At 38.5% G+C, this 203,039-nt stretch overlaps 8 protein-coding genes and 4 long non-coding RNA genes across 17 annotated transcripts; 6 read left to right on the forward strand and 6 right to left on the reverse strand.

The window, feature by feature from the left end:
- The first annotated feature begins 9,186 nt into the window (after window positions 1-9,186).
- On the forward strand, window positions 9,187-23,820 carry csnk2a4 (casein kinase 2, alpha 4 polypeptide). Of its 3 annotated transcripts, XM_082156517.1 has the most exons (14): window positions 9,187-10,327; window positions 11,536-11,714; window positions 14,449-14,656; window positions 15,843-15,954; window positions 16,256-16,357; window positions 16,467-16,544; window positions 16,631-16,690; window positions 16,823-16,906; window positions 17,542-17,652; window positions 18,009-18,110; window positions 18,716-18,816; window positions 18,914-19,062; window positions 19,179-19,268; window positions 20,619-23,820. In XM_082156517.1, the coding sequence occupies exons 3-14, from the start codon at window positions 14,556-14,558 to the stop codon at window positions 20,732-20,734; spliced, it is 1,206 nt and encodes a 401-aa protein (XP_082012643.1). In that variant the 5' UTR covers window positions 9,187-10,327; window positions 11,536-11,714; window positions 14,449-14,555; the 3' UTR covers window positions 20,735-23,820. The 3 variants fall into 3 exon arrangements, with proteins under 3 accessions (XP_082012643.1, XP_082012642.1, XP_082012644.1); XM_082156516.1 differs by lacking the exon at window positions 9,187-10,327 and having other exon boundaries at window positions 11,171-11,714; XM_082156518.1 differs by lacking the exon at window positions 9,187-10,327 and having other exon boundaries at window positions 11,172-11,714; window positions 16,494-16,544.
- A 256-nt stretch (window positions 23,821-24,076) lies between these two features.
- slc2a10 (solute carrier family 2 member 10) lies at window positions 24,077-29,537 on the reverse strand. The gene is made up of 6 exons (XM_082155646.1): window positions 29,348-29,537; window positions 28,876-28,948; window positions 26,161-27,345; window positions 25,503-25,625; window positions 25,274-25,409; window positions 24,077-24,876 (listed from the first exon to the last, which is right to left on the reverse strand). The coding sequence occupies exons 2-6, from the start codon at window positions 28,907-28,909 to the stop codon at window positions 24,783-24,785; spliced, it is 1,572 nt and encodes a 523-aa protein (XP_082011772.1). The 5' UTR covers window positions 28,910-28,948; window positions 29,348-29,537; the 3' UTR covers window positions 24,077-24,782.
- A 968-nt stretch (window positions 29,538-30,505) lies between these two features.
- Window positions 30,506-33,552, forward strand: tp53rk (TP53 regulating kinase). The gene is made up of 2 exons (XM_082156555.1): window positions 30,506-30,793; window positions 32,683-33,552. Exons 1-2 carry the CDS (start codon window positions 30,565-30,567, stop codon window positions 33,153-33,155), a joined length of 702 nt encoding a protein of 233 aa, XP_082012681.1. The 5' UTR covers window positions 30,506-30,564; the 3' UTR covers window positions 33,156-33,552.
- On the forward strand, window positions 31,354-31,977 carry LOC309488374. The gene is made up of 3 exons (XR_014202096.1): window positions 31,354-31,465; window positions 31,575-31,796; window positions 31,867-31,977. It is a non-coding gene; the product is annotated as an uncharacterized lncRNA (long non-coding RNA).
- Window positions 33,553-35,321: 1,769 nt separating the features above from the next.
- serinc3 (serine incorporator 3) lies at window positions 35,322-45,115 on the reverse strand. Its single transcript, XM_082156604.1, has 10 exons — window positions 44,958-45,115; window positions 42,548-42,709; window positions 40,490-40,683; window positions 40,251-40,330; window positions 39,466-39,603; window positions 39,196-39,365; window positions 38,931-39,021; window positions 38,401-38,602; window positions 36,282-36,509; window positions 35,322-36,148 (listed from the first exon to the last, which is right to left on the reverse strand). Exons 1-10 carry the CDS (start codon window positions 44,985-44,987, stop codon window positions 36,010-36,012), a joined length of 1,434 nt encoding a protein of 477 aa, XP_082012730.1. The 5' UTR covers window positions 44,988-45,115; the 3' UTR covers window positions 35,322-36,009.
- Window positions 45,116-45,847: 732 nt separating this feature from the next.
- Window positions 45,848-79,333, reverse strand: dgkab (diacylglycerol kinase, alpha b). 2 transcript variants are annotated; one of them, XM_082156434.1, is made up of 24 exons: window positions 79,186-79,333; window positions 78,536-78,626; window positions 77,232-77,308; window positions 75,548-75,692; window positions 72,523-72,597; window positions 72,270-72,319; window positions 72,004-72,078; window positions 70,866-70,982; window positions 70,657-70,774; window positions 69,134-69,222; window positions 68,877-68,987; window positions 64,800-64,889; window positions 64,586-64,669; window positions 64,385-64,458; window positions 63,117-63,191; window positions 62,948-63,033; window positions 60,845-60,934; window positions 59,210-59,370; window positions 56,367-56,431; window positions 56,165-56,255; window positions 48,544-48,718; window positions 47,343-47,463; window positions 47,166-47,226; window positions 45,848-46,928 (listed from the first exon to the last, which is right to left on the reverse strand). In XM_082156434.1, exons 2-24 carry the CDS (start codon window positions 78,606-78,608, stop codon window positions 46,851-46,853), a joined length of 2,181 nt encoding a protein of 726 aa, XP_082012560.1. In that variant the 5' UTR covers window positions 78,609-78,626; window positions 79,186-79,333; the 3' UTR covers window positions 45,848-46,850. The 2 variants fall into 2 exon arrangements, with proteins under 2 accessions (XP_082012560.1, XP_082012559.1); XM_082156433.1 differs by having other exon boundaries at window positions 78,536-78,634.
- Window positions 79,334-79,511: 178 nt separating this feature from the next.
- nabp2 (nucleic acid binding protein 2) lies at window positions 79,512-84,033 on the forward strand. Its single transcript, XM_082156570.1, has 7 exons — window positions 79,512-79,706; window positions 79,905-80,016; window positions 80,817-80,955; window positions 81,163-81,234; window positions 81,468-81,543; window positions 82,873-82,921; window positions 83,317-84,033. The coding sequence occupies exons 2-7, from the start codon at window positions 79,938-79,940 to the stop codon at window positions 83,490-83,492; spliced, it is 591 nt and encodes a 196-aa protein (XP_082012696.1). The 5' UTR covers window positions 79,512-79,706; window positions 79,905-79,937; the 3' UTR covers window positions 83,493-84,033.
- A 7,129-nt stretch (window positions 84,034-91,162) lies between these two features.
- ankrd52b (ankyrin repeat domain 52b) lies at window positions 91,163-123,220 on the reverse strand. 3 transcript variants are annotated; one of them, XM_082156392.1, is made up of 28 exons: window positions 123,066-123,220; window positions 122,454-122,537; window positions 122,184-122,262; window positions 121,367-121,437; window positions 121,091-121,291; window positions 116,807-116,894; window positions 116,575-116,717; window positions 114,146-114,358; window positions 113,985-114,063; window positions 112,958-113,072; window positions 110,510-110,592; window positions 110,266-110,329; window positions 110,093-110,161; window positions 109,700-109,840; window positions 107,200-107,259; window positions 106,997-107,108; window positions 105,266-105,337; window positions 104,850-105,051; window positions 103,734-103,821; window positions 100,460-100,577; window positions 97,834-98,053; window positions 97,247-97,334; window positions 97,065-97,148; window positions 94,819-94,964; window positions 94,609-94,691; window positions 94,105-94,187; window positions 93,926-94,017; window positions 91,163-91,989 (listed from the first exon to the last, which is right to left on the reverse strand). In XM_082156392.1, exons 1-28 carry the CDS (start codon window positions 123,090-123,092, stop codon window positions 91,805-91,807), a joined length of 3,090 nt encoding a protein of 1,029 aa, XP_082012518.1. In that variant the 5' UTR covers window positions 123,093-123,220; the 3' UTR covers window positions 91,163-91,804. The 3 variants fall into 3 exon arrangements, with proteins under 3 accessions (XP_082012518.1, XP_082012517.1, XP_082012519.1); XM_082156391.1 differs by having other exon boundaries at window positions 107,200-107,262; XM_082156393.1 differs by having other exon boundaries at window positions 91,852-91,989; window positions 94,604-94,691; window positions 107,200-107,262.
- Window positions 123,221-124,016: 796 nt separating this feature from the next.
- cnpy2 (canopy FGF signaling regulator 2) lies at window positions 124,017-128,435 on the reverse strand. Its single transcript, XM_082156176.1, has 6 exons — window positions 128,336-128,435; window positions 128,014-128,113; window positions 127,481-127,596; window positions 127,182-127,379; window positions 126,221-126,317; window positions 124,017-124,996 (listed from the first exon to the last, which is right to left on the reverse strand). The coding sequence occupies exons 2-6, from the start codon at window positions 128,105-128,107 to the stop codon at window positions 124,953-124,955; spliced, it is 549 nt and encodes a 182-aa protein (XP_082012302.1). The 5' UTR covers window positions 128,108-128,113; window positions 128,336-128,435; the 3' UTR covers window positions 124,017-124,952.
- A 19,186-nt stretch (window positions 128,436-147,621) lies between these two features.
- LOC309488399 lies at window positions 147,622-150,717 on the reverse strand. The gene is made up of 3 exons (XR_014202119.1): window positions 150,556-150,717; window positions 147,869-147,902; window positions 147,622-147,796 (listed from the first exon to the last, which is right to left on the reverse strand). It is a non-coding gene; the product is annotated as an uncharacterized lncRNA (long non-coding RNA).
- A 2,252-nt stretch (window positions 150,718-152,969) lies between these two features.
- On the forward strand, window positions 152,970-153,293 carry LOC309488460. The gene is made up of 2 exons (XR_014202131.1): window positions 152,970-153,101; window positions 153,245-153,293. It is a non-coding gene; the product is annotated as an uncharacterized lncRNA (long non-coding RNA).
- Window positions 153,294-176,705: 23,412 nt separating this feature from the next.
- LOC309488136 lies at window positions 176,706-185,741 on the forward strand. The gene is made up of 5 exons (XR_014202033.1): window positions 176,706-176,950; window positions 177,054-177,223; window positions 179,113-179,507; window positions 184,407-184,537; window positions 184,749-185,741. It is a non-coding gene; the product is annotated as an uncharacterized lncRNA (long non-coding RNA).
- The last annotated feature ends 17,298 nt before the right edge of the window (window positions 185,742-203,039 follow it).

Here is a 203,039-nt window from a genome sequence, read left to right on the forward strand (position 1 = left end):
TTGTGTCAGGACCGCTTCCCACGTACCGACTAGGGCATGAAAAGTTCAGCAGATTATTTGCGCTAAATGAATGGTTAATGTCATGGTGCAATGAGCAGAAACTGCTCTTTGTAAATAATTGGAATCTGTTTTGGGAGCGTCCTAGGCTTTTCCGTGCTGATGGCTTACACCCAAGCAGATTCGGAGCAGATCTTCTGTCGGATAACATCTCCAAAATGTTAAATACCCTTTGACTAGTAACCAAAAGTCCAAATCATAGTCTCTGCTGCACCAACTTAACTGATATAAATACTAGTGTAGAACATTGCATAGAAACCGTGTCTATTCCTCGTTTAGTGAGATCAAATAATAAATCTACTGCAGGATCTAGGAAAAATCTAATTGTTATTAAAACAGAAAATGTTGCTATTAGTAAACAAAAACAATTTCTAAAGCTAGGTCTTCTAAACATTAGATCACTCACACCTAAGACAGTTATTGTAAATGAAATAGTCACAGATAATAGCTTCGATGTACTTTGCCTTACTGAAACCTGGCTTAAACCAAATGATTATTTCGGTCTAAATGAGTCTACTCCATCTGGATACTGTTATAAGCATGAGCCCCATCTGATTGGCCGTGGCGGCGGTGTTGCAACAATCTATAGAGATATTCTAAATGTTACTCAGAAAACGGGTTAGACGTTTATTTCATTTGAAGTACTTGTACTAAATGTTACGCTCTTAGATGTTTGAAAAACATCCCTATTATCTCTAGCCTTGGCTACCGTATATAGACCGCCAGGGCCTTACGCTGATTTCCTAAAAGAGTTTGCAGATTTTCTCTCAGACCTATAAGTCAATGTCAATAAAGCATTAATTGTTGGAGATTTTAACATACACGTAGATAATCCAAATGATGCGTTAGGGGCTGCGTTTACAGATTTATTAAATTCATTTGGGGTCAAGCAAAACGTCACCGGACCAACTCATCGTCTTAATCATACACTCGATTTAATTATATCACATGGAACCGATCCAACCGATATAGATATCATTCCACAAAGTGATGATGTCACTGATCACTACATGGTAACTTGCATATTACGTACTGCTGTAATATGTCATGCGGCGCCGCGTTATCAACCAGGCAGAACAATCCTGCCATCCACCATAGATAATTTCTCAAATTGCTTATCTAATCTGTCTCAGCTGCTGCCTGAACCCAAACAAACAGATGAACTAGAAGAACTAACTAGCACTATGAGCACCAGTGTTGCCAGATGTACGATAATTATCGTATTTGTACGATAAATTTGACCTCTGTACGATGTACGATCAATAATGAAAAAAATCCCATAATGTACGATAATTTCAGAGTTTTCAGTCGTTCGTCCAAACACACATCCTACCGCTTCTCTCTCTGACCCCGAATCATTTCGCAGGCTCGCCTGCCTGCACGCAAGCACACACACACACACACACACACACACACACACACACACACACACACACACACCACACGGTGTCGACCGCACGTCAACACTACACTACAGTTTTGCCGAAGAAGACAGTTCAGTTTAGATCAGTTCCATGACGGCATCCAGTTCAGTTTAGATCAGTTCCATGACGGCATCCAATCTGTACCGTAAAAGGATTCCCCAACCAACAACATCTGCCAACACAGCACAAGTGGATGTGGCATCCGATGATGACAGCGACTTAGAGACGGAATTTGAATCTTTCTAGTGTTAATTGTGCACTTTTTTCTCTCTGTCTCATAGTTTAATTATGGTCTAGTTCAAAATGTGGACTGTCGGCATATCTTTTGCACTTTGGCAAAAAAAAAAGTTAAGTAGCCAGACTTCCTCCAGTTAGTGTGAGCGTATTACACAGCTTGTTTAAATTGGCTGTAAAATTATTTGGAAAATAAAATTGTTGGAAAATAGCTATATTTTATGTGTTTGGTTCGTGTACGATAATTTTTCTCAAAAAACGATAATTTTGAGGTTTTGGTACGATACTTCGACATTTCTAATCTGGCAACACTGATGAGCACCATTCTCTCTAGAACATTGGATGTGGTTGCACCTATTAAATTAAAAAAGGTCAGAGAGAAAATTAAAGCACCATGGTACAACAATACTACGCATGTTTTAAAGAGAGAAACCCGTATTTTAGAGCGTAAATGGAAACAAACTAATTTAGAGGTCTTTAGAATCACGTGGAAAGACAGTATGTCACGTTATAAAAAGGCCCTAAAAGCGGCCAGGGCTGAGCACCTCCGCAAACTAATAGAAAACAACCAAAACAATCCAAGGTTTTTATTTAACACCGTGGCTAGACTAACAAATAAACAGACGTCACCCGAACAAAATATCCCGTTACAGTTCAGTAGTAATGATTTCATGAACTTCTTCACTGAGAAAATAGAAAGCATCAGAACCACAATTGTAAACGTTCAATCTTCAATTGCGCCTTATAATTCAGCTTCAATTATCACCCCGCAAGAACAATTACAGTGCTTTACAACAATAGAACAAAAAGAGTTAAATAAACGTATCACTTCATCTAAAACAACAACATGTTTATTAGATCCTATACCAACTAAACTATTGAAAGAAGTGTTACCTGTAGTGGAAGAGCCTCTCCTCAATATTATTAACTCGTCTTTATCTTTAGGTCATGTTCCAAGAACATTTAAACTGGCAGTTATAAAACCTCTAATTAAGAAACCACAATTAGATCATAATAACCTAGCAAATTATAGACCCATTTCAAATCTTCCATTTATGTCTAAAATATTAGAAAAAGTGGTGTCCGCTCAACTGGGCTCTTTCTTGCAACAAAATGATATCTATGAAAAGTTTCAGTCTGGATTCAGACCGCATCATAGCACTGAAACTGCGCTCGTTAAAATCACAAATGATTTACTTTTAGCTTCTGACCAAGGCTGTATCTCAATACTAGTTTTACTTGATCTTAGTGCTGCGTTCGATACTATAGATCACACAATACTCTTAGATCGACTACAAAATTATACTGGTGTTCAAGGACAAGCATTAAGCTGGTTCAAATCATACCTATCTGACCGCTACCATTTTGTCTATTTAAATGGAGAAAAATCGATCATAACTCCAGTAAACTATGGAGTGCCGCAGGGATCTGTGTTAGGCCCTCTGTTATTCTCAATATATATGATGCCACTTGGAAATATTATAAGGAAACATGGAATTAGTTTCCATTGTTATGCTGATGACACTTATATATATATATATATATATTTCATCACGGCCGGATGAAAACGCTAAATTTTCCAAATTGACAGAGTGTGTTAAAGATATAAAAGATTGGATGACGCGTAATTTTCTTTTATAAAATCCAGACAAGACAGAGGTAATACTTATCGGTTCAAAAAACCGCCCACAAAACCTTGCACAATACAACTTTAACATCATAGGATGTCCTGTTACTTTATCCTCTACAGTAAAAGACCTGGGTGTTATACTTGATTGCAACCTGTCTTTTGAAAATCATATTTCATATGTTACAAAAACTGCCTTTTTCCACCTTAGAAACATTACTAGGTAGGTAGGTAGGTAGGTTCTTTATTGATCCTTTAACAGGAAATTACAGTGTCACAGCAGCTTCATGACAGACATAACACCACATATTAGTTCAGTTTTATCCTGACCTATTAAGTTAAAAATATATATATATAACAGACTACTATAGCAAACTATGCATAAAAGAGACAAAGGTTATTTTTGTGCGTTGTAGAGTCTTATAGCAGCTGGTATAAAGGATTTCCTGTACCGCTCCGTCTTGCATACTGGTGCAATCAGTCTTTGACTGAAGGTGCTTCTGTTTATCACCTTCAGGGAGTGGAGAGGGTGTGCGGGGTTGTCCAGTATTGAGCCTAGTTTGTTTACTGCTCTAGTCCCTGCCACCTGCTGGACCGTCTCAAGTTCAGCCCCAACCACTGAGCTGGCCTTCCTGATGAGCTTGTCAACTCTGTTTCTGTCTGCTGTGTAAACTCCCTCTCCCCAGCATGCCACAGCGAAAAACACAGCACTAGCCACCACTGTGTGATAGACCCTGCAGAGCAAGGGTTGGCAGATGTTAAATGTCCTCAGCCTCCTTAAAAAATAAAGTCGGCTTTGCCCCTTACGGTACACCACCTCCATATGACTCTTCCAGTCCAGCTTACTATCCAGCTGCACACCCAGGTACCTGTGATTGGCAACCTGCTCCACCTCGTTGCCCCTGATGGTGACTGGTGTTGGCTGGATTCTTCTCCTCCTCCCCCTCCTAAAATCCACCACTATCTCCTTGGTTTTTGTGGTGTTGAGATGTAGGTTATTGTCCGCACTCCATTTCACAAAGTTGCTGATTGTTCTTCTGTACTCCTCCTCATCGTCTCCGTTGATGAGGCCGACCACTGAGGTATCATCTGAGAATTTCTGCAGGAAGCAACCATCGGTGTTGTATTGGAAGTCCGCCGTATAGATGGCAAACAGAAACGGAGCTAGCACAGTTCCTTGTGGTGCTCCTGTGCTGCTTAGAATGGTACTTGAGACACTGTTCTGTAGGCGCACATACTGTGGTCTGAGGGATAGATAATCCAAAATCCACAAGACCAATGATGGATCCACCTTCATCTTTCCCATCTTCTCCCCTAACAGACGAGGCTGGATGGTATTAAAGGCACTTGAGAAATCAAAAAAAGTGATCCGCACAGATGCATCAGAGGTGTCCAGATGTGTATAAACCCTCTGCAGCATATAGATGAGGGCATCATCTACACTGATGTTAGACTGATATGCAAACTGTAAGGGGTCCATTTTATTTGACACACTAGTCCTAATGTAAGAGAGGACAAGTCTCTCAAATGTCTTCATGACATGTGAGGTGAGTGCTACCGGTCTGTAGTCATTATGGTCGGTGGAATGTTTTTTCTTCTTTGGGACAGGGACCTGGCAAGATGTTTTCCACAACCTTGGAACCATCTGTAAACACAGGCTCAGGTTAAACAGGTGTGTTAGAATACCACATAGCTCTGCAGAGCAGGTCTTCAATAATCTGGGGCTGATGTTATCAGGCCCCACTGCTTTCCTTGGCTTCAGACCACCCAGCATCGCCCTGACCTGAGCTGGATGAAGAACTATAGGGGCTGTTGGTGGGCTGCTATGGGATGTGGAGAGGGGGCTATGAGCAGATAATATCCCAGGAGTGTTGGGAAAAGGAGGGGGAGATGGAGAAGAGGCAGCTGTGGCCAATAGACCAGATGGAGGAGGCTGAGATGGTGTGGGACAGTCAAATCTGTTGAAGAATCTGTTTAGATCATCAGCCAGACTCTGATCACCATCAGGCAACGAACCACCCTTCTGCTTCATGCCTGTGATCTTCCTCATCTTACTAAGCTACGTAATATGCTATCAGTTTCTGATGCAGAAAAGTTAGTTCATGCATTCATGACCTCGAGACTAGATTACTGTAATGCTTTATTAGCTGGTTGTCCTGCATCCTCAATAAACAAGCTACAGTTAGTTCCAAAATGCCGCCGCTAGAGTTCTTACGAGATCAAGAAAATATGATCATATAACACCGATTTTATCATCATTGCATTGGTTACCTATAAAGTTCCGTATTAATTACAAGGTATTGCTACTGACTTATAAAGCCCTAAACGGCTTAGCTCCAGTCTATTTAAAGGGACATTGTGTAGGAATTTCTCCCATCTAGTGGTGAAATTGTATTTTGCATTCAAACGAATAATGCTCTCCAGCGCCTCACTTTTTCAAATGCGCGTTGCATCTACGGTAGCCGTTATGTACCTAAAAGCTATGACAGGATGTCTTATAATAGCACTTCGAGTTTTTCTTCGGGTGAACATGTTTGTTATTTAAAACAAACTGAAACTTGAAACAACGAAAAAAAGAATGTTACAGTATGAACTACTGACTGTCAAAAACATTAACTATGGTAATTAGTAGTAATGCCTTCTTTACTCGTTATATTTTTTGAAGTATGTGCATTGTTAGATATCATCATCATCAGAGCCTTCTCTAACGTTACTTTACTCAATAGCTGCTATTCATCAAAGAGCCTGTTTAACTTTTAACTATAAATGTTCGACTGTCTATATAATAAAGTACACAACCAAGCAATGAAAAAAAAGCTTGTAATTAAGACTGTAACATTGACTTACCTGTCGAGAAGAAAGCAGGCAACTTCAGGGTCTCTTTTGAAAGCTTTCTCCTGCATTAGCTATCCTGACAGTAACCCTTGTTTTTGTAATCTCCGGTCACGTTTCCTTTTACGATCTATTTTGGACTTTTTCGACGACGAGGACTCCTTATCCTGTGACTCATATGTATGTATGAATGAACGGTGTATAAATAACCGTGCAGTGCAGCCTTTTAAACTTGCCGCGGCAGTGACAAGCGCCTCTCACTGCTCTGCGCCTCCGCTTCTGCTGACTTCAGTCACGTGACGCTGGCTCTAAACGAAACGCGTTGTGGAAACGCGTTGGCCTAGTACTTTTTGTCCCTCTCTGCTATTATAGTTTTTCAAGATGGCGGAACTACATGGAAGCCTCCGTGGACTTACCCGTCCCATGTATATAAAGATAATAAATTCTTCGTTTACGAGGATTAGTCTGAACATTGGCATAGGTATTTGTACACCATTGAGGGCATATTTATGAATAAAAATATAGATTTTAGATAATAAAATACCTAAAAAGCTACACATTGTCCCTTTAACGGATCTTCTATCACCCTATAATCCATCGTGCTCTTTAAGATCACTAAATTCAAGGCTTTTGGTCATACCTAGGATATCCAGAACCACTAAAGGAGGGAGAGCATTTTCACATTTGGCTCCAAAACTCTGGAGTAGTCTTCCTGATGCTGTTCGTTGCTCAGACTCGCTCTCCCAGTTTAAAACTAGATTAAGGTCGCATCTCTTCAGCCAGGCATTCATATAATATTTTTAATCTTACAGTTCAAAATACAATCCGGTCTTTAGCTCATAAATGCCAGAGGAGAACTGGCCCCCGACTGAGCCTGGGTTCTCCCAAGGTTTTTTTTTCTCCATTAGAACACCTGATGGAGTTTTAGGACACCATTAGGTCACTTGATGGAGTTTTTCGGTTCCTTGCCACTGTTGCCTTTGGCTTGCTCAGTTGGGGATATTTAATTTAATTTTATCAATCAATAAATTCCACTTGAAACAAACCTTGTTGTATTATTTAAATTTAATACTGTGAAGCTGCTTTGATACAATCTGTATTGTGAAAAGCGCTATACAAATATACTTGAATTGACCTTGAGATATGTTTGGTAATCCTTAAAATTAAAATTTTCCTTAAAATTTTAATTACCACTAACTTTATTCTCATCTGATTAAAAATAATTTATTTCTGCATAAAATAATACTACCATTAAAAAACACATTTGATTTTCTTTTTTAATCATTGTAGAATGTGTAACTTAAAAATAAACAGATTAGTGCTCTGTTTGAGGACAAGAAATGAAAACCAATACAATATGATAAATGTCCAAAAGATGGCACCCACAGACTGTTTTTAAATGTGGTTGGATAAATAGATAACAGCTATCATGACATGAATGTTTTCAAAAGTCTGACGGAAAAGATATATAGTTCTGAATTTTTTCCCCCGTTTGTCTACAGCTCAGATCTAGAATTCTGAAGTGAAATAAAGTAGCGCTGTAATATTTTTCTTATGAATTAACCAGAGCAAGAGAAAGAGAGAGAGAGAGCGAGAGAGAGAGAGAGAGAGAGAGAGAGAGAGAGAGAGAGAGAGAGAGAGAGAGAGAGAGAGAGAGAGAGAGAGAGAGAGAGAGAGAGAGAGAGAGAGAGAGAGAGAGAGAGAGAGGGAGAGAGAGAGCGCGCAAGTGAGTAACCTAATATTGAACCCTTGTGTGGTAATTGCAGAAATTTGCAAGAGACAACTTCTCACATTGAGCACACAAATGCATGTGTCATTTATTTTTTAGTAGGTAAACACAGAGACGAAATGGCGCTGACAAGCGTCCCACGTCATCACGCATTCAGAACATTTAAAGGGACCGCAATCCCTGAACAGTCATGAAGAAACACGCTAAGAACAAAGTGCTGCGATTATAATCAACAGTGTATAGAACTATGCTTAACAACAAAGGTGAAATATTTATGTCACATTCACTACACACGTCCCCCCAGAATTCACCATATCAGAAGAAGAACCAAACAGTCAACGGGGAGGTGGGCGAATCAACTGGCCACAACGGCTGCGCTGTTGACCCACTGCAGCCTGTGTCCCGTCATGACACGGGTGTGGGAGAGAGGAGCAAGGGGTGGGGGCAGAGCAGGCGGCCGTCCGCGCCATGGGGGCTGGGCCAGGTCAGTGGGCCTGGCCACGTCCAAGTGAGCCGGTTTGAGGCGGTCAATGGAGAGTAGTTCCGGTTTGCTACCCCTGTCTACCACAAAATGTTTGTCCCCTGTCTCCAGTATCCGGAATGGGCCCTCGTAGGGCGGGTGTAGTGGTCCCCTGTGGGCATCGTGGCGAATGAAAACATAGTCAGCCGCCTGAAGTCCAGCGGGGATGTGTGACTGAGCGAGGCCGTGACGGGAAGTAGGGACAGGATTTGGCACACTTTTTTATGATCTACAAAACAGACAGTCACCAAAACAATAACATGCCATTTTTAGCCGAATGTAACTGAAATAGACCAAATTCTATATTAAAACAACATCAAAACCCAAAATATTACGTTTCTGATCATAGGCGGAGGGTGAATCAACACCATGAGGATATGCGCTTCCCCTTTAAAAACATTTACTAGACTATATGCAGGATTTGTCATGGCAGAAAGCTTGTAAAGAGTGCTCATTTTATTATCATTAAAAAGCGGTTATACAACTTCATCGCAATCTCACAAAGTTCCATTAGAAACAAAGTCACGTGGCGTGACGTATGCTGAGCTCTGGAGGGTTATAAGCTACAGTAGCTTAGCACTCTGCCTCGGTACGCCTTTCTCGTGCATTCCGAGTGACTGAGAACTCTGGCAGTCATCCAGAATTCACAGAACCACAGTTACATGCGTAACTAACACTCTGTTTCATTCCTACTGACCACCAGAGGCAGTGTAAACACTATGGATGACACATACCAACATGTGTCAGTTGCCACCGACCTGATGAACCAAAGAACTAACGGCATGATGAGCAGCAACGTTTACCTTATAAAACTGGGCAAACGTGCATGGAGAAGCCCAGGTAGCAGTAGTGCAGATATCCACCAAGGAAACTCCTCTAATAACAGCCCATGAAGATGAGATGGCCCTAGTGGAATGGCAAGTTAGTCCCCAGGGCAGTGGTCTCCCTGCTGCCTTGTAAGCCAGCGTAATGGTCTCTACTATCCAGTTTGACAACCCCTGCTTCGACACTGGAGCACCTTTCTTCACACCACCATAACAGACAAATAACTGGTCTGACTGTCTAAATTGAACAGTAGAGTTCAAATAATAATTCAAGGCACGAACAGGACACAAAAGTTGGGCACTTGAATCAGGCCCTGAAGAAGTCTGAAAAGAGGCCAGTTCAACATGCTGGTTTATGAACTGAGGAAGAAGGACCTTCGAAAGAAAAGAAGGATTGGGTGGTAGGACCACCCCGGAGTCATCCAGTAACCAACGCAAGCACAATTCGCTAACAGACAGCCCATGCAACTCACTGACTCGTTTCGCAGTAGCAAGAGCTAACAAAAAAGAAGTCTTCAAGGACAACCATTCACTGTCAATGCTTTGCAAGGGCTAAAACTGGGGTGAGCACAGGAATGCAAACACGAATGGCAAATCCCACACAGGAAAGTGAGGATTCCGAGCAGGGTTCAGACGGTGCGCGCCCTTCAGAAAACTGCAGATAAGACTGTGAGATCCAAGAGAAGAGCCACCAACTGGAACATGATATGCAGAAATTGCAGCAATGTACACGTTCAACGTGGAAGCTGCTTTTCCCTCCAGTAAACGTTGAAGAAAGCTTAAGATACTCGGAATGTCACATGTTGCAGGATCAAGGGGGGTTGCTCACACCATGCAGAAATGTTGTCTCCTGCCACACGAAGGGAAAACCTTCTAGTCTGACACATCCAGCCTTGACAACACTGTCCTCACCTTGCTCTTTTTCGTCCTCATCCTCTTTCTCCTCTCCCTCTCAGATTGTTTCCATATATTGTTCATATCATCAGTGCACCTGTGTCTCTCACCCATACACCTGTTTGGTTCAGAGAATGGAGTTTAGTGTTAGCAATTCAGAAAAACTATAAAAGTTCAAGTATTCAGGTAGGCTACACTACAGCAGGATGCAGTAAATATTTTAGTGTTGTTTTAGGTGTACAATATATGTCTTGCCTTTAATGTCCATTTTAGTCTTTACACATCAGCTTGGATACTTGCATGGTTACTTGCAATGGATACTGGCAAAAAACTGCTAATTTTAAGACGCTGACGTCACGTGGCGGGTCACCCTTCAGTAAGACGCTCAAGTACAAGACGTTCGGATAGACGTTCGGTTTGACGTTCGATCGGTCGTCGTTTGTTCGGATGCTTGATTTTGGCACAGAGTATACGCCTTATAATTTTGGCACGGGGCGTGCACCATAAAGAATGGACACAAAACGAGCCCCATAGTATGTACTGGTGATTGAGTACCGCTGTACCTGACGGGATCAGGAAAGGTCCACGAGCCGGGACTCGAACTCGGGTCTCCCGAAGCTAAAAAAAAGAACTTAAAAAAACTTTTAAAAAAACTTAAACTAAAACTTAGCTCTACTTTGTACAAAATACTATTGTATACTAGCCTATAATGTATTTTGAAAGTATACTTTCAATGAATTGTTACAATGAGCATTTCCAGCACACAGTTAAAATATACCTCAAATATATTTTAATAAAGTGCAAATAAATACGCTTTTAAAAAATAATTGAATTTTCACTTCAAGAATATTTTTCTGAAATATACTAAAGTGCAATTATTTTAAAGTGTGTTAAAAGTTGTATTGTGAAAATAGGTAAAAGCATGATGCTTATATAATTTTAATATATTTAAAGATAGTAAAAAAAAACTATTGAAAAAGGGAATATATTTCAAATACAATTTTTTTTTTCTAGGGTAACATTAAAAATAAGAAGAAATGTTTATTTTCCAGAATATTAAAATGATTTCTGAAAAAATCATGACTGCTGAAAATTCAGCTAACCTTATAATGTTTCCAGACTTTGATTATAAAACCTTGGGTGCAATATGGCTGTGAGACATATAAATGCAATGGCGATTTTTCAGTATGCACGTGCACGTAAGAGATTAAAGATTTACATGTATTAATGTGTCATATGCTTTTATCCAAAGAGGTTTAAATTTTATTCAAGGTATCTAGACTACTTTTTTTATTTATTTTTTTAGTTTGTATTCCCTGGAATCGAACCATTGGTGCTGCTAGCGCCATGTTTACTTGTTATTTGAGAAAATAATATGTGTATGTTCTGTCGAGGTCAGTCAGCATTGCATTTGTCTGTTGTGTTTGGCGCGTGCGCTCTCAAAGCCCAGCAGCTCTCAAACAGCCATGTTGAGTCTCTGAGACAGAAATTACTCAATATCCCAATGAAATAAGGATATTTATCCTCACGACGGGCTGGACATAAGCGCATCAGCACTGCGATCATCGAACAGGTAAATGCGTTTGTGTAATGCTATAGTGAAGAAGACTAGTAGTGCTGGGATGAGGGAGCCGGCAGTTACTCAGGGATTGTACAGGGAAAACTCATCACACATTTATTACACTGTGTTTCAGATATGTGTTTGTTTCACTGCTATAACACGTGATATGATCATTGAGTTTTTGATGCGTATTAATATCTCTTAACCACTGAATCCTATGCCATTTCTCTTATTTAGAAATAGCTTAATAATATTATGGCAAGCCAGTTTAACATCTAATCATTTGCAGAATGTGAATTCAAGTAAATATATTTAAATAAATAAATAAATAAAAATAAAATTTTCTCTAGTTAAAATGCTACGTAATGTTTGCTCTAGTTAAAACTTAAATTGTAAGGCAATAAGCGCTAAACATAATTTTTAGCAGAACATACTATTCGTATTGAACAAAGTAGATCAAAACACAATTGTTCCTATTCAAACTTTGAAACACCACCACTCTTCAGCACCATGGTTCACCATAAAATTCAAAAACTTTACAGAAACTCTTCTAAATCTACAACATAACTGAGCATTAATCACTAACGTGTCTTTCCCTTTACTGAAAAACACATAAAATAATAATTAATTCCCTTGTAAAGCATGAGGGGAACTACAGATCCACTGCCCCCTTAGTTATTTTATGTCAACAACAAAAAAACTCATGTAGTTCCAACACAAATGGATTAAGTAAACTTCAGTTTTAAAGGTACAATATGTAAGAATTTTGCATTAAAATATCCCAAAATCTCAAGGCCAGTGTTATATATTTTGTTAAGTTGATTACTTACAATATCCCAAATGTTTCCAACTATTTTTAAATAATGAGAAAATTGCGATTTTAACCAAGGAAACGGGGCGTTAGAGCAGGGGGGAGCTGGGAGTCGCCAGTCAATTGCGTCATATCCGCGTCACCCTCGGTTTCCGCTCGTACTGCGTGGAGTCCTGGACAAATGCGGAAGTTGTAGTTGTAGCGTCTATCAAGCAACAAACTTTAGCTTGTTTCGTGCAGTCGTTATGGAACACAATTATTATTTACTGATTGCAGCTGGTTCTGTCGACAAAGCATGCTTAATTTTATATTTTCCAAATGTAGCATTCGGTAATAGTAATGTTTATGCAAGGAAAGTATTATTGCTTTAGGTTTGTGTTTAGTTTATTGAAATTGTTTATCACGTCTGGTGTTTATGGCCATGTAAATAAATATATCATGTGTTATACATAAAGATTAATCAGTATTTTGGCAAATGATGTGGGCATGTTCGAATGTACTTTTACAACAATTGTTTAGAACACGTAAAACTGCGCAGCGTTATCACAACAATGAATTCGACAAATACAGTAACATCTATGATAACCAATTTAGTATTAAACCTTACTTTTCTTGCTGTTAATTCATTTAAATGAAATAAAAGTGTGATGAGGTTCAAGAGTCAGGAAGAAGACGGGTCGGCGTGACTTGGACTTGTACTTTATTAAAATAAAACAAAACAAACAAAATTCGCGCACAACGCGCATTCACCGTGGCGACGGCACAAAACAGTTAAAAAATGAGAGCTCGAATCCACCGGTTTTCTTTCTCTGCGTCCAATTTTCTCTCCAGTCTCTGATTCCAGCACGGTCTCTCCACGCCAATAATACTGCAAAAATACAGGTGTTCGTCATTTGCACTTGACCTACTTACGTCCCGCTTGTCTTGTTTCTATCTCTCCCGTTACAGACTGCGCTGAACCACGCCCCCCCTCGCCACAAAAAGCATGTCATTAAACGCAACATTTATAAAAATAGAACATCCATGAACATGATTTTTCGATTCCCGTCTGACTGATTTACATCCACGGTGGAGTTGAAAACAACAGTTCCCATCATTCTATGCTCCTTTACATCGTCATCAAGCTACGCTGTTGTTGTTGTTTGGAATGTAGCGCCCTCTAGCGGCAGAAAATGTTGCATATTGTACCTTTAAATAAATTGGGTGGATTGAACTCGAAAAAATTAAGTTGTAACAAGATGTTCCAAAATCATGTTACTTCAGCTCATTTTAATGTATTAAACTGAACAAGTCTGTTGTAGCTGATGAGGTCAGCTGGGTCTCCTTTTCTTTATTAAAAAAAAACCTTTTTCTTTGGCTTCCTTGCAAGTGCTGGTATTTCCTTCAGGAAATGCAAATCTAATTGCAAACTGATTGATTATGAAAAGGGGGATTTACATAGTTTTCTGACAAAGGATTTTTGATGATGCAAACCACATGTATAGTTCTTTTAGATCCTTTAGACTCTTCCATGAAAACAAGATGTTCAGCACTAAAGCAAATAGTAGTTAAAGGAATAGTTCACCCAGAAATTAACATTTTGACCTTATTTAATCACCCTCATGTCATTCAAACCTGTTTGACTTTCTTTCTTCTGCAGAACACACACAAAAAACACAAAAGAATGTTGGCAACTAAACACTTTTAATGATTTTAATTTATGTTCAACAAAAAGAAAGTCATACAAGAGAACTGTTGCTTTGAGGGTTTTTTTAATTATTTTTTTAGACTAAGTTCTCAAACTAGTTCCAAAGTTCCATAAGTTCCAAATATCTCAAACTCTTCATGGTGATCATGATTTGCTATTATTTATGCTGTATATTTAGTGAATTAGCTTAAATACTATCATCCTAACAAAGTCACAGATTTCCCACTTTATTTATCTTTCTCCCACAGCCATCCAGAGGTGCTTCCATCTTCTGTGGCCTTCAGCAAGACTGCTTGTGTTTTCCCATCTGATTTTTAATTTGCAGCATAGTAAACGCAGTGTCAAACTGTGTGTCATGTCAGTACCTGTGCCGAGTCGCGCCAGAGTCTACACTGAGGTGAACACACACCGGCCCAGAGAATACTGGGACTATGAATCTCATCTTATTGAGTGGGGGTATGTATTACTTAAATAATATAATTACTTATTATTAAATAATGGCCGTGACTTAAGAAAATTTACCGGCCATGAATATTTTAAACTGTTTTTGCAAAAACAGGCAGTTATGACACCAACATTTTAGATACCAGTAAAAATTCACATTTTTTAGGTACAGAAATGTAATAAAGCAATCAAATATAAAATAACACGGCATAGTCTTCACTGTATAAATTAAACATGGATTAATCCTTATTAAAGTTGTAAAAGTTATTCAGTCAAGAGCGGTGAGTGATTTTTCTTTGTCTTTTGTTGTATGATTAACGTAAATCACAGACAGCAACAGGTTTATTAGGTTGCTGTCACTTTAAGACCCAATGCATTAGGTCAATTAATGCAATTTTCTTTCTCAATTGTTTATGTTCACTTAAGACATTACTGACTATGTTTGAAAGGATACTCGCCAATACGGGCATTTTCAAGCGCAAGAAGACGTGAAAGAGTTCAATTCAGTCTTCGCGTGCTGTCTGAGACGCGGATTTCTGGTGGTGTGCTTCGGATGTTTGCGCACAGAAAACTTCCCACACAGTGAGGAACAAACAAATTCCCTTTCGCGTCTTCCTGTGCTTGAATTTTTAAATTGCCAAAAAATATTATAGGCCAAATGGCTATTGACACCATCTCATATACTCAACAATGCAGATTTTTACTCTCATTTGGTGCACACACTTGTATATATTTCATTTTTATATAATTCCCTTTTTTACCTTAATTCCATTTAGACACACGCACAATATAATGTTCCTCCCTGTCCATATTGCATATAAACGTATACCTTTTTTAAATCGTATTTTATTATTTGTTTGAGGTACAGTACATAAATGCAAGATTGCAGTGATATCTTTAAAGTGGCAAACACAATCAGTTTGCAAGGCTTCTTAAGTTCCTGTTGTGTTTGAGTTGTTAAATTGTCCCCTAGATTCACCAGATTCTACCGGAAACAGGGCCGTTATCAGGGGCTCTGCACACGTTTTGTTTTTCCTCTTCAGTTCATTGATGAAATGCTTCTGCCTCAGACCTGCTCTGCTGTAACCATTTCGCTGTAGCTCTTTTGGCTTTAGTTTTGATCTCAGAAACTCTTTATTTTCATATATTAGTTTGTTGACCTTGAAAAAAATAGGATTTGAATATATTTCCCATGCAGCAATCAAGATGATTTTCAACTGGTCCGCAAGTTAGGCAGAGGAAAGTACAGTGAAGTGTTTGAAGCGATCAACATCACCAACAATGAGAAAGTAGTGGTGAAGATACTAAAGGTAAGATCAATTCCTCCTGATTCTGTGGTTAACGAAAATGGATGATGCAAGTATAAACATGAAGGCTTTTGAAGCCACGCTTTTCTCAGATATTAATGTGGCATATTGGTGTATGCACCTGTCCAGTTATTAGAGCATATATTGTTAATATAACATATTGTTGCTCCTCAATATAAACAGCACACAGACTAAGGTGTCAAAACATATAAACCGACTTTTCTCTCTTTTTTAATGCTTTGATGTGTGATGACGACACATACTTGATGTCAATTTTTATTTCTTATTTTATCACTTTTTTTAGCCTGTGAAGAAGAAGAAGATAAAGCGTGAAATAACGATTCTTGAGAACCTTCGAGGAGGTCCAAATATCATCTCTCTCCTCGACATCGTCAAAGACCCTGTGGTCAGTGTTCAGAACGCTTGCTTGTGTGTGATATTCGTAATACAAAACCAACAATCAAATTATACTATATCGACTTTTGAGTATTTATTTTGTTGTGATGTTACTTAAGCAAATAATACCCGTTTACACACTGCAGTCCAGAACACCTGCCTTAGTTTTTGAACACGTGAACAACACAGACTTTAAGGTAAATCTCAATCTCAATATTTTATTACTAATCTACAACAGCACAACCCATATGTAATTAGTTCCTTTTTTGCTTGTTTTTATCAGCAACTGTATCAGACACTGACAGACTATGACATTCGCTTCTACATGTTTGAGATTCTAAAGGTGAGAGACACCACCACAAGTATTTACAACAACTACTATATTGTTTTTGTATGGTCCTTCCTGTGTATAATTTTGATTCCTTAAATAGCTTTGGGGTTTTTTATATGATGTCATGTTTTTATGTGTCTCTAGGCATTGGATTTCTGTCACAGTATGGGTATTATGCACAGAGATGTCAAACCACACAACATCATGATTGATCATGAGCACAGAAAGGTAACCGATGTTGACTAAAATAAACCATGTCAGCATTGGTTTATAATATGCATATTCAGATAAGATACGACAACACCATTGATTTTTGGAGTTACATTAGAAACAATTAAAGTACAAGATAACGCAATATAATACTAGAAAAGAAAAGTTGAATATACAGTGCTGGTCAGAATTATTTGCCCCCTTGGTCAATATGATCAAAGATGGCTGTAAAAAATAAATCTGCATTGTTAATCCTTTTGATATTTTATTAAAAAAATTAGCAAAAATCAAACCTTTCATTGAAATAAAAGAATTGAAATTGGGGGAAAATCACATTATGAAATAAATGTTTTTCTCCAAAACACGTTGGGAACAATTATTTGCCCCCTTCTATTAAATACTTTTTGCAACCTCCTTTTTCCAAGATTACAGTTCATTCTGACATTTCTCGCAATTGCAAGATATTCTGTCTTTTTTCTTTGAATTGTGAGAAATAAAATGTTTTATTTATTTTTTATTCCATCGCGGAAACAAGCTTCCCTAGAAATCCATCTTTAGTCATATATACATCATCAGTAGATAGATAGATAGATAGATAGATAGATAGATAGAAGATAGATTTCAAATGACCATTGAATGCTGTGGTGTTTCAGTTGCGTCTTATTGACTGGGGACTGGCTGAATTCTATCACCCAGGACAGGAGTACAACATCAGAGTCGCCTCTCGCTACTTCAAAGGCCCAGAACTACTGATAGATTACCAGGTCAGACTTATTACCATATGTGCGGATAACATTGTCCAACTGAGGAAAACGTGTTGTATTTTGTTGTTAGTTTCACCATTCTGTAATAATATTCGACACAATACTACCTGGTACAGTTTGGAATTGTTTTTACTAAGGGCATCTATTGATTAGAAATGTCTAGTGTTAATTAGTCACCGCCCTGCTAAGACTTTCAACCCTTTAAAACAGTTTATCTTCTGAGGATGGTTACCCAACCACTCTCCTTAGACTTTGATTGCTGAGCTTGGCCAAAAAAAGTGAAATAAAGCTAAAAAAAAATTGCTGTCAAAGGCAGCTTTTAGAAACCTAAAAACACTTCTCTTCTGTCATTCCAGATGTATGACTACAGTCTTGATATGTGGAGTCTTGGCTGTATGCTGGCCAGTATGATCTTTAGAAAGGAGCCATTTTTCCATGGACATGATAACTACGACCAGGTGAATATCATCAGGGACTTGATAGATGGGTACAGCTGTGACAGCTGAATTAAGCTCAATCACATATGTTGACCCACAAAATTTGTTGACCCAGGAATGCGTCTATCTCGCCAAAATCGGGACAGGCTATTAACCCCGGTTAAATTATGAGCATTGTGAACCATGAAGCAAGATAACCCAGGATTACTTGTTTACCTGGGGTTTAGAATGATCCATGGGTTAGCATGTTCAAGTGTGAAAAGCCCTTTAGCGTATGATGCCCAGTTTTTCTCTGTAACCATTTGCAAAGTCGGCAAGTGTATGATCCCTAGTGTTTGAAAATCTGTTCCGATTTCCACAAGTTTTGTTGTGAATTCTAGTTTTGAGTAATATCATACTCATAAGAATAATCTCATACTGATACAGTGTCTTTGTTGTTATGCACATATTGTAACTGTTAATATAATCAGAGCAATAACAATATGTAAGTGCAAGAACCTCTAAATACTCTGTAACATGAGCACTGTAACATAGACGAATACAGTGGTTGGTCGTTACTTTTGGAATTCTTTTTGGAATTGACTGAATTAATTACAGTGTTCCTATACGTTCCCATTTCTTCAAAGCTGGTGAGAATTGCCAAAGTTCTTGGAACAGAAGATCTTTATGATTGCATTGATAAATACAACATTGAGCTGGATCCTCGATTTAATGACATTCTGGGAAGGTGAGCCGTAGTTACGCCTCTTTCATTCATAACCTGCCATTGTTAGCATGGCCTTCTTTAAATAAACTGAATCTGATTTACATCTGCTTCACGTTAGACATTCCCGTAAGCGATGGGAGCGGTTCGTTCACAGTGAAAACCAACACTTGATCAGTCCGGAAGCTCTTGACTTTCTGGACAAGTTGTTGCGTTACGACCATCAGACCAGACTGACTGCGAGAGAGGCCATGGATCACGCTTACTTCTGTGAGAGCGTCTGAATTATTACAGTAGTGCAAAAATTTAGCTATTGAATTACTGTCAAGAGAACATTTAAATAGATTTTTTATTTATTAATTCTTACATCTTGCCCCTTGCCTTAGTCCCTGTTGTGAAAGACCAGTGTCGCATGGCAGGATCCACGAATGTGCCGATGGCGAACACCGCAGTGAGCACTGCCACGATGATAACAGGTGAATTAACTCTACACATGATTTAAAATCATATTCCCTTCACATTTCGGAAGTCGTCACAGTTAGGTAAATTTCGGTGAAGTCGTCACAGTTAGGTAAATTTCTATAGCGGTGAATGAGAGGATACATGAAATATATTTTTTGTGTTCCCATTTGCTCAAATAGCAGTCAGAGGAGAGAAAGATGTTAATTTTACTGTCACTCCCACTGACGCTATTAGAAACAAAGGTAATATAAACGATAGTGTTATTAATGAACACAGTTTTTTATTTAATGAATTTTTTTTTTAAAAGCAGGATTTATGATGCTGATGACTGTTAAAATGCGTTTTCACTGTCTGTGAAAAGGGTCCATGCTAATACGTTTAATATGAATAATAATATTAAATGATAATTATTTAAATCACAATTCATTTAAGCTTAATTAGAGGAATCAAAGTAACAACAGAATAATGATTTTGTACCGATAAAAATTAAGCAGATTTAATCGTATTTTAAGGGTAAGTTTACACCACAACAATGAACTAAAAATTCCTTTGCATTTTCCGTGGTTGACATTGCCAAGACGATCCCGTTCACACGGATCCGCAAAAACGATTAAAAACGCTGTATTCTGCTGTTCGGCCAGTAGTTGGCGATGTCACTTTGTAAAGAAACACTACGCATCTATAGACTGAACACGTAATACGCATGTGCATTACTTCACCGTTTTCACAAATTCACGTTTTTGTAGTTTACATGAAGACCATAACGCTATTGTTTTCAAAAACTTGCACTGTGAACGTTGAGTTTTCAGGCCCACATATATATATATATAATATTAAATTTATATATTTCATTATTAAACATTTAAAATAATATAAATTTAAAATAAAAAAATACTTTTACTCAGCGAGGATGCATCAAAATTGGTAAAAGTTGCAGTAAGGACTCATATCACTATTAGTAAGGATAGTATGATCTTTGATTATCATGATTATCAGTCTTTAAATGTAAGATATTTAAAGTGTACCTAAAGTTTACTTGCAATAGTTCCACTTTAGCACAATCAAATATACTTCAGTATATCTTTAGTTGGACCTCAGCACTATTTCTTGATAACTAGTGCATTAAGTACAAAATTAGTTGTTCCAATTTAGCAGACTTTAAGTATATGAATTTAGCATACTAAAAGTACAATTGATGGATATTTATTTATATTAAATACATAACTATAAATGTATATTTTAGTATATTTAGCATAAAATAAATGTATTTCAAATATATATATTTTTCACTATGTCTAAAATGTGAAGAAAGCTCACAAAAAAAAGAGAGTTTGAGATTCCTCTTTTCTTCTCTGTTTGATCAGGAATCGCTGCTCTTCCAGCCTCCACAGCTCTCGGGCCCCTGACCGGCTCTCCCATCCTCATGGCCCCCAGCAGCCTCAACACTTCAGTGCCTGCAGCCACAGGAGCCGCTCAGTGACACACACACATACACACACACACACACCCTGACTGATCCTGGGACTGTTAGATAGAGCTCTTCATCACCCCCCACTCACAGCAGCATGAGTTCACCTGAAACTGAATGCACTTCATCATGAGACGTTCACCTTAAAGGGTTAGTTCACCCAAAAATGAAAATTACCCCATGATTTCAGTAGCACCTCACTGCAGTACATGAGATACAGGGGGCGGAGTTGGATCCAGATGTAAGGGGTGGAGATTGGTAGGTTTAGGGGTGGGTTTAGGGATCAGGGGGTGGAGATGGGTAGGTTTAGGTATATGTAAGGTGGGAGGAGTTGGATCTGGATCCAACTCCTCCCACTGGATTTCGTGTTCTGCAGTGAGGACCATCTCCATGATTTACTCACCCTCAAATCATCCTAGGTGTAAATGACTTTCTTCTTTCAGACGAATACAATCAGAGTTCTATAAAAAAAATGTCCTGGCTCTTCCAAGCTTTATAATGGCAGTGAATGGCCGTTTCTGTTTTGAAGTCCATAAAAGTGCATCTATCCATCATAAAAGTGCATCCATCCATCATAAAAGTGCATCCATCCATCCATCATAAAAGTGCATCTATCCATCATAAAAGTGCATCCATCCATCATAAAAGTGCATCTATCCATCATAAAAGTGCATCTATCCATCATAAAAGTGCATCCATCCATCATAAAAGTGCATCCATCCATCATAAAAGTGCATCTATCCATCATAAAAGTGCATCCATCCATCATAAAAGTGCATCTATCCATCATAAAAGTGCATCTATCCATCATAAAAGTGCTCCACAGGCTCTGCGGGGGTTAATAAAGGCCTTCTAAAGCGAAGCGTCTGTGTAAGAAAAATATTCATATTTAAAACTTTATAAAGTAAAATATTAATATTTTTCTTACACAAACGTATCACTTGCTTCAAAAGGCCTTTATTAACCCCCGCAGAGCCGTGCGGAGCACTTTTCTGATGGATAGATGTCCTTTACAGAATTGCACTTACACCTAGGATGACTTGAGGGTGAGTAAATCATGGGCTAATTTTCATTTTTGGGTGAACTATCCCTTTAATGCATTTAGCTCAGGCAGAGGTGCGCAGGCTGTTTGAGAGCTTATCCTCAAAAAGAAAAACATCCCATGTGATATTACATACACTGAACAAAATTATAAACACAACACTTTTGTTTTTGCCCCCATTTTTCATGAGCTGAAGTCAAAGATCTGAGACGACTTCTATGTTCACAAAAGGCCTATTTCTCTCAAATATTGTTCACAAATCTGTCTAAATCTGTGTTAGTGAATACTTCTCCTTTGCCGAGATAATCCATCCACTTCACAGGTATGGCATATTAAGATGCTGATTAGACAGCATGATTTTTGCAGAGGTGTGCCTTAGGCTGGCCACAGGTGTGCCTTAGGTCTGGGGGGGTCCGAAAACCAGTCAGTATCTGGTGTGACCACCATTTGCCTCACGCAGTGCAACACACCTCCTTCACATAGAGTTGATCAGGTTGTTGATTGTGGCCTGTGGAATGTTGGTCCACTCCTCTTCAATGGCTGTGCGAAGTTGCTGGATATTGACAGGACCTGGAAGACGCTGTCGTATACGCCGATCCAGAGCATCCCAAACATGCTCAATGGGTGACATGTCCGGTGAGTATGCTGACCATGCAAGAACTGGGATGTTTATAGCTTCCAGGAATTTTTAGCTTACAGATCCCTGCAACAAGGGGCTGTCCATTATCATGCTTCTACATGAGGTGATGGTCGTGGATGAATGGCACAACAATGGGCCTCAGGATCTCATCACGGTATCTCTGTGCATTCAAAATGCCATCAATAAAATGCACCTTTGTTCGTTGTCCATAACATATGCCTGGCCATACCATAACTCCACCGCCACCATGAGCCACTCGAACCACAACATTGACATCAGCAAACCGCTCACCCACACGATGCCATACTCACTGTCTGCCATCTGCCCTGTGCAGTGAAAACCGGGATTCATCCGTGAAGAAAACACCTCTCCAAAGTGCCAGACACCATCAAATGTGAGCATTTGCCCATTTGGTCTCAGGTCGAGACCCCGATGAGGACGACGAGCATGCAGATGAGCTTCCCTGAGACGGTTTCTGACAATTTGTGCAGAAATTCTTTTTGCAAACCGATTGTTGCTGCAGCTGTCCGGGTGGCTGGTCTCAGACGATCTTGGAGGTGAAAATGCTGGATGTGGAGGTCCTGGGCTGGTGTGGTTACACATGGTCTGCGGTTGTGAGGCCGGTTGGATGTACTGGCAAATTCTCTGAAACGCCTTTGGAGACGGATTATGGTAGAGAAATGAACATTCAATTCACGGGCAACAGCTCTGGTGGACATTCCTGCAGTCGGCATGCCAATTGCATGCTGCCTCAGAACTTGTGACATCTGTGGCATTGTGCTGTGTGATAAAACTGCACATTTTAGAATGGCCTTTTATTGTGGCCAGCCTAAGGCACACCTGTGCAATAATCATGCTGTCTAATCAGCATCTTGATATGCCACACCTGTGAGGTGGATGGATTACTTCGGCAAAGGAGAAGTGCTCACTAACACAGATTTAGACAGATTTGTGAACAATATTTGAGAGAAATAGGCCTTTTGTGTACATAGAAAAGTCTTAGATCTTTGAGTTCAGCTCATGAAAAATGGGGCAAAAGAAAAGTGTTGCGTTTATAATTTTGTTCAGTGTACATTGTCGTGACTCGTGCCATTAAAAAGCTTAGCTTTTACTTTAAAAAATGGAGCATCCAGTGAAGTGCGCTGTAGCGCAGTATTTCTCTCAGCATTCATGAGCAGATCCTCAGATCCTCTCGAGTGTGAAATGATACTGGCGTTATACAGCTGTGGTCGTAGTTTGGTGCTGTTTACTGTAGCTCACATCAGGTCACATCAGTCGCGTTTACTCAACACAACGTAGTGTCTTCAGCTCCTCTCACTGTGGAAAATGGCAATGCCATGGCATATTTTATTTTTGTATAAATACAGCAATGCATAACTTCCCTATGCCACAATCCAGTAATAAAGAATCACTGCTCATCCAGTCTTTGTACTCACTTCATTTGATTAAGCCAGAATTAACAGTGTGGCAAGGAAATACCAAATTCTGATGGATTTTTTCCCCTCCATACTATGGAAGTCAATGGTGCCCCACAACATTCTTCAAAATATCTTCTTTTGTGTTCAGCAGAACAAGAATCTTATAAGTGTTTGGAACAACTTTAGTGTGAGTAAATGACAAACGAATTTTCATTTTTGGGTTAACTAACCCTTTAAGTGGTTTCATACTACTAAAATGTTGTGTTGACATAAAGATGTTATATTTAATTAGAGAGGAAAGATTTATTTTTTGATAACTTTTTACACAAAAAAATTCTGCTAGGACATTATCTGTTAAGGACATTTCCTTTAATCCTAAAAAAATGCAATGCCTAATTCAAAATACAGGTAAAACATTTAAAATCAATATTTAAAATGTAAAAATTGGGGAAATTCCATCATATTAATCAGTACATTGGGCCCTATTTTACTTTTCTAAGCGTGTATCACATTTTATTTTTATTTGAACTGCATATATAAAGTGAGTATCAATTTCAAAAAGTAGATTTATTGGCAAAACAAAAATACATAAAATATTAAAGTAGATGTCCCTCTGTAAATGTTTTCTTTATCCTATGTGCAGTTCCTCATATCATTACACATAATCAGTGTTTAAATCTTAAATATTTCATTTTAATGTGTTCTTTAAACTTTCAGCCCTATCCTCTAGTCTACAACATAAATATTGTCACAAACTATGAATGCATTAAAATAAGAGTCATGTAGGGGTAATCTATCTTTATTTCATAAAGATTTAACGCTATTTGCTAACATATAAACCAGAGTACAATAGTTACTACAAATGTTACAAATGATATTACAATACATGTAATATCATGCAGTGAACAAAATTATCCATACTGACGTAATCAAAGGAATTTTATAACTTTCCATCCCAAGTCACGTTGATGTACTCGTCAAGTGAACTCTCTGATAACCTGGAGAGAAATGCCTTCTTTGGAAAATATTGCAGACTTCTTCTCTGTGAAAAAATCTAAAAGAAATAACATATTTTGAGTATTGCATTGATTGGATTTTATGAGATAATGCTGAATCGCATCACACACAAGTCCAGAGTCCATCACTATTCCAGTTTTTCAAGACTATAATACTTTTTCGTATACCATTTACTTTCTTTGATGCAGTTCTATCTAATAACATATATAAGACAGAACTATTAAACAGAGAGCATAAGCACTGTGTGCCCAGGCACTGGCGCTCTTAGCGCCGCCAAAATAAAAGTCCGGCGAGCCGTCAAAATAAAAGTCTCACTTCCGACACCCTTGGCCAAACAGAAAAAAACGTATTTAATATACATTTAAAAAATGCCAAATATTCGATCACTCATTTATAGACACACAACAAGCACATATTGCAAAAACAATTCTTACGGTGTCTGAGAGAGCTCTCTGTCAATTTTATGAAGCGATTTTCCTTTGGTCTCTGGTAGTACAAGGTAGATGAATCCAACTGCTGCCACTCCAATCACTCCATACACAAAGAATATTCCAGACAGACCTATCACATCTGAGGAAAACATGAAAATCATGGGAAAATTATGAAAATAATTTACATATGCATATCATATTTCATATGTTTGGTCTTTGTTGTTTTGCATACCTATTATACTCAAGAAAGAAAAGGTAACTATGAGGTTGGCCCCCACATTGAAGCAGTTGATGAATGAATAGGCTCTTCCTCTGACTTCCTTTGGAAATATTTCACTGAGCACAAGCCATGTCACTGTGAACCACATATGAAGTTTCATGCAATTAAAGCATTATTGAAAATGAAAATTCCGCTTTGCATCACAGAAATAAATTGCATTTGAAAGTATATAAAAATAGAAAACCATTATTTTAAATTGTAATAATATTTCACAATATTTTTTCTGTATTTTTGATCAAATAAATGCAGGCTTGATGAGCACATTAAACACATTAAAAATAATAATAATTTCCAAACTTTTGACCAGTAATGTACATTTCTAGTTTAAAAATTATTTGTTGTTCAGATATTCCTCTTTAAAAGAAAAAAGTATCAGCTGTATGCAAAGTGACCCAGATTTGGTATACCTCTACAAAATAGTGAATTGCTCAGTAAATTTACATCTATGACTTTTAATATTTTGGCTTTCATCAATATTTATGTTTGTCTTTCTTCAGAAAAAAATATGAACAAAATCAAAATCAATTTGAGCCGGGGAAGTTTCCAAAATTTGGTTGATTTGACATGGAATGACCCAACTACAGTAAACGTAAACTCAAAGGCAACTTACTTGGTCCAAAGCTCACTGAGAAAGCGCTCACAACTGCCATCATGCAGATGAAAATGATCCACTTATACATATCCTCTGAGTGCGATAAAATATTTGAATGTCCATAAGCATCGTGCGTTTCATTTCCAGTAGATGGAGTGATTTGATCCACAGAGTTTTTGCCCACGTTTTCATGATTTTCCGCTAGTGAGGTCAGATTTTCATGTGGCTCCAATGAAGTGCATTGTTTTGTTGTGTCAATCACTGACTGTCCACACAAGAAACCAGTGAGTATCAATCCTACAGCCAGCACTGTGCATCCACCAATCAGAAGTGGTCTTCGGCCAACCTTGTCTGAACAAACCATTGCCAGTAGAGTAGCAATGACTTTAACCAAACCCAGACCCACCGACGCAAGAACTGCAGATGCATTGCTCTGAAACCCCACTGAGAAGAGGATGGTGGAAGCGTAGAAGAGGACGTTTGGCTGGCCTGTGAATTGTTGACCGAGCACCAGCCCGAGGCCGATGGCAGTCCTTCTGCGCATGTTGTCTTTGGTTTTGAAAAGGTCAAAGACACTATAGTTCACATGTTCTGCTTGGTGGCGATTTGGTGCTTCCCAATCATCTTCTGCTATGAGGCCTACAGTGGTTTGCTGAGGTAGAAACCTAATGGACACCAACTGCATAAGAGATGGTGCAATAGCAAATCCAAACATGTACCTCCATCCTGCATGGACACCAGATAAGATGTAGTTGATTGCATAAGCCAACAAGATCCCAACAGTAATTCCAACTTCATACAGGCTCACCATCAACCCTCTACGATTGGGAGCGACCATCTCAGAGACAAAGATGCAGCAGCTCATGGAAGAAATGCTCATTGCAAACCCAATGACGGCCCTTCCAACCACCAATGCTGAAAACGACATGCTTGCAGTTAGGATAATGGTGCCTCCCAGAATGAGGAGATTACTGAGTAAAATGGACGTTCTCCTGCCATGACGGTCAATCAGCCATCCACCAATCACAGACGCTAACAGTGATCCGATCAGAAGAGCGCTAACTACAGCTTCCAGCTGGACACATCCCAGAGAGAAGTGAGATTGGAGCTGCGGAAGAGCGCCGGATATTATTCCCAGCTCATAGCCGAACACTAGGCCGCCAAGAGTGGATGCAATGATAGTGAGCGCCAGGACAGAACAACCTAGAGAAGAAAAAAATGCTACATAAATGAGACAGAAATTATGAACTTTGCAGCTGGGATGAACCGGTCATAGAGGGAAATCCAGGACTTTTCTTGGTGTTCTGAGAATCTGACCTACCTGCTCAAAATTAGTTGTGTTTAAAATAAAGAATTATCATAATTTAAATGGTAAAAGACTGTAAGAATACTACAGTAAAAACTGGTTAGTGCAAGTTCTTTCATATACACGGTGAAACACGTCATAGATCATCTAATGCAAGATTTCATGTCATTTTACAGTAAAATACTGTTACATTTACAGTTTTTGGAAGTGAAAAAGAACAAGTCATCTTTTAATTTACAATGAAACCCGTAAATTGACATTCCCAGAATTCCCCACATGACACTTCACATTTGATGTTTTTTTCCCATTAAAATATTTTCTTTTTAGTTTTTTTTTCATATCAGTTATGTACATTAGTATGGAAGCTCGTTTCCACCACAGAATAAAAAATTAAAAAGGTAACTGCAACTTTTTATCTCACAATTCTGACTTTTCCCCAGGATTTCATGTAATTTTACAGTAAAATACTGTTACATTTACAGGTTTTGGAAGTGAAAAAGAACAAGTCATTAAACTCGCAATTGCGAGATAAAAAGTCACAATTACCTTTTAAATTGTTTTATTCCACGGCGGAAACAAGCTTTCATGGTACATCTTGTGCTGTTACTTTAGAGTTGTGTGTTATGATGATGGTGTTTTGTATTTGTGTGCATGACTATACATTACTTCAGCATATGGAAAAGCTACTCGCGATGAGCTTTGATTCTACATGTGGTTTTCTTATTACTGAGTTTTTATGGTGGCTATCATTGTATTAAAAGTACAAAACAGATTTTAGTACTTCAGTACTAAGTTGGTATATTAACATTTATATCAGTTAATAAAATGTTTTTTCACTGTAAATTGAAGTCCAAGGTGTAAAACTTAAAATGTTGCTACTGTATTTTTTGCAGTAAAATTCTGACAACCACAGCTGCCATTTTTTACTGTAAATTCACAAAAACCCACAATAAATGTGTTAAATGTACAGTAGGTAACAATACCAGTCCAGATGCAGTCTAACTCCAAATATAGATCATCCTGAATGATCATCCCGTCAACTTAAAACCACATCTATTTACAAATGGTTTAAAAGGAAAAAAAGTCAGAAAGTCTCCTTTCATCTTAAATTAAAAGAAATAGACAACATAAGGTCTTAAACGATGATTTGTCATATATATATATATATATATATATATATATATATATATATATATATATAGATATTATAATAATTATACAAGAATATGTTTTGTTAATGCATGTCACTCTTCATAACTGTTTCCAGCAGGCTTCAAACACTTCAAAAGCACATCATTTATAATAGAAATCTGTCATATTTGTTTGCTATAGAGATACCCATAATCAATTATATGCTACATTTTTATTTTACTTTTAAAATTACGTACTAAAACTAAGAACAAACATTGAACAGGTCTGACACTTACCCATTTCTATCCGAATTGAAAGATGCTGGTTCATCAAAAACGCAACGAGTCTGTCTCGTTTGGGGAACAGAACCTATTCCCAAAACAAAAACACAGACATGTTAAATGAGAACTGTGAGTTTGGAAGGAGAATCTCGGATCTGTTCTAATCAGGCTTTATTCAGAACGCTGTCACCATGACAACTCTCATGATGGCGCTATTGATTTAATTAGATGAGAGATCTCTTAATGAGCTATAAATAACCCAGCTGATGTTTCTAACAGGAATCCTGTTCTCAAAGAACTTCGAGACTCATAGCCTGTAGAGTCCACGTAAGGCTGTAAAGTTTTATGAAGCAAGCCGCTGTTAAATGGAGTTAGAAATTACATCTGCAAGACCTTTTTTTCATAACACAAGCATAAAAATAAAGCTTCGACGCTTTCAACAGTTCTTAGACAAAACAAAAGCAGCTCCCGCTATTCCTCCTCTCACCTCTTCCCGGTAACATCCCTCAGGCGAGATGTTTTTCCTGTGATTTTACGCGGTTCACATTGTCATTGTTGAACATGGAAACGCTACTGTTGCTTTCTGCTCTTGGAAAGTTCCTTGAAAGCGTCTTTCTTTCCCTGAAGTCTGTGCATCCAAGGAAGTCGAGGCTACGTGGCAGGAGGAACTCTTCCTCAAACACTCAACGAGCCTCGCGACAGAAACACGCTCTCATACCAATACACTTATCAACTTATCACAACCTCATTATATATAATATAATATAATATAATATAATATAATATAATATAATATAATATAATGTAATGTAATATAATATAATATAATAATGTATATAATATACTGTAATATAATATAATATACTAAATAATATAGCCTATAATGTCAAATGTAATGTAATGTAATATAATATTATATAATATAGTATAATATATAATATAATATAATATAGCCTATAATGTAATGTAATATAATATAGTATATAATATAATATAATATAATATATAATGTAACATAATATAATACTTTTTATAATATACTGTAATATAGTATAGTATAATATAATAAATAATATAGCCTATAATGTCAAATGTAATGTAATATAATATAATATAGTATAATATATAATATAATATAGCCTATAATTTCAAATGTAATGTAATATAATATAGTATAATGTATAATATAATATAATATATAATGTAATATAATATAATAATTTATATAATATACTGTAATATAATATAGTATGATATAATTAATAATATAATATACTGTAATATAATATAGTATAATATAATAAATAATATAGCCTATAATGTAAAATGTAATGTAATATAATATAATAATTTATACAATATACTGTAATATATAATATATAATTTAATAATATATAATGTAATATATAATATAATAAATAATATAGCCTATAATGTAAAATGTAATATAATATAGTATAATATATACTGTATAATATAATATAGGCCTATCATATAATGCAACATAATATAATAAAATATATTTGTATATTTATATCCAAAGTGACGTTCCCATAATGTTTGCAACATATTGTGAAGTCATAACGGTAGGTGGCGGTGTGCGCTTGTGTGCCCTGTAAAACAAGAAGAAGAAGAAGAAGAAGAAGAAGTGTATTTCCGGAAGCAGAGAGAGAGAGAGAGAGAGCGTATGGGTTATTTTTGAACATGGCTCAGTCAAACTCACTAAAAGCGAGTGTTCCGGCGTATTTAAAAGAGGCACAGCTGATTAAACAAGGCGCAGAAGCCCGTGTCTATCGAGCTACGTTTTTGGGGCGGCCCGTGGTCATTAAAGAGAGATTCACAAAATTATATCGCCATCCTGAAGTCGATGAGAAACTGACGCGCCGCAGAACCACGCAGGAGGTGCGATCCATACTGCGCTGCAGGAGAGCAGGTCAGTGCACTAGATAGGGCACCAGATCCTCGCAGGAGAGCAGGTCAGTGCACTAGACAGGGCACCAGATTCAGGAGAGCAGGTCAGTGCACTAGACAGGGCACCAGATGCAGGAGAGCAGGTCAGTGCACTAGACAGGGCACCAGATCCTCACAGGAGAGCAGGTCAGTGCACTAGATAGGGCACCAGATGCAGGAGAGCTGGTCAGTGCACTAGATAGGGCACCAGATCCTCGCAGGAGAGCAGGTCAGTGCACTAGATAGGGCACCAGATGCAGGAGAGCAGGTCAGTGCACTAGACAGGGCACCAGATCCTCACAGGAGAGCAGGTCAGTGCACTAGATAGGGCACCAGATCCTCGCAGGAGAGCAGGTCAGTGCACTAGATAGGGCACCAGATCCTCACAGGAGAGCAGGTCAGTGCACTAGATAGGGCACCAGATCCTCACAGGAGAGCAGGTCAGTGCACTAGATAGGGCACCAGATCCTCACAGGAGAGCAGGTCAGTGCACTAGATAGGGCACCAGATCCTCGCAGGAGAGCAGGTCAGTGCACTAGATAGGGCACCAGATCCTCGCAGGAGAGCAGGTCAGTGCACTAGATAGGGCACCAGATCCTCACAGGAGAGCAGGTCAGTGCACTAGATAGGGCACCAGATCCTCGCAGGAGAGCAGGTCAGTGCACCAGATTCAGGAGAGCAGGTCAGTGCACTAGATAGGGCACCAGATCCTCGCAGAAGAGCAGGTCAGTGCACTAGATAGGGCACCAGATTCTGGAGAGCAGGTCAGTGCACTAGATAGGGCACCAGATCCTCGCAGGAGAGCAGGTCAGTGCACTAGATAGGGCACCAGATTCAGGAGAGCAGGTCAGGGCACCAGATTCAGGAGAGCAGGTCAGTGCACTAGATAGGGCACCAGATCCTCACAGGAGAGCAGGTCAGGGCACCAGATTCAGGAGAGCAGGTCAGTGCACTAGATAGGGCACCAGATCCTCACAGGAGAGCAGGTCAGTGCACTAGATAGGGCACCAGATCCTCACAGGAGAGCAGGTCAGTGCACCAGATTCAGGAGAGCAGGTCAGTGCACTAGATAGGGCACCAGATTCTGGAGAGCAGGTCAGTGCACTAGATAGGGCACCAGATCCTCAAGCGGTTAGAACGTTCCTTCCCATTTCAATCAACAGCCGTCAAGGCTGCAGGAACCAAGCGTGCGCGTATTTACACTAATTAGTATTGTTAACTCTTATAGTGTGCTTACAATGATGTACACTAAGTGTACTTGTGCAACGTATGCAAACGCAGTGAAGAAATTCTGTATTTGACAGGCCTCCATCTATTTTATATAGGGTTTACAAATTAATTTTTTTACAGCAACTATATAACTTGGAAAGCAGAATATTTGTGGAATAAATGTGAATTTTGCATTTTTATATTATATCTTTTTATGTATGTTATTTTCGAACATTCGAAGTATTTTTGCTTTTTTTTATTTTTTTTTATCGATGTATAAAATAAAATAAAGTCTTCTTGGCTAAAGCATTATAAGCCATGAACCAAACCAACCAGCTTCAAGGTGAAGGCATTTAAAAATACTAACTGTTACGAATATTACTTGATGTTATTAATAATGTGATTTAATTTTATTTTGAAAACACTCCAAAATAAAGTCATATACAAATGTCTTTTCATTAAAGGTGCAGTAAGTGATATCTGAGAAACGGCAGCAATGTTGTTGTTTTTTCGTATAAAAAACGCTGGAATAAAGTGCCAAAATGCAAATAAATTCAAAAAATTTGCATAAAAAATATGCATATTTGACCGGTTATACACAATTAGATGCGATAGACTAATTAAATCTACTCTGATCAACTTGTTGGTTTTGCTCTGTCCCAGGTATCAACGCGCCTGTCGTGTATTTTGTTGACTACACCACTCACTGCATCTTCCTGGAGGATATTGTCCACTCCGTGTCAGTAAGAGACCACATTGCATCAGGACAAACCCCACAGCACCTTCAGGCTCTAGTGGACAAGATCGGTGAAGTCCTGGCTCAGATGCATGATGAAGACGTCATCCACGGCGATCTCACGACCTCCAACATGCTTCTGATCCCCGGAGCTGAACACCAACATATTCACCTGGTCATGATTGACTTCGGCTTGAGTTACATTTCTGCTCTTCCGGAAGATAAAGGAGTCGACCTGTATGTGTTGGAGAAAGCTTTTCTCAGCACTCACCCCAAAACAGAGACTTTGTTTGAGAGACTTCTGAAAAGTTACTCGGCTTCATCCAAAAAGTCCCCTGCGGTCATCAAGAAGCTGGACGAGGTTCGCTTGAGAGGACGGAAGAGGTCAATGGTCGGATAAAATATATTTTGGTGCCACACAAGTTTTTTTTTTTTACAAGCTTAAGTAGTTTGCTGTAGGAAATGTAAAGTTCATATAAATATAAAGATGAATGTTCTTGATTCATAATAGACTGATTCATAAATAGACCCTTAAATGAAGAGACCTATATTTACACATGGAAAGCCTTTGATTATTTTTGGAAAATGTGTTTATAAGGAATGTCAGTCAAAGATTGGTCATGTTTTTCTTACAGTAGTGTTAAATATAATGCAATAATTGCCAAAAAATGATAGCTGAATATTTTTAACCCTATTAAAAATACATGTGATGCTAAACATGTAAATCAGCTTCTCAACAGGTTCAGCTTTCCTCAAAACGTGTGTAAATGTAACCAATAAAGAATTACATTTTTGTACTGTGTTGAAATCAATAATATGCATTTTCTGGTATAAAAACGTGACAAAAATGTTCATAATCTCCAAATATTTGTTGATAATGAGAAGCACACACTGTACATGATCACTAATTTTTAATTGAATTAATCTCTAAATCTAAAAATATACATTTAAAATAGATCATTGGAAATCCACTGTTAAATATACTAATGTTAGTACACTAATACATTGTACTAATAATACAAGAATTCTCCTGGTTGTACAAAAAAGCTTATTCATATACAAAACATATTTGCATCCTCAAAGAAAAATTTTGCAGTTTCTGTACAAAACATGCAGTAAAAGATACAAAAATAAAAAGAGCTGTCCATTTAGCCTGACCAATAGAAATAAAAGATACTTAAGGGTAAATAAAAAAATACAAATTCGCCATAATAAAAAAAATTTAAGCGGAGATTAAAAATAAATAGGTAATTGCAACTTTTTATCTCACAATTCTGAATTTTTTTCGCGTTTGCAAATTTACATCGCAAACAAATATTTTATATCTCACAAATTCAGATTTTTTTTCTCAGAATTGTAAGATTTAAACTTGCAATTGCGAATTATAAAGTCAGAACTGCAAGATATAAAAAACACAATTCTGGCTTTTTTCCCTCGCAATTGCAATTTGAAATATTAACAAGTTATGAAGTCTGTATTGCGAGGTATAAACTCACAGTTCTGTGAAAAAAAAGTAAAGTTTACATCTCACAATTCTGACTTTATAAATTGCAATTGTGAGAGAAAAGATGTCATCGCAATTACCTATTTTATTTTTTATTGCGTACAGAAACAACCTTCCATAGCACAGAGAACATCCTCACCACATGCTAAGGTTAATAGGCAAAATGGTCCAAAAACAAAATCCTTCAAAACATTAAAACTCTAATAAATTAAAACGTCCATAAATTAAACATATAAAAACAAATAGAAAAGTTCTGTCATGAAACTCTAGATGGCGCAGGCTGATGGGTCTTTAAAGGGTTAGTTCACCCAAAAATGAAAATTCTGTCAGTAATTACTCACCCTCATGTTGTTCCAACCCCGTAAGACCTTCGTTCATCTTCCGAACACAAATTAAGATATTTTTTATTAAATCTGAGAGCTGGATCACTCCTCCATAGGTTTCTAAGGGACTGAAACTTGCTGGCCCAGAAAAGTTATTAAAGACATCGTTAATATAGTCCAAGTGACTCCAGTGGCTCAATCTTAAGTTTATCAAGCGACGAGAATACTTTTTGTGCGCAAAAAACCCCCAAAATGACGACTTTATTCCACTATTAATTTCCTTCTCTCTGGGCCTCGAGTTATTTCACGTAGTGTTTAAGCGTAGCGCGTCTGTGTTATACGTCACACACATCTCACACATGACCAGCGTCGGCCAATAGTGAGCCTACGTGGTGACATGCAACACAGACGCGCTGCGTTAAAACACTACGTGAATTAACTCGAGGCCCAGAGAGAAGGAAATTAATAGTGGAATAAAGTCGTTATTTTGGGGGGTTTTTGCGCACAAAAAGTATTCTCGTCGCTTGATAAACTTAAGATTGAGCCACTGGAGTCACTTGGACTATATTAACGATCTCTTTAATAACTTTTCTGGGCCAGCAAGTTTCAGTCCCTTAGAAACCTATGGAGGAGTGAGACAGCTCTCAGATTTAATAAAAAAGATCTTAATTTGTGTTCCGAAGATGAACGAAGGTCTTACGCGGTTGGAACAACATGAGGGTGAGTAATTACTGACATCATTTTCATTTTTGGGTGAACTAACCCTTTAACCCAATCTTCTTGCAATCACATCATTCTCTATAGACCTTATGTAGCCCCGCCCCTTTTCAGCGCTACGCTCGTTTGTCTTTTGACTTCCGGTTTTATTTACACGGCGATCTTGCGTATTTATGAATGAACGGCTCGTTTTAAAATCTTCCCGGTCGACTGACATTTGTTAAGACATCTGGTTTAAACATCACAGTCCTCATGATAACTTTTTTTAAACTTTTGTTAACTTTATATTAAGTAAATGCACTTCAAAAGCTAATTACTCCTGGACAGCAATGCCATAGGAATATGCAGAGCGACCGCAAAAACGGAAGTTCAAAGACAATATTCTAAAGATGGCGGCGCCCTCGTTTCTCTGGCGCATAACGTCTATAGGGCACAGCTGATTGGTTCTTGCTGTATCAGCAGCCAATGAGATCGCCTCTCAACATTCAAATACTTCGTCAACATTTGCTGTATAAGTTGCAGTGCGCTTTCAGAAACCGAACAAGTCCCGAACTTTCTCTACAACAACAACAGCAGCAGATCTACTCCGCCAAGACCAAACATGTTAACACTGTCAGATCCATTACCATGCTAAACACTCAGAGAGTTGCCATGACAGAAATATTTTCATAATAGCATTAAGGTTGCAGGACATTGCTGCAGAAATGCCTCTATGTGAAGTCTCTGTTGGTGAGAATCATAGGAGCAACCAGAGTCCAGGTGTATAATGTGAGACAGACCCAACTGGAGGAGATCTTCACCCACACTGCTGGCCACTTGCTCGTCATGGCACTGTATTCTGCATCAGGACTGGGGTGACAATAAAATCAATAATCACTCGGTTAACAATGGTTTTACAAAATAGAACTATATGAAACGCCTACTATTGTGTGTGTGTTTAAGTAATGACTGGGAAATCTTGTTGCACTGCCGTCACACACACCTGTACCAGTTGGTGAGGGTCATCATGATGTAAAGAGACGCCAGGAACAGCATGAAGTGAAAGAAAGCGTAGCTGTACTGAACAGTGTCTCTTTCATTGTCCTCCACATGTAATGGTGTTGAAGCCTTTTCTATCTCAGGACTTCTTGAGCCGCTGTCATCCACGACGCTGGTGTCTTTAGCTGCTAACGTCAGTTTATTAACTTGACTGGTATTGGAAGAGCGTATACTGCCAAGACAAAAACAAAACAATTTAGGCTCTTTATGACATAAGCATTACAACTCTAATATGGCCCATCTGGATGCTTATGTTGTGATATTAGAGAGTATTAAAGGATTAGTTCACTTCAGAATAGAAATTTCCTGATCATTTACTCACCCCCACGTCATCCAATATGTGTGGGTCTTTCTTTCTTCAGTCGAAAAGAAATTAAGAAAATTATGGAGAAAAATCCTGGAATGTCTTCCTCAAAAACCTTAATTTCTTTTCGACTGAAGAAAGAAAGACCCGCACATATTGGATGACGTGGGGGTGGGTAAATTATCAGGAAATAGTTATTCTGAAGTGAACTAATCCTTTAAGGTATTCAAGCATGTTTATTAATCTGTTTATATAAACTACCAGTCAAAAGCTTGGACAAACGACTTCTGGAACAAGAACAAATGTAGGGCGGGGCTAGGGCTGTAGTCAAGACCACCTTTGTCGAGTCCAAGACCAGGACTAGTCGAGTCCAAGTCAAGACCAAGTCCAAAGAGGTTCGAGTCCAAGACAAGACCGAGTCCAGGACAGGAAAAAAAAGTCTGCTAAAAAATATAGCCTATAGAAATTAAATCATTATGTAATAATTAAATTATGAATGATTTTAATTGTATTTAAAATAATTGACTAATTCAAAAAAAAAAAAAAAAAAATTATAATGGCCTAAAGGAGCACACACATTCGTTTCGACTGTTTTATCAGCCTCACATTCTGTTCCTGTCAATCATACAGGGAAGGCCGAGCCAACTCACACACCCACACACACACTAGAGATGCGGATAAACCGTGGATCGGGCGGATGACGTGACGAAAAATTATAATTTTATATAATAACATCCACACACACACAAAAAAAAAAGGTCGGAAAACTTTGCCCATTAATTAGAAGTGCAAGGCAAGCAGGCACGTTTTCGGGTTGTTATGGACAATTAAAAATGTGAATATTCACGTTGCACTAGCGGTGGACTTTCAGCGAGTTTATTTAAACATTTATTTTTGAAAGAGCCGTTTGTGAGTCAAAAGAGCCGGCTCACGAAAAAGAGCCGAAATGCCCATCGCTAGTTATTAGGTGGCCAGTGTTTCATTTTCCCTCAAATAATATTTTGTTTTAATATCGCGGCAACGTATGTGTGCTTACTGGGAACATAATAAAGACACCTGGACTCGGTCGAGACCAAAAGCCACATTTGGCAAGACCAGTGGCCGAGACCGAGACAAGTCTGAGTCCGAATACCAGCGACTCCGAGACCATAGAAAAACGGTCTCGAGACCGGACTCGAGTACTACAGCTCTAGGCGGGGCTTGATTTTGCCCGTGGGGAATTGATTGGATGGTTGTGGTTTGCTATTGGTGGATCTCATGTGAGTGACAGGTTGCTCTGCCCTCGTCATCAGAGAAGAGAAGAGATGCTGCAAAAGGGAGGGGAAGTTATTCTGATTCCAAATAAAGTAAAAAAAATTAATAATGATGTGCACAGATGAATCTGCTATAGTCCATAAAAAATAAGAATTGTGATTTCATGGTGACTTCTCTGCTGATGTGTTTAGTGGCGTGAGGGCAATTGCAAACCACAACCATCCAATCAATTCCTCACAGACAAAATCAAGCCCCGCCCTACATTTGATCTTGTTCCAGAAGCCATTTCACTTGGATATATGACACAACAGAGAAAAAAAGACTATCGCAATTTGTTTCAAGTTGCCTTTAACAGTGAAATAAATAAAAGGGGAGACCAAATACTTAATTTTTTTTCACTTCATTTTTTAGGGAAAATAGCTAATTATTAGGGAAAAAGTCCAAGGTTGCCAATATTTTTATCAATGACTGTATAAATCCAAAAAAAACAAAAAAAACAATGTACCTTGAATACAAAATGCAGAGGATAAAAATGGCCAGTCCGACGATGCTTTGAGCGTCCCACCAGCGCAGGTATGGGGCCGTCGGCACAGTTTCCTCTGTGTCGATGATGATGACGGCAGTCTGGTTCTCAATCTCCAGCGGGGCGACGGTGGACGACGTGATCTGCTGGAAGATGCTGAACAGATTCGGGTTGCATGTGCGGTCTGGAGGTGAGGGATGGACACAAATCAAAACTGTCAAGACCTTGACAATACCTAGCATTGAAAATCACCTGAAATACGTTTTTTCAAGCTTATCCGCTTGTTGGTCGTGACATCATGAATACTGTTTCCTGGTCCAATCCTCTACAAACGTAACAGTCTTTTATGGGCACTATTTATACTGTATATATATATATAAATATCACACACATTTAAGATGCAAAACTCACGGTGTGCACAATGGTCTCTAGGCTCACGGCGTCCTGGACACCAAATATTTTAACGATTCCTAAAAAATTATATGTAAAAAAACTCTTGTGAAGCTGCTAACCTGGTTCATTGGTCATGGCTGACCAGGTAAGGTACATGGTGTACAAAGTCATAATGGATGACTGGAGAAGACCAGATCTGGGCTGGTAATCCTAGAATCACACACACACACACACACACACACACACACACACACACAATTAAAATACATAAATCAGGAAAAAAACATGAACTTGAAATATAGATGTAATTACAAGGGAAAACTGTATGGCATGAATACATTTATATGGCTGGTACTGACTAGTACAAATTTTAACAGCAACTACCTGAATTCTGGGCAGTACAGACAGGGCTGAAGCTGTGACACATATTGACATGTTGAAGGTGATGAAGAACTTGTTAAGCACGCATCCCTCGGGCCGAGTGTAGATGTTATAGCAGAGAACGGCAGCCGTGAAGGACAGAATATAGTTCAGTCCTGTTACCGACAGCAAGGCTAGAAGCAAGGGTCATAAAAGTACTCAGACTTACATTATATGACAAAATATTCCGCCATGTAGAATAAAAATCTTTACATGTGTAACAAATTTACCCACCTATATACCACCTCTTTGTGTTTTCTTTTTCCATTTTATCAACCCAGGACTCATTCCACGAGTGGGCAAAGTCAATAAGCAAAACCAGTTGAATCAGAATAAAGCAAAACGCTCCACAGGTTCCCACAATAAACCACACTAATAAAAGAGACACAACCAAAATGAGATGGGCATAAATATGAGTTATGAAGGCCTTCAGGAAAAAAGCATGTTCAGCATTTGGCCATTCAACTGAACTAAACAATAAAAAAAATCAATACGTAAAAAGATAAGATGCATTACATTGTTTTTACCACAGGAATGCTGTTAGGAATGACATTAAAATGTAAGCAACAGCAATGTTAGGAAATATGCCAATACTCAATAATTAGTTAAATTTATTAATAATAATAAACAGAAAAAAAATCATCCACCAAATAATATAATTCATATAGTTTTGTTTGTCTTTTGACATAAGGGTGAGTAAATGATGACAGCATGTTCATTTTTGGCTGAATAGCAAAAGGTCAACATCAAAATTATTATATCCTTATTATTAACATGTAATCTCATCACTGGCAAAGATTCAACTGAAATTATTATTATTATTAAGTCTAGGACTCACAGAAACAAGGGTGACTTCTATTGCAGTGATATCTGATATTATTTAATGTCAGATATAAACACAGATATTGCATTCAAGATATTCATTATATTTAATATAGCTGTGTATAAATTAGCCATTTCACAAATGGACAATTTTACAAGCAATTCGATCCGATTTATAAAATGAGTTGCATTCTTACTTCGGGTAAAAGGCTCGTCTGGAATATAAAAGGCACCAACAGTGACGGCAATCATGACTGCAATCTTGAAAAACCAGAACCTGATGAAATATAGAGAAGTGTTCAAATATATCTCAGTAGCTTCAACGCATGGCAAAATACTAGTATTAAAGCTGCAAACTGGATTACATGTATTGGAAATTCTAGTTTATAATCAGGAAAATGACTAGTAATTTGGGTCCATATTTCAATGGACTAACCCATTGTGGATTGCAGCTCTGGGACCTCGGCTGTTCTTCACATTGATCATGAGCAGAGAGAAGGTGAGAAAGAAGAAACTCATGCCACAGCAAATCCGGTACACAGCCTTATAACCAACAAAAATCTCACATTGGACATTGGCCTCAATTCCTGGTATACTGGAGCCTGTTCCTCCATAACAAAAACCAGGGATCTAAGAATGAAGACATGAAATGATGAAGTTAGTATTTTTGTCTTAAAGAGGCCATATTATGCCCCCTTTCAAAGTCCTGACTTTTGTTTTTGGACTCTATTAAAACAGGTTTTCATGCTTGATTTTTCATTATTTCCGCATATTCTCCATTGTTGCAGCTCCTCTCTTCCCAGTCTGTCAGTAACGCTCTGGGGTGCGTTTCCCAAAAGCATCTTTAGACAATTATGTTCCCAAGTTCCATTGTTATCAGCATAAGGGGCTTTCGCACCGAATAGGAATATAGGAACTCAGTTTTAGGAACTTGGTTCCCCGAGAACTAATGGTTCCCCTAAGAAACGTTTTCCGGGTTGCATTTGCACCGCCAGTAGGAACTCTGAAGTGACGTAAACTGCGCTATGTTGTGACTTTTATTTTGACGGCACTGAGAACGCCAGAGCCTGAGCAAACAGCGCTCGCATTCTCTGTGTTCAATAGTTTTCGATCTGTCTAACAGTCTTGTCTAATACGTTATTAGACAGAACTGTCATACATCGAAAGTAGACAGTAATGAAAAGTTAAAAGCGTTTGCTGTGTGGTTGATGTCCAGTGTTGCTACTGAGCAGAAATACATAGTTTTGGTCCCATTGTTCTGACATTGTTTTGGCCCCCTCAAAGATGCGTTGGATTTTCTCCTCAGCGTAAAGTTTAGGAGGTCCATCTATCACTGTGTTCCATGTTCGTAGAGTTAGTTTCTGGAGTAAATATATAAGCTATAGTATGTGTGTTTACACAGCTTTTTTTTTTTTAAAGTGCTGGTGTTTTGCATGCGTTCGGCCAATCAGCGAACAAGCAGGAGATAAATTAGTTCCTCCAAAAAGGAGTTCCTAGAACTAAAATCATTCCTAGTTCCTGCGGTGCGAACACACCACAATCCGAGAACTTCCGCCAAAAGTTCTAGGGACTATGAAAAGGTTCCTCCGGTGCGAAAGCCCCTATAGTTCAAAGAGTCTGTGTCTCCCGAAAACATATTTCTAACAAACATTCGCAAACGGCATCGCAAAGGTGTGTGTTAGGAACGACAGCTCTCGACCTGTGGTTAGAAGCAGAGTTTCTTGTTTGCATGACATGTGGACTCAAAATAAGCAAACTGACATTCAGGACAATTTATTTCTTTTATTTAGAATACATACAAATGTCATTTACGTCTTTCAGTTTGTCAAGAGATTTATAGTGTCGTTTTTGAAGAGTGCGCATGTGTGACCGTGCTCTAGTGCGTAAGAACGAGCCTATGATTGAATCTACAAATAAAGCAAAATAACTGAGAATAATGAGAAATAGTCCTCAGAGGCCATGTCCGAATTTAAAGCAAAACATCTAGTGTTAATTCGATCTTAAACAGATTCATTAAAAGAAGTTATTACTCCACCACCTGCGTGACATCATTAACCAACGTGGTTGAATGACCAATTTGCGACAGTACGGTTTCGGAAAACAGCTAGTTGATTTCTTCAACTATGCATCGTACTATGGTAGTAAAGTAGCGAGTTACGTAGTTGTTTGGGAAACGCAGCCCTGTTTAGTTCCTGTCTCTATGAAGCCCCTCCTTCTGAAAAGCACACTGTGCTCTGATTGGTCGGCTGGATCAGTGTGTTGTGATTGGTCGAGCACTTCGAGCGTGTTTGGGAAATGTCAATCTTTCGTTGTCAAATCATCTACAAACATTATTTGTTTGTTTATCCTCTTTTATCTCAGCATTTAAGAGACAAAAATCTTGTTGAGTGTCTGGTTAATAAATTCACTAATGTAATGAGCCCATGTCAGTTTATTGGTGTACATTACTTGAGTTATTTGATTATTTCTAACCCTACTAATGCTTCATACTTACTCTTTTAAGTTGTCGTTCAACACCAGGCGACAACATCACACAGGCAATGATGGTGCCGAGCAGAAGGATGAAGGCATACATGATTCGGGTCACAATGGAGTTCTTGATCTGTGGGCAGCATCGACACCTTAGACATGCTGCACAGTTGCAAAGGCAAGAAACCTGCAAAAAAAGAAGAAGAAAAAAGCCATAGATAATTCAAGTCAGCCATCCTGTGCATACAAAGGCAACGTTAACCGTTAATGTACAGGTGCTGGTCATAAAATTAGAATATCATCAAAAAGTTGATTTATTTCAAGAATTCAACTTAACAGGTGAAACTAATATATTATATAGACTCATTACATGCAAAGTGAGATATTTCAAGCCTTTATTTGTTATAATTTTGATGATTATGGCTTACAGCTTATGAAACCCACAAAATCAAAATCCCAGAAAAGTAGAAAATTACATGAAATCACACAGTAATTACACAGTAATACTTGAACCAGGTTTTGGTTATTTTGGCAGTGTGGGCAGGTGCAGATCCTGCTGGAAAATGAAGGAAGCATGAAGTGCTCTGGAAATGTCCTGGTAGACGTCTGTGTTGAGTGGACAGCACAGTGGACCAACACCAGCCGATGACATGGCTCCCCAAACCAACACAGACTGTGGAAACTTCACACTGGACTTCATCTTGGATTGTGTGCCTCTCCATTCTTCCTCCAGACTCTGTGACCTTGGTTTCCAAATGATGCAAAATTTGCTCTCATCAGAAAAGAGGACTTTGGTCCACTGTGCTTTATTAAATCCAGAGTCAACGCAGCCGTCTACCAGGACATTTCCAGAGCACTTCATGCTTCCTTCATTTTCCAGCAGGATTTGCACCTGCCCACACTGCCAAAATAACCAAAACCTGGTTCAATGACCATGGTATCACTGTGTAATTACTGTGTGATTTCATGTAATATTCTAATTTTCTGGGATTTTGATTTCGTGGGTTTCATAAGCTGTAAGCCATAATCATCACAATTATAACAAATAAAGGCTTGAAATATCTCACTTTGCATGTCAAGTCTATATAATATATTAGTTTCACCTGTTATGTTGAATTCTTGAAATAAATCAACTTTTTGATGATATTCTAATTCTATGACCAGCACCTGTATATGTTTAATTATTTATGAGAAGATTCTGATATGTCACAGAAAATTTGTCAGTTTCAAACAAATTTGCACTGGAACAATCAGACAAGTATTGATATATAGTATGAACAAATATGTACACAACACGTTTGTTCATACTTTATATATCAATACCTGTCATAAACTGATTACAAAGCAGCCTACTATGTAGATATAAAAAGAGATACTTGAACTTGATTTGCCTTGACAACACTTGCACACAGGATATTGATGGACGTTAATATTAAGAATGTAATGTTATTAAGACTTGAGCAGGAGGTTTAACACTGTTTATTAATTAGACACTAAGATTTGAAACAGTCAGCTGATGAGATCTGATCTGATCTGAGCTCAGTCTGTTGTAAACAACTTAATACTACTGTCACCTTGAGAAGTCATGTGCACAGCAGGACTATCTGTGTGTAAAAAATAATGGGTGGTAAACATATATAATGATATTCTCAAGAATTGAGGCCTGTTTAATAATATTATGTATAATTCATCATGTCTTTAATATTATTCCAAAGAATTCACCTGTTTATAATTATATTATTTAACTGCAATACAGTAATAGTATATAACGTGCAGCTGAATGAGGCAAATCACAAAACAACCATCAACAGTTCCACACAATAGAGGAAAATGTGCCAAGCGAACAGGGAACGTTCTCAGAAATTTCTAACGTTCTGGCAATGTTCACAAAGTTATGAACATCGTTCTTCCAGTAACGTTACTCGTTTAAAGCAATAATGTTCTCAAAACGTTAGCACACACACAAAAAATTATACATTAATTGTTCATTGAACATTTTTCTTGTAACAGTTCAGCTGGACGTTCGTTTAACGTTTTTTAAATGTTTCAGAATGTTATGAAAACATTTGAAAGTAACATTGCCATAATGTTTCGCAAAATTATACTCCTTTAACATTCGTATAACCAAGAAAAAACGTTTTTAAAACATTTAATAAACTGAATATTTTGAATGTTCTGAGAAATAACGTTTTTATAACTTAATAATGTGAATGTAACGGCCGTGACGTAACCGAACTGACCCAGTGTCGCGCGCTGCTGACAGTCAGAGGAAACAATAATATGACTAATCCAGTTAAGCGCGAGCGTAAGAAACGGATTTTCTTGACCTGTCCTGCTTTCATTACACATGAATGAAATTCCTTTGATTCGTGAACATTCATTATATTTCCAACCGAAAAAGAAAAAAAAGTGAATATATATCCAAATCAACTTACCCAACTCAGGGTCCCCAGCACAGCACCCATAGCTTAACAACAAAATCAAGAGTCTTCAAGAGACGCAATGCCACTGATCTCCTGTTAAAGTAATGTGCGAGTCATTTCAGAATAATAACTAAGCCAATAAAAACAGAATTTAACATTTCATGCTGGCAGAAATTCATGTAGACAATCAGATGCGTCTGTGTTTGAGTTCTGGAATGACAGGTGGGAGATCCGTCACGTGACCAAACATCATTAATATTAATTAGGCTTTGTGACGTCTACCTAACAGGCCTTGCTGATTTGCTGAAAGGGAGATGCACTCCAAAATGCTAACCAATTAGAAGAATAGGCGTTCTTTTTGAGCTAACCATTACCTCATGAATATTAATTATTCTATGTGTCTGACAGCGGTAATATTCATAAGCAAAGCCTTCGTCATTGTCGGATTCGCTACCTTGACTGTTTATTTATTATTTATTTATTGCTAGATTGCTATGAATGGGACAATGTTTCACAAGAGAATGTTTCTGTTTTACGTTACTAAAATGATTTCCTCCGCGGCTATATGAAATAAAGGAAAGCTAAATTATTAGTCGTTTTTAGCATATTAGGCAAAGGATTAAGAGTGAATGTGTGCATATTGTGAATTAATTTATAACTGGGTCACCTGGCTAAACTGAAATTTACCTTTCAGTAAATTTACATATACTAAAAAAATGTAGCCTATAAATGATGCTGATAAGATTAAGTTGTCACACTTTATTAAAGTTTGTTTATTTTTGAAAAACAAGCCAAGTTTTATTTTATATATATATATATATATATATATATATATATATATATATATATATATATATATATATATATAAATAAAGGCTAATGAACAACTTAATGCCCAAGAGGAACTGTATGGATTTTTGACCAATTTTCTGAGAATATGATATTGCACTTGTGAAAACCCTGATTTCCCCTTAATAAAATGTAAATATTGCATGTTTAAAAATTAATTATGTAACAGAACCTTCATAACTTAATGAATTTGAAGACTAAATACCAAAAGCGACTGGGTGAAAAAATAGAGTTGGACAGAACAAGACAGAATTTCAATGATGTTCTCATGTTGAGATTTCCGTGCAGCTTTACTGATATCCAGAGGTGAAAATGTGCAACTGACTCAAAACTGAATGGCTACATTACAACATGACTGTCTAAAATAAAAAAAGTACTGTGGCAGTGCCATGGTCAAGGGTTGTCGTCCACTTTTTTTATGCCCTTCCCTTGCTAACTTCCCTCCGTCTTGTTCACTCGGTGTACATCACTGCTTAAAAATATATAGTGAACAAGACACCTAAAATACATGTTATTTAATTCCATCCGAAAGATGTGTTTCCATCGATTTTTACTTTAAAGTAGACATGTATTTAAGATCACATATCCCATAGAGAGATCACGAGTTTGCAAATGTTCACACATACTGTAATTAACACACCTAAAAACATGACATCAGAGTTTCAAGATCAAACATTTTAGAAAAGAACAATACATGAAGGCTGTTAGAACCAGTGGTTCCCAAACATGTTCCTGGAGCCCCCCCAAAAAAAGCATGATGGGAAATACTTGCTTGCATAATACAGCCTTGTTGTAAAGCATTACCAATCACAAAATCATAATCCCATTTTGCAAGATACTAGTATTATTACTGTATTAGACATTCTTAGTATTCTTAACTAACGGAAAATACATAATTTATGTGCCAACCAAATTAGCACTAAAGCTAAACACAAGCCTAGTGTAATGAAGGCAAGAAAATACATTATTCTTATATAAATATTATAGCATAATGCTCTAAAAATATATTTTCCTTCACATCTTTATCTTCAGTGATATGATCTTCAAGCCTCCGTTTTACTTGGGGAAGCATCCCAGTGTTTTAGCAGAAGGAGCCATCAACATATTAGCCTGATTTTTGTGTGTGATGTGAATCTACAGACAGACAGACAGAAAATACTGATGTTATTTAGGAAGAATATAAAACTAAATATAATACTATAAATATTGTTATGCGATTAAATGGCAGCAACATCCATACCATTAAACAACTGATGCATAATGAAACATTTAAATGAATGAGAAATGGATGTAAACAAACTAACACTGACTATATAATAACCTTAATGCATGAAAATGTGTTTTTATAGGTCTTCCGAAGAGCACACTTACCGTACATGCAGGCTGCATCCACGGCTCTCCATCAATCTGCATGGGCAGAGTTTTATATGTTCTACAGGAAAGATATGTTGTAAATAATATTTAAATAAAATTGCTTATTCAAATGGGTGGTCAAATGTACAGTATATGGTAAAACACATTTGATGAAATATGATCTGGTTTCCTCACCTGATTGTGACGTGAGCAGCCTGAACCAGACGGTGTGCTTTACTCTTCAAGCCTGTGTAAATCTGACCCATTTCCACCACACTCTCCAACCCAACAACCTCTAGGAGTTTATCATTCATGTCTACAAGCATAAACAGCATTTAGTGTGGAAGACTATGTCAAAACTGATGATTTTGCCAAGAAGGGCATCATCGACAAACACAACCATGAATTATATTAGAACTCAAAATTGACTTTATTAATACACATTCCTAATCTTAATATGAACTCATTGGTTTATTTCTATGTCCAAGAAAATGTTATTCTTTCTTGAAAATGTAATAACTTGCTCTGAAACGCCTTTCCTTTTCAGCTGAAGTCACATTGGTCCATTTATTTCACAACCAGCCTTCAAAATCAATTCCTGATGATTTTATTTTTGAATATTTTGTTTCATTTGGGAATGTTGTATATTGAAATGTTGAAAATTTGTAAATGTGAAAATTTTATAAAATATACGGAAAAATTAAGAAAAAATTTGATAAGAAATAATATTCAGACCTGCAGTACTGTCAACATAAATAACCTAGATATTTTAACGAGTCGTCAGTATTTCCAGTCTCACTTCCTGCTGAATCTGTGTAGGTTTGTAACAGATTTGCATAATGCCAGTCTATGTTCTTCATTGGCTGCCGTGAACAACGTCTACTATGACCCTCAAACACTGTAGTTGTATGTGAGACTGGAAGAGTTTGGTTCGTGTTGTTCATGTGGAGAAGACGCTGTTTTCTGCTGACAAAGCAAATCCACTTTGATGAGCCATCGTTACTGTTCGTATCACTGAGTATCAAGAGCTGAGGAAGATCCAGAGCTGAAATTCAGATATGCTAATAAGTGTTTGTTTTCTGACATGGTCGACCAATCACAACAGACTGGGTCATCTGACCAATCAGAGCAGAGCAGCTCTCAGAAAGGCGGGGTTTAGAGAGACTGAATCCTTGATCGAACCGTTTCAGACACTGTGAGAAGAGAGCTGATGCTGCAGTGGATATTATGAGAAAATTAAAGAGTTTTTGATCTGGGAAGCATGTAAACCTGTTGTAGGAGACGCCAAAACTAATTTAGGAATCTTTAAAATAGCATAATAGGGCCACTTTAAGTAAGCATCTAACCTTTAGAATTGACAGTGATTTTTTTTTTATTGTAATAAGCATTTGCTTACCCTGTGAGCACATCTCAAGAGCATCACGATCAACAGTGACCTCTTGCCACTTCTTTAGTTTCTCAACACTCTTTGTTTCTCCCCACAGGTTTGAACCGCCGTGCATGCTGGGAATGTTCAGGACAGCAACACCCTCCAATGAGAGTCTGCTCAGATCGACAGGAACGCCACAACACTACAGCGACAGATTCATCAAACTCATTTTGAAACAGTGACAGCGAGATACATAAAACTAACACACATAAAGCAAGAAGCAACTATACAAAGAAAAGAAAACGTACTCGGTTACTAACGTAACCTCGGTTCTCTCTAGAAGAGGGACCGAGTACTGCGTAAGATATCTTACGCTAGGGGAAAATCCTTTTTCCGCGAGATATTGAAGCCAAAAATTATCCTTAATTTTGTTATAATGCAAAACGCGTTGCAGCAGCAATGCAGACATAGGCGAGACAGCTCGCGCGCCTATTGGCTGCTCTGCGGCAACTGCAGCAGCCTATCGAGCGAGGCCTGGCCAAAATGGGCGTGGTCTAGGCCTATAAATATCGCTCGCAGGCAGCTATTATCTGGTTTTTCATCATCGAAGCAACCAGAGCGTGTGCATGCACGGCAAGATACGCAGTACTCGGTCCCTCTTCTAGAGAGAACCGAGGTTACGTTAGTAACCGAGTACGTTCTCTTACGAGAGGTCTCTCGTACTGCGTAAGATATCTTACGCTAGGGGACCCTGTGTAAAACGCCGTGCGTGCTGAGATCTGACACCAAAGACCCAAGGGCGAAAAGCCCGGGGTACATATAGTGCACAATCACTCAGTGAACTCACAGAGAGTCCGGGAGAAGGAGGGGTGCAGCCTCACTTTCCACATAAATTAGCGTCGAAGGGACGCAAATTTCATCATACAGACAGGGCGGGGTACGGCCTGAACTGATGGAAAAAATGTGGGTCTTACACAGTTTGCCCAGCTGTAAACTGTCGAAAATTGAGCTGTGCTCAGTAAACGCAGCATTCTGAGCTGAACGCATCAGGTCAGATAATACTGGTAGTCTAGACCGACAGCAGCCTGGCCTGTAGGGCGGGAACCTCTAGGTTATAGAACCTTATAAATGTAGACGGGGAGGCCCAGCCTGCCACCATACAAATATCTTGCAAGGCAATCCCACTCGACCAAGCCCACGAAGAGGCCATGCCTCTTGTGGAATGCGCTCTGACACCCAAAGGGCACTGCATGCCCTTGGAGGCGTATGCCAGCGCTATAGCATCAACTATCCATCTGGATAGGCTCTGTTTCGATGCGGCTAGTCCCTTAGAACGTCCGCTAAACGAAACAAAGAGCTGTTCCGTCTGTCTGAAAACAGACGAGCGAGACACATAAGCTCGTAATGCCCTGACTGGGCAAACGAGGCTCGCGTCTCTTTCCTCATCAGGGACCGGTAGGGCTGACAGAGAGATAATCTGCGCCCTAAACGGTGTGTTGAGGGATTTTGGAACATAACCGTGCTTAGGTTTGAGTATAACTTTTGAGTCATTGGGCCCAAACTCCATGCACGCCGCGCTCACAGAGAGCGCGTGCAGATCCCCTATGCGCTTCACCGAAGCGAGAGCCAGCAAAAACACCGTTTTGAAGGACAGGTGTTTCAAATCGATTGACTGTAAAGGCTCAAATGGCGCACCTTTCATGGCTTCCAGAACCGTAGAAAGGTCCCATACGGGGACTGAGGGAGGTCTGGGAGGATTCAGTCTCCTAGCTCCTTTAAGGAAGCGGATGACTAAATCGTTCCTTCCTATTGACTGACCAAGCGTTGTTTCTGAGAACGCTGCTATAGCCGCCACATAAACTTTGAGCGTGGAGGGGGCCCTGCCCCCATCCAACAGCTCTTGTAGGAAGGAAAGCACCTCCGTCACATCACAATTTGTGGGTGACACACCACGGGCTGTGCACCAGCCCGAAAACACTGACCATTTCGAAGAATAGAGTCGTCTTGTAGACGGAGCTCTAGCCTGCGTGATCGTGTTTAATACTCCTTTAGGGAGTCCAACATGTACCCGTTGATGGCCCAGACATGAAGGGACCATAGATCCAGGTGAGGAGGCCAGATCGAGCCGCGGGCCTGTGAGAGGAGATCTCTCCTCACTGGTACTGGCCACGGGGCAGTACTTGCTAACTGCATCACGGCTGGGAACCAAGGTTGGTTTTTCCAGAGCGGTGCTACCAGCAGTACTGAGCATCCTTCTTCCCTGATCCGTTCTATCACCTGAGGCAGGAGAGAGACGGGGGGAAAAGCATAGAGCGGGCGGCGGGGCCACACATGGGCCAGCGCGCTCCTGCTTTTGGAGAAAAATTCTTGACAGTGAGCGTTTTCTTGAGACGCAAACAGGTCCACTTCCGCTCTGCCGAATTTCTTCCACAGCAGTTGGACTGTCTGTGGGTGTAGGGACCATTCGCCTGCCGGAACGTTGTTCCTGGACAGTCTGTCTGGTCCTATATTCGTGATCCCTGGCACGTGCGCTGCTCTGAGCGAGCGCAGGTTGCACTGAGCCCATACCAGGAGGCGTTCTGCCAGCCTGTACAGTTTCTCGGATCTGATGCCGCCCTGGCGATTTATGTAGGATACCACAGACATGTTGTCCGAGCGGACCAAGACGTGGTGACCTTTTATTTGGGGACAAAAACGCGTCAGCGCGTTGTCTACTGCCAGCATTTCGAGGCAGTTTATGTGCAGGAGCTTCTCCCGTTCTGACCACTGGCCGAAGAACGGTCTGCCCTCGAGCAGCGCTCCCCATCCCGAGGTGGACGCGTCCGTGGACACCACTTTCACCCTCGAGGAAGTCCCCAGGCTTACACCTGATTGGTACCAGTCGTTCGCTTTCCAGGGTTTCAGCGCTGTAACGCATTTCTGATTGACCCTGAGGCGAAGCAAACCGGGTGCCCACGCTTTGCGTGGGACTCGCGCTTTCAGCCAAAACTGCAGCGGGCGCATGCGGAGCAGACCCAGCTGGAGTACTGACGATGCTGAGGCCATGAGACCTAGCATCTTCTGAAATCTTTTGAGCGGGACAGACGCGCCGCAGCGAAAAGAGTTCGCTGTGCGTCGAATGTCTACCGCGCGCCGTTGTGATAGTCGCGCTATCATGGATAGTGAGTCCAGTTCTGTGCCCAGGAAAGATATTTTCTGACTGGGTGACAGGGAGCTCTTCGCCCAATTGACACTCAGACCCAAATCCTCGAGGTGATCGAGTAAAATGGTCGTGTGTTCTATGAGCACTGCGCGAGATTGCGCTAGAATCAGCCAATCGTCCAAATAATTCAGCACTCGCATGCCTCTCATTCTGAGGGGTGCGAGCGCCGCGTCCATGCACTTCGTAAATGTACGGGGTGCTAGGGACAAGCCGAACGGCAGGACTGTGTACTGATATGCCTGGCCCTCGAAGGCGAATCTCAAAAATCGCCTGTGACGTGACGCTATCTGTATTTGAAAATACGCGTCTTTCAGATCTATTGACACAAACCAATCTCCTTGGCGAATCTGCACAAGGATTTGCCTGGTCGTGAGCATCCTGAACTGTCGCTTCACAAGCACTTTGTTCAGTTGCCTTAGATCTAGTATGGGTCTGAGACCCCCGTCTTTTTTCGGTACCAGGAAGTATCTGCTGTATAGCCCTCCTTCGCTCTGATCTTGAGAGAGGGGTTCTATAGCCCCTTTTCTCAATAGTTTCGTCACTTCGGCTCGAAGTAGATGTGCTACTTCTGTTTTTACCGTGGTCTCGACGCGCGCCACATAGCGGCGAGGGCGTCGGCGAAACTGCAGCGAATAGCCTCTTTTTATAATGTTCAGCACCCACTTCGAAACCCCGGGCAGCTTTGCCCATGCGTCTGCATGGATAGCTAGGGGTCGAATACGAAGCGCGCTCCGCTCGCTCAGCGATGGAGAAGCTTCTGTGTGCTGTAACACAAGCGTGTCGCTCGTGACATTTGAGGCATGGGGCGCGCTGATGACAGCGGGCAGATTGCCCGCGCTCGACTCCTCTACGGTGGTTAACCGCGAGGGGGAGGGCTGGGCGGTTCCCGTGGGAACTGTCATGTCTATGTGTGGATGTGGGCGCGGGACAGCGGGCACATTTATCACACCGAAAACATCGTTCGCTTGCGTGAAGCGAGTGCACGTTGGTTTCGTTTTTACAGAAACCGTGAGACATGCGTAACGTGGTGTTAGTGGGCACTGGGTAGTGGGCACATTCACCATGTTTGAAGCGCAACCGACCTGAGTCGGTTTTATGTGCGCGAGCCCTGTGTGACAGGCTGTGCTTATGTGTAGGGATGGGCACTGGGCAGTGGGCATTCTTACTACACACGAAACACCATCGGCCGTGGCCGGGACACCAGAAAATACGCTCTTTTGGGGATTTATCTGGGTAGCCGTGAAAACGGCATTTGTGTGCAGGCAAGCGGGTGACAGAACCGACTTGTTGGCTGCAGAAAACACTGGAACAGTCACATTTTCTGGAACTGGACGAGCGAATAGCTTTGGTGTGAGTCCGGCCGCAGCGGGACTGGAACACCGTCGTTTTCCTAGCTGTGCTAGGACGACTTCGGGGCCTCGGGCTTCACCGTAACCTTAGGTCGCGGGCCGCGTCCTGCGGGGCGGCGACCGGATGAGCGGGAGCGCGGTCTCGCGCTTCTGGCCTGGCGGCGCTGTGAAGTGGAGGCAGTGGACGGTGGCTGTGGCTGTGAGCTCTGAGCAGACGGTTTCGCACGGCCTGCTGCAGAGCTGGAGCGCTTCGGGAGGAAGTGCTTCATAGCCTGAGACGCTTTCTGTACCTCTGCGAATCTCTCCGCGAAATCTTTGACGGAGGATCCGAAGAGGCCTGCGGCGGAAAGCGGGGCGTCGAGGAACGCGGTGCGCTCAGACTCGGCCATTTCCGAGAGCGTCAGCCATAGATGTCTCTCAGACACGGTGAGAGAAGCCATAGTCCGTCCAATGGCTTGCGCTGCGGACTTAGTAGCACGAAGGGCGAGGTCCGTGGCACTCCTTAAGTCCGGCACGCAGATCGCGTCAGGTCCTTCCTCGTCCAGCTTACGGAGGAGATCGGCCTGGAAGATCTGGAGCGTTGCCATGGTATGCAACGCTGACGCAGCTTGCCCGGCGGCGGAGAAAGCGCGGTGGAGCAAGCTCGACATCGTGCGGCAAGCTTTAGAGGGTAGGGCCGGCTTAGCGCGCCGTCCAGCGGAGGGCGGGCATAAGTGGGCCGCTATCGCCTCTTCAACCGGCGGCAGCGAGAGGTATCCTTTGTTCTTGGCATCGTCAACGGCGGAGAATGCCAAAGAAACAGCAGGACGCACTCTAGCAGAATAGGGGGCGCTCCAGGACTTGGCGACTTCTTCGTGTAACTCAGGAAGAAAGGGCGCCGGCCTGGACACAGGTGAAGCGCGCTCCCCAGGCAGGAAAAATCCATCCAGCCGGTTGTGAGCGGGCTGCTCAGGCGAAGACCACTTGAGGCCGAGGCTCGCCGCGGCCTGTGCGAGTACTCGCATGAGTTCCGTCTCTATGGAAGCTCTCTTGCCTGACGAAGTGCGGGCAGGGGGCGCGGGGTCCTCAGAGCCCGCCCAATCCTCACTGCCTGACGCCAGGATAGAGCAGGAATCATCCTCTCCCAGCAGGGCTTCCTCATCCGCGATATCAACGGAAGCGGCGGCAGACGGCGGCCGCTGTCCGTCAGGAAGCGAAATAGAAGAAGCCGGGGAAGCAAGCGGGCGAACCGGCGAGCTTTGGCGGCTGAGGGAGGGTTCCGGGGCCCGCTGGGCACGGCGCTTTTTACGGCGCGACGCCGCGGCGGGCGGGGGAGCAGTCTCGGTGAAGACGGCTAGGCGAGTCCTCAGAGTCGCCATTGCCATCAGCTCGCAGTGAGGGCATCCGCCGTCAGCGAGCGCGAGAGCTGCATGTTCCTCACCCAGGCAGGAAACGCAGATCACGTGGCGGTCCCCGTCGCTGAGTGTGGCTCTGCACGAGCCGCAGGAAGGCATCTTTAAAAAGACGCTAGCTCTTTTAGAAATGTGTGTCGCAGCGGCGACACACACACACAGAAATACAGTGTAATAAAGAGAAGGATATAAGCGCCGGAAAGCGCAGCAGGAAGGCAGGAAGGCGGCGCGGCCAGCGACTTCAGTGACTCGTCCCGCTGAAGGTGCTCTCTCTCGACGGCGCGGCTCCTAATCCAGCTCCAGCGATGCGTGTGCTTCGCTTGAAGGATGAAAAATCAGATAATAGCTGCCTGCGAGCGATATTTATAGGCCTAGACCACGCCCATTTTGGCGGGACGTGACGTAGCGGGCGCGAAGTGCCCTGATTGGGTCTGACGTCACGCCAGGCCTCGCTCGATAGGCTGCTGCAGTTGCCGCAGAGCAGCCAATAGGCGCGCGAGCTGTCTCGCCTATGTCTGCATTGCTGCTGCAACGCGTTTTGCATTATAACAAAATTAAGGATAATTTTTGGCTTCAATATCTCGCGGAAAAAGGATTTTCCCCTAGCGTAAGATATCTTACGCAGTACGAGAGACCTCTCGTAAGAGAACTGTTTGTCACCGTTGTTTAAAGTTGCACCTTTTTACAATTCATAAATTATTATTCTTGTAGGCCAGAATAATTTGAATATTTGTATGCTACTCTTACTTGTTGTTTCATGAATCATTCTGTTTTTCAGAATTGTTTTACTGTATTAGTTTAGCTTAAAATAAGCTCTAATATGTCATTTGATGGCAGGTTCCCACTGAAACAAAAAATAAATAAAACCCCTTATAGTGTGAAAACAATTCCTGCAAAAAAAGGGGAGTTTAATCAGCTTGTTTTTCATTGGCAATAATGGTGAAAGCATTGAATAGTTTTTTTTTTTTTTGTAGACTTTATGGTATGTGTCTATAAAGTACCTTTCAAAAATAAAAAATAAACCTATCCTAAGAAATATTTACTAACCTAAAAATAGCTCCAATATCAAAGTGTATGAACTGCTATTAACTGGTTGTGTTCTGGTCATTTTGACCCAGAGAGGATTTTCCTTTTCCCGAAAATGCTTGTTAATGTTAATGCATTTGACTAAAACTGACTGACTTTGCTCACACATGGTATAACAACTTCCCAAAATATGTTTGATCATTTATGTGCTTTTTTTGGCTGTTTTTTTTTATTTATTTTTACCTTGTTAAAATGACCAGACATTAAAAAAAATGCATTTAAATCTCTCATTAAGCCATTTCGTTGCCAAATAAAGGATTCAGTCTTTTTACCTACTTGTTTTCTTTCAATTAGCAAGTTTTGTATTTATTTTTCGAGCTGAATGATCATAGGCCTCATTGATCTGAGTTTTTGCATTTCAGTGTTTTTGTTTTTTGATGAACAAACTTGAGTGACCTTTTCTCACTCAAACACTAAGGTGCATAAGCTCAGATCAACGAGGCCTACGATCAGTCAGTTCCAGAGAGAAATACAAAACCTGAGCTAATTGAAAGAAAACAAGATGATAAAAAGATTGAATCCAGTATTTGGTGATAAAATGGCATAATGACAGATTTACAAGACGGGTCATTTTTGACCCGGAACACTAAATTAGCTAAAGGATTTTCAACAACATTTACCTCAATGCTGAGACATTCCTTGAGGTTCCTGCAGGAAGCTGAAACGGTCTCAGATGTTGCGAGTTGAAAATACCACAGCTTATTTCTGGCTCTTTCAGGGCATAACATAGAAAAATGTAGAACTGTGCAAATAATAAATGCACAAAGTATCTAGTTAAAAACACAGCACAACGTAGTGACTGAACACATTTCAGATCCTGACCTGCTGTTGAACTTCTGTGGATCCTTCTCTCTCATCACATGAAACTGGTGTGCTATAGATGCATCCTGTTGAGGGAACATCACACTGGAAAATTACTGACACAAATACAATATAGCTGCCAATTACAGAAATACAGATGCATCATTCAAAGAGCTTCTTAGCTGCACCATTTGTCAAGAGGAAAATAAAACGTTCAGTCCAGACTAGGGGTGTGATGATACCCTCATGTCACGATTCGTTATATATCGCGATACTGAACTCACAATACGATATTATTGCGATACTCCATGAGATATGATAAAAGGTTAACAAATAATGTACTGTTAATTAAAATGCAAAATTTGGTATTACATTGGGTGTAAATGAATAGGTTTGGACACTCTGTCACTGACTAGATATTTAAAATAATGTAGGCCACTTTTTACAGGCAACATCAGGCATTTGGCATTATCAGGAACCACAAATATTCCCCCATTGCATTATTATACATATATACACTCACCTAAAGGATTATTAGGAACACCATACTAATACTGTGTTTGACCCCCTTTCGCCTTCAGAACTGCCTTAATTCTACGTGGCATTGATTCAACAAGGTGCTGAAAGCATTCTTTAGAAATGTTGGCCCATATTGATAGGATAGCATCTTGCAGTTGATGGAGATTTGTGGGATGCACATCCAGGGCACGAAGCTCCCGTTCCACCACATCCCAAAGATGCTCTATTGGGTTGAGATCTGGTGACTGTGGGGGCCATTTTAGTACAGTGAACTCATTGTCATGTTCAAGAAACCAATTTGAAATGATTCGAGCTTTGTGACATGGTGCATTATCCTGCTGGAAGTAGCCATCAGAGGATGGGTACATGGTGGTCATAAAGGGATGGACATGGTCAGAAACAATGCTCAGGTAGGCCGTGGCATTTAAATGATGCCCAATTGGCACTAAGGGGCCTAAAGTGTGCCAAGAAAACATCCCCCACACCAGTACACCACCACCACCAGCCTGCACAGTGGTAACAAGGCATGATGGATCCATGTTCTCATTCTGTTTACGCCAAATTCTGACTCTACCATCTGAATGTCTCAACAGAAATCGAGACTCCTCAGACCAGGCAACATTTTTCCAGTCTTCAACTGTCCAATTTTGGTGAGCTCGTGCAAATTGTAGCCTCTTTTTCCTATTTGTAGTGGAGATGAGTGGTAACCGGTGGGGTCTTCTGCTGTTGTAGCCCATCCGCCTCAAGGTTGTGCGTGTTGTGGCTTCACAAATGCTTTGCTGCATACCTCGGTTGTAACGAGTGGTTATTTCAGTCAAAGTTGCTCTTCTATCAGCTTGAATCAGTCGCCCCATTCTCCTCTGACCTCTAGCATCAACAAGGCATTTTCGCCCACAGGACTGCCGCATACTGGATGTTTTTCCCTTTTCACACCATTCTTTGTAAACCCTAGAAATGGTTGTGCGTGAAAACCAGTAACTGAGCAGATTGTGAAATACTCAGACCGGCCCGTCTGGCACCAACAACCATGCCACGCTCAAAATTGCTTAAATCACCTTTCTTTCCCATTCTGACATTCAGTTTGGAGTTCAGGAGATTGTCTTGACCAGGACCACACCCCTAAAAGCATTGAAGCAGCTGCCATGTGATTGGTTGATTAGATAATTGCATTAATGAGAAATTGAACAGCTGTTCCTAAAAATCCTTTAGGTGAGTGTACATTACCGTTCAAAAGTTTGGGTTCAGTAAGATTTTTAATGTTTTTAAAAGAAGTATCTTCTGCTCACCAAGGCTACATTTATTTGATTAAATATACAAACAAAAACAGTAATATTGTGAATATTATTCCAATTTAAAACAGCTGTTTTGTATGTGAATATACAGTAAAATGTAATTTATTCCTGAGATCAAAGCTGAATTTTCAGCATCATTACTCCAGTCTTCAGTGTCACATTATCCTTCAGAATCCTTGATGCACAAGAAACATTTATGATTATTATCAATGTTGAAAACAGTTATTTACATTTTTATTTCATGATGCTATGATGAATAGAAAGTTCAAAAGAACAGCATTTATCTGAAATCTAAAGCTTTTGTAACATTAAACACTACCGTTCAAAAGTTTGGGGTCAGTAAGAATTTTAATTTTATTTTTTGGGGAAATAAATAAAATAAATCAATACTTTTATTCATCAAGGATGAGTTAAACTGATCAAAAGTTACAGTAAAAACATTTATAATGTTAGAAAATATTCTATTTTAAATAAATGCTGTTCTTTTTAACTTTCTATTCATCAAAGAATTTTGAAAAAAACGTGTACACAACTGTTTTCAACATTGATAATAATAATGAATGTTTCTTGAGCATCAAATCAGCATATCAGAATGATTTCTGAAGGATCATGTGACTCTGAAGACTGGAGTAATGATGCTGGAAATTCAGCTTTGATCACAGGAATAAATTACAGTTTAAAATATATTAAAATAGAAAACAGTCATTTTAAATTGTCATAATATTTCACAATATTACTGTTTTTTTTGTATTGTTTTTTTATCAAATAAATGCAGCCTTGGTGAGCAGAAGATACTTCTTTTAAAAACATTAAAACATCTTACTGACCCCAAACTTTTGAACGGTAGTGTATATACATATATAGTAGTTTAATGTAGTACTGACACTAAAACTGAAAACTTGATTTTTTTCTCACGCAGTAATTTTCATTTTGGGTGAACTGTACACAATACAGATTGTCACTATCCACTATACATATTGTTGCATTTTTGTATTACGATATATTGTGACACGATATATTGTTACACCCCTAGTCCAGATTCTTGGCGCTCACCACACCGATAGAGAAATAGTTGTTGATGATGTCATTGGGCACTGGGTCGCCCTCGTCTGCCACATCATCTTGAATGACTCGCAAACTCCAGCGATCCATCAGCACTAATGTGCTCTCCTCAATCTGCTTAAGGATTTCTGTCAGATCACTGCCTTCATATCCTGTTTAATCCAACACAGAAAAGAACAACAGATGCCTTGAGTTATGAATACAGACTTCACCTTCAGGCAGACGATTCAAAGCCGAACCGTTCCAAAAACTCATTTGTGCCAACCTCAGTGACCGCTTGTATGAGCATTTTATCTTCACCCTTGCACTCAATGTTCTCAAAATATAAGCAAAAAAACATTATTTATATATTGTTCACGGATTTTTGTGTTGTTTGTTGGACATTTATCGGTTTATTTAAATGTTATACTTGTTCCCAGCTACCAAAAATATATTCCAAGAACGTTCCGCAAATGTTCCCATTAAGTTATGAAAACATTATTTCTTTAAATGTTCAAAACGATCAGTTTTTTTTATTATTTAAAAAGTTTTCTCATAGTTATCTGACCGATAAGGGAACATTCAACTTTGTCATTCTGCAACTTTGTCATTATGGGAACGTTTCTATTGAATGTTCTGAAACAAGTAGTAACATTTAAAAAAAATGGTAGAGGTGTTTTGTTTCTCCTTGATTGTATTGTATTTTAAGTGTTACATTTATGATCTTGTGTTAGTCTTTTAAGTCTAGGTTGTCTAGGTCTGCCTAAACAAGACGTTTCTGTTTATCAATGAGCACCTTCCCTGTAAAAAAAAATTAAGTCAATTAAAATGAGCTTTTCAGAAAGAAAAGTTCCATAAACAATGTATGAATAAGGTTCCCCCTCTCATTATTCAAGACCAGGAGCCAGTTGCAGAAACATAACACCATTACATAAAGACAGTGTCTTAAGAACTAGTCTGACCAACCAGCAGTTAGTTAGGGGCAATCAAATTAAACCAATCAACGTTTTTATGTAACTGACTTAAAAAAGTTTTTTTTTAATGGCTAACTTGTAAGACTAGCATTAGTTAGCAGTTTATACAACCGGCCTCATAAATTTAAACGAACATTCTATTAATGTTACTTTGAGAGAACCTTTCAACAATGTTAGTCAAAGTTCTGAGAACATGGATTACTTTGAAATGTTCTCTGAACACTTTGAAATGTTTCCATAATGTTTGCAAAATTATAAAATGTTCCCTCAATGTTCAGATAACCAAGAAAAGGTGTTTTTAAAACATTTTAGTAAATGGGAGTTTTAAATAATCAGAGAACATTCAGAAACAAAAATATTTATAACTTAATGGGAATGTTAACAAAACATTCGTAGAGCATGTGATTGTGAGATACTGTTGACTGAGGCTCTCTTTGTCTGTAGTTTGTCTATAGTGGAGTGTTTCTTGTTATATTGTTTGGTTTGACTGTTTTTTACATATATTTGTATGCACATCGCACTAGCTATTTAATGTAAACATGTTATTATTAGTCGTAAAAACTCAATTGCATGACAGGTTGCAGCACCTATGATGAATGAGCAACTCGCTCACAGGAACATTAAACTGCCTTCATCTCCTGTATGCAAGTGTAAATATCCCTGAATGACCCACCTCCTCCCCAGTGCAGACATCGAGCCAGATCATTCCCAGTTCCTAAAGGAAGGACTGCAACTGGAGGACGAATCACCATATCAGCTTTATCTGAGGAGGGGGAAAAAACAGGTCTATGAAGATAATAACAGTAGTAAGTACTGAGAAATAACACTTGTTTTGTGTAGCATTTATGAGATTGTATTCTGTTAAAGTCATTTCATTTCTCTGTATTGTGACATACATCCGAGTGTATCTGATTATTGAAAAAGAAAAAGTGTAGAACGAGGAGGACTTGGGTCTATGCGTCGGTTGTTGATTGGATGTTGAGATGTGGACGTGGCTCTCAAAAGTGGAGGCAGATGATCGTGAGGGTTTAAGTGCAAGAGAGATGTCTGTCTTTTCACTGGACGATCCAGTTATTACATAATGATTAAACATTATGAGGTCACATTTTTTTTCTTTGAAGAACCAGGGCTCCCACTGTCTTGAAAAACCTGGATGTATGAGGTAGCCTAAATACAACTGTGGCCATGGAAGTGATTGAACACCTGAATTCAATGATTTGGAGGGGTGTCCCAATACTTTTGGCAATAGTGTAACCCATGAACGTGTAAGCAGGAAAAAAGCACATGGATTCCGATATTCTCAGATCGGTTTCAGGCCTCAAATCAAATACGTGCATTTGCGTCTGCCATGACAGATTGGATATTCCCGTCAATGCGAGTCGTACATCATTGAAAAAGCGACAGTGGTGAATGACGTCAACTCAGGTGGAATCCAACCGTGATCACATGACTCTCTTCAATGGCGCAATGGAGTTGAAGTCTCAACTCAATGTTTTGCGGAAAGCAAAAGCTTGTATTATCATTTTATCAGTGTCCATTGCAAATCGTGCCATTTTTACTTACTTTTCGGCCTAGGCTTTTGGATCAGTACATCCACCTGGGTTGTTTCACCAAGTGTATAGTGTAAATGCAGATATCGAATATGGGTCACTTTTAAAAGAAGATGTAAGCTGGTCGTCAAAAAAATCGGATATAGTCAACAAATCAGAATTGGGCATCGAGTCCTGCAGTGTAAATGCAGCCTTAGATAAAATATTTATATAAAAAAAAAACATCTAAATTATATGTAAAGGCCTAAACTAAGCAAAAATATTCAATTTGGTGCAGACACTGATATTTATATGGCAAAAAGTATGCAATTCTGATAGCTTGTAATGTGATCTTTATAACAGTACAGCAGACTACTTACATAAAATGCATATAAATATCAGTCGTCGTCACTCTATATCTCCTATAATAAGTCTTACTAAGATGTTATTTAAATGCTTAGTTTTATGATCAAAGCTCTGTAGTTTTAAAACATATAATGCAATGCAATAAAATGATGATTGAGAGATGAACAAATAAACCTTCCTCAAAAGCCTGATGGATCATATTTGATGCTCGCATTTTAAATGACAGGGCAGGATTATCATGTAAACCTAATTTGCTTCAGTTTAAATATTACTAACAGTAAAAAAGTTATTACGTTTACTTTATTAAAATCAGTACGTCGTGAACCACAACCTGAAGGTGGACAGTTTTAACAATTATACTAAAAGGCTTTTTACTTGCTAAAAAGGGTTCAATTATATTGATCATTAGAAATGTGTGTATTAAATATGATAGAGTAAGATTTATAGGGTTAAAACTGTGATTTCTAGACATGGAAAAAGCCATATAAATAAATAAACTCCAAAGGCATTTTTATGCATTTTATGAAAATATTTTTTTCTAATTATGACTGCCCAGCTCTAAAATATTTTTCAGGTAATAATTGTGTCAAAATATTTTAAATACTTTTTCACATGAAATTTTATCAAACAAAATGAGAGGTTACTCTTTTATTTAAGCAAAGTAGCTAAAAATAAAAACATGCAAAAACCTTAAAGCCTAAACCAATGGATGAGGGTAATTTTGATTGCAATATGTCTTTACATGTCTTAAATTCAATGGCTGGAGAGTGACATTATATTCTTCATAAATTACAATAAAAACAGCTGGGTAAACAAATGGGTAACAAAATACTATATGATTAAATAAAATTGTGTGACATGCATGAGTTTATGTTTCTCACCAATAGCATCTAAAATCCAGCCGACAGTGCCGTCTCCTCCACAGACCAGGACTCTGTATTTATGAAGATTTTGAAAGAGCTGGAGCCTGAAACAAATAGACACACACATGAGTTTGTTTCAATCTGCTTTGTAATGGTGTGTTATTCTGCTCTATTTATAAAACCGTACCCTGGATTTGGTCCTCCATTGTCAAGACTGTAAACCTGTCGTGGGTTCAGGAGGTACTGAAACTTTCTCAACACCCTGCAACAAACCAGATAATGTCATTAAGCAAGTCATTTTAAATGTGCTTATAAGGTAAATGTAAAAAAAGTGTTTTGGTCTCAACCATTTTAGGAGACAAAACAGCCAGCAGTTAGACTGGGTAAACCGATTTGATTTCGGCTGGAAACTTGTACATTTTTCTATCCTGCTTCCGTTACAAATCTGTGGGGACCAATCACAAACTGGTTTATCCACCTGGCGGGCTATTGGCTCTCGCACGACCGTCAATCCAATTCCTTTTAACCTCTCGACGACGCTCAATGGCTTCTTTTAGTTTAGCAAACAAATCGCTAAGGGTGGGTGTAAATATCACTCACTTTCACGTTTTTTTTTTGGCACAATCTGCAAAAATCACTCAATGCTACAAACCAACATGTTTGTTGACACGTTGTTTTCGTGTCGCTCTGCAAAGTACGTCACCCGGATCATTGGTCTGATTGGTTGAAGGACTATCCAATTGCGTACAGAGTCATTTGAACTATCCCCGTTGATCACGCCTCTTGTGCAGAAGAAAATACAGAGCAGACTCTCCAGACTAATGTTCAGTCTTAAAAGATTGAGCTTGGTCTGGTGATAGCCAGACTAGCCAGCAGTAATTATTTTAACAAATAGTTCTTCAAAATGTCATATTACAATGCTATGTTAGAGTCTCCTACAACAGGTTTACATGCATCAGGTAAAAAACTCTTTAATTTTCTCATAATATTCACTGCAGCATCAGCTCTTTTCTCTCAGTGTCTGAAACGGTTCGATCAAGGATTCAGTCTCTCTAAACCCCGCCTTTCTGAGAGCTGCTCTGCTCTGATTGGTCAGATGACCCAGTCTGTTGTGATTGGTCGACCGTGTTATTAGCTCATTATCATATCTGAATTTCAGCTCCGGATCTTCCTCAGCTCTTGATCCTCAGTGATACGAACAGTAACGATGGCGTCGGTTTTACCGTATCAATCTCATCAAAGTGGATTTGCTTTGTCAGCAGAAAACAGCGTCTTCTCCACATGAACAACACGAACCAAACTCTTCCAGTCTCACATACAACTACAGTGTTTGAGGGTCATAGTAGACGTTGTTCACGGCAGCCAATGAAGAACATAGACTGGCATTATGCAAATCTGAAAATTTGATTAAGCATAATAGAAGCATAATATTTCATATTAATAACAGAATATAACCTCTTTCCTTGTTTTCCGCCACTCTTTGGGTTTACAAACACCAAGAGAGGGTGTGTGTCCTTCACAGGAAATATCTTCATCAAGATATAAGTAGAGTTATAGAGAAAGCACATACATACATTTAATCAAACATTCTGTATCACAAAAACATTTCATTACAATATTTGGAGTCAAGATTGGTTTAAATGTAGAACTGCTTGCCTGCAAAAAGTGTCCATCTGAGTTTATGTTTACCAGGTAGTTTTCTCCCAGACTGCTCCCCGAAATAGAGTCAGCTTGATCCATCTATAATTGATAATGAAAGAAACAAAAGTTACACTTATTGTATATAAAATGCTATTATAAATATAGCCAAAGTGCCTTATATAGCAACAACACTAAATACTGGTTTTATATAGTTCTAGCTCTTGCTTACAGCACATATGGCCCACGGTGGAAGGATGTGATGCTGTAATCGCTCACAGTCACAGTGAGACGAGCCCAGAGGAACACAGTCACTGTGGCGCTACGTTCATCATCAGCAGCAAAGACAGAAAACATTAGCATATACGGGAACAGATCTGTCTAAATAAAACAACCAGCTAAATAAATTAAAGTCATATTATGCCCTTTTTCAAAGTCTTGATGTTGTTTTGTGCTCTACTAGAACAAGTTTTCATGCTTGAATGTTGATTATTTCCCCCATATTCTCCATTGTTGCAGCTCCTCTCTTCCCAGTCTGTCAGTAACGCTCTTGGCTGAGTTTCCCGATAACGATGTATCTTAGCTCTTAAAGCGACACTATGTAACTTTTCAACCTTCATAATATATTTCCAAGATCCTTGTGATGGTACATCGACTTACAATAGGTTGAATGACACGTCTGCCATAGCCTGACAGAGTCTGTATCGCTTTTACTGGCACTATGTAACTTCGGGGTTCGGGTAGTAACCAGAGCACAAAAAGAACTACAAAATTCGACTGCTTTACGGCATACGTCACTTCCATGGGCGTAGGTTTAGGGGGGGACGCTAGGTACTAGTCCCAATCAATATTTTGAGATGACAAATTTGTCCCCACCAATATTTAGCAAGCTCCTTTGAACTGCTATTTGGATCTTTGCGCTGCTATTTGGATCGATTCCAACGGTCAAAACAACGACAGTACAAGAAACGGCGTAATTTGATTGGCGGCGGTGTATCTGACAGGCTACACGCGCGGGCCGGGACTACTTTTGTGCTTGCACTGGCAGCGAGCGGGTGGTGTGTGTGTGTGTGTGTGTGTGTGTGTGTGCGCGCGCGCGCGTCGACGACGCCGACGGTAAATTACCAGGGCTGTCTCTCTGCCACATACAAAGGCCAGAGTAAAACATTTTAATATTCCGTTTTTTGCCACTTTTTGTACTTTGTAGATAGATCAGCTATGCCACCCAAGAAGAAGAAAGGGGACATACGAAGCTTTTTCATAAAGCAGAGTGTAAGTAGGCAAAATAACTAGCCACACAAATAAACTAGCAGTAGTAGTGACTGACCAGGCTTTCAAATGCAGATTCTACTGTGGAAAATAGTATTGATTGGTGATAGTATGTGTTACCATGTTGTTACAGTTAAACCTAGCAGCAGCAATCTTTCAACTAAGGTTAAGAGTATTGATTAGGCTGTGCAGCACTGATAGACTCATAGAAGTCACGCTATCATGATAGAATGCTACGTTAGCAAGTCACTGAATGTTAATTAGCTGACCTTAACTTAGAATCTTGCAGTCAACATAAACAGTGGATCTGAGACATTTTTCGTTTCTACATTCTATTTATGTAATGTATTTGTGAGTGAGTGTAGCCTAAGAATTTAATATTTAAGAATAGAATATATCAATAGAATTTGATATAGAATAGTAGATAAAATTTTAGTATTAATGGAATACTGTAATCATGGATAATAATAATAATAATAGATAATAATAATGGATTTGTTGTGTTGAATGCATACTATGATACGTGTGTATTTTATTCATTTGTTCATTATTTAATTACATATAGAAAACTCATTCCAGGGGGAGGGGGAGGGGGATGTCCCCACCAAAGCTGAGGCCAAACCTATGCCCTTGGTCACTTCCCCCACCACTTCGTCAAATTTGGACGTGAGAGGCCAACCAGCATTTGTTTTCGGCTTTCGTGCGTATGTTTTTGTCATGGGGGTTGTTTACACCTGGCCACTTCATGCATTTTCTCAGATCGGATAGCTATCCGATCGTGAAAAGTCCAGGTTTAAATGCCCTCCGAAATGCATTTGAGACGGATTTGAATCCGATCCCTCAAACCACTTCAGGAGGAGATCTGAGACGCATTCCAGACGAAACTGGACAAGTGTAAACGCATATGGTTTTTGAAACCACATATGTAAATTGTACTCCTCTCAAAAATGCAAAAAAAATAAATAAATAAAAAACGTGTGAGAGCGTTGTACAGGCTATATGTTATATCCAGATATGACGACGCGCTGGAACACGCATCACCGCAGATGAGCAACTGCATCAAGCCAACGTGCAAACTATCGCAAATCAAAGTGAAAGTAAGTCGCAGACGCTTAACACACAATCTTCATCATTAAAAGTAAATCTTACCAGGGCTGTTACTGCTCTCTCTTATTGCGGTCTTTGATTTTGAAATTTTAGCTGATGATCTATAAAATGCAGCTCATATCTGTTGCTTTCGGTGACGTGCACTCCATTAAATCTGCATAAAGCGCAAGAATTGAAGATCGAATTTAAATCCGTTTCGCAAAAATACATTTATGTGACCAGGTGTAAATGGAATCGTTTTGATAAATCAGATAGCTATGCCTCACGAATTAGTTTGCCAGCTGAACTCAGGTGTTGTGAGGTGTATTTATCACGTAGTCCTGAGGGATATCAGACGACGCTGTTGACGTTGATTCCTGCGATTATCATGAGAACAGCTTTCAATATCTCACATAATTATCATAAATAAGCCTAACGTAGAGGTTGTAAATAGTGTAAACGAGCACAATTTGCAAACTATTATGATAAATTGCAATAATCATGTCTAATGACATCATAACGGCCAATGTTATGAAATAATGCGACGCACATTTAACTTAATTGATGTTATCTGGCATTTTGTAATGTTTACATTCCAATAAAAACAACACAAATTAAATTATACAGTAGGCCTAGACTATAGACTATTTACTTGTGATTTAGCTGCAATCATGTAAAAATGTTATAATATAATATATTTACGACAGTGCAAGTATTCCACAGCGACTCTAGGGGTCGCTGTTTGACAAAAACACAATTTCTACTTAGTGTGGCTTTAAGAGCGCTCTCTACATGCAAGGTTACGAACGCTCGCGTTTCCCAAAAATGCACTTAACATGAACGCGCGAGAACGCGTTCTACGTGCTACTTAAGAGTCGCTGTCCATTTGCGAGGTGCTGAAATATAACCTTATATGGAATCGTATTCTGAACGTTTAACCTAATAATTGTCATCTGTTGTGGATTAGCAATCAAGACAAGTCTATATAAAGCACCTACCTACAGGCGGAGGCACTGACAAAATGGTTGAACAAAAAAACCAAGAAAAGATACCTTTCAAAAAGATGAAATTAATGTCCTTTTAGAGGAGATAGAGTGAAACAAAGATGTAATTTTTAACAGATTTAAAGGATTTCTTTTATTAATTTTTTTGTTCATTCATTTAATTTTGATTAAAATTATTAGATTAAATTATTTAAAAAAAAAAATTCTGACCTTTTTAATTATTTAATTTATACATAAAAAAAAAAGGAAAAAAAAGTAATAAAGTGTACAATAAAGTACAATCAAAACCTTATATTATAATCACATTGCATTTGAATAAAGTTAAAGGTGTAATCTGCCGGTTGTCCTGCAGGTGACCTCATAACTCTGTCTTCTTACGATGCACTTGGGGATTTACGATTACTCCAGAGCACTCGTAGATCTACGATGATTTTTAAGTTTAAGTTACGATGCTTTTGGGAACCAGACCATAATATTAAGATCAGTCGTACGATCGTTTTTACGATCTACTTAGGCTTACGATGCTTTTGGGAAACGCAGCCCTGTTTAGTTCCTGTCTCTATGAAGCCCCTCCTTCTGAAAAGCACACTGTGCTCTGATTGGTCGGCTGGAGCAGTGTGTTGTGATTAGTCAAGCGCTTTGAGTGTGTTTGGGAAATGTCCCGCCCCTTACCATAACCGTCAGTTTCAACACACTACTAACTAACTCAACCAGGCCCCGCCCCTTTATTCTGCGTATCTATTATTTAAATGAGGAATATTGTGACATGTTCGTATTATCGTATATATTATTATTATTAATAATAATAATAATAATTGTACTGTGCTAGCCTAACTGGGACTTGTCACAGCACTTGTTGGTTTGATTGCTTGTATTGTAAGTCGCTTTGGATAAAAGACCTGCTAAACGATTAAATGTAAATGTATGTGGATAAAGAAATCAGCGCTCACCATGCGGTGACACCATGCACAGCTCTTTCCTGTGAGTATCTTGATCTTTTTGTGGCAAATCTCACATTTGTTGGACTCACAGTCAGCACTGATCCAGTCATGAACTGAACACTGGCAAAGGGGGGAAAACAGTCATTCACAGGCCAAGCATTAATGCCTTTTGTGAATCAATTTAACACATAATTAATAGCAAGTTAATGTTACTTAAAGAGAACACAATGTAATGGTAAATCAATGGTAAATGAATCATCTCTCACCCCTATCTCTGTTTTGGACCTGACAAAGGTCCTGACGCATGGTGTGTGGTTTTTGTTGGCGCAGCTGCTGTGGACGGTGTACTTGCAAACTAGAAATCAATAAAAGAAGAGGGGAAACACTGACGATGTCATTACATTACAAAATACCCACAGGCAAGGGCATTTACAAAGACGCTAGAAATCTGGGCGAACCTATTCTGAATGTTTAAGGCTGTACATATTCAGTGTTATGAAAGAAGTACACTTTAGGAGTCCTTATTAAAGACATAATATACTTAAACGTGAACTGAATGTAATGGACATTTAATTGCATGTTATTTGGAATTAAATAAAAACGTAGTTTAGTTTAAATTGTTGGCTTACATTTTAAATAAATTTTAGTTGAACTTGAAGGTGTTTTTTGACCAACTTAAATAGGACATAATTACATGTAATTTCGTAATGACTTCTATTGTCTTTGAGATATGGAAATTAAGAAATTAAAATGTGCTGCTGAATTTACTGACAAAAATTTGTGGTTAACTAAAATATACATGAATGTCATTATTGAACTTGAATGTCATCTATTTAAGTTTTTTTTTATTTACACATTTTTAATGAAGTTGCAATTTAGTACATTTAAAATATGTTGATTTAAAATGTAATACTGAATAACACACTAGTGTTAAAAAAACCAGACAAAATATTAAACCAATGATTTAAAATGTACTTTAAAATTTGACATTATTACAAAGCGCACTTTTTAAAGTGTACTTAACTGTGTTAAGATTAATAAACAGTCATAAAAGTTAAATTCTCTTTCAGTACACTTAAGTGGCCTTTTATTTTATTAATATTATATTATCTGCGAGTACAGTTTTTTTAAATATACTACATACTAAATCTGACATACACTACATTCAATACAGTTAAGCACACTTCTTTTTCACAAGGGTATTCGAGCATCTATCCACTGAATACTAAGGGCCAGATTTACTAACAGCTTGTGTCAACACAAACCCTCTTTTGCCGTTAAAAAACTACTGTCAGGATTTACTAAAGACACACAGAGAATAATTTGCACTGAAAATGCGTGGACAGGGTTATTGTTGTGGCTGACCTTATCGCATATGCATTTGTAGGAGTTTCGCTATTAGATGCTAAATTTATGGGAGGAGAATATTTGAATTAATATTAATATTTGATAATATATTAATATTTGAATTAATATTTGAATCAATTACGGTGATTGTCTGCGCTAGTCAATTTACTGGTATTTGCACCATTATTTACTGTGTAAAAAAGCATGTTTTAAACCAGATGCTAATTTGCGCTGCTCTTGGTAGATTGTGTTGCTCATTATGGAAATGATCCGGCTGCGTCTGTGTTCTTTCATCTGCACGTCGTCACAGTTTTTATGGGATTGCGCTCTCACGCTAATTAGCCCTGTTTAGTAAATCTGGCCCTAAACGTATGTTTAAAGAGACAAGAATAGGTATAAAGCTTGCCCATGAATTAAAAAAGGTTATCATTGATAAACTCACAATTGCAAGACAAGCCCTGTTTTCGCAGACCCAACATCATCTTCTGACAGACAAAGCAATATGTGGGCCTGTTGAAGTTCTTCAGTCGCCAGACATGCTGGCCGTCCTTTTCAGCTACCTGTAGGTAATGTTAAAAACATCTCATGTAATCAATTCCACACCATATGACCTTCCTGATGATTACATACATTCTGACAAAGGCTGTTTACCTTTAATCCAAGCAGAACCAGTAGAGGAATGCTGTTCAAGCCCCCTTGTATCCACTCTCGAAGGGTTACAGTGCCACTGCCGTCCACGTCCATGGCTTTCAGCATGTCTTGAAGTACCTAGAAAAAGGAACAATGTACTTGTATTTTCATTATCCTAAAATATACTGCCATGTATTAGTTCTAGGCTTGGAAAAAGCAAACTTACCCATCTATGGTTATAAGCCTGGCTAGGAAATGATGAGGGTTTTATGTAGGGCTACCAACCTCACTCAACCTCACCTTTGACCTGAACGAGTACGGATCTTCATTTTGAAGAAGTACTACAAAAACTCACTTTCTTTCATCCTCAATTTAATGTGTGACTACACAGACCAACTACAGACCAACCCTGCTGTGCGTTTAGCGCCATCACCTGATCAATATAATAAGATGAATTAAAGATTTTATTCTGTCAATATATTTGACCATTAGGTATCAGCAACAGCTAGGTAGCAACGTTGATAGCTACTCATCAAGTCATCACTAAATTGGACAGTCACGCTAAAAGTGTGTTGTGTTAGTAAGGGAATTTTAAGGCTTTGTGTCGGGGAAAAAATAAATGAATTAAGTGTGTAACGACTGCCATTTTGTATTATTTGTGACCCTGTTTTGAGGTAAAGTAAATGTCGGGAGTCGGAGTCGACTGAATCAAACACCCCTACTTCAGTGGTCCTTTAAAAGCAGAAAATCTGTGCCTGTTGAAAAAATATTTGCCAGGACACTTCTGTCACTAACTTATGGAAGCTTGTTTCCGACTTTTAGTCTCACAATTCTAACTTTTTTTCTTGCAATTGTGAGTTTATATCTCTCAATCCTGAGAAAACAAATCTGAATTGCGAGTAATAAACGTGGAATTGTGAGAGATAAAGTCAGAATTGCGAGTTCACATCTCTTCATATCTCTTTATTTATCAGATTTGTGAGATATAAACTCACAGTTGCAAGAAAAAAGTCTGAATTGTGAGATAAAAAGTCACTATTACCTTTTTAATGTTTTTTTATCCTGTGGCAGCAACAAGCTTTCGTGCTAACTTGGAAAAAGCAAATGTAATTTCTCCAATTATACCTTCTGAAAGAGTTATTTGTACATATGAACTCACTGGCTTTAGTTCTGTCACATCCCATCCGAGGTATTCGGCAGCTTGCATCATCTGTGTAACAATTTTGTCAACTTCCTATTCAACAAAAACACACAGAAAACAAGAATTAAATAAACATTATAATTTATTTTAAGAGGACATCACTGGACATGTTAACAGGCTAATTTGAACCTAAGTAAGCTAAAACAGGAAATACATCACACTCAAGACAAGAGGGTAGCATTAAATGAAGGAAATATCAAAATCTCATGTACTCCCGTTGTTACCTTGCTATCAAGAAGTCCATTGTCATCTTTATCATACAATTTGAAGGTGTCTGCCAAATAAGTATCATATAATTGATAAGTACTTTGCATATACACTGCATTTAATTACACTTAAAAACAAATGGCAAGTTTAAATCATAATTTAAAATATAAAAAAAATGATTAAACCCATTTCGCACTTTATATGGTATTAGTACATAGTATTAGTGATATTATCTGCTAGAGATCACTTTAAATTCGATGAATGTCTTACACTCTAGTTTGTCTCGTGGATTTCCATCCTCCAATATGGAAAAGTAACACAATACAGCTTTAAGAGAGACACCACCTGAAAAAGCAGAACAAATAATACTGAATATCAATGTAATGCTATAGTAAGAGCCAGTAATAGCCAGTGTGCATTTTAATACTTACAGTTAAAGTTAATACATTAGTGTGTGGTTAGTTATATTTTATTATACAGCGTTTAACAGTCCCACCAGGATTTTTCACAGGATTTCTGATTATTAACAGCTCAAAATGACTATATTCCTGCAGCTTTTAAAAAACTGTTAATGTTTGTGGCATTTGTGTGTTGTTTTGCAGTGAAAACCCACAAAAAGTCATTATGTACTTGTGCAATTTAATGTTGGTGACAGTAACAGTACAATAACTGTAAATATTTTTGTCCATAAATACTGAAATTAATCGCAGTCCATGGGCCCTATTTTAACGATCTGAAATGCAAGTGTCAAGCGCAAAGCGCAAGTAACTTTGTGGGCGGATCTCCGGCGCTGTTGTTATTTTCCCGGCGGGATAAATGCCTCTTGCGCCCGGCGCAAATCTAAAATGGGTTGGTCTGAAGTAGCTTCATTATTCATAGGTGTGGTTTGGGCGTAACGTGAAATAAACCAATCAGAGCGACATCTCACATTCCCTTTAAGAGCAGGCGCGCTTATTCTAAAGCGGATTCCTATTATAACGGCGGATTTGCCAGACGCGCGCCAGGAGCGGTTCACAGCCGAGGAGACCGACGTTCTCGTCAGGGACATTGGGGATGGAGAAACCCACCCAAATTAACTTCGGTTAAACAGGCGTATGATAATTTGGGTAAATGTGTAAGTTAGATGTATGCTTTTATAATAAATTGTCTATCTATCTATCTATCTATCTATCTATCTATCGTAATAATGTATGATTTGCAAAAATGAAAACTGCTGCTTCTGTGTAGATGAGAGATCAAAGTGCGCGTTGTGCACACGCTACATTGATTATGGTCAAGCATGCGCCCTTAAAATAGCATATGAATAACATGCGCAACGCGCCACGGACTTTAAACTATTTTTTCCTGGTTAGTGGCGCAATTGTTTTCTAAACCTGCAAAATAGCATGAGGAAACGTTTGCGCCGGAACACGCCTCCTCTTTGCGCTGAACCGCCCCCCCGGGAGCGCAAGTGTATTTCTTAGTTAACCGAAGTGCTTCTGTGGGGGGAAAAGTCCGCTTTGCGCGGGTGCAAAATAGGAATGATACATGCGTCGGTGTACAAAGTCAATTGCGCTGGGTGCAAGATAGGGCCCCTGGACTCTAATGCACAAGGCAATTCTGCTTCGCTGAAAATACAGAATTGTGTTTGTGACAGATGCTTGCACTGATTATACACTCACCTAAAGGATTATTAGGAACACCATACTAATACTGTGTTTGACCCCCTTTCGCCTTCAGAACTGCCTTAATTCTACGTGGCATTGATTCAACAAGGTGCTGAAAGCATTCTTTAGAAATGTTGGCCCATATTGATAGGATAGCATCTTGCAGCAGTTGATGGAGATTTGTGGGATGCACATCCAGGGCACGAAGCTCCCGTTCCACCACATCCCAAAGATGCTCTATTGGGTTGAGATCTGGTGACTGTGGGGGCCATTTTAGTACAGTGAACTCATTGTCATGTTCAAGAAACCAATTTGAAATGATTCGAGCTTTGTGACATGGTGCATTATCCTGCTGGAAGTAGCCATCAGAGGATGGGTACATGGTGGTCATAAAGGGATGGACATGGTCAGAAACAATGCTCAGGTAGGCCGTGGCATTTAAACGATGCCCAATTGGCACTAAGGGGCCTAAAGTGTGCCAAGAAAACATCCCCTACACCATTACACCACCACCACCAGCCTGCACAGTGGTAACAAGGCATGATGGATCCATGTTCTCATTCTGTTTACGCCAAATTCTGACTCTACCATCTGAATGTCTCAACAGAAATCGAGACTCATCAGAACAGGCAACATTTTTCCAGTCTTCAACTGTCCAATTTTGGTGAGCTCGTGCAAATTGTAGCCTCTTTTTCCTATTTGTAGTGGAGATGAGTGGTACCCGGTGGGGTCTTCTGCTGTTGTAGCCCATCCGCCTCAAGGTTGTGCGTGTTGTGGCTTCACAAATGCTTTGCTGCATACCTCGGTTGTAACGAGTGGTTATTTCAGTCAAAGTTGCTCTTCTATCAGCTTGAATCAGTCGGCCCATTCTCCTCTGACCTCTAGCATCAACAAGGCATTTTCGCCCACAGGACTGCCGCATACTGGATGTTTTTCCCTTTTCACACCATTCTTTGTAAACCCTAGAAATGGTTGTGCGTGAAAATCCCAGTAACTGAGCAGATTGTGAAATACTCAGACCGGCCCGTCTGGCACCAACAACCATGCCACGCTCAAAATAGCTTAAATCACCTTTCTTTCCCATTCTGACATTCAGTTTGGAGTTCAGGAGATTGTCTTGACCAGGACTAAATGCATTGAAGCAACTGCCATGTGATTGGTTGATTAGATAATTGCATTAATGAGAAATTGAACAGGTGTTCCTAATAATCCTTTAGGTGAGTGTATATTGTACATTTTAAATGGAAAGACATTGTTTTTAACTAATGTTTAACAATTATAATAGTTCCTATGTTGTAATATTGTTTTCGCACTTTTTACTATTTAAAATAGCACTGTCAGTGATTGCATTCACTCATAAAAAGTGCATATGAAGTAAAATAATGTAGGCCTAAATCAGGCATAATTGCGGAATGTCATTATACATTCTATTCTTTACATTCTATTATGGTAGTTTAGATTAATACTATCATTAAACCTCTAAAAACTTTCATTAAATCTTGTGCATTTAACACATAAATAAAAACAATGTGTTTGATCTCTCACATGGTTTGTATGCGAACAGGTCGGAAAGACAACAGATAAGTGTGTTTTGAAACGTTTACTGAAGTTCTGTAAAATTACTCCTGAAAAATGAATCAGCAGCTCACCATCTTTGCTGTGAGGACTTGTGTCAGGACCAGACCGCTCAGATCTTTGGAAATACCAGTAGAGACGCTGGCAGAGATCAGCTGGAAAATCATCAACCTCAAGATAATTCTTGAGGAATAGAGAAAATCCTGTTGCATCTATGTGCTTCAGTGGGGAAAACGCAGAGAGAATGTGATTAAAAAAGGCTGTTATCTGATTGGCTTGAGTAAACGGTGGGTGGAGTCCACTTATTTTGTGGATTTTTCTGCACGTCGACACCAGAAGTGTGCAGCGATTTACAAATGCACAGAAAGCGGTTCACAAATAAATGCCAGACACAGTTGTGTTTGTGACATAAAACACATTTGTAAATATATATATATATTGCAAATCTCATTTTATTTATTTGTGAGTTTTATACATTTTTGTGAAACTCTTTACATTTATTTGTGGATCTTAATCAATTTTTTTGTGAATTTGATCATTTGTTTGTGAATCTCTTTACATTTGTTTGTGAATCTCAATCTATTTATTTGGAATAATGCAACAATTCTAGCCCCATACTTCTCCCCCCACTTCATTCCCTTTACACGATCTTCTCTTCACTTAAAAAGATTATATAAAAATTATAATATTCTATGTCAATATAAGTGAATAACAGTATATTATTATTAATATAAGTAACAGTCATGTTTGGTATCATTTGAAATGTCTCAGTGCGACTGGTACAATGGTCTCATCTCCACAGAAGTAAAGCAAATGGTAATAAGGGTTTAGAGATACTTTGCTTATTGGGTGTGCACTTTTCCCAGGGTCCTTCCTCCAAACTACCTCCTGTTCCTCGACAAGGTGTGAACTTCCTGTGTCTAGAACTCTAGTCAATGCAAATTCCTATTGTAAGTTCATTCCTCACATTGGGGAATGTTTTGTCTTGGTCTGAGTATATAAAGAAATGTCTTCAGAGATCAGGCCATAACGCTGAGTGTTGTTCAGACACTCAACATTATGTATTTCCTGAGTCAGGTACATCTTTTATTCTTTATCTCTGAGCATTTGATGTTATTGTATTGATTATCTTTGAATTGATTATGTAATTGGCATGATACATTTACCTGACTAATAATAAATTGTTAAATTTGGATTCATTCTGACTTACTCTGAAATTATTGATTCTAGTAGATTACATTAAGTCCATAACACCATAAGTTTACGCTCAGGTTAGTAACGGTTAGTTATCGGAAACTGTCGTTGGACCGATTGAGCAGGCCTTACAACTATAAGTAACTTTACAACTACATGTCAACTTATTCTACTAACCTATAAGCCATAACCTAACACTTTGATCATATACCTGTTCATCATATAAAGTGATTTTGTCTCTTCAAAAATGTTTGACTAAACCGCTCAATTCATAATTCAAAAAACAAATCTCTTTATGAACTTTCTGAAGTGTTAAAGTGGTAGTTGCGTAGCTGTCAATGGAAGGACAGAAATCTCTCAGATTTTATCAAAAAGATCTTCATTTGTGTTCTGAAGATTATTTTTGGCTGAACTATCCCATGAACACAGTTTCTAAGTTATAAATGTAACCAAAACATCAAAAAGTCACCTTCACATTTCACATATAATTTTTGAAACTGAGAGGATTCCATCATTTATGGAGAAATAACTACTGTAGGAGCCAGTAGAAAGTGTTCAGCTTACATCTCCAAACCTGTGATGGACCAGCTTTCCACCGGCATGAAAATCCTTCATCGCATCTTTCGCCTTTATCCTGCTATCTAGGAAATTTAAAACAAAACAACAACAAAAAGATGTGTAAATTGTAAAAATGAAAACCTTTTCTCAGACATTTAACTTATAATATTATGTTCCATGATTTATCTTGCCTAGTGAAAAATAAATATACCAAAACTAATTTGAAAAACATTTATTTTATGCTAAGTATACTACAAATAGGTTTATATATTTATGTTCTTAATTTAAATATCCTGCAATTGTTCTTTTAGTATACTAAATTGATACACTTAAAAGTCTGCTAAATTGGAACAATTAATTTTGTACTTAATGCACTTAAGTTATCTGGAAATAGTCCAACTAAAAATTTACTTAAGTATATTTGATTGTGCTTTTTATATTTGAAGTATACTTTAGGTACACTTTAAATATCTTGCATTTAACCCTTTAAAACCGGATGTGTCGTCGACGACACAGCCAACCAAGCTGTATTCATGTCACTGTAACTCTTCAACCGCTTCACAGCAGAAGAGGGGATTGGGATGATTTTTAATGAAATTTGGGAGGCGGATAGCCGTTACTCTTTCACGTATCTAAGCATGTAGTGCGTGCATGTGTATGTGTGCGTACCTATGAATGCGTGCATTTGTATGTGTGCGTGTATGAAAAAAAGTGTCCTAAATGAAAACTGTGCAACCCAATGTCACAAAAAAAACTTGTATATATGTATTATAGTTCATTTTTCAACTTTAAAGTGTTAGTTTCTTTCGTTCATGATTTTTTCGTTTTTTTTCTAAATAAAAATCAGTCAATTTATTCTCGTTTTTTCTATTTTTGTCTTTTTAAATTCTATTTACAAACTCACCACACACAATAATGGTCAATAACTGTAATTTGTTGAAAGCTTATCTTTTTCTGAAAAAGATGACACCTTGCACATGAAGATATCACATTGTTTTTGAATTTTACAGTAAAAAAAATCGAATTATGTGAAAAACACCTATTTTAGCTTCAGGTTCTAAAGGGTTAAAGATATTATACAGAGATTATAATATTTTTTCTAATAGTGATATTAAAGCACATTTTAGACTTAAGAAATGTGCATTGTGCAATAAAGATCTAAGTACTCTTGTCAGAAGTCAAATTTTAAGGGTCAAGCGATTTGTCAGTAAATATCAATGTTAATGGCTTTGTTTTTCACTACTAGGGTTGTTATTATTCAATAAAGTAAATGAAGAATGAGTCCCATAATGTTTATGAAAGACACTTACATTCTAAGTACTCCAGCAACTGAATGAAGTCAACAGGGTTAATCTCATTTACTAAATCAGATTCTGTGGCCATTTTGTTTGTCCTACGTCACTCTTAACCTGAGAAATGAGGACGGAGAGAGAGAGGTCAAAATGCATGATGAATATATGGATGTACATACCTATAAAGACACTGTAGAAATAATTTAATAAATGTGCCCCTAATAAGAAACCAGGTGCATGTTCATTTATTAAAAATGTGTTTGAATATAGTGCTGAAAAGTGAGTGATTATGAGCTATAGTTTTTATAACAGACTGAAAGTTCCTGTTCAGCCACGGTAAATGACCAAAACAAGCAAATAAACATGCATTTATTAGCATACACATTTAGTTAGTTATGTGAAAATTGACTGCTGAACAAATGCTAATCTAATCTCATATTCAGCCCACATAAAAATTAAGAATGTGTTTAATAAACTAATTTAAAGAAGACTTCAATTATCTTTTAAATAAATAAATAAACGCCGTGGCGTTCGTTACTAATGACAGTTCTAATTAGAAATCTAATCCACAATCAGAATTTTCCAACTCTTTATTGTGTGACAGTGTGGGAATGCATCTAACAACTATTTTAAAAGGCATCCAACACATTTATATGAATGAATCTTACCTTTAAAAAGTCAAAAAATTCTCTCGTATAAGAAATGTATGGGATTAAATCACACCCTTCAACGCGTCAAATTCAAAATAATGATCTAACGTTATATTGCGTGGATTAACACGCATGCGCATTACATAGAGTTTACAAGAAGGACAAACCAGCTGTGTCCCGGATTACGCTGAATATTTCCACATAAATTTGACCCATTTTCATTTAACTATTCCAGATCATTCAACTTTCATGTTCTGTTCTGTGCAGGTCGGATAAATACGTGCGGATAACTACGTCATAACGTACGGAAAGCATTGCGTCATGACGTTTAAAAAAAAAAAAAATACCACTGTAAACGGTAGTTGACTGTCCAGAGAAACTGTGATGATTGACAGCTGTCAGAACATTCAGCGTCTTAATTCATATTACGAGCCTATTCCGGAGCCTATTCCGGATTGTTCACACAAAGCGTAGCAGATGACGAGAAACAGTAGGCTATCTTTAAAAGAGTCCGTGCAACCGTAGCTCAATGCTAACCAGTAAGTGTTTTCATTAGTTTCCTGGTTTGTTTAATATTGTTGATCAGCTGTCATTGTCGCACGTGCATGCTTCATCACAGTTAGTTTGCCAAAAAGTTGTTTGCATGCATGCATCTTTAATTATAATTGTCTTGCATGTGATATATGAAACACTGAGTGTAAAACGCATCAGATGTGGACTGGCATGTTGTGCATCAGGTTTTGCAGGATTTGCGCAGAAGCAGACTGATCATGAGCACAGAGACTCATGTGAAGGACATTAAACCTGGACTCAAGAATCTCAATGTCATCTTCATCGTGCTGGAAACAGGTGTCCAAACAACACATCACATGCTGCCAGTGGAACAAAATAACACATAATCATTTAACTCTGCGTTAACCTTTCACATTTCAGGAAAACCACAAACAATTGATCATACTGGAGCCAACAATACTCGTTTTAGTGCTGTGTTATTATCATATTCAAAATATGGTCATATAAAAGTTTCGACACACTTGACTGACTATTTCCAAAATCTAAATATGAGAGTTTTTTAGTAAGTTAACTGACACCAAAGTAATGGGCAACAGCTGAGTGTCCATGATACTGTACGTTATGCAATACAGATTATAGCTTTACTGTAATAAACAGAAAAAACAATGTTATTCAGATGGTAAATATTTAATACGTTTTTTTTTCTGAAATGCTAGAAACTTTACAAAAATAATGTTGTCAATGCTTCACTATGACTAGGAGCTGTTTAGAAGAAAATAAAGACCATTATTATGGCAGCACCAATTTTGCGATAAATATTTATTGTATACATTTATATAAAATAGGGCTTATTAAAATAAGGTAATTTACCTTATATATTAAAATAGGGCTTTACCTTATAAAATGATGAGTTTGCATTAACATTAACTGAAGGCAAAGACGCTTCTCTTTATTGGACCTTTGATATTGTATGCTCATGAATTTCCACAAACAAGAACATGAAGCAGACAGGGTCTGTGGAGTGTGTTCTATTACTTAAACCCCAACGGTTGTTTATTACGATACACCGTTCAGGCCTTCTATAATACATATTTATTAGCTATAATAATAGTCTAAAGTATCTTCTCTTCTTCAAGGACGAGTGACGAAGACCAAAGACGGTCATGAGGTGCGCACGTGTAAAGTGGCCGACAAGACGGGCAGCATCAGCATTTCGGTTTGGGATGAAGTCGGTGGACTCATTCAGGCTGGTGACATCATCAGACTTACCAAAGGGTGAGACTGCATTTAATATCAGTGATGCACATAGAAAGTCATCTTTTTAACAGACATTTTAACATGCTGACTATGCTCAAAAGACAGTCGTTCTACCTCAAATGAACAGTCAATTGTAGTGCAAAATACTTGATTTTACAGTAAAAGATCACTCTTCATAAATGTTTTACAGTCTACAGAACTGTCTATATTTGTATTTTGCTGCAGTTACGCCTCAGTTTTTAAAGGCTGTTTGACACTGTACACTGGAAGAGGAGGTGAACTACAGAAGATTGGAGAGTAAGTTTTAATCATCAACCATTTCATTTTATTTAATCATTCATATTTTTTAGGGGTGTAACGATACGATACATAACCACGATACTGAACTCATGATATTATATTATTGCGATACTCCAAGACATGGTAAAAGGTTAACATAAAATTTGCATTTTTGCATATTGTATTGCATTAAAAAAAAAAATATATCTCTCATTGTGAATAAATTCATGTGTTTGTATCCCATTTGTAAGATTCTGCATGGTGTATTCTGAGGTGCCAAACTTTAGTGAGCCAAATCCAGAATATCTGTCCCAGATGAATAAAACGGTACGTCTTCTAGATTTATTTCTGTGGATTTGCCATATGATGCTGTTTTAAAATACATTATTTTGTTTATTGGGTGTACTAGAATGGGTTAACATGCTTTTAATGTTAAAAAAAACACATTATTTTTCACATACTGTACATTTTTGCAGTAATTCTGTTCCCAGTCTGTCCGAAATTCACTGACTGAGTTGCGAAAAGTGCTCTGATTGGCCAGCTGACCCAATGCATTGTGATTGGTCATCTGAAGCGACTGTCGGAAATGTAATGCCTCTGACCATTCAATTAAATTCAATCGACATTTATTTGTATAGCACTTTTCACAATACATATAGCTTCAAAGCAGCTTTACAGAAAATGCATGAGTCTACATTACAATCTGTTATCAGAGGTGACTGTGTCAAAGCTATGCATTTCAGAAATGTACATATACAAATCACAGTTATCTAATAATGTATTAATTTAAGGCAGAAACAATGAGCTCATTTAAGTAATGAGTTCATGTTTGTTAACAAATTATTAGGATATATAGAAAAATGTAGCATTGGTGCAATACCATAATCGCGAGCTTCAGCTTCCAAGGCTTCTAAAGCAATTATGAACACATAGTTAAAAAAAATGTTGTCGGTTTTACCATATCAGTTCGAGTCCGAGTTGGATTCTGAAAATGCGGATGATCAAGACGATCAATCAGAACTTGCCAGCACGACAAGAGTACGACTTCGAGGTTCAGAAAGCTGTCCGCTGTAAAATGCACTGTGCACAAGCAAACTTCTGGGTTGTATTGCTCTGGAACTTTATGAGTAAATCTAAACCTCTGATTAACTTCTGAAAGCAAAAGTGCTTTGCTTTCGCATCAAAACACTTCAATTCACTGAAACCTCGCCTTCTTTCTTTGCGTATGCCTTTGGGCGGGCATTATGCTAATATTTCACACTGTGACAGAGACATTTGCAGAATTAATATCTGGACTTTGATCGAGGCGTTTTAGGCCTCAGTGTTCTCTGTGATAGAATTAAAGTGATGTTAGTTCGCCCAAAAATGAAAATTGTGTCATCATTTACTCGCCCTCAAGTTGTTCCAAACCTGTATACATTTCTTTGTTCTGCACAAAAGAACATATTTTGAAGAATCCAAACATTTGTGGGCACCATTGAAAAAAGAAAATACTATGGAAGTCAATGGTGCCCCACATCTTACAAGGAAAAGGAAAACGTTAAAAAGCATCATATGGCCTTTTAAAAAATTAACCTATTCACTATTAAAAAACAAAACAAAAAAAACAATTAGCCACTGGTCATGGTAATTGACTTTCTTCTTGTTATCTGTCAGGGACTGAATGACCAGAGCAACCTGAACAGCAGCACTGGAGCCAATGCAGGTATAATTATATAGTGTGGCAAGTGCTTTTTACAGTGAACCACTACCTTGATTTTTTTCCTTTGTAAGAATTAAAGCACATTTCGGGATCCTAGTTGGGTCCAATTCTCAGTATTAACTACTAACTACGACTTTTGCCTCAATACACTCCTAATTACTGCTTAACAGTTAGTAAGGTAGTTGTAAAGTTTAAGTCTTGGGTGGATTAAGGGATGTTGAATATGGTCATGCAGAATAAGGCATTAATATGTGCTTTATAAGTACTAATAAACAGCCAACGTCCTAGTAATATGCTTATAAGCAACTAGTTAATAGTGAGAATTGGACCCTAAACTAAAATGTTACCAAATATTCATGTAATGTATTCATATACTTGACTTTTTTTATTCTTTGAAGGTAATGACACTCCCAATGGAAATGGGGTGAATTCTCAAAGCTCTGGAAACTCCACTAATCCACAGCCGGCTGGACGAGCGAGTGGTGGAAATGGGAACCGGTCGACACCAAGTCCTGGTGTGGGGGGAACTTCTGTAAGCAACGGCAAGGAGACGCGGCGAACACTCAAAAGATGATTTAGTTTAGTAACGGAGCAACATAATCATTGCAAAATGGTTTTGGCGAGCAGCTATTTGTCATGTCTCATCTGAAGACATGTATTGATAAACTTTGAACTTCATGCTTTCATGTATGTTGGTTTAACTCTTGTCCAGTCTGGTAAAGTCACATATTTTATGATGTATTTCTCAATTAGTGAACAAGTTTCTCAACTTGTTTCACCGTCTCAGAATGGACACACTAAACTATTATAGTTTTTAGCCCAACTTCTGAATGTTAGTCAACTTTTGGTTATCAGTTTCAACATTCATCTTATTCAGTAATTTTTTAAATGGCAATTTTGTTGGCTAAAATATGTCTGATAAACGGAGCCAAAAACAAGCAGCAATAAGCAGGTTCCAAGCGGATGGAAAATGTGGATAAAGTGAGGACAATTGTCAAGATTTGTAAGTTATTGTGCCCTCTAAGACTAGAACAAATTTAATGTTTTCCAGGTTTCTCAGAACTTTAAAAAAAATTGCACGTCTATAAATTAAAATGATAAATTCTCTACTGTTATTGTTGCTTCCTCTCTGCCCTTCTCTCTCAATCTCTCTTGTCCCGAAGAGATTATTTCAATATATACACTATGACATTATATCTAATGCCTTGGAGAAACTTGCCCCATTAAAAACAAGAGCTGTCCCCTCAAATCATTCCTCCCCATGATTCACCCCTGAACTTAGAGCAATGAAAGCTAAGGGTAGGCGTATTGAACGGCTTGCTATTGCTTATACACACGCTCTACCTATCTTTCAGTGTTATAAATGAAGCAAAGTGTAAACCCAGGACTCTTTTCTCTGAGAATAACACACTTGTCAAACCATCATCTTTTACAATTATTGGCTCTATTGAGCCTTGTGAAACTTTTTTCCTACATCACATTGACAGTATCTCCCCAGCTTTCCCCCCCATCTGCTCCTACAGATTTTTCTCCTTCTCAGTCTGTCCACCCGCTCTCAACCTTAACTACTAATACATTTGATTACTAAATCTAACTCCTCTTCCTGTCAACATGACCCAATTCCAACTCATTTACTCAAAAACGTCTTAGCTTAAAGGGGTGGTTGATTATGATTTCACTTTTTTAACTTTAGTTAGTGTGTAATGTTGCTGTTTGAGCATAAAAACATCTGCAAAGTTACAACGCTCAAAGTTCAAAGCAAAGGGAGATATTTGCTTTTAAAGAAATTGCTTTTTAAGGACTACAACAAATGGACAGGACATTCCTCCCAGGTTAGTGACATCACTAACCCTAGAATTTACATAAACCCGCCCCCTGAACACGGTTTATAGACTATCAAGACAGAATATGCTAATCAAGGACTAGAAGAGAACTACACATAAGCTACATAAATTCATCAACTAACCATTCAGAAATGTCCTGTTGCTTCTACATGTTGTCACTTCTTCTTGAGTCTCTCCATTATTGTCTGACTCTGGTTTGAACATAAATGGCTAAAAGTTTTTTAAAAATTCAGTGCATGTCTGTGTGAGTGCAAGCTGTTGTAGCTCCGCCCTCTGTGCTGGGAGCAGCAGCTCATTTGCATTTAAAGGAACAGACACAAAACGGTGCGTTTTTGCTCACCCTCAAAAATGTACACTTTCAACATGCTATATAAAAATATCTGTTGGGTATTTTGAGCCAAAACTTCACATATACACACTGGGGACATCAGAGATTTATTTTACATCTTGTGAAAAGGGCATTATACCACCCCTTTAAGTACTTAAAAGGTGGTTGTCACACAATTGCAGTCTGACTTGGATAAACATAACCTGCATGAACCTGATCAGTCTGGTCCAGAGACTGCTCTTTTTTTTTTTGTGATTATGATTTTTTGTTTTCAATCAATAAACAACACATATCATACAGAGAGAGCATTCGGATGAGAATAGAAATAAAATTAAAATAAAGTAAAATAAAAAACACACATACGCACAGAACACAACACACTTAAACACTGGCAGCAAACTCATATTGACTCTGTAGAATATTCAAAGAAGCTCTTTAAGAGCAGAGGCTATATTCATCCAGGTGTTTACAGTGGTTGTCTTTGCCTTATTGATATTTGCAGTTGTACACTCAAGGCAAACTATGTAATGAAATGAGACTATCCAAAATTGCTTCAAGTTTGTATCTGGGGTTATCCACTGCTGTAAAATAGCTTTTTTTGCAGCTATGAAACCCTGCCATCAACACTTTTTTTGTGACGTAGAGAAAATTGGTACTTTGAATCATCATTCAATAATAGTAAACAGGAGTCCAAATCCAGATATAGACCTGTAAGATCATGTAACATAACAATCACATACTTCCAGAATAGTTGAATCATTGGACAGTCCCAAAACATATGTAGAAATGTACCATTGGCGTCAGTGTTACAGAAACTGCAGTATGGATTGGATTATAAGTTTCATGCGATAAATGAATAAGTACATGACTAAGATTTTTAGAAGTAAGGCCAAGTTTTGACCACACTGTATCCCAGTCTGGGTGGAATCCTAACCAAGAAAGTTCCAAATCCCACGTTGATAGTATCTTTAAAGGCTTATGAACACTACTGAGTAAAGAATTATAGATTACTGTGACCGCCCCTCTAGGATCTTTGACACAGGATCAATCCAGCTAAACATTGGGTGGTCAGTCAAAACAGAATTCCATGGCACGCCATAAGCTTTCATAGCAGATCGCAACCTCAGGTACAAGAAAAAAGAAAAGCCAGGTAGGCTGTATTCTGCTTGGATATCCTGGAATGTGCGCAAACCAGTCCCGTCAAAAATATTGGAAAAAGTAAAAAACCCTTTGGACGACCACAAAGGGTAAACAAAAGGTTGTTGATCAGATAAGAAGTGAGCATTGTTCCATAGAGGAGATTGCTGAGAGAATTTCTTTGAATGGCCTATTGCTTTGTCAGCACTGTACCATGCAGCTAAAGTGGATGAAATAACATTACCAAATTTAAGGTGCGAGTTGCGACGTCCTATACCTGTGAAGGGCAGATCTTGAAGTCTATGGGGATGTACAATAGCTGATTCTATGCTTCTCCATGGCACTTTACTGTCTTTGTCCGTCCATGTTCGCATAGCTCTAATCTGGAATGCCCAGTAATAAATCTGAAAATTAGAGAGGGCAAGGCCACCTTCTAATTTTGTGCACTGCAAAACAAAAAAACTTATTCTGGGTTGTCTGCCATTCCAGACAAATCTGGATGCTGCAGAGTTTAACTCTTTAAAATATTTGGGAGGTGGTGTGAATGGGATCATAAAGGACAAGAAGTTCAGGAGTGGTAGAATATTCATCTTGACTGTACTGATTCTGGCTTGCATTGAGATCTGAAGGTTGGTCCATCTTTGAAGATCAAGTTTTATTTTCTGGCTGAATTCACTGAAATTTAATTGGATGATTCTTGACAGAGAATCCGTTATTTTGATTCCTAGGTATGTGAATGATTTAGTGAACACAATATTGTTAGGAAGGGAAATGTGGTGAGAGATATTGTTAAGGACCATTAAGGAGGATTTATCCCAATTTATCATGTATCCAGACATGCTGCTGAAGTGGTGGAATAACTTTAAGACATTAGGTATAGAGTTTTTTTAAGTCTGAAAGGTACAAAATGATGTCATCCGCATACAACGATATATAATGCTGAGAACCAAGTAAAGTAATTGGTACAATAACTTGGCTTTGTCTGAGAGCTTGGGCTAACGGTTCCAGTGAAAGTGCAAAAAGAAGTGGTGATAGGGGGACAGCCTTGACGACAAACCCTCTGTAGTGGAAAGGGTTGAGACTGATAAGTGCCTGTTGAAATAGAAGCTGTTGGGTTACTATAAAGAGTATGAATGGCATATATGAATTTAGGACCGAAACCAAAATGTTCCAGTACTGTCCATAGAAAGTCCCACTCAAGTCTGTCAAAAGCTTTGAGCGCGTCAAGGGAAAAAACTGCGCAAGTGTCAGTATATGTGTGAGAATGTTCAATGATGTGCAATAAACGTCGCATATTGTCTGCGGCCAGCAGCCCTCTCTAAGAAATCCAGTTTGGTCAAAATGAATCAAAATATCCATGAAGGGCTCAATCCGGGAAACCAAGGTTTTTGCCAGAATTTTTACATCACTGTTAATTAAAGATATTGGACGGTAACTAGAACAATTCAGTGGATCTTTATTTTTCTTATGTAACAAAATGATAAGCGCTATGTTCTGGTCCCTATGAAGCATACCATGTTTGATAGCATAATTCATAGAATTCAAGATTAAGGGCCCAACAACATCCCAAACAGCCAGGTAGAGCTCCGGGGGAGGGATAGGATTTCCCTTCTTTTTTTTTTTTTTAAGAGATTTGGCCATATTATGAAATTCCTCCAACATTAGAGGTTCTTCTAGAAGTTCTCTGTCCTCTTCTGGTAAAATAGGCAAGTTCAAATTCTCTAAAAATGTTTTGCATGCATGTCTGTCAAGAACCACCTCTGAAGAATACAGTGTGGAATAAAATGCTTTAAAAGGTGTTATTAATAGCCCTAGGATCTGTAACTATTTTGCCATCATTGTTTCGTGACATATCAATATTTGCTTTGGACTCGGTTTCCTTTAACCTCAATGCAAGCAGATGGCTAGTACTATCTGAATGAAAGTAACATTTTTGCTTAGTTCTGTGAATGATGAACTCGGCTTTGGACATCGACAGGCTATTGTATTCTTTTTTCAACAGTAACAAATTCTGAGCAGCCACTTCTGAGAAAGACTGGGTCTGCTGATGCTCCAAAGACCATATTTCTTGTTCAAGATAATCGAAGGAGCGCTTATTTTTAAGACGCTTGGCCTTTGAGGAAAAGGCAATGCAGTTCCCTCGTAGATAGCATTTAGTAACTTTCCATAACACCTGAGGGTTTGAGCAATGATCCATATTAATTTCCAAAAATTCTGTAAGCCCAGATCTGAGTTGTTTCATAGGCCTAAATGTAGTTTCATACAGCAGGGAGTCGTTAAAGCGCCATCTACGGGATTTAGCATGAGCTGTAGCAGGTGTCAGAGACTGCTCTTTTAAGAGAGGTCAATGACCTTCTCCTGGCATCTGACACTGGACATCAGCCTCTTGGTTCTCCTGGATCTGTCATTCAGCCCTCCTTTTTCCTTCAGTGGTTAACTTCATATCTCTCGGATAGACAATTAATTTGCATTAACAAACACAAATCTCGCTCCTTCACGATCTCCCATGGTGTACCTCAAGGTTCAGTACTTGGTCCACTAATATTTTTAATTCATATGCTTCCTCTTGGCCAGATCATTAAATTGTCATTTAGTGGCCTTCCAGCTAAAGCCCTTAATCGCCTGCAAATGCTACAAAACTCTGCTGCTTTGTAAACAGTAAAACTCTGTAACTCCCTTACATCTACTCACATCACTCCAATCCTTCACCAACTACACTCGCTCCCTACTGCATTCAGTTCAAACTACTTGTCTTACTTTATAAGGCCTGTCATGGTTTAGCACCTTCATATCTACCCTCACCTTCAAGACTTTATTCAGCCTTATGCTCCTGCCCATACTCTTAGATCTAGTTCCGACAACCTGCTTGTTTTACCAAAGTTAAAACGGTCAACTTTTGGGCATTCAGAATCTCATCTGTCTCATCACTACAGACCTTAAAAACTAATTTATTCACATAGTTTTTCAACTGATTGGTTCCCCGTTCTGATATTTCACTACTTGTTAAGTCATTATCTGCCATGCTGTTTACATGTTTGACTGCTGTACAATACTTTGCTTGTACTTCTGTATTTTCTTGTAAGGGTCCTTGGATACTTGAAAGGCGCTATATAAATAAAACGTATTATTATTATTATTATTTAAAAAAATATAGGACAAGCCTGAACATTTTCGTGAAAATTAGATGAGCGTCCTAGGATGATTTAGAAAAGTAGGTGTTCCTAAACACATGACATTTTTTAGCAAGCTAAATTTTTTTCCAGCCAGAAATGGAAAACTATGTGATCATGATTTGATTTGGGAGCTGCTTGGATTCCTAAATCAGAAGTTTCACTCTATGAGACCCATTTTAACTTCATGTGCAGTATATTGTGCTTACCACTGTAATCAATGTCAGTCGCACGGGGTTTTGAACCAGAAAAGCCAAATAAAAAGAAGCTGTAAAAACCATTATGAACATGCAACATGCAAGAGGCGAAGGCGAAATACAGGAGGAAAGCCATGTGAGAAGCAATGCCTCTTTAGTGGCTAATGTGATAATGATAATCCATCATATTCAAAATCGTTCAGCAAATCAGCCTGAATGGGTCATAGTGGAGAAATGGATGGACTAATGGCGCGGCCTACCTTCTGCCGAGGCGCCGCATGAGATAATTTTTTTATTTTATTTAATAAATAGTACTGGCCAAAAGTGATGTCTGGAGGGGATATTTGTTTTTTATGACCCTACTAATTTAACTTTTTTAAACTAAAATATTTTAAATGAAAAGTTTCTCACAAAAGTTTTGCAAGCGAATGCAATCCATCACCATGTCCCCTTTGGGGCTCCGTATGTCACTGTATTATTGTACATGAAAAATTTTTGTGAAAGTTTTAATATAAACATACAAAAAAGGGCTCTGGTTTACTCATTAATGCTCTCAATTTTGAGACTGTGTAACAGGCACGTTCACATTTACCTTTGCTCTGCGAAATCTTGAGGCTAAAATCACTGGGAATCGCCTCATTAAGGAATTCCACCTGATAGATTTCCAATGTCTTTGACCTGGAAACTTTTACATTTATAAAAATATTATTAAAAATAAAATCATCATAATTTCTGCCACATGGCCCTGGTTTGAGTCTCAAACCGTATGATGACTAGATAAGAACTTCAACCTCTATGCAATATAAGTAACAAGGTCAATATAGTAAAAAGTGCATCATTGACCATTTATATTCATAATACAGCACAGAATTGAGAGCCTTTCTGCTTATATGAAATAGTTACATCAGCTGGGCTGCTCAGTGATATAGTGAACATGTGTTTTGCATCATACCTATTAATATATTGTGATTTTTTTTTCATGGCTACAACGCAGTTTTGAACAATCCAGTAACCAGGACTGGAACGATCTGTTCTGTAATACCCCTATGGTTATTGGTTACATGGTGCAAATCCCATCATGATTAACATACAATTGTGTTGCGTAATTGTAATGCATTTCCAGTTTATATTTAGTATTAAAAGGAGATTTACTTTTGTTCAGTTGTTTGTGACAAATCTTCTGAACTTCACTAAGATGAGCTATTAAAATGACAGCGGCAAATCAGATCATTCCTACTGTCATAAAATAGTAGAGTAGATAAGAAAATGTTGAGGAAATAACTTGGAGATATGCTGACATAAAAAAAAAAAAAAAGTAGTTTCTTATGACATGCAAACAATAAAATATTGCAAATAATTATTTTTCGATCAGAATTCAGATCAGACACTTCTGTATATCAGAATACTTTATTTTTTCTTTAGTTTTAATTTAAAACATATTGTGCTAATCTACTGTAGTTAACAGTATCAAATGATAAAGTCAACTTAAACGATTTTCTAACAATAAATGATGATTGAAATAAATAAATAAATAAAAGCACAGTGCAACCTTGACAAAAAAAAAAATGTTGTGTTACAGCTAAAACATGAATGGCAATAGTGATACTATGTGTGTAATGTTTAGGTAATTGAAGTGCTAAAAGTGTTATGAATTACAGTATTTATGCCTGTAAAATAGGATGACAAGTATACATAATCTGCGAGTGAGAGACTTTTATTTTGACGTGATGGTGTTTTGTGGGGCATGTCAGGAGTAGGTAGGGTGGCTAACTATTATTTCTAATTCATTTTTCACACGTTGCCTCTTCAGAAATGCATAAAAAGTGTCCAAAGAAAGCTGGGAAATCTTAGTGATAGGCTAAGATAAAAGTGACAGCACTGTAAAAAATGTCATGCAACCACAAATGAATACATTTATGCCCTTGTATACTATATATGATGCTAAAACAGTAGCAGATATTGTACTCTAATAATAGAAGTGACTTTCTATGGCTGGTTATTAAGGAGGAATTCAGCATATAATGGAATGGTGGCATTTGGTAAAGATTTATTGCACTACAAATGAATATGTTACTGTATATACTGCATGATGCTAAAACAGTAGCGTTGTATAGTGTTGTATAATAGACAGTACATTCCAATACCTTCTGTCTGGATAGGAAGGAGCGGTGCAGTTTGTTAAAGGTATATAGTTTGGTGTTCACTCAGTCCTACGGTTCCTCTGTAATCAGTTGTATGTTGGACAAGGGCTGATGGGATACAGCAGTGCCACAGTGCTTCATCAGACTGACGCCACAGCTGGTGCCAGCAGAAAAAGGCTTCATGGTGGAAATGATGAGAGCCAAGCAGTCCGCCACATCTTTATTTGGAGCGCATGCCAACGCTGGAGTATGACCTAAAAACATGGCACAATTAATGTGTAAGGATGGCACAAGGATTGTGTAAGGATAAGTTATCCTAGCTAGCATGTCAATTACCGGTATTGACAAAAATTATTTAATGTAGAATCATAGAATCATAAAGTGTTTTTTGCTAACGTTATAAAACATATTTCAAAATGGCCATTATTTTACTTTTGCCATCAACTGTTTGGTGACCCATATTCTTCAGTATATCTTCTTTAGTGTTTACTTTTAAAGGAACATTCCTATTTTATTATTTTGAAAACATTATGGGACTGTTACTTTTGAATGTTCTCTGAACGTTCCGAAACAAGTCGTAACATTTATCAATTTTGGACAAAACTAACCGTTTCATAAAAAATATTCCATTAATGACGTAGAGATGTTTTGGTCACACTTTAGTTTATGGTTAACTCAGTAAACTCCTAATTACTGCTTATTAACAGTTAGTAAGGTTAAGTTTAGGTATCGGGTGGATTAAGGGATGTAGAATATGGTCATGCAGAATAAAGCATTAATATGTGCTTTATAAGTACTAAAAAAAGGCCAATATCCTAATAATATGCATGCTAATTAGCAACTAGTTAATAGTGAGAATTGGACCCTAAATTAAAGTGTTACCAATGGTTTTGTGCAAAGGCTTCCTCATAACTTTGAATGAACATTCTATTAATGTTAGAGAAGGAACATTTGATCACATCTTTGCAAGAAGAATGTTCCCTTTTAGCTGGAAATGTACAATATAGCTTTTTTCACAATATATTGGCTTTTGTTATTGGAAACCAGTTTTAAAAACAGTTGAGTTATGGCTGAACATTTTTAATTAAGTTAGTACGGTTGCTACTTTGAATTAGTTTCTCCACAACACATACTGAATTTAAAGAAGACAGAAAAAAAAAAGCACATTTTTCTAGCGAAAAGTGAGTTATGTCCCAACCAGGCAACGTGATGAGTTTAAGCATCAAGAAAACTTTTCTGTAAACTTTTTTTTTTTAAAAGCAAACATGCTGCATGACACGAAAAAATCAGTGGTGTTGAGCAGGATTTTGGGATTTAAATGAGATTCCACTGTTGGGGCAACCCGACTTCAAATGGAAATACAAACCAAGTTTGACTGAACGACAGAATGACAAGTCGCTCGTCATGATCGAGACAAAAACTAAGATTAACATGCAAGAAGATTTAGTACTTGTCACTATAAAACGGCACACCATGTAAAGAAATGGTGAAGCAGAAAAGATCATTAAACTAGCAATTGGTGAGCAACTACAGTCTCTTCAAACACAAAATCTATCAGTCAATATTAATGCCTATTGGTGAAGTTAAAGGAACCGTATGTAAGATTGTGGCCAAAACTGGTACTGCAATCACTTTCAAATGACTGTAGAGCGGTGTATCCCCTCCCCCTCACCCCTGACTCCAGGTTGCTAGTTAGGCTGCAGGATCCAGCAGGAACGTCGGCTGCTACAAGGACCTTCCAATGGCAAGTGACAAGTCCTACACAGTAAGTTTTTTTTTTCGGACTTTGTCACAACGTATTTCGGATTCATAACGAGGTCTTTTAGGTTTCGTAACGTTAGATATTTTTTATCCGACACGTTTGTAGCTGCAGCTGTGGTAACTAGAGCAGAGCTGGCACCCCGGATGCCGAAACACTACTGACTTCGTGATTGGTAGATAGGTGGAGGGTGGAGCTTCAGGCCAAAACACAACATGACAACATCAACATCAGTTGAGGGCTGCAACTTCACTTTTAAATGACAATATCCTGGCCGGACTACTGTTGTCAGTGATATAAGTATTTGAAATGAACATGATTTCTTAATGTCTAGTGACATATCAGGGCCATTTTATGATTAATTGAAATACATTTCTTACATATGCTTCCTTTAATTCTGTTGGCTCTAGCTTAGCAATGGAGAAACTCACCATCTTCATCTAGGGCCAGAAGCGCTGCACCTCGAGTAAGCAGGACCTCAACCACGGTGGCAAGACCATTTCTCGCTGCAATATGCAGAGGCCTAGTGGTGTGTAGATAGAGAAACTTCAGCTGTGAAAATAACCAAACAATCAACACACACATACACTTATAATATGGGAATGCTCACGTTTGAAGTGCACTATTTGCGGCATTGATGAGCGAGGGGTCGTCAATCTCAGCCAGAATGAGAAGAGCACACATTTCATGACCCTGTTGAGTTAAACACGTGATGATCACTGGCTATGTTTACAGGCACAACTTTTGTTTTGCAATTTGATTGATGAATCTGAATGTAGTGTTTACATGAACGCTAAACATGTGATCGGGTTAATGTGAGCATTTATATGTCACAATCTTCAAATCGGAATAATTGTTTGACGTGCGCACACTGCGACGTCATTTCACATGCGCAGTTCTTTCAGTTTCGGTTTTCAATCCGATCAAGTGTTTACATGTTCTCTCGATCGGATTAGAAAAGGAATAAACCACCCCTTTCAATCCGATCGATTAAGGCGTTTACATGAAGGCTTTTCAGTCCGATTGAGTCATCAATCCGATTACTAACGGATTATTTGGTTGCATGTAAACGTGTTGTGTAATATAGGACACTATGAGAGCTAGGGTACATTACTCTTCTACAAGCCAGGTGAAGTGCCGAGTTCCTGTTGATGTCCAGTAGTGAGAGGTTCGCTCTGGACTGATGAAGCAAGATGTCTAGAACCAAATAAGGTTTGAGCAGATCAATAAGACTACTAAAGAAAACATCTTTTAAAATCAATGGAACACACAACCACTCTACACACGTTAATAGAAAGCACTAGACAATAAAATCAATACAAACCGACAGCAGACGTGTGCCCATTTTCAGCAGCAACCATTAATGCAGAGCGTCCGGTGTAATCGACTGAGTTTACATCTGAACCGCAGGTCAACGCCAGATGCAGTGCTGCCATATTTCCTGCATGTGCAGATGCATGTAGTGGAGTCCTGTAGACAAAATACACTGAGAATATTAAAGTGCCCCTATTAAAATAAAATAAAACACTTTCTCATGATATCCATTGCAGCATCAGCTCTTTTCTCTCAGTGTCTGAAAAGGTTCGATCAAGGATTCAGTCTCTCTAAACCCCGCCTTTCTGAGAGCTGCTCTGCTCTGATTGGTCAACAGTCTGTTGTGATTGGTCGACCATGTCAGAAACTAAACGCTCATCATCATATCTGAATTTCAGCTCCGGATCTTCCTCAGCTCTTGATACTCAGTGATACGAACAGTAACGATGGCGTCGGTTTTACCGTATCAATCTCATCAAAGTGGATTTGCTTTGTCAGCAGAAAACAGCGTCTTCTCCACATGAACAACACGAACCAAACTCTTCCAGTCTCACATACAACTACAGTGTTTGAGGGTCATAGTAGACGTTGTTCACGGCAGCCAATGAAGAACATAGACTGGTACAGCGGCGGTTTCTTCATTAGGGCGATCGGGCGACGCACCACCAAAGTGTGAAAGGACTTTTTCAATCACAATCTCATTCAACCACAGAGTTATGCTAGCAGTCACTCACTGTTCTAGAACTCACTGCCTCTGGATATAGTCCAATCAGCGCCAAGTCACGTTCTGTGGAGTACCGCCTCTTTTTGGGCGATTTCACTATGGCCGAAAATCGCCCAGAGTGTTCCCATAGACTTACATGCAAAGATTTTTTTTTTCGAACTGCAGGCACTGCAATGCATTCTCTATGGGTTCCGGGAGGGCTCACACTAACGTGCTTTCGTCATCATACGTAAACTTCACTTGTGCAGCGATTGCTGGAAACAAATATACCTCTAATAATATTTAGCCATAAGCTGAAGTGACATCCAATAATTTCCTCAGTGCATAACTTACATTTCACGGACATATTCTCCATCTGTAAATGTTAGAAAGTCAATATTTCCAGTTTGCTGTCATGAGAGGGCGAGCTTTCTGCAAGCTAAACTTCCGTGAACGAGCGCCGCCGCGTGCATGCGCGCCGAACAGACGGAGCGCAATAGAATAGGAGCACAATTATTGACTAAAATATAGATTAGCACTAAATTATAAATATATTTAGCTAAAATATTTGTTGTTGAATATTTGTTGTTGTTGGTGAACATAAATGTGCTAGAGAATTTCAAACCTACATGAGTATTTTTATGATATTAGCTTTGTTTTTATTTTTAATTTTTTTATTTTAAGTTTAGTAAATTTAACTACTTCTTTAAAAAGCATTATTTTGTTTTTAGATTGTAATGTTGCAATGTTAGAATGTAATGTGATTTGACCCCTTTTTTGGATAGACTGCAGATAGACAGCAAGGTTACACTATGTTTGTTTTTATAACCTTCAATATGAACATTGTTTGTAGGACAATCTTGATCAGGATATATATATATATTTTTTTTATTAAATACAGTTTTTTTTTATTCAAATAGAAAAATAATAATTAAATACTCAGATTATACCATACATCGCCATTTAGCCCAAAAATTCAGATTTATTTGGCAATTGGCTATTTCCCAACCCTACCGGCTGAAGTTTTAGCTAAACTTTAGGCTAATGATAGCTACATTTTTATCACTGTTAAATTGTTATTTAACAATTAGCCTACATTCAGTCCTGGATTAATAATTCAGTTTGTTGCGCCCCCCAAAAATTTTTTTAGCACCAGCCGCCACTGGACTGGCATTATGCAAATCTGTAACAAACCTACACAGATTCAGCAGGAAGAGAGACTGGAAATACTGATGACTCGTTTCAGTTCAGAATCACTTTCTTTCGGGAGACAAAAACTTAATTTGTTCTGTGCAGAACTTTGCAGACCTTATAGTCACAAACAGCTATATTACACACTACATGAAAGGTAATATCTGAAAAAAAAAGAAAACTAAATGGTAATAATAATAATAATCTTTCTGAAATATCGGTGGATTTTTGACATTAGCTTTTAAAAAGAGACCCTCTTGTTCATCCGAAGTGGTTGGTAAACCATTCAAGTTTCTCTGTTTCGCTCTCTAACTATATTAACTAAACTTAAATATTTTTAAGTGTGGAACAGACACACACACCTTCCTTTGGCATCTCTGAGGTTCATGGTCTTTGTTCCTATAGTTTCAACAAGCAGTTGAGCGGCACCATCGTGACCAGTGATTCTGTGGAGGAAGAAACAGGAAATGTTCTCGTCATGAAAAATGTTGAACGTTTTGTACAGAAACATTTAAAAAGATGGAGACAGGAGAGGTTCACTCACAGTGCACAGTGCAGTGGTGTAAAGGCATTTCCTTCCTGGAAGCTTGATGGTCTATATTCAAGTAAAACTTCAAGACAATCATTGTGCCCTGTGTGTAAAAAAAAAACTTTTACATGACTTGTAAATACAGTACGTTTCTTTAAACTCACCATGAAATTTTTTATGGAATATTGCAATAATTATTATTAATCATTTATCCCTGCACACCATTATTGTTATTTTTAAATTCATGTGCCTTCATAATCTTTGATTAAAATAACTTCCCCTCCCTCTTGCAGCATCTCTTCTCTGATGATGAGGGCGGGGCAACCTGTCACTCACATAAGATCAGCCAATAGCAAACCACAACGATCCAATCAATTCCTCACAGACAAAATCAAGCCCCGCCCTACATTTGATCTTGTTACAGAAGCGTTTTCACTAGCGTATACGTCACAATAGGAAAGAAAAGACAATAGCACATTCCATTTTATGCCAACTTTAATTTTAGGTAGAAAATGAAAGATTTGTCATTCATTGATATAAATCTCAACTGATGTTTCTCCATTGCTCTAGCATTTATTAAAGGTTATAGAAAGGGATTTTACCATGGTAAGCAGCGCAGTGAGTGGGTGTGTAGGCACTGTAGTCTAGCAGAGAGTCAAGGGGGTCTGAAAGTGACGCTGCGTCCAGTAAGGGCCGCAATATTCCTGCATGACCACAAGAGGAAGCCAAATGCAAAGGGCTTCTGCCATGAACGTCCCGGCACAGAGCGAAGGCTCCATGCACCAGCAATGCTGATACACACTCTTCATTCCCAACTACTGCCTGAAACACACAGAGGACACTGAAATTCAGTTTGCTTTACTCGCTCTGCATAATCATTTTCAAGAGCTTTTGGTATTTTTAGTTTCATTTTGTAGTACACTACAACATTTTTTTTTATTTTTATTTTATAAAATAAAGACAATTGGAGTATGTTTTACAAGAAAACAGCATTTAATTGTTAAATAATTTTAACATTTCTGAGTGAAATTTGTTTCTTTCTACCATTTTTTTTTTCAGTGTAGCACTAAGAGAAACTCCAAATTGTGCCCATAATGAATGCAAAAGCTATCTGAGCTGCCATTTAAATTGAGCATTTTACCCATTATGAACATTTGGTCAACAAATAGCTGATGTCATTTGATGACGAAAAATGTACATTTACACACACACAATCACACACACACATACATAGAGAAGATAAAATATGTCCCAAGACATGAATTTATTTATTTTTTCACCCCTAAGTGTGGACCAAAATGTAACACAACACTCAGTGACAGCTGTCCACTCAGTAACCACATGCATTCTGGTTTAGAGAGCCATCCAATCAATTCCTCATGGACAAAATCAAGTCCCGCCCTACAAAATCCTGTCCAAAAAGCAAAAAGTTAAAATAACTGCTTCTGCTGTGAATTCAAGCAACAAGGAAAAGCACATGTGGAACAAAGTGATTGTGATTTTTTTTAACTCATATATTCATGAATTTAAAAAGTTGCTCTGTGTGGAAAGAGAAATGTGAGAAACAAGATTCCAAGTGAAATAATTTGACTGATAATCAGATATTGTGGATTGAAGCAGGTGTGTAAATTGCAGAAGCACAGTGTCTGTTCTCCTTCACATTGTGAGAGCAGAATATCACAGCTGAATCTGTATGACGAAAAGACACTGCAAATATGCCTTCATTAAATCCATCCCAGACCACCTGTGAATGGGCTTTAAGTGATCTGTTCGCAGTTCACAGTCACTTACTGTGTGAATCTCAAGTGAGATTCGATAGTAAATCCGATCACAGAAAACACAGGTGTAAAGGGAGCCTTTGCACGGCCAATGACTCCTATAATTAGGCCACATGTGTTGAACCGTCCTCACTATAGAGCTTAGATCTGCTGGCATCTTCACCACATTTAAGCCCAAGTGTCTTGCTAAGCTAATTTCGGAGATGATTTCAACCCGCAATGTATGTTTGCCAAATGTGAAACAGAAGGTCTGAAATGGAAAGGGTATCTCGTACTAGGATTAGTTAGTTGCAATGATTGGTTTTGCAGGGCTGTGTAAAGACCAAGAAATATGATTCCCATTTGCAGAGTCAGGTGCTCTGCCAACACTCCTTAAAAGGACCCATTATCCTTTTGTACAATGTAATGTTGCTCCAAAGTCCCTCCAGCGGGAGTTATTCTCTATATCAGTGTCACAGCTTCTGAACTTCATTGTAGTCTTGAGTTTTCTTCCGGGAACGAACACGTCACAATATTTAAATAATGAATATGCAGAATAAAGGGGCGGGGCCTGGTTGAGTTAGTTAGTAGTGTGTTGAAACTGACGGTTATGGTAAGGGGCGGGACATTTCCCAAACACACTCGAAGCGCTTGACCAATCACAACACACTGCTCCAGCCGACCAATCAGAGCACAGTGTGCTTTTCAGAAGGAGGGGCTTCATAGAGACAGGAACTAAACAGGGGTGCGTTTCCCAAAAGAATCGTTTGCCAATTATGGTCGCAAGTACTGTCGTTATCAGCATACTGTAGTTTAACCAGTCAGTGTTTCCTGAAACCATAGTTCTAACGGACAATTGAATTTATGTCTTTTAGTTTGTCAAGAGATTTAAAGTGTCGTTTTTAAAGAGTGCGCATACATGAACGTGCTCTAGTGCGTAAGAACGAGCCTATGATTGAATCTGGAAAAAAAGCAAAACAACTGAAACAAGCAAGAACATTTTTAATTATTCCTCAGATGTCCATCATTTATAGCATAAATCTAGCATTAATTCAATCTCAAACAGATTCATTAAACAAAGTTATTACTCCACCATGTGTGTGACATCATTAACCAGCGTGGTTGAACGACAAATTTGCGACAGTACGGTTTCAGGAAACAGTCGTGACTAGCTAGTTGATTTCTTCAACGATGTACTATGGTAGTTAATCAGCGAGTTACGTCATTAAACGGGAAATGCACGCCAGAGAGTTAGTGACACACAGGGAAGAGAGGAGCTGCAACAATGTCAAATTTGTGAAAATTAAGTTTTTTTTTGAACATTCAAGCATGAAAACCTGTTCTAGTAGAGCCCAAAAACAATATCAAGATATCATCAGATATTGCCAAATTCCAGCCCGATAATGTGTAAATATTCAAATACACAAACCAAACACATGCATGCATACATACACACAGTGAATAAACTTACTGCGCGATGTAAAGCAGTGTGGCTTCTTCTGTCTCCAGTGTCTGGTTTACTTCCTCTCTCAAGCAGCATGTGGACACAGTCAATGTGACCGCCCAGTGTAGCCAACATCAGTGGAGTCCTACAGATACCACCAAACTATGCTTACAATAGCAATACTTTAAACAATGCAAAAAAGGAAAGAAAGAGAAAGATGGGGGGAAACAATATAACATATTAATGCGTCTAAATTCCCACCATATTCTGATCAGGCATATTATCAAACTTTGTCATCATAGAGAAGAATGAGCTTCAATGTGCAATGCAGTATTGACAGCACTGTAATTGTAATTTGGGTCACTTCATTTGGGTGGGGAGTTGAGGGGGTACTTAGGGGTACTTTTCTATTTAAATGCATATTTATTTTAGAAATTGATAGATTTTTATACTTGGAACTCATGCAAACCAAAAATAAATAGATCCCTATCATTTGCTGACTCGTCCTTACTCTCTGTTAACTCTGCACTCTTCCTATTGCCCTTTCTGTAAAATATTGCTGTATTAATTTTCTGAAAAGAAGAAATCATTTTGTTATTTATACATACAGTGCCCTCCACAATTATTGAACCCCCTGGTAAATATGATCAAAATTGGCTGTAAAAAATAAATCTGCATCGATTATCCTTGTGATCTTTCATTCAAAAAATGTGAAAAATTCTAACCTTTCATTGAAGTAAAAGAATTGAAAGTGGGGGGAAATCACATTATGAAATAAATGTTTTTCTCCAAAACACGTTGGCCACAATTATTGAAACCCTTTTATTAAATACTTTTTGCAATCTCCTTTTGCCAAGATAACAGCTCTGAGTCTTCTTCTATAATGCCTGATGAGTTTGGAGAATAACTGACAAGAGATCAGAGACCATTCCTCCATACAGAATCTCTCCAGATCCTTCAGATTCCCAGATCCATGTTGGTGCTTCTCCTCTTCAGTTCAGCCCACTCATCAGGTCAGGGGACTGAGACGGTCATGGCAGAAGCTTCATTTTGTGCTCCACAACAAATTTTTGTTTTGATTTTGATGTTTGTTTTGGATCGTTGTCCTGAAGGAAGATCCAACCATGGCATATTATAAGATTTCTAGCAGAAGGCGTCAGGTTTCGATTTTTTATCTGTTGATATTTGATAGAATCCACAATGCCATGTATCTGAACAAGAAGTCCAGGACCTCCAGCAGAAAAATATGCCCACAACATTAAAGATCCAATGGTATATTAAATTGTACACATGGGGTACTTTTTATCCTTGTGTTCACCAAACCCATCTAGTGTGTTTGCTGCCAAAAAGCTCTGTTTTAGTCTCATCTGACCACAGAACCCTGTGTTGTTTGAAGATCCAGTCGTGTCTGACAATTAAATTTGCTGGAATTTGTTTTTGGATGAGCGAGGAGGTTTTTTTTTAAACCCTCCCAAACAACATGTGGGGATGTAGGGGTTGTTTGATAATTTTTTTTTTTAGGCTTTCTGACCCTAAGACTCAACTAATCTCTGCAATTCTCCATCTGTGATCCTTGGAGAGTCTTTGGCCAGTCAAACTTTCATACTCGCCGTGCATTAAGACAGTATAGACACACGTCCTTTTCCTGTCAGATTCATAACATCTTTAGTTGGTTATAACTTCTTAATTATTGCCCTGATGGTCAAAATGGGGATTTTCAATTCTTTAGCTATTGTCTTACAGCCACTTTCTAGTTTGTGATGCTCAACAATCTTTTGCTACGCATCAGAACTATATTCTGTGGTTTTACTCATTGTGATGGATGATTAAGGGGATTTGGCCTTTGTGTTTCCTCATATTTAAACTTCTGTGAAACACGAAGTCATAGCTGGACAGTTTCATGTTCCTAGTCACCCTGGTGTACTAAAAAAGGTAAATATTAATGGGAATATACTTCAGAGATATTTTACTCGTAAAAAATTCTAGGGGTTTCAATAATTGTGGCCAACATGTTTTGGAGAAAAACATTTATTTCATAATGTGATTTCCCCCCACTTTCAATTCTTTTACTTCAATGAAAGGTTAGAATTTTGCACATTTTTTGAATGAAAGATCACAAGGATAATCGATGCAGATTTATTTTTTACAGCCAATTTTGATCATATTTACCAGGGGGTTCAATAATTGTGGAGGGCACTGTAAATACAACTATACTACAATAAACACTAAACAAATAAATAACTGCAATCATATTGTCGATGCTACTATCTATAAAAAATCCCAATGGAGAAACACATACTGCAATTCTACTGTGGTACATCGTTGGCATGTGGAAACATGGATATTTTCTCAATTTACAGTAAAACTATGTTGGACAAAGTTGATTTGTGAATAAAAATATCTACTTATTTACATATCAAAGATGCTGCAAAAATCCCCCTTAAGAAGAGATGTTTAGAAATTAGGTTAATAGAGCAATTTCTGGAACACTTCAACAGGTGTCTTCCGTGAGAGAGTGAGACAGTGGGAAAGAGAGTTTTGGAAGGACATTCAAATGTCATGTGACTTAAAAACAGCACATCATTGGCTACCTTAAGGCCTGCCCTTTTAATTCCCATAGTGCAAAATATTGTATTTTTTCTGAATAACAAGGAAATGAGTAGAAATTAATTGCTGCCATATGGCAACTCCGTACCATAAAGGGTTAAAGTACTTGCATTTAATTAACATTTGTGGTTACACTGTTAACTGTAACCCAACCCTTACCCCAAAACCTAACTCTAACCCATTCTTATTGAGAGGAACACGCCAGAGTTTGACACTGTGGGTGACAAGTTCCCCGAGACAGACCAGCAAAAGCCTTTCAAGCGCATCACTAGAAAGACTGAGTCTATGAAATAACACTGAACTGTGGTCTTGAAGCGGAAGAGGAGGAGCAATGGCTGAGGAAGATGAATCAACCCACTAACATTCTGAGCTGTTTCAGCAGAAATATGTGGCAAATGAACTGCCGAGGTAAAAATGTTGACCTTCTGGTGGTGCCACAGTCCAAGTTGGATGTTGTGGACTTTCTCAGGCTTCGCATGGAAACACAGCGTGAATTTAGTGACTGCTGTGCTTTTTGTTATCCCCCGAAACATGGCTGCATTAAATGTGGTATAGTGAGAAAGAGGAACTATTTAGGCAATTTTCTATTGAACTTGTGAACAGCCTTGACAGACTCTCTGCTGAATTTTAAAACATGTAAATGCATTGTATAATCATGTTATATCATTGACATGAATGTTGAAATGGCACTTACTGTCCATGTATGTCCATGACGTCAATTATGTCTGTTTTTTCAGCTCTTTTCAACAGCATGAGCAGGCAGTCAGTTTGGCCATTGGCAGCTAGGAAAATAAATCAATAGATTAAATCTAGTTATACTACAGGGCTGCTGAATGCTTGAATCTTGATTGGTTGACAAATGCTCTAGTCTAAGGTGTGCAAATATTTTCAGGGAAAGGCACGGCTGAAGTAGTTCCAGGCAGGTCAGGACCGCATTAGAGTTTCATATCACTTTGCCAAATTATTTCAGTTATTTCAAAGGTCTTTATAGCCTTCAGAGCCAAAACACACAACGACACTGACTGAGCAAATAAGTATTCTAAACAATAGGATAAAAACGACAAATTATTTCCACGTTTTTTGCCACAAAATGACATCGTATTATGCATTTATTAGGCCTAGTTATAATGTAAAAGCACATATCTTCTCTCTCTCACAAACGCACATATACAGTACGGACACACACTCGCGTGTTTCCAGCGCTACTATGACAATTTTTTCAGTAAAATAGTTAAGAAACTTAAAAGCTACATGATGCTGGTGCCGAACACAGTTGAGAGACACACAGACTCAGGTAATTCACACACGCTTCTCCCTCTCTCTCTTTCTCTCTGATAACTGCATTACTAACTACATTATCAATGTCTCAAGCCTCCTTTACTATCTCTAAAATTATGTTTTGGAATTAGCAACGGACGCTTGGGATGAGATGCGCAAGAAATTAGTCCCACACACTAGATCATTTTAAGGACAAAACCTGACAAATGTCTTGAAATACATCATCTGAACAATGTCTTGAGGTGAGGTAACCAAAGTATAAGCGGAATAATTGACTCCAGCCTGTTGAATTATTTAGAAAAATAGTGCACACCCGAGGTGTAACTCCGTTTCTCCGTCGTTGCCGCATTACCACCTCAGGTGTGCATTATTTTTCTAATAATTTAACGGCCGGTCATCAATTATTCCTTACTTAATGTTTTTTTTGTTCAAATTTATAGTTTGAACCATCCCACCACAGCTATTATTTAGGCCTAAATCAACTTAAACCAAGCATTGAACGAATTCTTCACATGTTAATATGCATACACACCTGAAGCATGTAGGGGTGTCCACCTGTGGATGTTCTCCCTGATGGCGTATGAGGCGCCCTGAAGCAGCAGCAGCTCCACACAGGGGTCGTGACCTCTCAGAGCCGCCAAATACACAGCCGTATGACCCCTCGAATCTTGCAAGTCCACATTCACCAGTGTTTCAGAGAGCACCTGAAGAGCTTCAGTGTGACCGTTATACGCCTGACAGAAACAATTGACCAGGGCAACATTCGTAACTTAACAGGCAATGGGGATCTTTTTATCATACAATGGCAACTTTCAAAAGAGGTTTTGCCAAACTTAGCAGTTATATGAATTTCACATTCAATTTGTAATGCTGACTTCATAAGAGAGAGAGAAAGAGAGAGAGAGAGAGAGAGAAGGAAAGAGACAAGACTAGAGACTGAATACTTACCGCTAAGTGTAAAGGGCTCACAGGAATGCAACTCTCCAGATCTTCCACACATTTGAAAGACATTTCTATTAGCTAATAAAAATAAAAAAATACATTGCTAGTTCACTCAAAGTGCCATACGAGATAAAAGTAAAGAATGGGCTATTCGGTAACACTTTATTTTACAGTGTCCTTGTTACAAATGTTACATGTACTTTATGCAATAATCACAGTAAATTATGCATAATTACATGCAACTAACCCTCAGACAAACCCTAACCCTATATGTTGTTAATTAATGTTAATTAATATTACTCAGTACTTAAATAATTACACTGCAACAATGGCACCTTAAAATAAATTTTAACCACTATTCTACATACAGTATAAGGTACCACTACATTTCCTCAAAAAGTATTTTGGGTGCTTAATTGACTATTTGTGAATGTTAATGCATTATATAACAAAATACTAAATAAAGTGACATCAGCAAACAAATGATGCAAGAGACTTTCTCAGAACGAACTTTAAAATGCCAAACAAGTCAAGCCAGTCAGTTCTCCTCAAGTTTGACAACAATATATCTCCATATTTTTTGTATTTAAAGAAACAATACTTGTTTACTTTCAACATTTTAACACCATGGGCCCTATTTTAACGATCTGAAGCGCAAGTATCAAGCGCGAAACGCAAGTAACTTTGTGGGCGGGTCTTGGGCGCTGTTGCTATTATACCGGCGGGATAAATTACTCTTGTGCCCGACGCAAATCTAAAATGGGTTGGTCTGAAGTAGCTTCATTATTCATAGGTGTGGTTTGGGCGTAACATGAAATAAACCAATCAGAGCGACATCTCACATTCCTTTTAAGAGCAGGCGCGCTTGTTCCATGGCGGCTTGCTATTATAACAGCGGATTTGCCAGGCGCACGCCAGGAGCGGTTCACAGCCGATGAGACCGACGTTCTCGTCAGGGCCGTAAAAGACAGAGAAGTGACATTGGGGATGGAGAAACACACCCAAATTAGCTTCGGTTAAACAGGCGTATAAAAATTTAGGTAAAAGCTACATTGATTATGGCCAAAAATGCGCCCTTAAAATAGCATATGAATAACATGCGCAACACGCCATGTCTAATGACTTTAGACTAGGTTTTTCCTGGTCAGTGGCGGAATTGTTTTCTGAAACTGCAAAATAGCACCAGGGAACGTTTGCGCCGGAACACGACTCCTCTTTGCGCTGAACCACCCCCGGGGAGCGCAAGTTAATTTCCTAATTTACAGACGTGCATGATAGGGCCCATTATCTAATTTTATAATTTCAAACCTAGCTAATTTTTTGTGAAATGGTTAGGCTGAAAATGTGTTTGCGCGATATTTATTTAAAAAAAAAACACTTTCTTTAAAGTCGGCATGAAATAAAAATGTATATCTATTATCTAAAAGCATGTTTAGTTTATTTGTTATATAATGCAATGCCATTCAATGGCTTATGTGTACAAATATAAACAACTGAATTATATTACTCAGAATATACTGTATATGAATATAATTCAGTTATTTATATTCAGTTGTTAGTATATATATTTTGATATGAGTAATATAATTAAGTTGTTTTCAACTAGACATAATTAGCAGGAGTAAAAACATCAAACTTAATCCAACTAAAATACAGATTCTACTCACATGTCCCATAATATATGACATGATATGAGTGTTGGCAAATCTATTGGTTTTCTTAACAATTGTGATTTACCAATTTTAGGTTGTGTTTGTCGCCACGGGCCGCTGCGTAGTGGACTGGACTGAAGCCTTTACTGTCACGCAGCGTTGGATCAGCACCGCTATGCAAAAGAAACTCCAAACACCTGTACAAACACACAACACATAAAGGGTTAGGTAGTATTAGGCTTATTTACAGCCAGTCATTTTAGTTTCAAATCCAAATGGGTGCTTTACCACAGAGCCTCCTCATCACTATCACTGCTGGGTTCTTTGTCAGGACAGTTCTGCTCAAATCTACTGGGAGAAAACAAAGGTAAGTCATATCTGAAATTAGTCGAATAAATAAATATCAGTTGCTATTGGTATATATAACTCACACACGTTCATTAACACGACAACGGCGTTTTGGGTGGCTGAAAACACAAACTTTTGAAAACGGGTTTCAAAGCGCATGTTTTTCCGAAAACAGTCTCCATGTAAACAACAAAGACGCGAATCTCTGAATATGATGACATCGTGCACATACGTATTACTTGTTCAATCTATAGTGTTTCATCACCATCTAATGGTCTGGCAGCAGAATATGGCATTTTTAGTCCTTTTCGCGGATCCGTGTGAATGGGGATCGTTTTGACAATGGTGTCGTCTACGCGGAAAACTCAAAGGAAAAACTTCACAGTTTTAAGCATATCTTTGTTGTGTAAACATACCCTTAAACAGGATCTCGAACAAGGTAAATAATGATACACAGCTGATTCAAAAGAACTCATAATGACAGAAACCATGACAACCAAGGAGAGGTGGGAAAAGGAACAAAGGAAGATAGAAACTGGTGAATGCAAAATGCAACCTAGGGTCTTTTTGTTAATCTACCCGAGGCAAACTTTCGTGTAAAAGCATAATTAGAATGGAAACACCACTTTTAAGTTTGACCGTATTTTCGTTTTCGGTCAAATTGCCTTTTGAATGGGAGTGCTTGGGGCACTTCTATGAAAGCATCAAAAATCGCTATTTTTAAAACACTAAGAAGGCTCGACACAACATGAAACTTTGCTGGAAGTATCACCAGGGGCTCTACACATGAACTCCAGCATTGACAACATTGTTTGTGTAGACAGAGTTTACTAAAAAGAAAGATTTTGAACAACTCACTGTGTTTCCGTCCGCCGGCATTTTGACAGTCAAAAATAGTCGATCTCCAAAATGCAACGTAACAGGGAGGAGAGTAAAGATGGAAAGCTCCTAAAGCTTATTTGTTCAATATAAATTCATGGATAATTTGTTGTTTTGTCGTTAGTGAAAATCAATATTGACCTTGTATTTGAAAAAGGATCCTCATATAAGAAGCAATACTAAAATTCAGACTCAGTTCATTCGCATTCGGAAATCGACTATTTTTGACTGTCAAAACACCGGCGGACACAGCTACTGTGAGTTGTTCAAAATCTTTCTTTTTAGTAAACTCTGTGTACACAAACAATGTTGTCAGTGCTGGAGTTCATGTGTAGAGCCCCTGGTGATACTTCCAGCAAAGTTTCATGTTGTGTCGAGCCTTCTTAGTGTTTTAAAAATAGTGATTTTTGATGCTATCATAGAAGTGTCCCAATCACTCCCATTCAAAAGGCATTTAACCTAAAACGAAAATACGGTCAAACTTAAAAGTGGCGTTTCCATTCTAATTATGCTTTTAAACGAAGGTTTGCCTCGGGTAGATTAACAAAAAGACCCTAGGTTGCATTTTGGCGAGAGTTACCCTTTAAAGTCCATGATAACTAAACATAATGTTTAGTAACATAATGACAGTATGGAGTGTGTAGATTAAAGGGATAGTTCACTTTGAAATTAATTTTTGGTATGTTTTAGCTTACCTCAAGGGCATCCAAGATGTAGGTGTCTTTTTTTCCGCAGTAGTTTCAATTTTTATATTTTTAGGTCAAACCGTTCTTGTCTGTCAGTCATAATGCAGGTCTATGGTCACGGTCTCAAAACACATGCACAGAGTCCAAATTAAAACAATTTCCCGTCGTCCAAATTAAACAATTCCCCATCGTAAGTACACATTGATGGCCTAAGACACGAAACGAGCGGTTTGTGTGAGAAAACGAACAGTATTTATATAGTTTTTACCACTTATACGCAGCCATGTCGAAGTGCTCTGATCTGACGTGTGCGCAGACTGGTGCATAGATATATACACTAGATGTCGCCTTAAAGACATTCGTTCAATGAACTGCCGTAGACAAGGCGAGATCTAGTGTGTATATATCTATGCACCAGTCTGCGCACACGTCAGATCAGAGCACTTCGACATGGCTGCGTATAAGTGGTAAAAACTATATAAATACTGTTCGTTTTCTCACACAAACCGCTCGTTTCGTGTCTTAGGCCATCAATGTGTACTTACGATGGGGAATTGTTTAATTTGGACGACGGGGAATTGTTTTAATTTGGACTCTGTGCTTGTGTTTTGAGACCGTGACCATAGACCTGCATTATATGACTGACAGACAAGAACGGTTTGACCTAAAAATATAAAAATTTAAACTACTGCGGAAAAAAAGACACCTACATCTTGGATGTCCTTGAGGTAAGCTAAAACATACCAAAAATTAATTTCAAAGTGAACTATCCCTTTAATGTGACAAAAAATGTAAGCATTTTAGCATAAGACTGCAAGGCAACATAACAAAAAGTGAAAAAATGCAAGGGTCTGGCAGTGTTATAAGTGTTAAACCTGTGTGAGGTTTGGGCAGCAGCTGCGTAGTGCAGAGGACTGCATCCATTCACATCCAGTTCATTAACATCAGCTCCAGCTTTCACCAGAGCCACTGTACACAGATATGAGCCATTCACTGCTGTGTAGTGCAATGGAGACCTGCAAAGAATTAAATGAGAAAATCTGCAATCTTTCTAATTTATGACATTGACCATTTTAAAAAAGATCATATTCCCTGGTTTGTATTAAAGTACATAATCACTCTGAAATATCCTTAAACCATGCTGGGATAATGCCAATCATCAGGTTTTCAACATGCCAATTTGTGTGCATGTAGCAATTACAAAATTACAAGATTCACAATGTGAAATGTATAACAGAATTATTATTATTGACAAATAAAGATTTTACCTTCCTAAGTTGTCCTTTTTACTCAAATCAGCACCACTGTTCAACAGCAATTTAAGACATTCAACATTTCTGTCAGTGAACAAATTGAAAAAGGGGTGAATACCAAAATACTATATTAAAAATTACGACATACACACTATGAAAAACACATAAATGGTAACCGTATAGCGTACCCGCCTGAAGCAGCAATATGCAAACATGTCCTTCCCAGGCTGTCCAGTGTGTTTACGTCAAACCCTGCTGACAGTAAATGTTTGTTAGACAAACATTCAATACTAGACAGTTGACATACATCTGGTTTGATATCAAAGAAATGGGATAATGATTATGCATTTACATAATTTTGGATTCAAGCATCTGCAAAATTAATAATGTAAATGTCCCCTACTGGACACTGTGCATGTGTGTGACTTTTACCTGAGGAGAGTAACTTTCGACAACAGTCTGAAAAGCCGTAAAACACCGCCAAGTGCAATGGAGTCATCCCATCAACGCCTCGCCTGTACAGTTATTGTAAATGTTATTAGATTAGCATTTAAATACTTTTTAAACATATTCTCAAGATAACCTGAAGATAAGACATGATTCCAACCATCACATTTGCTCATTGTGCTCTGACTTAGTTGGGGACACTTAATATTCAACAATATTATTGATTTGACTGCACTGACACTATTGGATGAGAACTGAACTGAGCTGGACGATGACATCACTGTTGTCTGCAGTGCTGCTTTATAGCCGAATTTAAAGGGGTGTTATAATGCCCTTTTCACAAGATGTAAAATAAGTCTTTGATGTCCCCAGAGTGTGTATGTGAAGTTTTAGCTCAAAATACAGCACAGATATTTTTATATACAGTAGCATGTTAAAGGGGTCATGACATGAGAAACCAAATTTGCCTTGATCTTTTGGTATATAAGAGGTCTTTGTACCATTAAAACTTCCTGCAAGTTACATAGCTTAAGACGTCCTCCCCATTATAAACGAAGCATTTATTTAATCAAGCTCTAATTCCATGGTAAGAAGTGATGTACCAGTTGTTTGCATATGACCACCTCCAGCACAAGACAACTACGCCTCATTTCGCATCATCGCATCATTGTCACGCCCACAGGTGTGCAGTGAGTGGGTCTGTTTACAAGAAGATTGCGATGCCACGCAGATGTGCTGTTCCTGTCTGTGGACAAACAAAATGTTTGAATACGCTGCCGAACGATCCAGACGTCAGGGAAAAATGGATGCAGTTTATTTTTTGCGGACGTCCCAGTCACGGCAGTGTTAAATTAAGTGTGTGTTCTCTACATTTCAAGGATGACTGTTTTGAGAACAAATTGCAGTATTTAAAACTTTTGCTTAAAGATCAGGCCGTGCCGACTATTCTGGGCCCAACAACGTCGCCGTAAACTGTAAGTAATGTACTTCATCTTAAAACTACTTTTAGCCAATGACGTTAGCCAATCATAACAGTGGGCGTTAACACTGAACTCTTAGAGGGGAAACACCCCCAAAACAGACTGTTTGAATCAGAGGATGAGAAACAGGGTGGGAAAAGGTCATAAATCACTAAAATTGAAAAGTTTTTTGTCCAAAAAACTATAGTAATACTATAATTGCACCTAAGGGAACATCATAAAACAAAAACAAAAACCATGACATGACCCCTTTAAAGTTGTCACTTTTTGAGGGTGAGCAAAAAAGCACCGTTTTGTGTCTGTTCCTTTAAATGCAAATGAGCTGCTGCTCGCGGCACAGAGGGCGGAGCTTCAACAGCTTGCACTCACACAGACATGCACTGAAAATTTCAAAAACTTTTAGCCTTTTATGTCAGACAATAATGGAGAGACTCAAGAAGAAGTGACAACATGTAGAAGCAACAGGACATTTCTGAATGGTTAGTTGGTGAATTTATGTAGCTTATGTGTAGTTATCTTCTAGTCATTGATTAGCATATTTTGTCATGATAATCTATAAATTGTGTTCAGAGGGCGGGGGTTTATGTAAATTTTAGGGTTTGTGATGTCACTAACCCGGGAGGAATGTCTGTAGTCTCTACCAGCCGTTTGTTGTAGTCCTTAAAAAGCAATTTCTTTAAAAGAAAATATCTCCCTTTGCCTTGAACTTTGAGCGTTGTAACTTTGCAGATGTTGTTTATGCTCAAACAGCAACATTACACACTAACTAAAGTTAAAAAAGTGAAATCATAACCAACCACCCCTTTAACTAATTTAATCATTGATGATCTACACAAAAGAACTGAATCAACACTGACGTGTACAATGACTGCTTTACTCTGTTTGCCTCATTGAATCATTTTCCTGTTGATCACAGTGAAGCTGCTTTAAAACAATCTGTACTGTAGAAAGCGCTATAGAAATAAAGGTGACTTGACTTTACAGTAGCCAATAATTACTTTAAATTCATTCCAAGTCATTATATAGAAACAGTTTACATTTTACAATACTTAAAATACTGACCTAACCGTTAACTTTTTGAATCCACAACACATGCATGCCAGCTAAATGTAATTCACGTTGATTTTACATTGATTTAAAGAAATCGTGGGCCATATTTTAGTCACCGGTGTTGGCGTATACTGTTGTTGGCAATTAGGCATTAGAAATACCATCAGTTTTAATATATTGACTTGTACCGTAGTCTCGAAGGGGCTCGAAGACTCGGATAATGAATGTTGGAAAATGGTACGTTTTAAATCTACTCCAGCCGTGATGTATCTAATTTTGGTCTGTCTTTGAGTTGTGAACCGCACCAGCTGCGTTTGGCTATTCCCAGACGGGGAGATACGAACTCTAAAGTGTCTGTTCTACTCGAGTAGTCTGTGTGTTTATATGGTGTGTGAAGACACACCTGGCCACATCTGCACCGTTATTCAAGAGTAAACCGATGAGCAACTCGTGACCATGTTTAGCAGCAGCGTGAAGAGGAGTATTACCACATTTATCAACACACTCCACCTCAGCACCTACAACAGAAAAACAAGAATTATATTACAAGATTGATCATTCTACATCCTACAAAGACCATTGTTAAGTTTGTCACAAATAAACTACAGGCCAGAAAGCATGATGGTCGTTTTTCTGTTGCTTTTCAGCAGCACAGACTTTGGCAGGCAGGTGGTATAAGTGGGACATTCCCATTTTGGACACATTTTTTGATATTCCCCTGAGAGCAAGACACATGATCAACATTTCTGGTCTTTGTTTCAAGAAGAGAATGACTGTGAATTTTAAATGCATATCTGCTGATCTGTACTAGCATATAAATGGTCTAAAAGCAAACAGACATGGACCAAAAAGCACCAGAGTAAATATTGACAAAATTTGCTTTCTTTGTGACTATTATTATGTACATTAATATTTGTAAGTATAACAGATACCACGGAAACCTTGTTTTTTGGTGCTATTGGTTCCTCAGCATTTGCTTTGTTTTGAATTTCCAGACATAAAAAAATATATACAAAAAAAAACAAATATATATTAAAATATATATTAAAAAGTAACAATATGTACCTTTTCCTATTTTTCCTGGAATATTGCAGTATTTATGATAAATGATTTATCTGTGAACATCTTTTTTTTTATTATTAATGTGCCTCATAATCTTGAATCAGAATAACTTCCCCTCCCTCTTGCAGCATCTCTTCTCTTCTCTGATGATGAGGGCGGGGCAACCTGTCACTCACATGAGATCAGCCAATAGCAAACCACAACCATCCAATCAATTCCTCACAGACAAAATCAAGCCCCGCCCTTCATTTGTTCTTGTTACAAAAGCGTTTCACTTGAATATACATCACATTAGGGAAGAAAAGACTGATTGGCAACTTCATGCTGACTTTACAGTCTTAAAGTTTATGGTTTGAGCTTGGCTTTACCATTCTGAACGAGTATCTGGGAACGAGTGAAGTGTCCCTGAGTGGCGGCCATATGCAAAGGACTCTTCCCATCTTTATTCTGAAATCAAAACAAGAAAGATCAGAGAAAAAAAAAAAAACTGTAATATCCATCTGCCGTTTTTGGGTTCATGTGTCCTGACCGTGATGTTAACGTCCGCCCCGTTATTGACCAGCAGCTCCAGACACAGGGCTCCGTCGCTGGAGACGGCAGACAGATGAAGCGCCGTGCAGCCTCGGGTGTTCGAATGGTTAACATTGGCACCACAGTTAACCAGCTGACTTGCTATAACCTCTTCCCCAGCATAACAAACCATGTGGAGAGCACTGTTACCAGAACCATCTGCTTCATCAATCTAACACACCAAATGAGAGAGAAAACTAATATCAAATGTGATTCCATTTAGTTTATCTAGCGCACAATTCATAAGTGCACATTATGTTGTCAGAATTAAGAACTATTTTTGCAGCTTACTGTGAAAAAGAATAATAATAATGAAATCACTTACTCACACACACTCATGTAATTACAAACCTGAATGGATTTCTTTCTTCTGTGAAACTAATTATTGGAACCCAACTTTTTTGCATAAAAAAACTATTTTAAAATCTGCAACATTCATTTGCAGTTTAGTGGGAAAAAAGACTTACGGGTTTGGAACAAAAAGAGAGTAAGTAAATAATGACAATATTTATTTTTATTTGGTTAACTATTCCTTTAATTCAATTTTGATTTCTCATGATATGACGCCTTGAATAATATTTAATCTCAACAGAATAACCTTCTCTGCCATTTTGAAACAACTTCCTTTTCCAGTGATGCAATTAAAGTGCCTCCATTATGCTTCTTTAAAGATTCCTGATTTTGTTTTGGAGTCTCCTACAACAGGTTTACATGCATCCAAAGTCAAAAACTCTTTCATTTTCTCATAATATTCACTGCAGCATCAGCTCTTTTCCCTCAGTGTCTGAAACATTTCGATCAAGGATTCAGTCTCTCTAAACCCCGCCTTTCTGAGAGCTGCTCTGCTCTGATTGGTCAGACGGCCCAGTCTGTTGTGATTGGTCGACCGTGTCAGAAAACAAACACTTATTAGCATATCTGAATTTCAGCTCTGGATCTTCCTCAGCTCTTGATACTCAGTGATACGAACAGTAACGATGGCGTCGGTTTTACCGGTTCATACCGAATACCGGTGTTTATTTTTGTTACGATATGAATTTTTTAAATAACGATCTGAACGCGACGCGGTCCTTTTTCACTGTTGCACTGTGGTGATGCACGTGTTACTAAGCGTGACTTTGAAGATGGATAGGTTAAACTATAATTGATAGCTGTCAAATTATATTACAGTGTTTCCCATACATTGGTTCACAATATCAACACAGCCTTTTGGAAAGTCTATTTGTGGTTGGCATTGACATCGATGAATAAACATGAGCACTGCACGTTTCAAAATCAAAACGTGGCGCGGGTGTTTTTATATGAATGTATCTGAAGTGAACTGACGGTCTTTAGAAAAGTTTCTTTGTTATTACGATTGAATCTTTATCTTTCCTGATAAAGCAGCGTTTATAAGCGTGTACAGCCGTTACCGGGGAAACCGCTATTTCTGCCGCTCCTAAAGCGCCTCCTGCTGGCACCTCTTTGTAAACAGTCTTGCAAACCTGTATAAATACTAGTGTGGATTTTTTTTCTACATTATTCACTCATGACAGTAAAATGAGGCATTCTAAGTCAATCTACTGCAGTATTTCCTCTCTCACTCAGTGAAAAATAGTCATTCTATATAGATTAGTGCTTTTACACCAAGTCATGCTTGAAAAAAAACAAACAAAAAAAAACCTTCATATACTGTGAAACCGGTGTAATTTAGAAAAATACCGTGATGTGGATTTTTGGTCATACCGCCCAGCACTACGTATCAATCTCATCAAAGTGGATTTGCTTTGTCTGCAGAAAACAGCGTCTTCGCCACATGAACAACACAAACCAAACTCTTCCAGTCTCACATACAGTGTCAAAGTGGACGTTGTTCACGGCAGCCAATTAAGAACATAGACTGGCATTATGCAAATCGGTTACAAACCTACGCAGATTCAGCAGGAAGTGAGACTGGAAATACTGACGACTCGTTTCAGTTCAGATTCACTTCTTTCTTTTGGGGGACAAAAACTCAATATATCTGCACTTTGATATTTGAAACTTTGCAGGCCATAAACAGCGACAGTATATTAAACACCTCATGAAAGGTAACATCACAAAAAGCATAATAGGGGCCCTTTAAAACTACATGGGCAGAAAAAATTATTAACCAATAATATCATAACCTAACATGTTCCACCCCCAATCAATCAATCAAAAAAAAATCCATCTGAAATTCTACATGGTATGGAAGTTAAAAGCATTGAAAATATGAATGTCATTTTAAAGAGAAAATATAATTAAAAATATATATTTTATTGAGAAGCAATTGTTCTAAAGTATGAGTAATTTTTAATATGCCTTCAGACAAAACCAGTAGGTGTCACATGTAGAAATGCCCACTAATGTCTAGATATGATTCCTCACCTGTGCTCCATGTTTCAGGAGGTGTTTGACCACTTCAGTGTGTCCACTAAGAGCCGCTGCATGTAGAGGTGTAAATCCCTGCTTATCCCTGCAGGACACATCAGCACTGCGCGCTACTAAGAGCTCCACCACATCCAGATGCCCTGATCGGCAGATACAATCAGTCTCTGTAAGATAACACACTATTCTGAGCACTATATTAATACATATGCTTCTTCAGAGGACCAGATACCTTGATGAGCAGCCAGATGGATGGGCTGCCTGTCCTTTATGTCTCTGGCACTCAGGTTGGCCCCTTTGTTTAGAAGCATGGTCACTGTCTAAGGACATTATTGATTAGTTTTTAAGAAAAGTGTTACATTACATCCAAACCTCATCAGTAATTTTTAAAGTCCCCCTGTAGTCAATAATTGTATCCCTTAAAACTCATCTATGATCACCAAAATTCCATATTTAAATGTTTTTTCCTTAAAAAAATGATTCATGCCTTAAAATATCTTAAATGTACCTCTACACCCCTGCCTCATTTTGTATACGCAGTTCTATGAATATGCAAATGAGCCCCACCTCCACTCACTCACTCAGCTCAGAGATCCACTCGTTGACAATCACACGTTGATCTGATTGGTTACAAGGTAGTTTGTGACATCAGAAACACCAGCGATTTCAAACCGTGTTTTTGAGACTGTCTTTAAAGGGATAGTTCACTTTGAAATAAAATTTTGGTATGTTCTAGCTTACCTCAAGGGCATCCAAGATGTAGGTGTCTTTTTTTCCGCAGTAGTTTCAATTTTGATATTTTTAGGTCAAACCGTTCTTGTCTGTCAGTCATATAATGCAGGTCGATGGTCACCACCTCAAAGAGCATGCACAGAGTCCAAATTAAAACAATTCCACATCGTCCAAATTAAACAATTCCCCATCGTAAGTACACATTGATGGCCCAAGACACGAAACGAGCGGTTTGTGTGAGAAAACGAACAGTATTTATATCGTTGTTACCTCTTGAACACAGCCTCGTCCAAATGATCTGAGGGCGCGGGCGGGTATAGATATATACACTAGATATCGCCTTGGCTACGGTTTCGTTCCAATGAACTGCAGTAGCCAAGGCGACATCTAGTGTATATATCTATACCCGCCCGCGCCCTCAGATCATTTGGACGTGGCTGTGTTCAAGAGGTAACAACGATATAAATACTGTTACTTAAATACTGTACTTAGGCCATCAATGTATACTTACGATGGGGAATTGTTTAATTTGGACGATGTGGAATTGTTTTAATTTGGACTCTGTGCATGCTCTTTGAGGTGGTGACCATAGACCTGCATTATTTGACTGACAGACAAGAACGGTTTGACCTAAAAATATCAAAATTGAAACTACTGCGGAAAAAAAGACACCTACATCTTGGATGCCCTTGAGGTAAGCTAAAACATACCAAAATTTTATTTCAAAGTGAACTATCCCTTTAATTCACTGCAGTTTTAAAGGTACACTGTGTAGGAATTTCTCCCATCGAGCGGTGAAGTTGTATTTTGCATTCAAACGAATTGTGCTCTCTAGTGCCTCGCATTTTCAAATGCGTGTTGCAACTACGGTAGCCGTTATGTACCAAGAAGCTATGACAACATGTCTTCCAATAGCACTTCATCGAGTTTTCTTTCGGGTGATGAGGTTTCGCCGGTCACGTTTCCTTTTAAATAAAATGTTTCGCTTTTCTGGCAATGAGGATTCCTTCTCCTGTGACTCGGCATAAGTATGATCCTGCATTATGAAGTACCGTTCAGTGCAGCCTTTCAGATTTGCCGGGGCAGTGACAAGCGCCTCTCACTGATCTCCTTGTCCGTTTCAGCTGGTTTCTGTCACGTGACGCTGGCTCTGAACGAAAACGCGTTGTGGAAACGCGTTGAGGTAGGCTAGAGCTTTTTGTCCCACTCTGCTATTATAGTTTTTCAAAATGGCGGAACGACATGGAAGCCTCCTTGGACTTACCCGTCCAATGTAAATAAAGATAAGATAAGAAATTCTTCGCTTACGAGGATAAGTCAGATCATTGGCAGAGGTCATTTTACACCAATGAGGACATATTTATGAATAAAGACATTGATTTTAGCTAATAAAATACTTAAAAAACTACACAGTGTACCTTTGAGGAGAAAATTCTCAGCAATGGTGTTGACTTATGAATTTACACATAGTTTGTCTTAAAGGAACACGCTGACTATTTGGGATTTTAGCTTATTCACCGTATCCCCCAGAGTTAGATAAGTTCATTCATACCCTTCTCATCTCCGTGCGTGCCGTAACTCTGTCTGACGCACCCACCGCTAGCCTAGCTTAGCACAAAGACTGGAGGTAAACGGCTCCAGCTAGCATACTGCTCCCAATAAGTGACAAAATAACGCCAACATTTTCCTTGTACAAATAACAAGGTCACATGAGACACAGCCATCTTCTAACTATATTCTATAGTTACAATAGGGAATAGTTCTAATAGTTCTACAATAGTTCTATAGGGATCTATATTCTCAGAAGGCGAAGCACTTCTACTTGGGCGGAGTGATTTGCTCGCAGCACCTGAAAAGCCCCAAGGTGAGGAGCACAGAGTTCGCTCAGAGTTGGAGTAAATCACTCCGCAGAAGTAGCAGTGCTTCGCCTTCTGAGAATATAGTTCCCAGTATGTATACGGTTAGAAGATGGCTGTGTCTCATGTGACCTTGTTATTTGTACATGCTGTGACTATACAAATCACAACATGTAAATATGAAAATGTTGGCATTATTTTGTCACTTATTGGGAGCAGAATGCTAGCTGGAGCCGTTTACCTCCAGTCTTTGTGCTAAGCTAGGCTAGCGGTGGGTGCGTCAGCAGAGTTACGGCACGCACGGAGATGAGAAGGGTATGTTTGGACTTACAGTATCTAACTCTGGGGGATACGGTGAATAAGCTAAAGTCCCCAAAAGTAATGTTCATTTAAAGCATATTAAAAACGCCACACAGACATATAAACAACATTAAAAGCTTGATTTTAACCACAGGGGGACTTTAAGAGATATTGAAGGCTACATCTGCATGAATCTGGATATATGTGAAATACACCTTCTGTCCACAGTGAGATGCTGTTTTTGTGCTGATCTTTTTATGAAGACGCTCTCTAATGTGGATTCGCATTGTAGTGTGGATGGAGGTATTCGAAAACGATAATGCAAATTGTGCTATCTATTACTATATTGGCATTGTTGAGACTGCTTATTTACTTTCAGTGTTGCTAAATGTTACTTTCTACAATCTTTATGATACATTCCTGCAAAGATTACAGAAATGTTTCTCACAATTGCCATCCTGTGTCAAAATATGAGGGCAGTTGTGTTTTTTACAGTACAGTGGTGACCAAAAGTAATGTCCGGCCTAGGAAAATGTATATCTTCACCCTTTATTCAAATATTAGATTTTGACACAAGAAAAGATTTTGTAAGCATAGTTGTGCTTGTGTCAATTGTTTTATTTGTGATAATAATGCAATGAAATGTCAAATAATTTTTGGCCAGGCTGTCATACAAAGAAATTATGAACATGCAAAAAACAAAACAGAACCAACAAAATAGTAATAATTGATTATGTCAATTATAGTCAATGAGATTTTTGTTTTTTTTCTATGCAGTTTTTGTTAAATGTAGTTTTTGCCAAACAATTTTGTCAGCTAAATACTTTAACCAAGTTTAGTGTTATGTTCTTCCCTCAAATTTAAAATATGTAACAAATATAAAATATTTTCCTCATATTTTGATGTTTTAATCAAACTCGTAGAGTCATTAAACACAAATGTCCTCTCTGGATATAAATTTTGGCCACCAGTAAGTGGTGAGATATTTTGCTGATAAAGTGATCGTACCAAAAGAATAAAGAACTTTAGTGAGAACTTTATTATGTCTGGTCTCTCGGTATCATCCGATTACTTTTACACATGCGTAGTAAGATTTAAGTGTTTTTCGATGTTTAAAGTCGGTATGAAACGGAAGTTGCGATAGTCTTTTCTTCCCTATTGTATGTCCAAGGCTTCTGTAACAAGATCAAATGTAGGGCGGGGCTTGATTTTGTCCGTTTGGAATTGATTGGATGGTTGTGGTTTGCTATTGGTGGATCTCATGTGAGTGACAGGTTGCCCCGCCCTCGTCATCAGAGAAGAGAAGAGATGCTTCAAGAGGAAGGGGAAGTTATTCTGATTTAAGATTATGAGGCACATGAATTAAAAAAAAATAATGATGTGCACAGATAAATCATTTAGAATAAATACTGCGATACTGCATAAAAAAAAAAAAATTGATTTCATGGTGACTTTCAGTGTGAAGCTGTGAACGAGAAACTTTTGGAAAATGCAAGTGTGGACGGAGAGCGTTTTGAAACGAAAATACCATTTTTAAACGTATCCTGATTAATGTAGACGTAGCCATAGAGTTTCATATAAATCCTCAATGAATCGTCCTCGAGATTCAGTGTCAGCTCTTGCCATACCTCTGCATGTCCACTGTGGACGGCGTGATGTAAAGCCGTTCTCCCAAACCGATCGGCTACATTCATACAGCTCATGTGGGGAAGCAGAACCTCCACACACTTCGTGGCTCTGTTGGCTGCAGCGACATGTAGTGGCGTCTGACAGAACCTGTCCTGTGTGTTCACTTCTGCTCCCTTCCTCAGCAGAAGCACAACAGAGCCCTGCATCACAACAGCACAACATGAGAAAAGAAAACACAATGAACAGCATAATGATGTTTTAAAGTCCTCTCATACTTCGTTCTGTGAGGCAGCGGCCCGATGCAGAGGAGTCAACCACTCCTGGTCTTTAGCATTAACATTAGCACCTAAAACACAAGATCACAGGCCATCAAAGACAAAAACAGAAAGACAACATGTTTAAGATTAACTTCAACTACAATGTATACACCACTGGTCAAAAAGTCTCTTATCCTCACCAAGCCTTCAAATTACAGTGATATTTTTTTATATTATTGCAATCTTAAAGTCCCCCTGTGGTGGAAATCCAGCTTTTAATGTTGTTTATATGTCTATGTGGTGTTTTTAATGTGCTTTAAGACAAACCATGTGTTAATTCACAAGTCGACACCATGGCTGAGTATTTTCTCCTTAAAACTGCAGTGAACCAAAAACACGGTTTGAAATCGCTGGTGTTTCTGACGTCACAAACTACCTTGTAACCAATCAGATCAACGTGTGATCGTAAACGAGTGGATCTCTGAGCTGAGTGAGTGAGTGGAGGCGGGGCTCATTTGCATATTCTTAGAACCACATATACTAAATGAGGCAAGGGTGTAGAGTTACATTCAAGATATTTTAAGGCATGAAGATTTTTTTTTTTAAAGAAAAAACATTTAAATATGTCATTCTGGTGATCAAAGATTAGTTTTAAGGGATAAAATTATTGACTACAGGGGGACTTTAAAAGAACAGTTTTCTATGTGAATATATTGTAATGTTTAATTTATTCCTGTGATCAAAGCTGAATTTTTTTGCATTATCACTCCAGTCTTCAGTGTCACATGATCCTTCATAATTCATTTTAATAATCTGATTTGCAGACTGATGGCACCTGAACTGATGAGGATCTCCATGATGTGAACTCCACCCACATACGCTGCAGCATGAAGGGCGGTGCGGCACTCTTGGTCCTGAAACAACAAATAGTTTTATTACCAAGAAAAATGTGTGCTCACTCACTCTATAATTTCAATATGCAATATTTCAGCGTTCTAGTCATCAGATATGTGCAATTATGCATTCTTACAAACATGTAAAAGGAGTAACATAATTTGTCAGAATCAGGATGTTTCTTCAAATATCATAAGACAAAACCATATACCAATTCATCCACTTCTTCCATTTGTTCCAACAAAAATTCCACCATTTCAGCATTCTGGCTGAAAACTGCCTGAACCAGGAGCGACTAGAGAGAGAGATGGATTAGAAGGATCAGTGAAGTTTGGAGAGGAAATTATGCTGAATACAGGGTTAGTGAAAAGTGTCCAAATGTTTTAGCGTCATCTTTTTCATATTCAAAGTCAAGTTTATTGTCATTTTTAAAGTCACCATGAAATTGACAATTCCTATCATTTATGAAATACTGGAGTATTTATATAAATGATTTATCTGTGCACATTATTATTGGTTTAAATCCAAATTGTGGATTATAAAAATAAAAGTATGAATATGAACTATGAATAACTATGAATACAGAGAAGAGGCTTCATACTGTTGACGTCATGTGGGTTTTCACTCGACAGCGTAAAAGACCACTATTAAAAGAACAGATTGATATAACTAGTTTTACAGAGACAGTCGGTTTTTATCTAACGTTAGCTGTCTATATCACCAGAGTAAGTATATTAAAAAGTCCAACTGAAACAATGCCACAGAACAAACTAAACCTGTCCTGACCATGCTTCTGAAGAAAACTACAGCGAAAAACACTTACCTGCTCTTCTATGTTTAATATTCCCATCTCCTCAGATTAGTCAGGTCGGAGTTTATTCATTAGGAATCTGATAATACGTGTGTAAAAGAAATAAAGTTTGTTTTGAACGGCGACCAGTGAGCGGATCCACTCGTCTAGTTAAACTCAAACTGCGCTGTAACATGAAGCTGCTGGTTTACAGCGCCATCTACGGTAGAACAGGGGTATTACACGCCAGGAGGCTCGTGTGTTCGCTTGATGTCACATTTTCAAGATAAAAGATAAAACCTAATGAATTTCTAAACAAAGAAAGCCCATTCTTACTTTGTCAACATTACCGTGGATGGATAACTGTACATTATGATTCGCATACCTCTGGCTGTATACTTTTCTTTTATATTATTGTAGAGCTTACTGCAGGCTACTTTGACCATTTCTGTTTTGTTGAAGTTTACATGGCTAAACTAAATGGCAATTATTATAATTTTTTCTGTAAAGAACCTCAATCCATGCCAATTTAAAGACAAATCTTTACTCGCCGTTTAAAGGCTAGGCTTTTGAACGGTCAGAAATGTGAAAAAAATAAATAAAAATTACTTTACTGCAGAAAAAAAAATTATATATATATATATATATATATATATATATATATATGATGCATGATGCCCACTGCCAGATGGTCTTTCCCATCTTTTCTTTTTTTACTTTTTGTCTGTAAAGTTTTTTCTGTATTTATGTTCGTAAATGTTAATGTTTATGGTCCTTTTAACATCTGGATTAAGGACTACAGTTGGAAATAAGGCTATTTGCTGATATCGGCACATTTACAGAAATGTTAATCAATGTGCACTGTCCTTAAAAAAAACACAAAAAAAAAACATGGCAGCTGATTTACAAGCACAATTTTTCCTGCAATGATTTGATTTATTGATATTAGTATTTTGACACTCACCAATAAATGACTATAAAAGATATTGTAAAACACATTTTTAATTTTTCACCCTCCTGAGGTAGGACCACATTTAGTAGCAAGTACAGTTGTATATTTCTTTGTCGTTCTTGTGTCGTACATCTTAGTGCTGGAAGTTTTACCCCTAAAAACGTAGCAAAATTCAGCTCAAGTTCCAGGGTTGCAAAACACATTGTGATTAAAACCTCCAGAAGCTTTAGGAAAATGTGTTTAGGACAATTAAGACCGCTTTGTGCTGCTAAATATTAAAACACCATGGCTCCATACTAGAGTAACAATAAATTGGGAGCTTAAAAAAAAACAAGATTGTTCTAATTATTCATGTGTGACCATATGGATTTCTGAATTAAAAAAAAAAAAAATTATAATATAACATGGTGGTATCCATATAGCAGAATGGATACTGGATACGAACACAACAAATGTTGATAAATACAGAAGAAACTACCAATCAAATTATATTTGGGTAGAAAACAAATAAAAACACAAAAGATGGTAAACTGCATATATTTCTCCATATAAAGTGATGGCAGCCTAATAGTTTAAGACTTAATAACTAGTAATCTGCTCAGATTTGTGACCTGAAGAAAGAAACACCACTCCAGCAGCCCTCAATCTGTGCTTATAATAAATATACTGCAAATTATCTTCTAAACTAAAACCTAAGTGCATCCAAATAGTGTTAAATATAAAAGTATAACATTGGAGAGACTCATAAAGAGATCTCATTTTAGCTGTAGAAAGTCAGATTTAATAAATGACAATGAACAGTTTTGATGGTAACGCCATTAATACAGTTGAACAGGTCAACAGTTAACCCATAGGGTCAAGTACATCACATAATGTAGATCTCAGCATGTTCAGTGTCCTCAACAAGTAAGAGAATCAGTCTGTTTACTGAAGGTTATCGGGTGAACACATTGGTAAAGCTGCCCGCCTCATAACTCGTCATGTGGTATCTTCAGAGCGTGGTCACAAAGATCTGTGGGAAGAGTTACAAAAAAAACTATCACATAAGTGCAATATGCAAAATGTATTGATGATACGGGATGATCAAGATGTCCTTTTCAATATGTTACACATTTTATTAAAGGGATGATTTAACTAAACATGGAAATTCTGTCATTATTTACTAACCCTCATTTCACTCCAAACCCATTCGTCTTTGGAACCCAAATAAAGATATTTTGAATGAAATCTGCACCTCCATTGAAAGTCTATTCACCCAAAACGTTCATTAAGAGATCATATAATAAATCCCTATGAATCGAGCAGTTTTAATTCAAGTCTTCTGAAGAGACACAATCGCTTTATATGATGAACAGATTTAATTTAGGCTCTTATTCACATATAAACATTGATCAGCGAACATGAACAGAAGCTCAAACGTGCTGCGTAACATGAGAATGAACCTCAGGCATCAAGCAAGTGCGGTTGAGCTTTTGTTGATGTTCGCTGATCAATCTCTGTGTCCTCCGGAGGTCACATTTGTCGGTATGTCATCAAGGATATCTAATTTCAGGTTTCAGGTTCAGGTATTAAAAAAACGGGTTTCAAAGTCCAAGTATTTGAAAACAATATCATTATCATCTCCGTGTAAACTACAAAGACGAATAGTTTCAAAGTCACATCGCCAACTACTGGCCTGGCAGCAGAATACAGCGTTTTTAGTGGTTTGCGCGAATCCGTGTGTACGGGAATCGTTTTGGCAACGTTGTCGTCTGTACGCGAAACTTTTCAAAAACACAAAAGGAAAAACTTTTCCATTTATAGTACATCGTTATCATGTAAATGTACCCCAAATCTGTTCTTCATTTAAAGTGATCGAGTCTCTTCAAGTGGTTGGATTAAACCACTTGATTCATATGGATTTATTTTATGATCTCTTTATGAACGTTTTGAAACGTTATAGCTTTAGGTGAACGGACAGAAATCGCTTAAATTTCATTAAAAAGATGACCAATAGTCTTGTGGGTTTAGAACGACATGAGGGTAAAAATTCCTGGCAGAATTTTCATTTTTGGGTGAACTGTCCCTTTAAATTTGCTTGAAAATAGATGTAACAGGTAAAAGAGATGCATGTGGGGGGTGGGGATAAGTTATGTGACCATGTTGCAATAAAATAGCTTAAGACAGATATGTGAATTTCATATTATGGTTTGAAATAAAAGAATACTGAATCATGTCTCCATATTTACAGCCTTACCGGTCCTCTTACTGCAGAGCTTGTCTTTAACATTGTCTGTCTCGTGAGAAAAGAATTCAATAAGTTCATCCTCATGCTGCTCAACGATCGTTTCACACTGTGAAGACACATGAGAGATGTTTCTAAAACTGATAAGGAAATGCATCAGTCAACAGAAAAGTGCATCCTATTTGCACTAAATATCAAAATAATTTGTGTTTTCAACTGTAGTTTAAAGGGATAGGTCACCCAAGAATGAGAACTATCCCATAATTTACTCAACCTCAAGCCACCCCAGATGTATAGTACATGAGTTTCTTCTTTCAGCCAAACACAATCAGAGTTAAATAAAAAAAATATCCTGGCTCTTCTAAGCTTTATAATGAGAGTGAATGGCACCTTAGATTTTGAAGCCCAAAAAAAAGCGCATTCATCCATCATAAAAGTAATCCATAAGGCTCCAGAATGTTATTAAAGGCCTTCTGAAATGAAGCAATGCATTTTTGTAATAAAAATGTCCATATTAATAACTTAATAAACTATAATCACTGGCTTCCGGTAACGTACGCAAGTCTAGTTCCGGCGGAAGAGTGACCTCTGACCCGACTCGTGTACGGCCGTTGCTGGAAGCCAGTGATTATAGTTTATAAAGTTATAAATATGGATATTTTTCTTACACAAACACATCACTTTACTTCAGAAGGCCTTTAATAACCCCCTAGAGTCATATGGATTACTCTTATGATGGATGGATGCACTTTTTTGGGCTTCAAAATCTAAGGTACCAATCACTGCCATTATAAAGCTTGGAAGAGCCAAGATATTGTGTTTGGCTAAAAGAAGAAAGTCATAAACACCTAGGATGGCTTTAGGGTGAGTTCATTATGGGATCATTTCAATTTTTGGGTGAACTATCCCTTTAAGGTTTGTCTTGTCTTAACCTAAAAATGAATGCGTAAATAAATGAAAGAATGGAGCTTACAGCAAACTTTAAACTGGAGGTGACTCTGGAGTCAAAGGCCACATCTGAAAGGTCCATGGCAGTGCCGTCACGGGACGCGTGTCTCACATATGTCTTTCGATTGGTGACAGGGTCAACATGTTCGCCATAATCATTCATCTTCTCACAAACCTCTTCCATCAGTTCAAGAAGATGACCCTCAGAGCGAGAAAAGGGAACCTGAGGACATTAAAACAAATACATGAAGATGAAAATCCCAAAGTTGGTGTAAATAAACAACAACTCAGAGCCAGGGTAATTATGAAACAAAAATATGTCACCTCTCTTACTGACTGACTGCCATCAGGATTAATCCTAAATGATCCAGTCTGGATCATTTTCTTGGGATCTACTTGTGATATAGCCCAGTCCATTTCATCAACTAATGCCCTGCATGCTGGGGGGGGAAATAATAAGCATGATGCCTTTCAGAAATAATACTTAAAACATTACAAAGATGCAATTATGAAGGTATGTAACAGAGCAAGTTTTATTGCAATCAACCCACAATGGCTGTCCATCTATAAGAAAATGAAGAGTTCAGATGCAAAAGCCTCTAAGTGCCATCTGAAATTTTCTTCTAGAATGATCATCTTTATCAGGCTTGTATATTTAAGTTCAATCATTTCACTTAAATGGCAATGAAAATGACCTATTAATTGTCATTTAAGCGAAATTACTTAACCTAAAATAAACAAGCTTTATAAAAATGATCATTCTAGAAGAAAATTTCAGATGGCACTTAAGAGGCTTTTGCATCTGAACTCTTCAAATATTCATGTGCTCATGCAAAGGTTGAAAAAGGTGGCAATACCTCCACATTTGATGTCTTGTCTGGCTCCTTGGACCAACATTAGGTGCAAAGAGATCAATGCACAGAAAATAACCACGTGAAAATGACTTTCCATCCCCACCTAAGAAAACAAATAAATAAAAATGCCAAATAAATACACAGGTTATTTCATACAATTATGTTTCACTGCAAACGTGGATAGTTGGGATAAATCTCCGAATGCCAGGTACACAAGAAATACTTTTCACAAAACACAAGCGAACAATAAAATCCAACATTGTGTGTATACAATAATCGCACAGCATCACACGTATATTTGAAAGCGTTTCGAGAACATTCATACCGTTTTCTTTAAACGCACCGCACACACACACGCGTACGTGAACTGATGACGTGCACACAGGGATGAGTGTGGCTCAGCGGCTGACCTGAGATCTGCCACAGTTTGGTTTTTCTTCTTGAGTGGTATTGGCTGTTGACAGTGGCTGTTTGGCGCGTTACCGCCATCAACCGAACTGGAGCGAAATACAAACTTGTTTTTGCCATTTGCTTTTCTTTCGAAGCCTTACCTAACATTACATTAGAAAGTAAAACAATCATTATTTTGCTTTTCAAATACACACTGTGGTCAAAATTTGAAAAATTCAGTCATTATTTACTCACCCTCAAGTTGTTTCAAACCTGTAGGCCTATGGATTTATTTCTTCTGCTGAACACACAAGATGTTTTGAAGAATGTCAGTCACCAAACAGTTGATGGACCCCATTGACTTGCTCCACGTTATTCTTTTTTCCTACTATGGAAGTCAATGGGGTCCTACCGACATCCTCCAACATATCTTTTGTGTTCAGCAGAAGAAATAAATTCATACAGGTTTGCAACAACTTGAGGGTAACAATTTATATTTTTAAGTAAACTATTCCTTTAATGTTTTTTATATATATATAAAGAAGTCTCAACATGAGGCATTTAATTGATCAAAAATACAGTAAAACTGTAATATTATGACATATTATATAAATTTAAAAGAACTGTTTGAATATAGCCTTTTAACTGTGATCAAAGTTGAACTTTCAGCACCATTACCCAAGTCTTCAGTCCTTCAGAAATCATTCTAATATGCTGATTTGCTGCTGCTCTAAAGATCAGTTATTAACAATGGTTATATTATTATCAATGCTGAAAACTTTTTTGCTGCTTAATATTGTTGTGGAAACCATGGTTCATTTTTTTTGATGATGAATTGAAAGTTCAAAAGAACAGAATATATTTAAAATATAAATATGTTGTAACATTATAAATGTCTTTACAGTCACTTTAATCAATTTAATAAAAATATTGATTCTTCTTTCTTTCTTTTTTAAATATTACTCCCCCAAACGTAGCCTATATCACAGTTTCCTCAAAAATATTAAGCAAACTTTTTTTTCTTCTTCTTTTTTTTGCATTGATGATAAAGACAGCAATAAATAAAGAAATGCAGCCTATATTGTATCATATTGTATTTGAATCAAGTAACCGATATTGTTTTGCCATTTAAAAAAAAAAAAATGTTTAAATCACGTGCAGCAAGTTTTGACTTATTCCAGGCCAAACCGTGGTTTGTTCTTATTCATTGCTAACTTTCGTTGGAATATAATACTATGTTTTCAAATGTCAAATGTTACTGGCAAAATGTTAATTAAAAAAACACAAAAAATATTTTAAAATATATTAAAAAAAATTATTATAAAAAGAAACGTACGCCATCGAAATCTAATCATTTACGTGAGGAGATTAAGAAGATGAGGCACGCGGGAGGAGGGAAAATGCCGGCTGTTGCTTGTTCTCACACGACAGCATCAAACTTCTGTCGAACGCTGACACGTTGACCCCAGGGGATCTTTAAAAAAACGTTCAGTTCTTGTACTCAAAGTCAACGAAAACCGAGCAGGACCAAGCCATTTTACAGCTGATCGCCGACTGTATTTTAGTCCAGTGCCTGTATAGCCTATAAGATTAGTATTGACCGAGTTCAGAGGCTGTCATATGTGGATCAACTTACTTTGTTGTGTATTTTCAACAGTTTCAATATGAAAAATAACTTTAATATTGATTCAATGGATTAATTGCATTTTGAAAAAAAAAAGTGTCAGGAATTTATTGCATTTTTTGGGGGGAAATAATCCGTTTTTATAATAAATCTTTGAAAATCAAAATCTGGATTAGAATTTTTGAATACAACGTATAATAACATAAATACAATTTGAATGTATGTTATTATAACCTAAAGATGCTAGCCAGCAATGACATGTGGGGCCCAGATGAGGGCTTCATGGGCGGCAAATGTGGGCCCCATTATGGGCTTGCACCCGGGATCCACATTGGGGCAAGCCGTGGAAGCCCAGACGTACTAAAAGTGGGACCTGTAAGGGTACTGCATGGGTCTTAATTGGGCAATTCATGTCAGACCCATTTGGGCCCCACCTGCCCAAATGGGCATAAAGTGGGCTTGCACCCGGGATCTACCCAGATGGGCTTTAAATGGGCTCTGTAAGAGTCTTATGTGGGTCCTAACTGGGCAATTCATGCCAGACCCATTGGGGCCCCACCTGCCCAAAGGGGTTTAAAGTGGGTTTGCACCCAGGATCCAGCCATGGATGCCCAGATGGGCTTTAAAGGGGATCTATAAGGGTGTTATGTGGGATCTTAACCGGGCAATTCATGACAGACCCATTTGGGCCCCACCTGCTTAAAGGGCGTTTAAAATGGGCTTGCACCCGGGATCCACACGGGGGCCAGCCGTGGATGCCCAGATGGGTTTTAAGTGGGACCTGTAAGGGTCTTATGTGGGTCTTAATTCATGTCAGACCCATTTGGGCCCCACCTGCCTAAAGGGGTTTAAAGTGGGCTTGCACCAGGATTCAGAATGCCCCTATGGGCTTAAAGTGGGCTCTGTAAGGATCTTATCCTAACTGGGCAATTCATGCAAGGCCTATCTAAGCCCAACCATGCCAAATGGTTTAAGGAAACAATTTAAGAAAAACTAAAAACGAAGAATGAATATAAGTCCAAGATAAATACAAGACACTTGACGCTTTGAACTGCAAGAAATATATTGTTAAATTGAACAACAAAAGTGATCTTTAAAAAACAATTTAAATGTCACAACATACCGGTAAACAAATCAAAAATATATTTAAAAAAAAAACTCTGGAAAAAAACATCTCTCCAAAAAATACATTAATACAAAATTGTTACATCGAACAACAAACTTAATCTTTAAAAAACAATTTAAATGTCACAACAAACTCTCATTCGCTTTGAGAGGAAACGAGCTTTCCAATAAGGTATAAAATGACATACTTTAGTCATTTTAAACCATTTCAAAAACCGATTCCGATATTTACCGATATTGAATTTTAAAGCCAATATCGGCCGATAATATCGAGCATCCCTAGTTATTTGTCTAAATATGCGTTTCTGCCCCAAGGGACAGGCGTCTGGGACTGGGCTATTATTTGAAGTGTTACGGTAGGCCTGCAACCTTTCTGAGAGTCCACTAATGAGCATAATTCAACACAGCGTAAACTTTGACCTATTTTTATGTTTTTGACATTTTTGGGAAGTTACATTTTTCATTTTCTGCACGACTAACAAAAATGACTGGATGGATTGTTTTGGCAAAAGATCTACATGTGTGCAATGTTTGTTCTTTGGTGACTAGCGTGACTTGAAATGTATTGAGTTACAATTACTCAATCTCAAAATGCTTGATTAGCCTACATGTAGAGTTACTGCAAGTTACTAAAAATTGTACAGTAAGTAATTACATAACTCAATAGGCCTACATAGTTACTTTGCGCCTCTGCCATGCAGGACCTGTTAAACAGAGCTTGACTAGATACCGGCTAAAGACAGAAAATAAACATGCTTCACACAGGTTGCAGTGAGAATACACAATCAATTATTTATTGGTACAGGTGCAGCTTAAATAGAACATCACATGGCATGGTCACATGACAAACACACCTGAGAGGAATCCACAATAATTGGGAGCATACTCATTAACCAATCAATCAATTAACAGGACCCATGTGTTCCCAGTTCAAACCCATGCCCACTTGGCCCATAAATATACCATGCAGGACCCATATATGTGTTCCCAGATCAAAAACTAATGTAACAGTTATGGGTAGGTCATCTACGGACATCTAATGTTACGGACATATTATCATGGTACAGTTCAGCCTATTATTGATTTTTATTTCCACTTCCCTTTTATCCAAAGAGACGGAACTATTTGCACTGTATTTATCAATGGGAAATATGCTAATATAATCTGTCATATACTGTGGCTCACATTAATGGGGTCGCTTGCAAGTCGCAGCAGCACGAATTACGTGACCAGCAACATATTTCTGCTTCAAATATTGTGTGTAGTTAACAGTGAGTGGTGGTTTCCGACATTATTTTATTAAAGTGCATTTGTCAGTGAAGCACTCGTACTGACTCTTATTCTGCCTGACAGAAAGAAAGGCTGTTTCTCAATTCCAAGAACGCAGAGAACGGACTTGTGTTCTCGTGGAGACCGGTCTTGCCAAGCTTCCTTGGAAGAACGAACTCGGAACCAGCCGCAATGACTTCTGGGACACCAGGCGAGTACTACTAGCTCAAGTCTGCATTCGATGCATCCTCGGTATCAAGAACACATCCGGGTTCTTTCATGCGTCCTCTGTACTTGCGTTCTTGAGAATTGGGTCTGAACTTCGACGGTTAATGATGACGTAAAACGAGAACACAAGGACGCAAGATCGCTGAAGAACGCATATTGAGAAACACCCAAAGAAAAGCTCGTAGCTTACTGAAGGCGGAGCGGTTTGACCAATCAGATGAAAGGGGCGTTTCAGCGCCGCCCACGTGTGCAAACGAAATATTGAACCCATAAACCGATTTGTAAACCACAAACGAAAAATGAAAAATCGAGCCAAAATCTAATTTTTCGTTTTTTTAAACTAAACTAAAAAACGAATAAACGAGCTGGTTTTCATTTCTCGTTATTCCATTCCAAACAGGAAATGAAATGATCAAAAAGTACACGGACCCTAGCACGACGGTGTAATTTACTTCCGGGTAAAGATAGGGGTCCGTGTACGGACCGACTTGTGTTAAAATGCTGTAAAGTGAGAATGCTTTAAAAAATAAAATCACAAATTGAATTTATTTATGATTTAATTTATTTTACCTAATTCAAATCAATATGGTGTAACGACCCTTTGCGTTTAAAGCGGCTTTTGTCCAGGTACACTTGCGCATAGTTTTTCAGCTTTGCGAAGGTTTCTTCAAGCATCTCGGAGACGTTCCCACCGTTCTTCTGGATTTAGTCTGTCTGAGTTTTTTCTGATAAAAAAAAATCTAAACACATAAATGCTAGAAATGTATTGCTAAAACACATTACAAAGACTGTGAACTGTGAAGTACTGAATTGTGGCGTTAAACAGTTTTTCACCATTGCTGTGTTCAGGATTTTTTGGGCAGGGCTAAAACGGTGGCTCGATGATGCACTGTAGTTATGACACTGCATACTTATCAATAAATATAATATTATATATTTAAACATGTTCAAGCATCCAGAATTATAGCCACGTTAATAACGTTTGTAAGAAACCAAACCGTTTGTAAATCCGTCAAGATTTCAGCGAGATAAGAGGATTTGTGTTCGTGGGAGGGAGAGGGAGGGAGGGAGAGGGAGGGAGGGAGAGGGAGGGAGGGAGAGGGAGGGAGGGAGAGGGAGGGAGGGAGAGGGAGGGAGGGAGGGAGAGGGAGGGAGGGAGGGAGAGGGAGGGAGGGAGAGGGAGGGAGAGGGAGGGAGAGGGAGGGAGGGAGAGGGAGGGAGAGGGAGGGAGAGGGAGGGAGGGAGAGGGAGGGAGGGAGAGGGAGGGAGAGGGAGGGAGGGAGAGGGAGGGAGAGGGAGGGAGAGGGAGGGAGGGAGAGGGAGGGAGAGGGAGGGAGGGAGAGGGAGGGAGAGGGAGGGAGAGGGAGGGAGAGGGAGGGAGAGGGAGGGAGAGGGAGGGAGAGGGAGGGAGGGAGAGGGAGGGAGAGGGAGGGAGGGAGAGGGAGGGAGGGAGGGAGAGGGAGGGAGAGGGAGGGAGAGGGAGGGAGAGGGAGGGAGAGGGGGGGAGGGAGAGGGAGGGAGAGGGGGGGAGGGAGAGGGAGGGAGAGGGGGGGAGGGAGAGGGGGAGAGGGAGAGGGAGAGGGAGGGAGGGAGGGAGAGGGAGAGGGAGAGCGGAGAGCTCTCACAGAGCGCTGTATTGCTCTCTCTCTCCCTCGTGCATATCAAAATCAAAAGGTCGGAAGACCGATTGTGTTTTATAGATAAGTAGTTTGGTCAAATAAAGTGTTTGATTAGTTAGCAAGTACATGTTCAGGAAATGCATAATACAAATTGTACGGGTTAATGTAAGTAACGGTAAACGACTCTGCAAGCTCTTTTGAAGCTGTCAAATAATGGTGTCGCTATTGGACACTTAATTGTGATTAATTGAGATTAATTAATTTCTTATAGGATACTGTTGACCGGTGTGGGGTTTTTTTGAAGAAGAAGCATTACTCTTGCCTCGGAGAAAACAACACGGGAATAGCAACAATTGTGCACATAAATTACTACTCGGGCTTGAATTACAACCCGTGGCCAGTTTTTCTACATTAGAGGTTTATTTATATTATTATTATTATTATTTGTAAACATTATATTAATTATCATTTTAATTATTTTAATTATTATTATATTATATATATATATATATATATATATATATATATATATATATATATATATATATATATATTAATTATAATTATTAATTGTTATGTTTTTCACTATTGATGTTTTAGAGTTTGACCCCTTCATTGCCGAGCACTTTTTTTTTCTGCATCGTGGCCGATTTGTAGAGAATTTTTGTGTTTTTGTCAATTTCCCATTCATTTCCTATGGTCGGTCATTTTTGACCAAAGACCAAAAGTGTTACTATTTTTTTTTACAACCACTTAACCTGCTCGAATCATGCCCTACATTTTGTGTGTGTTCACATTCCTAATGGCATAAAAGTAACCGAGTTTCGTTCCGATGAAGCTGTGATTTAAAAAAATTCAAAACAGATTTTTTTAATCACAATTCATTGATGTGTGTATATAAGTGTGTTTGTATGTATGTGTGTGTGTGTGTGTGTGTGTGTGTGTGTGTGTGTGTGTGTGTGTGTGTGTGTGTGTGTGTCTGTTTTGCACTCTTGATGTTTAAGAGTGTCACCCCTTCATTGTTGAGCACTTCTTTTCTGCATCATGGCCGATTTGAAGATTGCACACAAAAATTCTCAGAATTTTTTTTGTCAATTTCCCATTCATGTCTTATATGGTCGGTCATTTTTGACTGAAGAGCACAAAAGGCAAAAAAAAAATTACGACCACTTAGCATGCTCGGATCATGACCTCAACTTTTTCCCACATATCTAATGCCATAAAAGTCACCAAGTTTCGTAACATTCCGATGAAGCTGTGATTTTTAAAAATTCAAAACAGAATATTTTCCGGTCAGAAATGACGAAGAGCACCTGAAGGGTTAACCCTCTGGGCTTCTTCGTTTAGGGGTCACACTTGGCTTCTTCCCGGTCTAAAGTGACCGAAGCCTTAACATTTTACTTTTTTCCTCCAAGGAAAACCAATGTAATATAGTTTTGTTCAATAATATTTTTTTAATTATATTATAATATAATCAATAATTATTTAGATTTTTTAAAGGTTTTTATGTTACTTTGCATTAATTACAAAAATTGTATGAGCTTTTTTTCCCTTTAGAATTAATATATATATATATATATTTTAATAAATGCAACATTTCACACTAAAATAGAGTGCAGGCCTTTAAAAAATAAATTTTCAAGTGAGAAACACTTAGAGAGGCTTTTTGATTCCCATTGTTTTTTTTAGACATGATTTCTCTATCTCGTTTTTTTATTTAGATATATATTTAGATATTCTAAAAGACTACTTTTTGATTTTAATTTTTTTTTGATAAGTATCAGGTTTTGCATTATGGTTACAATCAAACAATAACATTTGGTTAGAAAGGGAAAACAATGCAAACATTTTTGTTACTCAGTATTTGATAATTTAAAAAAATCTAACAAAATAAGGGATGGATAGTGATCATTCAAAACACTTTATACAGACATTTTGCAATTAATTTTTTATTTTTTATTTTTTATTCTATAAATGGTAATTAAAAACTTCAGAAGGGAAATCAGCAATTATGATCTAACAGCAAAAACATAATAAAATAACATAACAGCAAACAATCATTATAAAACTGTAGGTTAAAGAAGAGGAATAAAGATGTAATAATAATAATAAATATTATTTTAACTATATACATACAAACTGTAATTATTTCATTTATTGTTGCATATACAACAGATATCAGGAACTCATATTATGCTAAAATAAGAGCAAACAATAATTATCAAACAGTAAATTGATCAGTAAATTGAAGAAAAAGAAGAATAAAAATCGAAATACCCATAAATAAATATAATTGTAACTATTTATATTCAAACTGTAGCCTAATTATTTTACACATTGCTTCAGATGCAACAGATAGTAACATAAAGGGGTACACCAGCGCTTCCCCCAGCTCCTCCAGAAAAAGCCTCCTTCGGTAGCTTTTGGCCTGTCCCCAGGTGGGATTGATCTCCCTCCACAGAACGAAAGAATTGTAGGCCGAGACATCATCAATAATGTTGAAGAAGATAGCCATGGGCCAGCGAGCTGTCTTCCGTCCACATGTGTATGTTGCAACAATCTGTAATATTACACGAACATGCACAACATTTTAGTAAATGTTTGCTCATCTATTTGATAATGCAATTTACTCCCCCCCCCCAATACATTTCAAGTTCAATTTACCATTTAGCTTAGAATATAAGTTATTATTGTACAATTATTTTTAGCAGAGAACAAATACAAAGTAGCACATACCTTGTCTAGATTGTCCACTCCACCTTTGGTGTCGTTGTAGTCCAAAATCATCTCTGGTTTTCTGTCCTCGCGTTCACTGACTGCTGCATCCTTGTGTGTGTGTGTGTGTGTGTGTGTGTGTGTGTGTGTGTGTGTGTGTGTGTGTGTGTGTGTGTGTGTGTGTGTGTGTGTGTGTGTGTGTGTGTGTGTGTGTGTGTGTGTGTGTGTGTGTGTGTGTGTGTGCTCATAAGAATCACGTTCTTCTACTTTTTTGGGCAGTAGGACACGATGGTGTGTGTCTCAGTGAACGCGAACAGAGATGAAAAAGGAGCCCTGTTTCCACTTGTCACCAATGCACTTGGGAGCTCTGCCTTGTTTTTTCGCATCCTTATTTTTCTTCGTAAGAGCTCTGTGCCAAGAGCATAGGAGGTGAAAAAAATGTCACACGTGACAATATGCCCCTCAAGATCATGTACACTGTCGGATTTATGAGGACATGGCCTCTGTCCTCATAAACCCAAATGTCCCCATAATGCGGTGCGTAATCAGGTCAAAAGTCCCCCGGTGCGTCCCAATTCGCATACTATCCGTCCTAAAAAGTATTCGAAAATAGAATTAGTACGTCCCAAATCGTAGTATGTTGAAATGAGTGTTCCAAAGATACACGGATGGTCTACTATTTCCGGTCAGAATCCGAAGTGCAGATCGATGCGCACGGCTAATATTACCCACAACCCATCGCGCGTTGGACGAGGATTCGGTTCGAACTACAAACACGAGTGAAAAGTGTTAAAAAACTACAGACATGGAGGACCTGCGAGTCCGGCGGTGAGAGGTTTAGATAAAGGGGTTTTAGTGATTAATTATCAGTATCTAACCTGACGAAAATGTATTTTTTCAATGTTGTCCACATTATATTGCATCTGCAGCGGCATTGTGAACTTTTGTAAAGATACGTTTAGCCATTAACTTTTAAATGCATCATTATATTCAAATTGCAAACACATGAGGAGAGTCTCCGCATGAAAGACCATATATTTCATATATTTTGTTGAAACTAAATATAAAAAAGTGTATAAAATATAAAAGTGAAACTCCTCCAATGCCAATCAATCTGTGTGTGGGCACGAAGGTGTGTAACTCTTATTTTTATTAATATGATTCTTATCATGAACTGCACTAATGACTTAAGATAATAGTTTATTATGTGCTATAATAGTGTTGTCCAGTTCAGTGTCTGTTTAGCACCAAAAACACTCATATTTCAGAGTCCTTTCCTGATTTCTTCTCCTCTCTGTTCCATCATTACACCAGTAGATGGCGATGAGTGAGTGAGTGAGTCAATATATCACTGACAACCAAGGATGGACAAATAAACCATCATAAATAGCGTTTAACAAATGTCACAATATACATAAATGTCAGACATGTAAACAGTGTGAAAGATGTGCCATTTTTCTGCCTGTGATATTGTTTTCATTTAATTTGTATCTTTTTTGTCTATTATTGTTTGTTACTGTTTTGTCTTGTTTTGTATTTGTTATTGTTACATAATAATAAATCCATATTAATAATAAAAAAATACATCCAAATTAATAAAGGATCCCAAAACAAGTCCAACTGAAAAAGTCCATTTACTACAAATATACATGCAACATTTCAATTCAAGAGATACAAATGTTAAATAAAATATAAACACGTTAAACAAAATAAACACATTCTTGCTCAGACGTGGACAGGCTCTGAGTTTCTGTCAGGTTGGTGTTGGACTTCTGGCTTCGGGTCAAGTCTCCAGCTCAGAGCTCTCAGCAAGTGTGTTATTTCCTATCCAAAGATAAACAATGAGTCCGCACACCAGAAAATGCTCCTTAGCAATTTTAATGGTTGCTCACCACGTGCAACGTTTCGGGCCCAAGCCCTTCATCAGACATGAAAACAAGTGGGGAGAAACACCTCCATATATACAGCCATGCATGATCACATGATCACATACATCCATGATTACTCACATGACCAATCAAGTGAAAATGCAATTACATCAGGAAACCAAATAAAAAACAAATAAAAAACACATTAAAAAGCACATTAAAGAACAGGCAAAATGTAGCAACATTTGTAATACAAAAATATCTTTAGGAAGAAAACTATTAGAAATATATTAGACGCATACCGAAAATATATTAGAAATATATTGGAAATATATTAGAAATACATTAAAAAAATCACCTTAATATATTAAGTGGCTAAACGAAGACCTGTAGTGCTTGAAACATAATCTAGAAGGTTTTTTTTTTAAATATGTCTCTACCACTGTAGGCAGTAATGATAGATGAGCAAAAATATCAGTACATAAGGGAAACCACAAAGGTGTGCTACATGTAACATATATCAAATCAGCAAAACGATAACACAACATTTACAATCCTTACAAAGTTATGGGAGTTATTTACAGAAATTATAAAAACGGCCTCAGGTCAAAAAAGTTTGTTACTGTTTTGTCTTGTTTTGTATTTGTTATTGTTACATAATAATAAATCCATATTAATAATAAAAAAAATACATCCAAATTAATAAAGGATCCCAAAACAAGTCCAACTGAAAAAGCCCATTTACGATTTTCTTTAACATTTATTACAAATATACATGCAACATTTCAATTCAAGACATACAAATGTTAAATAAAATATAAACACGTTAAACAAAATAAACAAAATAAACACATTCTGCTCAGTCGACAAAAAGTTGTTACAGTCCTCATGTGTGTACACAGGCACAAGAGGAGCCGAAGGTGCAGTAAGATTTTCAATGGTGTCAAACAAGACTTTTGGATTTTTCTTATTTCCTGACACAAGATTAGAAAAATAAGCTGAGCGAGCCTGCTTTATCAATTCATTCAGATCCAGCATCATGTCTTTTAAATGGAGTCTGTGTACCTCTAATTTAGTGGCTTTTCCACAGACGCTCTGTCATTTTCTCCTAAAACTACAAATGTTATCATCTTTTTAACAGGCGCTACCATATCCACAACAGAAAGACAGTGGTTGTTGAAACTTTGCACAAATGAATCAACATCATCACATTCAACAATAGAGCGAGAGTCAAAAGAGGCAGAGAAATCACTAAGTGTTGTCTCACTAATGATGCGTTTTTGTGTTACAACATTACAGACAGTAGGCATCATGGTAAGTGACAAATTAAAAGAAATACAACAATGGTCACTAATTTGAAATTCTTCAACACTCAGTTTATCAATGTTTAGGCCACAAGAGAAAACCAAACCTAACGTGTGGCCTTTTTTATGCGTGGGGCCAGATACATGCTGTACAAATTGAAAGAGTCCATAATAGTCAACAGTTCAGCTGCAGTCGAACAAGAGGGATCGTCAATATGCAAATTAAAGTCCCCAAGGACTAAAACGCGATCTAGTTTGATGATAGACGTTAAAAACTCAGAGAAATCATCAAGAAATGTACGTGCAGGACCAGGAGGTCGGTAAACTAAAACACAGTAAAAGGGGTGTGTTTTCCCAACCTTCCCAAACCTGCTCAGACGTGGACAGGCTCTGAGTTTCTGTCAGGTTGGTGTTGGACTTCTGGCTTCGGGTCAAGTCTCCAGCTCAGAGCTCTCAGCAAGTGTGTTATTTCCTATCCAAAACAAAGAGTATAAGAACAAGTCAACTCATGAATGTTTTTTTAGAGCTAGAACAGAATTGAATTCTGTTTGGTTTACTGATTCTGTAATTTTCCTGTTTACTACAGGGATGCCGCTTTAAAACAATCTGTATAGTATCAAGCGCTATATAAATGAAGGTGATTTGACTATAACAAGAACATTACAATGAACACAAATTTGAAAATCTCACTACAAATAATCCAGAATCTAAGACAAAAGATAATAATCCTACTTCCACACACCTGAAACTGATTGAGTGAATCTCCTCAACTTCTCCAGTCTAGTGTAGATCACGATCAAACCATTGATGTTGTAACATCTGCTCAAAGCTGGGGCGTTCAGCTGGATCCCGGGCTAAACACTGTCCAATCAGATCCCTGCAGTCTGTACACATTTTAATAAGGAGAGAGCTGGTTAGTCATGACCATGTGACCTGGCATTTTCGCTATACGTTGAGCTAAACTTTCTGTACAAATCGTTTGCTTTATGTGTGTGTTTATCAATGTTATCATCATTATTCACTCACTTTTGGATAAGTTGCGGTTCTGAAATGTCACTTTAGCTTGTGTGATTTCCGTTCTATTAAGAAAAGGAAGACATTCGTTCGACAACTCGTACAGCAACACTCCTAGAGACCAGACGTTTGCTGGGACGGCGTGGAATCGAGGTTCTGTCAAGACTTCAGGTGGGCAGTAATCCGCAGCTCCTGTAAGAAACACATTTGCACATCGTTGAGCTTTTTTTTTTTTTAAGCATCATCAAATAATTAGTAAGTCACTAGCTTCAGGTTTCCACACTCCCAAAATGCTCACCCCTGTATATGTTGCTCTCGTAGCCTTCACTACTAAATAGCTGACCGCAGCCAAAGTCTATCAGCTTGAGTTCTAGCGTGTCTTTCTTTATCAGGAAATTCTGTGAATGAATGTCATTATGGAAAACCCCACGATGGATGCAGTGTTGCACTGCCCGTACAGCCTGTCTCATGACGACCTGTGAGAACCAGTCATTCCAAGGTTGACAAGTGATCGAGTCCAGCAATCTCTCGCAGGGCTCCGGATACTCCATAACCAGAGTGAATCCTCTAGGATCTTCAAACCACTGGTACAGTTGAATGACGAAGGGGCTTATGGATTCTCGCCTCATCATCAGCAGCAGCGCCACTTCTGTAACGAGAGGTTCGGGATTCCCAGGCTAGAGAGAAGAAGCAGACAGAAGGTTAGCTGGGTAAAAATCTGAAGAAAACATCATTTTGAAATGTACTATTCTTTGATCTTTTTAGATGCGTTCAAAAGAGCCTTTTCAGCTCAAAGTTATTTGGTGCCTCTAGGCTTATTTGTTGATCACATTTACACCTAATGCTTCCTACGGGTGTATTAACTACAGTAATCTGCACTTAAACAACTCCATACACATTCAGGTTTTGGCCAACTTACAATATTAAGATAAAGATCGTTGTCAATCTTGCGCATCCGCTTGATGGCAACCTGCACACACACAAAAAAAAACATCTTATTAAACCATCTGTAAATTGTTTTAAATGTGTTTTGATGCACGCAATAGCAAAATGTTTGTACAATTCAGTAAGATTTACCTTTTTGCAATCAAATTTGCGTGTTCCCAGGAACACTCTGCCATATCCTCCGGATCCAATCATCTTTTTCACTTTATAGAGAGACTTAAAGGACTCTGAAAAACAAACAGAAAAATATGAGATCCATTGTTTTATTGTTATTTGTATTGTTTTAACTTGACTCAGTTATGCATGAAATAGCAAAATCTCTATCTGTAGACTTTGCACTGCCCAGCCTTATTTCAGTCTCACTTGTTGAGCTCTTGTTCACAGGAGAAGCCCCCACGGCACCCTGAGCAGTTCGGCCAGTTGATGTCTCTGTTGGCTCGACAGGAACTTGACCCGGCAGCGGAGGACACAGAAACCATTCGAGGCTGTCGGACCTGGACAAACCCTGTTGGTTTGGGCTCTCCGATCCATTGCCACTCCAGCTCCCCTCGGCGCAGTACGAGCCTCGGCTGCTCAGACTCCACGGGTCTCTACACATCCTCTCGACATTGGTCTCAGGGAGGGACCAAGATGAGGATGACGTGAAGCACGGAGAAGAATTTCTGGAAGCAGTTCTCCAGCATCTGGAGTGGCCTGAGGATGGAACATTTCAGACATCAAAAACTGTTTTTGTTTTTTTATAATATTAATTATCAATGTCAGTGGTCACATCAAATTGTTACTTTGGTTTCACTTTATTTTGATCCCTTTAAGACATTCTACATGTCTTAAATGTCTACTAACTCTCATTAGTAGAGTATTAGTAGACTGTTAGGGTTCGAATAAGAAAATAATATTATAATGGGGGAAATAATTTTAATATTCTGTAAAAACAAGCCTTATTTTGAGTGGAAAACAAGATAATACTGTTTAAAATAATGTTGGAGAAATAATGATTTACCATTATTTGGCTTGACGCCGGAGTGATCTGAAGCGGGTGATGACGGTTCAGGAACAGGATCTGCTGGAGGAATAAAAGGCTCCACAACATCCACAGCACTACTGGAACAGCAGCAGAAAACAGCCTTAAAAGCCTTCCAGAACCTGAGGAAACAATCAGGCCTCTTCCAACGTTTTGGAGCTTTTTCTGAAATGAAGAAAAAACAAATGAAAACAACTATTAGACCCATCTGTAGTTGCAAAGTTACTTATAGTCGACAGAATGTTCAAAAGGGACCATCAAAATAAAGTGTTACCATTACTTTAGTTGGTTTAGTTGACAAATCAGCCATTGAAAATAGAAATACAAACTAAGCCATTACTTCTTTATTAAAAGCCTATTCTGACCTCTGCGAGATTGTTTAGATGAAGTGGACGGACGTCCATCATCTGGGTTCTGCTTCGCCTTCGTCCCGTGAGCCTGACCTGTGGACACAGAAACAGAAAACTCAGATATCCAGGAAGATCCTGACTCTGTGTCTGGGTCGGGTCTGGCAGCGGCAGAGGTGGACAGTAACAAAGCACATTTATTTGAGTACTGTACTTATGTACACTTTTTGAGCATCTGTACTTTACTTGAGTATTATTTTTTCTGGAAACATTTTACTTTAACTTCACTACATTTGAAAGACAAGTATCGTACTTTTTACTCCACTACATTTCTGTCAAGGTCCTTGAGTAGAAAGTAGTTGGATTCTGACATCAATCTGATTTTCATTTTCAACTTTGGGTTTGGTCTTCTAAATGTCATTGTTTTGGAGCACACTAGCTTATAACAGTGGCTGACATATTCATACTAAAAGCCAAAAAACTTTAAATAGGCACTATTTGAGGGAACAGCCCGAAACAGGGTGTCCGAAACTATTGTGGACGTTATTGAGAGCACTTATTCAATATCTCATTCAATCCCACTACAGGATCTGTGTTCTAGAAATAAATTTTATATTGATATGAGGGCAGGCAGGCATAGATTCAGAGGCATAAGGTACTGTAAGTATTACAAACAACAATAATAAAACAATGCATTGACATTAATTTACTTTTGATACTTAAGTACTTTTAAAAACAAGTACTTCTGTACTTTTACTTGAGTAAAAATCAGTCATTTCAACTTTTACTTGTAACTGAGTAATATTTGACCAGTAGTATCTGTAACTTACTTTCACTCAAGTAAGAAAATTGTGTAACTTACTTTGTCCATCTCGGGGCAGCGGATCCTGATCACGGTCATCAGAATCGGGTCTCCAAACCTCCTGACCAGCAGCCGTCTGAGGGAAAGCAGCTCTCCTGGATCTGGAGTGATCTTAGGATGGATATTTCACATATCACATAGTTAGTTATATTTTAATAATAATAATAATCAGTAATCAATGTCTGTGGTCAATTACACATTTTTACTTCAGTTAAGTTACTCAAATTCAAAACTTTATTTCGCATGCAAGGAATCAAATAAATGTGATCAAATGGGTTCTTCAAATTAATGTAACGTTAGTCAGTCATTGTACAACATCATACCATAAACCATAAATGAACAATTAAAGCACTCACCTCCTTCGCCCATCATGCGAGCCATCGATATCCTCCTCCAAACTGCAATACAATCAACACAACACAACACAACACAACACAACACAATAAAATAAAATAGAAATCTCCTCAGAAATACACCCCTGAAAAAAATATCAAACAAATAAAAATATTCTCAGAAATTATATAACGTGTAATTAAATAAAATGTAACTCTATATAAAGGATATATCCCCCGATGTCCTTCTAGAATAAAAGTCTTCTCAGAAATGCAGAAAATAGCTTCGAAAGATCAAGTCAGAAAGTCTCAGCAAAAGTCTGTTAATTCTCCTCGTTAATTCACAACAGACAGCGGTCGATCGTGAAATGCGGATACATGCAGATTGCAGAATTCATAAAATGCGTAACTATTAGCAACTAAAATTCGAATCACGCATGCACGCGCACATCGACTCTGATTTATTAAAATGTAATGTTGACGTTTTCTTTAATATGATATTCATTCTTTCAGACCAGTTTTATTATTAAAACCCGTGGAAAATGCCACAAGGGAGAATAAATCGGACATCATATAAATAAATTAATTAAATTGGCCCTTTTCCGCATATATAACCATCAAGGCCAATCAGCTTTCAGTATCACTAATGCGTCATCCAAACGGTTAGTAGTAGTGGTGAAGAAATCCAAATTAAGGTTAAATTCTCTATTAAAATTGTTCACAATTGCTACCCTGTTAACTATAAACTTGCTAAATTTGCCCCCATTAAATATCAAACTAAAACGACAGATTGCATTGTGGGTTTAACCTGATGCAGCAAAAGATTTGTTGATTACAGTGAAACTTTTTTTTTTTCTTTGCTTACAAAAAAATTGTCTGATAATTATTAAAGCGTTGCAGTATTTCTTGACCAAAGTGCTTCTGTAATATTTAGTGTATCTATAGTGTATTAAAGGTATACATTTAATCACTTCTGTGTTTCCTGGAAATGGACCCTTCAACCTTTCCATTATTATCTCACCAGCTGAACTATAATGAGCATATATGTAATGAGCATAAATAAAAAATATAATAACATATATATACAATGTTATAAGACTGCAAATAATATTTTTACAAAACAGTTATTTCCTCCCACAATTTCTCTCATCTTAAATATATATTATAACTTTTTCTCACCCAATTGAATTTGATCAGAAGGGATGTGTAAGCACTATTATTTGAAAAACTTCTCTGTTTTGTATTATTAAAAGCATTGTTTGACTATACAAGGGTAAATATTTGATCATTCTACAATGGTATTTACCAAATGTTCTTATGCATTAATGCAGTAGTGGTTCTTCACTTTCTCTAGACTCAACTCACTGGGCCCATTTGGAGCAATCTGTGTCTATGTGCTAATATAATATACCTTGTACATCTAGCCTCTAGTCTAGAGAGAATATGGTTGTTCATATCCATATATTTACTGAATAGACAAGTATACAGTATATATATATTATACTGTACACACACAATGGGCTTACATTCAAAAATGACTATGTAAGACTACAAATGACTTCATATTTCCTGATTGATAGTTTCCCCAGTGTTGCTGTGGGTTTCACCAGTGTCCTCCGCACATGCAGGTATAGTTAATCAGGAACTAGAGGCTATATTGTGTGTGTCATCTCTGTGACAGACTGGTCACCTGTTCAGGGGGATTTTCTACCTTTGGCCTGTGCTAGCTGGGATTAGCTCCAGCTCCTGGATATTTCAGGCATACAAATGTGGTGTTTTTTTAAAGGTCAAAAGATGTAATTGGACATAGTGAAAACGCAAACCTTTATTTGTCCACTATAACAGAAACTGTGGTTCAAAAACAAACATACAAACAAAAGACTGTCTTCATGTACCGGTAATGTACTTAACATTGAGTGAGAGTAATTTGAACATGATCTTCAGGCTGCCAGGTGTGTGGCCATGTCCTCTTACTGGGAAAAAAGTAAAAACAACAATCAATAAATGAGAAATGTACAGAGGTGAATTAAGTTGCCATGTAGGTTTACTTATTCTTACCAGGATGGACAAGGCAACCAATGCACCAACACCTCTTTACTTCCCTGTGAATTAGGTAAAAATAAAGAGCCAATTACAAAACAAATCATCATTACATTTCAATCATTACATATCATTACTACATTTTTAAAGCATTTAACGTAACTCATCAAAAACTTTTAACAAAGCACCACGGAAAGCCTCCATCCTCATGTGTCATTACTGTGGTCCAGCAACACCCCCAGCACAGAGACAGAGACAGGGGAAGCTGCAGGTCGAGGGATGTACGGAACGAAAGGTGGCGTGCTGAAAGGTGAATGCTACTACAACAGAAACTAACCCCTAACCTTAACAGACAGCTTTCACCACCACTTAAAGAGACCTTTCTCCACAAGCAAAGCTCCAGCATACCCGCACTACAGCAGGTTTTGTCATCAAAGCATGAAATCTGAAATGTTAAGGATTCTTATCATCTTAACCAAAACTGACCCATAAATGCCACTCAGACTGAAGAGCAACTTCAACAACTACCGTTAACATATTCAGAAGCAAAGGAAATATACACCTGAACTCTACATGTTATATAGTTAGATTATATGTTATATTCACTGTAGTAATGTACAGAATATTTTATATTAAAATATGAATTTACAATTCTTCACCTTATTAATCATTGTTTGTGTATTGGTGTGTGATCTTCTAACCGTATGCTCTTTTGCACTGCCTGTACTCATACTGTAATCAGTAAGCAAATATGAATTCCATTCCAGATGTTTATTTTTTTAACATCCCTACACATTAGCATACACTGAATGTGGAGTTCTTAACATTACAACAGAGCTAAATATTTGTTTATGCTTTGTTAAATGGACTATGTTATTGCAGTTGGTTTCCTTTAGAAAAAAGTTGTATTACTGGTTTTGGGTTTAGTTAAATCTAGAACGGTTATAACATGAAAACTTCACCGGTTTTATGGAACACACAACATTAACAGATTGAAATACAGATTAATGCCAACCTTTCTCAGACGCGTCTTGGGTACAAATTCCACTGGAAATACGTCCAGAGACGCATGGAATGGACATTCTGTACAAATGTAAAACTTGGTTAGAAATGAATTAATTACTTAACTTGAACAGAGAATGTAGTAAAGACCACCTTTGTCGAGTCCAAGACAAGTCCAAGACCAGGACTAGTCGAGTCCAAGTCAAGTCCGAGTCCAAATAGGTTCGAGTCCGAATCAAGACCGAGTCCAGGACAGGAAAAAAAAGTCTTTGCATGACATTATCAAGACAATCATTTTGGGTTATTATTTGTTGATCTAAAAGCAAAAACAGTGTCACAACACCCAGGATTTTTAAGTATAGACATTCCCCTTGATATCATATAATCTTCTAATCTAAAGAAAACAGAATGATGACATATGGTGATACCTCATAATAGCAGTGTTAGAACTGATATACAAACACCAACCCACTACTGTTACCACTGCTAGGTACTAGTACTGAGCATTTGAGCAACTAAATTACAATATAGCTTCACTGCAGATGTACACAGTAGTGTAGAAAAGAAGTGACCAGTATTGCAGAGGGGGAACAGTATTATAGTAATACTGGTCATTTCTTTTCTACACTACTGTGTACATCTGCAGTGAAGCTATATTGTGGTTGGTATGTATATATATATATATATGGTTGGTTTATGCCTTCCCTGAAAAAAATATTGTATAGTATTATATTGTTATTTGGACGTGGGTTAATAGGAAAGACATTGTATTTTCAGAAAACATTAAAGTTTGGTTAAACAACAATGAACACAGTGTAATTTAACATATGTTCTTTTTATTTGAGGACAAACTGCAGAATTTTAAAATAAATTCATCAGGTGTTTAAGAAATTCATAAGAATAATTTTTCACAGTATACTTAACATTACAAGCATTTGTACAACGGTGTATTCTTCAAAAGCTTTTTTTAACATGAACTATAACAGGAAAAACAAATCTGAGTAAATGATCAACTTTTAGAGTGTAGCATTCTGTCTGCAGGAGAGGTAAGAACAACTATTCAGTTTAGTGGTGCACGATATATCGGCCGCTGATATAATATCGGCCGATATGGTCATTTTTTTACACATCGGTATCGTTCCGATGTCAAAATATGGCCGATGTGAACAGGCCGATATTTGACGTGTGAAGTTGAAGATGAAGTTGACGATGCTGACTCGATCTTAGCAGTAGTGAATGTGCCTGAGATAAATACACATTTCATACAGATGACATAAGCAGAGAACAGTCTGATTTCTTTCGTTTTGAATTGTTCTGTTTAAAAATAGACATTTCAAGCTTTCTATATATGTCTCCGGTCTGTGAGGCAGGTAGATTTCGGTTCATTTATGAGACGCGCTCCAGGTTCACGCGCCCTCGCCTCCGTGTCCTGATTAAATATTTTCTACTATATTTACTTCTTATTTAATTCAATCCAGGCAATTGGTTGATGAAACATTTATCAAAATTAAGATACAATTAATACAAAACGAAATTAAATTTAAAGACAGGCTTTTTGTGCTTTCTGTTTGAGGTCTCTGTGAAAGTTTTAAAGCAGTCTTAGTGGCGCTTTCAGAGCGCTCACGTCAACTGTCCCGTCCGTAACATTGTTAACGCAGTCCAGTGCGACTTATGTTTTTTTCCTCTTCATGACACATTTTTGACTGATCGTTTTTTGACTCGTAGATATTTGAATATATTGCTTGATATTTGATACCCGTTCGAATTAGATTTTTCTCAAAAGTGACAGCACGTGTGATTTGTGGATTACTGATAAGCGCGAGTGGAGAAACAGGCGTTTATTGATTCATTCTCAGTGTTGAGAAACGTAGCCTTCATGTATTACGTTATTGTATTAATAATAACTAAAGTAGCCTACCTAATTATGTTACATATTTTGTATGAAAACTAGCGTGTTCGTTACTTATGGATTAAAAAGTAGGCTACCGTTGTATCAGTGCTGCGCGAGCTCTCTCTCTCACAAACACGGACGCGCGCACACACAGAGAGAGAAGATAATTGTAAAATGAAAAATTGACGGGCAAAGTTTAAATTTTGTTCTTGCTTGTTGTTTTTCTGTCAAAATATCAGAAAGTATTTTGTATTATCCATCCGTGTTTTTAAAATTCGTTAAATGACGGACGTTTTACTGTTATTACAGCCCATGTCGGATTCGTCTTATAGCCTAGGCTACTTGTTATTATTTTTAGAATGATTCGTTATGCTATTATTGGACTCCTGTCTATTCATTGTCAACTGTTTTCTATAAATATGTTTGTATTGGCTAACATTTATTCAGTTAATGAGTGTCCTGTTTAAAATGTGCAATGTTCAAACGCAAAGACAGCACGTCACAAATAGAAGCCCTTTTCCCTGTGGTATTTTTTAGTATCATATTTGGATATTGGAATAATAAATAAATAAATAAATCTTAATTTTACACAATGTTCCTGTTTTTTTTGGTTTGTTTTTACTGTTTTCTAAGGGTTTCTTAATTTTAGACAAGTTGACCAGCACACATTACTGTATATGCAATGCAGTATAATGCATGTGTGTCGTATGTGACATATTTTGCACACAGGTAAAGGTGCCCAATATCAGACATTTCTAAAGTAAAAAAAGTATACAAATATGTACGAGTATCGTACGAATTTGACAACTTGTTAAATCTTGTGAATTATTAAGACTTTCAGACTATGTTTGTACTGATTGGGCTATGGGTTTTGTGACAAAAGGTTTAAGAAACAACAAATGCTTGATAAAATGTTTGATTTAGGGTTCGAACCAACACATGTATATACCATTGCGAATATTTGCCTTTGCAGCTGTCCGTCTCCTCCGTTTACTTGTCCTCAAACAATAATAGTCCGAAAGGTCCTTTTGGTCTTTTCAGCTGAAAAAAGAGAAAATAAATTATCATTATGTTGTTTTACATCATTCCTGTGGTAAAAGCATGGTAAGCATTGTGGTTAATGTGCATTTACAATAAGTATCACATTAAAACTACCAATAGTGTGGTAAAAGCATGGTAAGTTTTGTGATTACTGTCTTTTTACTACACTTACCACAGTAAAACTAATGTTAATGTGGTAAAAGCATGGTAAGTGTTGTTTGTACTGTGCTTATACTACAAATACAACTTTGGAACTAATTGTACTACTTTTAATCTGATATGAATATGATTAACTGATTTAAGGTCTTTAGGCCTATATAGCACGTCACGTGACAGCTAGGCAGTGTTTAATCACCCTGTTTTGAATTAGAAAGCAATAAAACGCAAAGCCTCCGTGGAGATGACAGATATAATGCCGTGACTGAACGTGAGCTAATCTGATTAATATCGACAAACAGAAAATACATTATATATATCACACATTATTCGGACAGCGTATTTACTACTTACCAACATCTGACACACGTGAACTGATGCCAAATATCGCGATGTGTTCGGAACGAGACTTCTTCAGGCTTCTAAGGGTTTGAAACTTGCTGGCCCAGAAAAGTTCACTAAACACATCGTTAATATAGTCCAAGTGACTACAGTGGCTCAATCTTAAGTTTATCAAACGACGAAAATACTTTTTGTGCGCAAAAAAACTAAACAAAAAAACGACTTTTGTAAAAAAGGCCCCCTTGTGGCCGCTAAGCATCAGACACTTTACTGTGACTCTCTCTCTCCTACTGGAAGACGCCTCGCTTCACCTGGGCTGCGTTCAGCCCCGACAAAACGTTGCACAACGTTTTTTTAAACAGAAACGGTGATGCGTTGAACACACTGTTCTGATGACGCAAGAGTTGCAACTATGGCAGCTGAGAAGGCGATTCTTTGTGAAGAATTTTCGGAGCCTGATGAAGTCGGTATAAATATGTGTTTAATACTACAAAATATGCCCGATGTTACAGTTACTGCACTCACCGCCCAGAACAAAAGAGAACATCCCAATCGAGTGAAAGGATTGCTGAAACTGAAATGGAAGCAGCACACATCTTACCTAATTCAGACTAAAACACATCTATTTAGCCTCAAATACTGACTTTATTTGTAGTTCATACTGTTTTAATACCCTGTATTTTCTTTCTCATTTTTAGGAAAAGCACTTAATTACCATTGTTTATTTCTATACCAAATGTCATACACTTGCAATGAAGCAAGATAAAATATAAACAACTACATCATTATGTTGATATCCTATATTTTTACAATAAAACTTACGACAAACATGCCTTCTAATATCCTCAATTGTTGCGTATACCGAGCTGCATCGAACACATTCGTAAATTACTGTCCTTGAACCCATTGTGCGAGTTCACTTTAATACCGCGTGCTTTATATACATGTTGCTGCTGATTGGACTGCAGTTCTGACACACCCACCAAACAAGAGAAAACGTATCTCAAATCCCGTGAGTAGTATGAAGCTGCAGACTCGGAGCCTGCATCTACAGTCCCGCACCCAGAGTCCCGCATTCTCAGACCCCTCAGCGCCTCCTATCAAATTGGATCGGATAAACATTTGAAGAACTTAAGCCGAAACGTGAGTATCGTCAATTTTATTTAGCGAATCATACTCATTCGATTTCTTTTTTAATCAAACTACTTTATAGCTCATCGATACACCAACATATGAATAGTCCATTTAATATTTAGTTTGTAACAAAATTTGAGCCGTTAATGTAGGCTATGTTTTTTTGCCGAAAATATTTTGATAGCTAACGTTAGCCTTTAACCTTGGACTTTTTGTAGACAAGCCATTGTAAAAATTTGATTAAAATTAGTTGATATAAAGTAGACCAATTAAATACATTTAAGTGTGTTAATATTAATTATTTTACTTTATATAATTTATGTAGACTACTTAAATTAGTTTTTATTAAACGTAAGTATTAAAATTAATCAATATTAATTTAACTGTGATATGAAGTTGTTGCCAGCCATTTACAACTCATACAATTGCCTAATAATCAAATTTATTATGCCTTCACTATGTATTAACCAGTCTATATTAACATATGAGCTAGAATGTGTCATTTGGCCTTTTGTTTGGGTTCCTTCTTTTAATTTGTATTGACTGAAATGTTTTATATATTAATTAATTTATTTATATGGACAGGCCATCATTCATGGCCTATATGAGATGCAGGCATTATCCTAGCAGGAGGCTGAGGAGGTGTTCCTCTGTGGCCCTATTCACTCTAGGAATGCTTTGTAATTTGCATTTGCAAAAAAATATATTATTTATTATTACACAATATTTTTGACAATGGCATTCATCTTTTATTTTAGTGAAGTCGAGGAATTTGACAGTGATTGCAAAAAAAGGAAAAAAGGAGCATTCGCCCACCAGAAAGTAATTATTATGTATTTACATTACATTTTACATTTATTCATTTAGCAGAATGAGGAGGTTTTTTTTAATGCAATTAAAGACGAAAAGTAAAGTCACTAACACAAGTCTTTCTTCCTTTTTTCTTTGCTTTGTCCTGTTTACAGCAAGATGATGTTTAGGTGATCGTTAAATAAAGTACAGAATTGTTTATTATTGGTGTTTTGTCTATTCTTATTTGAGTTTTGCTTTGCATTCAAAATATCAAAAATGTTAGCAATGTTAGGTTTTGTAATGTTAGCAAGGTATAATGTTAATTAGACCATTATAGGTTGAACTGAAAGAAAAATTCGAATTTGAAAAAAAAAAAAAAACATTGTAGCAATATTGTAGCAATATAATATCACATAATATTTTTCAGAAGATACTTCAATCTGTAATTGTATCACTTCCATCAGTAATTTTCTTTCAATTTCACCCACGCTCAAAAAATAACTAAGGGGTAATTTGTTAGTCAGAGAACACAATGAGTTTTTTTGGCATATGCATTAAGCAGGGAACGCAAATATTTATTTGGATAACTTAAAATAAAACGAGACCGTAATATAATATTGCATCCTATTGTTTTCAATGGCATTTGGATTAGGGTGTTATACGATCTTTGAAACAGCAGGAGGCGCTGAGGGGTCTGAGAATGCGGGACTCTGGGTGCGGGACTGTAGATGCAGGCTCCGAGTCTGCAGCTTCATAATGTTGAATCCCGTTGCACACCGGTGCACGCCGTTTCCTGGAAACATGACGTTCAACCCGGAAACCGTAGCAAAACGTTGCGCACCGTTTTGAACTTGAACATGCCCCTGGACTCTTAGCCAATCACAAGTTGATTCAGGATTGCTGCACGCGGCTAGCATTCTGTCAGAGACTTTTGCCAGTAGTGTACGCTAACTGCACGGACTTACAACCTGCCTTGATACAACTGCTTTATTCTGTGTGCGTCTTTACAAGTAAGAATCGGTATTTTGTTGTTCTTTTTGACTGTTATTGCTAAGGCTAGATTGGTAGTGTTTTGTCTGTTTAGTGTTGCTAAATGTAAGCTCAGGCGTTTCCTGCACGGCTAGACCTCGTGTCGTGATGCTTCTTTCTATCAATGTATAAGTTGCCACTCGGGCATTATTCTTTGGGTACACATTGTAGAATACCAGTTAAGCACCTTTGTGCATAGTTTGAAAACTATCGCGCTGATATTCGCCTTCAATCCAGTTAATTGGTTATAGGGCACGCACCTCCCGCATGTATACTGGTCGTCACGTGACACCTCTCGGAGCGGCCTGGTGTAGTTATTTATGTGACCAGCAGAGGGAGCCATTGTATTGCGAATGGTTTATCCTTTCTTATTGTTATAGTTGTAGCTGCTTAGACCTACATAACAGCCTTTTTCATTCTTTACTGTCAGTTTCGGCCATGTTAAGAATAAGATATTGTTGTATTTTATTTCTGCTATATATGTTAGAATAGGATGCAGTTAATACAAATAGAGGTTTGTTGCATGATAATCATTTATTCGCTTTCAACTAATTATGTTTGTTTTATTTCTTTATTTGTTTCAGAACCACACATCAATGTACATATTCAGTCATGCCGTTGTAAATTCAATAAATACTTCCAATGAAGAAATCTTGCGTGATTCTGACCGATCACCCGCTGTGAGCTCTACCTAACGATTCATAAACTATCCAAATCAATGAAGCCAGTCTTCTTCTGCACAACTTTATTCCACTATTCATTTCCTTCTCTCTAGGCGTTAGTAGCGCTTCTCTGTTATGTCACATGTAGGCTCACTATTGGCCGACCTTAGAAGCCTATGGAGAAGTGATCCAGCTCTCAGATTTAATCAAAAATACCTTAATTTGTGTTCCGAAGATGAACGAAGGTCTTACGGGGTTGGAACAACATGAGGGTGAGTAATTACTGACAGAATTTTCATTTTCATACTTAATAATCGTGACCGCCAATAGCAGCGCTTAGTAATCGTGACGTGGGCCAATAGCAAAGCAGAATCATTGTGGGAATAACCGACTGGTTTAACGAATAAAGGTAGAATTTGTGTTCTTATCGTGTTTAAAGTCCCACTCCGATCATATTTTGAGCTATTTTTAAACATTCTCAGTGGTCTTTAAATGATGATTATGCCGTTTTTAGCCAAAATCACAAAACCTGTGCTGTTTTCTGGGACTTCGTTTCAGCAGAGCGGCAGTAGCTCATTAGCAATTCGCCTCTGCGTTGTGGGCGGAGCCGTTGGCTGAAGCGAGATACATAGGCAGCAACAGCCTCTTTCTGTCTTTCTTTATTTCTGTCAACACAGAAAACATTTCATCACTGGATAGTTTTTTTCGTTTAATTAAAGTGTTGTTTTATGTCAGCTGAATGTCCGGAACGCTTTTCAGAGAAGATAAGGCAACTTTTTTAGCTCAATTCACACCCAGCGGCAATTCAGAAAAAGAAAAAAAAATCTCCGAATGCTCCACATGAAACTTTGGTCTTCCGACCTTTTACCGCCGTGTCGATTTATTTTGATTAATATGTGCGAGGGAGAGAGAGCAAGACAGCGCTTAGTTTGGAGACGGTGAGGTCTTGTTTACATTTTCGCCTGGCTCCGAAGACAGAGAGTGCGCGCGCGCGCGTCCGGGTCTCTCTCTCTGCTCGTTCTTTCAGTTATAAACATGTCCTGTCACAAGCGCAGCAGTTCATCTACATTACTCACCGATCAAATAAGACTTTGGCGGGACAAAAATTCACTTTGGCGGGCGCTAAAACAAGTTCAATGCAGGAAAATTCATGCGTGAATTTAACTGAGTAGTACATGACCATGCACTCGCACAAATGCGACCACATAAAATTTTTACTCGCACATTCTCAAAAAATGGTCGCAGTCTGGAACCCTGGAACGTAATCCATTCATCTCTCACAGCAACATGTTTTGGTAAAGCATGAAAGCTAATACCAATATCTCTCCTCTTAGCATTGCAACCCGCTACCGCACATAGGTATTGATCCGCCATCGTCTTCTCTCTACTCCTGAACCTGACCGGGCGGGCCCCGCCCAGTGGAGTTACTACGTCACAACTCCAGTCTATTTTAGCGTCTGCTACTGATTCACAGCCATTTGAATGCAGAAATACTCAGAAATACAACTTTGAGCTTATTTTTCTCAAGATATGTCCTCTAGCATAAGAAAAATGCCACAAGAACATGTTAACACCTAGAAAAACATGATTTTCATCGGAGTGGGTCTTTAACACATCTGTATTTGCTCGTGCGAGTATATCCAACTTGAAAAATCGCAGCTTGAATTTCCAGTTACCGTCGAAGAGAAACACAGGTCTTATCTGCCCTATATAAATAGCTGCCGCACACTCTTTAATAGTGATGGGAAGTCCGGTTCTTTTCCGCGAACCGGTTCTTTCGGACAGTTCGTTTCAATGAACCGGTTCAAAAAACCGGTTCACCAGTTCTTTAACGTCATCACGTAATGACGTCAATTCTATCATCCCGGCGGATAAATATACATTCAAATAAAGGCATTTGTAATCATAACTTCAGTTAAATAATAGTACTCATCGTCATAATCATCTTGGATAGGTTTCTTACATTTACGTTTTGAGAATGAACCCTGTAGTAGGCCTAAGGCGATGCGCAAACGCGGATGTTTTACATGTCTTAAAGTGAATAAACTGGTCTTCATCATTTTTATTTTATTTGTAATTAAATAAACTTACATTTAGCTGAATTCAGCCCCTCATTCAAGTCCTGGTTCACCCGTGCTCATGTATCAGCACAGCACATAGACAGTAACACAGCATCAGTTGGCCAAAAGAAAGTTCGGTTCAGAGACGGTGTTGTTATCACGCATGCGCAGTCTCTCCAGCTCGTCGGTTCTCCGTATCGAACGTGTCCGAAAGAAACAGTTCTCGGTTCTGTACTGGTGATGCGAGAACTGCTGCAACAACCAGTTCTTGACTCGAGAACCGCCTGTGTGTGAGCTGAGAACTACTGAAACCTTACTAGGCTTATTCAGTCGACAAAACTAAAAACTTGATGCATATCTCCAGTATGTTTAATACGTTATGTTTTGATTAACACATTATAAACATTTACTTTGCACCCTTTAAAACCTAGGCAAGAGTTTACTTCGAAATTAAATGATCTGTTCCAGAAAATAATGTTTTAGTATAATAATAAATGTTTAGTTTTACAGTCCATTCATTGTGTTTCCAATCTTTAAAATAATACAGTGAAAAGGCAGTAGCCTATGTGATAAACATGTTTCTAACATGTTTTATTTTGTTACACTTATTGATGTTCAATAAAATAGGCTACAAGAAACATGCATTTCGTCCCTCTGAAAGAATTGCACGCATGCTCAGCTCATCAGCTCATCGGTTCTCCGTATCGAACGTGTTCGAAAGAAACAGTTCTCGGTTCTGTACTGGTGGTCCGAGAACCGCTGTACCTGTACGTTCGGTAGTGCGCGATGATGATAATGGTTAATGATAATTGTGCGTGCATTTAATAATCATTATGATACTAAAATCATAACAAAGTAGGCTATGCTATGTACAAAAAAATCAGATGAGCCCAGAATATTCCAAACTGCCGTAGCCAAGGCGACATCTAGTGTATATAAACTTTTGATCATTTCATTTCCTGTTTGGAATGGAATAAGGAGAAATGAAAACCAGCTCGTTTATTCGTTTTTTAGTTTAGCTTAAAAAAAACGAAAAATGAGATTTTGGCTAGATTTTTCATTTTTCGTTTATGGTTTACAAGTCGGTTTATGGGTTCGATATTTCATTTGCACACGTGGGCGGCGCAGAAACGCCCCTTTCATCTGATTGGTCAAACCGCTCGCCTTCAGTAAGCTGTGAGCTTTTCTTTCTGTCAGGCAGAATAAGAGTCAGTACGAGTGCGGCACTGACAAATGCCCTTTAATGAAATAATGTCTGAAACCACCACTCACTGTTAACTACACACAATATTTGATTTAGAAATATGTTGCTGGTCACGTAATTCGTGCTGCTGCGACTTGCAAGCAACCCCATTAATGTGAGCCACAGTATATGACAGATTATATTAGCATATTTCCCATTGATAAATACAGTGCAAATAGTTCCGTCTCTTTGGATAAAAGTGAAGTGGAAATAAAAATCAATAATAGGCTGAACTGTACCATGATAATATGTCCGTAACATTTGCCACTCTAGTATTTTATTTACATCAAAAGGCAGGTAGGCGTGTGACATAGCCTATGGGCTATAAATAATTTTGAATAGAAATAAAGTTTATATTTTTTAATTTAAGCATGTGTAGCCTACTCAGTTCACATGAAAAGAAAGAGACAGAAAAGAGAGAAGCCAGAATCAGTGAACGTAAATTAAATACTGACAAAATTACCAGGTTTGGGATTAATTGTTATTATTATTATGAGAAATTGACTCCGGCTAGAACTTTGATGCTTCACCAAACTCAGCTCAGACCCTCAGACTGGTCTAACTTGCTTCTAACTGATCAGACTTTCCCAAAAAAAATCCATCGACTTGAGTTATCTGAGCAATGAAGGCCGTAATACTTAATGCTGTCCACTAGAGGGGGCGACAGGATAATAAGTGTTTTCTATTCTCTTTCCCTGTTTGCATCAGTTTAAATGACAAATAAATGCATGAATTACATTCATAAATAGGCCATATCTGTGTATCCACTCTCTAGTTTATTTTAAGATATTGTTATTCACACTGGTTTTTGCATTTAATGTTTGTCCATCCGGAACTTTTATTTGTCATGAGCTCTGTAGCCTACTAGAAAAAATATATGATTGAACAACACAAACTCTGTTTTTACTCGGCAAATTTGTTTTTCTTTCAAGTAAGCTATAGCCTAAGTTATCCTGCTTTTTGCCATGACTTGCCATACTGCCCAGAATAAACAATATTTTCTCCACACGAGATGTTTAAAAACCCTGCTTTTAGTTTTTGGTGAAGACGAGCGCATATCTTACAAAGGCTCCAGTTCTGTTTAGGCCATTGTAGTTTGTAGGTTGTAATAATTTGTAAGTGCCGCACTCCTACTGACTCTTATTCTGCCTGACAGAAAGAAAAGCTCATAGCTTCCTGAAGGTGGAGCGGTTTGACCAATCAGATGTCAGCGGCGCCCACGTGTGCAAATGAAATATCGAACCCATAAACCGACTTGTAAACCACTAACGAAAAATGAAAAATCGAGCCAAAATCTCATTTTTCGTTTTTTAAACTAAACTAAAAAACGTTATGCTGTAACTCATTTCTCGTTATTCCATTCCAAACAGGAAATGAAATTATCAAAAAGTACACGGACCCAAGTGCCAGTAGGCTACTTTTCACAGTACTGTAGCTTTGCAGGAAGGTTTCTTCTTCAAGCATCTCGGAGACGTTCCCGCAGTTCTTCTGGATTTAGTTTGTCTCAGTTTTTTCTGTTGAGACAAAAGATGTTTTACACACAAGTTCATAACAATACATTACATGATCATGAATAAATTATAATTCCTGTAAACTGACAGTAAAAAAAAAAAAAGTAATTCATATTATTTCCACTGATGTGCCACTAATGGACAGAACTCTTGTAAATTAAAGAGCTAATAGGCTGTTGGTAAAGTCACACATCACTGCAGCTGCCATTAGAAGCTCTGGTTCCCAGTAAAAGGAGAACTACTGCACATGCACAATGACTAAATCTAATCAAAATTTACAGTTTTAACTCTATTTGATCTTATGACACAGTTCGTGTCAGATTTTATTGCTAATTTTACAATATGTTTGGAGATTTCAGGAGTTCCCCATTCAAGTAAATAGCAGTTAGCCTTGCATAACCTAAAAAAAGTTGCTTGGAGGCTTTGCAAATATGGCTACCAAGAGAACTGATGTTCATTGAAAGCAGAAAGCTTGTCATACTCAACTTTAGCAGAAACCTTGATTTGTTTTGTTTTTCTGAAATTAAACAGTCTGAATAGCCTTTCTTATGGTATAATATAAATAATAATCTGTTTTTGTGTTCAAGCAAGAAAAAACACATGTTGGCTTGGAGTCACATGATGCTTAGCATATTTTTTAACTGTTTCTTTCAGAATTATTATGAACCATTTTTAAAAGCTGTACTGTTTGACGTTCTTATATTTTAGATGTAGAAGCTGAAAGCTCTGGGATATGTTCCTCTTCTTCTACTAGGGAAATGTTCGAAGGCCCATAAGTGGACAACGGAGGTCCAGGAGTTCCCCCCTGAGGGACATATGGTGATGGACAAAATGCTCATCCTCTGTGAGTATATTTTACAGGGGAAATTGTATTTGCAAGCACTGATACCTAAATACTGTAGCTATACAAGTTTCTATGTTAAAGGGTCATGAAACCCCCCTCTTTCAGCTCAAGTCTAGCTCACAATCTTTTTGAAAAATGCAACTTAATTGGGTGTGGTGGCTGTGAGAAGAAGGGAGGGGAGTGGGTGTGGTATGGCACGGCAGGGGAGAGGGGAGGGGGGGAAACTGTCATCGCCAGTGGCCCATGCATGCATATCGACTGTCACTAAAAATCAGTGGTAAAACGTGAGGAAATGCTAGATTTTTTTAATAGCTGGCAAAGTTACAATCTAATGAAATACACGGACACCTTATTTTTGTCCTTTTCAAAAGTAACTGAATGCCCTGCTACATATTAGCCTACTACAGTAATCATAATTGTATTTAAAACATTTAAATGTACATGTATAATTATGTCATTATAAAATAAATATTTGTTTATATACACACTAACTATAAATGCATTTGAAAGTAATAAATTTTCCGCTTAAAAAAAAAAAAAAAAAAAAAACGTTCCGTACATAGCCTATATCTACGCGCCCCCTAAACCCACATAATAAAGATGGACAGTGACATAGAAATTTGCACAAACTAAGCATACGTTCCATACAATTGAGGTATTATCGAAATATCTACATTTTAATAACGAGTGATTATTTAACAAAAGGCATAACGGTCAGGGTTACGTTTTAGACACACACACACACACACACACACACACACACACACACACACACACACACACACACACCTCTGAAGCGATAGAAAAGTCCTCGGGACCGCATCACTCGCAAGACGAAACCTGCATTGGTGTTACAAGGCCGAAGTCCACCATTCTCCAGTTGAATGGTTGCTACACACACATAGTTTAGATGTGTCCGTGGTTGATGGCCGGAGTCTAGCCCTGGCAGAATCGCGGGGAAAGATGCACTGGAACTTTTGCACCACGAAAACAAACGCGAGTCCCATCATTGCCTCTCTCATCTACTACGCGATATCACAGTTTGACATGTCTGTCATTGGAAAGTTCCACGTGGTGTCATGAATAATTAAGAGAAAGTGTCTTCTCATTGGATAAGAAAACTCAGTACATGAATAATTATGAGACACCGATGAGTCATCAAAGTACTATAGTGCTCTGCCACGTCACTGCCTGTGACGTGGACACGATGAAGATTTTAAACCCGGAAGACGAAAATAGCAGAAAAAAAAAAAATTTAACCATTTTCCCCATACTATTAAATCTAACAGATGCTAACATTGTCTTCAATGGTGTTCAACACACATACATCTGTTAAAATCTCAGAAAATTTGGTTTAGGGTTTCATGACCCTTTAAACTACACTTTATTTACAGTTTTTCTCCATTGGTTTGGCTCATTTCTTGAAACAGAAATGACATTCTCAAAACAACATGGACAAACCTCCAAACCACTTGGCAATTGTTCACAACAGAATTGAATTTCTCATTCATTTAATAAAATTGCAAATGTCTAAGTACATGTCTCAATGTCTCAGTACATCTTTGCAAATGATTAAGTACAGGTAGCCTATATTTAGCACAATTTCCAAGTGAATAGATCTTGTTGATCTAAACTGATTGTTGATTCTCAGTCTAATGGTTGTTCGCTCCAAAACGTGTCAGCGTCATTTCATTGTATAAGTCATTACATGCACAATAGTCTGTTCAGTTGTCAAAATTAGTCAAGAACATAATACCATGAATATCATATATATATATACATATATATACACCATATAATATTATTGGCCACCGGGCCACGGTGGATGTCCCAGGCCAGCGAGGGGGCAATATAACTATGTGTGCTGCCATATCTGAGAATGGTGTGGCCACTCACATCCCCAGTCTTGGCCCATACAATACACAGAACCTCCTCATCTTCTTGGACTGCCTTCATTTTGATTTGATCCCTGAAAATGAGAGAGGTCTCGTAGGGCCTCACCTACCACAATGTCATTGTATGGGACATTAGCCGCGTTTCCACTGTCGGGCTAGGGCCGGGCCAGGGCTTTAAACGTGCTGTGCCGGGCTGATAGCCTCGGGCTAATAGCACCGGGCCTGCGTTTCCACTGTCGGGCCAGAAGCTCCACAGCGCTTCACTAAAACACGCCCGTAACACGCCTCTCTGGAACAACGTCACACTAACCAATTCACCAACAAATGGAAGTTTTATCAGAAAACTAATCAGAAATCACTGGAAACAGCGTTGAAAACAAACATGATAAAAGTTTGCTGGCATTTTTGTTGTTTACTTGAATATTTAAGACCCAAGCATCGATGTTTTACCACATGTTTACAATAAAAAGTGATACATTGATCATAATGAATTAATTTATGTCAAAATTGCACATTAGTCACTCAGAAATAAATTACCGTTAGGTCTATTTCACAAAAGAAAGAGGACACACTTACTTCTTCAGTCGCGTCTGTTACTGTTTATCTGGTAGTTACAGGACATATTTACATCACATTTAGAAAGAATGCAATAATTTCTACAAATATATGCCACCAAAAATACGACATGAGGAGCTTTAGCACTCTCTCGACTCCCATACAGATATTTTTTCCGTCAGAGAAACAGAGGAAGCTCCCGAAAAAAAAGTTGCTTTATTTTATGATAGTCCGGTATAAAGAGACGAGACGTAGGCTACTGACAGATCAAATTATGATTGGTCTGATTTCTTCAAGCGTTCACTATGTTTTTTTACTAGCCTATGCGTATCTTCAAGCGTTTACTATGTTTACTATGGTAATCAGGGTTTTTCCTGCATAGAGAATTATGAGGCGGCCGCCCCCGTCAAATTTCGGGCCGCCTTCGTCTGTCGACAAAAACTCAAGACGGAATCACATGATTAGATACCTCTTTTCCACCGACACCATTCCGCAGCGGGTTCACGGCCGGGTTCCATTCCATTCTCAAACCGTTCTGCGCATTTCGACTGCATCAGAATAAGCACGAGCCCGGCCCTGGCCCGAGACGCTCAAGCACAAGTCCGACAGCTCATCAGAATTATCAGCCCGAGTCCGACTCGAGTCCGTTTTTTTTAATTATTATTATTACACAGCGGCAGCCTGCCCTATTTGCAGCCATTAAAGTAGGTCAGTTTTGTTAGTTATGTTTCTTTTCATTTCTTTATCATGTTAATTTAGACAAATGTTTTGGAGCATTTTTTTTTTAAATGATGACCAAGCAGCCGAACCGACAGCGAGTATAGTAAAACAACTTTTTTTGAAATACTGAGGCAGGCTCAGGCTGCTCGAACCAGCGCTCGCAAACGAAAGGAGCAATAGCCTATCTAAACCAATTAAATTAAATAAACTTGCAGGTTATCTTACCTCAAAAATGCACGACAGAACATGGCCATTCTTTTTTCCAGTAGTTTCCAACAGTTAAACGAAAATAAAAGTCCAATCAAACGAAAAGCATCCGTAGTTTCCAACAGTTAAACGAAAATAAAGTCCAATGAAACGAAAAGTTAGAGCAGTCTTTTACAGAGCATCGTGGAGAAAAAGAATAGCATCCACAGTGTAGCCTAAGGTTTTAACCCAGTCCTCTCCCTTCTATCACTCTTCCCGCTGCGTTTTAAGTTGGCCATCTGCGATTTTTTCTCTTAATATTCTCCATTATTTGCACATGAGGTGAATCGTGGGTCGCGCTGATGGGAAACCTTCTGTGTGTGTGTGCGTGCGTGCGTGCGTGCGTGCGTGCGTGCGTGCGCGTGTGTGTGTGTGTGTGCGTGCGTGCATGAGACTGTCATGTCAGTCATATGTCACTATGTAATTATAAGATTATGAAAGTTATGAGGTTATGAAATGTCTTTCTGGTTGTGAAAATGTGTAAATGAAAAGCAAATGATTGTTATTCAACCACAATGTTGTTAATATGGCCCCCTATGAACTGTAAATAAAATCAAATTATCTGATTATTAAATACCTACAAATAAATAAATACATGCTTGTAAAAAGTTTTTTTTTTCACCTTCTAGTGGTCATTATACATAAAAAGATGCACCAGATTAATGCATTTATCTTTAAAATGTACAAAATTTTCTTCCGGGGGGGCATGCCCCCGGACCCCCCTAGAGGTACCGAGCTATCGGATTTTGCCACCTCAGCCTCATTTTCAGCCAGGAAAAACCCTGGTAATGGTTAGCGCGCATAGTCTTTTGCATCACACAAGGCATTCAAACATGAACGCGAGTTAAATTGTAATTAATGCTGACAGAATCATCCGGCGCTGCCGTCTCCCGCCTCTGTTCGTAACCACTCCTCTAGCCCGAGCTGGCCCGCTCTGGCCCAAGGTATTCGACGGGCCAGAAATCCTGGCCGTTGGCCCCGAGTAAGCCCCGGAAGTGACAGTGGAAACGCGACTGGCCCTGGCACGCACTAGCACGGCCCGGCCCTGGCCCGACAGTGGAAACGCGGCTAATGTGAATTTTCCACCGTGGCCCGCTCATCAGGGCCTGGTTCACTACTCATCCAAGGATGGTCAAGGTGTTCCTACCACCTTACTCTCCTTTCCTCAATCCTATTGAGGAGTATTTCTCCGCATGGAGGTGGAGAGTGTATGAGCATCGGGCTCAAGATCAGAGGTCCCTGCTCCATGCAATGGACGCTGCGTGTGAGGATATTACAGGAGATCAGTGTAGTTGCGACTCGTTGCATCGCAAGGGAGAATATACGCTGTGATGTGGACGAGAATCTGTGGCCAGACAGACAGCAGCGTGTGGATGGCCAGGAGGGTGAGGAGGACGGTGGCCAGGAGAGGGAGGGTGAGGACAGCGACCACTGAAGAACTGTTTGTTGTGAAACTCCAGCTTTATTTACAGCACTCTAGGCTGCATATCATTTTTTGTTTGTGTGTTTATATTACAGTATATTATGCTGTATACATTTTCTTTTTACTCTGATGTATGGAAGTTATTTTATGTGTGTGAATGATAATGGTTACAATTTCCTTGGCAGTATGAGTGCAGTGTGTGATGTCAAACCTTGGAGGCTACTCTTACCCTAAAATCCCATTTCTTTTTTTCAGTTTTATACACAATTGTATTCTGTTAGCTAAAAAAAAAAAACAGTCAATGAAGGACTGGGCTAAGACTGAAAGTTGGACATGAGGGATATTTCAATGGTCCTCTGCCATAGTGACAAAACATCTAAACATTTTGACTTGCAGTGCTTACACAATGCCAAAGGGACGAAGCATTTTGGGGGCACTGACTGTTTAGATGAGAAGGAAATTTAGTTTTGACACATGAGTGAACTGTTCTGGGTGAGATATGAGCTTTTGCAGGTGAACCATGGTGTTGTGCCGAACCATCCACGTTATTTTGGCAAAAGCACCAAAAGTGTTGAGAACGTCCGGTCTGTTTCGAGAAATGAGCCAAAGCAAATGAGAAGGATCTTTGCCATTTTCGTGGTACTGACTCTTTATATGGGAAAGGAATTTAGTTTTGAAGCATGAGTGAACAGTTTTGGGAGAGATATGAGCTTTTTCAAGTGAGCTATAGTGTTGTGCTGAACTGTAAGACTGTTTTGCCAAAGGATCTTAGAGTTTTGAGAATGTAATTTCTGTTTCAAGAAATGAGCCAAACCAATGGTACTGTAAAAAAAAAAAAAAAAAAGATATATATATATATATATATGACTTTAATGGTACTTTTTTTAAAGGTTTGAGTCCAGAAGAAGAACAAGAGGTCACAGAAGGTAATGAAGCAGAAAGGCAGGACTTGAAAGAGACTGTAGAAGATGAAGAGGACATTATACTGGAAAACAATGTAGAAATGGAAAGACTGGAGGATGAAGAGCAGATCGAAGAACAACAGATAGAAAGTGGGGAGGAAGAACCAGAGAGGCCTGTTGAGGAACAGAGATTCAAAAGTCCAGAAAAAGAGCAAGAGGACACAGAGGGTGATAGGACAGAGAGTCAGGACTTAAAAGAGGCTGTAGAAGATGAAGACATTTAATCAGAGAAAAATGTAGAAGTGAGGATGAAGGAAAGATCGGAGGATAAAGAGCAAATTGAAGAGCAAGAGACAGAAAGTGGAGGCGGAGAACCAGTGAGACCTGTTGAGGAAGGAGACATGAAAGTGAAAGAAAAGACTAAACAGGCAAAGGAGATGAAGAAACAGGTAAAGAAAAGAATGATCAGTGCACTTAAGATGAATGAAATGGAAGAGAGAAGAGAGATAGAGGGAGTCGTATTAAAACCAGAATGGTGAGTAGAAGAAGATGGGCTGAAGCAAAGACTCACTTCTATTACTCATTAATAATGCCCAACATGGCAAATTAATCCAATCTTCTAAATAAAAGAGCAAAGTGTTGATTAGAAAAGTTAACACGTCATCCTAACTGCCGTTAGAAGCTCCGGTGGCTCTAGAAATAGACAGTATTCTGAGATTTGTGTGTATGACGCTCATGCCCATTGGCTGCTCCAGTCTGAAACGTTTTTTGTTTTTCTTTATACTGTAGGGAAAAAAAATTATGAGACTGTTGTTGTCAAATTTTATTGGTGATTTCAAATCTGAAATTTAATCTTAAATGTAATTGTAGCATGCCCCCCGAACAAGGATGAGACTTTTACTGATGGTTTTATGATGTTTAATCCTTTATAAACTTTACTCCGTTCACCATATCACCAACGTAAGAGCTGAAATGTATACAAATGATATAACTGATCAGCTAACATTGTTCACATTCATATGGTCTTACATTTGTGCAAAAACGAACATATTTACAGACAAATTGCTCAACTGATTTACATTAACACACCTTTTGCCTCTTCGGAGGGGCTGCAAGCATGAAAATCAATGTTTATCAGGTCTCCGTGTCGAAGTGCCGTAGCTGCTATTTGGAATGACAAGCTGCTATATGCTATAAACTGCGCTAGCTAGAGAGCGTGCGTTCAAAAAGAAAACAAAAGCGCGCAGCTCAAAACCGGAAGTCAGCCACCTCAACACAATTTCAAAATAAAATACCTTTTTTTTTTGTCACCTCTTCTGTAACAAACTTATGGTTATTTACACTCCCACCAAATTATGAGAGTTTGTTATATCAGGATAACAACAACGAAGAATTTTCAACATGAAATAACCATTTCTCTTAAATCAACTTATGAGCATTCTAATATCAGAATTAGCTTTTGCACAGGACGCTCTACACTAGAAAGCTTATTACTGCGTTGACCTTTGTTATTCAGTCTCTTATCTCCAAAGGAGATTTTCACTCTTCTCACGAGACCGTCCTTTCCGGTAACAGTCTCCAGGACTCTGGCAAGTCTCCATTCACCTCTGGGTGACAGTTCATCAATGTCCAACACAACATCACCTACTCTTAGATTTCTTTTTGGGGAGTGCCAGCGCTGCCTAGCAATAATGTTGTGCAGATACTCACGCCTCCACCGGCACCAGAACTGCTCAGTCAAGAACTGAACACGACGCCATCTCTTTGCTCCATAGAGGTCCTCCTTTGGGAAGGCACCAGGTGGAGGTAGTATTGTGCTGGATTTCATGTGGAGCAGGTGGTTGGGGGTAAGTGGTTCCAAGCTGTCAGGGTTGTTAAGGTTGTCTACAGTCAGTGGGCGACTATTGACTATGGCCATCGCTTCATAGAATAAAGTCCTTAATGAAGCATCATTAAGTCTGCCATGCGCAAGGGACAGAGTAGTATTCAATACACTCCTGACAGTTCTTATCTGACGCTCCCACACTCCACCTGCGTGACTGGAGTGTGGTGCATTCATCACAAAGTCGCACTGTTTTTGGGACAGATAAGTACTCAGTCTTTGGGTGTCCAGTTCACTTAGGGCAGCCTTAAACTCATTCTTTGCACCAACAAAGTTTGTTCCCTGATCACATTGGATTTGGCGAATTGCACCTCTGATAGCAATGAAACACCTTAATGCATTAATGAAAGTGTCAGTGGATAAGTCCTCTAATAGCTCAATGTGAATGGCGCGAGAGCAAAAGCAAGTGAATAAAAGTCCATACCGTTTATGTTGTTTTCGGCCTTCTGTGGTTACAAAAGGGCCAAAACAGTCCATGCCGCAATATGTAAAGGGAGGAGAGGGCTCTACGCGCTCTGCAGGTAGATCGCTCATTCTCTGACCTTCCGGAGCTTTGCGGAGTCTGCGACAGATGACACACTGGCGGACGAAAGAAGCAACGGTTCTGCTCATCCCTGGGATCCAGTAGCCACTGGATCTGATTTCGTTAATGGTGAATCCTTTTCCTTGGTGTTTTACTTTGTCATGACAGTGAGCTATTATGAGTTTGGTCACATGATGTTCCTTTGGAATCACAATAGGGTGTTTGAAAGAGTCCTTGATAGATGAAAGTCTCCCTCCGACCTTGATGAGACCGTCCGTGTCCCTGAAAATGTCTAAGTGGAACAGTTTGTTGTGATGTGGAAGCTGGTTGCCTTTGGTTAACAGTTTTATCTCTTTTCCATATGTTTGTTTTTGTACATCCTGAATGATGACATGCACTGCACTTTCTTGTTCACTCACTGTAGCCGGTGCATTTGATTTGACTTTCTTGGCCCTTCTTATGAGACGTGCTACAGCTTTGACTGCTTTGGACCATGACGAGAACTTGGACAAACTTTCTGCAATGCTAAATGTCACTGTAACTTTGGTTAACATTGTCTGTGTTCTTCTGACTTCTGGATCTCCAAGGGACGGTTCCAGCTCTACACTTTGTGTTGTGGGCAGGTCCCTCTCCCAGAGAAAGGAGGGGCCGGTGAACCAGTTGGATGAGAGAAGCTCAGTGACCGATTTACCCCTAGACGCACTATCGGCTGGGTTCTCTTCCGATGGCACATAAAACCATTGCTGAGGGTTTGTACTTTGGCGAATCTTTTGGACTCTATTCGCTACAAAGGTATGGAAACGACGCGCCTCATTGTTTACGTAGCCCAAAACTACCTTCGAATCAGTCCAGAAATACTCTTTGACTTGAGCGTAGCAGAGTTCATCTCGCAACATGTTACTAACTGAGACTGAAACTACAGCTGCAGTTAACTCAAGTCGGGGAATTGTAGTCAACTTGGTAGGAGAAACACGGGCTTTGGCTATTACCAGCGAACAGTGAATCTCCTCTTTAACGTTTTTGGCTCTTAAATAGGTGCATTGTCCATAACCACTCGTGCTCGCATCCGAAAAGTGGTGCAACTCTATTTCTTTAAGCTCACCAAAACTAGCAGGAAAGTAACAACGAGTTATGTTTACCTTGTCTAAGTTGGCAAAGTCACGTTGCCAGCTCTCCCACCTTGGCCTCAGTGCTTCTGGCAGAGAGTCATCCCAGTTGATACCTTGATGACACATTTCCTGCAGGATCCTTTTTCCGTGAAGCACATATGGCGCCAGGAAGCCAAGGGGGTCGTAGATGGATGCAACAGTAGATAAGATGCCCCTACGTGTTGCTGGTTGGTCTTTTAAAGTGTTGTCAAATCTGAAGCAGTCCCTTTCAACGTTCCATTGGATGCCTAAGGCCCTTTCTTGTGGCATGTCTTTGAATGTTAAGTCCTTTGTTTTTGTCTCTACTGCACATTCAGACGGAGGGATGCTTTGTAGAACAGCAGGGCTATTTGAGATAAATTTGTGTAGACGGAGCCCTCCTTGCTTGCATATCTCTGTGGCCTCTTGTGCGAGCTGTATTGCCTTTTCAACTGTGTCTGTGCTTGTGACTCCGTCGTCCACATAAAAGTCCCTTTCCATGAACTCAGATCCTACAGGATGTGTGTGACAGTGTTCTTTAGCTAAATACTTTAGACCGTAATTTGCACACCCTGGAGATGATGTCGCACCGAAAAGATGTACCTTCATTCTGTATACCCGTGGCTGTGTCTCTGTGTTGCCGTTTTTCCACCACAGAAAACTCAGGTAACCTCTGTCGCACCGCTGGACGTGAAACTGGTGGAACATCTTCTCTATATCGCACATTAGAGCAATATGATGTCGTCTGAACCGTAGGAGGATGCCTGTAAGATTGTTAATCAGGTCTGGCCCTTGGAGAAGATGATCGTTTAGACTTGTACCATTGTGTTTGGCGGAACAATCGAATACAACACGAAGTTTAGTGGGCTTTTTGGGGTGATAAATCCCGTGATGGGGAAGGTACCATTGTTCACCTTGTTTCCCTTCATTGTGTACTTCTTCGACGTCACCCCTTTCAATAATGTCTTTCATGTAGGTTATATAGTCTCTTTTGTACTTTTCATCTTTGTTGAACTTTCGCTTTAAGTGTTCGAGTCTGATTTCAGCAAGCTTTCGGTTGTTGGGTAAGTGTGGCCTTTGTCTGAATGGTAGTGGCATCTCACAGTGTCCTTGTTCGTTTTTCCTTATTCCCTCCTTGAGCTTGTCCAAAAAGATGAGATCCTCTTGTGAGACTGTTTTGTCGCTTGCCTTTGTGTCCTTAAAATCTAACTCTAGCACGTTAATCACGTCCATGGGAGTTACAGGGGGTAATTCCTTTATTGTGATTCTATGACACAAACTTGACTGAGTTTCATTGAGCGCTGGTGTGGAGCCTCCAACGATACTCCACCCTAGGTCAGTGCGGATGGCATATGGCTCCTCACCTTCTCCTAATAGAACTTGTCTTGGAGCTAAAGTTCTGGGACAGTTAAATCCGATAAGAAGTCCAACATCACAACTCAGAAGAGGTGGTATCTTATCAACAATTTCGGTCAGGTGGGGCCATTGTTTTGCTGTGTCACTAGTGGGAATGTTGTCATAGTTAACTGGAATAAAGTCTTTGGTGTATGAGAGGGGTAGGTCGATACAAATGTCTGAGTCATAACCTCTCACACGCAGACCAGATACTCTGTTACTCTTGACAATAGAGTGAACACCCAGCATGGTAGTTAATTTTAACTTTACAGGGTGAGTGTCCGCGCGTAGCTGGTTGCTTAATTCTTCACAGACAAATGTGCTGTCACTTTGTGTGTCTAATAGTGCATAAACTAACTGCTCTTTAGACGGGCTCTGAACTGTAGACACCCAAACAGGAACAATCATGGATGTGCTACTTGACTCACCCACCTTAGTAACGTTGAGAGCTGTGACTGTCGCGGTTTCATTTGGAGTGCTTGGAGCGGTGTTGCCAGAGCTGCGAGATCTTTCATATGCCTTGTGATTGTCATTGTGCAGACAAGTGGGATGCCTTCCTTTGCAAATGTCACAAGTGTGGCGATGGCAACAATCTTTGGCGTTATGGCCCACCTTTAAGCATCCATAGCACAGTTTATTGTCCTTAACATATGTGCGCTTCTCTTCTAAGGGCTGATCTGAAAAGTTAGGGCACTTTGACAACTGGTGTTTTTCATCTTTGCAAAACATGCAGGGTACCTTTAATTTTGTGTTGCTTGTCCTTGCCTTGTTGTTTTGTACCGTGGTTTGCGTTGTGAAGACTTGTGAGGATCTGTTTGGTTTAAAGTCCTTTGTGGTCCTTTTTTCGTAGGATGAGCTGCATGAGTGAAGAGCATATGAAGAAGTGACCGGGTTGCATGCGATCTCTGCTTCGACTGCCACAAATTGTGCAAAGTCTTTGAAAGAGGGAAAATCCTTGCCATCCATAAGTGTAACTGTGACCTGTCGATTCCAACGGGCTGCCAGCCAGTCAGGAACTTTCTGCAACATCTTTTGATTTTCCTCACAGTCACTTAGTATTTCTAGACCTTTTACATATGGTGTGGCTTGGAGACATGCATTTAGAAAGTCTGAAAATGTCCTTAATCCTTCCTTATCCTTTGAGCTTATTTTAGGCCATTTTGACAGCTTGTCTCTGAAAGCTCTCTGGACAACAAAGGGTGGTCCATAACGTTGGTCAAGCTTTCGCCATGCATCCTTGTATGCCTCTTCATCACTGCGATAGAATATGCCCTCAAGACATTTTTGTGCTGGGCCTGTGACATACCTTTTGAGCAAGTGAAGCTTATCAGCAGGTGAGATGCTTTTGCAGTCCACAAGTGAAGAGAATGAAGCCTTCCATTCAATGTAGTTAATTGGATCTCCGCTGAACACTGTGGGCATTGGCACCGGGATTCTGTTTATGGTTATACTGTTTTGAATTGCTTGGGCCAACTGGGAAATGTCCGTGGGAGGTGCTTGAGTGACAATTTGAGGGTTTGGATTGTTCACCGTGGGATTTAACATATGGATAGACATGTTTTGTGGCATTAATGGTGGTAAGCCACTAGAGAGAGCTGGTGCTTCATTAACAGATTGGTGGTCAACAGAGAAAGGCATATTATTTGGTTGAATTTGCGGATTGTCCATATCCATGTTCATTTCTCTGTCGTAGATCTCAAGTTTTGCGCGAGCAGCTTGCATTTCCCTTTCTGCCTTTAAACGCTCAAGTTCAGATTCTATATCTTTCATTTTTTCCTTTTGTTTAATTTCCTCCTGCACAATTTTATATTCTGCTTCCTTTGCAGCCAACTCCGCAGCTGCATCAATCCTTTTGGCTGCGATGCTTGAAGTGTCTGACTGCTTACCGACACTAGACTGAGAGGCGGTACCGTAGATGGAGCGGGCGTACTGGTGTGACAGTAGCTGATGAAGGCGTTGTCTTTCTCTATCTGCTTCAAAATCACCATCTATTGCTGTTATACGTTCATTAAGTATTTTCATAATGTCTCTAGTTACTGCTTCACAAGAGTCCATTTTGCGTCTTGTGTCAGAAGATGGCATAGTACGTTCCCTTATTTCATTGTACACCTTCATCATGTTGTTCAGACCCTTTTCAATGTCATCGGCCATTTCACACAACTCGTGCTCTGATAAGTCAGTCTTTAGGCTTTCTCTGGATGTTCTGATTAGCCCTTTCCATTGTTCATAGAGACTTAGCAGTTTTTTGTCCTTTTTAATCAGTTCGTCCTTTTGGTAGACTAGCATTTTCTCCGTTAACACACTAGGCCGCTCTGAACGCCTGGGTAATGATAACTCGGTCGCAGCCTCCATTTTATGTAGTTCAGCTAATTGTTTTTCTTTGCGTTCAATATCGTCCTTTAATTCCTGCCTTGACCTGCTCTCTGTATCTCCTTGATGTAATAAAGCTCTCGTTTCATTGATTTCAGTTTGTAGCTTACGTGTTTGCTCTTCAATGTCGTCCATTTTCCGTGTTGTCGTAACGTTAGCTCGCTGCCTGTGCTGTTGCCGTTGTCCTTTGAATTCACGGGCCGCTCGACGTAACGTTAGCACTCTGAGGTGGAGCTCTTACTGTAGCATGCCCCCCGAACAAGGATGAGACTTTTACTGATGGTTTTATGATGTTTAATCCTTTATAAACTTTACTCCGTTCACCATATCACCAACGTAAGAGCTGAAATGTATACAAATGATATAACTGATCAGCTAACATTGTTCACATTCATATGGTCTTACATTTGTGCAAAAACGAACATATTTACAGACAAATTGCTCAACTGATTTACATTAACACACCTTTTGCCTCTTCGGAGGGGCTGCAAGCATGAAAATCAATGTTTATCAGGTCTCCGTGTCGAAGTGCCGTAGCTGCTATTTGGAATGACAAGCTGCTATATGCTATAAACTGCGCTAGCTAGAGAGCGTGCGTTCAAAAAGAAAACAAAAGCGCGCAGCTCAAAACCGGAAGTCAGCCACCTCAACACAATTTCAAAATAAAATACCTTTTTTTTTTGTCACCTCTTCTGTAACAAACTTATGGTTATTTACAGTAATAATTGAACAGTTTTGGAGAATTGGATGTTTCCCCATTCAGAGAGATAGGAGCTGCTCTTGGATGACCAAAATCCCTCTGGCTCTCCCTTCATGTCAGTGTCTGGACACAGCTTTGAATGCCATTTGAAAGACATTTATTAGGCTAATAGTTTGACGATCCAGACACAACTTTATTTAGTTTTTCTCAGTATATGGAGTGGACATTAATGAATGATTGGGAATACAGATTTGACTTCTCTTTAAATAAAGCTTATTATCTGCCTGTTATTCAGTTCCAACACTTATAGATGCTTTTGTATTTCCATCTCCAGCCTGCAGGAGTATCGCCAAGGACTTCAACAGGGGGATTCACAGCCAATGATTGATGATGCATTTCAGCAGCGACCATTGCAAGTTCAAGTTTACAATGCTTCTTCATGTTTCGATCATCCATGACCTTATCATTGGCTGCTGTCTACCTATATCAATTGTGGAAAATGAACATTTCAGACATTTTTTACACACCATGGATGAAAGATACACCCCAATCTCCAGAACAACAATAACCAGCAAACAGATACCTCGACTAGTGATGAGAGTGAAAGAGTGCATCAAGTCCAGTCTGGTAAATCAGAAATCAATCTCTGTAACTGCTGATATATGGTCAGACCGCACAATGAGATCTTACCTGGGAGTCACAGCTCATGTTCTCAACTCTTCAGCCAGTGGGTACACTCTGAACGCCTACCTGCTGGACTGCAGGAGATTCAAAGGGCGTCACAGCTCTGAAAACATTTCAGCTGCATTTGATGAAATACTAGATGACTACAATATAGGGGTTGAACGACTTCAGATTTTTTGAAGTCGACTGTTATGACATCAAAGTCGAGTCGACGTTGACTAGTCACTCACGTCATTCATAAAAACACAAGAGATGGGACTGCTTTGCAACATGCCCCAATTTGCAATTTATTAGCAGAAAATGATACAGATGCTGACAGACAGTTCATAATATGTTGCAACTTAACGGTAACAATGCAACAATAACTTTTTTTAGTGATGCATTATGTTGGCATAACAATGCCATTTATGCAAGATGGGCTGTAAGTAAGCCTACTCACTGTCACAGTCCTGCTCATTCACAGTTTTTACTTTTCGATCATGGTTTGCATGTTTAGTGAAGTTTCTAATTGACCGTTCGCAAAGACCCTCCCCCTTTAGTTACTGTTGCTATGTCCGACACAGTGAAATATACATCGCGGAGCAGAGAGGACACTGACAACGTGCTGACAGACAGGACAGAGCAGGTTACTTTTAATATGTAAACAAAGTCTCAACTTTCATATTTGGTCATTTTATAAAGAAATGTAAACAATAAATACCGTTTTGTGGCTCTTTAATGTGTTGTGGCAGATCGCTGTAGAGCCTCTTAAAGCTGCTCGTGAAGCGATCATCTCTTCCTTCTAGTTAATTTATAGCATCAAATAAACATGAATATACATAAGAAGGAATGTTGTTTTAACTGCAGAAAGACGTCAGTACACGCCGTTATTCAAGTTCAAATCCTCCAACGTTAATCTACTAACTCTCCTGACTGCTTTGTCGGACAGAAATGGCGGATTCGGCGGATTATGATTGGTCAGATCGCCTGTCAATCAAACTCCCTGCGAAGGGTAAATTTACTGCTGTCGAGATGATTTGCATTCCTCACTTAACATTAGCGGATGCCTTTTCAGATGAGTGTGCATTGCACTAGTACTTTTGTTGTACTTCAGGACAGACTTACTTTCCAAGTGACATTTTTACAAGCTTCATCTTTAGTGAAGTATTTCCACACACTTGATGGTGACAATCATAGTGTCACATGATCAACGCGACTAGTCGACGTCAAGCTTAAAGCGTCACGGCATTGCATTAAGGTCGACTAGTCGACTAATCGACTAGTCGGTTCAACCCCTACTACAATATCAGTGATAAGGTAGATTTTATCATCACTGATAATGCAGCTAACACGAAGAAGGCTTTTAAAGTCATTATGGCAGACCACTCAGATGACAGTGAGGATGAGGAGGACATGGTTGGGGAACAGTTAGATACGGACTTTCTTCTTGGTTCCCGTCAACGGCTATCCTGCTTTGCCCACAGTCTTCAACTGGTTATCGGGGATGGGATGAAAGAAGTAAAAGTGCTGTCTCGGGCAATCTCAAAAATGGCCAAACTTGCCAGTCTGCTGCACAGTAGCACGATTTGAGGCTGTTTTTGGAAGTGGTAAAAGCATTCCAGTCTCAAGTGTCACGAGGTGGAATTCGCAATTCAGACAAATACAAGCAGTCATCGAATTAGATCATACTGCACTAACTCAGATGTGCTCAGTGGACTTTGAGAATGTTGTCCTCAGCTAACGTGAATGGGCCCAGTGTAGAGAACTTACACAAATTCTTGGACCGTTTGCTGAGGCCACTGAATTGACCGAGGGTGACAAAATTGTTACACCAGCATGGTTGTCCCTACTGTCCTCGAGCTACATTCTCATTTAACAGAAATGGATAGTGAAAAAGAGACTCTGTAGGCCACTGACCAGGGCCCTCAGAGCCTCACTTAAAAGAAGATTTGCCGGCATCTTTGTTGGATTATGAATGGCAGAAGATCATGGCCTTGATTTGCCATTTGGCCATGATATATACATGCTGGGAGCGATGCTGGACCCCCAGTTCGGGATGAATGTCAGAACCAGTGGCAGTGCTACCACCATACAAAATACTAAGAAGGAACTGCAGAAGTCACTAACAGGTATTTATTTCAAAATCCTCCCTTTAAAGTACAGTGTATTTGCAAGGTTATTGAAGTGGAAGAAGAAGTGAGTCAAATTTACTTCTGTTTTCTTTTTTTCCAGACAGCTTGATCGCTCAGGCTAAGAAAGTGGACCTGGACATCTGTGAGGAACCCACAGAACCAACCCAGGATTCTCCCCCAAACGACAAGATTCCACGGCTCCTGGCAAAATATAAAACTCACAAAAAGAACAATTCCACCCATGGATATCATCCAAGTGTCAACAGTGAGGTAAATACATACCTGGAGGATATTCAGAGCTGTCCGGCAGAGCAGGATGCCCTTGTATTTTGGTTGAAAAACAAGGACAAATACCGTCATTTGCATGCCCTAGCTGTCAAAGTGCTTTCTGTACCTGCTTCTTCAGCACCAGTTGAAAGAGTGTTCAGTGCTGGAGGGCTCATTATGAGGCCCCATAGAGCCAGTTTAGGAGCGGAAATGCTCTCCTTCCCTCATATTTCTCAAGTGTAACAAAACACTTTTGTAAAACTGAATTAGTGATGCACCGATGTGAAAATTGTGGCCGATACCGATAACCGATATTAATATTGCTGTTATGGCCGATACCGATATTTACCGATGTCGATATCTCTGTATGGAAAACAAATTTTAATGATTATCAAATAAAGAGCTAATTTCCAAAACACTTTTTTTTTTACTTTAGAAATGACTGATATTGGGCACCTTTACCTGTGTGCAAAATATGTCACATACACATTGTAAACATTTTCATTTTACAATTATCTTCTCTCTCTGTGTGTGCGCGCGTCCGTGTTTGTGAGAGAGAGAGCTCGCGCAGCACTGATACAACGGTAGCCTACTTTTTAATCCATAAGTAACGAACGCGCTAGTTTTCATGCAAAATAAATATGTAACATAATTAGGTAGGCTACTTTAGTTATTATTAATACAATAACGTAACACATGAAGGCTACATTTCTCAACACTGAGAATGAATCAATAAACGCCTGTTTCTCCACTCGCGCTTATCAGTAATCCACAAATCACACGTGCTGTCACTTTTGAGAAAAATCTAATTCGAACGGGTATCAAATATCAAGCAATATATTCAAATATCTACGAGTCAAAAAACGACCAGTCAAAAATGTGTCATGAAGAGGAAAAAAACATAAGTCGCACTGGACTGCGTTAACAATGTTATGGACGGGACAGTTGACATGAGCGCTCTGAAAGTGCCACTAAGACTGCTTTAAAACTTTCACAGAGACCTCAAACAGAAAGCACAAAAAGCCTGTCTTTAAATTTAATTTCGTTTTGTATTAATTGTATCTTAATTTTGATAAATGTTTCATCAACCAATTGCCTGGATTGAATTAAATAAGAAGTAAATAGAGTAGAAAATATTTAATCAGGACACGGAGGCGAGGGCGCGTGAACCTGGAGCGCGTCTCATAAATGAACCGAAATCTACCTGCCTCACAGACCGGAGACATATATAGAAAGCTTGAAATGTCTATTTTTAAACAGAACAATTCAAAAGGAAAGAAAACAGACTGTTCTCTGCTTATGTCATCTGTATGAAATGTGTATTTATCTCAGGCACATTCACTACTGCTAAGATCGAGTCAGCATCGTCAACTTCATCTTCAACTTCACACGTCAAATATCAGCCTGTTCACATCGGCCATATTTTTACCGATATGTAAAAAATGACCATATCGGCCGATATTATATCGGCGGCCGATATATCGTGCACCACTAATTACAATTATTACAAATTGGTCCCCGTCTGTTTATGTTCCAGTGATACATGATGTCTCTCCACACCTCATAACCTACCTCTGTTTGCAGGGGTGGAAAAGCTTATCTTACTTGTCACATGACATCAGATACTCGATTATTTTGTCATAATCAGATCAGTTACACTGCTGATAACTGTCCCGTTTGCATGTAAATCATTTTCACATGATTATTGCTTGCTATTAAAGATGTACTTTTATTCATAGAAATGCCCCCACATATCAGTGAACTTATAACATAAAAATGCTTTTAAAATTTAATTATTCAACACTCTTTACAGAAAAAAATATCCTACAGTTATACATAAACTGACTATTTGCAAGTAATGTATTAAAATTACCTTCCTTTCTGTCTTGCAGGATTACTTGGTCCTTTTTTTTTTTAAAGCTCTACAATATCAAACTCAACAGCTCTTTTAAGAGCCAACCCTCACAAGAGCTACTAGTGAGTCGCAGCGAATCTTGCCGGGATCAGCCCTTCCCAGGTAAAGTTTCTAGAATATTGAAATCGGTATTTACTCATCAAATGCTCTCTCCTGAATCGTATGGTAAATTAACTTATTTATAACTGTCTTAATTTATGTTTCAAGAACAATAGTAATTGCACATAGAGTAAGTCGAGACTTTCTTGTTTTACAGCAGAGAAGGAAGACCAGTCCTTATATCAACGCAAGCTAATCGAATAAGTCCTTTGTTTCGGGTGAGGAAGGAACATCTGGTGCCCAAAGAAGACAGAAAGCTGCGCGAGTCCATTGGTATGTCTTGTATTGAAACAATGCTGTAATATGTAGTACATAATTTGATGTTGACAATTTTACATTGTACAGGTTATCACTTGGTTTTTGACCAAGTGAAGCTCTTGAAACAATTGACAGGAGAGTATGTAACTTGTCTGGAAAGTATCAAGCATGCAGGGCCGTGCACAGGGGGGTGGCCCGGTGGCTAGAGCCACTGCCCCTCTGCCCTCATTCAGGCATGAAAACTCCTCACCTTTCGGCGAAATTCGCCGTTTTAAAACCAAAATGGGTCACCTACGTGATTTGTGCAGATCCGATGAGAAAATATTTATGGGGTGGGAAGGGGGGTCGTGGTCGTGGCCAGCATTTACCCGCTATATCTCTATAGTTAGTTACCATAAACTTAGCAGCTTTAAAAAACCAATCATCATTCCTAATGCCGAAACCTGACAGCCAATCCGAGTCAGAGTAGGGCAGAATTGTTTTCAAAGTCTTTAACACCGCGAGTCTGATGACACACTGCCAAACAAAGAACCGCACGTCGGAAAGCAAGCCTGAGGTAAGTTAGCTTACAACTGTCCTGTCAGATACAGAGAGCGATGTTGCCAATGTCATTATTTTTATTTTTGACATAGAAGAGGGCGGGATAATATCGCGAGCGGGCGCGGGCGCCGTGAGTAACAGTTAGTGAGTTGTCGTCGAAAAAGATGGATAATGCAAAAAAGCTGTCGGGGGCTAAAAATAGAAAAAGAAAGAGGGGAAAGGAGATGGCATGTCAACTGATGCGACAGCAGCTAAATAAGTGGATGGTGAAAGGCTACAGGTAGGATTTTGTTTTGTGTGACGTCCAGGCATGTAGGCTAATGCCATCGGGACTACCGGGAGATTCCCGGTGGGCCGACGTGCTTTTTGGGCCGATACATCTCATACTTTTTTGTTTAGTTTTTTGTCTTAACGGCCCATAAAACTCGTACATCGGCGGCCCATTCGTTTTGTTTTGCTTAATTGGCGGCGCTGGGTTACTGCGTAATTAGTGTGTAATGCATTGGTCAATAAAAAGTCAGCGTTAGTTTTTTTTTTTTTTTTTGACACCCCATGAAACACGTAGATCAGCGGCCCATTTGGTTCTTTTCTTGATTGACACTGGGCTAGCCCAATCACACCTTTAATGTGAAGTATAGAAATATACTCTTTCAAGTATAGAAATTAGTACAAAACTAATTATGAAAGTTTCCTTTATTTTTCAGTGCAGTTGTTTTACAATATATGGCTATTACTATCATGGGATTAATATTATAACTATTATTATGTAGTAGTAATGTAGACAGACACTAACTAAAATAATTTTTCTTTGTTTAATTTTCACCAGATTGATGAATTTAACATTAAAAAGCACTATATATATATATGGATTGGATTTTTTGCTGCCGCATCCTTCTCACCTTTTTTACCCCTGACCTGTTTTCATGCCTGCCTCATTGACTGAGGTGCCCCTCTTCCCCACCCCCACCGCTCCGCTCCGCTCAAAGCATTCCGCTGATTCCGCTAATCCGCTCCGGGTTTTCCCGCTCGCTCCGCAGCATCACTCACAGTATGTGTCTGCGGCGCTCTCTTGAAACTGAGAGTGAACACGACAGTTCACGAAAGCTGTCGCATTAAAAGGTAGGCTATGCAGGACAGTGTTTGAATCTGCGAAATTAGTCATTTGTTTTGTTTTTTTGTTTTTTTTGTATTTATGTTGGTAATGTTTTGCTCTTGGTTTTCTACTAACAATTTGTACAACATATCCACGTTCTTAGAATTAGCTGCTTGTCTAATCCAGGGGGGTAATCCAGCATCCAGAAAGAGTACCATCCCCGGGGGCGCCATTGGCTAACAAGCCATCACCTGCTGTTAGCATTCCATTGACTCCCATTCATTTTGGCATCACTTTGACAGCGAATAACTTTACATCTGAGGCGTTTAAAGACTCCATTTGTCCATTGTTTATTTCTAAAGAAACATGACAATGTATAAAAGGCTCCATTACCTTGTATCTTACGTTATGGCCCCGTAGAAGCAGTTTTTGTAAAAATAGGCTAATGATTGCGTCATAACCACGCGACTCTCTGGAAATTACCGTATAGACAGGAAGAGAAGCTTGCAGTTAATCGGGGGGACGTGGAGGCATAAAGCCCGATAAAGTCAAGGGAGAAGCCCATAGAGAGTCATAAAGTTGCTCATGCTCCTAGCTCATGGACACCTCCTACTCACGCTCTCCGTCTCTGCAAGATTCGGAAGGGATTGATTCAGATTTCTCTTGGCACAGCTACTAGAAGACTTACAACTGTCAGACAGGTTGCTCACGTCACGTCTACGTCGTCAAGCTCAATTTGAGTCTGCGCAGTACGCTCAGCCATCAGGAAGTGAGTGCTTCTAATTTGCTTCACTTTTCTCCATTGAAATCTATGGGGTCGCCGTGTCCATTTCTTTTACTGTCTATGGTCTAATCAAATTATAGTACTCTCGATCAGATCTAATACAAATAACTACATTTTCTGTTGATGGCACACTTTGTAGACAAACCTATGGTCCCCCAGTGGCTAGACGTTTTGATGGCTGTAAACCAAGCCCTGGGTATTTTTGAAAAAATGAAAGCTCAGACGGGCGAATCTAGAAATCTTCCCCTTATGTCATCATAAGGGGAAAGGTTTCCTCCCCTTTCTCTTCTTTGCCTTGGCCCGCCCATGAGAAAATGAGTTTCGCGAGCGCGATATTGGTTTTTCCTCGAGAGACACCATGGCTTGCAAACGAGCGGAGCGCAGTTACTTTTTGCCAGCCCTCTCTCCTGGCTTTTGCACAATTTGATTCCCAGTGTTCCTTGGCGTTTTAATTATTTTTTCAAACTCTGCATACCCTTCCAGTAAAAATTTTTGCTCTGCTGCGTTGAAAAACTGAGCGCGCTCTTTGGCCATGGTGAGCAGCCAATAGCAGCGTTGCTGATCAATGTTTCTACTATCGATACATATCCCCTTTTAAACCAGCGCGTGAACGCGCAATTATCTCACTAACTCAATCCAGCTATACTAATCATATCCGGCAGGTGTGTTCGAAGAACCAAATTAGTCAGATCATGATTAGCACGATGATATCATCTTGGATGTCTCGTTTGATCTCAGATGTTTTAAGCAACGTACGAAGAACGGGCCCCAGTTGCTATGACAGCAAGTCCAGGATGAGCGTCGAAGACCCAAACAATCCAAGATCATGCCAAATCGCCAACAATCAAATCCAGCTAACTGAGTTCTTCGACGCTCATCCTGGACTTGCTGTCATAGCAACTGGGGCCCGTTCTTCGTACGTTGCTTGAAACATCCAAGATCAAATTATGAGACATCCAAGGTGATATCATCGGCCTAATCATGATCTGACTAATTAGTTTCTTCGAACACACCTGCCAGTTATGATTAGTATAGCTGGATTGAGTTATCTGAGATAATTGCGCGTTCATGCGCTGGTTTAAACACAAATCTCGACCAGTCTCAGACCGCTCTTCAAGTCTACGTTCCGTGGATCACTTTCCTGCACCGGAGAGAATCATCGGTTGCATCGCGGATAAACTGAAGTAAGTGAAAAAAACAACCATTTAAATGTGCTGCTGTATTAAGTAGCCTGTACATTTTATGCCAGACATGTTGCTCTGCTGACTTTCTCTGGTAGATAAGTATATGTACGTTAGTTTGAAAATGTTAACTTGGTGTTAGCTCGCTTAGTTTACACTAGGTAAGTTAACGTTAATTTGTCAACAATAATCAATTCCTGACCAATTGCAAAAGGGAACATAAGTTTACCCGTGGCTTATTTAGATTTTTCAATGGTAAGTTAATTAACGTAAACCTTTAATCATTGAAGGTGTCTCGAGTCAGCGTCATAACGTTAAAACCGTAGAAGTTAACCTGATCAACAACTAAAGTGAATGAGCTAACTTACATCTAAAGTGAATGAGCTAACTTACATCTAAAGCGACTGGCTTACACGTGTGATTAATGGTAACGTTAGCTAACAGTTGTGACTGGCGACACACACAATGGTCATTTATTTATGGCTTGTATGCATAGAAGCATTGCTGCATTGACACCAATCGGTTGATGTCAGTTGGTTTTCAAAAAAGTGTAGTACTAGCCAGAGGACACTGGGGGGCAGTAAAAATAAAAAAAGATTTTTTCGTGGCGATAATAGGGTTGACACACTATTGAATAATAAACCATAATGTCCGACTTATATTTATATTTCAACAATGAATTGGAGTAAAATTGATAATTTATCCTCTTGGTCAACTTTTAAGATCACTTGGTCTCAGTTTTCACTTTTATGCAGATGACACCCAGGTTTATATACATTCAAAACCTGATGTTAATGTGGCTGTGTCCTTTCTTTCTCTATGTATTTCTGAGATTAAAAAATGGATGTCTAGGAATTTTCTATGTCTAAACAGTGACAAGACGGAGGTAATGCTCTTTGGTTCACCACACCAGCTGCGGAAGGCTGGGTCTCCAACTATAAGTGTAGATGTTTCTACACTTCAATTTCAAACAACAAGGGATACTCCACTTTAAAATGAAAATTCTGTCATCATATACTCATCCTCATGTTTTCAGTGCTGAACAGAAAGGAAGATATTTAGAAGAATATCAGTAACCAGACAATGTCTGGTCTCATTGACTTCCATAGTATATATTTTTCCTACTATGGAAGTCAATGAGACCAAAAACTGTCTGATTACTGACATTCTTCTAAATATCTTCCGTTCTGTTCAGCAGAAGAAAGAAATTCATACAGGTTTGAAACAACATGAGGATGAGTATATGATGACAGAATTTTCATTTTAAAGTGGAGTATCCCTTTAAAGGTAATAATAATAATCTTTCACTCTTTTAGATTTGCCAGCTACCGCCACCTACAGGCATTTTGGAGACAGATTGAACCTGCAACAAGGAGAATAGTGCGTGTTGGTACACAGTCATCCACTTCCAGCTCCTGACAATGCCACTGATCCACCTCGTCGACCGGTAGGCATAGTTCATACTTAATCATTTTGTTTATAAAAGTAGCTTGCTGATAAATCTGCATCCGTAACAACACAACTGTCTAATTCAATATAATTAAAACCACATACAAGTGGTCTCAGACTTTTGGACCCCCACTTTACAAACATTTATGATGACCATGCAATGATTATCATTTTTACTACTAAGACTTGTTCCCCCTGCTCCCCACCAGAGCCGATGCCTTCCGATGATTGATGAACTGTTCCTGTTCTTGGTGTACCTATCACTGGGACTGAAGGAGAAAGATCTGGGTGATCGTTTCAATATTCATCAGTCCACCGTCAGCAGGATAATCAAAACCTGGGTAAATTGTACACCTTATTGGGTGCTGTTGGGATATGGATGTCTCCTGAGACAATTAGAGCCACGATGCCGAGTGTATTCGGCAAATACTCTGACACCCAAGTCCTTATTGATTGTACAGAGATGAGATGTCAGATGCCTTCATCGTTACTCTTACAGAGTGAGATGTTTTCACAGTATAAATCCCACACTACCCTGAAAGGAATGATTGGTGTGTCACCACATGGTGCTGTTACTTTTATTTCCTCACTGTATTCCGGCTCTATCAGTGACAAAGAACTGTTCAGGCAATCTGGCATTATCCCTCTTTTGGATAAAGATATGGCTGTAATGGTGGACAAGGGATTCAGAATTGATGACCTAGTGCCTTGCAAAGTTTACAGACCACCTTTTCTGAGTAAAAAGTCACAGCTGTCTCATGGCGAAGTGCTGGTCACTCAGGACATTGCACGGTTAAGGATACATGTGGAGAGGACAATTAGGCGCATCAAAGAGAACAAACTGTTTGACACTATTATCCCTCTGTCCATTTGTGGCAGTATCAACCAGCTTTTTGCAGTAGCCTGCCTCCTAACAAACTATCAAAACAAGCCACTGGTCAAAGCTTGGGCCAAATAACTGTGTTAACCTCACTGAGCCAGTCTCTATGGATACTAATACACTGAATGGCCAATATTATTGTCTCAGATCTGCTCGCTAAACTGCTAATGGACCTCCCTTAATTCTGTTCCATTTGTCTCTCTTTATAAACAATAACACTACATAACAATTTCAACAAACTGGATTCTCTGATGTAGATTTAACATATGTATTCCATGATACATGTTTATGTAGCAATACAACACTGAAATTGCCTGTCAAGAGCCCCTCAAAAATAGCTATGGTTTCATTTCTAGATGTAAATAACAAACGTGAACTGTGAAAAAAAAGTCACCTTGTTTGAAAAATCTGAACCATATTTTACTGTCGAGTAATAAACAACATTAAGTAAATGGCACCTGTGTGTGGTGTAATTACTTTAAACAGGCATTTAAAAATTAAACAAAGCATGAAATAATGAATTACACAGATAGCAGGTGAATATAATATAACAATACAATAGTGAAATAAGCCAATACATTTTCCAAATTCAGGTGAAATGCATAAAATGTTATTTACTCCTGCTTCTCACAATAACAAAAGTTTATTGCAGGTAATTTCATTTTTCTTCATACAAAGGCCCCCACCTGAATTATCCTGCATCGATCAGTAAGATCTTTTGGAGACAGACAAGTACTTCTGCATGTACACTGTAAAGTAAAACTGGTCCACCCTCTCTCTGATGACTGCTTTTACCTCCGGGTCAACCTGGATACGCTGCACCAGCATGTCTTCCTGAGCACAAATCACAAGGTCACACCATTGCAGGCCAGTGATCAACAGTTGACCCTGCACCTGCCAGTAGTAAGAGTGGCTTTTACGAAGAGCCAAAGTGCCATCCTGCATTTGAAGGTATTTACAGTCACATTAGGGCACTTTATCTCAACCAGTCCAAACGGTGGCTGTGCGAATGGATCAAAAATCAAGCCATCTGGCGAGGCACCAAGCCAAGGGGCATCTGGGTGGATGACGAGGCCACAGGGTGTGTAGTTGACATTTTTCATCTGGCAGTACTCCCTTGTCACCTCAAACTCCATGTCTGCACCTCTTCTCATTTCTGCAGTCTGCCTTGTTCCTTTGAGGACTCTTTCTGCAAGAGACTCTGCAGAGCTCACTCCCCTCACAAAACACACCTCTCTAAAGCATGAGGAGGTGATCCTAGGCCTGCGGAGCTGATGCCACTCCTGGTCTGCTGCCTGCTCTCTTGTCGCTGCCTCAATCTTATAGGCCATGTCCAGTGTAACATTCAAGCTTTTAAGGTGGAAGTGCTCCTCCTCAGTGCACACATGCACACAGTATGTCGGGGCAAGCCTGTACTCCCCAATAGGCAGCGGTGGGTAAGGTGGAGGATCCTGGTGCATATTGACTAACTTTGTGGGCAATACAGGCTACTGGTATGAGAGCACACTCCCCCTTTGTGCTAAGCCAAAAGCTGTCTCAACAAGGGTCTTCTCGTCACTGATGCCCATAGTTGCTGCTAGAGGTTTCTCTCTAATGCTAAAGTCTTTGTACATGTCTTCCATCAGTAGCAAAGAGATGTCTAGTGGGTCCCCAACCAAGCCCTTGTAGAGTGTACTCCTGTGAAAGAATGTAATAGTGTTAGTAATATTTGCAGGTTACTGACACCTGTTGTAGCCAATTTTAATGTGTTATATGTTTTTTGTTGGTGGTTAAGTGGCATGAGGGTGACGTTCTTTCACCTGCACACCAGGGGGCATAGGCAGGGCATCACAGGCTATATGAGGAAGTTACAGGTGAATAGCGTCAGGGAATTAGGATCTGGGAAGCCACACAGTTTTTTCAACCGTGCATGCGTGCATGCGTGTGATGGATTTTGTCATGTCCAGCTGCTAACATCATGTTTAATGTTGCTTGCAAACTTACGAGCTCAAGTTACATCAGCAATGCAAGCAGCAGTGTTTGTAAGTCATTTTACTCTGCATAAAATAAAGTGAAAAAACGAGTTCCATGGCAGACCTGATTTCTTGCACCGTACGTGTTGGAGACGACTTCAAATTCCCTCAAGTGGTTTTTTTTGTGGTACGATCGCCACTACATTTAAGTTGAAAAACTACGCTTCAATGGACGGATCGCGCGGATGTTGGAGGGCAGAAGCACAGCGCTCCAGCTGATTTCAATGAGTGAACGCCGACAGGAGAAATTGGACACTGAGAAATGAAAGTGGGCTAAAGCAACGCTGGAGAATAACGGTAGGATTGTTTTGGAATTGTTATAAGCTGGGTGGAAGAGATTGGACTTCTCACAATCAGGATATAGGTAAATCCTGTTTCAATTTTAAAATAAAGACTTCGGCAGCTTGTCTAATCATTGGCATAATGAGTAACGTGGATTTGAATGCACCTGTCAATCAAAGTGAAACGGTGAATGAACTTGGTAAAAGACCAGTTAAACTCACGATTAAAGCTTTGGAAGAAAAAATATTATCACTTCAAAAGGAAAGGAACCTTAGGATAAAGAAACTTTATAAACTAAGAAAGGAAGTTGAGCAACTGATGCTTTCAAAAGAAAATGTGTCCGAGGTACAGATTCTATATGATACTTTTTTAAAGTTGAGTGTGGAAACAACAGAACTGCATGAATCATTGAAACCTTTGCTACCAAAAGAGGAAATGTCAAAACAAAATAAATGGTTTGAAATCGAAATGAACAGTAATACAGAAATAATTAAAAGAATTAAAGAGTGGTCGCTTGACATTAAGGAGCAATGCAAGGATGTTGATGATGATGGTGATTTTGATGATGATGATGAAGTTGACAGTGCTGCGCCACATATGACTGTGATCACTGATGAAATCGGTCCAAATGACAGTGTTTCAAATGTTGGTGGTAAAAGGTGTACATCAGCTTCTTGCTCCAGCCACAGGTCTTTTAAGTCATCAACCTCCTCTGCATGCCTAAAAGCAGAGGCTGAAAGGGCCGCTCTTCTTGCTAGGGCAGCTACCCTAAAAGAAAAACATGAACTGGAGGTACAGGAGGAACAAATTAGACAAAAGAAGGAGGTGCTTGAACTGCAAAGTCAAATTGCTGCTCACACAGCAAAGGTTAAGGTGCTTAAGTACAGAGGTTCTGATGTGCAAAGCTCCAGTGCACATTCTGATGGAATGAATTCATATCTGAAAAGGTCAAAGTACAAATCCTCTCTTAGATCCTCTGCTATGGAATTTGTTCCACAAAGTTCAAGCTATCATTTCAATCATCCACCAAAAGGAGGCAGCAAAGCCACAGTGTCAATGGAGACATGTCTCAAGGATTCAAGCCATCAGTTCAATCATCCACCAAAAGGAGGCAGCAAAGCCACAGTGTCAATGGAGACATGTCTCAAGGATTCAAGCCATCAGTTCAATCATCTACCAAAAGGAGGCAGCAAAGTCACAGTGTCAACAGGGGCACGACCCAAGCGGCAACCTCCCCGTCTCTCTCTTGAAACCAACACGGAAGTGAGTTAAACTGCAATTCATTAACTGGCCGCTTGGGCTGGCTGCAGAAGTGAGTCAAATCTGTATCTCCCCCATGTTAAAATTACCAACTTTACAGCGGAATAAAACATGTTTACAGCCTGGATCTCTATGTGGCTTTGGTCTATACAGCTAATTTTGCCCTTCATAACAACTGTGAGGGGGGTGAATTTTTTTATAACTCATCCGTTTAGTTGATTAATATTTAAAGTTCTGCATAATTAAGGGTGTGGCCACTTGAGTGACAGATGGATTCCCGCTGATGTCATTGCTAGCTGTTTGTCTGCTGTTGTTACTACTAGCCGTCACTTCACCTCAGCAAATTTTAGCTGCTGAACTTCCCATCTCTGCAGTGTTTTGTGCTTTTTTCCGGGATTATTTCTTACAATTTAATACACCCATTACTTCGCCCACGGCTTAGGATTCCGTCGTTGTCGTCGAGTATCGTTCGAGAGAACAACCAGCGCTGTATTTCAGTTGTTTTCCTCTGTGAACATGCACTAATGGATGTCTGACAATTTCGTAGCTTTTTGGAGTTTTCAGATTTAAAAACGTCAATAAAGGCTCGTTCGTTCTGCTCTCACGGAACAGATAGATTATAATATGCTTAAGTACCGTCAGATGAAATCCTGCAGGTGTCGGTGCTTTCTCCGTCCATGCAATAAATGCACATCCATGAATGAGCGCGGATTTTCTAGCGCATTTACTTGAACTTCATAGGCAATATATCTATGGTTTAACCCATTTGAGAGGCGGCCAAAATCAGAATTTAAAATGGACTGAATAAGCTCATCTCTACGAACTTGAGCGATGCCGCGCTGACGGACCATAGACTATAAAAAGAGAGTGACTGACATGTAACGTTAAGCACATAAATCACTGTCACACACACACTCTCAGAGTAATATTAAGTTACTGCATAATACATTTTCAACTAGCAGAATAGTACAGAATCATATTAGCAAGGCTCCTCAGCTCCACTCCCGCCCCGCCTCTTTGCCTATTTTCTGTTATCCGGGAGTGACGCAAGGCCAAGATGGCGACGGCCGGCTCCGCCTACTTTAGGCTTCAAAAATGCTCTTCAGAAACCTACGGGTGACGTCACGGACACTACGTCCATATTTTTTTTTACAGTCTATGGTTATCACACGCGCAACAACTTAAAAGATTTGAACGGCACGTTTAATTCATCTATCTGTAAATATCTTGATATTGATTAAACTTGCTCATTTTGTGGTCTTTTTGAAGAAACTGCTGCCCATTTATTTTGTGAACACATTTATGGTTTGATTTAAGTTATATTTACATTTACATTTATTCATTTAGCTGACGCTTTTATCCAAAGCGACTTACAATTGCTATATATGTCATAGGTCGCACGCCTCTGGAGCAACTAGGGGTTAAGTGTCTTGCTCAGGGACACATTGGTGTCTCACAGTGGATTCGAACCCGGGTCTCTCACACCAAAGGCATGTGTCTTATCCATTGCGCCACCACCACCCCTACTAATTTAACCCTACTAATGTGACCCACCATTATATCCTTAAAGGGATAGTTCACTTTGAAATTAAATGTTGGTATGTTTTAGCTTACCTCAAGGGCATCCAAGATGTAGGTGTCTTTTTTTCCGCAGTAGTTTCAATTTTGATATTTTTAGGTCAAACGGTTTCGCAGTATCCAAGGCGACATCTAGTGTATATATCTATACCCGCCCGCGCTCTCAGATCACTTGGACGTGGCTGAGTTCAAGAGGTAAAAACGATATAAAAACTGTTCGTTTTCTCACACAAACCGCTCGTTTCGTGTCTTAGGCCATCAATGTGTACTTTCGATGGGGAATTGTTTAATTTGGACGACGGGGAATTGTTTTAATTTGGACTCTGTGCATGCTGTTTGAGACAAGTGACCATCGACCTGCATTATATGACTGACAGACAAGAACGGTTTGACCTAAAAATATCAAAATTGAAACTACTGCGGAAAAAAAGACACCTACATCTTGGATGCCCTTGAGGTAAGCTAAAACATACCAAAATTTTATTTCAAAGTGAACTATCCCTTTAACGATATTATTTATTTTTATTACGAAATCCCAAAATTGTCATCTCTTGAATATGTTGTTAATTTCTTTATTTTATATCCAAACATTTTCATCCACAAGCAAAAGTGGCTTATTGCTTTGTTTTCCTCTTTTTCTTGTTGAATTTAACTCTCGTTTCATCCCTCAGGCCTGGGCCTATAACTAACAAAAAAATGATTTTTTTAAATGTATTATAATGAATTATTTAAGAAAATATATATTAAGATATTCAATCTTGTAGATTCTTTTTTCCTGTGTAAAAAATCTCATATTATGTATGCAAACCCATGATTGATATATATATATATACCTCATAACATAGTAACTCAACAGCCCTACCTAGAACGGTTTTCCTCACTGTAAACCCGGATAAGTAGAATCTACTTAAAAAAACCAAGGTAACTCGTTGCCTTAAATTTTTTAAGTAATGAAGCATTAGTTGAATAAGACAAGTGGACTACGTTCAATGTACTTAAGCCCATAATGGAAAGGAACATTTAAGTTGAATGTACTTATAACCGAGTTACAGTAACTGAAGATACTTAGTTTAAACAATCATTCCCCACCCATTTATTTAACTCAGCTTGTTAAGTAAGCATTACTCCATTACCAATTCAACTAAATTATATATTCTAACGGGCCCAACTTAACTTTTAGTTCCTGAAACTCAAAATATCTTTCAATCAATAGAGCCATGTAAAATACACACATACAACTGCAACATTACACTGATCCAATTATATTTTTATTGAACATGTCTTTTTTTTAGCAACAAAAGAAACAATGCCATGGCCTAATAGGCTTCTAGTGTGTAGTTTCCTCACATACTGTATTTTTACAGCACTAGTACAGTAAAAAGCATTTACAGTACTCCACTGTAATTACCAAATACAGTATAACCCACATACTTTTACAATATTAAACTTGTCTACAGCAATAAATTGTATTTTACAGGGAATGCTGCTTTTATAATTACATAATTAAAATATTATACGTTAAGGTTTCATAAGAGTAGCCACACTAGGAAAAAGAAAACAACATTTGGTTAAAAGCAAAGATCAGAAAATTGCCTTCTGTGAACATGTTGGCTGAATTTTTTAAAACATAAAATGCAATTTTAACACTTTAACAACAAACAGGTATAACTAAGCGCTTAATTAAAGGGATAGTTCACCCAAAAATGTTAAATTAGCACATGATTTACTCACCCTCAAGTCATCCTAGGTCTAGATGACATTCTTCTTTCAGACGAATACAATCGGAGTTATTTAAAAAAATGTCCTGGCTCTTCCAAGCTTTATAATGGCAGTGAAGTGCTGTTTCTGTTTTGAAGTCCATAAAAGTGCAAACGAAATCCCATTCAAAGTCTGCAAGTTTTCGCAGAAGTGAGGAAACCTGTAGGCTTACAGTGGTGTTCTTTTTTTTGCATAACTTGGCCAGTTTTCTTTGAAGTTACTTGTCCTTTCTTTGTTTTTGATCCACGTTCAGGATTGATGTCAAGAAAGCATCTAAAAGGCAGAAAAGAAAGAGAAAAAAAACAATGAAATATTATGGACTGAGTTTATATATTTTGACAGAGAGAGACAGCACAAAAGACGTGTAAATAAAAACCAGATATCGGTTTTAACGACTAATTTGTTTGGATAAAACTAAACAACATGAAAAAAAAAATGCAATGTTGGATGTTGTGATCAATAACTGATATTTCTTCTGCCCTGGTTAAAATACATCAACTCAATGTGTCTGTTTACAAGCGCACTGTCAACTAACTAAACTTTTGGAAGTGGGGTTGCCAGATTTAAAGTTTATTCTACAACTTTTGTCTACTCATCACCCAGCTCATTAACAATATCATCCCCTCATCAGGTCCCATCAGAGTATCAGTGGAAAGGCAGTCATAGACTCTCAGTTTATATAGAGCACACATTGCCAGAATCCAGCCCAAACCTTTGTGACAGAAATAATTTAACTTAATTGCAAGCCTTGCAATGTGAATTGCATACATGACTACATGATAATGTTAAACATGACATTTACCAGACTAAAATGCATGTTTGCACCCAAAAATGAAAATTCTGTCATTATTACTCACCCTCAAGACTTTCGTTCATCTTCGGGACACAAATTAAGATATTTTTAATGAAATCTGAGAGGTTTCTGTCCCTCCATTGACATCAATGTCATTGCAACTGACTGTCAAAGCCCAGAAAGGTAGTAAAAACATCAGTAAATAGTATATAACAACGTTGGTTCAACCTTAACCCTGGAGAACCCAAGAACACTTTTCTTCTTTGGAAAATTATGAACTATGCATTAAATTACTTCTATAAGTTCACTGAACACCAAAATATCCACTTTTAAAATTTTAACCCTTTATTCCCTAATTTAGGATTAGGGCCAAATTTGACCCATGGGCTTTAGGTGTATCATTTCACAGAATAACAATAACAAACACCGTCAATGCAAACTATTTTAAATTTAGGAAAATAATCAGTCAACCACACAGCTACATTTAACAATGTTTTTTTGTTGTTTTTTTTTGCTTTATTTGTTGCATGTTAGAACTGGATATCAAATGTACAAACACTTTGGCCAATGGAAACAAGAACACAAGGCCAAAATCACGACTGAAAAAAACTAACACCATGGGTCTTTGCTTATCCAAAAATCTGTTCTGCTAGAGAGAGGAACTCACACTATCATCAGCTTCAAGTTGCTCCAATACTTGTGTTACAGTGACCTTTCTCTGCTGCTTTCCCTGTCCTGAAAAGGGAGTGGCCATACTCCCTGAAAAGATATACTACTTTATTTATTTCAAGGCTTTAGCCAAACACAGGACTGTCACCATTCTCCATAAAAGTCACTCAAAGAACCAGAGGGTCATTTTTGGCCCATCGTTTTTTGAACTAGCTCAGAGTTGCTAATTTATCCCAAAATAATATAAAACATACTTCTAGGCATTCTGCAAGCTAATACTAAATAGATGAACAAAAAATACACAATTTTACCATCCGCTGGTTTGCTGAGAAGACGATTTTGTTTGGCTAGGTTTCCAGCTCAACAAAACAGCATGTGGTCAGCCATCATATTACTACCACTCTGGCACTTGTGAGTTCAATATTCATCCACTAGGTGTCTCTATGCAGGGGCCAGAAGTGGCACTCTGGGCTTTTGAAGTAAAATTTGACCATTTTTTTTTTTTTTTGGGTAGCAGCAATTAACAGGGGTCAAATTTGACCCCGTGGTTTTGTGCGCAAAATAACCCCAAAATAACAACATTGTTGAATAATCTCTTCTTTTCCATGTCATTCTCCTACACTGTTGACGTAGTGTAAACAGTGCAGCGCTTATGGATTGTACATCAGAGCGTAGGCTCACTATTGGCTAGCTCCTGGGTCATCACACACGACCAGAGTCGGCCAATAATAAGCCTACGTTCTGACGTAGAACCCAGAAGCACTGCACTGGCTTTTTTTCAAGGCTTGCACCTTGAAATCTATAACAGGTTTTGCGTTCTCGAGCCACCAGGCACTGTTTTGTGTAGATGAGTGGGCCGGAGAGCGTTAAAGGATAACTCTTGCCAAAATGCAACCTCTTTTTGTTAATATACCCGAGGCAAACTTTCGTTTAAAAGCATAATTAGGATGGAAACGTCACTTTTAAGTTTGACCGTATTTTCGTTTTCGGTCAAATTGCCTTTTGAATGGGAGTGCTTGGGGCACGACTATGATAGCATCAAAAATCGCTATTTTTAAAACACTAAGAAGGCTCGACACAACATGAAACTTTGCTCTCAGTATCACCAGGGGCTCTACACATGAACTCCAGCATGGAGAACATTGTTTGTGTACACAGAGTTTACTAAAAAGAAAGATTTTGAACAACTCACTGAAGCTGTGTCCGCCGGCATTTTGACGGTCAAAAATAGTCGATCTGATAAATTTATTCTAGAGCTGCTGTAAAGCCTAAACAATCTATGTTACTGTACTTTCCTATTATCACTGTAAAGCTGCTTTGAAACAATCTATATTGTTAAAAGCGCTATATAAATGAAGGTGACTTGACACTGTTTACACTACGTCAACAGCGTAGGAGAATGACATGAAAGAGTAGAGATTGTTGAATAATGTCGTTATTTTGTTTTTGTGCACAAAAGGAATTCTCATCGCTTCATAATATTAAGATTGCACCACTGTAGTTACATGGATTATATAAACGATGTTTTGACTACCTTGAAAGTTGCAAAGACGTTGCTGTCTATGGGTGGTTCAGAAACCTCTCAGATTTCATCAAAAATATCTTATCTTTGTGTTCTGAAGATTAACAAAGGTCTTACAGGTTTGGAATGACATGAGGGTGAGTAATTAATGACAGAATTTTCACTAATCATTTAACTGAAAACAACTTGCACTGACATATCTTAAAATATGTGACTGCCACTGTTTTGTCTCGAGATGCACACCAGTAATGTTTTTTTTTTTTTATTAGACATTTTTATAAAAGCTGCTTAAATACCCTAATTTGATTAAGGCCTAGACCCGGCTTAAGCTAAGCCCAGTATGGAAACCATGGCCATATTGTTTATACCAGTAGTCAGCTATTTATATATTATTATATTTATAATATTTATATGAATGGCAAATATGCTAATGACTAACCTCTGAACAAACTCAAGGTGCTGCCTCTTCCTGGTACTGCAAGCTGAACTCATAGGAGGAGGCAAACAGCGCTGCCAGGCCAGTGATGAAGATGCTGTGATCCTTTCACACACACCTTGACCTTCCAAACGTAATGTCCACTACTGGTCGCTTAGAGATTGACCTGTAATTAAAAAAAAAATTAATGAATAAATAAATAATATTAATAATTAAAATAACTATTGTGGGTTTCACTGTGGTTCGATGTAGTTGTCTATTCATAGTTCTATGAATAAAATTTTTCACCTAAACATTAAAATTGATTAGGGTTAGAATGTTAAAACGCACTGGCATATTATTTTGCTTGTTTTAAGCATAAACTCACTTAATTTTGACTTATTCTTTCAGAAAACAATCCAATTTTTACTTGTCTATTAAATGCTTCTTCATAAGAATTTTAGATATCTGGACTGGAAACAAGAAAAAAACACTAATTAAGAAAAACATATTTTGCAGTGGGGTGAGTAAATGATGGCTTTTCATTTTAGGTTAAAACTACCCAATGTTTACATACCAAGCAACATAAAGTGTGGACTCCACTGGCAAATGTAGATTGCAGGACATCAGCGTTGCAAATTCCTGAAACAATTTTTTAAAAGGACAGCACAACCATGATCAACAGAACCAAAACATAAAACATTACAGATTAATGAGATTTGTTGAATAATCTCTACTCATCTGCTTTAAGGATAACACCGTCTAACTTCTCTTTGAATGGTGGGAGTAGTTGTAGGACCATGGCATGGCAATCAGGAATACTAGCCTACATTTAAAAACAACATTAGGAACATGGATTTTCTTGTGCTAGCAAAATTCTGACAACGATTCAAAAGCACGATCACAGAACTGACAATTTGTAAAAAAAATTTACCACACAGATAGACTAACGTTATAACTGTAGTAACTACTACTTAAAAGCACTTACATTAGCACTGGACCGTCATCAGCTTCAAGGTGCTGGATACTGAAGGAGAGGTTTGATCAGGTTGGTCTGAAAACACTGCTGTGGTGGACCAGTATCCTGAATTTAAACCAAAGGTCACTGAAGGTGCAGCTGAACATGTTTAAGCTCCAAAACACATACCCAACCAGTTCAGAGGCCGCAACTATTCTGAGGAATCAGTTGCCTGAACTTCGTGGCCTTTTCAACCAAGTAGAAGCACTTGTACGACTTCTTGTGGTTGTTCCTGCCTCTGCTGAAGAGGAGAGGAGCTTCGGTGCTCCGAGGAGGTTGAAGACCTGGCTGAGAAGCACAATGTTGCATATTCACATTGTATCAGTCTATCACATTCACAAAGTAATACTGGATAAAGTCAGAAAGGAAAACATTTGCCAGGAGTTTATCCTGGTGAATAAGTACAGGAAGCAAGTGTTTTGTTCTTTCGTGTGAGAAGACGAGACAGGACAGTATAGAAGGGTGGAGAGTTAGGATACATGGAGAGATGTGATTGAAAGGATAGATGGAGGGCAAGGAAAAATGTTCTTTATATTAAAGTTAAATGTTTGTTTTTATGTTTGTGAGATAGTGTGACAATCTTGCAGCTTGTGTCCCAAATAAGTAGTGCATCTATTGTGTTATCAATTTTCCCATACTTTTGGATTACAGAAGTAATGATTACAGATCGTTTTATATTTTCAGGTACAGCGGTTAGTTTTAAATAAGTTTATTTAACAGATTTTATTCACACACAAATTGGATTCAAATAAAACATTTGGAGTTGGCTAAATTAGTCATGTAAACAGAGCACAAACAATTAGCCTAAGTATATGAACTTATTTTAACTAAGTTAACAGTGCATAATTGTTTACAGTGCAGCATGAAAGTTCTTTGATTCTTTATTTTCTCCTCATTAATTCCACACAGCTTCAATAAAGGTTCAGCACATAAGCACAAATGAGTACACTGGTGTTTTCATGGGTGTGTGGTCTAAAGCAACGCATATAATAATATAAATCAATATATAACATAACAGAAACACAATTCAATAGGCTAACTAAACAGATGCATACAATGAGATGTAGCAGAAACACTTTCATGAACAATAAGCAACATCATTTGAATACATGAACACAAATCAATCACTACTTCTATGTAAAGCTTCCTTAAACAAGGAATATCAACCAACATAATAAATTGACTTCATTAAACAGTTAACATGAGCTGAAGTACATAAATCAAGTTGGTACTATACGCACACATCAAACGTGAGGAAAGCATGCATGAGTCTGTTTGCTACACTCACTCACTCCATGCGGACTGGTGTTTTCTATCGACGCTAATACTGAACGCCCCCTGCTGGAGATTGGCGGAGCAGCGTCTTAACGTGCTTTGACAGCGCGCTCTGTTTTTAGCTCAAATTTTAGTCTTGATGTGTTCCTGGACTCAAAAAACTGTAGCATATAAATTGCAATTAATTAATTAATTAACCTTTATGTATCCAGGCAAGTCACTTAAGAACAATATCTTATTTTCGACAACAGCCTGGCAGGAGAGATCTCCTGAAATTCGAACAAACATGATGAACAATGAATTATGATATATTTTAAAATATGTGATATGTGTATTTTTAATTGAATCGACACACTACCTTTGATCATTGAAAAAAAAAGTTTAGAAATTGTTTGGTTTGATTTCTTCCTGCCGTCGACTACTCAATGAAAGAACCATATTTGTATCGAGAGCATCGGTTCCCGAGCAGACTGTGGAACATCTACGTTTACACTAGTAGTGCATTTTCGTTTTAAAACGCATACATTTATTTAGCTACGGTTAAGCCTGCCGTTAGACTATTTAGACCCGTCAGTCAAGTCCGAAGCAAGACACACGCAAGTGACATATTGCGTTATGGCAACGAAGTCTCAGACTGACAGATACATAAAAATAAAGGTGAATTTAGGCTACTTTAGTTTTGAACGTACGTTATCATGTTAATTATAATCAAATTGATTTTGTTTTATTGACCACAATATTATCACTGATATTTGTTTGAGATGGGCACATTTGATTAATTTTGGGGGGAAAATTAATGCACAGCAAGCCGTGGATTTTCCCTTACATATAAGTTTATAAAGATATACATTTTCTGTCAAAACAATAGCAGTTATCTTTGCAAGTTTCATTCGAAAAAAAACATTCTAAAAAATACCTTGGCAACCGGCCGACGCGCGTCACTACTCGTGACGTCACAGGCAGAGTCGCCCATAGAACTCTTCTCTGGTTTTCGAGCAGTTCAGTTGATTTCTGGTCTGTAGTACAAGCGATCTGACTAGTATTTCTGTTACATCTGTGGTGAAAAATTGCTCTAATTGTTTTATATCTCTCGATCTGTGTTATATCTCATGATTTTTAGTATTTCATTTCGATCTGTGCAATTTACATTCAGTGAACTTGTGATAAGTTAGTGACAGAACATCAGAGAGACATCTGGAGCAATGGGTCAGTGCAAATCTCACAGTTACATTGTAAAGGAAGATGCTGCTGCATCTGTGTCGCCAAGGCCTGTCCCAGAGAAAGTAGAGAAGAAGAAGAAAGGGAAGTTCCTTAGATGGGTTTTGTCTCGGAAATCTAAGAACACTTCCACCGAAGCCCAACAGAGTCAGTGCAGAAATGACAGCAGCCAACAGCCTGAGAGATGCTCTGATGGGGAAGCTGAACACAACAGCGACACTGAACACAACTCAGTGTACAGCAGGCACAGCTGTGTGTCTTCTCCCACCAGTGTGCCGGATGGTGATAAAGACATTACCAGGCAAGAGCAAAGTGGCATCATCTCACACAACAGCAGTCCTTCTCTGCCTGTGCCATCTATGACTGAGGAGAACATCAACTCAGCTTCGACATCGGATGACATTTCTTGGAAGAATGAGGATGAAATTATCCATACAAGTTCAAAGGGAAAGACAGGTCAGTTTATATAACAAGCCCCAACATGACTCATAAAATGTGCAAAAAGTACCTACATTTTAACATGTTTTTCTGGACATTGTCTTTATTATCCAAATGAAAATGTGAACTGAGGATGGATTTTGGTTGTGTGAGGCACCACAATAATGTGTCCATTCTACAACTATTTTTAATGTGAATTTTTTATGTTTTTTTTGTGGTTTATACTGTAAATTTTGTATGTCCCTCTTTTTTTTAACAGGGGAAGTCTTGCAGCACTATGAAACTATGAAAATGCTGGGTAGAGGATCATATGGATGCGTCTACGACGGGATCCGTTTGTCTGATTCAAGAAAGGTAGTTTTTTTGCACTCTTGGAAGTTGGAATTTAAATTCATTAAAAGTTACATCAAGGTTAATTACTGGAATCATGTGACCTCTGCACATATAGTTAATTCATTGTAAAACATTCTTACAAAAAAAATCTTATTTTTTCTTTCCCTTGGAGAACAGGTGGCAATCAAACATGTGCTGAAGACAGAAGCCATGGAAAATGTCCGTATTGTAAGTAGGCAATTCCTCTCTTCGTTTTATTACTCTCAGAGTACACAGTCACATTAATAATAGGACATTTTAACAAAATTTTGCAGTCACAAAAGGACCATTGTCAATAGCGTATGAACTTCCGAACCAAGCAGCTTTCTGTTAGTCAGCACAGTTCATTCGCGTGACTTTACCCTCACGCAAAAATTCCCATTAAAATGACAAAATTTTGCCCTGAAAATTTTTGCCGGTCGACAGTAAAAGTGACCAAAACTTTAGTAACTATTTCCAGTATTTCAATTACTTAACTCTTCAAACCTATACTTACCCAAATGCAGGACATAATTCTGTAGTAATTCATTTAAATTAAACCATGTCCCCTAATTATCTCACTTTTGTATAACTATTATCTCTCCTGTAGGGTCTATTCGGCAAATCCCCTCCAAATGAGGTCGCTATGATGGCTCTTATGAACAAAAATCCCAGTGTTCCTCAAATAATAAAGCTGCTGGACTGGTACGAGACACCAGAGGAATATCTACTGGTCTTAGAGCGGCCCACGCCATGTGTAGATATGAGGATATTTTTACAGCAAAATGGTGGCATCCTCAAGGAATCGACGGCACGAGCTGTGATGCGTCAGGTTGTCACTGCTGCAAGAATATGCAGTGAGAGGGGCGTCTTCCACAGCGACATCAAGCTGGAAAACCTGCTCATCAACCCAAACACCTTGCAGGTCAAATTAATAGACTTCGGTTGTAGCAAACGCTTGAAGAAGTCTTCTTATTCGAAATTCAGTGGTACGTATTATTCCACAAATCTATGGTGAATAAATCGACAAAAAGCTATGGAAATACAAATTCATTGCAATGGACGAAATCTTGTTCTTTCTTCCAGGCACAAGAGATTATGCTCCCCCTGAGTGGGTCAGGCATGGAAAGTATCATGGCAAGCCTGCAACAGTGTATTGTTTAGGCGTACTGATGTTCAAGATGCTGTCTGGGAAGTATCCTGGCGAGTACCGGTACCTCCCTCAGATGTTTGGTGAGCCCTCCTACACAGAAGACATTTCCAAAGGTGAGAGCATGTGGACGGGTCATACAGGAACTTTTATTACTGCTTAAAATAATGTGAGCAGTTACACAAAGTATAACACTTACAATAATAACCGGACATCTCTCCCCTCTTCACAGAATGCAGGGATCTGATCCATTCATGCATGGAAAGTAATCCAGCCAAGCGGATTAATATGGAAAAGATCCTCCTCCACGACTGGTTCCAGGTATCGATCCTCACCTAAAAATGTTTGGAAATAAGATACCGTCATGAGAGGAAGAACGAGAAACAAAAGAAACCCAGAGAGTAGGTAAAGAAAAAACCTTATGTGCCTAAAAGAAAAAAGGTAAGGAAAGGAAGTATATGTAAGCGCTTTGAGGTCTCAGAAAAAGCGCTATATAAATGTAACGAATTATTATATATATATTATATATATATATATATATATATATATATATATCCATATATGCAATCACAGGTCAAAGCACAGCTTACATGCACTATTGGTTGACGATGAGACGCTATAGTCGCAGGACAAAACACCGCTCTTCCGTTCCGATAACAACATTAAACAGGTTCTCCCCACTCAGTGAATCACCCACTGAGAATCCTGTTGATTGTGCCCTAGTTATTGGTGATTCTATTACACAGAACATGAAAATAGAGACACCAGCCACCATAGTCACATGTTTGCCGGGAGCCAGAGCGCCTGACATCAAAGCAAATTTAAAAGTGCTGCTGGCTAATGCTAATCGTAAATTCTCTAAGATTATTATTCACGTCGACACAAATGATGTTTGACTCCGCCAGTCGGAGATCACCAAAATTAATATTAAAGAGGTGTGTGAACTTTCCAGTACGATGTCAGGCACTGTAATTTGCTCTGGCCCCCTTCCTGTTCGCAGGAGTGATGAGATAGTTAGTAGATTGTGTTCACTCAATGGCAAAATAATATAGAATTCATAGACAATTGGAAAAGTTTTTGGGGCAGACCTGACCTGTTGAAAAGAGATGGTATTCATCCCTCCTGGGATGGTGCTGCTCTTCTCTCCAGTAATTTGGCTCATAGTCTTAGAGATAAAACATGACAATCTGCGGCTGGTTTCACAAAGATAGACTTTGACTATGGCTTAGATATAGTAGATAGTCAGACTTCAGATAGACATCTAAATCAGACCGTTGCACAAAGCACTTAAGACTCTGACTATCTTAAGTAGGACTACACTGCAATGCATTCTGGGTAAAATAAGACATTTTCAAAACAAAAAACATGGCGGATCGAGTAAGCGCATTCAACCGCTCAGTGCAGTTTACCCCAGCGGAAAATATGTGTTTGTTGGAGTATAACAGTTACAAGGACATTTTACTTGAAATTTAGCGGAGAATGTAGTAACAAGAAGAAATGTTTAATTTGGAAAAAGATTGCTTCGACAGTTAAAGGGATAGTTCAGCAAAAAATGATATTAAACCCATGATTTACTCACCCTCAAGCCGTTCGAGATGCATATGTCAATCATTTTTCAGACGAACACATTTTCAGTTATTTTAGAAAATGTCTTAGATCTTTCAGTGGTTATATGTATATTTTTACGACAAAACCGCACGGATTACACCCTCAGAAGGCCTTCGTTTATCCCCCTGGAGCCGGATGGATTAGTTTTGTGAAGGATGCATGCACATTTTTGGGACTTGAAGGAGGTGGACCCCATAACTTGACATTATAACCACTGAAAGATCCAAAACATTTTCTAAAATAACTGAAAATGTGTTCGTCTGAAAAATGATT

This window comes from Leuciscus leuciscus, assembly GCF_965113295.1.
Source record: "Leuciscus leuciscus genome assembly, chromosome: 23".
NCBI lineage: Eukaryota > Metazoa > Chordata > Actinopteri > Cypriniformes > Leuciscidae > Leuciscus > Leuciscus leuciscus.

Bases quoted from the DNA above. Each gene is read 5' to 3' on its own strand.
- csnk2a4 (XM_082156517.1), top strand. From the start codon at position 14,556: ATGTCAGTACCTGTGCCGAGTCGCGCCAGAGTCTACACTGAGGTGAAC. The intron at 16,358-16,466 runs GTCAGTGTTCAG...ATGTTACTTAAG, and splicing joins ACATCGTCAAAGACCCTGTG to CAAATAATACCCGTTTACAC. The intron at 17,653-18,008 runs GTCAGACTTATT...CTGTCATTCCAG, and splicing joins AACTACTGATAGATTACCAG to ATGTATGACTACAGTCTTGA.
- slc2a10 (XM_082155646.1), bottom strand. From the start codon at position 28,909: ATGAACCAGCATCTTTCAATTCGGATAGAAATGG. The intron at 27,346-28,875 runs GTAAGTGTCAGA...TTTCTTCTCTAG, and splicing joins TTCAATTCGGATAGAAATGG to GTTGTTCTGTCCTGGCGCTC. The intron at 24,877-25,273 runs GTAAGAATTGTT...TATTTCTTTTAG, and splicing joins AGAGAGCTCTCTCAGACACC to ATTTTTTCACAGAGAAGAAG.
- tp53rk (XM_082156555.1), top strand. From the start codon at position 30,565: ATGGCTCAGTCAAACTCACTAAAAGCGAGTGTTCCGGCGTATTTAAAA. The intron at 30,794-32,682 runs GTCAGTGCACTA...GCTCTGTCCCAG, and splicing joins ACTGCGCTGCAGGAGAGCAG to GTATCAACGCGCCTGTCGTG.
- serinc3 (XM_082156604.1), bottom strand. From the start codon at position 44,987: ATGGGTGCTGTGCTGGGGACCCTGAGTTGG. The intron at 39,604-40,250 runs GTAAGAATGCAA...CTCTTTTATTAG, and splicing joins AGACGAGCCTTTTACCCGAA to TGTGGTTTATTGTGGGAACC. The intron at 36,510-38,400 runs GTACATTGTTTT...TTGTCTTGGCAG, and splicing joins CTCTGCATTTTGTATTCAAG to TATACGCTCTTCCAATACCA.
- dgkab (XM_082156434.1), bottom strand. From the start codon at position 78,608: ATGGCCACAGAATCTGATTTAGTAAATGAGATTAACCCTGTTGACTTC. The intron at 75,693-77,231 runs GTAAGCTGAACA...TCCCCACTGAAG, and splicing joins TCCATCACAGGTTTGGAGAT to CACATAGATGCAACAGGATT. The intron at 64,670-64,799 runs GTAAGCAAGAGC...TATCAATTATAG, and splicing joins CACCGTGGGCCATATGTGCT to ATGGATCAAGCTGACTCTAT.
- nabp2 (XM_082156570.1), top strand. From the start codon at position 79,938: ATGAGCACAGAGACTCATGTGAAGGACATTAAACCTGGACTCAAGAAT. The intron at 80,017-80,816 runs GTGTCCAAACAA...CTCTTCTTCAAG, and splicing joins CTTCATCGTGCTGGAAACAG to GACGAGTGACGAAGACCAAA. The intron at 80,956-81,162 runs GTGAGACTGCAT...ATTTTGCTGCAG, and splicing joins ATCATCAGACTTACCAAAGG to TTACGCCTCAGTTTTTAAAG.
- ankrd52b (XM_082156391.1), bottom strand. From the start codon at position 123,092: ATGGGAATATTAAACATAGAAGAGCAG. The intron at 116,895-121,090 runs GTATGGCAAGAG...TAATGTCCTTAG, and splicing joins TCCACAGTGGACATGCAGAG to ACAGTGACCATGCTTCTAAA. The intron at 110,593-112,957 runs GTGTGTCTTCAC...ATAACTGTACAG, and splicing joins AACGGTGCAGATGTGGCCAG to GCGAGGCGTTGATGGGATGA.
- cnpy2 (XM_082156176.1), bottom strand. From the start codon at position 128,107: ATGGAAAGTCATTTTCACGTGGTTATTTTCTGTGCATTGATCTCTTTG. The intron at 127,597-128,013 runs GTATTGCCACCT...TTCCCCCCCCAG, and splicing joins ACAAGACATCAAATGTGGAG to CATGCAGGGCATTAGTTGAT. The intron at 126,318-127,181 runs GTAAGCTCCATT...GTGTCTTCACAG, and splicing joins CCTCCAGTTTAAAGTTTGCT to TGTGAAACGATCGTTGAGCA.